This window comes from Caretta caretta, chromosome 9 (genome assembly GCF_965140235.1).
Source record: "Caretta caretta isolate rCarCar2 chromosome 9, rCarCar1.hap1, whole genome shotgun sequence".
NCBI lineage: Eukaryota > Metazoa > Chordata > Testudines > Cheloniidae > Caretta > Caretta caretta.
In genome coordinates, this window is record NC_134214.1 from 77,389,598 (window position 1) to 77,637,637 (window position 248,040).

Consider the following 248,040-nt stretch of genomic DNA (forward strand, 5'->3'; position numbering starts at 1 on the left):
CCCTTGATAATCTGTACGTTACTTCTATGTTTAAACGCTGTACAATTCACTTTTTTTTAAAACATCATCTGATCCTGTTGCAAATAGGAAGAGGGAGAGGAACCAGGTTAAATGGCTGCTGCCGATTTACATTGTATTCACATTCTGGGTGATTTGCTTTACCTAGGGTAGTTCTAAAATACACCTCCTAGAGGTGATAGATTTGGGGGTGGGGGGAAGCCAAATTTTTGTGTTAATTGACTTGACAACACTTTGTGAATCTTCAGTTTTCCACCTTCCACTGTGCAGTCAATTAGGGCCAGATCCTCAGAGGATCTTGAAATCATCTGAATCCATTTAAATAGTTGAAACCAATGGGAGTTGGGATCTGGGTCTTCCTTCTCTAGTTTGAGTGGGACTTTGCTAAGACAAATGGGTTACAAAAATAGGACAGTGTGGCAGTAAAACCTCTGAGATTGGCAGGGAGGTTCAGCAGCCGATGTAGGATGTTGATATTTATTGTTTGTGCATGGATAGGGGACACACACACACAAGGAGAAGTCCTTATCCGGAAGTTACTGTTTACAGTCTCACCAAGAAGCAAGCTGTAAAAGAGAAGGAAAGGTGAGGGTGACAATAAGAAGAACTCGAGATTACTATGTGCACATCTTGATGGTTCTGAATAAATTAAATATGTGTTTGCTCATAAATAAAGAATATCTACTCTCCCCACCTGTCCCTCAATCTAGCCATGATTAATGGGTGCATTTCCCAAGGTCAAGCCTTGAGGGATTTGAAGGAGGAGAACCAGGAGATGGCTTTACAAATTAGCTCAGGCAGGCTTGAAACTACTTGTAAATTTTTTTTTAACTGATTGAATTTCCAGCTGATGGTGTCTCCTTGAGGGATTTGGCCAGTGCCACACTGTGAACGGGAACTGAACTCTGGCAGTTCCTAGCCCCCAGCCCTGTGTTCCATTGCGTTTGTTCTTAATAATCCAGTGGCCACTGTTGCCTCTGAGTGTTTTATTCCAGGGCTGACATCGTTGTGGCTCTGGAATAAGTTTAGAAATGATGGAAACAGCATTATGTCATGGTTTAACAGTTGGTGTGAACATCAGAGCCAGTGGCAATAGGGCACGAAGTCAAGGGATGCTCTTCTTGGCCTTTTGCTCTGTAAGATAAAATGATACTGCAACCCTACACAAATACTTGCTTTGTGTTTTTAGCCCTTCTGCCCTCTCCTTCTCTCCTGCCCCCACTTCCTCTGACCCACTCTTTGTCACAGGTGTCCATTGTGGGCCAGGTATTGTAAGATAGCTCAATGATGCATTAGAGCATTACTGCTATGGATTCATATACTCATGACCTTGTGGTACAAAGACTTTAAATGGAGCTAAAAGCAACAGGTGTCGATGTCCCATTAGATTGCCTGGTAAATGTTTTGCATTCTTCCTGAAAGGAGATTTCAGAGTTAAGCAATTTAGGATTACAGCATGTATGCATTGGCTGCAGCATAGAAACTCAGAGTATCTCTGTCAATGGGGCCATGTTCTGGCCTGTATATGGGACATGTAGAGGATGGAAAATTTCCCCTTCACCATTTTTTTATCATGGACAAAAATACAAGGGCGGGGACAGTGGGCAACACATCAAACTCCTGGACATTTCTTTGCATATTAAATAGGAGGAAATAGCTCAATGATACAACCAGTTGGCAATTATCAGTGCCATACCTTGAATGGATCATTATTTCTGGGGCAGATCTTGGAGCCCAATTTCTTCCGTGTTTGAAAGATGTTTTAAAAATACATTGTATTTATACATTTCCCCCCCCTTGGATCTAGTGAGGACTAGAGACCTGGGCACCCCTTTCCCACTGCTGTGACCCCAGTCTCCAGGTTACCTACAGTGTAGCTCAGTGCCAATACCCACCCCCGTTTAAACAGCAGGACTATCCAAATATATGAGTCAATCAAAAATATAGAGACCATCTCACTAAGCCTCACCAGCAGGGGGAATCCAGCCCCCTGGGAAAGGCAGAGACATGTGGGGCCAAATTACAGCCAAAAGCAGCAGCTCTGGCCTGTGTTACTAATAAAAGCAAGCTAAATCCCCACCGTAAAGGGGGCAGAAAGTAAATGAGAGAAGCCCAAAGATCCTCTCTTTTGGATCTGGGGCTAGGAGTTTGGGCTCCCCAGTGAGTCCCCTCCTGAAACTCAGCATAGGGATTCCTCGGAATCTGATTGAATGTGGGAAAATCCTGCTACTGGCCATTGACTTCTCAGTGTTACCTCCTTCCACTTTCTTTTCCTAGAGACAAATCCTTTGCTCTACCTGTTTGACTTGCTTAGGATATTAGGAGCTGCTAATTGTTTCATAACTGTATGAGGATCAATCTGCAGAAATTTAGTGTGATTAGGAGAGCCTCTTGGGGACACCTACCAGGGATGCGTCAGACCGGCTTGGGGAGAGCTCTCAGCATGCTGCCAACAAAAACATTTCCAATGTAATCCCATTAAAGCACCTTTCCAGAAGCTGTGTGAAGGAAAGGGGCTGCAAAGCAGCTTCCACCATCATTTTGGAATCCATAACACTGGCGCAAGATATATACACAAGCACTGAGAACAGACACACTATACACAATACACAGCCCTAAAACTGATTGATTGATTGAACTTCCTCTATGCCTATCACCAAAACATCTGCCCACAGCATGACCTAACTCAGCATGATGCTGCAGTTAGTCTCACAGCACAATAAACCCCTTTCCTTCTGCACTGGCCCATACCATCCATAAAAAGAACCAGCAATTATCCAGCCAGGCAAATACTTGACCAAAGCAATATGCTTTGCATTGCACAATGAAGCTCCAGCTCTGATGGACTGAATTCCAGAATGTGGCACACCACATAAAATACCCTCCTGCCTCTAGTAGTACCCCAGAGTGCACACTGGGAAAATTATAGCTAAAGCACCTCAACTATCTCAGCCACAGCACTGGTGCAGGGGATCAGAGCAGGTCCCAAACCACAGCAGGCTTCCTGGATCAGAAGCAGCACCTTGAATTCCACTGCTACAGTGAGTGAGGCCCTGCTGAGAAATGTACACAACTGAGTAAAACCATGCATATAAAACTCAGGGAATTTAGCAAGACAAAAAGACGTGGGGAAAATATAAAGGAAGGAATGCCTTCACTGCAGAGTTAACTTGGGCTCTTATCCACCGTAGATTCGTTTGATGCCTTGGTGCAAAGCAGGGCTGAGGGGAAGGATTCCCACTGGAACAGATGGGCTGTGTCGGAGCCAGCAGCCTTGTGAAGTCAAACGCTAATATCTTTTGGAAATATTCCCAATTAAGACCTCTGCCTTGGGCTTTTCCACTCTCTCCCTTGTTTTGCGATCACCGCTTTAAATGGAAGGGATCTTCTCTTTACTGGCCATAATTAGATGGGTAGTTTATATCTTCCCCCTGACCTCCTTTTGACTTGCCATCATGTGAAACAAAATGATGATAGAGCTTGGATTGCTGACCTTCCCCAGTTAATTCCCTGTGATGAAAAGGCATTTAGTGCTTTGTGTCTGAGTAATGGTCCATAAGGAAGGTACCTACTGGGAAGGGGATGAGGTCACTCCCAAATCCCAAAGGGAGATAAAAGAGGCTTAAATTAAGAGAAAGAGAGAATATCTAGCTGATACTGTATTATTGCTGGAATCAACTGATTTCCATCCCATTAGCTTTTCTGCTCCTGGGCTCTCCCCGATGATTAGGTTTTGAACCACGTGGCTTTCAGCAAACCCTGGTAAATTGTGGAATGACTTTTCAGCAGAGAGGAGGGAGAAGAGACCCAGGAGGGGAGTGGGAGAGTCAAATGGAGGAAAACTGCTTCACACAGCTGCCCAACAAAGGCACAGCTGGGATGCCTCTGCAAGGACCCCTTCACATGGAGGCCAGTAGATACCCTCCTGCATATGGATTTCTGCTTCACTGTGTTCCAGGAGGAGGAGGAGTCTGGTCCATCTCTGCACCTCAGATCAGGGCACAAGACAGAACCAGTTTTCATTTACCATGTGTTCTCTGACAGAACGTTGCCAGTATCTTGCTTTGGGTTCTGAGGTTGAAACAGAGCTTTGAGTGCTCTGTATCGGGGAGAACGGCCTTTTCTTTTCCTGTGCAGTAGGGACTTGGAAAATCCTCCCTGAGCATCTCTGAATGGGGAAGATTTCCTGCTGGTGAAAGTAGGTTTGTGCTGCATATTTCGGAGAGAAAGAAGTGCCATGAAGTCTGGCTGGAGGATTTGGCCTGTCCCATATTCCTGGAGCTCTAAATTCCACGTTAAAGATCAGACTCTTACCAGAACTGGGGGCTAAGATGCCTATTTATTTTTTAAATCCATATGTTTTTCAGCAAAGCATCTGAGCAAACAAAGTAGCAGTGGCCACCATCTCCTGCCTTCCCTTCTTGCCTTGCCTGACTCCTTTCTAGTGTGTGGTCATCACGGAACCCTACAAAACTAGCCTCAGACACAACAGTGACATCAAGTGATGTCTCAGCTACAGCAGGACAGGTTTCTTGCCCTCTTCACTGCCCTGCCTTGCTTCAGATGATGGCCAGAAGGGAGAAGAAACAGAGTGGGAAAGATAAAGAGACAAATCAGCTATTATGGCTTTGATTCTCAGACTGGTATTGTCTCTGCCTGCCTGCGACTGACCTAGATGGAGCTCCAGCACATACATCAGTGCATCCTCTCTTCTTCCTCCATCTCCTAGCTGTTTGGATGAAGATACAGCATAATGGGAAGGGACCATCCATCCATCCATTGATTGCTTATTCTTATGAAAGATTAAGACATTGGCTATGTTGCCAATGGCTGTGTGTGGTCTGCTGGCCACATTTCCTTGTTAGAGGCAGTGAAACCTATTCAGCAATGCAAAAAAGTTCACCTGTGAAGGAAGCCCCTGATGGAAGGCCGTGGAAGGTATCCCTGTGCATTTCCTAATCCAGACAGACCCAAGTGGAGTTCAGAGAGCCTGGTAATACCATAGCCCCAGGTTTTCTTATTGCCCTGGACACATTCCAGGCATTTCAGCCTCTTCTACATTGTTAATTATCTTGTATGTCTCTCTCAGAAGGGTGGCAACTCCTCTTGCCTCTTCCAAGGCCATGAAATGTGCATCATCTCATCTGTGATGAAATTCACTGGCTGGTTTCAGATGAAATGCATGGAGGCGTGCTTGGGTGAGATCTGCTTCTTCTCACCGTGGAAAGCATGGGGCAGCAGAAGGGGACTGCCGAGGAAAGAAGAGCTGGCTAGGTGCTGCACAGCAGGAGAAACTCAGGGGAGTGCCAGGAGATTAGCCAGAGGGAGTCAACTCCCACAGAAATCCAGAGGCCTGAGGCAGCCTTGGCGTAATTCCTGGCTGGGAGCTGGTGGTATAATCATCATAAAGAACAACACATGCACTGTAGGTTCAGGAAACAATTCTCTTTACATTAGTTTGTAATAGCCTCAGCATCCTCCACCCAGCTCAGTTACTTCTTATCAATCCAAAGTCTCCTCAGGGCACCCCTTCTATTTAACTATGTGTGCTGCTGTCATTTTCTCCACTTAATGTTTGGGCTGCAGTTGGGCATTGCCCTGTGTTATCTAAGGACTTGAGTGTTGTCATTGCGTGTGAAATCTTTTTCTCCACCTTGGACCAGTTGCTCCTATAACTACTTTGAATTCAATGTGCTTACGCCCAACACGAATCTGGTCCATGAACTTCAGCCTCTTCTGGGAGCTATGAGAGAGAAACTGGTCCCTTAATTCCATGACTCATTGGACAGTACACAAAATGAGATCCCAGAAGTTAGAACAGGAAAAGCCTCATCTAACTAGCCTGTTCTCCTGGGGTCTGGTGCAGGATTTGACCATACAGTATTATCTCCATTTCTTTGTCCTGTATACTATTAAATTATTCAAGCAATGGAGCTTCCATCAATTCTTTTGGGCAATAAATCCAAGTCAAATTGGTCAAAATGGTTCCTGATAATCCGCCTACATTTTTCTTTGCTCCATTCCATCCTGTTGCTACTTGTTGTGCCTCTGGATGTCTGCAAATATATTTTCTCACACCCTGCAGGCATATGTGTTGATAGTTTTTACCTTGAACACAGCTCAGATATATGGCACACACTTCTCTTTAGTTATGGCTCACATACTATTTTCATTCTGAATCTCCTTTTTTAGTGTATTTAAATAACTTTCCTCATAAGTTCCCCTTTGAGATGAAGTGTCTTGTGCTTGTTCTACGTCCAGAGGTGGGGGGAAAGTTTGAAAAAAAATCTGTTCAATGGATTTGGAGTTTTCTGAACATGAAAAATTGTTTTTTCAGCTGTGAAAAATTGTTCAGGTGCTTTTTCATGCTGGTATAACAAAACCAGCTGGAACATATCAATTCAACTTCATCACATCTTTAGCCCTCAGAGATGCATGTTTTGCTAAGCTTGAGTGAGCCATGAAGTGATCAGTGAGTGAAGCCACTGCACTGGGCATGCCTGCTATGTTGTTTTACATATCAGCATAGGTGCCTATCCCATGCAGTTAGCCAAATTTTCAGAATCACATAGACCGTGGAACATTCCATATTCTCCCAGCCTGCTGCCAATCCCCTGCACCCTCTGAGCACCATCCAAATGGGCATGGTAGCTCTGGCAGCCTCCGAACTGGGCCCCAGCTCTGTCAGTTTCAAAGTCATTGTGCTCTGTGCTCATGTACCCAGAGCTGCCTTGCACCCAGCAAAATGTGCTTAATGGGACAGTATCTACACTGACTCTGTTTCTCTAAAATCTCCCACCGGTGCAGCTCCTTTCATGTGAGCGATGTTGGGAATCCTTGTGTAGGCAGGTGCCAGCATTTTAGCTACTAACCCAGCTCTGAACAGGTTTTCATGACACTGTTGCTGGCACTAGGGGGAGCTACACCAGTGAGAGGAAAGGTGGTAGATTTGAGGAAAACTGGCAGAGACCCTAACCTCACTGGGTGATTTCATTGGGCTAATTTCATTAGGTCCCTCTAACAGAACCACCCAACTCCAAGGAAAGGTACTGCCAGCACAGTGCCTTTGCCCCAGCATTCCCACAACCTGCCCCAAGCCTCTATGCAAAGGCAGGCTTAGCAAAATACCACATCTGTGCAGAGTGTGAACTACTCATGCAGCTTCCTCTACCACAAATCCTGGGTGTCGAGAGGAGCCTAGCTGTGGGGTTCATTAACTGAATATGTACAGGGACAAGGGACACTTGACTCTTAACAGCAGCTACCACTTGAGAACATGACAGAGCAGCAATTTCCCAGCAGGTGCTGCGATGGGATTTCTGGGCAATGGGAAGCTACTGCCTCATCTATCTAGCTCTGAGCTCTTTGTGCTCCTGGCAGGCCCCACACTGAACACTTGAGAAGTGGGTGTGAGAAGAATTCCATGCATTCAGAGGGAGGGAGCAGGACTCTCAGCAGGATGAGACAGGAAGGAGAACCCCCCTAAGCCTTCAGGAAAGTAGCACTTAGGATGCTAAGTGGCAGGTGACTCACCCTCACCAGCCATGCATTGTGACCCCTGCTCCTTGGTTTATCTGGTTCTCAGAGAAACTCCAGGGGATCTTTATGACCAGAAATGGGTTTGACTATCCTGGGCTGCATACAAACTGACAGGGCCCCAGAGGGACCTAACACCTTCCCCCAGCCTGCAGCATAAGGCCCCAACCAATACAAACACCAAATGCAGGGCCCTGACAGACAACTTCAGGATGCTCCTAAACACCCTCAGCCATACAGACTCCTCCTGCCCCTTAGCACTGACGTTACTAATGTGGGAGATGTTGGTGCCTCTCAGTCTAGTGGCCAGGTGTCCACACTGATAAACCCCTCCACAATTGGCTCTAACTGGCCTCTTTGCACCTCAGCAGACAGACCACAGAGATGGAGCTCAGGGCAGCCTGAGGCATGTTGGTGAGGTGAGCATGGGAAGGTTGCACTGCAGCTGCCTGGGCTGGACCCACTGTGTGGAGAGCCCCTATTTGTCCCTTTTTCACCAGCATGCATGTTGCTAATCTGCAATAGAGTTGACTCCCTGGTACCTGTGAGACCCCCTCTTCCATTCTCCAGGCTCTCTGCTTCTTGCTCCAGCTGAGGATCCTCTCCCCACCCCATATTCAAAGCTCTCCCACTGCCCCACATCCCCAGCTGATGGGGAAGGGACAGTGCAGTGAGAATAGTCCCTTCCCCCCTCCATACACCCAAGCACAGGCTCCCCCTCAGCTCCCCTCCTTTTCTATTCCCCCATTCACTCCACCTTTATGACCACCATAAACCTCTTCACATCTCCTTTTCAATGAGGCTGTAAAGCATGAACTGGTGACCTGAGGACTCCAGATCATGCTGTCACCAGAATAGATGGGTTCCTAACCCTTTGGCAGTGGGGCGGCTGATATCCCAGACATGCAGCCGGGCCTGGTGTCTGTGGCAAGCGTAACTGCACATCAGTCTGTCCAGGGGTCAGCTCCTGAGAGTTCAGTCGCCACAGGCAGGAATGCCCACAGGAGGCATTAGGTGCATCTGGTCAGGAGTCCAGGTGTAAATTTTTTCAGTTCTGGCTTGGAGATGATTGAACTAGGGAGAGAACAGGTGGGTTTGCGCAAGTTTGGCCCAAGATAGGGGAGAAATCTCATGACAACAGCTCACCAAAATTTGGTGCTGTTGAATTTACATCCCAACTCCAGCCCTGATTTGGCCTACCTCCAGAACCCGCCCAAACAGACTACAGAACCAAATACCAGCCTAATGGCTCATTATCTTGAATTATGAAAAAGCTAGCTCCTAAGAACCCTCTACAGTCACAATCTCAGAGACCATATGAAAATATAAGGTGAGGGTACCATCTAGTGGGGGACATAGTCACATACCCAGGTTTCCAAGATGTTCTGTACTGTGGCCTGCAGAACATCAATAAAGGCAAAATGAGAGTCCAGTTGGTACCCATCAGTTGGGCCTTCCCACTTTCATTGAACTCCTGCATTCAGTGCTGGCATTGGCAGATGGCAATTTATGGCATAAAATAATTTTTTTAGTTGGTGCATTAAAACTGGAGGCAGAGCTCCTGTCCAGAGCCCATTCCAGGAGGCACAGAAATAAGAATGTGTGTACACAGAGCATTGGATAGTGCCCTACATTTGAGGATCTCAACATGCTCTGTATATAATAGATATGCCTCAGTACAGCTAAGACATATTTATATCCCTTTCTCAATTCAGGTGATTCTGTCCCCAACATGGTACTGATCCCAGAGTCCCTTCCAGGGGGCACAAGGACCCCATTCCAGTTTGTCTCCTCCCACAGGGTAGACAGAGAATCTGTTCTTGGAGTCATCCTCTACCTGTCCTTGGTACAAACTGCCTTAGCTAGCTAGTGCTTGTCACCCAAGAGTCAGAGTGTGAGAGATCCCAGACTGGCATTCTGTGCACCATTGCCCTGGATTGATACCTGTTTGCTGCATCCTGGCCCAGATACACCCAATCATTGTTTGGGTTCAGTTCACCCAGACAGCCCTGGGTATGGCTGGTACTTTACACTGGCAACTTGGCAAACCCAAGAATCTAAAATCAAGTAATTGGCAGGCAAATCTATTAAAATCCCAAAGCACTCAAATATCAAAGCCAGTGAGAGTTTGAAAGGGAGAGGGAGAGGCGAGTTGGTGGGTATGATAGGCAGGTACTTATGCATCTGACACTGAGGAGCCAGCCTTGCTGTCAGTGTTACTGAGGGGATGGAGTACGGCAGAAGTTTGAAGCAGCCAGCATGCAGCATTTTGTCTGTCTGACCCCTGACCTCATTGAAGCCTGCAATGCAGCAATATATTGCCTCTGTGGCACAATGGATAGCGCATTGGACTTCTAGATCAATGACAGATGAAGTCATTCAAAGGTTGTGGGTTTGAGTCCCACCAGAGCCATATTTTGGTGGTTGGACTAGATGACCTCCTGAGGTCCCTTCCAACCTGATCTTCAATGAACATCAGAGCAGGTAAAAACATTTACTCACCTCTGCTGTGACTGGATGGGAGAGGGGCTTTGCTGCATGTTAGCAGCAGATCAAACACAAGTCTCAGAGTCACACCATTTCCACAGGCAATTCTAGAAACACAGGACTGACCCCGAAGGACCAAACTTTCCTACCAGGTCAAAGGAGCAACGTTTCATTACTTTGTTTTGATTGGATTAAAAGGTCCAGCAGAAGAAATGGCTGCCTGATGCCTTGGGCTCTGTTCACACCTGTCCAGTGGTTGGTGGCTATGGAAGAGAAGCCCAGCAAGAAGCAGATGTAGCAATGAGCAGAGTGTATACGCTGCAGGAAGATCTGGATAATGGGGTTTAGTAGAAGCCAGGAGTAGCCAGTAGCAAAAGCCACCAGAAACCAAAATGGGGGCACAGTGGTTTGTTATTATTTTACAGGACATTGTCCTGGGTGTGAATTGTCCCAACCACAGAACAGGATCCTCTCCTGGAATAAGTTCATGTGGAGGCCCTGTGGGTACACGCACAGTATGACACAGACAGACACAGGATGGGGTTGGTTGTTATGATCAGGAGGCTTCATGGAGCAGGAGGACTCTTCAAAGTTGTTTGCACAAGTTGAGTAAAGGAGTTTGCGGCCTGGCTGGGAAACGCTCCCAAGTGGTAACGCTGTCAGTTTGCTGGGAATTAAGGATAAGATTGGAACAGGGTGTAGAGCCTGGCTCTGAGCCGCTGTGTGTTAGGAGAAGCAGAAATACTACTACAGCTGAGCACTCACACAGCACTGCACTAACATCAGCTAATTCACATTCGCATGTGCCCCTGGAGACCCAGTGGTTGCCATTAGGGGCAACATTTGCAGATAGACATGGCACAGTGCTAGCCGAGACAGGGTAGTTTTTCATAGGCTTGGAAGAAACTGCAGTCACTGGTTACTGTGCAGGAGCCATTGGCAAATGCTGCCTGTTTAATGGCATACCGTGAAGATCACTATTACCTTCCCTTACTCACTGTTGGGGAAAATAAGGGAAAGAAGGTAAGTGCCAAGCTCCCATAACAAGTCATAACAAGCATCTGGGTTAGAATTCAGAAGCTGCTGGCTCAGTTCAGGTGCTGAGCTGTTCCCAAGCTCAGTCCACTGGAACATGCTGCCTCCTAAAAAGGCAACTTTGTGGGTCACCCCCTTTGCATATGAGTCTTGCAATGACCGGCTCACAGACAAGGGCTTCCTTTTAAAGCAAACACCATTCTTCAGTTGAGGTCACTTCCTCTTTCCAACCTGAGCCAGAGAGTGAACAAAGGGTAAGTGCTAAAAATACCCAGTCCACTTCCGTGTCACACTCCATCCTGAGAGGGGTTTTCCCAGGTCAGGAGGGAGGCTTCATTTTCCTACATAGACTCTTCAGAAAGGTTTTTTTTTTTTGGGTGGGGGGAGGGAATGTCATGGAGAAAGTGAAATGGAGCCACAGTAACCACTGCCACCCACCAGGGTGGCTGGTGTTGTTCTTGTGACCGGTCCGTGTGTCATGTGGGGAGGAGTGGAAGAGCCTGTATAAATGGATAAAAAGCAGGAAGGGAACACTTGGACAATATGACTATTTCCAAACCAGCCAGTCTGGATAACATGTCTAGGGAGTCAGCAGACAGACTGTCTCCCTGGGGAAATCTTGTAGGAAGGACAGCAGAGGGATCCAGGCAAACTGCAACCCATCACTGGGCTTGTCTATGCACAGAAGTTGCACCCATTCCATTAATCCAGTGCCACATCACACTTTGTTAAACTGGTCAAACTTCTGTATGCAGGGCAGGTCTCTGTAACTGCCATCCTGAGTGAAAGGGCAGAGGAATAGAGAGAGAGGAAAAGGTCATGAAATACCTAGACATTAAGGGAACTGTGAGCATTAACTAAACAGCATCGAGGGGGCCACAGAGAGAGCTTGCTAGGGAAACTTGATTGCTTCTGTGATAGGACGATGGAGCTGTGTTCATCCAAGGATTTGATAATAGCTTTCATAAAATCTTCGCTGATACATTAATTAAATTGGCTTGGATAGGAAGACCAGAACAAAGGATGATGGAAAAAGGGCAACTATTGGAGTTAGGGGCCCTTCAGGGCCCTGCATTACTCTGGCACACACCACTGGCTTGCTTGGTGCTTCTCACCAAAATACAGGTCACAGCTGCCAACATCCATGGGCTGCCTTACACACATGAGGCAATGGGGAGACCTGTACAGTGTTCCCCAAGAGTAGGGAAAAAGAGGTGTTTTGCTGGGAGTCCTTCTCCCATCCAGCAGACAGAAGGAAAATGGGGATGGAGAGAAGAGAGAGCCCCTAGCCCTTGGTGGCTGGAGGGAGGCTGCTGGTGGTATTTGATGAGTATCTTGTCCTAGGACATTTAATAGCTGAGGATTGTGTGTTGCAATGACGTAAAGCCACCAACGCTCCAGAAGTATCAGGCTGTCATGTGGTGGTGACTCTTCCATCTGCAGCACTGTTCAGGAGTGAGGCAGCTCCCCCTAGTTCAGTCAAATCCTTAGGTGGGTGTGGGGGTGTCTGCATACACTTTGCATCACACTAGGGACAAGTACCTACTTCCCCCTCCTAGAGCTCCTCACTGAGGGGATAGGTGACCCAGGGTAGAAGAGATTGTAGGCAACATTCCAGGAGGGAGGGGCTGCCTCTCCCTCAGGGCCAGGCCTCCTTCCTCTTTCTGGTTTGCTGGCTGAACTCGTGGCTTCACCACAGAAAAGATACTAAGAAGTGGGCCGTGGGAGGCAGTCACCTGCCAGAACCGGCCCATAATAAGTGAACTCATGAAGGGACTAACTCAGCGCAATTATAGCCCTGAGCTCACCCAGACTACAGTAACAGCAATGCCTCCTCCCATGGGCTAGGCACTGAAGGGCAGGGGGTCTGTCCCCAGCACTAGCTGGAGAGGCTGGAGCAGTTTGTAATGCCACTCTGTTAGGGATTCCAAAGGGCTGGGACACTGTTACAGAGACAGCGCTTCGCACGCCCCTGAGATCATGCCCACTTACAGCAGCACAATCCATAGTTTGGGCTACCTGGCTGGTTGCATCTCCAGGCTCCCACCCATCCCCTTTAATGGAAGCTCAGCAGGTAGGATCCAGACAGGGAAAACATGCTAATGTAACAAGAAAAATTTCACTTCTGCTTTTCCTGGACCATCAGGCTGGTACAGTGTGAGTGAGGGAGATTTTAGACACACCAGGAGGGAGATTCTAAAAGGAGACTGCAAAGGAGGAGAGACTTTGCAAATTGCCTTCATGTCGCTCTACAGTGAGGAAATCTCCCTCCCACCAAGATGCCGCACTGGCTGGGCTGTGGCAGGTTCTAGTCCCTACTGAGCCCCATCACAGAGGAAGGAAGTGCCATGAACAAAAAACCCAGCACCTCTAATTAGAAAAAGCTGTCAGGGGAGTTTTGCTGAGTCACACAGAACAAGCAAGCGGTATTAAGAGATAGTGGAAAGGAGTGGCAGCAGGGACCACAGCAATGGGTGCCAGTGTAAACGAGAAGGAAAGAGAGTCTCTTTTCCATATATAGGGCATGCAGTGGGGCCCACTGAGCTCTGAGGAGGGAGAGCAAATGCATGGTATGGCAGGTTCTTCTGTCTAATGCACAGAACAAGCATCACCTTACCTAGAAATGCTTAGAAAACCTCAATTTCCCTCAGGAGGAGAAACAGAGTAAAAATAGAGGGAAAAGTTTATGAGCTTCTTTTGCAAAGATCCTTCCACCCAGAACATAGTGTAAAAGTCTCCCACTTGCCTTAGTTACCCAGCCTCCAACACCACCCTCCCTCACCTGCAGCACAGGGGACAGGAGGCTCACTTAGGCCTTGTCTTCATGAGGAAAAAAGGTGCGTTCTCGAGTTAACTAGCATGGGATAAAATCCTAGAGAAGATAAGGCAGTTTATGGTTTCACATGAGCTAGCAGGTTGAGTTAGACTATGAGGGAGCCTTGGGTTTACCGTGACCTGTTCACGTGCGTTAATACTACAGCTGCCTTGTCTTCACTAGGATTTTACCTCCTGCTCATTAACTTGAGTTAAGAACAGAACACACCTTTTTCCTAGTGAAGACACAGCTGTAGTGTCTGTGAAATGTTCAGTGGCCACAGCACTATATAAACCCTCGGGATTATGGGAAAACATTCTTCCTGCCCTGTCTTCCCCTTAGATGCTGTGCTTGACACACTGAGCAACAGAGAACAAATAATCTCCAGCCTTTGGAAGCTGCTTCTTGCATCTTTATGAGGACTGGAGCAGGATGGACATCCGAAAGGCAGCTTTGGGCACAAAGGCAGCATCGAGACTTTTGTATGTGGTTGCAGCCAGTCACCTTTAATACAGAAGTGCATCTAATGAAGACTAGAGGGCCCAGCATGCAATGCTCCAGTTCAATTCAAGTGACCATCCACTCAGATTGAAAGGAAGGCATACTGGGGTCTGTAGACTCCCTGGGCTGCCCTTTCATATTAAAGGTGAAGGTGCCTGTAACTGGTTCCATTTTACGTTGCCAGCACGCATAGTTCTTGGGTACCAGGTGAATTACTAAGGGCATGGCTACACTTGCAGAAGTAGAGCGTCAGGAGTTAAACCAGGCCTTGGAGACCGCAGCAGGGAAAGCGCTGCCGTGTGTTCACACTGTCAGCTGCAAACGCAGTGATGTGGCCACATTTGCGGCACTTGCAGCGGCATTGGGAGTGGTGCATTATGGGCAGCTATCCCTCAGAACACCTCTTCCCATTCTGGTGCTGTGGCTTGTGGGAAGTGGGTGGGGGAATATGGGGCATCCTGGGTCCTGTCCCAATGCCCCGTGATGCATCACTTTGCATCCCTGTGCTTCCATCCACATTTGGCACCATCTTTCAATGGTTTTTGTACTGTGTGCTCTGTCTTCCCTTTCGGTCTGTGGGAATGGATTCCGAACTGCTGAGGAATATGCTGATGGATCTCGCCAGCACATCACGGATTGCAATCAAGTTACTCCTTACGCTACAAAGTGACAGCGAAGAGTCCGAGGATGATGTCGAATTGGGGATTGGTCCTGCTTTGAGCAGGGAGTTGGACTAGATGACCTCCTGAGGTCCCTTCCAACCCTGAGATTCTATGATTCTATGATGACGACACAAGATTGCTTGTGGCATTCACGGACATGCTCACCACAGTGGAACGCCGCGTTTGGGCTCGGGAAACAAGCACTGAGTGGTGGGATCACATCATCATGCAAGTCTGGGATGATGAGCAGTGGCTGCAGAACTTTTGGATGAGGAAAGCCACTTTCATGGGAGTGTGTGCTGAGCTCACCCCTACCCTGTGGCACAAGGACGTGAGATTGAGAGCTGCCCTGCTGGTGGAGAAGCGCGGGGCTATTGCAGTCTGGAAGCTGGCAAATCCAGACAGCTACTGATTGGTCGCTAACCAGTTTGGAGTGGGAAAGTTGACTGCTGGAATTGTGCTGATGCAAATTTGCAGGAGCATTAATTGCATCCTGCTCAGAACAACCGTGACTCTGGGCAATGTGCGTGACATTGTGGCTGGCTTTGCACAAATGGGTTTTCCTAACTGTGGAGGGGCAATAGATGGGACGCATATTCCAATTCTGGCACCAGACCACCTAGCCTCCAAGGACATAAATCGGAAGGGGTATTTCTCGATAGTTCTCCAAGCACTTGTGGATCATCATGTGTGATTCATGGACATTAACGCAGGCTGATCCGGAAAGGTGCATGATGCACGCATCTTTTGGAACACAGGCCTGTTCAGGAAGCTACAAGCCGGGACTTTCTTCCCAGACCAGAAGATCACCGTAGCGGAAGTCAAAATTCTTATTGTGATCCTTGGAGACCTGGCTTACCCTTTAATATCATGTCTCATGAAACCCTACACAGGGAGCCTTGACAGCAGCAAGGAGTGGTTCAACAACAGGCTGAGTTGGTACAATGACCGTTGAGTGTGCTTTTGACCATTTAAAGGGCTGCTGGTGCTGTCTGTTTGGGAAGCTGGACCTGGCTGATGACAACATCCTCATGGTTATAGCTGCATTCTGTACCCTCCATAACATTTGTGAAGGGAAGTGTGAAAGCTTCACTCAGGCATGGACCACGGAGGTTCAACACCTGGAGGCTGAATTTGAACAGCCAGAGACCAGAGCTATTTGAGGGGCCCAGCGCGGGGCTGTAAGGATTAGGGATGCCTTGAGGGAGCAATTCGATGTTGAGAGCCACCACTAACGTTTGGTGCCCTGCACGGGAGTGAAGTGCAGTGGCTCCAATGCTAGTAGGCATCTGTGTTTGCTACGTATGATGCACTGACTTGCAGTGCCTGTTGCTTTCCTGGGCTACGGTATCTTTTACCTAATGCAATAAAGAATGTTTTCAAAGCCAAAAAAATTCATTTATTGAAAAGAAACACAACTGCTGGGGAACAGAAAAGGCATGACACATCTGTGCTGTGTGGGAGGAGGGAAGGGGGCGGGGTGGGGAATGGGACAAGCACAGATTTGCGTATGTCTTGTTATCATATTCAGCCTTCCTGTCTGGAGTGTGGTGCAATGGGTGCTGCACTTCAGGCTGGCTAAAATGCATGGTGAAGGGGGCTGAGTGCAGTGGGTAAGGGTTGTAGTTTGCTGGGCGGGGTGGTGAAGCTACAGGTGTCGGAGGCAGCTGGTGGTGGTAAGAAACCGGATGTTGGGTGAAGTGGGTTGGCGGTGACATGGGGGCACAAGGGAAAGAGTTTTGGGACAAGGGCTGTGGGGCAGGGGCAGGCGCGGATCTGCTCCGTCTGCAGTGCTATGAGCGCCTGCATTGAGTCTGGTTGGTGCTCCATAATGCTTAGCAGCTGCTCCACGCTTTGGTGCCGGTGATCAGCATTCTGCTGGTGGAGCCGCCTTTCAGTCTCCCATCACTCCTATACTTTTGGATTATCAGTAGGGACTGCTGCATAACTTCATGCAGAAGGTCCTCCTGGCTTCTTCGCGGCCGCTTCCTGATTCTTTGTAGCCTTTCGGCTGTTGATAACAAGGACGGCTGGGATCTCAAGGTTGCATCTGTAAAGCCAAAATGCAACACTTAACAGAGGCAGCATTGTTCTCACCAGACAGAGCAATGATTCGGCTGAACTTAAAGACAAGTATAGTGTACACAATAGCAGAAAGTGCCAGTCCCAAAGCGAGCGCACATAACCCACAGGAGACCCGAAATGGTGAGTAAACACAGGGGCAAGGAGGACTGATTGTTTCACGGCCGTACTGTCCTCTGGGGTTCTGTGCCTTGGGGAGAGCCAACAGCTGCAGGGGGCCCCTATACTGAACACTGTCCCCACATTTTCCACAGGATGAATTCGTCCTGGAAGATATCTCGCTGTTGAGGGTGACCTGGGGAGCAAGGGAGGGTCTTCTACTACAATGCGGCTTCTGCCCTGGCCCTAATGCTGCTTGCCTGTGTGGATAAATGGTACCTCCAACCCTTTTCGGCACAGTGGTGCAGACATGTTAGCCTTACTAGGACAAGGAACACAGTAGCTTTGCCAAGGAACCTGTGCAAGTGGATTGCCCAGCTTCTGCATGAGACCTTTGATGAGATCACTGAGGTCAATTACTGCATTGTGAGAGAGCACATCAACGCCCTTTTCCGCATCTAGACATGCATGCAGCCCTAACCCTCCTCACCCCAAGAGCCCACACTGAACAACTTCCTTCCCAAAATAAAAGCCACTTACCAGGCACCTCCTCTGCTATTTGTTCTTCCTCAAACACTGTCTGCTGCTACTGGCTACCTTCCTCCTGGCTTGAAAATAGCTCCTGGCTGTATGCGTATTGGGATGCCGGGCCGTCCTCTGGCTCTGGGCCCCCCTCCTCCTCAGCACCCTCGCTCCCGCTTTCCTCCTTCTGCCTTGTTGAACTCTGGGCTGCTAAGGCCTCTGGTGCTCTTCGGAGTGGAGGTGGGGTCGCCCCCAAGTATTGTGTCCAGCTCTTTGTAGAAACGGCAAGTCGCAGGGGCAGCACTGGAGCGGCGATTTGCCTCTCGGGCTTTGCGGTAGGCGTTCTGCAGCTCCTGCACTGCAGAGTGTCCCGGTCATGGCCTCTTTCCATCATGGCCCTTGATATCTGCCTGTAGGTATCATATTTCCTACTGCTGGAGCGCAGCTGGGACTGGACAGCTTCCTCCCCGCAAACACTGATGAGGTTCAGCACCTTTCCATTGCTCCATACTGGGGATCGCCTGGCGCATGGAGGCATGGTCACCTGGAAAGATGCACTGAGAGCACCACACGCCTGGCTGAGCAAACAGGAAGGGGAATTTCAAAATTCCCAGAGAATTTAAAGGGCAGGTCTGACATTTGGTCACCTGAGGTCAGAACAGTTGAGTTCAAAGTGATGATCAGAGTGGCTAGAACAGGCATTGTGGGACACTTCTGGAGGCCGATCAGAGCGCATTAATGGACCAGGGCATCCATACTGGTCCCACGGCGCTCCAGCCAGGGCGCAGCAAGCTTTATGCTTCTCGTGGAAGTAGATTACCAGGGGTGCTCCAGCCGTGGAGTCCAGGCGCTCTACATGCCTTGCCAGTGTGAATAAGGAGTTAGGGTGCCCGGGGCTGATTTAATGCGCTCTAACTTGCAAATGTAGCCAAGGCCTAACAAAGCTCTCAGTGGGGCACAGCAGGGCTGTCCTGGTTTAGAGTGCATGGAATGTACAACACTGAAGGCTTCTTCATGGGGGCAGGGGAAGGTGATGATGAATAAACCCTGTGAAGGTCAAGTCAGCATACTGTGGAATGCATGGAAAGTACAGCCTCGTATGTGGTTTAAATGAGGAACATTACTAACCAAGAGGCCACCCAAAATGCACATTTACAGCTTCAAAAACACCTGTCATAAAACAACAGCACCTGGGGCTTTGTTTATCATGAAACACCCTCTGAAGTAACCATGCCCTGGATATGCAGAGGGCATCCATCCCTCTCTCCCTTACCTTCTCTTGCATGACAATCACAGCTCTTGGGAGCAGCCAGATTGCTTATATAGCCCCAGTGGTGCGTGCACAGTGCTCTCCAGACAAATAAGAAAATACATCCCTGTCCTAAGGAGCTTCTAATGTACATGAGAAGGATAAATCCATAGACAACAACAGAGCCTGGTGGGAAGGGAGGGAAGCACAGTGGAATAGAGACCAGCATAATCTCATGGCCTATCTTGGCCACAGCACCCTTCTGGATCAAAGAGAGTCTGAACTGAACATGGAAACATGGGCTCAGCTCCATCCAATGAGATAGGCATAGAATCCCATTCATTCGGAAAGTCGGTTTGTCACAGCACGTAAGGCAGTAGTCGCAGACGTACAGACACAACGCAGGTGGCGGGGGGGGGTGGGAGGTAGAGGGCAGCGCCTTCTTTAGAGCAAAGTGTCCTTTATTTTACAATGAATCATTTAATGACAATTCATGAATAATTTAAACCTTTTCCAAACCCCACTCACTCTGCGGTACTCTGCAGCCCCAGACATGTGTAGAGCTTGACTTGTAAACATTCCTGGGTGTCGCACTCAGTGTCAGGCTGGCTGGGGTGACAGAGACTAGAACTGAGGAACCCTGAAAAGCAATGGGTTTTGTCACAGCAAGCCTGGCAGCGAATGAATGTGTCTGAGCTCAAGCACAACTCCCATGATGCTAATGAGTGTTTCTCTTTGGCTTCCTGAGTCCCAGAAGGAGTAACCTGGCGGTTAGAGAGCTGTAGTACCACAGTACCTCAGTACCACAGGAGCAGAGTCCCCTACTCGCCAGGCCCTGCTCAGCACCTCAGCTTCAGGACTCTGCTCCTGCAGCATCTTTTAAATCGATTGCTGATTATCTGGGGAGTGTGAGCACCAAAGGTGAGAGCGTTACTGGTTAGAACAGTGACTGGGAGCTCTTGCCTTGATGACTTCCATGGGTGGGGAGGGGGGCAGCTTTCCCTGGAGCTAGACAGCCCAATTGCGCTCTCCTGTCATTGTGGAAGATGTCAGCCTGTCACAGCCACTGCAGGCTTATGACGAGTTTAGAAATGGTGGCTTGGCTGTCCTAGTTCAAGCTCTGCCTGCACGCTGACCTGAAAAGCTTAGGGGTTTTGACTACAGAGAGGCAGAGAATTTTCAACTCGGGTTCTTTTTGTTGAGGTAGAATCATTCCTATCACAATGGCCAAGAACATGGCAAGCCACCCTCAGGCACACTCTGCACTGCTCAGAGCCACTTAGAAGCATCAACTCAGCACAAAGGTTTGGATGAAAGTTCAAGGGACAGGAGTGTCAACAAAGGGGAGAGTCACGTTTTTAAACAACATCCTGGGATTCTACAGAAATCACCCTCTCCCCCTTCCCCACAAGGCCATTTTTGATACTGTAAGCTGTTGTGTTTTGGGCCCTTACAGGAGAATACACTACAGATTTGTTTACACATCAAGTGCTACAGCCAAACAGCTGCTGTAGTGGAGACACTCACTACAGTGATGGACAGGTTTTTTCTATTGCTGCGGTAAATCCCCTCCTTTGAGAGGCGGTTGCTAGATGAATTTTTCTGAGGACCTAGCAGTGTCCACATCAGGGTTTAGCTCAGCTTAACTAAATCTCCTAGGGTGTGAACTTTTCACACCTCTGAGCACTGTAGCTAGGTTGACCTGTTTTAGGTGTAGACCAGGCCTAAAACTTCCTTACAAGGGGCGTTTCACATGACTCTGCAGCCCTCATATTGCAGGGGGGAAAGAAGGGGTGAGGGGCTTCTTGTTTACTAGGTTGACACTAAGAAGTATTTAAATTTGCCTATTGAAAAGCCAAGTGACAACTCCTGGAGAATGCTGAACAACAGTTCTGTAGAATAAAAATTCTGTTGCTGTGGAGATAACTATCTGCTCACAAACAGAAGAGGGTAGGTTCAGCTGTGAAGCAGGAGGGGGAGATCCCTGAAACAAGGTTGCTGCTCTTTGAATGGCAGGAAACCCATGAGGGAATTCTTTGTAAATACAACAATATTTCCACGGCTCCCACAATGAGCAGTTATCCCTTGCACACACAAAAAAACAGTATGGAGAGATGGTCCATGGAGGCTACAGCATGTGTCTAAGCTGCTTGCATCAGGAGGGAGCACAGAATATTGATTTGATTTTGAATGTTTTATTGTCTTGTTTGTGAAGCCTTTAATAGTGAGGGGCAGGTGCCTAAAATACAATAAATATTATTCTCCCTCTCCTGCCCCGTACTATACTTCTGTAACTCTGTCTGTTACAATCTCTTCAGTTCTCTTTTCCTTATTTGGATGATAAGGAATGGGGTCCACCCTGTTGCTTGTGAAGCTCAGATACTTTGACAGCTTCTGATTCTTTTTCAGATGACAGAACATCCCGCAGCTGAGAAACAGAAAGCAAAGAGTGATCACCACCACCAATACCATCAGGTAGTGATTTCCTATCTGATGAGGACAAAGCCACGTGGGCTTGTTGGCTATCTTAGCTGAGAAGTTCCTGTTCTTGTCCTGATAAGAGCACAGAGTTTCATTCAGATCCAACACACTCACACGGGCAGCTTGTAGAATTTCCAGCCAGCTCAGTGCACAACAGCTAAAGGGATTGCCAGCAACGTTCAGATGATTGAGGCTGCTGGACCATCTCATGGTGGCAGGTTTCTCTAAGGCCTGGAGGTTGTTATTCCGAATGTTCAGGTTTTCCAGTGGAGAGCAGACCAGGTCTGGGGGCAAAAGACTCAACTTGTTGTCTGACATGTCCAACTTTTTCAGCATCTTCAGACAAGGGAACTCTGTCTTTTTATTGTCCATCTGGTTTCCTCTCAGAGAGAGCTTCTGCAAGGAGAATTCCAGACCCTCCAGAGCTCCTTTTGGCATGAACAAGTCTTCATTCTCAGACAGATCCAGGGAGACCAAAGAGGTTTGGTTGAACATGAAAGGATATAGCCTCACAATGTTGTTCCTACGTAAACTCAGATACTTCAGCTGAGGTATGTCACAGAAGGATGTACAGTTATCTCTTTGAGCTGAGTTATGACCTATTGGTATCTCTCTTCTATTAGCATTCTGGCTCTCACAAGGCTGGAGGCTGTTAGAACCAAGGTCAAGTGTTTCCAGTTTGGGCAGAATACCAAAAAACCACTGTGGCAAGGAATGAATGAAATTGCCTTGAAGATCCAATGATTGCACTGACAGAAAGGCATTGTCATGCATCATGCCTGGCTCCTTGCTTTTCATATCACCAGGAGGTGACTCCACAGCGATATTATGGAGACAGTTCTTAGCCATATTGAGATTCTGGAGGGAGCTCAGATTGTGAAGGAAAGTAACTGGGAACAAATACAACAGGTTACTGCTGAGATCTAAGTCAGTTATCTTTGACAGTCCAGCTGCTGCATTGTAAATATTCAAGGATATGTTAGGTCTTGCCATCTCATCATACCACAGTCTGAACTCTGCTGTATTGGTGGAACTTGGTGCCAAAGAGACCATGGCATTATCAGAGAGGTTTAAGTGTGTGAGGCGATGCACCTTGGGGAGCTCTGGAAAGTAAATCAGTTTGTTATGACTCAGATCTAGCACCTGAAGCTGGTACTGCTCCTTTCTCTCCTCTGTAACAAAGAACTCCAGAGCATTGTAGCTGAGATTTAAAACTTGCAGCTGTGTGAGGCTGAAGCCCGAGATACAGTGAAGCGAATTCATGGCTAAATTCACCACCTTTAGACTTACCAGAGCCTCAAAAGCGCCTTCCTCTATTTCCATGATGTAGTTGTTGTTAAGGTTGATCTCTCTTAGCTGTTGAGTTCCCTGGAAGATGCTCCCTGGCAGCCTGGTCATCTTGTTCCAGGATAGATCCAGTTTCTTTAAAGAGGTGAGATTGCTGAAGTACCAGGCTGCCATATCACTGTCCAAATTATTTGCCGAAAGGTCCAGGACCTTTAGATTCCTCAGTGACCCGAAGGCTCTTCCATTGGTGAAGTAATTCCTATCAAGGTGGTTTGCAGCTAGGAGCAGAGAGTGAAGATGAGTTAGATGAGTCAGGGCCATTTCTGACACAGTTGCCAACTGGTTGAAATGCATGTTGAGGTGCTCTAGCTGCCCTAACTTTGATGTGCAGCTTTCCGTCAGGTTTTGGATGAAGTTGTCAGAGAGGTCGAGCTGCTTAACCCCAGGGCCAAGCTTCTCTGGAAATGTGCGGAGGCCAAGACCTTGGCATGAGACCTGAACTGAGCTCTATGGAGAAACAAGGAAAGCCATCAATGAGAGTGAAGGAGCTCAGCCCACACCTCATTTCAAACCTGGCTCCTCTCCTATCACACACACACACACACCTTACTGCTGTTTGGAATTTTACTAGAAATCCTCAGACACAAGCACGCACTCCCCTTAGGCAAGTACTTTCGACGTGGCGGGCTGAGATGAAGGCATAAGCACCTTCACACACAGTTTCTAGCATAATCACAAATCTGACCTTGTGGGTGGGAAGCTCTTTCAGAGCTGTAGGGGGTTCTTTGTGACCTGGCTTTCTGAGGTACAGTGGGGGCCGGAACTCAGAGCCGTCCCTTGGGTACGACGAATCGTGGTGACCGTTCCAGGCCCCGTGCTTTGGGGGCCCCTGCAGGCGGGACCGATTGGGTGGCGAGGTCAGTCCCAGAAGTGACAGATTTGTCACTTCCGCACTGGGCCCCACATCCCCCTAGGGAGGGCCCTGCTGACACTATTACCTTCAGAGAAGCCCCTGAAGAAGCTCAGGTTATTGGTTTGCGCTGCTGAAACCCTCCAGACTGGGTGACACAGATGCACCTATGCTGGCCAGCAGATCACAGCTTAGAGTCAACGAAGGAACCACACAGCACCTCTGCTCCCTCGCCTGAACAAAAATAAGGCAAGAGGGAGGCAGACAGCTCCTGACTGCTAGGTCAGCACTGTTCATTGGCTGATTTCAGGTACCATCATCACCATCCTTTTCCCTTCACTGGCAAGGGTCTGTGTCACACTCACTGGGCTGCAGAAGGGTATGAGACTGTGTGGAGTCTGACAGCTGCATCCCAGAGCCTAGGCTGCAGTGGGGTGCGTGTCCTGATGGCTCCTCTGTGCCATGTGCCTCTCCCCCAAGCACAGCCCTCAGTCAGGCACATATCCAAGGAGGGGACAGGGAGAGAAGAATAGTTCCCATTGGGAACTGCCTCGTCATTTCTTATCCCACAATGAGAAACCTCAATCCTCTGGCAGCCACAGTCCTCCCTCAAGTGTCAAGTGATCCATCCCACCTCCTCTAACCACAGCCTATCACTTAGCGAGCGAGCAGAAAAAGACACAGCCAGGGGGTGTGATCAAACCAGGAGGCAGTGCCATGACCTCTGTCCCTTGTTTTCAAGCTGAAGTTTGTCATTCACTTGAGTGACTGGCTGGGAGCGAGCTCCAGCTTTAGCGCCTGGCCATGAAGAAAAAAAGATGTCTAGGGGTTAGTGCTCTCACTGTCACTGGAGAGACTGGGTTTGAGTTCAGGCCCATGTTCCCTGGCTCTCCAGGCCAAGACAGCCGGGGAGTAGAAGCTGGGTGGGTATAAGGGGAGGAGAAAGCCATCGATCTCATTGCTTACTGGGGCCCAGACGGTCTCCTCCTCTCTCTGCTCTGTCCCCCACGTTCTAATTCTAGAGATCTGGTGTTTCACCAACTGGTCCCCAAAGGGGAGCCACCCCGGAGATCAGTCACAGAAAAGTGGGGGAGGAACAGACAATACAGGGTGACAAGATGTGTTCAGGGTATTTAGCGTTTCCTGGCCCCATACATACAAGTGCTGTGTCAAGCCTCACTCAGACACATGGTATCCAAAAAGCTGCCCAAGACAGTGTCTGTCTGGTAGAAACTGCTGAAGATGAGGGGTAACGATATCTCAGGGTGACAAAATGAAAGCACCTGGGTACAAGGCTAATGGTGAAAGGGGGGAGATTACAAGGCAGAGGTGGGGGGACAGAGGCTTGAAGACAAGGTCTGAAAGTCCTTGAGGCAGAGAGAGACAAGAAAGTGTAAGAGAGGGGACATTAAAAAGACAGGCTATTGAAGAGGAGGTGGCTGCTAGGCTGAGGTGGTCAGAGTTTTGGGGGAAGATTTTCAAAATCTGGTTTTAAACTTTTAGTATCACAGCAGGGTATGAGCACAACCAGCAGTTCCTGTCTGAGACCCACCGGGTGCATTGTTTGGCTATTAAATCACAAAGGATCCTGGGCAATTAGCCTTACCTGCTGGCATGGCAGAGGGTTTGGGCTCACCTCCGCACTAGGCTGGGCTTTGAGAACAGATGGGAGCAGCCAGAGCAGCAAATATCCTCTTTCAGCCAGCCGGTGTTCTGACAGAAACATGATGGGCTCCAGGAGCAAGCAGCCCCTTCCCACTGCTTCTGTGCTCTCATCTGGGCTAAGGGAGAGAAAGACTTCTATATAAATAGGCTCCAGTGAGGGCTTGGGGAAGGAGATAGTGTGTGGGAGTCCCAGCTACGGTAGTGGGAAAATAAAGATATAAGCCTCTGACGGGGAAAAACAGTATATGAAGCCACAAAGGAAAGAGAAACTAGGGAACAGGGGGTGGAGATGCCACTACACATACTTCCAGGTGATCATTTGAAACTATAAAGGAAATAAATATCAGCAAAATGGAGCCGATAAGGCCCAGGGAAGGAGAGGAGTTTTTGTGGGTATTCCCCAGTTTGGAAACCACACTGTTGTCCAAAGGGTTTGTCCTAGGGTCTTATCTGCAGCCACCTCCTGCTGTGCTCTGGGTCAGAACTCACAGCTAAGCCTGGTTAGCTTGGATAGGGGATCCCAAGCGAGCAATTAGACACTGTAGGAAATGCTGGGCTCAGGCTAGCACCTAAGACCAGATGGTGCCACCAGGCAAAATGTAAACTGGAAGAGTAGGGCCCCCTTTGCTGCCCAAGCTGGAATAGTCACAGGTGGGAGGTGCTAGACATTTGAGGGGAATCAAATCCCTTTCTGTGGTGATAAACAGCACTGGGGTCATTGTTCAGCACTACTGGCCATGCCTTCCTCCATGAGATGAGGGGGAGATGAGGCTGGAGTGAGCCTGGAGAGGGAATTCCCTTCTCCCTCTCTGGGCTACTGCAGCTCATGCAGAGGGAAATTTTACAACAACACCTGACCCTTTGCTGGGGAGCGAATGCACCAAGGGTTTTACCATCCAGCTCCCATGAATGAATCACCCAGCACAGTCCTGAGGTGAATTCCAGCTCACACCCTCACGAGGGGTTTCCTGCACCTGGAGTATCCCATGGGCTCCACTGGTGCTTCTGCTAGGGGGTGCCCAGTCTCCCACAGCCCATGGGCTACTTCTATTCCCAGGATCAGAGAAGCCTCCCAAAGGGATGGGGGATGGAGCCTCCCTGAGCTACAGGAAAAGGGAGGTGAGGGCAGAAGAGATGGGCTCAGAGAGGTAACCCGTTTAAACCCCTGGCATTCCACCTTCCCCTCGCCCCCAGACAGTAACAAATGTACCAAGAGGGGAACATGCCCAACCCAACCACACAGCTCTGAGCAGCAGCAGCCAGCAAGAGCCTTTCACCTCCAGCATAGGGCGCAGTGCACAGAGAACAGAAGCCATCACTGGGGTGAGTGAGCAATGAGTCTGCAGTCTCAGTCCAGGGCTCTGTGAATAGGTGTTCACAACATCCCCTCACCCCCAGTTAGCCCCGAACTGAATGGGCCCCAGAAAATGACCGCCTGTCTTTCCCTGGACAGGGTGCAACAGGCATGGGCAGGAGCCAGGGGTATATGTGGGTGATGGGAACGGGAACTTGTGCTGCCACTGCCCACTGCATTATCACCATGCCTTCCTCCTGGGCCCCTAATGGTGTGAAGCATGGCTGGAAGATGATTGCCTGGTATTTACACTGCACTGGGGGAGAAAGGGGAGAGAGAGGGGATTTTCCTATGACAGCCTCATATTTAGGGTGACCAGATGTCTCGTTTTTATAGAGACAGTCCCATTTTTTGGGACTTTTTCTTATATAGGCATCTATTACCCCCACCCCATCCCGTTTTTTCACAGTTGCTATCTGGTCACCCTACTCATATTAGCTCCCCCAATACCAGCATATCTCAAAAAAGAATTTTTCTGTGGTCACATATCCAGGGCCACTCTGCCACCTACTGGTTGGTCCATACATGTCACAACAAGAATGTTTGGCTGCTGGGACAGTTCATGGGATATTTTGCTAAGTGGACTTTTTTTGTTTGTTTGGCTCAATGCTGTTGACTCTTCATTCCTTTCCTGCAGCAGGCTGCACCGCCACTATCCAGTTTGCACAAGAGCTTTTATATTGTGGGAAAGCTCTCTGTTTCTTATGGTTCAGGTCTCAAGCAAAATGCAGTGCTGAGGGTCAGATGCACCTCAGTGAATAAACAGGGCTCTTGGGGTGAGTAGAGAATCCTGTGGAAGTTCTAGTCTCTGGACTGGAAAACCAGGTACAATGCTTTAAACCCATCTTCTTGGTCAGTCCTCACCGGGTGCAGGGCCCCTGAAGGCAACAGCTCTTCTAAACCTTGCTTGTTCATATTGATTCTATTGAAGGCCTGGGTTTCAGGCTATGAAGGCAAACACAGACCTTAGAGAGAGCAAGCCTTTATTGTTCTTTAGAGACAACCAAAAGATGTCACAAAATGTTTACAGCTCCAAAAAACATGGAATCTCCATTTAGGGAGACACTGGCCTGCAGCTCTCTAGCTCACCTCCTCCATCCAGCTTCACCACCCCTAGCAAGGAGCAGAGGAGCGGGAAGGGAGTACAGGGAAGGGAACAAAGTTAATCTCTCTCCTAGTATGGGTGACCTAACTCCCTAGCACAAGACCCAGGCTCTGTGCATCCCCTAGCCTTTTTCCACATCCCCAGAGTGTCAGATGGGGGAACCCAAACAAACTCCTCTGTGCACTTTAAATAGCTGGTTCTGGCCTTTAGGGTGAAATTAACTGAAAGTCCCTGATCAGACTCTGGCACACTCATGTACTCCTTGGAGAATCCCCAGCATTTCCATCCAAAGGCTGGGAATTCCCTGTGCCTATCCATGTCTATTCTGCCCTTTGGAAGAGGAAGAGGTGTCAATGCTGGCACCAATGACAGCGGCAATAGTGATGGGCATATCTGCACCGTCTGGAACACAGACACTCTCAAAGAGAACGGCCGTCCTGGGAAATATCTTGGTGCCAGAAGAGGTATCTTGTTCCTGTGCTGAAGATAGTGCCCTGGTGAGTTCGGCAGCATGAAAGAGAGCCTGCTTGGACCCCTGAATATGGGGCCACATGAGTAATTGAACATGGCCCTGCATAATATCTTTCACAAGGCAAGTTGCATTGGGCTCTCTGGAGGGGGCCAGAAGAACTTACACAGCTGGTTCAGAGGGGATCCCATCTTCCTCCATTATGTTCTGGATGGAAGTTGGAGGCAAATACTGCTGTAGGGATTCAAGCAGTGGCAATGTAGCCAACAGCTTTGAGGGAGGTGTCCAACAAGAGGATGGTGGTGATGGTATCAGCATTGGAGGCCCAAACTGAGGAGGAGTATGTGCCAAAGATGACAGCAGCACTGGTAAGGAGTCCCCAAAGGAAACATGTCGGTGCTGGAGGAGAATGATGCCTCCTGTTTTTCTTCTCCTTGGCCTCCCTCTGCAAGTTGGATGCTACCTCTTCTCCTTTTGCTCTGGGGGAGGGTCACATGGAGATCTGGAAGCCTGCCTTTTGCTTACAGCATCTATCAACATCTATTCTAACAGGCCCAAAGAAGTCTTCAGTGCTGTCACAGACCAGTGTGCCAGTGTGGACTGTCTACATGGAGCTTGTGGTGAAGGATGGTGCCAGATGGAAAGCTCGGCCTCTGCAAGCATTTGCTTCGGAAAGGTGACCTCGGGCCTGATATTGCGGGAAGTGCCAAGGCAGGAGTGGCGAGGTGCCTCTATGGCCTCTTTAGAAGCAGACCTCAAGCTTCCTTCAGGAGTATCAAGTCAGTTTACTCGAATGCTTGCAGCCTGAGCTAACTGTCCCTCCTTGTCTGAGGAGTACAACATGGCAAGTCATGCACTGGGGCACACTGTGTGATTGTCCCAGGCCTGGGGCATGGGTCACATGCATCTGTCTCGGGGAAGATGGCTGAGCAAGGTGCTCATCTTTTGAGCCCCATATGGAATTTGAGATCCGACATGGTCCTGGAGATAACCCAAGACCAACATCCAACTAACTGGTCACTAACAAAAACTAACAACAATTAGCAGTGACTATCCAGAGCACGGGCTCATAGACCAGAGAAGACTCGTGCTGTGAGTTCTTGGTGGCAGTGGCAAAGGAGCTGAGGGGTGCACTCCCTTATACAGATGGAGCCAGTGATGTCGTTCCGAATACAAGCGTGCGACTGTCCCCCGCCCCCCCCCCCCAGGGGCAACTGCTTTTCTGTACAGCTCCACAGCTCAGCATCAGAGGCGCTGAGTCTCATCAGTGGGAATACAAGGAGAACCTGCTCTTGTGACTTGACACTGCTGCTAGGTGTTTCTCAGACAGAGCTAGACTGGGGCCGGCTGGGCAGTACCTGGCCAGACATGCCGCTTGGCCCCAGCTCCTGGGTCTGGCTGTTCTAATGGTTTCAGCAACACGGCCCCGTCCAGGGGGAGAAGGGAAGAGTGGCCACGCACCAGCAGTGCAACAGGCGTTAGTGCTGTAATGGGCCAGCATGCTCTGCACACAGGAATAAGCTAGTAACTTTAGGCTCCTTGCCTCACACCACAGCCTTCCTTCTCTGAATGAGGTGACCTGTCGGCAGGTTCATGGTATAATACAGCACCTGCAAAACAAACGGCACAAAGCAGAGAGCCCAGATACTTCAAAGAGAATCTCCCCCCCCACCAGTTTGAGAGTCCGAGCATGGTTCAGAGTGAGCAGGTGTCTATCACAACACACACCATCACATCTGGCCCTGACTAGCCCCCTTGTTGACAGACTCAGTAGAGAGGCCAAGGAAACCGAGTCCCCCTTTCCCACTTAGTGGAAGTTTTTCAGGGCTGGGAGGTAAGGTAGACTGAAAGGGAATGGAGTGTGCACCTCCCATCAACACAACCATCTCACTTTGGACTGAAAATAAAGCTCCTGCTTTGCAGTAATGCCTCTACCCTGGGACTTTGGCTAGTGGGGTACAGTTCACTCCCTTCTTTTGCATACTTAATGCCCATTCCCAGCTCGATGGCCCGTGTCTCGGAGGGCTGGCATTCCCCAGTCACTGTGAGATCTCTCTGGTGTCCAGGCTTCGAGCAGAGGGAGCTCTCATGCACGCACCTTGGGGAATGGATCATGAGTGTGAGCTGTGAACTGCTCTAGATCCTGCTCCCCAGGCCATATATCAGGGAGTTACTGTTCATCTGTAATGGGCCAGTTCTGCTTCTCTCTCAGGCTGGCTCCCTTCTTGCTAGTCACTCTCCACGGGGTGATTACAGTCAAGACTGGCCTAGCCATTTTGGCAGCCAGGGCAGAAAACATTTTTGGTGCCCTCCTGCCCCGAGTGGCCAATCAGCAAGCAAAAATGGCCAGCCAATCAGAGCTGAGGAAAACAAAAAGCCAAGTGGAATAGCAGTACTGTGCCCTGGAAGAAAGCACCTGCTCGCCTGACCCTAGAATCCGTCCTGAGTACAGTGTCTTCTGGCTCCACACGAATCCAAGAAAGGAGACCCCTGGCCATTACTGAACAATGCTGAAGAGGTCAGGGTTTTATACCATTAAAACAATGCAGCACAAGGGAGCCCTAGCATGCAAAAATCATAAGGCAGGCCCCCAAAACGATAAGATTGCTTAAAAGTCATGAGATTTAAAAATATAAATCTGGGGGTTCTTTTCTCTTCTGAGCACTTAGGGTGCACTCAGTTCACATTTTCAATATTTTCTCTGCAACCATAAATACCAGAAACTTTCATTTTTAACTAAAAGCTGTGATTCTCATGCAATCTCCATCCCAGTAGCTGGGGCTGTAAGAAAAATACCAGCTATGGGGAGACTCATCATAAAATTGTGAGAACTGGCAACACAAACTGCTAGCAGACAGAAGGTTCTAAAGAGGAAAAAAGAAATGTTTCAGCCGGGACTGAACTAGGTCAAATCAGGAAAAAGCTTTATTTGCAAAGAAAATACTGACAATTTACATAAACTTACATCCCAGTTTATATACAGTATGTATATTTTATATACAGATAGTGTCTTGAATGAAGATGCTGACTCACAACGCAGCATCACTAGGTCACTGTGCAGCTCATACAACAGTAAGACGGGCTCGGAGTTGCTGTATCTGTGACCAAAACTCCTTTGCCATACTATTTTCATTAACGAGCCTGAGTGGAGGTTTACTGGAAGCAATGATTCATAAACTGTTGACTCAATTAAAGGAAATGACACATAAACCTCATCTTGTAGGTATTTGTAAAGATACACAACAACAACAACAAAATACATGATTGCTTCCTATTGCAAACTCAAGTGGGTAGAGTGTACAATCCAGGAGCCAGAAACACTTATCTGCAGGATGATGGGGGTAATAAAAAGAAAGGGGGGAGGGACCTTGCTGCATGATGGACTGAAGTTCAGCCTTCAAAAACTAGATGGTTGACACTGCTAATTCCAAGTCACCAAAGGTTTTGTTCCTAATGCTCCCTGCAGGCACAGTCTGCTCTCAGAAGAGACAGCTGGAAGAGATGGAGGCACAGAATAATGAAACGTACTACACTGCTATTTGTTTCAACAGTGAGTGAGCTTCTGTATGCAGCAAGTGGTGTTAAGCCTGCATTCATACTTATTTGCAGCATTTCTGCATTCCAAACCGATTCAAAAGCATCTCAGTGACATGTGTAGCCTGAACACAGCACTTGTGGATAAATCCTCAGTTCAGTGGGGTGACCTTTAGACTACCATAAAATACACACTTGCTTTTCTTTGCTCTAGAAACTTGTGGCAAGGCTGCTGTGAGCTGGAGAACAGCAACAGGATTCTGTTTCGGGGCAGGAGGGGCACTAAAACTGGAAAGACCAATAAGTAGCTTGACAACTTGGGAAGCTCAGGACTAATTCTCTTCACTGTCTCTCCCAAGAGGGATAAAAGGGCAGAATTGCTGAGATGACCTGTGATGGCTCCCATGATTGTGAGAACAATTGATCCATCCAGCTTCATTTGTTCAATTCAGAATACTTATCTAAACACAAATGCTGGCACTCTTCCATCACTGCATTTTAATTTCTAATGTTCTTTAAGAGGAACATCGCAGTCCAGTGATGACCAGGCACGATTTGTCAGTAGGAGCAGGGCTATTTAAGTCCTCAATAGGTTAGGAAGGCAACCTGCTTATCTGTGTAAGAAGGGCACTTGGGAATAGCAAAGGCAGCAGGTCAATCATTCCAAGGTAGACAGCTCACAACTAAAGGCATCTACTGCAGATATTTGCTTCTTTTAACAATGGCCTGACTGTAGCAGCATTTCCAGTTTCTCTAAAAACTGTCTCCACAGAAAGAGTTTTGGGGGGTTTAAAACTGTATATTGTAAATCAGTAACCATTTGCTACTTTTCTGCAACTGGGGCACAGCTAGCAATGAAACGACAGTTAAGGCCCACTGGTGAGGGTGGAGGAAGTAGATTGCTACTCAAAGAGAAAGGGCTGAGACAAAAACAGGAAGGCAGCAGGGGCTGCATTTGCAGAACACAGCACCACAAACACACACCAGAATTCCCGATATGCTCGACATTTGTCCATTACCGAAGCACTCCCTTGTCTCAACCCGATTAGCAACGCGTGTCAGACTGGAAGACATCACAGTGGATGACTGAAGCAAGCCCCTATTTTCCCTAGTATCTCGTTAAACTCTCTCACAGTGCCTCTTTTCGCCCCTGGTGACTACTAGAATCTGGTCTCACACCTCTTCTGCTCAACTTCCTTTGCACCACCAGAAAATTAAACAGGGGCCCTGAGATGTCTCAGAAAGAAGCCATGCTATAACCTAGGTTAGGGGTGGGCAAACTTTTTGGCCTGAGGGCCATATCGGGGAATAGAAATTGTATGGCGAGCCATGAATGCTCACAAAATTGGGGTTAGGATGTGTGTGGGGGGGAGGGCTCCAGTTGGGGGTGTGGGTTCTGGGGTGGGGCTGGGGATGAGGGGTTTGGGGTGCAGGAGGGTGCTCCGTGCTGGGATTGAGGGGTTTGGAGAGCGGGAGGTGGATCAGGGCTGGGAGCAGGAGGTCGGGGCATGGGAAGAGGCTTGGGGTGCAGGCTCTGAGCAGGGCTTACCCTCAAGTGGCTCACAGAAGCAGTGGCAAGTCCCTTCTCTGGCTCCTAGGCATGGAGCGGAACCTGACCCTTAGAGCAGGGCCATGCCAGGGCTTCCAGGAGCCGCATGGTGCAGCCCCGAACCAGCTCCCCAGCGGGAGCTTGCGGGCTGGCTTAAAACAGCTCACAGACTGGGCCGTAGTTTGCCCACACCTGACCTAGATGAACTTACAATAAGTTAGTCATTTTAATAATGTAGTCTAATACTCCATTAATGAGATTTTGCTGCTAGAGAAGCCATTGGGTTTTCATTTATAAAAAGGCTCTTTATGGCCCAATTCACACTCTTATGCCAGCAGTGAAGACAATGGAGTTAAATTCACTTATGCCAGTGATGAATTTGGCCCTCAACATACTATCAGAGTTCTTCAGGTCATTTGCTCCCCAGCCTCCTGTGCTCGATGCCATGGAACTCAAGTTACACTGAATCCATCATTTGGTCTAATGAAAAATCAGAAAAGGTGCATTTCACTAACTGAACATACAAGAAATTAAAGCTGATGAGGAAGGTGCTATTCTGTTCCTTCCGGAGTCCTTCATTGCTGTTCTATGTACATGCTAGGAGAAATGTTAGACAGAGACACATGGTGCTCCCCACAGTGAGTGCTCTGCCGTTGCACAGATGGAATATTGCTGCGTAGTGGAAGCCATATCATTCAGCTGGGAATCATGGGGCCTAGCAGAATGGGACATAAGAGCTTAACTAACTCCGTCATCCCCTTCCCTGTCATTTCACAACTTTTGCTTGTCCCTAGTCTTGTCGTTTAAGTAGACTGTATTCGAAAGTATTATTGTTAATGAGTTGGTTAACAGAGGTTCCCATCACACACATTTCCCAACTTCTTTGTTAGCAGAAGAATATGTCTTTCTAATTCATTCTGAGGGAAACAAACCACTGAAAACTATTTAAATATCCTAATGCTCATGCTAATCCAACATGTTGAGGCTGGAAAGGAGGCAGATCATATGAAGAAAAGAACAACAGGGAATTTGTGCACTTATGGCATAACTATACCCCTCTAATGAGTAGTGATGCCTGAAGTCAAAGGCTAGTTCCCCCTATGATGCATCTCTCCCATAGGAATGGCAGCCTTGGAAGGTGCTTTTCTCCTTATACAATGACATCGCTCATTATGAATGGGGAAGAATAGGAAAGCTAAGGGTACTCCGGGCTGAAGAGTATAGGTTGGAATCTTAGTTGGCCAATCCAATTACTGCCTTTGTGGTGCTGATAGAGGGTCATTTTCAAATGCCAATAGGTTATCACTGTCAAGTAGTCCTTATTGGTAAAGAGGAAGGTAGCACCAGGCTGTGTGTTTAGGATTTTCTTCAAACTCCAGAAATTCATTTTTATTTTAATATATTGACTGAGATATCACCCTCCCATATATAATCTGTATTTTTGGGAAAAGCTCTGTTCAAAGATGGCCAGGTTTTTTTTTAAAAGGGTATGATACAGAGGAGTGAATAAAGCTCTTTCCACTTCTCCAATTCAAGTACAGGTCTTGGATTTAGATCTCACCAATCAAATGGAAATAGTAGGAAAGAGCTGCTCAGAAAGCCTGAAGAAACATAGTCTTCGAGTTTTTCCATTAGTGCCTAAAAGGTATATTTGGACTAGAATCAGTTGAGTCCAGAGAAAAGAGAAGTGGGAAGGGTGTGTATGTGTTGGACCAAAGTTTTCAGTACAGGCCTTGTTGGAAAATAGTTAACCATCGCTTATTACACTGTCTTTCTGATAGAGAAGGGCAGACAAGAAACGAAAGATTCTTCACTAGTGTAGAAAAAGAATAAAGCTCCTAAAACCCAGCACATAATGCCAATAACACAGAAAAGATTTCCCTGTTTGCTTGGATATGTTAATCTTAAAAATACCCATTTCAGTGGGTGCTGCAGAGTGTTTATGTGGGTAGTCGTGTTTGCAGCATGCTGCACTATGAAGCCTGTGTAAATATTTCCTCGTATGCAACATGTTAGTTTTGTAAAATCACAAGTTGCTGTTGCAACACCACCACTTCCAGGAAGTGCCCATTAGAGCAACTTAAACCTCTGGGCACGTGGCAGGAGCTTAAAGTACCAGCGGCACTGAAACATCTTGTGGTCATAGCTGCCTAGAGCATTTCAATGCTGGGCTTGCAAAATGCTGAGAGTTTGTTTTACGTGGTATCATTTTATTTTGTGACTATGTTTTAATGCTCATCAAATGCTCATTGCATTTGCAGCCTGCTTCCAAGCCCTCAACCTACTTATTCTTACAGTCCAGAGGATGAATGTAAATATCACTGAGCAGGGATCATTCTCACCTTTCACATTGCAACACCATTGCCCTAATTTAGAACTCTCCCTCATAGGTGGAGAAAACCCATAGGTTTCTTGCCCTAAGTGTGCAAAGGCAGCAGTGTATGAGTCCCTAGAGAGAACAACTCCTCAGAAAGCCTGTCTTTTCTCGCCTTCTGCTGCTGCTGCCATGGATGCTATAGCTAGTGCAACATAAAAGCAGGAAACCCATATCATTCCTACCACAAATCTTGGGTGAGGACCACAGAGCAGAATATCAGTGCAGTAATACTTGAAACACTGAGGCAAGAAAGGACATGCGAGCCTTTCTTCCTCACAATGCTTTCTCAACTGCCTTTCTAATACAAGTCTCTATGCAAATCACAGGTGACCTTGCTCTTCCTGTATCCACATAAAGAAATAAATAGCTCTGGATCAGTTTTCTTTGTGGCTGTATGATAGAACCCCCTCATATTCTTTTGAAAAGCAGCACTGTGCAGTTCTGGGAGACTCCATGTATATGCCAAGTTCATCTAAGATGTTGGTGCGTCTCCTAGCCGTATGGCCCCAAAGAAAGTTGTGTGCTTGCTCATGTTGATGGAGATGTCAGCATGGACCATTTTCACTGCAATCTTCTGCCTGGCTTTGAGGAGAGAGACCCCAGCTGTGTAACAGGTGTTGAAGTTGGTCTTGCCTGTCTCAATACTCCGGGTGCACTGTAGGAATGGCTTTTCATCCACCACCACCTCATAGCTGGCAAAATCTGTGAAGTTTATGTAGTACACCTATGAAGCAGGAGGAAGAAATGGTGTTACGGAGAGGGCAGAGGTGTGTTTGTGCCCCAGGAAACCACCCACTTCTTGCTGCAAATGTGCTCATGCATGTGCACCTTTCCTCAGTTAAACACGGATCACTTCCATAGTCCCTCTATACCTACATCTACAGTGGGCTGGCTCACTCTTAGCAAGCAGCACAAACAAGACCTTTATATGCCATATCCTACAAACACAAACCATGAGGGTGAGCAAGCATGGAAGTATTTGTGAATGGAGGCAACTCCCCCAGAAGCAAAGATCTAGGTGGGAATCCGGACAGGGACCAGCACAGCTCTCTCTTTATTAAAAAGGGAACTCAAGTGCTGCTGTAAAATAAAACATATTTAAAATATGCCACTAACAGAAAACTACAACCAGACTTAACCATTACAAATAGCTTCTCCTTTTAAAAGAGCCTATTTTAAGCTCAGGTCCTCCTTCACCTATCTGCCAAGTCTAGCTTTCAGGATCTCAGAGTCCCCTGTAGCCTGCCATTAATAATGCTCTAGGATGAACTATCTGAGGTGCTTTCAAAGTCATCTGCTATTATAGGGGGTAAACAGACTCTTGAACTCAGGCCTGGGCAGGTAAATGAAAGGGGAAATGATCTTAAAATACTTGGATTGAAAGTATAATATTAATAGATCTGCTATTTTTAAATCCACCCAGCGATTCTGTTACTGATTTAGGACATTTATGTTTTAACCTTGTTTTATTTTTCCTGCAAAAGATGTTCCACACCCTTTAAAACATTGATACTGAAGAACTGAAGGACGTATGGTAGAAGTCTGTATGGGGAGTGGTAATCTCAGAGGACAATGGCAGGGCTCATGCATCTGATGAGGGGAAGCCAGTCATCCTGGAGGCAATGGGTATTTGTTAGGTTTCCATAGTCTGTGGACTTTCACTGAGTTGAATCCCATCCTGCTGATGCATGGCTGAAAGGAAATCTCATCACTGCACAGACACTGCCCAATAGAAGCTCACCTCCACCGCACTGCTAGCATATTGTCCCAAACAAAGAAAAGTTAGCTCTACTTTTTCCTTAACAGATTTCACAGGACAAAGTCTTCAGCGCTGAAATGCTGTTGCCAGCAATTGTCAGCATGAGTTTAAGGGAACAATTTTACTCCAATTTGCAGCCTATATATTGGTGCACAGCTCCATGGAAGAGACTCTGATTAACTCATGTTTGGAGTCTGCACTGCCTCCCTTGGAACTGTTACTTACACACAGACAAGTCATATGAAGATGCAGCTGATACTATAAATCTGGAGTAAAGCTATTTTAATTATGGAGCCTCACGGAAGCCCTTTTGCCAACTGCAGAGTTTCTAAAATCTGTTTCAGTGTCGATACAGCTTTTCTCTGCAGAGGTCAATGGAGACACTATGGAGGAACTGGATGAAGTTTAGAAGCTCTGCAGCTGCCTCATTTCCTGTGGAGTTCAGAAGCTCCAGGACATGGGGTTATCAGGATATTGAGACATCCCAATTAAACAATCCTTCTCCTGAATAACACTTGGGTGGAGGAAACAGTTCTCTGGGAGATGCCATGTTAAGAAGTGTACTGTATAATCATCATCACCATCATCTATTTACACAGCACTTTGCATCCTGGAGGATTCCAAAGCCCTTTACAGACTACATACATACACTGCACCCATCTCTGGAGTGAACTGCAGTGGCTGTTTTACAGCACACAGCCATGCTACACAATGATTTTGGAAGAGTATTGTATCCATTTAAAACCACAAGAGGAATTTGGGAGGGAGAATGGAATTACCTAACTTGGAATTTGGCCATGACACCAGGGTTAACAGTCCTACATTTATAAACGGTGACATGGGATCTTAAATGATCATGAGTAGTCAGGACTTTGGTTTTATCTCTCTCTTAAAAGACAGCACCTCCAGCAGCAAAGTGACCTCTAGCTTCCTTCTGGGCTTGTTGTTCAGTACTGACTTGGAATGTGAGTAACTGCACAATAGAATGTATGGAGAAAAAAACAGCAGGATTCATGGCATATGGAATTTTGTATTGAGTCTGCACGTAGGCTCAGTAACTAATGCCTTATAGCTTGTATTACGGTATAATACATGACCTTGCACTCCCCGAAATTTAACGTCCTCTTCCTCTACTCACATCCTAGAACATGAAATGGTTCAGAGCACATACAAGTTCCTGGCCTTTGCTGGCTCTCTGGAGCCCCCTTGTGGTTCATGCAAGGCTTTTCATTTTGAATACAGGAATAGGAGTTAGGCCTAGGACCGTACTCACTTCTACCTGACTATAGATGAAGTATGTGCCGTCCACCAATACCTCCAGCTCCCCACTGCGTGCATGCAGCTTAAACACCTTGGGGTTCATAATGATGCGAGACCAGTCATTGAGCACTCCACCTGAAAGATCTCAGTATGAGAAAATGGCAGTCACTCAGTACCCGTCAGAATGAAAAGCGCAGTAGCAACACAAACACAATTACAGATATCTTACATATAAAATAAATATATTAAAAGAATACTAAAGTTTCAAAGTCAAGCACTCAAAGATAGGAAATGCCAGAATTAAGGATGCCAGTAGATTAATTCAGCCCCCTTCTGTGTCAGCCTTATGATACTCTCTTTAATTTCATGTTATACTATTTCTTGCACAAGCACCCTGCCTCATTCAGTGTAACAGGGGGATGGTGCTCACTGAATGGTAGATATTCAATATTTCTTTTCAGTATATGGCCCTAGGCCTCATTTACTGCACACCATTCACAGTCTGGACTGAATGCAGAATGATTATTTCCTCCTGGGTGTGTCTGTGGAACGCTTACCGTAATCTGAGCGCTTCACAAACATTAATGAATTTATTCTGACAACACTCCTATGAGGAGAGGCGCTATTATTATCCCCATTTTAGAGGGAGGAAACTGAGGCACAGAGAGAATAAAGCCAAAATTGTCAAATTAGTCTATAAATCCACTAATTTTGGGTCCCCAACTTGAGACATCTAAGGCCTGATTTTTCAGAGTACTTCACATTTACATAGCACTTTATGTATTCAAAGAACAGCTCCCATTGACTTCAACTGCAGTTCTGAGAATTCTGCACTTCTGTAACTCAGGCTCCAGGTGTCTCATGTTGGGCACCTGGAGAATAACGAAACACACAATTAATGGCCTCCTGTAAGAAGTTTGGTATAAGTGACTTACTTAGCATCACATAGGAACTCTGTGGCAGAGACAGGTAGAATTCTATTCTGCAGGGCAGCATTCAACTGCCTTTACCATGAGCCCATCTTATCTCTTCCTGCAACCCCCTGCCTCATTCCTTGCAGAATTTCCAACTTCTTCAACAAATGAGGCAAAGTCCTACAGATAACAGCCTAATTCACTACACAACCCTGATTCATCCCAGAGGAGGTACATCCTATGCACTGAATGAAATGAGGTCATGTGGGAAGAACAGTATGTGATCCTGTAACTAAAGGCTGTCTCATAAATGCATATGCACAAGGGGGTCAAATTAAGTTTGCACAGGCAACCTTGATTCTGGCATTTCGTAACTTTTGAATGCTTGAATTTGCAACCTTAACATTCTTTTAACACGGTTTTCTTTGTATGTACTTTTCTAGATTTAAAATAATAAAAATAAAAACAAAAATTTCATCATATGGTACTATACTGACTAACACTTGAGTCTTTAATGAGGCTGGAACCTTTAGATCCACAACACAGACCTCTACCACTAGACCTAATGGAGTAATTGGTAGTAGTAGTAGGCTGTTATCCTCTATATGAGCCAGCCGCTAGAGTGGGATGAGACACACACTTTGCTGGTTCTTTTCACAGCTATTTGCTGCCAGCAGGGGATTGCTGGCATCCACAAATACGGTTTTGATTTACAGGCTCTGTGGGGGAATGTGTTCTAGTGGTTATAGATGGTTCCACCCAGTTCTCCCATGCCTAATTCTTTTGTCCCAGTTTATCTCTGCTCCTATCCCCTCCCCACCAAACCTGCCTTTTCCCTCTTCTCCTGTCTACATTCAAGTCAGGGTGTTTCTTCCTTCTCCTCAAGGTTGCTTGGGTGGCAGCAGGGGAACCTTTGAGAATGCAGCAGTGAGTCTACTTTGCTCTCACTTTTGGTGCCAGGCACATTAGCCTCCAGAAGATGAGAGGAACAATTGCAGGATAATTCTTATTCATAAGTTCTGTGGGAATGGAACATGCTCACTGTGGTTGCCATGGAGCTCTATGGTGATGGAGCATGCTCAGTACAGATGGAATGTTCAGAGAATTTTACTGCCAAATGTACATACTTCTACTGAGAATGTGCAAACAGTAATTTTCAAAGGCTTATAATTTGGTGAAATTTGGATGCACCAAAGGGGATCTCTCTCAACCTGTGGGTGACCCGCTTGCCATATTTCACATCCCTGCTTGAAAGCAGGAACCTCTCAATGAAAGTTGTAAACATTAAAAAAAGAAAACCACCACCACAGGCAAAACAATGTGTTTTCCCATAATATAATTATCAGAAATAGCTGTAACATTTCTCTGAAACTTCAGAAAAAATTCAGCCTGAGATAGACACTTGGCATGAGAAATTTTAGCACCAATGGTTAAAGTTTGGCAATGTTATAAAGAAATGAAAATACACTCTTTCAATGGATAGCATGGGGCAGCCTTAACTATAAACATTGCTATATTAGCTACGAGGCAGTAAGGGGCACCCACTTCCCCCCTCCCTCCTCACTCCCTCTCCTGCAGCCCTCGGAGCACTCTGCAGCAGCCTCCTGTGTGTGAATGGAGAGCATGCTGAGCTGTAGCTGCTCTGTGTCTCCTCAGTTGGCCTTGCTTAAATTAATCTCTGTACGAGATGACTGGCAGACTGCTAATGTCATGCTGATTTTTTTTTAAAGGCTCCAGAGGTGATCCTGGCAATTGCAGGCCAGGAAGTCTAAATTTAGTACCAGGCAAACTAGTTTAAACTACAATAAAGAACAGAATTATCAGGGCACATGGATGAACACGATTTGTTGGGGAAGAGTCAACAACACGGCCTTTGGGAAATCATGCCTTATAGATCAATAGAATTCTTTGATGGTGTCAACAAACATGTGGACAAGGGCGATCCAGTGGATATGGTGTACCTGGACTTTTAGAAAGCCTTTGACAAGGTCCCTCACCAAAGGCTCTTAAGCCAAGTAAGGAGTCATGGGAGAAGAGGGAAGGTGCTTTCATGGACCAGTAACAGGTTAACAGACAGGAAACAAAACATAGGATTAAATGTTCAGTTTTCACAGTGGAGAGAGGTAAATAGCGGGGACTCCCAAAGATCTGTACTGGGACCAGTGCTGTACAACACAGTCACAGATGAGCTGGAAAAAGGGGTAAACAGTGAGGTGGCAAAATTTGCAGATGATACAAAATTACTCAAGATAGTTAAATTCAAAGCAGACTGCAAAGAGTTACAAAGGGATCTCACAAAACCGGGTAACTGGGCAACAAATGGCCAGATGAAATTCAGTGTTGATAAATGCAAAGTAATGCACACCAGAAAACATAATCCCAACTATACATACAAAATGATGGGGTCTAAATTAGCTGTTACCACTCAAGAAAGATCTTGGAGTAATTGTGGACTGCGCTCTGAAAGTATTTACTCAATGTGCAGCAGCAGTCAAAAAACCTAATAAAATTTCAGGAACCATTAGGAAAAGGAAACACAGAAAATATCATAATGCCAGTCTATAAATCCATGGTACGCTCATGCCTTGAATACTGCATGAAGTTCTAGTTGCCTCATTTCAAAAGAGATATTAGAATTGGAAAAAGTACAGAGAAAGGCAACAAAAATCATTAGGGGTATGGAACAGATTAAAATGACTGGGATTAATCATCCTGGAAAAGAAATGACTGAGAGGGAATATGATAGAGGTCTATAAAATCAAGACTGGTGTGGAGAAAGTAAATAAGGAAATATTATTTACTTTTTCTCATAACACAAGAACTTGGGTCACCCAATGAAGTTAATAGGCAGCAGGTTTAAAACAAACAAAAGGAAGTATTTCTTTACACAATGCACAGTCAACCTGTGGAATTTATTGCCAGGGCATGTTGTGAAGGCCAAAAGTATAACTGGGTTCAAAACAGACTTAGATAAATTCATGGATGATAGGTTCATCAATGGCTATTAGCCAAGATGGTCAGAGATACACCCCATAGTCTGGGTATCCCTAAGCCTCTGATTGCTAGAAGCTGGGATTGGATGACAGGGGATGGATCACTCAATAAATTGCCCTGTTCTGTTCACTGCCTCTGAAGCATCTGGCACTAGCCATTGTTGGAAGACAGGATATTGGGCTAGATGGACTATTCGTCTGACCCAGGATGGACATTCTTATGTTCTTATGAGTGTCTTGGGATACTACATAGGAAATATGATAAATGTTCCAGTGACTTGGCTTGGGTCCAGGCAGGGGAGCACTTCTCACAGAATTTCTCCCCTTCCAACATAACCACAGGAGTTGAACCACGGGGAGAAAGGAGGCATCTGATGAATCTTGTGACCCTCCTATGGGCAGAGAGAAAAGAAACCTTTATGTAAATTGGAGAGGGACATAAGATCAGTTTTGATGGGGGAAGAGAGCATAAGCTCAATTTTACTGCAAGATCAAAATTACTGGAGGGAACAGCAACACATAGAGGATCAATTTTACCAGCAGAGGAGAACACAAGGTCAAATTTGCTGAGGATGAGTAGAGGGAGAAAGGGTCAATTTGTAAGGTGATTTGATGAAAAAAGATTTAGTAAGTTTGGGGGAAGAAAAGAACATCAACTAGTTGGATGGGAGGATCAACTGGCTGAGGGGTGGGTACTTAGGATAAATGGAGCTGGATTGATGTGCTTGATAGATTGGAGGTCAGAGATTTGGGGAGGCTGAGGAGAAAGTGAAGAGTGTGAGTAGAGATTTGATTTGGAGTCTAGGGGGTTAGAAGAGTAGAAAAGTCCATTGACTGGAAACTTTGGGAAGGGAACAGAGAATTGATAGGGACAGAGAATGTATTGATGGACTGGGAGCTACAGAATGGAGTAGGGTACTAGTGGACAGAGGATGGATTGCTGAAAAATGGAGGTAGGCATAGGACACATTCAGGACTGAAGGGAGGGCAGAAGATAGATTGGGGAAGAGGACTCGTCGTTCTGTGGAGGGGAGGTTCAGTTGGTTTGAGGAGGCAGATAATCTATTTGGAGGTCAGCAAGTGGGCAGAGGATGGACTGGGACAGAGAATTATTTGGAGAGACTTGTGTGTTTTAGGATAGTGGAGAAAAGGATGGATGAGGCATAAAAGACAGTTGGATTGATGAGACTGGGGGCAGCAGAAAGTCTTACTGTCACTTAGGGAGGCTAACAGAGGACCATATTGAGAAGACCATGAGCTGAACTAGTGTCTCATACTATGTGGTATATTGCATAGAAAGCCCAGCTATGAAATTGAGGGTGCAGGATGGGACCCTTTTAGTGGTTGACAATCTCTTGTCATTCTTACCATTCTTTACTTGAATTGCTGACCCTTGGCCCTGGAGATGAACCACAGCTGGCTGCAAATAAGAGTACAGCAAGTTAAAATTATCCAGATGCACTGATTTATTCTACTAAATAACCTTATTTATCTCTCTGTGGAACTGATGATCAGGACATAAAGTTCAAAGTAGTCATTGCAGACCTCCAGAATATTGCTGGCTGGGCAGATGCTGTGGTCACCTTCTCAAAACAAAACAGGGCTCAACTAGACAAGAGGACTTATTATTATTTTCTTTGTGTCAATGTGGATTTGAGTGCATTCATTTGTATTTAAAGAGTACAATTCATAAAGTCTTTAGCTTTTCCATTTGAAACTCCTTGTACATCAGGAATGTTTTCTGTAAATGATGAAGTGGGCTAGAATAAACCAATGCCAAGAATTTTTTAAGGTATTTTAAGAAGATGAGAAAAGGTAGCAAACTTCAGTAAGCAGCAAATCCAGTGCTTCCTCTGCCATTTCCAATAGTAAAGGTGATTCTGGTAATTTCTTTTGGTATTTATGTGAGTGTAACAACCATTTAGCACAAGATGTTCATTTATATAGGAAAGTTACCACAAAATGGACGTTTAGAAAATGTTCCCTTGTAAAATAAAAAAAATAAATAAATAAAATATCTAGCCAACTCAACTGACATTTCCCCCTAAGACAGAGTCAACCAACCTGTGTCTCCCTGGAGCCAGCTTTGTCTGTCGCACCTGCAAAATATAATATCCACAAAATCATGATGGCACTTGAGAAACTTCTGCAAAACCAGATGTAACAAATCTCCTGCCTACTGAGTAAAAAACAGGGGTTTTCCTCAGAGGACCAGATCTTAGGTGGGAAAGAAGAAACACAATGAGTGACATTGAGCTTAACAATTAGCAGGTCTCTAAACTGGAAATGCTGCATTCCATCTTTCTTCTTGGTTTGCAATTTTAACTGACACATTAGGAGTCCCCAAACTTTATTCAACCTGTTTTCATTAAATAGAACAAATTGCAGCAACCCTCATCTTGATTATGGAGGTACATCCTCCAAAGACTACGGGTTCCATACTGCAATGCTCCAGCTCATTCTGAGAGCCAGACCACACAATGGGACCTGTTATCTTTGTGACACAGATCTCTTTAATAAAAATAAGGGTAGCTGTGGACTGCACTATAGAACTAAGGATTGCAAGTTGCCTATAAGCTGCATTTTGGCCACTCCTGGTATATTGACTGAAAGCCAGACAGTTTTCTCTGAAAGCCCCATGAGGGAAAGGGTAATAAACCTTGCCTGTCTTCAGGAAGGAAGTTTCAGTGTCCTGTTATCTAAGAAGATGAATTAAAACAATATATATGGAGTGTGACGTGAAAATGGGAAGTGCAGGAAAAAATATTTTCATGTGAACCAGGTGAAAGGCAAACAGATTTGCTGCTTGTGACTACTTTGAGACAAACCTAACAAGTGTCTCAGGAGCTTTTCTGATCCAGTCATGTCCTTCCCAATGGTTTACCACATCAGGTATGTGGATTAAGACAGATTAGCTTGTTGACCAAGATTACAAGCAGGGCAGTCTCAAACCAATCCATCTGACAACACATACATAGGGAGTTACAGCTAATTGTAGACTTCAGTACCAATGAAATTCAGTTCACTGGAGATTAATGGGAACAAATATTTTGACATCTTCAGAGAGAATGCTTAGAAATCTGCAAAGTGCTTTACAGACAAAAATGAAGCCTCAGCGGCCTGTGCGAGATAGACAAGTATAACACCCATTTTACAAATTGAGAAACTGAGGCAAAGAGAAAGGAAATGACTTAAGACCTTACAGGGAATTGAAGTAACAGTACCCAGTTTTTCAGTCCCATGCTTCAACCCCTAGACAATGCTTCTTCTCAAAGAAGAAGTAACTGATAACACACAGCTATACGTAGATATTAACCTAGTTTCCTTTGGCTGCTCTGTTTAGCCAGAGTGCTAGTCCCGTAGCAGGTCATGTCAGGATACCAGCTCCTGGTAGTTCACTGCTTCTCTCACCCAGTGAAATGACTATGGATGGGGAATTTAAGTAGCATCTTTTTCTTGCAAATAGAACAAATGTGAACAGTATAGCACCTACAGCAAACCAGAACAACCACATGATCCTCTTGCCTTCGCTGTTTGTTATCACTCACTGTGTTATTTGGAAACTTAGTCTAAGTTCTTTGGGGCAGGGATCAGATCTTATTTGTCTGTGAAAAGCCAGGCTTATCTATGCACTGCACAGTACTAGTTAGTGGAGCAGCGCTAGTTAGGCTAGCTGGGGCAGACATAGTAGCCCGTCTCTAACCTGTCCAGCTGAGCTGGTAAGGACAAAGAGGGTTTTTAACCTCTTTTTTCTCCCTCTCCAGTTCTAGTTACGAGTACTAGTGTCTGTGTCCTGCTGAGAGATTGTACGTGGTGCTTAGAAAATGAACCTTCTTATGCTGTTATAACAATGCAGCCCCACTGCCTCAAGTTAGAACTGAAGGAGAGGTCTCTGGGTATGTTCTATTCAGTTTTTATGCCACTCATAACCATGGTATTTCCCCTCATCACTGTGGTCTGCAAAGCATCTGTCCAGTTAGGATTGAAATAAACACCTACCTGAAGGGCCCTGCAGCCCAGGTGGTCCCTGAGGGCCAGGAGGACCAGGAGGACCAGGTGGTCCCATTACAGTTGTGCCTGGAATTCCAGGGATCCCTGGGATTCCTGGGGGACCCTGGGGTCCAGGAGGTCCTGGTGGCCCTTGAGGACCATTGGGCCCTGGAGGACCAGCCTTTTTACCTGAAAAACACAAAATAGTGTATTAGACCCTCTGCCTACTGAGCATTGCACAAAAAAGCTCTGAGTTGGCTTCCCTGTACCCTCCCATAAGAGAGCAACAGGTAGCTTCCTAGTGAGTGAGAAAAAGGAAGAGTCAGGATCACGTTCTCACATTCTATTCCAGAGTCAGCCATGTTGGAGCCGGTGAGAGATAAGCTAAAAGCATGATCAAACAGCTAGCTCAGATTTTGTGATTCAGCCCAGAATGTGATGTCATGGTGTGAGACAATCTGGACCTGATGACAGATAGTGACCAATGGTTGGCCTTTTTATCAGGTGATTGCGCTAGCTCTTGTTGGGTAGAACAAGGTGGGTTCAGCAGGGCTTACCATACGAAGAGAGAAATTGAACATGAAGGAAGCAGTTCCCTTATCTAACAGATTCCTTGAGGTGTATTTAAATATTTTTAATTAGGACTAAACATTCTACAAGGCTGTTCTGTAATGTAGACTGGAGAGGAGAGACGGAATCTATTATCCTGGAGCAAGAATCCTCAGACAAACATGGAGATGAACCTTCTATCCTAAAGATCCAGTTCATCTGCCTGCTTGGAAATCCTATTGTATTGCGTTCATATAGGGGAAATGCACTGAGCATGAAATTTGGGTGCTCTAGATTTGCAGCTATAGCCTTCTGGAAAGGCAGGCCTGGTTGACTAGAGTACATTTGGAAAAAAATATAGGCTTGAAGAACATGATCCAAATAGCCCATCCACAGTCTGGGGCACTGCATGGAGAAGAAGCTCCTTTGATCTCTTAGGGATAAGAGAACAGAGAGCACTGGCTGGGCTCTCCAAGTACCCCTGAACTTAAATGGGCCACTTCCCCCCATAATAACAGCCTTCTCCTGATGCCTGCTAATGTAGTTAGTCCTATAGCTCAAGACCTGCTAAGGGCTTATCTAGATTTATATCCCCCAAGATTGTGTGTGTATGTGTGTGGTTGTTGTTACAGTTGTACATAATATAACTTGTGTTTATGTTTTTTAAAACATAGGAAATTACATTGCCCGTTGAACCTTAATTCAGTCTCTTTGTGCATATGTAGAGGTGACTGAACTTCAAAATTTCCAATCTGAGGGAAATTAAGATTTCAAAATTTGGTTTTGTCCCAAATCAGGACAAAGTCAAAATCTCAGAATTTTTTGTGAAACAAAATATTCTGAAAATAGTGTGTTTCAATAAGGTCAAAACGTTTACTTGATAAAATTATAACATGAAAGTCAAAATGAAACATTTAGATAATTTCCTATGAAAATTTTGATTAAAATTCTGTGAAATGTTTCAATTTCATCAAATCAATATTTTCTGGTAGACAACTTCTGTCATAAATTTTTTTACCAGCTCTATTTTTTCCCACAGGACCTATGCCTCATTCAGTGCACAAGCTGGATGGGCTCTGGGGATGAATCAGAATTGTGTGATGAATGAGGCTGATTGTAGGTTCCTGCTTCATTTGTTGCAGAAGTTGAAAGGTGTGCAGTGAATAAGGTAGGGGACTGGAGGGAGAGAGGAGATGATCTTGTGATTAAGGTAGGTGAATGCCAAACAAACTAAATTCCATCCACAGTCTTCCTATGTGATCCTGAATAAGTCACTTAAACCAAAAGTCTGGCATGTGGCTGCTAGTTAGTTGCATATCCTTCATTTTCTGGGTGTTCAACTTGAGACATCTGGAGGCCTGATATACAGAAAAACGAAACACACACACAATTACAAGTCAAGTCAATAGGAGCTATGGATACTCAACAACTCTTCCAGTAAGGTAGTGTGGTCTACAGGAAGGAGCAGTGGGTTGGGAATCAAGCTGGCCTGAGTTCTAATCCTTGCTCTACCACTGATTCACTGTGTGGCCTAAGAGAAGTCTTTTTCCCCCTTAGTTTCCCCATCTGTAAAATAGGGATAATAATGCTCTCTAATACTGCACTGGAGATAAATTCATAAATGTTTTCCAGGCATTCAGATACTACTGTAATAAGTGCTTTAGAACAAAGATGGAGGCAATGAATAACTTAGTATTAGTCACAGGCTTTGGAAGATGTGCAGTAAACAAGGCAGGGGCTACTAGCAGCATGATGAGGATACCAATATTGAACAGTTGTCTCATTCCCTGGGCACTGTCCAGCCTGCACATTGGATGAGGCAGTGGTTGCATCAAAATAAAAAAGGAATAAGTAAAAACCAGAATAATGCATATGTACAAGGGAACCTAACTATGGCTTTTGTCTGTCTGTGTGATACCTTTGCCGAGAACAGATCAAGGATGCAAGCCCTCCAACTCCTGTAAAGTTAGTAAGTAATCTAGCTAGAAAATGTGTTTTCTTTGTTTTGGCTTGTAAATTCGCTGTGCTGGAGGAAATGTGTATTCCTGTTTTTGTGTCTTTTTGTAACTTAAGGTTTTGCCTAGAGGGATTCTCTATGTTTTGAATCTGACTACCTGTAAGATTATCTTCCATTCTGATCTTACAGAGTTGTTCTCTTGTCTTTTTTTGTTCTTCTAATAAAGTTCTGATTTTTAAGAATCTGACTGGTTTTTTTGGGTCTTAAAAATCCAAGGCTGGTTTGTGCTCATCTTGTTAATTCTCAAGCCTCCCCAGGAAAGGGGGTGTAAGGGATTGGGGGGATATTTTGGGGAAATAGGAACTCCAAGTGGTCCTTTCCCTGTTCTTTGTCTAAATCACTTGGTGGTGGCAGCATACTGTTCAAGAACAAGGCAAAGTTTATGCCTTGGGAAAGTTTTTAACCTAAACTGGTAAAAATAAGCTTAGGGGGTCTTTCATGCGAGTCCCCACATCTGTACCCCAGAGTTCAGAGTGGGGAAGGAACTTTGACAAATGTTATGGTGCAAAATGAAATAATGTCATTATTTTTGGTGAGCACAAAGTCGGAAAGGCCTCCCCTCTTTGGTATGTCCTAAGTACATACCACTGCCTAGCAGTTAACAACAAGGATGCCTAGAATCGGAGCTGCTGTGGTATCTACCTACAACTGATCACACTGCCTCTCCTGAGTAGTTTGATGGAACATGCAGGTTTTTTTCTTTCATTAGGTGGCGCAAAAATTCATTTCTTGTCTGTATCTGAAATGGAAGTTAGACAATCACCACTCCTTGTACAAGTTAGTATACAGAACTCAGAGCTGACTACTTTTATGAAATACTAGAGTTCTCTCATTCTCTCCCCCATGTTCCTTTGCCTGCTCTTGTATTTTGAGTCATAAGAAAATTAAAAACTAGACTGTAGTATTTTTAAAGCAGAAATTTGGTTTAAACTATTTTATGAAAAGGTACATGTCTTAGGAGGGTGGGCAGAAGGTGTAAAAGCAGACAAAGTATATTGTTGGTAGTATTTCTGTCCCACTTAGCATGCATTCCTCTTCCAATCTGAGCTGGCAGGTGGTTGAGTACTCTTTCAGTCCCCAAGCTCTTCTCCTCTATAGGATAATTACACATTTTTGAAATTATCACCTTGAATCAAAATTCAAATCTTTACACATCTCCCCTAAAGCATTTTTATTAAATTCCTTTGATTTATATCATTCTCTATCCTAGACTACCTTAATACAGGATCAAATGTGCGCCGAAGCCAGATTCACTGCAGAATGTCCTTGCTCTGCCTTGGGAATCAAGAAGGAATACACATTACAGCTGTTTTAACTAAATCCTGCCCCAGAGGGCTATTCTGCTACTTCAGGTGTAAAACAATTAAATGTAATTCTGATGCAGCACATGAGCAGGTATGTGCATTTGATTGGTGCATCAAGTTATTTCAATGAATTTTCCACTATGTAGTTAATCTAACTTACTAACCTATGAAGTAGAAACAGAGCTGTACAGTAAATTGTGAGGACTCTTGATTCAGCCTCTAGTGAGGCGATCATTCCAGAGCTGAAGAGATGTATGAGAATTGCTGCATCTGGAAGATGGGCAAGAGCTTTCTTCAAATTTGGTAAAAAGAGCAAGCAGTCAGCTTCTGGGGGGGGATGAGGTACTTAGTTGCTCTATCTCTGCCACAAAAGATGTTACATAAGCCACCTTCTTGGGCAGAATTTCACCCATACTTGAAACCCTTTGCGCACAGGAAATGAGCTAGAGTTATTGAGAAAGACAGCGAGTGAGCATGAACGCATGTATGCCATACAAGGGAAGAAATCACAACATGGAAATGTGTTGGTGTATCCTCTCAAAAAACTCCTGAAAGTATTCAGTATTTGACTGAGAGCCAAAAGAGAAAGCTGATACTTATGGTTAAGTAGATGGCATCTGCATGGCTCCTGCATAGCAGACACTGCTTTGTGTAGAGTTGCCACATACCACAAATCTAGCTAGATTTCACAGGGTCATCATGCAATCACCAACACAGAATAGCTTTATAGAGTGTGCCTTGATTATTCGATTCCCAGCTTGCCAACTCTGTCTTCAGCTAAATGTATCAGGCAGCATGCAGACACTTCCTTTCTTAAAAGCAGGGGGAATTGAGATTTTTTCTGTTTTAGAACATGCCAACCAACGAACAATTTTTTTGGGAAAATATGGCAGCACCATAGAAACTGAAAAATATCGATTAATACAGCACTACCATTTTTTCCTCTACTGCGCCAAAGCAGTTCAAATGTCATAATTATCACTCCTATGAGGCGTCTAGTTCTACTGATCCTACATCAGCGGGATTAAGTTCTCAGATTTTTTTTTTAAACTAGGTCTTTAGAAAATAAAATAATTAGGGCGCCGTTCTTAGAAAACGTAGACAGAGTTTCCAACTGCAGCCAGCATCAGCCACAGTTTCAGATTGTTTGTCCACAATGACGGGGGGTGGGGTCTTGTGGCAAGTGGGGACTTAGGCCCACCTCAGCTCCTCCCCCAAACTGGGAAGAGGCTGGTGCTGCCCTGAGCCTCAGGCAGGCATTGAGTGGTGCCACAGGGAATCTGGGACAAATGCTGTCCCAGAGTCATTCAGCACCGGGGACCAGGACTTGAAATGTACATTTTGAGACTGTCCCACCCAATTAGGGATGGGTGGTCACCCTATTTTAACCACGTGCTTACCTACATCCTTATTCAGCAAACAAACACTTATACATATGTTTAACAGTAAGGACACGTACAAGTTCTTTGGTGAACAAGGATGGACGTAAGCATATGCTTAATTTAAATGCATGAATAAATGCTTTGCTGAATCATATCCTAGATCAGTACTGCACTCTCTTTGAAGCATGTGGGCCACATCTGGAGGAACCCAAGCACTGCACACAGCAATTTTTTTTCAAACTTACAACGTTCTGTAAATGTACACAAGAATTTACAGAATACATAAAAAGGATACTTCAAGGGTTGCAAAGGAAAGAGTAACAGTAGGTAGGCTGGCACTGCTTCTTTGAAACCGGGTTCCTGACATCAGACCTTTGAGAGGGAGTCTAGTAGGCAATTGAGGTGTTTTGATTTGTTAGATTCCTAACAGAAAGTCTGCGCAGAAACATAAATACTTCAAAAGAGGACTGCACAAATAGTAGCTCTCAGGTACTACAGACCACTGCAGCTCAACTGGGCTAAAGTGCTAAATTACCTATTTAATATAAAATAAACTCTTTAATAAGCACTTTTTAAATAAATCACGGAACATTTTGAACAGCTTGAAGGATGTGGTATTAGAGTCTGATCCAAAGCCCTGAAGTCAATGGACTTTGGCTCATATCCCTACAGACATGCTTTCTAAAAAGTTAGGCTTATTGCCGACTAAACTTTAAGAATCAGAGATTATGCTGAAAATCATTTTAGTGAAAATGACATGATGAAGGACAAGCAAACAATGAAAGGTTGGCCCATGACCCAGCCAACTGCATTTACAAATATGAAATCTTGGGAATTATTTGTATGCAGCTAATTACTATGCAGCTGATTACAACTGCATCCTCTACACTGCCTCCTCTGAATACTAATGTGCCAGCTTTTAGAGGGAAAAATTAGTAAATGTCTATCATTCTAAACATGAACCTGCTCAATGATGCAATCACTACAACAGAAGTGGAAAATTATATATATATATCAGGCAAGGTGTACCTAGACTGATAAGAGTAAAAATGCCATTTGTCCGGTATTCATATTGATCAGAGAAAGTTCACAGCCAAAAGTAGCTCTCATTTGCTAGAGAGAAGTAATTGCAGTGAGCAAGTAAATTAAATTAGAATTTTAACTTACCCTTTTTCTTGTTTTTAACTGAACTTGGACCTACAAAGAGAAAAGAAAGATACTGAAATTCACAGTAAGTGTTCCCTCTATAACAAAAAAAACGAAGAAGGTGGCTGGAATGTGATTTGGCACAAAAACAGAATAGCAAGGTAAGCTAGTGCTGTGGAAAGCATAGGCCTATGATCAAATGACCTGTGAGACCCAGGCACTTATGTGAAATCCTACTGTGTTTCCTTCTCTCAAACTGATGATCTATAAACTATGATGGCTGAATTCAGTATAGTGAATTTTGGTGAAAATTTCTAACAGAATTTCTCTTTTCCTTTTTGGGTAGATGAAGGTTAACTAAACCATCTGTTTCTGGACTACAGCAATTCTATGATGGAAAATATTTTTCATCCATGGAGCCATGGTTCTATTAACACATATAGCCAAATTTTCACCTCAACTGCTAAACGGCCCACAGTTTTGCACATAGGTTTTGATCATGCATCTCGAGAATTTGTTTGTGTAAAAGTGGATGCATGCAAAAAATTGGTACACAAAACTGCAAGCACAACTGTTGAAGCTTGGTTGAAGCCCTTTAAAAAAAATGTGACTGATAAGAAATTTAATTTGTAAGTGCTCCCTCTCCAAATGAATTTGGTCATAACTATAACTGCACAGTCATAATGTATTCATTTATGACCCATGTGGGTGACATATGAATTTCCATTGTAATTTAATTTAACGTAATGGACACTTAAAGGGAGTGTCAACATTTTCAGCTGTCAGTAAGATCACAGGATTAATTTCTCACGAATGACTTTGTAAAGAAAACAATCTTAAGAACTTCTTTGAACTTATACATTCAAGAACTTTCACCCAAGTCCGGTATGTAAGTGTTGGCCTGATTCTTAAACACCATCTTGCACGCCACAGACTTCACATTCCCGGCCTCACCTACTCTTCCCCACATCCCTGGTTTCTAAACATTTGAGTAGTTCCAATAATAGTTTCCCCATTGTGCAGACAGGTTGAACCTTCTTTAGAGCTAAGTAATTAAAACCATATTCCCCTCCCAGCCAGTGTCAGACCCTTCACAAAACACTCCACTAAAAGCTTGGTTTACTATATTCACTTTTGCCAAAGGGAAACCAGAGCTAGCACTTTGCAAGCTTTGAGAAACCATATTGCTCTGAGAAACTCCAATGAAAAGCTTTTTTGCTGAGCTCTTTATTAAATTTTCCAGTTCCTGTAGAGAAGGCCAGTGATCTAATGTAGCTCAGTCTTTTTTGTACATTGGTATGCTACCTGCTGCTCTGAAAGATCAAGGAATTTTGTCTAATGTAAATTACTGAAGCAGTGGCTCCCAGACTGTTGTCTGTGGAACATTTAATGATGATCTGTGAAAAAAATGGCTGGTCATATGGTGCTTGGTCTCCTCGTTTCCAGCTGCTACCATACAATAAAAAATGCTGAAAATGCATATATGATTTCCTACTATTACTTGTTCATGTCAGTAATTGTACTTTCCACGGGGAAGTTATGTGATTGACAGCGTGAGTGAAGATGGCTTGTGCAATCGCAATGGACAGTGTACGTGAGAAACTGTATTAAGATGTGGCCCTACTGTATTAAAGAAACCCCTGCCATGAACAGCAAGGCAGGAGGGGGAGGAGAGAGGAAATGTGGGGTGGGGACAGGAGAGAGAGTCAGTCTCCAGCTATGCCATGAACCAGGACCTGTTGGAGACTCCACTGCAGTCTAGCGAGTGCTGTCAATGGATGAGCCAGATGAAGGGGAAGGAATCTTGGGTAAGTGTTTGCACGTATTTTCCTTACAACTTTTAAATGTAAAGATGGCACCCAGCCCATCCCCAAGATAGCAGGACATAGGTATTGACTTTTCATTGTTTTACTAATACAATAAGAGGCAATGGTACAACAAACAGGTAGAGGAGCTTGGAAGCAGGCATGATGCTGCTAAAGTAGTTTATCTGCAATATCCGCCATCTGCCCATAGATCAAAAAGTCATATTTGGCCATAAGCGCTAGGTAGTTTGAGATACGAAACTGGAGACTGGCTGAGGAAAAGACTCCCGCTCCAAAGATACTATCAGTTCCTTAGGGTATCTAAATTCTTGCAGTATTGATGGGTATCAAAGATGGAGTCAGTTGAGAACCTGTGGAAGACAGCTTTGGTACCAATTCAGCTGGTACCAAGCACTTGGCATGGGAGTGAGTTGGCTCCAATCCCATCTGTACCATACATCTTTGGTATAGTTGACTTTCGTGTTACCGTTACCAAGTGTTTTTCAGGGGTGGGCTTAGAACTCTTCTCAGTAGTGTCTCTGATGCTCTGGATGCAGGTACCCAAACTCAGTACCAAGTCTGTCTTAGATGACTGGCTTCTCTTCACTGTTGAAGCACTGACATCACTCGGAGCCTGCATGGAACTCCCCTTGGGACCTGAGGTCTATGTAGCCTTCTTGTGTTTTGGCGACTTCTTGGGAATGTACTCCTTACCTCATTCTCCTTAGAAGAAGATGTTGAGGACTTCAGTACCATAGATGTACTCGATCCTGCAGTATTGCCTACATCTCTAGTGGTTGCCAGTGACTGAGATTTTGACATGGACGGGGTACTAGTGGTACTGGGAGATCTATGTAGAGGGGGTTCTCTCCCCCTGAATCTGAAGCCGATTGTAAAGCTTACTCCCTCTCCCTATTTTTCTGAGATCTACCCTTGAAGGACATGCAGATATTGCACTTACTGAGGATACAAGTATCACCCAAACCGGAAGCACTTGGAAAACCAGTCACTGATTGGAGTAGCTTCATGGCAGGACAGGCACCTGGAAGCCTGGCATTCCTGAGTCAAATAAAAAAATCTCTAGAAAGGGAAGTTTGTAACAACTATCAACAAATTTTATCCATAAAAAAAGTTATTCTATTTTCTTTTTAAGAAAAAAGAAAAAAAAAAAGACCAAAGGGAACACCTGTTCCAAGAATTATAAACACTATAAGGTAACTAACTATATGCTAATTAACATACATTGCTGAAATATTGGAGAGAACAGGCCTGTGGAGATTCCGTCTCAGGCTGAAGGTGGTTGAGAAGGAACTGCGGGTGGTTAGCCCATGCAGCCCTATATAGCCTCAGTGTGGGGCATGAGGACGTGTGGAATGCATGCATGGGCTGAATGGGCACCGCTACCAAAAATCTCTGATCAAAGGTACAGGCACCCCTGATGTGGAGCACCCACAGTGACACTACTCAAAGAACTCTGGTTCAGAGAAACACACAATGTAATAATTATAAATGTACAGCAAATACTGCACAATTCCCAGAGTCCCCAAAACTTCAGGGCCAGAGAACAGTCCAGCACAACGGATTACTGTGGCTGACCATTCAAGTGCTCTTTCAAGGCCTCCTTTAACTGCATAGCTTCATGTTGAGCTCTTGCAATGGCCCTTGTGTCTGGCTGCTTACAGTCAGCAAACATAAAAACATAAGAACAGAGAAGGGGAACAAAAATGATTAAGGGTATGAAACAGCTTCCACAGGAGGAGCAATTAAAAAGACGGACTATTCAGCTTCGTAAAGAAACGACTGAAGGGGGACATGATACAGGTCTATAAAATCATAAATGGTATGGAGAAAGTGAGTGTTATTTATCCTTTCACAGAACACGTGAACCAGAGAACATCCAATGAAATCAATAGGCAGCAGGTTTAAAATAAACATAAGGAAGTATTTCTTCACACAAGTATTTCTTCAATCTGTGAAACTGGTTGCCAGGGGATGTTGTGAAGACCAAAGTATAACTGGGTTAAAAAAAGAATTCTACAAGTTCATGGAAGATAAGGCCATCAATGGTTATCAGTCAAGATGGTAAGGAATGCAACCAGATGGTATGGGTGTTTCTTAACTTCTGACTGCTAGAAGTTGGGACTAGAAGACAGGGGATAGATCATTCAATAAATTGTCATGTTCTGTTCATTCCCTCTGAAGCATCTGGCATTGGCCACTATTGGAAGACAAAATACTGGGTCAGAGGAACCACTGGTCTGACCCAGTATGGTCATTCCTATGTTCCATCTGCACCTGCTGAGCTGGTAGTTGAATCCTTGCTTGGTGCTTTCAAGGTGGCTGGTGCATGGCTTCATCATCCAGGGGAACAAGATATAGGCAGAGTCCACCAGAATCACTACTGGCATTTTAATATCGCAAGTGGTAATCTGCCCACATCTACTATGTATGTTTACTAGTAAAGTGGAACTCCACTGGTCTGGAGTTTTGTGGAAGTGTATGAAGGGGATTTATCACAGCCCTTAAAAGAAACCCAATGGCAAAGCATTTTACAGAATGTTAAAAATGGCTCTGTGAATCTCAGGCTACGCTTGTTACAGAAAAGATGCTGTTCAAAATGTTTTGAATGTCACAGAGCTTGTGCAAGATGGGAGCCTTGCCCTCTCCACATGCAATGGCACTGTCCAGCAATCAGGCAGCTGCGGAAAGAGGTGGACACTAGAGTGAAAATACTGCTTGGCTTTAGCAACCAAACCTCAGCTGAAAATTATATCCTAGGTTATATACCTACAATGCTGGGTTTAACTCCACCACAAAGACTGAAGGCCACAATGATTACCAAGTGCATGGATTTACAAAAATGGAGGGGTAGGCTTGTGCCCAGAATAGAGTACTGGTATTTGGACCTATCTGAGGCCTGGTCTACACTATGAGTTTATGTCGGATTTAGCAGCGTTAAATCCGAATTAACCCTGCACCCGTCCACACAATGAAGCCTTTTTTTTTTTTTTTTTTACATAAAGGGCTCTTAAAACCGATTTCTGTACTCTTCCCCAATGAGGGGATTAGCGCTGAAATCGACATTGCCGTTTCGAATTAGGGTTAGTGTGGATGCATTTCAAAGGTATTGGCCTCTGGGAGCTATCCCACAGTGCACCATTGTGACCGCTCTGGACAGCACTCTGAACTCGGATGCACTGGCCAGGTGTACAGGAAAAGCCCTGGGAACTTTTGAATCGCGAGCTCATCAGCACAGGTGACCATGCAGTCCCAGAATCGAAAAAGAGCTCCAGCACGGATCAAACAGGAGGTACGGGATCTGATCGCTGTATGGGGAAAGAAATCCGTGCTATCAGAACTACATTCCAAAAGACAAAATGCCAAAACATTTCAAAAAATCTCAGAGGCCATGAGGGACAGAGGCTACATCAGGGACGCAACACAGTGCCGCGTGAAACTTAAGGAGCTCAGACAAGCGTACCAGAAAACCAAAGAATCAAACAGATGCTTCGGGACAGAACCCCAGACATGCCGCTTCTATGCTGAGCTGCATGCAATTCTAGCGGGGGCCGTCACCACTACCCCACCCGTCCGTGGACTCCGATGGGTACTCTCTGCCATGCCTGAGGATTTTGCAGATGGGGAAGATGAGGAGGAGGAGGACCTTGGGGAGAGCACACAGCACACCGTTCTCCCGGACAGCCAGGATATTTTTCTCACCCTGACTGAAATACCCTCCCAACCCAATGAAGCTGGAGAAGGGACCTCAGGTGAGTGCACCTTTTTAAATATAATACACATTATAAAAGCAAGCGTTTTTTAATGATTAAGTAGTCTTGAGGACTTGGGATGCATTCATGGTCAGTACAGCTACTAGAAAAGTCTGTTAACGTGTCTGGGGATGGACTGGAAATCCTCCAGGGACATCTCCATGAAGCTCTCCTGAAGGTACTCTAAAAGTCTTTGCAGAAGGTTTCTGGGGAGAGCAGCCTTATTCCGTCCTCCATGGTAGGACACTTTACCACACCATGCTAGTAGCAAGGAATCTGGTATCATTGCATGACAAAGCCTGGCAGCATATGGTCCTGGTGTTTGCTGGCATTCGAGCAACATCCGTTCTTTATCTCTCTGTGTTATCCTCAGGAGAGTGATATTGTTCATGGTAACCTGGTTGAAATAGGGGAATTTAATTAAGGGGACATTCAGAGGTGCCTGTTCCTTTTGGGCTGTTTGCCTGTGGCCGAAAAGAAATCCTCCCCGCAGTTAGCCACACGGTATGGGGGAGGAGACATTGGCGCTGAGCTGTTCACGTTTGGCTAGCAGGGATCTTCCCTGATACCAGCCAGGCGGTGTGGGGAGGGGAAAAGCGATCATCCCAGAGAATTGGATGGGCGGGGGGGTTAGTTTGGTTTCTGCTGCTGCACATTAAGAGGAAAACCGCAGCACTAAATGGCCAACTCAACGGGCTTTGCTTGGTATGGGAAAGGAGGGCGCTGCTGTTCTGAAGATTGCAGAAGCCGAAAGACTATGGCTTACCATGGCTGCCTGCAAGCCGAATTCTGTTGCCCAGCACTGCATGTGTGATCTCTAACACCAAAGCTGCAGGCACTCAATGTAAGATGCAAAATGCGACCTTGTACCAAAATCACACGTGCTATGTAATGTGAATAGTGTTGTTCACCGTGAAAGCGTATAGCCATTGTTCTGTAAAATGTATCTTTTTAAATACTTCACTCCCGTTTTTTCCTCCAGCAGCTGGGCAAATGTTTCAAGCCTCCCTCCTCCTTCCCAAATCCAAAGGCTGGGACTCCCAACCCTGGCTGGTTGAATAGCAGGAAAATATATTTGTCAAATATATTATTTGACAATTTTCACCAGTATTTATCAGTGACTTATATTTGACTAGCTATAGATCTGGTTGAACACTAGTACTGTGCACACCTACTCCAGTCTCTGGCCCCAGTGGTAGCCCAGTGGGGGGTGTGCCTCATGGGGACTGGTCTGGGCGGGGCTATTGCTGGGGCAGAAACCAGGGCAGCAGTGCATGGTGCCAACAGGAGGGGGATGCACCTGGGCTGACGAAGACCAAGCTGGGGTCAGCAGGGGTGTGTGGAGCTCGAGCCTCAGCGGGGCCCCCTTCCGCTCCATGGGCACGGCCCACGGCCTTCGTGTCTCAGGTGCTTTCTGAGCAGTAAGGAGGGTGGGTGGGTGGGGGTCTCCCCAGGACACCTGATCACTCCTGCGCCCCCCATCATTGCCCGCCCACCCACCCAAAAACCAGGGCCCACCCAGTTTTCCTGTCCTAGCTATGCCACTGAATCAGGTAATATGCCTATTGAATCTATAGGCTCAACATATGCTCCTCCAGGCCCCAGTTCATTAAGGTGCTTAAGCAGGTTCCTGGACTTCAATGGGGCTCTTACGTGATGCAGATTAACCATGTGCTAAAGTACCCCACTGAATTAGGGCCATAACACTAATTATACTTTGCTAATGATAAAAGTTAAGGAATTTACTGAACTGTCTGGCATCAGAACTTTAACAAGTGTTAAAGATTTACAGATGATGCTATTTATTTAATTTAATTTGTTCCATGAAGAGAATCTCATGGCAATGCAAGGTAAGTCCAACAAATTCTAAATAAGAACATAATAAAAACAAAGCAAAACTGAGTTTTGACTGGAGAAAGAGAAGGGAAAAAGCTGGCAACACAAACAAAATGATTTCCTCAAAGAGCTCCTCACCTCGTTATCTCCATTCCTCTTTCTTGTGCAAAAGAGGAATAAAATGCATAATAAACTGAAGTGCACTGAAGCCAAAAAAGAAAGGACAGGGAAACTTCATCGGTAAATTCTTTCCAGAAAACTGGTTTGTCAGAGTCATTAACATTCCAGCAACAGAAGCATTTTATATCATAATTCACAAATTCTTATGAAAGTAAAATGACATGTCAAATTAATACTACAGAATTACATTTTAAAGTGACAACACAATGTCTTTCAAGTTGGATTTTATCCCTCTTAATAATTCTAGTTGCATATGCTTTATTTTCCAACTTTTTGTTATTACAATAAATATATAATTGATTAATTACCATCTTTCAACTGAAGGAAATTTTCAGTTATGAACTCTCAAAATTAAGGGTTATTGACAGTGTACATATGACAATAAGTGTTAATGACAGTTTATTATGAATTAGAGGAAAAAGACAAGAGTAACATTTTCAAAAGCGTCTACATTTCATTGAGTTTCAGTGGAGGCTAGACTCTAAAGTAGAACCAGTTGCAAAACTTTTGTCTGAGCATTTTTTTCATTAGAAAAAAATATTTCAATTTTTTTCCCCGAAAATTGTATCAATTTTGACAAAAATTCCACAGGGGGAAAAAAAAATCACATCTAAACAAATCATTTTTAGTGATGGAAAATTTCAAAATTTCATGCTAGAATTTCAAAAATTCATTTTGCTTTTTTATTTTTATATTACTTTTATTATTTTTACATTATTTTATGAAGTCAGTAGTAATGGTGCATCATATGCACAACTTATTCCAATTTGGAATGATAAATTTTGAAATGTTGAAATTTCCCATCAAATGGAAATTCTGAGTTTTGTACAGCTCTACTTCTAAGGTACTTATGAAAATGGGACTTAGGTTCCCACTTGAAGACTCATCAAATTGAAAAAGTGAGTTAATAGCAGTTTCATGTACTAAATCTGCCCCATCAAGTTTCATGAAATATCCACACAAACATGTGGAAATGTACTTGGTTAAACAGGGGAAACACTGCAACTGATCATAAGAAGTGTTCTCAAATACACAAAGTAACATTGAGAAAAAAGTATTTTCTTTAATTTTTAGTTATAATTTTATTATTAAGGTGACAGTGTCCCTTTAAAAGACACTTACACTTGATTATCAATCACAATTTAGTGCTGTCTGACTGCAGGTACCTCCACATTCTCTTCTCATGTAAAGCCCAAGGGCTCACTGGCCAAATCCATAGAACCATGATTTGAACAGCGATATAGTACTGAATTCTCCTCTAAATGGAGGTCATGTATTGGGAAAAGTAAATACATCAGTCAATAATGACTCTTTTGCACCCTTCTCATCTTCGGGAAAGGTAAGGAGGGAACAAATGAGGTGCACCTACAAGCTGTGGTGGGGAAAAGCCAGCACTTTTTCTACAATACTGGAAGTTACCCTAATTCGGCCAGCTGTCAAACGTTACAATTCATGAGGTACCTACTCTGATTTCAAAGCTCCATTGAATATAGTTTATACGAGCTTATTTTTCACTAATGCTTGGCCTAATATTTAGTAAAATCCTCTTCAGATACCAGATTTTAAAGAACATAATGCAACATCCCTTTTTAGTCACTGAACCCCAGTCTCTGTTACAGTGGTGGTAGTGGGAGGGGAAGAGTCACTTTCAGAAACTTGTAAATGCCTTCTTTGACTTTGCTGCTTATCAAGCAGGTACATGCTTTGCTGGATTAGGGTCTTTAGTGCTCTGCAGCTTGCTGAACTAAGCTATATATGAAGGGAACTATAAGTATTTCTCTGGGGTGGAGAGAGGGAAAGGAAGCCATCTGGAGTCAGCAATGGTAGAACAAGCTGACTGGGGCACCTGGACAAAGGAATGAATAATAATTTTACCTCTGTGACTGAAGAAAACTATGAGAAGAACCCCAAAAAGTATCTGCTAGCTCCAAACCAAAATTTACTGCAGAATAATTCCAGCTTTGGAAAAAAAGTTCAAATGGAAAACTGAAACGATTGCTCCCTGGCTGCCCACCTGACTTCTACCTCCCTTCAGCCTCTCCTCCAGCACCGGGGCTAGGGAGGCAGAGAGCCCAGACTCTTAGCCTCCCTACCTCTCCCCAGCTCCGAACGTACTGAGCATCTCAGCTTTCTGCTTCTCTGGCCCTGGAGCTGGGAGGAGGCTGAACATCCCATACTCTGCCTCTCTGGCTGCTGGGCTGAAAGGCTCTTATCAAAAATTTTACTTTTGAAATTAACAAGAACCTTTTAGACTGGCAGCTGGGAAGTCACAAATTCTGTTTGGGTTCCCCTAATACAGAATTTTTCTTGTAATCCTGGCTGATAAAAAAAAAGTTGTATTTTTTATTTTTGTTCCATTTGGGGACAATTTTTTTTCAAAACCACAAATTTTTTTTGTGGAAAGGGCTTTTCATCTTCTGGCCAGCTCTAGCAATTTTAAGATATTAAAACAAAGAATAAGATTTTCACTAACATTATAAAGCTGTCCAACAAATCATTCAGATCCAGGAGAAAGACACTTCGCAACAGAAACATGAAAGGGTTCTGAAGAAACAAAAAGGTCAGGTACAGTGCAGACAGCTGCATTGCAAAATTTCCTCCATTGTCCCAGAGAGAAAAAAAAAAGCGAGGGAGAGACAGAAGCCTACACTGTCCTGGAGGCTTTCCATTCTTTATTTTCTGAACTCCATAATTACACATACGATATGCAATTACCAAACCAGCTATCACTAAAGAGCCTAGCTATAGTATTCCGAGAAGCAAAGGAAGAGCTGGCAGAGAGCATAATTGAAATTAAAAAAAATCAGGATGGAATCTGAGGGTTGTGTATCTGTCTCTTCAGACTTTCGAGTCATGAGAGTTTATTTCATGTTACATATATATATATCACACCATTAGAACTATAAACAGAGTGAAAGTACAAATAACTGTGGTGAGCCAAACACATTTGAAATGGATGGAACCAATTAGCTTCAAAGACGAATAAGGGGAATGAGAACCACATGGGACGTCAATGTTCACAGTCTATATTACAACACGCACATCTGTTCCAAGCACGGCAGAGAGAGATGCTGGGGCTGGGCAAGTGGATCTTTTCACAAACACAAAAATACTTCTGACATGAAAAAATACATTATTAGCAGCTTTGAGAGCTTCTGAGTCTCTGGGGTTTGCATCTGTTCATCTCCAGCAGGAGAAGTTGGAGATTTCAGCTGGTGCAGTCATACAGTCATGAGACTCCTCCGGTACAACATAAGACAGTCCTTTGTCTAAGCTTCCATCTTTGCTCAACATTGTTAACTTTTCTGATCTTTCAAAAGTTACAAGAAAATGCTGATATTCTTTCCTTTCACTCGGGATGGAAGGAAAAGGCCCACTGTAGTGTCAGACATTTTTAAAGTTCTGTTCTACTCTGAAAAGTAGCGAGATACCAGGCTTGAACATTTCACATGATATCTACTAGTCCAAAGATTAATCCTTTTAACCATGGTGAAAGAGAGCTGTATTCTCACACCTTTCCAAAGCCACATCCCACTATTTAAAGAACGAAAACAGCTGTGTACATTTATTGTGTACTGTATCTAACATTTTATAACAACTTATTTAATATACTTAAAATTTAACTTACTCCCAGAGCTGGTTGAATAGCAGGAAAATATATTTGTCAAATATATTATTTGACAATTTTCACCAGTATTTATCAGTGACTTATATTTGACTAGCTATAGATCTGGTTGAACACTTAAAAAAAAAAGTATTAGTTCTTCCAAATAATCTGTCAAAGGGGTTGATGGTGTAAAGGTGTTTTGACTTATGAGCATAGACTTTACACCTTTTCACTTTAACTTTGCTGAGTGTCCCTCTCTAGACAAGCCCTAAGAGATGCAGCAAAGAACTTTCGGACCGGAAGGAGAACAGGGAAGTTAAGTTGGCTTTGTACCTTCACAGCAAACCTTTGTACCCTCCTAGTCCTGGGCTGCTCTGGGAGCTGGAGATGCCTTAGCATAACTTTAGGCAGTCCTGAGGACCTGTCCAAGTTAGGGCAGCCTCCCTGGGCTGCCCTATGGGCTGCAGCACTGTCCAGAATCTCTACAGTGCTGTGGCCTAGGCCCTGCCATGCCATCCCTGGGGCATACTCCCTATGCCAGGGTTTGTGAGGGGGGGTCCTCAGAAGGCAGATTGACAGCTGTCTTCCAATACAGTTTGTGCCAAAGGAATTCTCCCCAGCCATTTACAGGGTTTTAGGGCCCTTTTATGCAATTCTAGCACTTTTATCTGGCATAAGAGGCCACAGCAAAGGTAAGGATCTCCCCTTATGTGTATTCACATAACTTGCAATTGTTCCAGATTCTGGCACCCTCACTCTGACTAGTACCTTTCTCCCCAAAGAGCCCTACTGAAATTACCAGAGTAAAGTATTATTCAACATGAGCAAAATGTGAGAAACTGAGGATATTAGTGACTAAAGTTTTTTAAAAATCAACTACAAATAGAACAATACAATCAAAAACAAATACAGATGTGTGATACCTAAAGATTATATGTACATACATGGTTTTGTCTCCTTTACAAGAACTGTAAAGACACAAAACTAGCAGCGGAGGGGAGTTAAGTGGTCAGAACAAGGGACAAAGATGATTATCTGTGCCTTTAATTAATCGGTGTCTTTGTGAATATTCTGAATATATTGCTAATTTTAGAAATTTATATTCAGACAAAATCCCTCTCTTACCCCCAAAAAGTCCACTGTAATATCTTTAGCACCAGAGCAGAACCTCATAGATATAAGCAGTGGAGGAAGGAAAGCACAGATAGTATTAACACAGAGATAGACTAGATTAAATATACATCTTTCTTATTGGGGATAAGACAAACGAAGTAAGATTCCTCCATCTGGCAAAGGCTCTCTCCAAGCCCAAGAATCTCTTCTTGACTCCCATGTTTGCTTTTTACTTTTCTCTTCTCTTCACCCTTACATCAGACCCTACAACACTGTGACCATCACATCTCACTGGGTGAGCAGAATTTAACACTTATGCTGAAACAGCTAGCTAGGTTTTTATAAAGAATTGGACAGGGCACAGGGGCAGAGGATTGCAGACTCTGAACATTTCTCTCTTATGTGGAATCATTCTACTTCAGACAGCAAGGTGCAGCTAAGCATTCAGCACATTGTTCACTTAAAATAATAATTTCCCCCCTCATTTCATCCCAAAGATGTGCTGCCAAGTTCTACCATCCAGACTGCATAACTCTGAAACACCCCACGTACTAGTGGACTATGGTGCTGGCCTGTAAGGGGTGAAGTTTGTTACATCCCTCATTTTGATAGTAAAATATATACTTTATTTGACTCCCTGTGGGATAATCCATTTACTTTATTTTTAATTAAATCATCATCCAGTAAGAAAGAGAACTTGGCTGGCAAATAGTGAAAGTGACCTGAAAATATTTTCAGCACAGAAGAATAGCTGACACAGTAGCAGAACGGCATATTGGTATTTTAAAGAAACTGATTTTGAACAGCTCTCTGGATCATGAGCTCTTTTAAAGCTAGTACCCCAGATTTGTTTTGAGGGGGAAAGAGGCAACAAATGGGGTGGGAATGGAGAGCCAGTGATAGTGAGAAAGAACAACAACCAGGAAAAGGCTGCTCTATAATGCAGAAACAAAAACCCCCCTGCAATTAGTTACCTTCTCGTAACTGTTGTTCTTCAAGATGTGGTGTTCACGTCCATTCCAATTATGCGTGCGCGTGCCATGTGCATGGTTGTCGGAAAGTTTTTCCCTTAGCAGCTCCCGACGGGTCGGCTGTGGAGCCCCCTGGAATGGCGCCTTCTTGGTGCTCAATATATGACCCTGCCGACCTGACCCCCGCGTCAGTTCTTTCTTGCCAGATACTCCGACAGAGGGGAAGGAGGGTGGGTATTGGAATGGACATGAACAACACATCTAGAAGAACAACAGTTACGAGAAGGTGAGCAACTGTTTTTTCTTCTTTGAGTGCTTGTTCATTTCAATTCTAATCAGGTGACTCCCAAGCTCTACCCTGGAGGTGGGGTCGGAGTCAAGGAATCGCTGATTAGAGCACTGCTCTGCTGAATGCCTCATCATCTCTGGCATGCTGGGCGATACCATAGTGAGAGGTAAATGTATGCACCGATGACCAAGTTATTGCTCTGCAGATCTCCTGCATCAGAATCTGGGTCAGGAAAGCAGCTGACGAGGTTTGTGTCCTTGTGGAATGTGCTGTAATGGCAGGGACTGGGACCTTGGCCAGCTCTTAACATGTGTGGATGCAGTCCGTGATACAGAAAGAAACGCATTGAGTAGAGACTGGGAGTCCTTTCATCTGGTCTGCCACTACCACAAACAGCTGGTTCGACTTCCTGAATGGCTTAGTGCGCTCGATGTAGAATGCTACTGCCCGCTGAACATCCAGTGAGTGCAGTCTCTGTTCTTGGGATAGAAGACAAGCAGAAAAATGTCTTGGCTAGTATGGAATTGAGATACTACCTTGGGAAGGCAGGCTGGGTGAACTCTGAGTTGTACCTTGTCCTTGTAGAAGATCATGTAGGGTGGGTCGGAAGTTAGTCCTTTAACTCACACACCGTCTTAGCTGATGTGATGGCGACCAGGAAGGCCACCTTCCATGACCAATAGAGAAGGGAGCAAGACGCCAATGGTTCAAAAGGGGGCCTCATGAGTCTGGAGAGGACCAGTTTAAGGACCCATGCAGGCACAGGTTGTTGAGCCTGTGGATATAACCTTTCCAGGCCCTTGAGGAAACACCCTACCATGGGGTTGGCAAATATGGAATGTCCAGACGTTCCCAGATGGAAGGCCGAGATAGCAGTGAGGTGTACCTTAGTGGATAACGCTGTGAGGCCTTGTTGTTTCAAGTGCAGGAGATACTCTATGATGAGTGGTATAGACACCTGGAGTGAAGCTGGTCTTCCACTTATCTAGCTAAGAGGCCCTGGTGGATGGTTTCCTGCTGCCGAGTAGGACCTCCCTTACCGGTCCTGAGCACAGGAGCTCCATCAGGTTTAACTGTGAAGCTTCCAGGCCGTGAGATGGAGGGACTAGAGGTCTGGGTGGTGAAAGCGACCACGATCCTGTGTGATCAGATTGGGGTAGAGTGGTAACACAATTAGGGTGTCCACTGACCGCTTCAGAAGCATGGTGTACCAATGTTGGCAGGGCCATGCTGGGACCAGCAGGATTACCTTTGCCTTGTCTCTGTGGATCTTGAGCAGCACCTTGTGCACAAGTGGGACTGGTGGAAAGGCATACATGAGGTGGTCTCCCCAGGGTAGCAGGAATGCATCCGAGATCGAACACAGGCTGTGTTTCTGGAAGGAGCAGAACGCTGGGCACTTTCTGTTGCTCCAGGTGGCAAACAGATCGACCTGGGGAAACCCCCATGTTTGGAAGATGGAATGTATGATATCTGGACGGATGGACCACTTGTAATTGTGGAATGATCTGCTGAGGTGATCCGTTAGCCCACTCCATTCACCTGGAGGCGTCCTATGCAGAACTCCCATAGCTGGGAGGCTTCCTGACAGATGGGGGAAGGAACGGGCTCCACTCTGCTTGTTGATGTAAACCATGGCAGTGGTGTTGTCCGTCATCACTGCCACACACTGGCTTTGCAGTCGGGACTGGAAAGTTTGGCATGCAAGTTGCACCACTCTGAGCTCCCAGATATTGATATGGAGCGAGAGCTCATCCTGTGACCATATGCCCTGTGTTTGGAGATCTCCCAGATGTGCTCCCCAACCCAGCGCTGATGCATCCGTTACCAGGGACAAGGTGGGCTGTTGAAGGGGACTCCTACACACACCCAAGAGTCAAGCCACCAATGGAGGGACTTGAGTACTTGCTCTGGCACCGTGACCACTGAGTCCAGGCTGTCGCGCCCCAGGCGATAGGCCGAAGTGAGCCACGCTTGGAGTGGTCTGAGCCTCAGTCTGGCATGCTAGACCACATAAGTACAGGCTGCCATGTGGCCGAGAAGACTCAGGCATCCTCTTGCTGTAGTGGTCAGGTACCACCTGAGGTTCTGAATTTTGTCTTTTATGGCTTGGAATCAGGTTTCTGGCAGGAATGCTCTTACCTGTACTGAGTCCAGCACCGCCCCGATGAATTCTATTCTTTGGGTTGGTGATAAGGTTGACTTGTTCATGTTGAAGAAGAGTCCCAGTCTCTCGAAAGTGGATCTGACTAATCGGATTTTAACTCTACCTGCTCCCTGGAGTGCCCTCGTAGTAGCCAGTCGTCGAGGTAGGGATATACCTGCACCTGCCTCCTCCGGAGGAAGGATGCTACCACCAATGTACACTTGGTGAACACTGGGGGGCTGTCGATAGACCGAACGGGAGGACCGTGAACTGATAATGTTTGTGGTCGACCATAAACTGTAGGAATCGTCTGTGCACAGGCTGAGTGACTACGTGAAAGTATGCGTCTTTCATGTCAAGGGAAGGGTACCAGTCTCCTGGATCCAGGGAAGCGATGATTGTGCTCAGAGAGACCATGCGGAACTTCAACTTCAGCATCAACTGGTTGAGTCCACGCAGGTCTAAAATAGGTCTGAGATCCCTCCCCCCCTTTGCCTTGGGGATTAGGAAATAACGGGAGAAGAATCCCTTGCCCCTTAGCTCCTGAGGAACCTCCTCCACTGCCCCTATGGCGAGGAGTGACTGCACTTCCTGGATAAGGAGTTGCTCGTGAGAAGGGTCCCTGAAGAGGGACGGGGAAGGAGGATCAGAATTGGAGAGAATATCCCTCTTCTTCTGTGCGAAGAACCCAGCGGTCTGATGTTATTTGGGACCATGCACGGTAGAAGTGGGATAGCCAATTCGTGAAGCAAGGGGAAGGATCTGGTGTCGTAGTGGGTACGCAGTCCCTGGGCATATCTTCAAAAGGCCTGCTTTGAGCCCGATGATGGTTTGGTTGGGCCCTGGACCTGTCCTGATGGGGGATGGGAAGGCTCGTGCCTGCCATTCCTACCCCTCCATCTATAGAAGTCCTGTCTGGGTCAAGGAGGGTAGGAGCGCTGCTGTTGAGGCTGCAGTTTAAAATGTTTACTTTGGGTTGCTGGGGTGTGCATACCCAACGACGTAATGGTCGCCCAGGATTCCTTCAGGCTGTGCAGCTTGAAGTCCATCTGCTCAGAGAATAACCCTGCACCTTAAAATGGCAGGTCCTGCAGGGTTTGCTGCACTTCAAGGGGGGCACCTGCAGCCATGAACCTCTTCTCACTACTAACCCTGATGAGAGGGTGTGGGCAGCAGAGTCCGATGCATATAGGGAGGCGTGTAGGGAGGTTCTCACCACCACTTTCCCTTTCTCAATAATGACTGTGAATTCGGCTCTGGAGTCTGATGGGATAAGCTCCTTAAACTTCAACATGGAGGCCCCATGAGTTGAAGTTGTATCTACTGAGGATAGCTTGTTGGTTAGCTATCCTCAGCTGCAGGCCCCCTGTTGAGTAGACCTTTCTACCGAAAAGATCTAATCTTTTAGACTCCTTGGACTTCAGAGCCGGCCGCTGCAGTTCCAGTCTCTCCTTTTTGTTGACCACTGTCACTACGAGGGAGCAGGGCTGCGGGTGCGAGAACAAATACTCGTACCCTTTAGATGGGGCAAAGTACTTGTGCTCTACGCCCCTTGTTGTAGGCGGGATCGATGCTGGGGTCTGCCACTGCATTTTGATGTTGATCTGTATAGTTTTTATCGTGGCAGAGCAACCTTAGAGGGACCCTCCGGCATTAGGATATTGACTGTGAGGTCCTCTGGCTCGATAACCTCTTCCACCTGTAATCCAATGTTACGGGCAATTCTGTGCAGGAGGTCCTGGTGTGCATGGAGATCTATCTGAGGAGGACCCGAGGCTGAAGTCCCTGCAACCGCCTCGTTCAGGGATGAGGATGAGGAGGCTAGAGAAGGTATAGGGTCCTCCTGACCTTCCAGCTCTCTAGTGTCCTCCTGGTTGGTGTCTGGGGACTCTGTGCTGACCATTGTTGCGGCAGCGGTGGTCTGGCCAGCTGTCAGAGCTGTCGCCGTGGTTGTTTTGGCAGTGATCTGGACAGGCTGCGAACCCTGTGCTGTCGTCATTTCTGATCTCTGAAGCGCCAGGCAATCTTTAGGTGGTTGGGGTGCTCAGGTTTCAGAGACCACTGACCAAGAGCCCCCGGAAAATGAGCCCTGGGCCTGGTGATAAGCCCAGGTAGTCCAAAAGGGCCACTGAGGGTGCAGTTGCCAATGTGGAGGCCATGGCACCGGTGTCTCACTTCTACGCCTATCCCATCCACGTCTGCTATGGTGGGAATAAAATGAGTCCCCATCCAAGTCAGATGACACCAATCTGGACCATAATGACCACGGCAACACCGACCAGTGGCAATGTGCCTGCGCCGGGGACCAGTGGCAATGTGCCTGTGCCCGGGACTGGGAGTCTGGTGCTGGTGATTGGTGCCGCTCCGCCACTGTTGGAGATTGAGATTGTTGTCTCATTGGTACTGGGGAACTGCACACGGGGTCCAAAGCTGGAGATCGGTGCCTTGGTGATCATAGAATCATAGAATATCAGGGTTGGAAGGGACCCCAGAAGGTCATCTAGTCCAACCCCCTGCTCAAAGCAGGACCAATTCCCAGTTAAATCATCCCAGCCAGGGCTTTGTCAAGACTGACCTTAAAAACCTCTAAGGAAGGAGATTCTACCACCTCCCTAGGTAACGCATTCCAGTGTTTCACCACCCTCCTAGTGAAAAAGTTTTTCCTAATATCCAATCTAAACCTCCCCCACTGCAACTTGAGACCATTACTCCTCGTTCTGTCATCTGCTACCATTGAGAACAGTCTAGAGCCATCCTCTTTGGAACCCCCTTTCAGGTAGTTGAAAGCAGCTATCAAATCCCCCCTCAGTCTTCTCTTCTGCAGGCTAAACAAGCCCAGCTCCCTCAGCCTCTCCTCATAACTCATGTGTTCCAGTCCCCTAATCATTTTTGTTGCCCTTCGCTGGACTCTCTCCAATTTATCCACATCCTTCTTGAAGTGTGGGGCCCAAAACTGGACACAGTACTCCAGATGAGGCCTCACCAATGTCGAATAGAGGGGAACGATCACGTCCCTCGATCTGCTCGCTATGCCCCTACTTATACATCCCAAAATGCCATTGGCCTTCTTGGCAACAAGGGCACACTGCTGACTCATATCCAGCTTCTCGTCCACTGTCACCCCTAGGTCCTTTTCCGCAGAACTGCTGCCTAGCCATTCGGTCCCTAGTCTGTAGCTGTGCATTGGGTTCTTCCGTCCTAAGTGCAGGACCCTGCACTTATCCTTATTGAACCTCATCAGATTTCTTTTGGCCCAATCCTCCAATTTGTCTAGGTCTTTCTGTATCCTATCCCTCCCCTCCAGCGTATCTACCACTCCTCCCAGTTTAGTATCATCCGCAAATTTGCTGAGAGTGCAATCCACACCATCCTCCAGATCATTTATGAAGATATTGAACAAAACCGGCCCCAGGACCGACCCTTGGGGTACTCCACTTGATACCGGCTGCCAACTAGATATGGAGCCATTGATCACTACCCGTTGAGCCCGACAATCTAGCCAGCTTTCTACCCACCTTGTAGTGCATTCATCCAGCCCATACTTCCTTAACTTGCTGACAAGAATACTGTGGGAGACCGTGTCAAAAGCTTTGCTAAAGTCAAGAAACAATACATCCACTGCTTTCCCTTCATCCACAGAACCAGTAATCTCATCATAAAAGGCGATTAGATTAGTCAGGCATGACCTTCCCTTGGTGAATCCATGCTGGCTGTTCCTGATCACTTTCCTCTCATGCAAGTGCTTCAGGATTGATTCTTTGAGGACCTGCTCCATGATTTTTCCAGGGACTGAAGTGAGGCTGACTGGCCTGTAGTTCCCAGGATCCTCCTTCTTCCCTTTTTTAAAGATTGGCACTATATTAGCCTTTTTCCAGTCATCCGGGACTTCCCCGGTTCGCCACGAGTTTTCAAAGATAATGGCCAATGGCTCTGCAATCACAGCCGCCAATTCCTTCAGCACTCTCGGATGCAACTCGTCCGGCCCCATGGACTTGTGCACGTCCAGCTTTTCTAAATAGTCCCTAACCACCTCTATCTCCACAGAGGGCTGGCCATCTCTTCCCCATTTTGTGATGCCCAGCGCAGCAGTCTGGGAGCTGACCTTGTTAGTGAAAACAGAGGCAAAAAAAGCATTGAGTACATTAGCTTTTTCCACATCCTCTGTCACTAGGTTGCCTCCCTCATTCAGTAAGGGGCCCACACATTCCTTGGCTTTCTTCTTGTTGCCAACATACCTGAAGAAACCCTTCTTGTTACTCTTGACATCTCTGGCTAGCTGCAGCTCCAGGTGCGATTTGGCCCTCCTGATAACATTCCTACATGCCCGAGCAATATTTTTATACTCTTCCCTGGTCATATGTCCAACCTTCCACTTCTTGTAAGCTTCTTTTTTATGTTTAAGATCCGCTAGGATTTCACCATTAAGCCAAGCTGGTCGCCTGCCATATTTACTATTCTTTCGACTCATTGGGATGGTTTGTCCCTGCAGGTGATGTCGAACCTGAGTGGTGCCGAGGTCAGTGGTGTCGGACTGGAGAAGGTGATCGCTGCACCATGGCTGGCTTGCCTCTAGATGGCACCAGATGCAGTGGCACCAGAGGCTTGTCTCTGATAGCCAGAGGTTGAGAGGCTGTCTTCACTATTAAATCCCTGGCGGCTTCAAAAGTGTCTGGGGTGGAGGGGAACTCCAACTCCTCCACCTGGCACTGCCTGTCCAGGGAGTCGCAGGGCGCTGGACTCGACAGTCCCCTCCAGGGAACTGAAGTCAGTGGTGCTCCTTGGGCGTCGAGGGACGCACTGCTGTTGCGCCTGGCGGTTGGGCTGCCATCGGCACTGGGGAACGGCCCCTATCAGTTTTCTTGTGCCACTTGTGCAGCACTGGCAAATGAGACCAGTGCCACGTGTGCACTGCTTGTGGTTCTGGGGAGCGTCAGTGCCGAGGGTCTCTTGGAACAGAGACCGAAGCACTCCGCACCAATGCTCTTGGTGCTGATCCTGGCACTCTGTGGCGGGCTGGGGACGGAGAGTGGACTCCATCAGAAGTTGTTTCAGATGGAAATCCCACTCTTCCTTCATCCTGCAGATTTTGCACCTGTCTGTTTGGTGCTCTTCCCTCAGACATTTCAAACACGTGTTGTGGGAGTCACCAGTTGGCATGGGCTTACTGCAGGTCCCGCAAGATTTAAATGAGCCCAGGGGAAGGTAAGGGATAGGGGAGGACCTTAAGATACATTATAGCTCAAAGATATCTCATCATGGAATAGGGATTATAAATTCTAACTCTGTAGTATGAGACAATGTATTCGTGTAATGTTTAAGAAAAGTTTTGTAAATGAGTTCCAATAGTTCATGGATCAGGGACCCAATCTTAAGGGATTCCAGGGGCTTCAGTATAGGTTATTTAGGTTAATCTTTCTATCTACCCAATGGGACTCAGTGCTCAGTCTAGAAGATACCATCAGAGATGCTTAGTTTTGCAGTTCTCAAACTGTGGATTTGTGTATCCAGAGATAACATGCTTGTTAACAGCAAAAATGTTTTAAAATAAATTAATATATAGAGGTGAGAAATAACAGACCTCAACCCTATTGTTCCTCTGCAAATTTGTGTACACAGAGTCAATCCCTTACCTCTCTCTAAAAGTGCAAAGTTTCCAAAAGTTCAATGAATAGAAGATTGTTGGGGGTGGAATAGGTCTGGACAAGAAGAAGTCTGGAGAGAAATGTGAGAAGGGAGGGACAGCCAGTAGAAACAAAAGTGAAACTGTTTGAGCTTGAGGTCTTTCTGAGTGTAGCCTTCATTGATTTGAGATCTACCATACCATTTTCTCATCAGAAGGGAAAACCTATAATGGCAGCAGTGATTTTTAAATCACTTAAAAAAATGTATAGTGTGTACTTTCTAAAAATAAAACCTACATCTATCTCTGAGATGTGAAGAATATGTATTAAGGTTATAACAACCAACAAGAATGCACTTTTATGTAGAAATACATGATTAAATCAAGTCTTCCTGACTAGGGATTTAAATCATGATTTAAATCAATTTGATTTAAATCTAATCCACCTTGGTTGAGATACATGCACGTCATTTAATTTAAGGAGAATGCAGCACCTGTGATACAGAAAGCAGCAGAAGGGATGAGTGTAGCATATTATCCTACTTCAGAGAACAGGTTCTAGCCCCAAGCTCCTACAGACCTACGCTCTTGCTGGATAAATTCCAAGGTCTACAGAAGGAAAAGAATAGGTGGTGATGCAACTCAAAAATATTATAGTTGGCATCTCTTATTAAAGATTAACAGACGTTACATTTTTTCTCTGATTTTACTTTCTGCACACTACATTCACCATGATTGACTCTGTGTATCTTCAAAATCTGTAACCAAAAAAATGTTGAAAACGTCTTTAAGACACATGAAGATATAGGTGGGACATTTAAAAAGAAACAACTATGCTCATTTAATTAATAAAGGTGGGGTTTGCTGAAAAATAATTCCAATTCCACCAAATCAGGTCAGTTACTTGGTTTTTTTTTTTTTATGTAAGCAGAACTCTGGGAAATATGCCTATTTTAAAGAAGTCCCACAAAAGGGTAGATTATATTACATATCTGTCAAAAGAGGTATGATTAACGAGGTGAGCTGCCTTCTTAGGAAGAGTTCCAAATCGTGACGATTAGAACAGAGTAGATCATCTTAAAGCATACTCTGATAGCATAAACATTCAATTTAGAACTGAGAGCTCTCTTTCTTTGGATAAATTTTATTGGGAGGCTAGGAGGTTTTGAGATGATATAATTACACATTCAACATTACACAAAAGCATGTACACAAGTTAGTCATGTGCACGCGCACACACACACACACACAGGCAAGTACAGCTGCCATATGAATTGTTTTATATAAGACAGATACCATGAAGGAAAAAAATAATAAAAAGCCCACTGATGCATCTTTAAAAATTAGTTTAATCTAATATCAAATCCAAATTACTAAAGCGAACTAATAATCATTTTAGCTCCTATAGGACTATACAACCTGAAATCTGAATTTCCTGAGTTTGTAATATTTGTTCCAGGGAAAATTACAACATTCCTGCAATGAGTGCCATTAAGATACAGGTATGTATTCTCAATCTTAACTCTATATAAACACAATTTTTGTTTGAAAAGATATATTACAAGCCCAGAAAATATAATATAGATGTACATAATGAAAATCTTGTATAGACCGAAAGGATGGTGAGATTAGGTGCTCTCTAAATGATCATGTCCACTGTATAGAGAATTAAGTGAAATCCAAGTTTACAGAGCTAGCCAATGTAAGAAGCAAGGCCTCTTGCCTAATCTACCAACACCTAGTGCCTCCCAGATAGGGTTGCCAACTTTCTACTCTAACAAAACTGAACACCCTTGCCCTGCTCCTCCTCCAAGGCCCTGCCCCTTCTCCGAGGCCCACTCACTCCATCCCCCAACCCTTACTTACTTGTTCATTTTCACCAGGCTGGGGCATGGGTTTGGGGTGCTGGGTGTGTGTTGAGGGCTCCAGCAGGGGGTGCAGGCTCTGGAGTGGGGCTGGGGATGAGGGGTTTGGGGTGCAGGAGAGTGCTCTGGGCTGGGATCGAGAGGTTTGGAGGGCAGGAGGAGAATTAGGGTTGGGGCAGGGGGCTGGGGTGTGGGAGGGGGGTGAGGGCTCCAGCTGGGGGTGTGGGCTCTGGCGTGGGGGTGTGGACAAGGGATTTGGAGTGCAGGAGGGGGCTCCAGGCTGGGGCTGAGGGGCTCAGAGGGAGGGAGGGGGATCAGGGCTGGGGCAGGCGGTTGGGGCATAGGTGGAGGTCAAGGTTGCAGGCTCTGGGCAGCACCTACCTCAGGTAGCTCCCAGAAGAAGTGGCATGTCCCCCATCCGGCTCCTAAGTGGAGGCGCGGCCAGGCAGCTTGGTGTGCTGCCCGGCAGCTTGGTGTGCTGCCCCATCTGTAGGCACTGTACCCACAGCTCTCATTGGCCACGGTTCCCAGCCAATGGAAGCTGCAGAGCTGGTGCTTGGGACGGGGACAATGTGCAGAGCCCCCTGGCTGCCTCTATGTATAGGAGCCAGAGGGGGGACATGCCACTTCTTCTGGGAGCTGCCTGACTTTTAATGGCCTGGTCAGCGTCCGGGTCCCTTTTCGACTGGGTGTTCTGGTCGAAAACCAGACACCTGGCAACCCTACTCCCAGACTAGTCACTTAACCTGTCTCTCTTTTTACCCATGTATAAAATGGGTGAGAGATTTATTGTAGGTGAAATCCAAAAAACATAGAAGATGTCTACAACCACTTGGGGGAAGCTTTGTTACTCTCATTTTGCAGGTAAAGACAGAAAGACGGAGTGAGGTGCGAGTATCAGAGGGAAAATTATTATTTTTTCACTACAAAAAATTATTCTCTCTCTGTTGATACTCACACCTTCTTGTCAACTGTTGGGAATGGGCCACATCCACCATGATTGAATTGGCTTCATTAGCACTACAACAAGTAATTTCCCCTCTGTTGATAGTCACCCCTTCTTATCAACTGTTGGGAGTTGGCCACGTTCACCCTAATTGAGTTAACTTTGTTAACACTGACCCCTCACTTGGTAAGGTAACTCCCATCTTTTCATGTGCTGTATATTTATACCTGCTTACTGTATTTTTCACTCCATGCATCTGATGAAGTGGGTTATAGCCCATGAAAGTTTACTCCCAAATAAATTTGTTAGTCTCTAAGGTGCCACAAGGACTCCTCGTTGTTTTTGCTGAGCCTGTCCAGCTCAGCTAGCTTGCTCTGACCTTGTCTAGTCCTTCAGTGAAGCCAGACCCCCCTGCTATCAAAGCATGCCTGTCTCTCCCTCTCTACTGCCCAAACCTTGTCTGTCCCTGTGGGTTTCTTGAGTTTTTATATCTCCATACCAACACCTAGGTTCTTTGTTCTCATGGTTGGGATTTTCCACTATCCCCTTCTTGCAGAGGAGATGGCAGGACTAGCTTCTCCCAGCCTCAGCCAACCTCCATAGAGTGCTCGTTTTTTGGTCAGAGCAGAGTTGGTAAGGTCAACGAATCTCCACTGTCTTGGCTCCAAGAGAGACTTGCTGCAGCCCTGTCAACAAATGGTGAATTCAACATCTACTAAGGTAGGGTTACCATACTTGAACATTCAAAAAAGAGGACACTCCATGGGAGGGCGGGCGGGCTATTGCTCACGCCCCCCGCCCCCACCCCCATTCCAACCCCTTCCCCAAAGTCCCCACCCCAACTCCGGCCCCTCCCTGCCCCATTGAGCCCCTTCCGAAATCCCCACCCCGGCCTGCCTCCTCCCCTGAGCGCGCTGCGTTCCCCCTCCTCCCCCCCAGCTGCGCGAAACAGCTGTTTCGTGGCGCAAGGGCTGGGAGCTAGGAGGAAAAAGCAGGCACTCTCTCGAGTGATCAACATTCACTCTCTTTCTTGAATGATAAACTCTTCTTTGGGGAAAACTAATAATGGCAAAATCCCAGACGTTTTTAAGATATTTAAAAATTCCTCCCGGACGGTGATTTAAGAACCAAAAAGCCGGACATGTCTGGGAAAATACGGACGTATGGTAACCCTAACTAATGGTATGTTTATGCTGCAACTGGGAGTGATCCTCCCAGCACAGGCAGACAAACTCAGAGTATGTCTACACTACGGAATAAGGTCGAATTTATAGAAGTCGTTTTTTTAGAAATCGGTTTTATATATTCGAGTGTGTGTGTCCCCACAGAAAATGCTCTAAGTGCATTAAGTGCATTAACTCGGCAGAGTGCTTCCACAGTACCGAGGCTAGAGTCGACTTCCGGAGCGTTGCACTGTGGATAGCTATCCCACAGTTCCCGCAGTCTCCGCTGCCCATTGGAATTCTGGGTTGAGATCCCAATGCCTGATGGGGCTAAAACATTGTCGCGGGTGGTTCTGGGTACATATCGTCAGGCCCCCGTTCCCTCCCTCCCTCCCTCCCTCCGTGAAAGCAAGGGCAGACAATCATTTCGCGCCTTTTTTCCTGAGTTACCTGTGCAGACGCCATACCACGGCAAGCATGGAGCCCGCTCAGGTAACCGTCACCCTATGTCTCCTGGGTGCTGGCAGACGCGGTACGGCTTTGCTACACAGTAGCAGCAACCCCTTGCCTTGTGGCAGCAGACGGTACAGTACGACTGGTAGCCGTCATCGTCATGTCCGAGGTGCTCCTGGCCCTGTCCCTTGGACAGACATGGGCGCAGGGACTTAATTTGGAGTGACTTGACCAGGTCATTCTCTTTAGTCCTGCAGTCAGTCCTATTGAACCGTCTTATGGTGAGCAGGCAGGCGATACGGATTGCTAGCAGTCGTACTGTACCATCTTCTGCCGGGCGGGCAAGAGATGAGGATGGCTAGCAGTCATACTGTACCATCTTCTGCCGAGCAGCCATGAGATGTGGATGGCATGCAGTCCTTCTGCACCGTCTGCTGCCAGCCAAAGATGTAAAAGATAGATGGAGTGGATCAAAACAAGAAATAGATCAGATTTGTTCTGTATTCATTTGCTTCCCCCCCTCCCCCGTCTAGGGGACTCATTCTTCTAGGTCACACTGCAGTCACTCACAGAGAAGGTGCAACGAGGTAAATCTAGCCATGTATCAATCAGAGGCCAGGCTAACCTTCTTGTTCCAATAAGAACAATAACTTAGTTGCACCATTTCTTATTGGAACCCTCCGTGAAGTCCTGCCTGAAATACTCCTTGATGTAAAGACACCCCCTTTGTTGATTTTAGCTCCCTGAAGCCAACCCTGTAAGCCGTGTCCTCAGTCGCCCCTCCCTCCGTCAGAGCAATGGCAAACAATCGTGCATCTGAGAGTGCTGTCCAGAGCAGTCACAATGGAGCACTCTGATGGGGCTAAAACATTGTCGCGGGTGGTTCTGGGTACGTATCGTCAGGCCCCCGTTCCCTCCCTCCCTCCGTGAAAGCAAGGGCAGACAATTGTTTCGCGCCTTTTTTCCTGAGTTACCTGTGCAGACGCCATACCACGGCGAGCATGGAGCCCACTCAGGTAACCGTCACCGTATGTCTCCTGGGTGCTGGCAGACGTGGTACGGCTTTGCTACACAGTAGCAGCAACCCCTTGCCTTGTGGCAGCAGACGGTACAGTACGACTGGTAGCCGTCCTCGTCGTGTCCGAGGTGCTCCTGGCCACGTCGGCTGGGAGCGCCTGGACAGACATGGGTGCAGGGACTAAATTTGGAGTGACTTGACCAGGTCATTCTCTTTAGTCCTGCAGTCAGTCCTATTGAACCGTCTTATGATGAGCAGGCAGGCGATACGGATTGCTAGCAGTCGTACTGTACCATCTTCTGCCGGGCAGGCAAGAGATGAGGATGGCTAGCAGTCGTATTGTACCATCTTCTGCCAGGCAGGCAAGAGATGAGGATGGCTAGCAGTCGTACTGTACCATCTTCTGCCGAGCAGCCATGAGATGTGGATGGCATGCAGTCCTTCTGCACCGTCTGCTGCCAGCCAAAGATGTAAAAGATAGATGGAGTGGATCAAAACAAGAAATAGACCAAATTTGTTTTGTACTCATTTGCCGCCTCCTCCCCTGTCTAGGGGACTCATTCCTCTAGGTCACACTGCAGTCACTCACAGAGAAGGTGCAGGGAGGTAAATCTAGCCATGTATCAATCAGAGGCCAGGCTAACCTCCTTGTTCCAATAAGAACAATAAATTAGGTGCACCATTTCTTATTGGAACCCTCCGTGAAGTCCTGCCTGAAATACTCCTTGATGTAAAGACACCCCTTTGTTGATTTTAGCTCCCTGAAGCCAACACTGTAAGCCGTGTCGTCAGTCGCCCCTCCCTCCGTCAGAGCAACGGAAGACAATCATTCTGTGCCTTTTTTCTGTGCGGACACCATACCAAGGCAAGCATGGAGGTCGCTCAGCTCACTTTGGCAATTAGGAGCACATTAAACACCACACACATTATCCAGCAGTATATGCAGCACCAGAACCTGGCAAAGCGATACCGGGCGAGGAGGCGACGTCAGCGCGGTCACGTGAGTGATCAGGACATGGACACAGATTTCTCTGAAAGCATGGGCCCTCACAATGCATGCATCATGGTGCTAATGGGGCAGGTTCATGCTGTGGAACGCCGATTCTGCGCTCGGGAAACAAGCACAGACTGGTGGGACCGCATAGTGTTGCGGGTCTGGGACGATTCCCAGTGACTGCGAAACTTTCGCATGCGTAAGGGCACTTTCATGGAACTTTGTGACTTGCTTTCCCCTGCCCTGAGGCGCATGAATACCAAGATGAGAGCAGCCCTCACAGTTGAGAAGCGAGTGGCGATAGCCCTGTGGAAGCTTGCAACGCCAGACAGCTACCGGTCAGTTGGGAATCAATTTGGAGTGGGCAAATCTACTGTGGGGGCTGCTGTGATGCAAGTAGCCCACACAATCAAAGATCTGCTGATATCAAGGGTATTGACCCTAGGAAATGTGCAGGTCATAGTGGATGGCTTTGCTGCAATGGGATTCCCTAACTGTGGTGGGGCCATAGACGGAACCCATATCCCTATCTTGGCACCAGAGCACCAAGCCACCGAGTACATAAACCGCAAGGGGTACTTTTTGATAGTGCTGCAAGCTCTGGTGGATCACAAGGGACGTTTCACCAACATCAATGTGGGATGGCCGGGAAAGGTACATGACGCTCGCATCTTCAGGAACTCTGGTCTGTTTCAAAAGCTGCAGGAAGGGACTTTATTCCCAGACCAGAAAATAACTGTTGGGGACGTTGAAATGCCTATAGTTATCCTTGGGGACCCAGCCTACCCCTTAATGCCATGGCTCATGAAGCCGTACACAGGCTGCCTGGACAGTAGTCAGGAGCTGTTCAACTACAGGCTGAGCAAGTGCAGAATGGTGGTAGAATGTGCATTTGGATGTTTAAAGGCGCGCTGGCGCAGTTTACTGACTCGCTTAGACCTAGCGAAACCAATATTCCCACTGTTATTACTGCTTGCTGTGTGCTCCACAATATCTGTGAGAGTAAGGGGGAGACGTTTATGGCGGGGTGGGAGGTTGAGGCAAATCGCCTGGCTGCTGGTTACGCGCAGTCAGACACCAGGGCGGTTAGAAGAGCACAGGAGGGCGCGGTACGCATCAGAGAAGCTTTGAAAACCAGTTTCATGACTGGCCAGGCTACGGTGTGAAAGTTCTGTTTGTTTCTCCTTGATGAAACCCCCCGCCCCTTGGTTCACTCTACTTCCCTGTAAGCTAACCACCCGCCCCTCCTCCCTTCAATCACCGCTTGCAGAGGCAATAAAGTCATTGTTGCTTCACATTCATGCATTCTTTATTCATTCATCACACAAATAGGGGGATGACTACCAAGGTAGCCCAGGAGGGGTGGTGGAGGAGGGAAGGAAAATGCCACACAGCACTTTAAGCACAGCACTTTAAATGTTTACAACTTTAAAATTTATTGAATGATAGCCTTCTTTTTTTTAGGCAATCCTCTGTGGTGGAGTGGCTGGTTGGCCGCAGGCCCCCCCACCGCGTTCTTGGGCGTCTGGGTGTGGAGGCTATGGAACTTGGGGAGGAGGGCGGTTGGTTACACAGGGGCTGTAGTGGCAGTCTGTGCTCCAGCTCCCTTTGCTGCAGCTCAACCATGCACTGGAGCATACTGGTTTGGTCCTCCAGCAGCCTCAGCATTGAATCCTGCCTCCTCTCATCACGCCGCCGCCGCCACCTTTCAGCTTCAGCCCTCTCTTCAGCCGCCACTTACTCTCTTCAGCCTGCCACCTCTCCTCCCGGTCATTTTGTGCTTTTCTGCACTCTGACATTATTTGCCTCCACGCATTCGTCTGTGCTCTGTCAGTGTGGGAGGACAGCATGAGCTCGGAGAACATTTCATCGCAAGTGTGTTTTTTTTTCTTTCTAAGCTTCACTAGCCTTTGGGAAGGAGAAGATCCTGTAATCATTGAAACACATGCAGTTGGTGGAGAAAAAAAAAGGGACAGCAGTATTTAAAAAGACACATTTTATAAAACAGTGGCTACACTCTTTCAGGGTAAACCTTGCTGTTAATATTACATACATAGCACATGTGCTTTCGTTACAAGGTCGCATTTTGCCTCCTCCCACCGCGTGGCTACCCCCTCAACCTTCCCCCCTCCCTGTGGCTAACAGCGGGGAACATTTCTGTTTAGCCACAGGCAAACAGCCCAGCAGGAATGGGCCCTCTGAGTGTCCCCTGAAGAAAAGCACTCTATTTCAACCAGGTGACCATGAATTATATCTCACTCTCCTGAGGATAACACAGAGATAAAGAACGGATGTTGTTTGAATGCCAGCAAACATACACTGCAATGCTTTGTTCTACAATGATTCCCGAGTACGTGTTACTGGCCTGGAGTGGTAAAGTGTCCTACCATGAAGGACGCAATAAGGCTGCCCTCCCCAGAAACCTTTTGCAAAGGCTTTAGGAGTACATCTAGGAGAACCGCGAATGCCAGGGCAAAGTAATCCTTTCACATGCTTGCTTTTAAACCATGTATAGTATTTTAAAAAGGTACACTCACCAGAGGTCCCTTCTCCGCCTGCTGGGTCCAGGAGGCAGCCTTGGGTGGGTTCGGGGGGTACTGGCTCCAGGTCCAGGGTGAGAAATAGTTCCTGGCTGTCGGGAAAACCGGTTTCTCCGCTTGCTTGCTGTGAGCTAGCTACAACCTCATCATCATCTTCTTCTTCGTCCCCAAAACCTGCTTCCGTATTGCCTCCATCCCCATTGAAGGAGTCAAACAACACGGCTGGGGTAGTGGTGGCTGAACCCCCTAAAATGGCATGCAGCTCATCATAGAAGCGGCATGTTTGGGGCTCTGACCCGGAGTGGCCGTTTGCCTCTCTGGTTTTCTGGTAGGCTTGCCTCAGCTCCTTCAGTTTCACGCGGCACTGCTTCGGGTCCCTGTTATGGCCTCTGTCCTTCATGCCCTGGGAGATTTTGACAAAGGTTTTGGCATTTTGAAAACTGTAACGGAGTTCTGATAGCACGGATTCCTCTCCCCAAACAGCGATCAGATCCCGTACCTCCCGTTCGGTCCATGCTGGAGCTCTTTTGCGATTCTGGGACTCCATCATGGTCACCTGTGCTGATGAGCTCTGCATGGTCACCTGCAGCTTGCCACGCTGGCCAAACAGGAAATGAGATTCAAAAGTTCGCGGTTCTTTTCCTGTCTACCTGGCCAGTGCATCTGAGTTGAGAGTGCTGTCCAGAGCGGTCACAATGGAGCACTCTGGGATAGCTCCCGGAGGCCAATACCATCGAATTGTGTCCACAGTACCCCAAATTCGAGCCAGCAAGGCCGATTTAAGCGCTAATCCACTTGTCAGGGGTGGAGTAAGGAAATCGATTTTAAGAGCCTTTTAAGTCGAAATAAAGGGCTTCATCGTGTGGACAGGTGCAGGTTTACATCGATTCAATGCTGCTAAATTCGACCTAAAGTCCTAGTGTAGACCAGGGCTCATACTATACGTGCTTCAGCTAGCATGCTAAAAAATAGCAGCATGGATGTTAACATTCAGGCTGGAGCTCAGGTTCTCAAACCTACCTGACCTTCTAGGCTTGAGAAGGAGAGGTAACTTACCTGGTACAGTAACTAGAGTTCTTTGAGATGTGTCCCCCCTATGGGTGCTTCGCATCAGGGTAGGTGCATACCCATGCACTCTTGGTTAGAGATTTTTGTCAGCAGTGTCCACAACTGCACCCTAGATACACTTGTGCCCTGCCACCACTACGGTTCCTTCTCAACCATGTAAGTCCCAAGAAGAAGACTCCAGAGCAGAGGGGAAGGTGGGCAGGTAGTGGAGAACCCACAGAGACAAACATCTCAAAGAACTCTAGTTACTGTACAAGGTACACATCTCCTTCTTCGAGTAATGTCCCTATGGGGGTTCCACATCAGGAGACTCCCAATTAATACCTCCATCATGGAGGAGGATGCCAAGGAAGTGGATTCGGTACAATTGTAGAACAGAGGTACCGCAGGCTGTGTCAGTCCTAGAGACAGGCATGAGAGCATAATGCTTTAAAATGCTAGGCAGATTTTAAATTTAGAGGAAATATAGGTTTCTCCCAAGCAGCGCAGGCAGCTTGAATGTCTGTCACTGTGGGGAAAGGACCAGTGGCAGGCCTGGCAAGGTTTGGAAGCCCAAGGTCTTGAGCATAACCTGTACTCGAGGCTTCGGATGAGGGCTGGGGAAATAAACCCTCCTGGGACCAAAATGGATGAACAAATAAAGGAAACAAGGAGAACCCCTCCAAGCACAAACTTGTGTTGGTAAAAGGAAAAAAAATAACCTAAGAAAAAAATAAAATGAAAAAGGTATAAAAGCATGGTACAGAGAGCCGCCTGGCTCAGATAACAGACACCCCAACATTCCATCTCAAGCTGCTGGCAGTTGAGAAGGAACTGGTGTGGTGGTGGGAATGCTCCTCTCTATATACTGTACTCTCGTATTGTGGCACAAAAGTGTCTAGGGTGCAGGCACAAACCTGGTGACACTGCTGACAAAAATTTCTTAAGCAATAGTGAACGGATGCGCACATATTCTGATGTGAAGCACCCAAAGGGACATGACTTGAACAGAAACCAGAGCTTCAGCCCAAGCCACAACATCCGCACTATTTTTAGCACTCTAGCTCAAGCCCCTCTACTGTGAATCTGTCTACCCGGGCTGGATGGCTCACTCCCAGGTGCAGTGTAGACATACCCATAGAGACATTTCATGATACAACCATTTCATATCATCAACATGAATTCATAAGTTGTACATAGTGTAGCTGTAGCCGTACTGGTCTCATGATATTAGAGAGACAAGATAGGTGAGGTAATATCTTTTATTGGACCAACTTCTGTAGACCTGAAGAAACACTGTGTGTGGACTGAAAGCTTGTCTCTCTCACCAACAGAAGTTGGTCCAATAAAAGATATCACCTCACCCTCCTTGTCTCTCTAAGTTGTACACAGACAGATTCCCAAAATTGTCACAGGAAGGTCTTGAAAATTATCCCATAACCATCCTCTACAAGGGTTTGTGTACTTTTATGTTAAGTATCAGATGCAGACTATTGTTGAAGGCAGAATACCGGATTAAATTATCATTGGTCTCCTCTGCTATAGAAATTCCTGTATTCCTCAATACTTACCAAACACCTACTAAGTGAAGGTCATATAAAAAAGATGAGGCCTGAGACACCAGTCTGGTTGGAACTCAGTTCTCACCAGCAACTTCTGGAAAAGGGGAAGATTCTGGAATTCTTACCAGGATGCTGTCCCTGTACACTACTTGGGAGCTCCATTACTATGGAGCACATAAAGGCCCCAACAAAGATAAGGGACCCATTATGCTGTAAAAAGACATAATGACCTCTGTACCAAACTGCTTACAATCTACACAGACCAGACAGGTAAAAGATAGGAGGTGAAGCAGAGACAAAGAGAGTGAAGTGACATGGTCAAGGTCACAGTAAATCAGTGGCAGAACAAAGCTCTCCTGACTCTCAGTCCAGTCTCCTGTTTACTAGACCATGTTGCCTCCATCTTTCATACCAGCCTCTGACTACCAGGTAACTGATAAATCTGAAGCACACTGTCATGGATCCACTCACCACAGTGGCACCTCCTGCTGGCCGTCCTAGGGATTAGCTCTGCCAGTTGGTGCGCCCTCTTTGCGTGGTGCCTCTCCCGTCATCTTCTCACCCTGAGGACCCACCTCACTCCAGGAACCGCAGTGTCCTCTGCATGACTTGGCCCTCTGGCCTGGTTATAATCCCTGTTTCCCCCTTCAGAGTTTACCCCGAAGTTTTTCTATGCAAACACTCCCAGCCAGCCTTCTACTGGGCTGCCCTGATGATGGCACTTTCCTAGTGGCCATTAGCGGAACCCAGGCCCACCCTCTACTCTGGGTTCCAGTCCAGGGACTTTCAGCTCAGTAGTTCTGGGCTCTACCCACTCGTCTGATGTTGCTTCTTGGAGCTTTCTAAAGCCCTAACAGAGTGCAATTGATATCATTATTGTCATTTTTTACTGTTGCTATAAGGATTCTGAATGACAGCTGAGAAACTGATCAGCCTGGTAAATTTTTATAGATTTCTACTGCTAGAAGGAACCACTATAATCATCTAGGCTGATCTTCTGCACAACAAAGGCCAAAAAACCTCACCCAGCAATCTCTACATCAAGCCCATAATTTCTGTTTGAGTTAGAACATGTCTTTTAGAAAGACATCCAGTCTCAATTTAAAGATTTCAAGTCATAGAGAATCTACCATACCCCTAGATAAGTGTTCCAATGACCAAATATTAACATATCAACTTTGGTCAAGTCTCTCAGCCTCCGCTCCTCCATTTATAAAATGGGGGTAATGATATTTGCTTACTTCACAGGGGCGCTGAGGCCTAAATATTTCAGAAGTATTATACAAGTGCAAAGTATTATTAAGGACAGTCCATGGCTGAGTTGCGACAACTCAAGACATCGGCATGGAGCCATATACTTAATTTAGAACATATGTTTTTGGGAGGGGTTATGCACCAATATGTCTTCAAGATTTTTTAGGAAATTTGGACTAACCAGATGAAAGCTGTCTGAAGCATGTTGAAATATCAAAATTGGGGTCATGCAAACTTTCGGAAACATGCAGAAGTTGTTTTCAAAGAGGAAAGAATTTCTCAGCCAAATTCTAAAGAAAACGTCAGAGGGACAGTGCTCACCAAGAAGAGTGAATTCAAACAAATTTGGAGTTTACAGCCCAAAACATGTTTAGTAAAAAATAAGCTAGGATAACATCTCTGAAATACTATTCATCATGAAACTACCCAAACATCTTACCCAATTTGCCCCAAGCCTGTCAGGGGGGAAAAAGAAAACGTATGCAGGCAAAAGATCATGTCTGCGTAATTTCAGAAAGAATGGTTTGGTTTTGTTTAAATTAGAGGCAGAATGTCAAAGTAAGACTTATAACTTGGAAGCTAATTTCAACCCTAACTACGATAATATAGAGAAGAGTATGTCAATTAAAAATTGCCATACTATTAAAATATGCCATCTATTAAAAAATTATTCATCAGATCCAGAGACTGTAAGGTTAAAAGTGCCCTATTAAACTGAGAGATGATCTAGAGGATACACAGACATTTATGGTATTTACATTTCAATACATTGCTACTATCATATTCTTGACCTTTGCTACAGAGAATAAAAAACGGTTACCTACCATGTCTTTCATCATGGGGGAAAGAGAGGTGGGTATTTGCCACAATGCCTTAATGGTGTTATGGATAGTCTTAATGAGGGGCAAAGCCACCCTCGAGGGACCTTCAGGTGACCAGAATGTCAGCCACAGGGTCGGTCTCCTTCGATACCTCCTCTGTCTGCATGCTCAAATTTTGTGCCACCCTCCTGAGCAAATCTTGGTGTGCCCTGTTGTCCATGGCACGCAGTGTGGTGGAAGTGCCCGCTACCACTTAATCCATGGAGGATGAGGAAGATGCCCATGGGGCACTGGGTCTTCCTGACCCTCTGGTTCGCAGGAATCCCCTTGCGCCGAAAAGCCCTGTGGAGTGCCAGGAGTGGGGCTGGTTTCTGGGTCCGTGCCTGTCTTGGGACTGGTCCCAGTGCTGGGCCTGCGTGCCCATCTTCTGCCGTTGTGGAGGTTCCCAGGCTACTGATGTTGATGATAGAGGGACCAGACCCGTGCCTCCAAAGCCACCGACAAAGATCTTGCACCCGGCCCTTGGGCTTGGTGGTAGGCCGGGGTCAAGAAGGGCCATTGAGCCGGCACCTGCCACTGCAGAGGCTAGGACATCATGGGTAGTGGCTGTCCTTCCTCCTGTCTAGAGCAGTTCCGAGAGTGGTGCCTGCTTTGCCTAGAGGTGCATGACTCCGACCTCAGTGGCCAAGGCTGTGTGGAGTGAGACAGTGCTGGACAGCAATGCTGAGGGGAGGGTGAGCAGTGTCTCATCAGTGTCAGCTTGCCTCTAGAGGGCATGGTACCCCCTTGTGGCGCCGGTGCTGGGGACTGCGGCCTCATCGCTATCAGGTCCCTAGCCGTCTCAAAGGTGTCCAGCATAAAGGAAAGGTCTAGATTCTTCTCCTGACACTCTCGCACTGGGGAGTCAACTAGATAGACCCAGACTCAAAGACCTCCCTGTGAGGTCAGAGTCAACAGTGCTGAGTCAGAGCCAGAGCAGGGTGTCCGGTGCAGGACACACCCCACTGGTGCCTCCTCGCTCCACTACCTTAGTGGGAGAGCGACCTCTGTCTGTTTTCTTTCTTTTGTGTGGCACCGGCGAATGGGAGTGATGCTAGGCACTAATACCGGAGGAGGTCTTTGGCATTGGGGAACGGCGTTGCCAAGGGTCCATGGAGCTCGAGTCTTTTCTTGGTGCCACGACCTCTCTTATCGAGGCTGGTGAGCTCCACACCAAAGTGCTGGGCTTGAAGTCAGATGCCACCTATGCCAGGCTGGGGATGAAGGGCTTATTCCATGAGGAGTAGTTTCAGCCTGAAGTTCCTCACCTTCTTGGTCCTTGGGCGGAAGCCTCTGCAGATCTTACACTTATCTGTTTGATGGGCTTCCCCCAAGCACTTCCGACAGGAGTCATGTGGGTCTCCCTTTGCAATAGGCTTCAGACAGGACCCGCACGGTTTGAAACCCTGAGACCGAGTCATGTCCCAGTCCCTGGGTGGGGAAATATGTGTGGGGGTGGGTGGAACCACCAACTGAAACTTATTGAAATCTAACTAAAACTACTTGAACTAACTGACATTAAGTTTTTTAACTATTTACAGATAACAATGAGAAAAATGTCCACTATGGAATTGGTGTTAGCAAGAGAGGAGCTGCTCCAACGACCGTCATTGGAGGTAAGAAGGAACTGAAGAGTTGGTGGGTCAGCAGGGATCTATATACACCGCCATGAAGGCGCGACTCCAGGGGACTCCACAGCTGACCCGAAGGATACCACTAGGCCTTCCGGCAACTGTGCAAGCAGCATGCACACACTTACTTGGAATGGACATGAGCAATCACTCAAAGAAGAAATTTATGCTCATGGAATATTTAAAAATAGTGGTGCATTAGAAAGCACATCTGCATAAATATATGACCTTGCATAGCCATTTTGGCATTTGATGTGGCCTGTAATTTCTCTTTGAAATCCCTAACAGACCATTTATTTATAATTACAACAGAGAAAGGTGAGAGGAGCATGAAAAGGCAAAAGACAATCCAATCTGAGATCACATTCAGGTGAGCAAGCCTTGGTTGATCAAAATGTTACTATCCTGTCCCATACAAGACCCTAGCTTCTGCAAATTACTAAGATTTAGAAGTGAGGAACTATTTTTATGTTCAGCAGGCTAAGACGTGTAAGTCTAAAGATTTATTTCACTACTGGTTGCTCAACTTCTCTCTTTACCAATGAAAAACAAATAATATCTGAAGCAAAAAGCTGGTGAAAGAAGTATTAGTCATCTAAGCTACTGCTGAAATACTTTAAAAGCCAAAAACAACTAGCAATAAACAGCAGTCTGAGACATAAGGATGACTAGATTTATAAATCTGTTCATCATTTTAGAATATGAGGACGATTCTATAATGTCACAGCTTTCATTTCATAATCAGCGTTTCTTCCCATTGACCTAAAGGACAATAACTGAAAGAATAATTTCAATTATCTGTTACTTATATAAACTACTTTTGTAAATAATAAAATAAAACTTTAAAAATCATACTTCCATCTAAAAAAGTATTACAGATTTTTACTGTAAGCAACACCTAAGACTACTAGAACTGAAAGGGATTAGGGGAAAATATAGTTTTAGTTTATTTACTTTGTCCTAAATTTTCAAGCTTGGGTGACGAAAATTAGGAACCTAAGTATATTTAAGCAAAGTGATCTGATTTTCAGATATGCCCAGTACCTGCAGTTCCATCAGGGGGAGTTGAGAGGTGCTGAACACTCCTCGGGATTTGCCCCCCTCCCCTTTAAAAAAAAATTAAGTACTCTTCTAAACGCTAAGTTTTAATAAAAACTTTCTTAGCATCCATGTACTACACTTTTAAGGATTATTTTCCCTTTAGAGAGATAACTTAATACATTACTGTTCAAATGTGTAATATCTCAGAAGCTGTTTCTCAGAGAAGTACATTTGCAGTATTACAATAGCAATGTGTTTTTATGATTTCCTGTTTAACAAAAATTTAACTGATTGTATTTTTATGTGACTATCCTTCAAATAGGTTACTATGTTCATTTATCTTAATAAAGTTCAAATATTACTTTCCTTAAAATATTATTGAACTATTTCTTTAATGAGGAAGACTGAGCATACCTTATACTTGCATGCTACAGCGGCACCTGTATTCCCCCTCTATGGCTCAGGAAGAGCACTCAATCTAGGCAAAGCCAGGCTGCCGCCTGAAGTAGTTTTCTGAGAGTACTGCTATAATAGCCATATTCGAGTTATGACTTCCTTAAAAAGTTAGCATTTTTCTATATCTAAAACATTAAGGGCCTGATTCACCTCAATGCTATGTCGTATTTATGCCTTTGGAATTACACCAACATAAAACTGGAGTAATGTGGTGGTGAATTAGGCCATACATTTTTGATTAGTTGTAATTCAAAAGCGTCAAGACAAACACTCTCTTTTAATGTGAATGTAAGCAAGATAAGTTTCAAATAAAAGAGAGGTTTGAGGTTATTTTTCTGTGAAGGTATTTAGAATGGGGTCTTATGTAAAATTTTGAATGAAAACCCTGTTACCAGCTTAACTATAGAGCCACTGTTGCTGGCTCAATAATTACATTAGACTGAATTCTTTAAAAAAAAAAAAAATTCTTGGCTCTGCTCACATGCAGCCAACCCCAGCCAAGTTCCTTGGGTTCACATGAGAACCTGCAGCCTTTCCTATTTAGTTTGCTGCACTATTGCTGGATATGGAGGACAGCAAGATGTGTCTCATATGTAGCCCTTTGTTTTCCTTCAGGCATTTAGGTGGGGATCCAAATAGTGCTCTTTGCTACAGAACTGACAGACATCACTATTTCTATACATACAGGCTAATATTTCTAAATCAAGAATCCAGAGGATTTTTTTGGGCTTGTTGGCTGGAGCCACAGGGTTTATTTTCTTTATATACCACTGCTCCATATTGCTTACTTGATCAATACCACACATTTAAATTCAACCATTTAAAGAGCAGTATCGCAGCTGTGTTTTTATTTTGTTTATTTTATTCAGTTGTTCCTTAAAACAAAACATTCTGACATTTTAAGTCATAACCCATGGAGATAAACAATAGACATATGTCGTGAATTGCAGAATAAATGATTCCCAAGTGATTTCTCAGCAAGAATCTGACCAAGTGTCCTAAAGGTTCTGCTACATCTACAACGTTCACTGGAGGAATGTTTTAAACATAAACTCCCCATTACAGTCACCCATATGAAATTAAGGACAGGTGTGAGGTAGTCTGCTCTCAAGTTTACCCCATGTCTGCTAGAAACCTACATGTTTGTGTTTTTCCTGCCACTGACACTTTTATCCACTTACTGTACATTTGTAGAAATATTAGACAGGTACATTATCAGATAAATAATATGATTAATTATATGCATGCATACACACCCACAATAGATCTAAGATAAAAGCTTTACTATATCATTTCCATCTCTTATGTCTATGAATCTACAAAAGGGGCTCATGTAAAGTAAGAAGGTCTGCTCTGTATCTTTAGTGACTGGGATCTTTGCAATATTCGCTGTCTTACAGCCCTTGGAAGTGAAACAATACTTTGCTGAACATTTTTTTGTATGTGTCTCAGTTTACCGGTCTATGCTGTTTCAAACCAGATTAACACAGGGTCGGGGGAGGTATATTAATGAGAGTAATAACCACAATGTACAGCAAAATTAACAAATTCCCATGTAAAATATAGAATATGTTGCAATTAAAAAAATCTGCATAACTTCCCACTGGTCCTGTTCTTCAGCTCTGTGAAATCCTAAACTGCTTTCATGGTGTATAGTGTACCTAGTCTATAATACAACCGCCTGATTGCTTTTACACAAGGGCATACAAGTCAGGGCTCAATACAGCTGCTGTAATCTGACCACCAGAGGGTGCCAACTGAAGGAACTATGTGGCTAAAATGATTGAAGGGTCACAGCATATTCACTGAAATGAGAGCTCAGCAGTGAATGCTCTAATAAGTATTTCTAATAAGACAGACAACCGAGTCCCACTCCAGCAGTGGAGAAGTCATGAACTACTAGTTTAGTTTAGTATTCATGGTTGTGTGAACATGGCAAGAACTTCATTATGAGTATGCAGTTCAGATGCAGTCACATCTGTGCTGTTGTAACGTTTGTATGCTACTCATCAGTACTGGCCATGTTTCTCAAAAATAAGTACCGATTTTGGGTGCCTCAACTTTAATGCCCAACTTGAGGCATCTTGAAAGGTCCTGGTTTTCAGAAAGGGTTAAGCACCCATCCTCTGAAAATCAGGGCCCCCTGCAAGGTGTCCCAACTCAGGCATTCAGAACCGAAGCACCTGAAATCACTAGTCACTTCTGAAAATCTTACCAAAAGACATCATAGGATTCTTGTTCCTGTACTTTCCTCACTGTAATTACTGAAAGCCTCTCACAATATGATCAGTGCTATACAAGACACAAACTGAAGTTGCCCTCCTCTGAAGAGTTTATCATCTAATATACATACAAAGGAGACAAGATACTCTCTGAGACTATTACAAGAGGAATAACTTGGATGGGGCTTTTTGAAGAGTAGGGGCTAGGCCTATGACTCAATTCTTGTAGGCAATAGAGAAGGAAAAAAACTTTTTGAGCAGTTTGAACAAGGAGAGGGTGGTGGCTTGGTGAATCAGGATAAGGGCTTTGAAGATGAAATTCAGGCTCCAACCAAGTGGTACATTTACAAACGAGTGGAGTATTATTTAGTTGCCACATTCAAAAATCTGCTGACATCAGGATGGTCAAAAGAAAACGAGTACTTGTGGCACCTTAGAGACTAACCAATTTATCTGAGCATAAGATGAAGTGAGCTGTAGCTCACGAAAGCTTATATTCAAATAAATTGGTTAGCCTCTAAGGTGCCATAAGTACTCCTTTTCTTTTTGCGAATACAGACTAACACAGCTGCGACTCTGGAACCTGTCAGGATGGTCAACTGATTCTCAAAAATCACATACCAGTAGCACATTAACCATCGCAAACTTATGCCAAGTCTCACATTCAAGTTTTTCCTGGAGGTACAGGTGGGTTTCTGTGGTTAATCTTACACACCAGTGTTTGAATCTCAATACACATCCTTGAACAGATTCTGGCTATGTATTTCTTTTTGGAGCCCACACAAGCATGTTTCTCTGTTATGTGTATGTATACGTTGCATCTTGAGATCTTCCTTTCAGCCAATACACCCCCAAACTCAAACTCACTTGGGATGGATCTGGGGGCAGCACCTAACTACTACAATGACTGGTGCATTATAACACTTTAAAATAGTGCAGATGAAGTTTCTAGCCACAATTCTTTAGGGCTTGGAGGTGTTTCCTTGACACTATACACTGTTTGGATTTCCACCAGTCCAGATATCTCTTCAGCACTCAGAGCAATAGCATCCTGGTACATGTTCTCCTGAGATGTGTTCCAGCAAGAATCCTTGAAGGTACTTTAAGTGGAACCTTACCCTCACAGAAAAATGTCTGTGTAAGGGTATGTCTACACTATGAAATTAGGTCGAATTTATAGAAGTCTTTTTTTAGAAATCGTTTTTATATAGTCGATTGTGTGTGTCTCCACACAAAATGCGCTAAGTGCATTAACTCGGCGGAGTACTTCCACAATACCAAGGCTAGCATTGACTTCCGGAGCATTGCACTGTGGGTAGCTATCCCACAATTCCCGCAGTCTCCACCACCCCCTGGAATTCTGGGTTGAGATCCCAATGCCTAATGGGGCAAAAACATTGTCGTGGGTGGTTCTGGGTACATGTCGTCAGGCCCTCCCTCTGTAAAAGCAACAGCAGATAATCGTTTCGTGCCTTTTTTCCTGGGTTACCTGTGCAGATGCATACCATGGCAAGCATGGAGCCTGCTCAGATCATTTTGGCAATAAGGAGCACATTAAACACCACACGCATTATCCAGCGGTATATGCAGCACCAGAACCTGCCAAAGCGAAACCGGGCGAGTAGGTGACATCAGCGTGGTGACCACAGTGACGAGGACATGGACACAGACTTCTCTCAAAGCACGGGCCCTGGCAATGTGGGCATCATGGTGCTAATAGGGCAGGTTCATGCCATGTAACGCCAATTCTGGGCCCGGGAAACAAGCAGAGACTGGTGGCACTGCATAGTGTTGCAGGTCTGGGACGATTCCCAGTGGCTGCAAAACTTTTGCATGCGTAAGGGCACTTTCATGGAACATTGTGACTTGCTTTCCATTGCCCTGAAGCGCCAGAATACCAAGAGGAGAGCAGCCCTCACAATTGAGAAGCGAGTGGCAATAGCCCTGTGGAAGTTTGCATAGCCAGGCAGCTACAGGTCAGTCGGGAATCAATTTGGAGTGGGCAAATCTACTGTGGGGGCTGCTGTGATGCAAGTAGCCCACGCAATCAAAGATCTGCTGATATCAAGGGTAATGAGTCTGGGAAATGTGCAGGTCATAGTGGATGGCTTTGCTGCAATGGGATTCCCTAACTGTGGTGGGGCCACAGACGGAACCCATATCCCTATCTTGGCACCGGAGCACCAAGCCGCCGAGTACATAAACCGCAAGGGGTACTTTTCGATAGTGCTGCAAGCACTGGTGGATCACAAGGGACGTTTCACCAACATCAATGTGGGATGGCTGAGAAAGGTACATGACGCTCACATCTTCAGGAACTCTGGTCTGTTTCAAAAGCTGCAGGAAGGGACTTTCTTCTCAGACCAGAAAATAACCGTTGAGGATGTTGAAATGCCTATAGTTATCCTTGGGGACACAGCCTACCCCTTAATGCCATGGCTCATGAAGCCGTACACAGGCAGCCTGGACAGTAGTCAGGAGCTGTTCAACTACAGGCTGAGCAAGTGCAGAATGGTGGTAGAATGTGCCACTGGACGTTTAAAAGTGCACTGGTGCAGTTTACTGACTTGCTTAGACCTAGCGAAACCAATATTCCCACTGTTATTACTGCTTGCTGTGCGCTCCACAATATCTGTGAGAGCAAGGGGGAGACGCTTAGGCAAATCGCCAGGAATTTTCCGCCAGGGCAGATTGGAAGAGGCCCTGGAGATTTTTCGCCTTCCTCTGTAGCATGGGGCACGGGTCACTTGCTGGAGGGTTCTCTGCTCCTTGAAGTCTTTAAACCACGATTTGAGGACTTCAATAGCTCAGACATAGGTGAGAGGTTTTTCGCAGGAGCAGGTGGGTGAAATTCTGTGGCCTGTGTTGTGCAGGAGGTCAGACTAGATGATCATAATGGTCCCTTCTGACCTTAGTATCTATGAATTCATCACACAAATAGCGGGATAACTTCCAAGGTAGCATGGGAGGGGTGGTGGTGGAGGAGGGAAGCACTGGGTGGGGTGGTGGAGGAGGGAAGGACAAGGCCACACAGCACTTTAAAACTTAATGAATGCCAGCCTTCTGTTGCTTGGGCAATCACCTGCGGTGGAGTGGCTGGGGGGCTGGAAGCCCCCGCACCTTGTTCTTGGGTGTCTGGGTGAGGAGGCTATGGAACTAAGAAAAGCACCCTATTTCAACCACGTGACCGTGAACGATATCACTCTCCTGAAGATAACACAGAGAGATAAAGAATGGATGTTGTTTGAACGCCAGCAAACATACGCTGCAATGCTTTGTTCTGCAATGATTCCCGACTACATGCTACTGGCCTGGCATGGTAAAGTGTCCTACCACGGTGGATGAAATAAGGCTGCCCTCCCCAGAAACCTTTTGCAAAGACTTTGGGAGTACATACAGGAGAGCTTTATGTGGATGTCTCTGGAGGATTTCCGCTCCATCCTCAGACACGTTAACAGGCTTTTCCAGTAGCTCTACTGGCCGCGAATGCCAGGGCAAATTAATCATTAAACAGGCTTGCTTTTAAACCATGTATACTACTTTAAAAGGTACACTCACCAGAGGTCCCTTCTCCACCTGGCGTGTCCGGGAGGCAGCCTTGGGTGGGTTCGGGGGGTATTGGCTCCAGGTCCAGGGTGAGAAACAGTTCCTGGCTGTCGGGAAAACTGGTTTCTCCACTTGCTTGCTGTGAGCTGTCTACAACTTCATCATCATCATCTTCCCCATCCCCAAAACCTTCTGCTTCTGTGTTGCCTCCATCTCCATTGAAGGAATCAAACAACACAGCTGGGGTAGTGGTGGCTGAACCCCCTAAAATGGCATGCAGCTCATCATAGAAGTGGCATGTTTGGGGCTCTGACCCGGAGTGGCCGTTTGCCTCTCTGGTTTTCTGGTAGGCTTGCCTCAGCTCCTTAAGTTTCACGTGGCACTGCTTCGGGTCTTTGTTATGGCCTCTGTCCTTCATGCCCTGGGAGATTTTGACAAATGTTTTGGCATTTCAAAAACTGGAACGTAGTTCTGATAGCACTAATTCCTCTCCCCATACAGCGATCAGATCCTGTACCTCCTGTTTGGTCCATGCTGGAGCTCTTTTGCGATTCTGGGACTCCATCATGGTCACCTCTGCTGATGAGCTCTGCATGGTCACCTCTGCTGATAAGCTCTGCACTCACCTGCAGCTTGCCATGCTGGCCAAACAGGAAATGAGATTCAAAAGTTCGCAGGCCTTTTCCTGTCTATCTGGCCAGTGCATCTGAGTTGAGTGTGCTGTCCAGAGCGGTCACAATGGAGCACTCTGGGATAGCTCCCAGAGGCCAATACCATCGAGTTGCGTCCACACTACCCCAAATTCGAGCCGGCAAGGCCGATTTCAATGCTAATCCCCTTGTCGGGGGTGGAGAAAAGAAATCTATTTTAAGAGCCCTTTAAGTCCAAAAAAAGGGCTTCGTCATGTGGACGGGTGCAGGCTTAAATCGATTTAACGCTGCTAAATTTGACCTCAACTCCTAGTGTAGACCAGGGCTAAGAAACACCAGAGGTGCTGCAACAATTGTTATAGTGGGGGTGCTGAGAGCCCTTGAAATAAACTGTAAAACCTGTATATAATGGAAACCACTTCAAGTCAGGGGATGCTGCAGCACTCCTCACACGTCTTGTTCTAGCACCTATGGCTAACACAAAGGAACTTATTGATCTATGCCTCTTGAGTCAGATGGATGTGTCTCTTAAAAAGGAGAAGAAGTGAGCAGGAAAAGTTGCCATTGTGAGATGTACATAAAACCCCACATCATCATTACATAAAAAAAGAAATAAAAGACAGGCAATAGTTTAAGGAAGCTTGGGGGCAAAATAGCTTTGCAATGCATAACCACAGAAAAGAATGAGTTCTGAGTACAATTTGCTTCTCAGGATGGGAACATCCTGGAGGTATTTCTTTCTAAGAGGCAAAAAAGGGAAGGAAGGAGGCAAAATAAAAAAAAAAGAGCAAATTCGTACTATGACTTCTAACTATCTGACAGCTGACTGTAGAATAAACCATTTCATAACAAGAGAGACAATACCAACAAGACTACTCCCATTGATAAAGTCTGACCATTATTAGAGAGGCAAACCCATACAAACTGGCATATTATTTTCAAGATGTCAGGTAAGGCTACTGATGTTAATCCAGCTTCTGGTATCCCAACAGAATTGGTTTGCGATCTTCATGTTAACAAAAGCTACCTGCTCCAGTGAATTCAACACCGATCAGGCCCCATAAAGAGCTCTCCTCAGCAAGAAAGTTGTCAAAGTAGAAAGAGGCAAAGCATTAGCTGTTCTTAAATTGACATCTGCTAAGTTTCCTCCCATCCTCCCTGCCTCAAAATAGAGGCTAGGCCAACAACCACTCTGTTTCTCACCAAATTTAATATGAAAAATCTAGGAAGGGAAAACGATACCAGTACTGCAGGGATCAAACTGGGCATGGAGATGAAAGCACAATGAGCTGTAGTTTTTAAGAAGTGTTGTTATTTTTTTCTTAAAAGGGCCTATTGACATCTGCTTTGTAAGACATTATGTCTGTCACTATTTATAACATCATCCCCTCCAAAGGGCAAGAGCACGGAATTGTCTCCTATAGTTTCAACCATGCTTCTCTCATATTTTGGCTTTGCTAGCATGGAGCCAGCAGTATTTTTACTGTTGCTCTGGGAATAGAGATCTAACATTTCAAACACGGTTTCTGTAAAAGCGGACTAACTTCACATTCTTTATGTTTTTTTTTTTTTTTTTTAATAGCACAACTGTTGCTAATTACCAGTCCCAGAATGATTTGTTAATCTGGGAGCTACAGCCGTACTACAACAGAATAGACATACCAAAACAAAAAGGAGCCAAAGAAGGGAGGGGGAATCTGTGGATTAAAACAAAATTAACTGGCAAGTGGAGTGGGTAGTAAGAAGATTATTGTATTATAGAGCATATAATAATGGAGAAATAAATAGGAACCTAAGAAGCTGAATAGTAACAGAATAAGTCTGCTTCTTCAAGAAGAGAACTGAAATGGTAAAAAAACTCTTATTTAAAGAGTTGAGCAAAAAAAAAGTTAACCATATAGGCCTCAACTGTAGTCAAGGAGCACTATGGGAAACTTAGGGGGAGTGGCTTGTTTGTATGGCAGGTTTCAGAGTAACAGCCGTGTTAGTCTGTATTCGCAAAAAGAAAAGGAGTACTTGTGGCACCTTAGAGACTAACCAATTTATTTGAGCATAAGCTTTCGTGAGCTACAGCTCACTTCATCGGATGCATACTGTGGAAACTGCAGAAGACATTATATACACAGAGACCATGAAACAATACCTCCTCCCACACCACTCTCCTGCTGGTAATAGCTTATCTAAAGTGATCACTCTCCTTACAATGTGTATGATAATCAAGTTGGGCCATTTCCAGCACAAATCCAGGTTTTCTCACCCTCCCCCCCCCCCCCTCCCCCGTCCCCCAAACTCACTCTCTTGCTGGTAATAGCCCATCCAAAGTGACCACTCTCTTTACAATGTGTATGATAATCAAGGTGGGCCATTTCCAGCACAAATCCAGGTTTTCTCACCTATGCTCAAATAAATTGGTTAGTCTCTAAGGTGCCACAAGTACTCCTTTTCTTTTTGTTTGTATGAGTGGCTTTAAAACACTTTTGCATTCCCCGTCTCCATTTTAGAGCTGTTCTGTGTTGGGCTAGACAGCAGTCATAAGTCTTCTCTAATTTATTGTGGCTGCCCATGTCACAAATGACTATTCTAAGAGCTAGGGAAGCTGGCCACATAGAGGAGGGAGGGGGAAGAAGAAAAGGGCCTTGCAGTACAGGAGCCCATATGGGGCACTCCTAAACTGAGGGATCTCTGGGGACCTGCTAAATTGGCTTTTGGACACTCACAGGAGAGAGAAACACTTTTTTACAATAATGTGATTGTAAAAATGACAAAAATGCATAGCAGGGGTGAAGGGTTGGTGTAGTATTCAAAGTAATTGAAATCGTGTTTTGAAACTCACTTAATTTAAAGTTGACAGTATCCCTCTGTTTCCCTTAATTCTTCCTGGTGTTCTCTAGCAGGTAGTGGATGTGCACCTGCTGGGACACCTTATTTCATGCGGTGCTCTACACACCCCTTTGTGAGCGGTTTTGTTTTTTGGGCTAGGACAGGACCATTGGCTTCCATCTTTTCTTCCCCTTTTGGGTGCTGAGGCTTGGGTGGAGTAGGGGAGGGACAGTTCCCCACACTCACTCAAGCAAAGGGACCACAATTGAGCTTGGCCCTTCTGTGGACAGCACAAATGGGAATGATGGGTTGAAAAGGACCTCACTTCCCCTTACCCCTATATCTATATAAGAACTAGGCAGAATCTGGCTCTGTGTGTGCGCAACAGTTTTTAGAAGATCTGTTTAAGGATCTGGTCTCCCATGTTTCCTTTCCAGAGAGCCCAGCATGAAAGCTTATATATCATCTAACCCAGCCTTTCTAAAAGCCCAAAACATCCACTTTAGGAGGAGGACAGAGAAGATTCTGTGATTCTTACTGTACTTTTGTAATCTCTTACCCATACCCCATACTTCCTGGCCAGAAACAAAGACTTAGGAGAAGAGTAAGGTCTTTGGGACAAGAACTGTATCTTCTTTTGTATTTCTATGGCACATAACACATTGTAGGTGCTACTGGAAACAGATAAATAATACATCCAATTTAATAATAGACTGGCTGGAACATGATAGCATCAGTTAAGGTACTGTTTTCAACACTTTTGAGTATCTTTGCTTCTCATTGCTTGTGTGGATCTACTTGAATGTTTACAGATTAATTCCTCACTAATGTTAAAGACCCCTTCAGAAAATACATCTCTTTCCTTTTGGGTTTCTGTAGTTTATCTTCTTTCATTTTTAAGTGATTTTTTAGAGATCAAATGTTTCAAACATGGTTTATTTAAACGAGAACTAATTTAACATTCTTTGTGTTTTCTTTGTATTGTACAACTCTCCATTCTCTAAACTAATGCAGAAGCCAATGTTACAGATAATATAGCATTCTTCCTTTGTGATTCATTGGACACTTCTCTGAATCTTAAAAAAACAAAATACTTTGCACAAGTCTAAAATTAATCTTATAAATTAGACAGAGAAAAGACCTATTTTATTTGTTAGGCAGCAACAATGTGCTCATTGCTACACATGTCAAATATAAAGACCCTACTTCTAAGAATTTATAGTCTAAAAATTGTATCATTCTAAAAACTGCTCTATTAGAATCTGGACATGGATGTCCTCTGTGGCCTTGGGCAAATCTTCTAACTTCTCTGTCTTAGTTTCCCCATTTGTAAAATGAGGATAATATTTACCTACAACTCAGTGGTATGAGTATGAAATCATTAAATGTTTGTAAAGCACTTATCAGTGATAAATATTATCTAGTCCATTCAATGAAAGATTGTTTCCTAACTTTGTTCTACATTATTTTGACCAATCCAGTTTTAGGTAAATCAAAACATGGGACTTTCATTTGCCTCATGAAATTTCATTTCCCTCAAATGGCAACAGGTAAAAGACAACACATGAAGCTAGCAAACACCTACATGCTACTCATCTTACAAATACTAGTATTATCTGTTGTACCGTGCTCCAGCAACACCCAGGGTACTCAAGCCAAATCAGGACACTTCTATATAATTAAGAACATGTGCTCCTGACACATTTTTCCTTTTAAAAAGAACCTTGAATTCCTACAATGCATACTCAGGTTCTCCCATGCCATTAATTAAGCATGTGCAATCATTTATAAAGCACAGTGTCAAGGGGCAACTTATCAGCAGAACAAACTACAACTTGTGGCTCTGGCAATTTTGTATGAAAGAGCTTGATATCACCTATTGCAATATCACCCTCAAGAAATCCAGAGTAATCTATCTAATTTACATGGAAACATGCAGCTCAGGAAAACACTAATTTTTAGAATGCTTGTACTTTCATCTTCTAACAAAGTACAATGGACTTTATGGATGACTGCTAGTTGATGAAAGGGTTGTGAAAGAATTAAAGGTTTTCATTTAGGCACAGAGAAGAAGAGTATAGCAATCTAGAACAGGGATTTCAAACTCAAATCACCAGGACGGCTGCATGAGGACTAGTACATTGGCCCGAGGGCCGCATCACTGACACCTTTTCATATAAAGATACAAAAGCCCCCGCCTCTGCCCCCTGCCCCGCCCCCACTCCACCCCTTCCATGAGGCCCTGCCCCTGCCCCACCTCTTCCCCAAAGTCCCCACCCCAACTCCGCCCCCTCCCTGCCCCTATTCCGACCCCTTCCCCAAATCCCTGCCTCTGCCCTGCCTCTTCTCCGCCTCCTCCCCTGAGCATGCTGCTCCCCGCTCCTCCCCCCTCCCCCCGGAAAGTGCTAAGTGCTACCAAAAAGCTGTTTGGTGGCAGGAAGCGCCTGGAGGTAAGCAGAGGGGCAGGGATGCGGCACGCTGGGGGTGGGGAGGGGAGGCGGCGGGTGAGGGGAGCTTGGTGACTGCAGAAAATAACTCCGGGGGGGGGGGGTTGGGGGAGCGGGGAGCTTGGCGGGCCGCAATAAATAACTCCACGGGCCGCGCGTTTGAGACCCCTGATCTAGAACATCCACTGTCTTTCAACAGATATTTCTTAAAATAAAATGATCTTCTATACATATGCTACTATCAAACTAGCACTTGGACAGTTTAACAGGCTAATTAAATTACTGATTGTAACACTGCACCCCATATTCATCCTAGTAATATTATTATAATATGATTATGGCATAATTGAGATGCATTTTGTACAAAATGGGTCATGTAAGGTGTCATTGGAAAAGTTATAATTGGCTGAATATGATTGTCCTATTTATATGTATGTATCATTTTTGTAACTGAAGTTGGGCCTATTCAAGGTAATGGACCATTAGGAAAAACAATAGGCCTTAGGAGAGGCTTATCTCCCACTTGGTAAGCCTTCCTGAAAATGCTCCAGACAGCCTGTAAGGAACGGCTGCTATGACTCAGCAAGGTATGCATGTTACCAGGCCACATGACTCTGCACTCCATTTTGGGATGTCTGTATTTTTCCACCAACTGGTCTGGGAACCAAGTTTGGAACAAAGGGTTCCCACCATATGCTAAATCTATATAAGGCTGGGAGTGACATCACTGTTTGTTCTTCACTCATCCACATCGGAACACTTAAGAGAAGCTCCTAAGGAAAAGGACTTGGAACGGGGGAGGGGATCCCAAGCTGCAAAGCAAGTGCAGCTTGTGCCTTGAGAATCTGCAAGCCTGCTTGTATCATCAGTCAGGGTCAGAAATTGTTAATTCAAATCCTATCCTTCTACTATGTTAAGATTTGTTTGCGTTTTTTTTATTTACTAGGTAATCTGCTTTGATCTGTTTGCTATCACCTATAATCACTTAAAATCTATCTTTTTGTAGTTAATAAACTTATTTTAAGTTTTAAACCACTAAGTTTGGAGTGAAGTGCTTTGGAATCTTAGCTAAACGGGCAGGGACTGTTGCATTTCCTCTCCATGCTGAAGGAGGGGCGAACTCTATGAGCTTACGCTGTACAGTTCCCTGTGCAGCACAAGACGACATAATTTTGGGTTTATACTCTGGAGGGGAAGGTGGGTCGTGCCTGGGGAGCTGGGGGTCATCTTAGCTGTAGCCTCTCTATTGTTGGTTCATGCAGTGGCTGGTCAGAGAGCCTTCATGTAATTGCAGCTGGGTGTGTCCCTACCTGTGTGAATGCTGGTGGAAGCGTAGGACTGGGAGCGGGTCTGCAGCTTGTCACAGCAGCACAGTGTGAGAGGGAGCCCAGGCTGGTGAGTCAGAGAGCTCAATGGTACCCCGGTTCGAGTTGGCACCCCAGGGGGAACCCATCACACTGATCTCTGTCTGCATCACTAAATTTTAACAATTCTTGTATACTAGAAGCTTTGTAACTCATGCAAGTATTTTGCAAAAGTACTGGAATAGATTTCAAAGACTCAGTGTGAAATTAATTGGAACTTGATCATTCATTCACCTTAGCACCACACTGTCAGATTTTGTTATTCTTGTTTTTAATATTACATGCCAGATTCTAGGATGAAATACATTCTAGAATATTCAAGGAGTTAAATGAGGAGATATCTGAGCCATTAGCGATTATCTTTGAAAAGTCATGAAAGATGGGAGAGATTCCAGAGGGAAAAGGGAAAATATAGTGCCAATCTATAAAAATAAGGACAACTTGGAGAATTACAGACCAGTCAGTTTAACTTCAGTACCTGGAAAGATAATAGAGCAAATCATTAAGCAATCAATTTGCAAACATCTAGAAGATAATAAGGTAATAAGTAACAGTCAGCATGGATTTGTCAAGAACAAATTGTGTCAAACCAACCTCACAGCTTTCTTTGGACAGGGTAACAAGCCTTGTGAATGGGGGAAATGGTAGATGTGGTATATTTTGACTTTAGTAAGCCCTTTGATGACCTTCTCATGACCTTCTCAAAAACAAACTAAGGAAATACAACTATGGAGCTACTATAAGGTGGGTGCCTAACTGGTTGGAAAACCATTCCCTGAGAGTGGTTTACAGTCAAGCTGGAAGGGCATATCAAGTGGGGTCCTGCAGGGATCAATTCTGGGTCCGGTTCTGTTCAATAAATTCATCAATAATTTAGATAATGGCATTAAGAGTACACTGATAAAGTTTGCGGGCAACACCACGCTGGGAGGGGTTGCAAGTGCCTTAGAGGATAGGATTAAAATTCAAAATGATCTGGACAAACTAGAGAAATGGTCTGAAGTAAATAGGATGAAATTCAATAACGAAAAATGCAAGTACTCTACTAAGGAAGGAACAATCAGATGCACACATACAAAATGGGAAATGACTGCCCACGAAGGAGTACTGCAGAAAGGAATCTGGGGGTTATAGTGGATCACAAGCTAAATATGAATCAACAGTGTAACACTGTTACAGAAAAAAAGCAATCATTCTGAGATGTATTAGCAGGACTGTTGTAAGCAAGACAGGAGAAGTAATTGTTCCGCTCTACTCCATGCAGATTAGGTCTCAACTGGAGTATTGTGTCCCATTCTGGGTGCCACAATTCAGGAAAGATGTGGAGAAATTGGAGAAAATCCAGAGAAGAGCGACAAAAATGATTAAAGATCTAGAAAACATGACCTATAATGGCAGATTGAAAAAATTGGGTTTGTTTAGCCTGAGGAAGAGAAGACTGAAGGGGACGTTAACAGTTTTCATGTACGTAAATGGTTGTTACAAGAAGGAGGGAGAAAAATTGTTCTCCTTAACCTCTGAGGACAGGACAAGAAGCAATGCGTTTAAAGTGCAGCAAGGGCGGTTTAGTTGGACATTAGGAAAAAACTTCCCAACTGTCAGGGTGGTTAAGTACTGGAATAAATTGCCTGAGGAGGCTGTGGAACCTCCATCCTTGGAGATTTTTAAGAGCAGGTTAGACAAACACCTGTTAGGGATGCTCTAGATAATACTTAATCCTGCCATGAGTGCAGGAGACTGGACTAAATTACTCTCCACATCCCTTCTAGTCTTATGATTCTATGATTCAGCTGGAGTCACCCACTGAATCTGTTCCAAATAAAACATACCTGTCAGCATTTTGGGGAGAGAAAATCCTGGGGATTTCATGGTGCTTTAATTTATTTCTTGGAATATGGCCACAATGAAACAATTTCCACTGTGAAATTGCGAAACCTTTAGGGGAGGGGGCAATTTATGAGGCCTGAAGGCTAGGAGAGGAAAACTAACAATAGATGGGCAGAACAAAATTGCAGGCAGAGTTTGGCTAGTTTAGCAAGCATCAAATCATACAGGGCACATAATTTGAATGCTTTTATCTTTCCTTGAAGATGGTGCCAAAGGGAGGGATCAATTCTATGCATACTTTCAAACAGCATCAATGCAAGTTACACACTTACCAAGGTGAGAACAGAGCACCTGTTGGCAGTGCTTTGGTTTATCCTTTTGGTTAACAGATGACATTTTATTAATTCAAAGTGAAATTATTGATACAGTTTCATGATAAATTAGTTGGGGAAGCTGATTAAATTATACCTTATTTTCTCCCCTATTCCAATTTATTTTCAGTTTTAAACTATTCAGAGTTAGAGCAGAAATATCATCAGTAACAGTTTTTACAAAAAGAAAAGAGACATTTAATCATTGTGGTTTAGAATCAAGGAGAATACAGTCTCTACATTCCAGACTTCTCTACAACTCTCAAACCCCTCTCTTCTGCTCCCTCATCTCTGTTGATTCCAGGGTCTCCTCTCTCTCATTCACGGTTGATTCTTTTGATATCCTCTTTCTTTACTGACTTGTATCCCTTACCCTAGCTTAGCTCCCATTCATTTCCCTCAACTCCTGCTTTAGGGAGGTCAAGATCTTCTGGAGAAAGTCCAGGGAATCTAAAGACTTTCTCCACTATAAATTTCTCTCCTACTTTAAGTACAGTAACTCCTCCCTTAACGTTGTAGTTATGTTCCTGAAAAATGTGACTTCAAGTGAAACGATGTTAAGCGAATCCAATTTCCCCATAAGAATGAATGTAAATGGGGGGGATAGGTTCCAGGGAAATTTTTTTTTTGCCATACAGCACAGTACTATAGTTGGGAGGTGCCCCCGCCTTACCCCACACAGGCACAGCCCACTGGCACTGGAGACAACGAGGCAGGCAAGGAGGCTGAAGGTGCCGTAGGCTAGGAGAAGCATGTTGTGCAGCAGCAGTGGCAGCTTCCCCTACTCTGCAAGCACAAGGGGGTGGGGAGCTCAACCCTTGGCCCACCCAGTCCACCCCTTCCCCCAAACCCCCACCCTTAACCCGCCTCTTCTTCCCCCCCTCCCCCTTTACTCTGCACGCCGAGTCCTCACTCTTCCTCCCTTCCCCCCGCTTCCTGCCCATGGCAATCAGCTGGCTTGAGATGTTCAGGGGGCAGGCAGGAAGGGGGAGGAGCGAGGACTCGGTGTGCAGCCTCCCCACCCTCCTGTCGGCAGCAATCAGCTGGTTTGCAGTGTTCGGGAGGCACGGGGAGCCTGCGCGCCAAGTCCTTGCTCCTCCCCCCTCCCTCCTGAATGCTGCAAGCCAGCTGATTGCCTTGGGCAGGAGGCGGGGGGAGGAGGGAGAAGGTGCTGATCCGCAGTGTCTGTCAGCGGGCGAGAGGTGCTGTGTGTGTGGGGGGGGCGTAGAGGAGCTGATGGGGGGCTGCCAGCTGTGGACGTTATAGCGAATCATTGCGCAACTTTTAATGGAGCATGTTCTGTAACTGAGCAGGGACGTAAGATCGAAACAACTTTAAGCGGGGAGTTACTGTAGACTATCTTTCTTGTAATACAGTCTCTCCTCTAGCTTGTAAGCCTATAACTCCCATTAACTTCTCAGACTTTTAGGGCTTGTCTACACTGGCACTTTACAGTGCTGAAACTTGCGGTGCTTCGGGGTGTTTTTTTTCAAAGTTGCAGCTCTGTAAAGCGCCAGTGTGGACAGTGCACCAGCACAGGGAGCCACACTCCCAGCACTGGTAGCTACGCTCCTCATGGAGGTGGTTTTTTATAGAAGCCACATTTTTTTACACAAGCCACGGCAGCGCTTTAACATTGTCAGTATAGACTAGTCTTCACTTTAATACCACCTCCACCTCTTTTCCCCTTCCTATAGAAGCTTGCTCATTTTTTTCCATGAGAAAGCTGACATCATCCTCTGAGAACTCTTCACAGACAGCAGACCTTGTGTCATAAAAATAAAGGGAACGGTAATCACCTTTCTGTATAAAGTGCTATAAAATCCCTCCTGGCCAGAGGCAAAACCCTTTCACCTGTAAAGGGTTAAGAAGCTAAGATAACCTCGCTGGCACCTGACCAAAATGACCAATGAGGAGACAAGATACTTTCAAATCTGGAGGGGGTGGGGGAACAAAGCGTCTGTCTGTCTGTGTGATGCTTTTGCCGGGAACAGATCAGGAATGCAGTCTCAGAACTTCTGTTACTTAGTAAGTAATCTAGCTAGAAATGCGTTAGATTTTCTTTTGTTTAATGGCTGGTAAAATAAACTATGCTGAAGGAATGTATATTCCTGTTTTTGTGTCTTTTTGTAACTTAAGGTTTTGCCTAGAGGGATTCTCTATGTTTTAAATCCGATTACCCTGTAAGGTATTTACCATCCTGATTTTACAGAGGTGATTCTTTTACCTTTTCTTTAATTAAAATTCTTCTTTTAAAAACCTGATTGATTTTTCATTGTTCTTAAGATCCAAGGGTTTGGGTCTGTGTTCACCTGTACAAATTGGTGAGGATTTTTATCAAGCCTTCCCCAGGAAAGGGGGTGTAGGGCTTGGGGAGATATTTTGGGGGAAGACGTCTCCAAGTAGTATCTTTCCCTGTTCTTTGTTTAACACGCTTGGTGATGGCAGCATAGGGTTCAAGGACAAGGCAAAGTTTGTACCTTGGGCAAGTTTTTAACCTAAGCTGGTAAAAATAAACTTGGGGGTCTTTCATGCAGGTCCCCACATCTGTACCCTAGCGCTCAGAGTGGGGAAGGAACCTTGACACCTTGAGTCTCAGTTTTGGTAGATAGAGATCCTAATTACCGAAATAGATTAAAACAGTACTTGAACTGTGAATTATTTACCCTGAAAATGGCGGAGGGGAGGGGCGCTGAAGTTACAGTTTTAAGCTTCCCAGCATTAATTGCTTGTATTTTAAAGAAGCTTGAGATCACACTAGATGATCATAATGGTCCCCTCTGACCTTAATATCTATGAGTCTATGTCTTGGCATGATAAGGTGCTATGCAAAATGAAAAAAAAAAAAACCAAGGAGTCCTTGTGGCACCTTAGAGACTAACGAATTTATTTGGGCATAAGCTTTCGTGGGCTAAAACCTATCTGATGAAGGGGGTTTTAGCCCATGAAAGTTTATGCCCAAATAAATTTGTTAGTCTCTAAGGTGCCATAAGGACTCCTCGTTGTTTTTGCTGATACAGACTAACATGGCTACCACTCTGAAACCTATGCAAATTGAGTAAGCTATGTTTTACTTAAGAATTTTGGCATTTCACTTAGAAGAGCTAAAAAAGGTTAAATTATATGACCTCAAGTATGAAGTTTAATGCTGGCAATATGCAATTTATAATTTTAAAGAATTTTGTTTAATGCTTAAAATGTACTTAGAGTATCTGAAACTGGAGAACAGAATGAAATTGCTATATTAAGAACCACCAACCTTTCGGGATGTATATCTATGGGAGAAGACTCAAAGAACTGGTGTCAAGAGGGACTGATATCGGTCTCCATTTCCCCTGCATGCATTGCTCTTGGACCCCATCACTACTATCCAAGCACCTAATAAACAGAAGTAAATTTATTTTCACAACACTGCATTTTAGAGACTGTGAATAGAGGTACACATTGTCATGGTGACAGGATTAGCTGCACCTCTATCCTATTCCTGGTCTGAGTGCTCCCCAGATGTTAGACAGTCTTTGTGCTTTACTTTTCCTGTGTGTGTGCTCGTGTGTGAATATATATATTTATCAGCATTGATATAGATCAATCACACCATTTTCCCACACTTATACCAGGATCTTTTCCTGGGCTACAGTAACCTTCATATCAACTGTGTTTACCAAGCAGGTGGCAACTGGGATCAGTGCCGGCAGTGCATCTCTTTGGGAGTCTGTGACCAGTGGTGAAGATAGTGACCAGACAGCCTATTTAAAAGTGAAGTACTATTCAATGTTAACAATAGGAACAAAGCATTTAGAGAAAAAGAATTTTAAAACAGTCTGCATGCATCTTACCTAGAGGCTTATTATCCTATGATGGTAGCCGAGGCAAGGCCTAGCTTCTTCAGACGCCCCCAGCTCTCCCTGAAAAAGCACAAGAACAAATCCGCACGGACACACCCCTGGAATCCCGACCTGGGGTATTTCATCTTCTACCCAAGATCCATAAACCTGGAAATCCTGGACGCCCCATCATCTCAGGCATTGGCACCCTGACAGCAGAATTGTCTGGCTATGTAGACTCCCTCCTCAGGCCCTACGCTACCAGCACTCCTAGCTATCTTCGAAACACCACTGAATTCCTGAGGAAACTACAATCCATCAGTGACCTTCCTGAAAGCATCATCCTGGCCACTATGGATGTAGAAGCCCTCTACACCAACATTCCACACAAAGATGGACTACAAGCCGTCAGGAGCAGTATCCCCGATAATGTCACGGCAAACCTGGTGGCTGAACTTTGTGACTTTGTCCTCACCTATAACTATTTCACATTTGGGGACAATGTATACCTTCAAATCAGCGGCACTGGTATGGGTACCCGCATGGCCCCACAGTATGCCAACATTTTTATGGCTGACTTAGAACAACGCTTCCTCAGCTCTCGTCCCCTAATGCCCCTACTCTACTTGCGCTACACTGAGGACATCTTCATCATCTGGACCCAGGGAAAAGAAGCCCTTGAGGAATTCCACCATGAATTCAACAATTTCCGTCCCACGATCAACCTCAGTCTGGACCAGTGCACACAAGAGATCCACTTCCTGGACACTATAGTGCTAATAAGCGATGGTCACATAAACACCATCCTATACCGGAAACCTACTGACTGCTGTGCCTACCTACATGCCTCCAGCTTTCATCCAGACCACACCACATGATCCATTGTCTACAGCCAAGCTCTGTGATACAACCGCATTTGCTCCAACCCCTCAGACAGAGACAAACACCTACAAGATCTCTATCAAGTGTTCTTACAATTATAATACCCACCTGCTGAAGTGAAGAAACAGATTGACAGAGCCAGAAGAGTACCCAGAAGTTACCTACTACAGGACAGGCCCAACAAAGAAAATAATAGAACGCCACTAGCCATCACCTTCAGCCCCCAACTAAAACCTCTCCAACGCATCATCAAGGATCTACAACTTATCCTGAAGGATGACCCATCACTCTCACAAATCTTGGGAGACAGGCCAGTCCTTGCTTACAGACAGCCCCCCAACCTGAAGCAAATACTCACCAGCAACCACACACCACACAACAAAAACACTACCCCAGGAACCTATCCTTGCAACAAAGCCTGTTGTCAACCGTGTCCACATATCTATTCAGGGGACACCATCATAGGGCCTAATCACATCAGCCACACTATCAGAGGCTCGTTCTCCTGCACATCTATCAATGTGATATATGCCATCATGTGCCAGCAATGCCCCTCTGCCATGTACATTGGACAAACTGGACAGTCCCTACGTAAAAGAATAAATGGACACAAATCAGACGTCAAGAATTATAACATTCAAAAACCAGTCGGAGAACACTTCAATCTCTTTGGTCACTCGATTACAAACCTAAAAGTGGCAATTCTTCAACAAAAAAACTTCAAAAACAGACTCCAACGAGAGACTGCTGAATTGGAATTCATTTGCAAACTGGATGCAATTAACTTCAGCTTGAATAAAGACTGGGAGTGGATGGGTCATTACACAAAGTAAAACTATTTCCCCATGTTTATTTCCCCCCCCCCCCACACACACACTGTTCCTCAGATGTTCTTGTCAACTGCTGGAAATGGCCCAACTTGATTATCACTACAAAAGGTTTTCTCCCCCTGCTCGCCTGGTGGTAATAGCTCACCTTACCTGATCACTCTCTTTACAGCGTGTATGGTAACACTCATTGTTTCATGTTCTCTGTGTATATAAATCTCCCCACTGTATTTTCCACAGTATGCATCCGATGAAGTGAGCTGTAGCTCATGAAAGCTTATGCTCAAATAAATTGGTTAGTCTCTAAGGTGCCACAAGTATTCCTTTTCTTTTTGCGGATACAGACTAACACGGCTGCTACTCTGAAACCTGTATCAGTAACCTTTCCCCAAAAAGCTATTAAAAACTACCCCTTGGAGGGTGGAGATGCAGGAGAGAGAGTAGCTTTTTTCAAGCAGTTTGGTAGGCTCAGCAGGAGACTGGGCTTCCCTATTTGTCCCCATAACAACCCTTAAGTGTTTATCATAGGGTCGCTTATCTTGAGCCACTGTTTTCTCCCTGCATGTTTCCTTACAGCGAGATATTAAACCAAACCAATACGGTATTTTTTTAAACAATCTTATTAATTGTAATAGGATGCTGATGCAGTGTTTAGATTCTTGGGAAACTCTAGAACATATGTTTTTAGTTTCAAGTTTTTTTGTGTGGTTCCAGCAGAGATTATTATCTCTTACGCCTAGCCAGCTAGACAATTTTTTAAAAGGTTTAACATAAAATGTTGTTGAACTGCAACATTGAGTACCATACATAGGGGGCCGATTCAGGAAAGCAAACCTATCAAGAAAGGACTTAAGCATTATACCTAAGAGCCTTCCTGAATCAGGCCACACAACAGGATGTACAGAGATGAAAGTAAAGCACTAGAATAAATTCTATGCAAAAATTAGTCAGAAGGTTATGATTAGTCATAGCAAACTAATCACTTTCTGTCTTTTTGGTCATGGAAAAGTGGAGATTTTTTTCATTAGTTAGATTCATGCTATCTACTGATGTAAAATGACTTACTCTTGGATACTGACAAAAGCCTTAATCCTCAGGTGAGCCACAGTTCTGGTAGGTGAACTAAGGAAGAGAGGTGGGGTCAAAGCTGACACATTTCTACAACCCACCATCCTGGAAGTTATTGGGGCTAGGCTGTAGCAATTGCCAAGCTGTAGTTAGGTTATTATTACTAATAATCATTTATATAGCACTATGCTTTGCATAGAGTTTGAAAGAGATTATAAAAAATACAACCCCTACTCCAAAGAGTTTGTAACTGTAATCAGACCAATTCAAAACGTGAAGATAGACAAACTAAAGGGGTAGGGAAAGAAGAAACAAGTGTTACAACAAAGAATGTGAATCACTACATCATGAGTGAATTATATATATATAGATAGATTCTCATATTTTGAAATAAAGACTGAGGAAGGGAAAGAAGAATAGGCAAGTGAAGTTGACTGATGCACAGGATGTATGATGTTATTCCAGGGTTAGGGAGCAGTTTGAAGAATGTTTCTTCTAATTACTCATCTCTATGTACCCAAGTTAGCGAATCCTACTAACCTTTCACATATCTATGCAGAAACACAAGACAAACTATATTATACTATGTGAAAGATGCCCACAATCAATCAGGTGACGGAGTATGAGATAACTGCCCAGATCTTCCAAAAATGCATCAATGCAAACATGATTGTGCAACATGGGAGGTCTACAGGGGGGAAAATGCTTTAGCATGGATGTCCTGAACTATATTACCTGTAATGATGTCAGATGAATGAGACAAATTTTGATTACATTCAACCTGTTTCTATTATAGTGCAAAGTAATGTTTCTACTATAGCAGGGATCGGCAACCTTTGACACATGGCCTGTCAGGGTAAGCCCCCTAACGGGCTGGGATGGTTTGTTTACCTGCTGCGTCCACAGGTTTAGCCGATCGCAGCTCTCACTGGCCGTGGTTCGCCACTCCAGGCCAATGGGGCTGCAGGAAGCGGCTGCCAGCACATCCCTTGGCCCATGCCACTTCCTGCAGCCCCCATTGGCCTGGAGCGGCGAACCACGGCCAGTGGGAGCTGTGATCAGCCGAACCTGTGGATGCCGCAGGTAAACAAACCGGCTCGGCCCGCCAGGAGGCTTACCCTGGGGGGCCACGTGCCAAAGGTTGCTGATCCCTGTACTATAGTGTCAAAAGACAATTAAAAAACCCAAGGGTCTCCACTCCTGTGGTTTGAGACCCAAATGTTGATTTCTTAATTTTTTAACAGGCTGGTGAGTTGATAAACACTTAAATTTCTGGTGCTTTTTTTTATTTTCTTGGCTCAGGCTTTTAAGAAGTGGTTATTTACCTGGCTCTTGGCCATGATGGACTTAAACTCCTCTCTGAGTTTGTGGGCAATTTGTCTGTAAATTCTGAAGTGAATCCCTGTTAGTATGATCATATTTGGAGAGAACCGCTTGGTAATTTGCGATTCTCATTTATAAGCTCGCCATAGAGTTGCTTTTTCTGCCTACAGGATTCCTTGTCCCTATGTGTGGATATCTGTTGTCCCTGCCTATACCTCTCATTTGCAGCCATCACCTCTAATGATCCTGGCACCAGGCGAAAGAAGAATTGTTCAAAACCCTGTGCTGGAACTTGGTAACTTTGGTTAGCCTTTTTAGATGTGGGTTGTATGGAGGCTACAGCCTGCCATAACAATCTAGTGAGATTTAAGAGGTCTTCATTGATAGGCAGTGCCACTCAACCAGGGACTGCAGTACACAAGATGTTTAGTAGCCTGTGAGGGTTCTCCTGGATAACTTCTACAGGAGCTGAGCAGAGGCCACTCTCCTCTGTAGAGCAGAGGCCACTCTCCTCATGAGCTCCTGTAATGACTTACAGTTGTTAGGCATAGATGGTATAGGCTCAGGAGCAATAGCTTCATCTGGGGAAGAGGATGATATAAAGAATGGGATCCACTGAGGTTCATTTTTAAGTTCCTCTTCTGCCTGTGCCTTAGAGATAAGAACCTGAGGAGGTGGTGGTTTGGTGGAAGTGACTTTTTCAGTAAGTTGAGGCTCTGGAGATTGAGGTCTTGATTGCACTGATGAAGTGGATCTGCTAGCATGAGGAATAGCCACAACGTGTCTGGTAAGGCCAACACACAGGTCCCCAAGGGTTAATATCCCTAGAGAGGGATCTATTGCTAGTATAAGATTCCACTCTGGAATGACGAGCTGTCAAGGAAGGAAAAAGTCTGTAACCCAATAATGATGCCACAGGAAAGGCTTCTCTGCTGCTCCCTAACTGAAGATCAGAAGGAATATTCTTCAGGCAGGACAGCTGAAGTGCCAATGGGTGTGGATCATGGGCTAAGATAGAATGTCTTCACCAGCACTGTGGGTAAACTTTGTATGTAGTGGGTATTAGTACTCCTGACTGATGCAAACTCAGCTGAGATGAGTGGAGAGTCCAGGATGGATGAAATCATGAGATCTCTAGCTACTATATATGATTGTGGTGTAGCCAGTACCAATAGAGTCAGTAATGGGAAGGACTGTACTGAATGTGAGATGGAAAGCAATTGCTGATACCGAGCTAGTCAGTGCTGAGAGAGTAATCGGCATTGACCCAGTTGGTATCAAAATCGTTGGTACTGGGGTTATCTGTACTGGAAGAAATTGAACCACTGCAGTCGAAGATAGCAGTACTAGGTCCTGTGACGAAGTCTGCTCAGTGCCAGATTCAGGTAAGTTCTCAGTTGGTACTCAGGCCTCATGTTTATGGGCTGAATGGCTGATCAAGAAGTCTCTCCTGGTCTTTGAGCAATACTTTTTTCCCTTTGAGGTATAAGATAACTTAAAGGCTTTAGATGATGGCTTTAGAGACTGTGACTGATGCGTCTTCTCTCTAGTGGACTTCTGGGGATTTCTCCCTCTTTCACAGGACGAGGTCTTCAGAATCAAAAGGGCTACTGAAGGTACAAAGGCTTATGAAGCACTCCTCAATGAAACAATCTGGGTGCTTAGTATTCTGGGAGTGACCCAGATACAAGGTTGGATGTGTGAAGTTTTTCATGAAGTATATTCTCAGTTGGCTCTATCTAGATTTCTTTGTTCATCTAGAGAAGGATCTACATACAGTGCATCTCTCTGAAATGTGGCCTTCTTCTAAAGAAAAAGCACCTCATGTGCCCGTTGTTTACAGGTATGGCTGCTTGACAGGACAGATAATTTTTAAAACCCAGGGATTTTCTCACTGGCATCCTAAACAAAAGAAGAATAACCACAGTATTTGCATACCAACAAAGAAAAAAAGGGAGAGAATTCGCTCAAAAACAGAGAGAGAGAGAAAGGAACACCATCAAAAACCTACCACTATCTGACTACTGACTAATTATTATGTAAACTAAGTTTATAAAAGAGTTTTGATAAGTGCTGAATAACAGTAAGCTATGAGGCATCAAGCTGTGAGCTGACAAGGAACTGAGAGGGAGTTGGGTGGCCCCATCTCTTTCTGACCCTGGTTGAGAGCAGGAAGACACTCAGGATGTATGTGTCGCCCCAATTTCTGACCAAAAGTGTCTGGCTCAAGTGCTTGGGTGCACGCACACCTGCAGTACAATATATATGTACACAAACACTCAAAGAATATTAAGTATTTAGAGGTTAAGCGGTGTGGAGCTTGGACCAATCTATTCTACAACCACACACAGTGTCCCAGTTACAACACATCTCCACTCTGTAGCATAGTGCTGTTCACAGCTGTTTAGCCTGCACAACAACCTATTGAACATGGATTTTAAGGAAATAGGGAGCAAAGGCAGTATATGAACAAATCATGTCAGTATGCAAGCCAAAGGCCTTACTGTTAGACAAGATGAATTCCCTTATTGAGTCATTATAAAAAATAATGATAGTTGGGGCAAACAACAATTGGTTAGGATATTAATTTTAATATCACTGACTAGACAGTGTAGTGTGGAAACAGGAATTTATGGAACTAATGATCTGGATGCCAAGTAAGTTCATGGAGGCACTACGAGACAGGAGCTCCCTTGTTAACTTACACAATCCACCATATATTCACTACCTGAAAAAACTGCTTGTCCCTCACTTGTCTGTGAAAATGAGAAATGCAATTTAAGAAATAAAGACAAACTCACCATCAGGTCCTTCACTACTTTTACTCCTTTTATTTCGGCGGACATGCCTAGTTTCTTCTTCAAGATGCGATTTTTCTTCAGGGAGGAAGAAATTCAGCAAGGCCAGCTGGAACAGTAAGAACATCAAGTTAAGGTTTCTTTACCAACAAATTATCACTGCCAGACTGACTGACCTCCACCTCTTTAGCAGAGATTGGAGTCTTGATATCAATAACTTCTTAATTCCATGAAGAATAGTTTATCTAAAATTGATTAGCAGAACAGCATAAAATGCTAGCCTGCTATCTGAATTTCTGATGCACCCATAAGCAGCGTAATGATCTCAGGATCTCAGTTTTCTTGGTCAGTCATATGTCAGACTTATAGAGTACATTACTTTCCTATGTAAAGAGTACTCCTGTATGCCTGTGATGAGAGAACAGGTATGAGATTAGGAATGAGGAGTCATTATTTTAGTGCTAATTCTGTCAAATGAATCAGCATTACGTTGGCCAAAGTCACTTTATTTCCCTATTTGTAAATGACAGATAACATTTTTCTATATTGCATAGGTGAGATTAATTAGCCCATGCTTGCACAGAGCGGTGAAGATTTTAAATGCTGAAGTATATACATTTATTACATGGGGAATGGTAGTGACCACAATATTTAGGTTTTCTAGCACTTTCCATTATAAAAAAAAAAAAGTTTCCTTTAAAATATTTTTTTAAGAGCTCTGATAGTTACATGGTTTGCAACAGTACTTTGAATGTTGGCAACAAGACAGTTCTGGAGTTAAAGAGGTGCCTTTTGCTCTCTCCATGAAAATCCAAATCAGACTGAGCTGAGCTATAAGATGCTGAAAATCTCCATTTTCTGTCTGTGCTTTCCCAATAGCACTTGCTACAGACTGACTGCTAAAATAGCATAACATATTATCAGCATTGTGCATAGACTGTCCCCAAATCTCTCCTCAGCATATGACATGTAGCTGATCCTCTAGACAGGACACAAGCGAAGTGATGCTTCATCTTCTCCTCCCTGGTACTTTCCTCCATCCAAATATCCTTTGACCTAGGGGAAGGTGCAATGTGCTGGGAATCAGACCACCAGGATTCTTACATTCACCTCTCCTATTGTCTGATATTAGTTTATGTGCCTTTTACATCTCTTATTACTGAGGAAGACCTTATATCTTACTGAGAGGTTAAAGGTGTAGGCCACTTAGTCACACTACTTTCTGGAAACTCTGCCAAATGTTAGTATTTTTCTATGTGATCTGTAAAATGAGGAAACTCAGGCTTATCTACGTTCATAGAAGGTAACATAACATGTGAAAATGTTGCTTTAAATGACATGTCCAGAATAGGATTGCCAACTTTCTACTTGCACAAAACCAAACGTCCTTGCCCCATGCCCCGCCCCTCTTCAGAAGCTCCGCCCCTTCTCTGAGGCTCTGCCCCCACTCACTCAACACCCACCCACCCCCCTGGTTGCTCACTCTCCCCACCCTCACTCACTTGTTCATTTTCACCGGGCTGGCTCAAGGGGTTGGGGTGCGGGAGGGAGTGAGGGCTCCATCTGGGGGCACAGGCTCTGGGATGGGTCTGGGGATGAGGGGTTTGGGGTGCAGAAGGGTGCTCTGGGCTGGGACTGAGGAGTTTGGAGGGTGGGAGGGGGATCAGGGCTGGGGTAGGGGTGTGGGCTCTTGTGTGGGGCCGGGGATGAGGGGTTCGGAGGGCAGGAGGGGGATCAGGGCTGGGGCAAGGGGTTGGGGCAATGGGGGGGGGTGAGGGCTCTGGGATGGGGAAGAGGGGTTGGGGTGCAGGAAGGTTCTCTGGGCTGGGACTGAGGGGTTCAGAGGGAAGGAGGGGATCAGGCCTGGGGCAGGGGGTCAGGGGTGTAGGCTCTGGACAGTGCTTACCTCAAGCAGCTCCGGAAGCAGCGGCATGCCCCCCCTCCAGCTCGTACACAGAGGCGTGGCCAGGCGACTCTGCACACTGCCCTGACACTCCTGGCCAATGGGAGCTGTGGGGGTGGTGCTTGGGGCGGGGCCACTGTGGAGAACCTCCTGGCTGCCCCTACACGTAGGAGCCGGAGAGGGGACATGCCGCTGCTTCTGGGACCCACGTGGAGCCATGGCAGGCAGGGAACCTGCCTTAGCCCCCTGCGTCGCTGACCGGACTTTTAATGCTCCGGTCAGTGGTCATGACTGGAGCCACCACGGTCACCTTTTTGACTGGGCATTCTGGTTGAAAACCGGACATCTGGCAACCCTAGTCCAGAATCACACAGGAAGTTGTATGTGGTAAAAAACACGCTGATAGAACCTAGTTTCCTGGGTGACATTCAATTACCTTAACCATAAGGACAGGTTTCAGAGTAACAGCCGTGTTAGTCTGTATTCGCAAAAAGAAAAGGAGTACTTGTGGCACCTTAGAGACTAACCAATTTGGTTAGTCTCTAAGGTGCCACAAGTACTCCTTTTCTTAACCATAAGACCATCCTTTCTCCTTCTGCAGTCTGTGTCTCTTTCACTACATGACCTTCAACTTATGAAGCAAATGTGGTAGGAGTCCTATAGACAATAGCCTCATTCACTGTACAACTTGTGATACATTGCTAACCACCATCCATCCTATTCACTGAAAGAGGCAAAATGTAGAATGCTGAAAAATAGTATGTGATCCTGTTTCACCTAGGAGGGTGATGAAGCACCTAGGGAGGTGGTGGAATCTCCATCCTTAGAGGTTTTTAAGGCCCGGTTTGACAAAGCCCTGGCAGGGATGATTTAGTTGGTGTTGGTCCTGCTTTGAGCAGGGGGTTGGACTAGATGACCTCCAGTGGTCTCTTCCAACCCTAATATTTTATGAGTCTATGAATTCTATGATTCAATGTAACTAAAGACTATATCATAATATATACACATAATCAATATATACATAGATATACAAGCCACAGAATAAAAATTTAAAAACTCTTCAAACAGGGATTAATCCTGGCAATATATGTACTATTGGCACACTACACTCAGTGGTATCCAATGTACATATTGCTAAATTAAAATTGATCTGTGCTTGTTCTATAGTCTAAAATGTGAAATTTCAATATTTGCAATTAAAATGAGAAAATTTAGAATAAAAAGCAATGTGTCTCAACTCTAAGGCAAAAACAAGCTCCCTATTCATAGTATGATATCTGCCCTTTATGTCATTACAAGGTTCAAGAGAATGCCATGTCAAATGTCAAGACACAAATCAATCATCACAAAAGGGGGTTTGAAATCCATACAGACTTTTGCTTCCATTACTTGGACCTCATTTTCAAACAAACAAACTTAAGTTCCCTTTTACATTAGAATATTAGTCTCATCTATTTCAAGCCATCTGTAATGTTAAAAAAACCCTAAAGTTTCCATACTAATTCTTTACACCATAGAGCTTTCTGATTTTCTACAATAAGGTTAGGTAGCAACACATGGAGATTTTGGAGATCCTAGCTGGAAAATAATTAAATGAAACTAAAGATGACGGATGCAGTCATTTCTAATTATTCTCTGAATAATTGGTACTCACTTGCTAATTTATTAAGCTCCTTCATAGGCCCTTGACTTATGCATTGTTAGGGCTGCAGATTTGTTATAGCATTTTTTCTAAAATAAAAAAATCATGGAACAATCATGGTAAATGTAGTAAAAGTCATGGGATTAGTGATTGCTCTGTGATATTTGATAAAAAATGCCCAGACAAATAAGGGGGCAATGACCATCTGCAGCAGCACCCTACCCCTCATCTACTCTGGTGAGGCGAGGAGGCCCCGAGACAGGAGGGGCTAAGAGTGTGCCTCCTCTGGCTCACCCCAGGCACGGGCAGTGGTTGCTCGTGTCCTGCAGGTGTGGGCCCAGCTACCTGCTCCAGACATTGCAAACTGGCATATGGGTCGCAGTGCCCTTCGCTCAGGTTTGGCTCTGCTGCCCCTCCATCATGACAGGAGGAAGGAAGCAGGAAGTAGAGCCAGATCTGAGAGAGGAGTGCTGTGACCCTGTGTGCCCTGTCACAACACACAGAGCCGTGCCCAGCCCTGCAGACATAGGAGCCGTTGCTGCAAGGTGAACTTCCTCTCCAACTCTTCTCTCCAAATGGGGCCTCCCCTTTGCATTGGGCTGGCAACCCACCTAGAGCCTTCCTGCAGGAAGTCACTGTCAGAGAAATCTTGCATCTGACTTCCTCTGCTCTGTGACAAGCCTGCAATCTTGTCAAGAGGCATCTCTCTTTCTCTCTACTGTAAGTCTCACTGGACACTAGCATTTAGACATCTTTACGGGCCTTTAAATACAATTACATCCAATATATCATGAATAATACCTTATACCTGGAGGAGAACGATCTTTATAATCTGATGCAGACTAGCCCAGAGACATGTAGTGTCACTTGCATTCAGAAGCTCGATTTAAGTCAGTCACTCTAGTTATTCCAAGAAAAGAAGATATATCCATAATCTGGTAGCATCTCCTCCTCATAAAATATTGATCTTCAAGAAATACAGATGATTTAGGAACCAAATGTTTAAATAATCCTTTGATTTGTCATTTATTCCAATCATGTCATCCATTCAGTGGACAGAAATGGACATGGTATTTTATGTAGGTATAAAACAAATACATTTTATCTGTAACTTGGGAAGAGTATTGAGAAATAAACGGCACAGGACCCAAGCACTGTTGTGTTACTGACCTGCACAGGAAAAGACACTAGGTTAAGAGGTTAAATTAGATATAAGGGAAGGATAAATTCCTTCCAGGAATTATTAGGTAAAATTCTATGGCCTGTGTTATGCATGAGGTTAGACAAAATGACCAAAATAGCCCCTCCTGGCTTTAATATTTATGAATCTCAGAGAACTCTAGTAGATTAACATACTACAGATACATACTACATGTTACAGATAAAATCTGCTGAGTGACTTCCAGCTGAGATCAGCTCAGCACACCTCCTACTGGCTCAGCCACTGTAACTAAGATCAACTCAGCACAGGCCACCCATATTGAGAGCATGTCCAGCTACAAGAGGGGGTAAGAACTCCACTAAGTTGGTTAAAATTGTGGAAGTGCCTAGCTATCAACTGGAAGATACGGACAAAACATAGGAAAAATTAAACTCTGATATCTATGCTTCCATCCAAAATCTTCAAGATTAATAAAGTATGGTTTGTCTCTTTATAACATGAACTCCCACATATATTTTCACAGCTGACAAGGTAAGAATATCTGATACAGAAGATAGCTCATATTGAAGTGGGGTCTGTAATTGCTATTATAGGATAAAGACCTATTTGGCACCCATGACTGTCTTTCTAACAGCCAGGATTACGATTTATTGTGCATGGGCTATAAACTCATTACACAGGTGTTGAAGCCAGTATACGATTTCAAAAAGACTAAGATACTTCACCACGCAGGAATGTGTGATCCCCCTAGGGAGGTCACTCCACCCCAGATTTTACTTATTTCCCCCCCCCCCACCTGCCTCAAACTGTATTACCTAAATTAGCATATATGGGGAAAAAACATTGCTCTCTAATAGAAGACCAAGCACTAGGACAGGGAAAAAAAATCAGAAAACCCTGGATTTGAGCAAAGGGAATTGTGATCCCAGGTGTAATTTAAATGATTCTGGTCAACTTTTACCTGTTCATAGAGAAAAGCTCAAATCTAGTCTTCACAATTCCTGATATTTTATTTTGCTTCTACAAATATTAAATGGATCTTTATTTCAGTGACATGTTATAGAAGAAAGCAAAATTAGCATCCCTGATAAAAGCAGTTGGAAGTTGGGTGTAGAGGGCTTTGTTTTCCTTTAAAAAAAATAAGACACACAATTCTTATAAGAAAATTACTTCTAAAAAACTTATCTCAAAATGAATGACACATAAAAGCAGCTGCAGCTACATGTCCATCTAACACAGCTCATTTACCCTCATAACACAACAAAGACTTTTCCTTTCTAAACAGCATATGACTAACCTGTTTAACTGTTACGGTATCAGAGGTCAAGAATTTAATACGATTCAAGAAAGGATTAGATATTTAATATGGATATTAGAAAATCCACAGTTATGATTGCAAGGGGAGCAATTTAAATCAAGGTGATTAAATTAACTTGATTTAAAATATAATTAATTTAAATCAGGTTAAGGTTTTGTAAAACTAATTTGAAAGTTTGTGGTACTGTAATTTAAGATTAAAATTTATTATAAACTAAATTATAAATGCTAAATGCTGTTTGTATTGCTACTACTAGTTGGGTATCCTTTTGAGTTTTATAAAACTGCTATAGGAAAAAAATCAATGCACTGAAAATTAAAACCCTTATCTGCAAACAAGCAAGTACACAGCTTACACAATTATGTAATTTTACTCAAGAAGAATCCCACTGACTTCAGCTGGACTACTCCTGTGCTTAAAATTAAGCCTGTGCATAACTGTTTGTAGCACTGGGGCTAAAACTGTACTTTCATTAAAAGCATTCCTCTTAGTGGCATAGAAACTTTGTTATTTCAAAACAAAGTTGTTTCAGTGTTAACGATGAAAAGTTTAGACTTTCCATACATTATTAAAGCTATCATGAACTTTTTCATGATCTGTTACGCTTTGGTAAATGAAATATTTCATTTACTTCTTCCCACTGCTACCATTTTTTCCTTCTAGACATGCAAAAAGATTTATTTTAGGGAAAAATACACTTTCCCTTCAATATTAAATATTTTTGTTAATGATCACAGATGCACATTTCACCACAAGAAGCTGAAATAAAAGACTGCTAATAAGAACAGACCATAATTTTATTATATGATCACAGCTGCTATTGAACACAGACTTGTTCTAAAACCAGATTAATAAGAATTGTTTTCCTGCAGAAATAATGATATAAGAATAGGCTCTGCAGTATCTCCCACTACCCTAAGAGCTAGCTCATACAATAGCCATATTCTATGGGGGTAAAAGGCATGACAGGATAAGTCAGACATATTAATGACCAATCCCATAACCCTTACTTGCACAAAAATAGTCCCATTTAAACTAGTGAGACTATTGCATGAGTAATGACTACTCAGAGAGGTTAGAATGAAGTCAGTGCCTGGACAAAGTGAGAGAGTCTCAGCTCTGCTCCACTAACGACGTTGCTCACAGGACATACTGGATGAAGGGAAGGGAAGGGCAGGCAAGGAGCGTGGCTAGAGTGTAATGTACTCTCGCAGTTCCCAGCTGGCATATAGCACTTTGGGAACCATAGCTAGCTGGTAAAGTTTAGAGCAGCCTGCAGGCTGTTCTATCCTGCACATGGGGACAGACACAGGCAGAGAATCAAGGAACAGTAGCCAACTCCCAGACAGTCTTGCTGCAGAATTAGCATAGTGGGTGGAGAAATTATTGTGGGGAATCTAAAGTCAAAAGGATGGTTTATGTTTAGTTCTGAACATGGTGGGAGTATTAGTCAGAACTTTTAACAGGAGTTGAGGAGAGATTGACTATCTGATGCACTCACAAGACTTCCTCTATTGGTTAACAGGTTCATTATTCCAATGGAACACAGCAAGAGGGGAAAGTTATAAACGGAGAGATAATCTGTATGTCTACACTTGGAGCTGGGGGTTTGATTCCAGTTCAAACAGACATACTTGTGCTAGCTCTCACAGAGCACACATGCTCAAAACAGTAGCATCGCTGCAGTAGTATTGGCTGTGGTGAAGAGCAGCACAGGCTAGCCACCGTTTGCCGATACCTGTGCTCCCACAACCACATTATTACTTTTAGTGCGCTAGCTCAATGGGACACAGCCTTATACAGCTAGGTCCAGTCCCATGAATGGCTTTGAATATCAGGATAGAGACCTTGAACTGGACATGGTATTCAGAAAGTACATTTGGTCACTACATAGCTGGACTGATTTGAACTGATCTGAAAAGTGAATAATGCCTTTTCCATTCACAGCCCCGAGACGTGATTAATGCATCACCACATAGCTCTTGAGCTCTATAACTTTTGGTGTCAGATGTACAGCTGCAAATATGAAACAGCCTTAACAGTGAGGGTGATCATTATGCCTCCAGCTAAACTTCTCTAGTCTTCTACCATTTTATTTCTGTTCACAACAAAAGATTTAATATTCATCACTATACTCTAGCAAAATTAACAGATGCTCACCTCCCAACAGCTATATTGACAGCTACAATATGTGTATTGCTATTTATTAACTGATAACATTTTGATGGATCAAAAAGGTCAAGAGAGCTGAAAACAGCCCAAGTATCTTGAAAAGGTATTGACAGACAAAGCTGACAAGTCATCATCAGCATTTTAAGGATGAGTATGATATTGTGTGTAGGAGTTTGTGATATAAAGGTACACTTAACAAGTTATCACCATTTACATTTTGGAAACGCTTCATTTTGCCTGCATGTTAATGTTCCTCTCCTGCCATCCCCACAAACCAGCTTTCTGTATATGGACTAGACCTTGACCGCCTACATTATCTTGCTTCCTCTTGGTTTTATTTATATTTTAAATAAACACGACAAAGCATATTTGTTATACTGGCAATGATAAAATTATCATCACTATTTTTCATAGGGTTATATTCTATAATATTTTTGAGTGGGTGGGCATGGCAACCTGTCACACAAAATAGAAACTGGTTGCAGCTCTTTTGATTCCCACCAGGAAAAGTAACTGTTCATGTATAGTGTCTGTCAGGGTTCCTTCCCCACTCTGAACTCTAGGGTACATATGTGGGGACCCACATGCAAGACCCCCTAAGCTTATTTTTACCAGCATAGGTTAAAAACTTTCCCAAGGCACAAATTCCACTTTGTCGTTGAACAGTGTGTTGTCACCACCAAGTGATTTAGACAAAGAATCCAGGAAAGGCTCAGTTGGAGTTCCTGTTCCCCAAAAATATCCCCCTAAGCCCTTACACCCCCTTTCCTGGGGAGGCTTGAGAATAATATCCTAACCAAGTGGTTACAAAGTGAACACAGACCCAAATCCCTGGATCTTTGGACACTGAAAAAAAATAATTTATTTAAAAAAAAAAAAGAAAAAAGAAAAGATAAAAATCTCCTCTGGAAAATCAGGTTGGAAGATAACTTTACAGGATAAAAGAACATGCACAAAACACAGAGGAACCCCCTCTAGTCTTAGTTTCAACGTTACAACAAAACTGGGCTAAACCTCCCTCCAGCAAAAGGAAAATTCACAAGTTGAGAAAACAAAGATAAACTAATACGCCTTGCCTAGCTGTATTTACAATTTCTGTAATATGAGAGACTGGTTCAGAATGGTTTGGAGGACATGGATTGATGTCCAGTCCCTCTTAGTCCCAAGAGCGAATGAACAGAGAAACAAAGAACCCAAAACAAAGCCTCTCCCACCCCCACAGATTTGAAAGTATCTTTTGTCCCCATTGGTTCCTTTGGTAAGGTATCCTTATGGTTATGACAGTGTCTCACTCTCCATAATTCTCCTCTAGTTTCCCACTCAGTATCATTATTACATGACATTCCTTAAGTATTTCCTAGGACTGGGAAACTGGGAATGAGTGACAGGGAATGGATCACTTGATGATTACCTGTTCTGTTAATTCCCTCTAGGGCACCTGGCATTTGGCCACTGTCAGAAGACAGATACTGGCCTAGATGGACCTGGGGGGGGGGGGGGAGAATCGATCTAAGATACGCAACCTCACCTACGAGAATAGCATAGCTGAAGTCGACATTCCTTAGATCGACTTAGAATCACTTACTTCGCGTCCTTGCGGCATGAGATCAACGGCCGCTGCTCCCCCGTCCACTCCGCTTCCGCCTCTCGCTCTGGTGGAGTTCCGGAGTCGACAGCAGAATGATCGGGGGATCGATTTATCGCGTCTACAGTAGACATGATAAATCGATCCCCGATAGATCAATCGCTACCCGTCGATCCGGCGGGTAGTGTAGACGTGGCCTTAGAATTATGGACCAGATGTAATGAAAATTGGGTCTTGACCTCAACAGCAGCAGCTTCTTTTCCCCACACTACAAGAAGGATGTGGGTAAATTGGAGAGAGTACAGCGAAGGGCAACAAAAATGATTAGGGGTCTGGAACACATGAGTTATGAGGAGAGGCTGAGGGAACTGGGACTGTTTAGTCTGCAGAAGAGAAGAATGAGGGGGGATTTGATAGCTGCTTTCAACTACCTGAGAGGTAGTTCCAGAGAGGATGGTTCTAGACTATTCTCAGTGGTGGAAGAGGACAGAACAAGGAGTAATGATCTCAAGTTGCAGTGGGGGAGGTTTAGGTTGGATATTAGGAAAAACTTTTTCACTAGGAGGGTGGTGAAACACTGGAATGCGTTGCCTAGGGAGGTGGTGGAATCTCCTTCCTTAGAAGTTTTTAAGGTCAGGCTTGACAAAGCCCTGGCTGGGATGATTTAATTGGGGACGGGTCCTGCTTTTGAGAAGGGGGTTGGACTCCTGAGGTCCCTTCCAACCCTGATATTCTATGATTCTATGATCTTGCTCTGTTCCACAGCACCTGGGAATGGATAACATCTGACAAATGGGTGCTAGAAAACATCCACAGTGGATATTCTATTCATTTCACCTTCCTCCCCCTCCCCCAAAATCCTTCCCTGTCCCTCTTCAGGGACCCTTCTCACAAGAGCCTTTTGCGACAAGACATAGATCACCTCCATGTAGGAGCCATAAAACCAGTATCTCAACAAGTATGAGGCAAAAGTTTTTACTTTCATTACTTCCTAATACCCAAGGAAAAAAAGGTGTGTGTGTGGGGGGGGGGGGGGGGGAGTTTGGAGACCCATACTGAACACCTCAGAGAACTCCACAAGCTCATCAAGGCTCAAAAAGTCAAAGTGGTCACTCTAGCAGCGATTATTCCAGCTCTGGAACAGGCAGACTGGTTTTCAGCCCTCTACCTTCAGGATGCTTATTTCCATATTTCAATCTTAGCATCCCACAGATGGTTCATCAGATTTACCCTAGGACACTACCATTACCGGTACAGAGTATGCCCCTTCGGGCTATCATCAACTCCCAGAGTATTCTCCAAGGTCCTCTCCATAGTGGCAGCTCATCTTTGTTCCCAGGCGATCATGATCAACCCCTGTCTAGACAGCTCTCTCTTCTAGGCTCATTCCTTCGACGAAGCTCTGTGGGTTACCCACAGGACTATGGACTTATTCAGAAGCCTGGGCCTACAAATCAACATCCAAAAATCGATTCTCTCCAAACGAGAGCACTCCTTCCACAACACACATTCCTCAGTTTTCCCACGCTTATGGAGACCGTGCAAACAAGCCTTCATATATGAGCCAGACACTGCGTTCCAACCAGGGGTGAAACTTAAGGGACTTACCGGTACGCAGGGCGGCCAGGGTCCTGGGGCTCCAGTGGTGATTTAAAGGGCCAGGGGCTCCAGCTGCTGCCAGAAGCTCCGAGCCCTTTTAAATCACCGGGCCCTAGGGCAGCTGCCCCTTCTCTTCCTTCCCCTCCCCTCCCCCTGCCCCATCATTGGCCCTGCCTGTACGGTCGGCTGTATACTGGCGGCCACTTTCTTACTGGTACGCCAGACCGGACCAGCTTACTTTCACCTCTGCTTCCAACTGCTGGAGCACACGGCAGTGGGTACATTTGTGATAGCTCATGCCAAATTTCATGAGATGTCTCTATTCATTGTTCAGCTTGGTTTACAGGCCGAATAGAGACAGCTTAGACAAACCCATGTTATTGCCCACCAAGGTCAAGTAATCCTCCTCACCATCAGTACATCCTTCATAGGATGGAGAGAACATCTCAACAAACTCAGGACATAAGGCAAGTGGTCACCCACAGAAATGTGTTTTCATATCAATCTCCTCGAACTCAGAGTAGTCAGGAACGCGTGTGCTCACTTCCTTCTGCTGATCAGAGGTACACACACAAGGGACATGACAGACAACAGAGTATTCATGTAGTACAGAAATCATCGAGGGTGCCAGATTGCTCTCCCTTTGTGCGAAGCACTAAAACCATGGAACTGGTGCATTTCCCACAATGTTATGATATCAGCGGCTTACCTACCCGTAGTTCAGAACACAACAGTAGACCGTCTCAGCCGCAAGTTCCCATACGACCATGAATGGGAGATGAACTCAGTAGTACTTCATGACATATTCAGACAGTGGGAGATACCAACAACAGAAGTGCCCATGATATATGTGGTTATATCTTCAGACAAGATTTTGTAGTATTGCTGCCAAGTCAAAGAGCAAATCATGTTTTTCACTTCTTGTATTTTATAACAAAAACTAAAAATAGCCTATAAAGACAAAGGCCTTAAATATATTGAATATCTTCTTCCATAAACATGACTCTTTGTGTTCTCTCTTCTTCTCTGGAAACTAAATATTTTACAATCTGTTCAGAGTGTTGCATCCCATGTTATCATGGATATATTTTTGATCTGGTACACTCAAAACTAACACAGAGACAGCTGTTCCAAACCAACAGCTCTGACACAGTATTTCAGAACACAATAAAACAACTGTATTGCCTGCGAAGAATGTCTGTAAAGAGGTTAGTTACGGTAACAGTCTCTCTCACACTAATAATCTCTGACATTGAAAATGGACAAGGGAATCTAATCATGATACTGAAAAAGCAATAATGCAAGAGCACCAGTTTTGTGCTTATTTTCAAGTACTTAGAGATATTGTGCTGTAGAGGAGAGGGGAGGTTTTTTAGGGGGGTGGGTTTTTATGTTCTGTTTTTGTTTAAGTTCTCTGGCACATTTGGCTCTTTAAGTTTTAGTTAGAGACAAAATACCTGATTTACATGAACTGATTTGTTAGTTTAGTTTACAGATGATTCAAAGATGACTTGTGTATTTCAAATCTTACTGCTTTATCTACCTACTCTGAAAAGTTACTCTAAACTGTCATTTTATGGTTCCATGTTTATTGTCTCAACGATTTCCATATCAGACACGCTCATTTTACAAGTAATATGTTATTTCTCATTGCATACCTGTGAAGTTTGCCTTGGATCTGAGAGTCTGGCTGCATTTTTTTTCCCTCACAAAGGTTCTTCAGGCTAAATTAGTCACACCTGTGCAATCTTTAAATTGTGTCTTCAGTGACACCTGTGAAACCCCCTCAGTGAATTTGCACAGACTCACCTCTCTCTATTACTTGTGTTGTCACTGCAAGGATAAGAGAAGAGGAAAGTAAGCAAAATCTGTTGTCACTGAAGTCAGCAAGCATCACACACACACATAGGAAGCATATCTGTTTTATAGACGTGCCACTTTTTATGTAGTCACATTTCAGAGTATAACTTGTTTTCTACTACTTTTCTCTTTGTGCTGTTGGAGCCTTTTGAAATCTTTTCGTTGTGTTTCCAGTGGAACATCTTTGGTGCTATAAAGTGCCTCTTTTGGGGATATATGCTATGTCTAAGACACTCAAAGAATGAGATAGGTAGGTGGCTAAACCCTGAGAATCATTGTAACACCACAGCATCAGGTTTGTGGTATACCATAGTTTTTCTGTCCAAAAATAACTTCGTGGCACATCTGGTTTCATGTCCTGAGGAAAGCTTCCTATTTTTGTGGTACCTTTTTAGAGAAAATGTTTATATAAGTATCTTATTCTTATTTCTATAAACTTTGGAATGCGGGTTCTTTTTAAAAAACCAAAAATAGTTTCTGTGAGTAACTGCAGGCTATACTACTTCGGTAATTCCTATTGTGTTCTCATGACATTCCAGAGCATTACTGTTCAGCCTTTCCAGCGAGGATTCTGCATGTCAATGCAGTGAAAATAAGTTCTTTTGAATGTGTGATTTTGTTCTTCTTTGTTTTGTTGGGATATACAAAGGTGTAACTGACTCATCCCTGTAAGGCATGTTTTACAGGTTATTTGGGCTCCTGCCTCTGTTCAATCTGCATTCATCCTTATAAGAACCTGACAGCTGTGGTGAGTGAATAGCAACAGGATGCACTGCGAAAGACATAAAATCTAACATAAATTTTAAATGTTTCCTTTAGAATTAAGCGGTTACCAATAATACCGTTCTTTTCATTTTGACTTTTATTGGCAATATTTGCGTTAGAATGAAGCAGGCCCTTCAGGGTCTATTGGCAGTGTGATGCCTGGTCCTATAGGGAAACAGTTTAGATCCTACTGGCTGGTTCCTCACTTTCCAGGAGTCATAGACTGAAAGGGCTGTAGAGAGTGTGAAACTTGTGTCTTTGAGCAACCTGCACCAACAGGAGCATTTTACAATTCCAAGTTGGAAGAACAACTTGGTCCAATAGGACTCCTTTGAGGGAGAATTCCAAGGAAAGTTCGTTTGAAAATATGAACATTGGTCTCGTCCTCCGCCCCCCCGGCTCCCAATTACATAAACTTGCTTCCAGCTGGGGGGGGTGGGGGGGTAAGATGGGGGAGGAAGTAATCAAATGTTCTGTGCTCAACTAGGCTCCAATTCTGTGAATACTTTGTGTGAAATCCTAGCCCCATGGAGTCAATGGCAAAACTCCTATTGACTTTAATGGGCCAAGATTTCACCCTCACCGCATATGTTCTTAACTTTAAGCAGTTGAATAGTCCCAATGAAATCACTCCCCTTGTGCCCCCAGCTCTTGGATAACTGCCAAATCTCCATATACATCAATACTGCCATGTTCCAAAGCTCACTTTTTATCTTAAGTTGGACAGCTGCAGTATTGCCAAACTCATGGGATTTTAAACATAATGCATTTTGGGCCCTATTTATTTGTAGTCTTATTTGAACCTGGTAGGGTTCACATTTTCAGCCTTCCCAAGCATAGGGGCTAAAACCCTAGCTTTTTTTCTCCCCTCTCAAATAAAAGTTATAGTCTCTCCTAATCGTATGCCCTTAGGAGCTGGGGCTTTAAGTAAATGTCAAATATTGTGAGACTTATAATTTTAATCACAAGAATTGGCAACACTCTGCCTGGCAGGGAAGTTGTGATGTCTTTGATGCGAGTTGAGAAAATGAATCTTTGGTGAACCACTTGGTACAAATCTAATTCAAAAGCTGTCTCAAATAAAAAAAGAAACTTCTAGTTTTCGGGAGTAGATTCTATTCAGAAACAGGGAAACCATCAGTTTTCAAACCAAAGCTTTAAACAATGATGTAATGTCAATAATTTCTAGACTTTCCATATTACATGCTCCAGTATTAAGTCACAAGGCCAAAAAAAATCACACCCAAAATGACTAAAATTTTCACTGCTAATATTGACATTCCCTCAGAATAAAACTAAACCAGAAATGTAGATTAATTTCTTTAAAGGAGTATTTAAAGGCACCTGCAGTTGTTAAACTGCTAGATCAAATAATTCTTTCGAATATCAAACTTTTTGGCAAAGTTTCTTTAAAAGAAAAAGAGATCTGCCTTTGCCGCAACATGGAACACTGAAATTGGGAACAGCTTGTTTCATTACAGACTGTTATAAGCAGTAGAGCACATAACTTTATCCTTAGTAGGAATGCACCAGTCAAGGAGTCAAGATAAAAAAACTGCACACAAACCATAAAAAAAACACTACAGCCCCACTATAGAATTTTTTGTTTGGACTTCCTCTGGTCTGCTTTCCACTCAAGTCAATGAAGTCTTGAAGATTAATACAAATCTCTCTCATCTATATATACATAGATATTTTGGATATAGTGTTCTATATACACAAATATAATAAGGCTGAAATTTTCAAAGCAGTTAAGGAGTAAGGTGTCAAACTTGCATTGAACTTCAATGGGCTTTTGGCACCTAACTCCCTTAGGCTCCTTTGAAAATCCCAGTTTAAATATTTTATGTATTTGACATACTTAGATTTGTTGCACTCCAAAAAAAGGTTTACATACACATGTTGCACTATTTGCACATGGTATCTACCAGTCTGCAGTGAACCGTGGAATTTCTCATGCTGTTTAAGAATAGCGGATGAATCTACTAAAACGAGTAATTGATTTTTCCATTTTGTGACTTTGTACACTTTGTATGTACTTAAATCCCAAATCACTGCAAAGTAGAACTCACACTGATTTGAACTAGGCTCATAACTAGACACCAAACAATAAAGAGTTCAGTGGGATTTTATTTTCTGGAATTTAAATCAACTTTAAGTACTTATATTGCCCCCATCACCTCAGTATTGAATGCCATAGTTCATTTTTATGTTGACAACAGAGCTGCCCTTAACTCCTGTCCAAGACAGCTCCCCAAGCTCATGCCATCTGATGGGCAAAACAACGCCACCTTAAAATTACGTTCTGTATTCACAGCATCTAATCTACAGTTTTATAGTCATTATTACATCCCCCCTTTTAAAAAAAAACATCTTTCATCTGTTGCTATTTGAGGTCTGCCTCAAACTCTCCTTCAGCAACAATAACTAGCAAATGAGATTAATTGAGTACTGACAATGGACAGAGTGTATAACGATAGTGACAAGGCATATTAGAAATAGCTCACCTGTAATTTCTGCATTTTAGAAAAAGAAAAGATTTTATAATTTAAGCCTAGATATACCACAAGGGCACTAAAGCTTACTAAATTTGGTAGTCTGAAAGGCTAAACAGTGAACTTCTTTACACTTGTGATCTTCACCTTTTGTCTCACAAGAAGTTTTAAAAAGATGGGGCCAAAAGGAATTCTGAAGCAAAATCATGGAGTACTTTGATGGCTCTATGACGGCTGCATCGAGCTGAATGAATGCTGATTTGCTCACAATAAAACGGGCATTGTGTGTTACTGTCACATTGGATATGGATAATAAAGAAAATACTACTGCTCTCTTACAGAATTCAGAACAAATTACTCCAATGTAGTGTTACATGTTGTCCCTCAATTCAAGTTTGAAAATTTCAAGAATCTATGAGTGGGATGTATATGCACCTGCATGTGGGTGTGTAAGCCTAAATTTCCATAGAAGTAAAAACTGCAGGATAGGATGTGCAGTAACCAGATGATACCTATATGCCTTGCTGCCCACATGCCTATATACTACTTGGTTCAGGTATTTAAAACAATTAGCAAACAAAAACTATGTTTAGTGGCAGTTAATGCTGCAGCAGGATACATTCCATCTACCCCAACATCCTAAAGGAAGGGAAATACGTGAAGAGACGTGCATTCCTCTGCACCTTCATATTACCTCCAATACTATGGATAATACACTACACCACTCCATAAGACTTTCACTTCCACCTCTAACAGATATCAAAAAATAGTACCTACCTCTAATTTCATCAAACCTTAACATCTCCTGCTTTCATATTGATTACAACAACTGATATAACATTTGATTGTCACATATTCCATGCATTTGGGAAGTTATTCTTTCTTAATACTGCTGAGGTCACTATTAAGGTTTTGCACTAGAAAGCAAATTTGAAGAAGCTGGGGTATATACAGGGTTTGGTATTTATTGGAGATAGAAGTGAAAGCCTTATTGAGCAACTAAGTGCATTATCAACAGGGATCCTAGTTTTCTGTGAATATAAAAACAAAATTCTCCAATAAAAACAAAAATCCACATTTTTCCATGAGAAAATGAAATGCTGAACTTTAGTTTCCCTAGCCACAATATACATATTTATCAGTTGAACACAATATTTTATTGTTATATAGCAGAAACTAGTTTCTCAAGCCTCCATTATCCAGCTCTCCGTATTAACTGAGCCACCAGTGGCCTAGGGCTAACACTGGTGGGGCTCAGGTGGTCAGCCCTTGCCGGCTGGGGTGTGGGTTGTCAGCCCCCTCCCCCCCATCTTAAAATAAGGGATAGAAAGCTGTTTGCTGGGTCTCCTGATTATCTGAACTTTTGATTATGCAATCTGGCCCAGGCCCCAATTAGAGGGGAGAAATGGGGTTCCAGTGTAAATTTAAAGCACATTTAAAAATCAACCACAAAAGTGGGAGGTTGTACAGATTGAATAAGTGACACTAGTATTGTCAGTAAAATGTAGTTAATATGTTCTTATTTTTTCACAAAATGTAAAAACGAAAAGATTCTTTGTAAAAAAGCAAATACCGCGTTTTTCCATGGCAAACGGATTTCTAGGATTCTTGGTTATCAATAGTGTTGTAGGTGATAATGAAATTATAAATTGCTCTATAGACAAATATTACTGATATTCTAGAAATCAGTACATGAGGAACAAACATGTGGACAAAAGACAGTCCTAGAGTTTTAGATGTCACACAAAAGGGACACAAAAGAAAAGAGAATTCAGTGAGAAATGCCAAAAGGGGTGATTTTTAAACTCCTATTAGTCTCTGTATCAATTTGTTTTCAATCAAACCATCACAGAATATAAACTTTGAGCACTATTTGTATTTTTGTTTTATTTTTTGTCATTTTAAAAATATTTTTATAAAACAAAGTTTACAGCACCTGTTAAAACTGGACTCTAACACAACTTTAACTACGGTACAGCTACTGTTGTGCCACAATATAAACAGTGTGATTGTTTCTAGTGAAGTTGTTCCATTTTCCCCCTTTTTTCCTTTAAATATCAGATATTTGAACAGTTCCTTATAAAACCATACTGGTAGTTTCTTATTTTTCTGAGGAATTTTACCCAGTGTCTGAATACCTAAGAATTTGCTTTCCTGAAATTTAATGCTCCTTTTGTACTGCAACATTAAGTGAATCCATTCCTTACTATGCTGAATTCAAATATCCCTAGCAAAAATATCTCATTTTGAGTTTCCCTCAGTCTTAGAGCTGCTCAGGTTTTCCAGTGGGACATTTTTCGACTGGAAAATGCTGATTCAATGAAAATCAAAGTGTTTGGTGGGAAGCATTAATTCCGCCAAAGATTTCGAGGTAACTTCAGCCTGCTTGTCTGCAGGTTTCAGAGTGGTAGCCATGTTAGTTTGTAAAAACAAAAACAACAAAGGAGTCCTTGTGGCACCTTAGAGATTAACAAATTTATTTGGGCATAAGCTTCCATGGGCTAGAATCCACTTCATCAGATGCATGGAGTGAAAAATACAGTAGCAGGTATATTTATACATAGAACATGAAAAGATGGGAGTTGCCGTGGGGGGGAGGGGGGAGATGGTCAGTCTAACGAGACAATTCAATTAACAGTAGAATACCAAGGGAGGAAAAATCACTTTTGTAGTGGTAATGAGGGTGGCCCATTTCAAACAGTTGACAAGAAGGTGTGAGTAACAGTAAGGGGAAATTAGTATGGTAAAATTAAGTTTTGTAATGACCCATCCACTCCCAGTCTTTATTCAGGCCTAATTTGATGGTGTCCAGTTTGCAAATTAATGCCAGTTCTTCAGTTTCACGTTGGAGTCTGTTTTTCAAGTTTTTGTTGTTGTTGAAGAATTGCCACTTTTAAGTCTGTTACTGAGTGATTAGGGAGGTTGAAGTATTCTCCGACTGGTTTTTGAATGTTGTAATTCCTGATGTCAGATTTGTGGCCATTTATTCTTTTGCATAGAGTCTGTCCCGTTAGGCCAATGTACATGGCAGAAGGGCATTGCTGGCACATGATGGCATATATCACATTGGTAGATGTGCAGATGAATGAGCCCCTGAGGGTGTGGCCGATGTGGTTAGGTCCTATGATGGTGTCCCTTGAATAGATATGTGGACAGAGTTGGCAATGGGGTTTGTTGCAGGAATTGGTTCCTGGGTTAGTGTTTCTGTTGTGTGGTTTGTAGTTGCTGGTGAGTATTTGCTTCAGGTTGGGGAGCTGTCTGTAAGCGAGGACTGGCCTGTCTCCCAAGGTCTGTGAGAGTAAGGGATCACCCTTCAGAATAGGTTGTAGATCCTTGATAATGCGTTGGAGAGGTTTTAGTTGGGGGCTGTAGGTGACGGCTAGTGGTGTTCTGTTACTTTCTTTATTGGGCCTGTCTTGTAGTAGGTGACTTCTGGGTACCCTTCTGGCTCTGTCAATCTGTTTCTTAACTTCACCAGGTGGGTATTGTAGTTTTAAAGAATGCTTGATAGAGATCCTGTAGGTGTCTGTCTCTGTCTGAGAGATTAGAGCAAATGCGGTTGTATCTTAGAGTTTGGCTATAGACAATGGATTATGTGATCTGGTCTGGATGAAAGCTGGAGGCATGTAGGTAAGTCTAGCGGTCAGTAGGTTTCCGGTAGAGGGTGGTGTTTATGTGACTATCGCTTATTAGCACTGGAGTGTCTAGGAAGTGGATCTCTTGTGTGGACTGGTCCAAGCTGAGGTTGATGATGGGGTGGAAATTGTTGAAATCTTGGTGGAATTCCTCTAGGGCCTCCTTCCCATGGGTCCAGATGATGAAGAGGTCATCAGTGTAGCACAAGTAGAGTAGGCGCGTTAGGGGATGAGAGCTGAGGAAGCGTTGTTCTAAGTCAGCCATAAAAATGTTGGCAACTGTGGGGCCATGCGGGTATCCATAGCAGACAGGCCCACCAAATGTCACTTTCACTCTCCACTGATCATGATTGTCTAATAAATGTCCACAGTCATTTTGCCTTTTCATTCCTTGTGCAGAACCAGTTCTTTGGTTAAGGATATAAGAAGTAGGCTCAACACAAAAAGATATCTAAATTCTCTTAGCAGTCCAACTCTCCAGTTATCATGTAATTAATATTTTTTCCTTTATATGTCTGGCACACAATGCATATCTTTCATATTCCAAACTAAAAATATTCATCACTCCTGACTTATTCTACTCTCTTTGTATATGCCACAGACAATGGAGTAACATCAGGGTTTCATATTGTACTCTGAAGTGAGGTGGATATATGCAGAATAATTCCAAAATCTACTCTTGTGCCAGACACATGAGCCCTGCCACCACAATACATCTTGTTCTTAATCCATACAGTCTATTTTTAAAATATATTTATTGGTTTATTAAACCCAATGGGACGCCAATAAATGTACAATCATTTTAATTACCTCCATATTTTGTTTTCTATAATATTCTTACAATACAGTGTTAGAGATAATCAGACACACAGAGATGAAAATTGTCTGATGATACTTTCCCCAAGATAGGGATTTGTGCACAGCACTATACAAAAAACCATCATACTTTTACTTATTATCTTAATGCATAGCTGAGCTAATAATGGTCATCTTGCATTACCACCTTTGCTTAGCATCAATGGAGTGTCTCAAACAGATACGGTATGAACTGCTCTATGTTGTATTTCCAGTAGCTGTGAATGGAATCTTAATGCATTTTAGAAGATAACACTACCCTTTCCTTATTTGCACCATGCCAGCTCAATGAGTCCACACCCTCTAACTGTCATTTACATTACAAACCCACCTTCAGTTGAAATTCTAGGGTGAAGTTAAGGTTATTGGTGCATCTCTTCGCACCCTGTATTTTTTTCTTTTTAAATATGTGAAAGCGTTATGGGAGAATTACACCTGACATTACTGCAGTCAGCCATTTTGTGTGTCCAGCCACTGCTAGCTGAAAACCAAATACCACCTCACCAGGAATGATCATTAGGGCTCTGAGAGGCAAGCCCAAACAGCTGCATGATTGCCGTTTTGCTAATCAGAATGGGAGGATGAGACAGAGTTAATGTACCATGAGAATGAAAGGAATGTTTGGAAAGTAGACCTTGGTTTTAAGTGCCCGTCACATAAATTTTACTGTTGTTATAACTAGAAATACTTTGATAAGAGAGGAGTAATTTGCTGAAATTAGGAGAATCGGTGACCCATTAGGAGTCACTATGAGTTATGTGCTTTGTTTCAGTTATCTATAAAAGATTAAGCAAAAGAATACATTTTGGAGCAGTCCAAGGGAGCTTTTCTTCAGGCAAGAAGCTGACACCTGAACTCCCCAGTAGCTGGATGAAAGAGGGTCCCCGAAAGCCAAGCTGTTGATCCCTTGAAACCATATCAGACTTTAGGTAACTATAATGTTTGGGGAGCTCTGAACCTATTGTGATAGTACATATGTGTGTGTACTTGAATAGTTTTAGGTAAAAGCACTCTTTTGTATCAATCATTTATCTGATAGAGGAGCTATGTCCCTGATGTTTTATTCTTGACACCACTTGGAGCGAAACAGTTAAATTACAACTGCTCTGAATTCAGAAAACCCTGGGTAACAAAAGGATAGACTTTTCCCCTACCTGTGCCACACCAAACCCATGTTTGAATACAAAAAACCTCAGATGCCTACATACAGCATTACCAGAAGCTCAGTAATCATGAGAAGTCCTATAAGAAAACACCTAAGTGCATGTGCAATTGAGGAAAAAGTTCAGAATGGAAATATCGTTTCCATTTCAGACTTCCATTTCAGATGGAAAAATAGTTAAGACTGTGGCTTCAGGCCAATGCTGGCAATAGAGGTTGTGTTTGGGAGGTGAAGCTGACTGCCCTTAGTGGCAGCTCCTAGAAGTATTGTGGCTAAGTAGACAATGCAACTGAAAACATTACAGGACCAAATACAGCAGCAGAAGCTGCTACATCCTTTAATAGGATGCAGTATATGCGCTTTCCTCATGCTGGCTGCTGGGAAGTGGGCTATGGCCCCATTTTCACCCTGCCTGCTCAGGGGCGTCTAGCACCGTTGTACTAGACTCCCTTGATCCTTGAGCATTCGATGGGAACTCAAAACCCAAGACTGTGTGCTATGCAGCAATGCAGTGGAAAAGAGAAGTTAAATAACCCAAGGCCATAGTATATTAGTTAGTAAAAAAAATAATTCCAGAGTCTCACAGAAATGATTCACAGCATATTTTTCATGGAAAGAATTAGTGTAGCCCTTTTTTTGACATTTGTTTAAATAATTATCACAGAATAACAGAATTATAGAAGATTAGAGTTGGTAGAGACCTCAGGAGGTCATCTAGTTTCTACTTGATCTGGAAGTTCCAACTCTAATTTAGACTTCAGGAATACTCACTAATTACTCTGACTTATGAAAAACCTTACAGGGTACGAAGACGACATCAGGAAAATTTAGCCTGAGATCATTCACAGATGCAAGGAAACAATTATACTTACGTCTATACTTTAAGCTCACCACAAAAAGTATTTAAATATTGCATTGACACATGGTAGGGTTATTTTGCACAAACACATTTGCAAACATTTAGCCCTGTTACATACATACGGGTGACATCTGCAACTAGAGAAATAACATGTTGTATCAGAATCTGAAATGCCAAGCAAAAATCCTTCATATCAAGATGATACCGTGTCTCGATATTTTTCTTCTCTCTAACTTGAGTCTTTCATATAATTAAGATTTTGGTCCACTGATCATTCTTTGCAGGTATGTCCCAGAAATCTAGGGAAAGCTTGGCTTATTAAACAAGGAACCAAGTATTCATTCTTTTAAGACAGAAAATCTACTCTAGTTTTAACTATCAGAGACCATGCTGTGAAAGAGACTGGTGGAGGATATAAACTGCAAAGAGAAGAATAGAGAAGTATTTCTTGCATGATTGACTATCGATTAGATTTCAAATTAATTTGTTCATATCTATAAAACATCAACCTATAAATCCAAACAATAAGGCTCATTAAGATACCCAATAATGTGTGTTTGTCTGTCTTGAAAAATCCACAGTAGCAGATTTTTCACAATACGTAGTGATGAGCTACACCCACATATCTGTGATTATAATCAAGTAGCACAATATGCATCACCCTAAATGGGAGCAGAAGCAGCTAGAGGAAAAGTCAGTATTTCCAGATTAAATTACGAATTTATTGAGTTTATTACACACACACACACACACACACACAGAGAACACATTTATGGTTTTTTGAGGGAAAGGTGCTGCATTACTCTTGCATTTGCTAAGTCACTACATCACTATACCAACACTGTATCACTGTTGGAACTCCCACTCTTTTTGCCAAGACAACTTTGGTGTTGTGTGTTCACCAGTGTTCAATTATTCTTTTTCAGTGCATCAGTATGATCCCATCTGGGTGGCACAATCCTAGTTCTCACCATGAATTTAACTGGCTTCTGCCACACGACACAACCTTGTCTATGCACGGAAGTAAGGAGTAAGAGGGGCTGTCCACACTTAAAATTTCAGACTGGCATCAACTTTGCCCCCATGTATCCTTGTCTTAGTTGTAGGATAGGCTAATGTGAGTCCTGTCATAGCAACCAGATTAAGCACTTCAGGTCTACAACAGTAACACCTGACTGGAATCTACCTTGACTGAGAGGAAACAGAACAGATGCTGCAATAACAACTCATTCTAATTGCTTCTAGCAAAGAACTAGTGCTAGACTCTGTTATCCTTGCACTGCATTAGGTAGTAAGTGCAAATCCTATTATGCCAATTTGAGTGCTTTGATGTTGTTTTGGCCTGGTGACGAGTAATGCGGTTATATGAGCTATACTGATGCCTAGGCAGGTATTTCTTATGTCTAGGTGTTGTTAAATGACTATTATTCGGATAGAATTCCACTGGTGGTAGGAGGCAGAGTATCATCATGCCTTAATTCTTGGTCCCAGAGCAATCCTGGCATCTGCGGACAAAGCTGCATTGATATCACTGGGGACAAAAGCTCAGTGCCTACAGCCCAAGCTATGCCTATAGATCTGCATCAATACCTTTGCACCCTGCTACAGAACAACGCCACAAAACTGCCCCAAACCTGGTATTTTGAAGGACCAGTGTTTTCTACTGCCAACAAGGTAGGGGTACAGCACAGGATAAATTGGGCCTGATGATTACACTCCTGTAGATTAATCCCTAGTTTAATTTAGAAGTTAAGTAGAAGACTCCAGCTCAGGAGACTATCCCATTCAGATACATCTCAAAACACCCAACCAAGTGAGGCATGGATGGAGCGGGATTGAACATCAGTGCTCATCAGGCTGAATTAACAAATCTGAGGAATCATAGAAAAAGATCTGGAGACACCACTTTCGAAAGGAACAAGAATACAAAGTACTGATGAGGGAACATCTGCCTCACACAAAACAACCCACCTTCTTTTTATCTCTTTTGTAACTGAAAGAATCTGAAGCAAATTAATTTGTCCTTTGAGGAAAGAGAGAATATGGTGGAAGCAGCAGCCAAAGGAATTTCCTTGATAGGTCATCAATGAAAAAGGAATGGACTTTGGAGCATAAGGAGCTCCTAAACTCCTTCAATGGAGGCAGAATGAACCACATAAGGTATGGATGTGTGTAGCTGCCTTCAAAGCTCCACAGGCCTTGGAAATTTCTGCCTGGTCTTGCCCTGGAGCTGTGCACCTATGAGTGGTCTGTTAAAACTATACCTTTAAAGAAAATGATCTCTACACATTTCCTCTCCAAGTAAGAGTCATTTTATAAATCTTCAAACCAAAATCTTCAAAACTGTTTGGTATCTTTAGATATAGTTAATAAATGTTACTTACTCATATGAAGTCCGGTTTCTAGGATAAAATATTGACACCACTGTTAGACCAGATTCATCCCTAAATAAGCAGGTACAATTCCTGCTGACTTCAGCATCTGCTCATTCAATTATGAATTTGATCCAGAAGAGTCATATTGCTAGCAATAGTCCTTTAGGGCTCACTTTGTAAGTCCATTTGATCTAGCACCTTGTCTATAATCAAGTTTCTGCAAAAACATTTTGGTGTAGTTCTTTTCTCAGAGTAGAGACTTCTTTAGAGAAAAAAAAGTTGTGTACTTTACTCAGAGGGGATCAGACTGTTGACACCCAAATGAGATACAGGTGTGAAGGAGGTATTAATGAATGCATCAGGCTAATGCTGAACTTCTTGATCTACTCCACCTGTTGGCATTGGAAGGCGAAAGTAGAAAAACAAGTGTTAGCTTTAGCATGAAAGATAACTCATTTGATTTTTCAATGGGAGCAATTTTATGGGGCTCCTGCCCCAGCTTTTTCTTTTGCAGATGCAATAGAATTGCACTAAAGTAAAGAGCACTTTCCAGGGAACATAGTTGAAATGGTGGCAGTACCAAGATTACTGTAAGGCAAGGAGCCTATGTTTGTTTCCATAGACAATGGAAAGAATTAAAGACAAACTCACAAATCGTAAAAAAAGCTCCTGCAATTAAGCAATTGCTCCAGCAAAGAGCTTAAGGACATGCTCAACTTTAAGCATGAGTCATTCTATTAGATTAAAAGATCAGGGACTCACAAACTTGAGTGCCAGCAAAGCACCTGGTAACAGAGGATCCACTAACATGTAACCAGAGCTCCTCAGACCAAAATGTGCTTTGTAGACCACAGTTTTATTTATTTATATTTATCTGAAAAAGTTAAGAAGCACCTATCCCATGCTCTAGTTGTCCTTAGGGTATACAGCAATTTAATGTGGCTCCCATGATCAGAAACCACCAAGAGATGACCAAAGAAAATACCTTCCTCCAACTACAAGAAACTTTACTGTTTCCCCCTCTACTTTTTGTTTCACCAATTTTAGATATTGCCTGTAACAGCAGTAGGCAAAATTCTAACAAGTGTGATTACTAAGTTGACTGTGTCCCTCTAAATAGGTTAAAAAATAACAAGAACATTTTGATCAGTGAATAAAGATAACTTCCCCTCTCAATTTCGTTTAATTTACTTTATACCTGTGATTCAATAATCCCTAATATTTACCCAATTGTCTAAAGACTCTCCTGGAAAAACAAAAACAAAAAACCAACAACCCCAAAACATCAGAATTTCTAATGCAAGCAGTGCGCAGAAAAAAAAAAAATCTATTCCCTTACCCTTTACAGCCTGACAAATACACGTGCACACTTGCGCACACACACACACTCTCTCTCTCGTTCTTTCTTCCCGGGCCCTATTTATGTATTATGTAGAAGGAAAAAAAGGACAAATGTACACATTTATTTATTTGTTTGCTGGCCACTTTAAATATACCACTGAGACCTTACAATGGTAACTCTTCCAGTCACTTAATCTATACGCTTTAGACCTTTATGTGCATATTTAGGCACCTACATACAAGCAGACAAGTTTTCAGAAGTTTGGGCACCAACAAATCCCACTGAAGCTTAGGGACCAAATGAGGCAGGTTGTGTGGTGTGGACATTAGGGTTCCACCTGATGGATCCTCTTTTTGGCATGCAGTATGGCCAACCCCAAGTACTCTAAAATTATAAGCCAGGCCCCTCCCCCCAAAATCATGAGATTTTTAAAAACTAAACTAAACTCCTGTTTTCTTAGTCTTTAGGGTGCATTCAGGTCATGTTTTCAGGCTTCTTTGCAACCAGGAAGAGTAGGCAATTATCTTTATTTTTTTTTTAAATTAAAGCCAAGCTTCTTGTGTAGGAGTATAGGCTTCAGGAAAGACACCAAATATTGTGAACTAGCTCCTGCAGTGTGATGTGCACTACACATTACATTGAAGAACTAGGACCAAGTGAGTCAGAATTTATTTATATTGGTAGAAAGAAGGGGAGACCAGCAAATTATAAGAGTCTGGTTATTTAAGGAATATTATGATATTGTGCAGTGGTAATTTTTCAAATGGTTTTTAAATAGCGAATATTCTCATTTTTTGTTGTTATCTCTTATTCTCGTCACTTTCCACTGCCAGGGATGGAATGAGAGTTGCAGAAATTAATAGATTAAGCCTGAGAATCCTTCCTTCTCCTTGTTCCTCATCATTCATACAGTCATCTGTGACCTCTGTTACTTGTTCTTAGAAGTCTGCCTTTTTAGAATATCAAATTTAACTTTTAAAAAAAGACTAAATGAATTAACAGTATTTTTTTTCCTATTAATACTCTTTATAAAACAAGGTATTTTTATAAAGATGCACAGCATGTTAATAATTAAAAAGCAGCCTAAGCTATATGAAGATGTCTGGCTTATCAAAGTAACTAGAAAGATTGGAGTCATACTTGAAAGTTTTCACAGTAGCTTTTCCTTTGATATTAACATTGTGAGCTTTCGTGATGCAGTATTAAGATAACTACAGTAAGAGGTAAATTTTAATGGCTTTTCACTAAGTGTGGATACAGAATTCTAATGGGAGTGGATTGTTGTGCAAAAGCCAAACCATGTAAAGTCCTTATTCAAACTCATTGCCATAGTTTAGGTATGTACATGTCTCTCTGTTCACTGTAGCAGATAAAGTGTATCAGTCATATTAACACTGACAGTTATCTGTCTAGTTTGTAGAACTATATCAATTTCATGGCTATCACAGATATGAACAACAGCAAACTGACTTCTGTAGAACAAAGGTTAGTGGTTTCTGCTCATGTTGAATAGTTCACCCTGATTTTACTAATTGGGAACTGAGAATTAAAGGTCTGCATAACATAGCATATAAATACATTGGTCTTTTACTTAGGGAATTATGGTTCAACCATAATCAAAAGTTACCTATTTGATTAATTTTATGGCCTAAATAGAGTCACTGATAGACATTTCTACATATCACAAAACCATAATATGCTAACAAGATTGATTGTATTGGTTCAAGACTAATGTGCATTTCTAGAGCTGTGGGCTAAGCTACACTGTAAGTGTTACCAGACTTACTTTTCTAAGTGTTACAAATTCCCCAAATTTACACTCGCTCAAAAAAAAAAAAAGAAAAAAAAAGTGACCACTGGTGATAAAAATAGAAATGCAGAGCAACTAATAAGTTGAAGATCTGCTAAGCATGAATTCATGATTTGATATAACATCAGCAACTGCATTTTGAGATCAATCATTTGAGTTAAATTGTCAGAATCAGGATTCCTCTGCTATAAACATGCAGCGTTTGGTTGTGGATGCAAAGAGCAATAAAAAACTCTCTTCCTTTACTTTATCTGAGTCAAAGGCTACTTCTTCTTTAGGAGGACAAACTGTGTATTTTATCGTGTCAAACAAGCGAGGATACTGTTAGACAAGATGTTGCATGGTACTAATAAACTTCATCCTATGCAACTTCTTAGTAAATGAGGATCCTCGATGCTAGAATAGCCAGATGTTTCTCCTCAGCCATTGCAGTACAGATGGTGCACAGCTGTTTGACAGCTGTTTTTTAACAAGCTCTTTTGCATGATAAAGTCACTGGAGAAATGTTCATTTCCAGAAAAATTGGAAGTGACTGAGTTTCTTTTTTCTTATTTAAAGATTTTTACTTTGTGACAGAGGAAATATTTTGCATTCCTGTAACACCTTCCATTTCAGTTTATTAACATGTAAAAATATTTGCGGCCCTGACCTTTAACTGGATAGGTATGCAAGGTCTGTAGGATTAGGAGTTAGTTAATTAATCCTCTGAACATCAAATGGTAGTTGACTCCATTTTACAGACAGGAAAACTGAGCTGCAGAAAGGTTAACTCAACTCTGGGGAAGGCAGAGGACAGGTCACACAAAAAAAAATTATACTTTTTTTTTTTTAAAAACATAAACAGTATTGCCAGTTTCAGATACAATAAATAAAATAAAACAAATAAATAAAAAATCATGAGGATTTAAATAAACAAGATATTTTTTAAAAATTCCATTATGTTTAAGCCTTTCAAGCATACTACCTATCACTGATTTGTGCCTGATCATTTAAGGTTCAAGTGAACACCTAAAAACCCAGGCCTTCCTGTTGGCCGCTCTGAGGTGGATTCCACTTATCCTCTTCTAAGGATGTGGAGCACTGCAATTCTATATTTTTCATTCCCCTTCCTCATCACTATCCTGTTTGTCTTCTCTCCCGGTTGCCCTCCCTGCTCCACTCACATTTACCCTCCACAATGCCCTGATCTGTCACCCCCACCCCCATATTTTTCCTCCTTTTACCCTTATAGTATCATGCCATCCCCTATTTCCCACTGTCTAGTTCTACCCCTCACTTAATTTTCCCTCACTGCTCCACATTCCTTTGTGTTTCCCCTTGTTTTCCTGCCCAGTTTCCTAATAAAAGAACCCAGAAAATGATAGCCATCTTTACTAGCGTAAGCTTCATTTCCACAAGCAAAGGATGTCAGGAAATAGAAGACTTTTTGACTAGAAGCAACCTTTGGCTTCCATTGAAATGAAATTAGGGAGGAACGGGAGCTATTTTGAACAAGGGCATAATTCACAAATTTGATGTCAGAAATTGAGAGATCATGAGAAACTTAAACCCACCAAATATTGCAAGACTTGCAATGAAACCGACAGAGCTACCAACTCTGTATAAGTAGACTTCAAACAAAAAATCCTAAAAAGTACATTGCTAATAGTACTCTGTGTTTCAACTAGTTTATCATAGACTCGTAGACTTTAAAGGCAAGAAGGGACCATCATGATCATCCAGTCCAGGGATCGGCAATCTCTGGCATGCAGCCCACCAGGGTAAGCCCCCTGGCAGGCCGGGCCGGTTTGTTTACCTGCTGTGTCCGCAGGTTCAGCCGATCACAGCTCCCACTGGCCGCGAGTTACATATAAGTTATGTATAAGTGTGTGATGAGAGCATTGTGAGGCCAATGATAGAGTCTGAGACAAGGCCTTGGGTGATAGCATAATGCTTTGAAAAAGTGTGCTCTGATGTCCAGGTTGCAGCTCTACAAATATATTTTAAGGGGACATTGTTCAAGAATGTAACTGATGTCGCCCTGGCCCACATGGGGTTCTTTGTGATGCAGGTGGTAGCAAGTTTGAATACAGGTAGAGGCCCATTTGGAGAGTCTCTGTGTCGATATTGTAGAGACCTTGGAGTGCTCTGCTGTAGAGACAAATAGTCTTGGTGACTTGCAAAATGGTTTTGTTCTGTCCAAGTAGAAGGCTACAGCCCATCTGACATGTGCAACATTGCTTCTCGAGAGCCGTTATGTGGCTTGGGATAGAAGGCAGGTAAGTGTATGGTTTGGTTAATATGAAAATTTGTAGCCACTTTGGACAAGAATTTTGGGTGAGGAGGTAACATGATTTTGTCTTTGGTAAATACAGTGTACGATGGTTCAGCCATCAATGCTCCTATTTTGCTGACACGTCTTGCAGACTTGATTGCCACTAGGAATGCAATCTTCATTGACATATGTAGGAGCGAGCAGGTTGCTAGAGGTTCGAAGGCTGGTCTTGTGAGACATTTGAGCACAAGATTGAGATCCCATGGTGGTGCAGGCTGGCGTACTTCTGGGTATGTGTTCTGTATACCTTATAGAAAGCGCCATGTAATCGGGTGAGCAAATATTGAAGCCCCTTCTTTCTGTTCATGGAGGGCTGTAATGACAGCCAGGTGTACTTTAATAGAACCTATGGCTAACCCCGTTTCCTTCAGTTCTAGTAGGTAGTCTAGGATCATAGAGAGGCGCCTGGGTCACATCCAGCTGTTTTTGCTGACACCAAAAGGAGAATCTTCTCCACTGGTGGCGGTAAGTATTTCTAGTGGTGAGGCGACGGCTATTTAGTAATACCAGTTTTACTTTCTCCAAACAGTTCAATTCCCCATGTTGGAACCAGAGAGGAGCCATGCTTTGAGATGGAGTTTCGCTGGGTCTGGATGGAGCGTCAGGCCCTTGCTCTGAGACAGGAGGTCCGTCTGGAAAGGCAGTGGTTGTGTGGCATGGACTGCTAGATGTGAGAGGTACAGAAACCAAGTCTGTCTGGGCCATGTCGGGACAATGAGAATGATGTATGCTCTGTCGAGTCGTATCTTGCAGATGACCTGTGGGATCAGTGGTATCGGCGGGAAGGCGTACGTGAGTGACGCGTTCAATGGGATGAGGAAGGCATCCCCTAATGATCCTGGTGCCAGGCCTGCCCTGGAGCAAAATAGTGGACATTTGTGATTTGTCACTGAGGCGAAAAGGTCGATTACTGGGTGATCCCATTTTTGGAATATCGTGCTGAGAACACTGTCATGGATTTTCCACTCATGTTCCTGTGAGAAGTGCCTGCTGAGGTTGTCAGCTGTAGTGTTTTGACACCCTGGTAGGTATGATGCTGTGATGTTTATATTGTTGTGGATGCAGAAGTTCCATAAATTCATAACTTCTACGCATAGTGAGTGAGACCTGGCTCCTCCTTGGCAATTGATGTAAAACATGCATGCCACATTATTGGTGAGAATACAGATTGAGATTTCTCATATGAGCGGGAGGAAGTGTCAGCATACATTGCGGACCACGTGGAGTTCCAGGAGATAGATATATAGTCGGGTTTCTGTCGCAGACCACTTGCCTTGTACATTGTGGTGACCCAAGTGGGTGCCCCAACCTATCAGGGAGGAATCTGTTGTAATAGTCACTGATGGGAGGTCTTGTTGAAAGGGAAACCCGGAGCATACATTCCCTGGCTGTGTCCACCATTGTAGGGAGAGGATAACCCTTGGTGGTAGTGTCATACATCTGTTGAGAGAGTGTTTGCTGGGTGCACAGACCGTGCTCAACCAGTGCAGCAGACAGCACATATGGTGTCTGGCATACTTTACTACAAAAGTTGTAGCTGCCATATGTCCCAGAATCTGAAGGCATGTCCTCACTGAAGTTTGTGGGCTCATGGTCACCGTGGAAATAAGATTGGTCAATGTAGTGAATCTGTGGTTTGGCAATATTGCCTTGGATTGTATGGAGTCTAGGTCGGCTCCGATAAACTCCAATCGCTAGCTTGGTTCCAGGGTGGATTTCTTCTCGTTTATCTGTAGACCTAGCTGGTGAAACAGGTCTATTGGGGTCTTCAGCATGCCTACCATGTCTTGTTGATTGGCACCCTTGAGAAGGCAATCGTCCAAATAGGGGAAGATGATGACTCCTTTGCATCGTAAATGTGCTGCTACTACCGCAAGCTTTTTTGAGAATACACGGGGAACAGTGGACAGTCCGAAGGGAAGGACCCTGTATTGGTAGTGGTTGGGCCCTACTGTGAACTGCAGGAACTGTCTGTGGGCAGGATGCATTGTAATAAGGAAGTATGCATCTTGGAGGTCAAGGGCTGCAAACCAGTCCCCCCTGTCTAGCGCTGGGATTATTGTGGCCAGGGTGACCACTTTGAACCTGTGGTTGCATACGAACCTGTTGAGTTTTTGGAGATCTAAGACAGATCTCCATCCTCCTCCTTTCTTCTCTGTCAGGAAATATTTGAAATAAAAACCCCTCCCTCGGTATTGATGTGGTACTGGTTCTACAGCACCCAGCAGTAGGAGGTGGTCTACTTCTTGTTGCAGAAGGTGCTCGTGAGAGGGGTCCCTGAAGGGGGACGGGGAAGGGTAGGTGGGGTGGCTGTGAAAGGAATGGTGTAGCCAGATTGTATGATCTCCAAAACCCATTGATCTGTGGTTATGGTGTAAAGTGAGGGCATTTGTCAGGCAGTGGGTGTATGCCTAGTGTACACAGCATCGCTCGGGAGGCCTTCATGGTATGGAGGACGTCATCTGTTTGATACGAGAACAGTTTATCCCTATCGAAGGGGAGGTCCTCCACTTTTAGCTGTAGTTCTTTTGGAATTCCCAAAGCCTGCAACCATGATGTTCTTCTCATAACCACAGCTGTTGTGGTTGTTTGGGCAGCTGTGTCCACGACATCCATTGAGGCTTGCAGCGCTGCGCGGGATATTAACTGACCCTCGTTGATAATGGCATTGAGTTGAGGACGTTTATACTCGGGGAGGTCCTCCATGAGCTCTTCTATTTTACTTCAGTTAGAGTAGTCGTAATTTGCTAGTAGAGCAGAATAGTTGGCAACTCAAAGCAGAAGGGTGGCTGACGAGTAAACTTTTCGCCCAAAGAGGTCCAGTCTCTTGCTTTCTTTACCCTGCAGTGAGGAGTGGAAATGAGGCTGTTTACTGCACTGATTAGCAGCTTCTACTACCAGAGAGCAGGCTTGAGGGTGTGAAAACAAAAATTCCATGCCTTTGGCTGGAACCAAGTATTTCCTGTCAGCCCTTTTGTTGGTGGGTGGTGCCGATGCCGGTGTTTGCCATATTACCTCTGTAGGCTCCATTATAGCCTCATCCACGGGGAGGGCAATCTTGGTCGATGATGCCGGTTGTAAGACTTTTAACAACTTATGTTGTTTCTCCTGCACCTCATGTAAGGCAATTTGTTGGCTGTTTGCTACTCTTTTGAGGAGTTCTTGGAACTGTTTCAGGTCATCTGGTGCTGTAGGGGTAGACAGCATCACCACTTCGTCTGGCGCGGAAGATGGGGGTGGGGAGGTGGTGAATCACCCAGGTCTTTGTGATAGTATCTCTTCCTCTTCTATCTCTGTCTCGGGGGGATGAGAGGTTTCTCTGTGTGGTAATGTTGGGTGTACTCTGGAACCTCTTGTGGCTGGGGAAGGGGAGCCAGAATAGGGGTTCTGGTATGTGGGCCAAGGACCCAATTGTGGCCATTGCATTGGGTAAGATGGCAATGGGTAAGGCCAGTGCTGTGCATGCCAGGGCTGTGAATGCTCAGAGGGATGAGGCTTAGGCTTCACAGTGTTCCATGTAGGTCTCGTCTGTGATGGGGATGAACGTTGAGAGGAGAAGCGGTTGTCCTGCATGTCTCCTTCCTTGCCACTATGCATGGAGAGTGGTGCAGGAGATGAAGGATGGTACCATGCTACGTAGCTCAGGGAGTGTTCGGTGCCACGCAGTGGTGACTGTGGTGCCGAAGAAACCGCTATGTCATCAGTATGCAGAAGTTGCACTGGTCCCACCTTGGGGTTGCGAGTGACCGTTGGAGCGCTGACTGGTGCCGGATTTGGTTTGTTAGCAGGCATCAAGTCTTGGGTCGGTGCCGGTGGCAGCAGCATTGATCATGGTGCCGCTGCCTGTGCCGCGCTCTGCACCGAGGTAGTCAGTGCCATGGAGGAGACTTGACGTCTCAACTCTGGTGCCACGCGTTGGGGTTCGGTAGGGGTCCACTGAAGGACGGTCCCGGAGGAGCCCGGTGCCTCATAAGTGCTCACTCTGGATAAGTGGAGCACTGAGGGTAAAGATCTCGCTGGGGAAGCTCTCTTTTTCTGAAACCCTTGCTTGAGAGGTCGAGGCTCGCTTCCTGAGAGTTTTGGAAGTCGGAGCCTTATCAGAGCTCAGGGATCTCGGTTTATGAGACTCCCCGGAGGATGTCTCTTGCAGAGGTTGGAGGGATTTCTCCAGCAGAAGCATTTTCAGGCAGAGATCCCTGTCACATCTTGCCCTCGTTGTTAAAGTGGTGCAATGTATGCATTTCTGGGAGATATGAATTTCTCACAGACAGTGAATGCAAGATGTGTGGCCATCAGAGACCGGCATTGGTTCACGGTACGAGTCACACTTTTTAATCCTGTTGAGCGCAGCATAACTGCAGTTAAGCCTCTCCCCACTCTCGATAGATGAGGGTGGGAGGTAATTGTAATGGTAAACTGTAGAAACTATTCCCAAACAGGGAATTAAGCCGAGAAAAAGTAGTTTTTTTTTTGTTTGTTTTGTTTTTTTTTTTAAGAAAAACCTCTCCGAGGAACTAACGAAACCATGTAACTAAGTATAGACTAATAAGTTCCTATGTAACTTGTAACTCCCTCCCCCGCGCCCCAAAAGTAGCAAGGAGAGCGCTGCTGCAGAGCGCCATCTGCAGCCGAGGACAGTTGAGAAGGAACTGAGGGGACGGTCGGGGGTGTGCGTGCTACAGGAGGTGCCAACGGCTGCACGAGATGACTCCTGTGCGCGCCCTTCCCCCAACTGAGTGCTGCTGCGAGAAATCTCCGATCTCCAGTGCAGTGACGCACCAACACCTAGCGTGGAGCACCAACAAGGACACCACTCAAAGAAGAAGCCAAATTTATATTCTAGAAGGATACGATTATTTGACTGTACCATTCTAAATAATGAATGACAAAGCACAATATGGTAATAAAAGTAATAACTATAATTACTCCAGCTGGGATAGGTTAGGTATTTTAGAACTCACTACTCAAAGAATTAAATTTAAGCATAAGAGAGAAATAAAATTATGCAATGCACAGACCAATCACAAAATTAAAACAGTACTACAATGCTTAATTAACTTTGAAAGAATAAAATTATAACGAATATATGTGCACTGCAGATTTCAACAGAAAGTACCATGAAGTGATAGCAACAACAACAACACATGTGTGTGAGTGAGAGAGAAAGAGTGTTGGGGGAAGAGAGAGAGAGAGTGAGTGAGAGAGAGAGAGAGAGAAAGTGTGTGTGTGTGTTGGGGGGGGCAGTATATGTATGCCTGAGTAAGTGTGACAGGACGCTGTCTCTTTAAGCAGAACACTCACCAGCCTAAATGCTTGTTCAGACAAAAGCAGCCATTGGCAGCACCCTCTCCTGACCCAGAGGAAGCAGCACGTACAGGCTCCCCCAGTCAACCCCTCAGCAAAGAGACCAGGTACACAGGCGGTGGGATACACTGACATCACATTTCAGGAAAGATGTGGACAAATTGGAGAAAATCCAGGAGAAGAGCAACAAAAATGATTAAAGGTCTAGAAAACATGACTTATGAAGGAAGATTGAAAAAACTGGGTTTGTTTAGTTTGGAAAAGAGAAGACTGAAGGGGGACATGATAACAGTTTTCAAGTACATAAAAGGTTGTTACGAGGAGGAGGGAGAAGAATTGTTCTTCTTAACCTCTGAGGACAGGACAAGAAGCAGTAGGCTTAAATTGCAGCAAGGGTGGTTTAGGTTGGACATTAGGAAAAACTTTCTGTCAGGGTGGTTAAGCACTGGAATAAATTGCCTAGGGAGGTTGTGGACCCTCTATCCTTGGAGATTTTTAAAAGCAGGTTAGACAAACACCTGTCAGGGATAGTCTAGATAATACTTTTGTCCAGTCTCCTGCACTCATGGCAGGACTGATGTTCTCCCAAGGTCCCTTCCAGTCCTATGATTCTATGATTTATATGGCTTTGAGACAACATTAACAGACATCAGCTATTGATGAAGTATATAGTTATTACAACCTTAACCTTGATATATTTCAATGAGATGGATTAACTTGTTATGGTGCACACACTTTCTTCACTGGTTGAAAGACTGATCCAAATTAAAACTGGAGAGTAACCTGATGATAATTCTAGGTGAACAGGGCTCCAAGAGGAGTCCTCTCTTTCCCCCAGCATGTTTCCATACCCTCCTAAGTGTATTCTCCCCTCAATAACTTGTTTCCTCACTAGCAAGCCACTGAGACTGCAGCTACTTCCCCTCCTCAACAGCTCTACGCTGGCTTGACACCTGCAGGGGACATTGAGCACAGGGGAAGAGAAACAGTCTGCTTGACCTCACTGCTGCTGTCACCTGAAGAAATCCTGATCAGTCTCTGCTTCACAGATAGGTGCACAAGAGAGACTTTTGTTGAACAAGCATACAGCACAAATATAAAAAAGAAAATCTCGTGCAGTGATTTCAAATTATTTATTTTCAGGATTTAAATGAATTAAGTCAAAAGTGCCAGTCACCATAGAGAGAAAGCCTGGTATTCTGGTAGTCCCTGTTAGCAACACCATATTTTGTATTGTGTTGTAAAATGGGGTAGAAATTCAGGTTTCTCTGCTAAAAGTAAGTAAGCCAATATATGTGAAATTTTGCCGAATGTTAAACGCAAAGGACTTTTGGTTACTTTTAATACATTTTTAATAGCAAGTCCTTGAAATTAGGCTATAGCTGAAGTTTGTCCTTGGCAGTTTGAGCATTCATTGTTGACTGTAGTCTTTCTATATAAAAGTTTGTAGAGAAATGAAACCTGAGTAGACCCAGTGCACAGTATAGGTTCTTTTAAAATGTATTTAGGGTCATTTATAACCATTATTCATCATAAGAAAGTTTATGCACTAATGACAGATTAAATTTTTATCAAATAAAGTAATTTATGTATCTTGGATAAAAACTGTCAGTAACTACACTTTTCCGTCAGATTTTATTCTGCAAGACAGAAGGTTTTAAAGCCTTCTCTGTTATAAAAGATGTCCCCACACTTTGACTAATCTTATGTAATGCAATGTATCTGGGTGGATCATCAGCAGTGGGGATTAAACCTGCGTCCCTTAGATCTAAAAAGGGTGAACCTCTACTGCTTGAGATCAAAAGACCCAGCTCTGTTAACTTTAAGCTGGTCACAAACTCAAATTTTTGTGCAGCCCATCCACTAGAGAGCCACACTGTAAATTTGCTTTATGTTTCCACTTCTGCATTTAAAAAACCCTACAAAACTAATATACGACCCTGTGGTGTCAGCCATGTTCTACGTTATCCCCTCCCAACACAAAATACTACAACAAACATCCCCACTCAGTAGTGTTGCAAGGGGTAAAGTGGAATGGGGCAGAGTTAAGGTTGCAGCATGTGCTATATCATAATTGGGGTAACAAGGTGCGTGCTGGTGGGTGGAAAAGAAGGTATGGTTAACTTGGCATGTCCTTGCTTTTGTGGGTTTGTTGGGTATACTGTGTGCATAGCAAACCTACCACTCCACAAGGGTATTCTATATTAATCTATTGTATTTGAAAAATAGTATATGATTATAGTATTGTAATGCATATGCACAAGGGAGCAGAAGTAGTTTGTACATCCTGGAATCTGTTGTGTGTGCCACTAGGAGGCAAAAAATTCTGGGGAATTCTTCCTGAGGGGTGGATGTAAGCACAGAAACAGGACAAAGATGTGATCTGTTCCCAGTTGCTATGGAGTTGGGGAACACTTCAATATGAAAACTGTGATAAATGGAAGGGACTGCAAATATCCTATCTAGGTTTTTATACGGTCCCCAATCAACGAAGCATCTGAGCATCTATTCTATCATGATTTTAGATCACTGGGCTGCTGTCTTGTTTAGTTTTACCAAAAACACAGGGAACGCTCTTCAAGACCGAGTTAAACATAATATGATCTTTACCCAATACTATATAGTGGTTCTGAGTTTTACATGTCAGTTTTGCCTTCACAAGCGTAGAAGTCACCAGCTTACTTTGCAAAAACCCACAACTAACGTGCAGGAGAGATAATCACACAACTGATATTGCATAAATAAAAATCAAGAAAAATTCATTTTGACAAAGATTTTGGACAAACAAGCAGCATAATAATCATTACCTGATTCAGTAAATCTAGATTCCTTGACACAATAGATAATGGATGGGGGGTGGAAACAATCAATAGTGCCAACTCAAAGTATGCCCTGTGATCAGATGCAAAGCATGCAGTCTTTGCTTTTGAAACCTGTGCTTTTCAAGATTTGGACACAATTCATGTTTTGTAGTCCTAGTAAAACAGCAAAGTAAACTTCAGGAATCCTGTAGCAGTATTGAACTAGAAAGCTACTGAAGGACAAAATTATAAGTTTATATCCAAGAAACCCGTTAATTTATTTTTTCCAGATTGACAAATTGCTGCTTTCAATACAGAATGTACTATCTATAATACCAGTGTTAAGACACTTCTACAAATGAAACCGCACATAGCACACTTTTATTGCTTTCAACTTTATTGTCACTAGTGTGAACAGTTCATTTAAAAAAACAAGCAAAAAATGAGTTTTAATTAGTGTTGGATAGCTCCCGGTAGCCTTAATAACGAATTAAAATAGGGTTTCATGAGGATATCAGACAGTATGTTTTTTCAAGTAATATCAATGATTATTTCTTGATAAGAGCATATAATCTCACATGTATTAGTTTGGCCTTCAGTTTGTACAGTGCTCAGCATATTGAGAGTGCTCAGTAAATAGCCAATCTGTTTTCCATGCTAGTAATTACAAATTCTGTTCATTTCATGTAATTTCTTTCTCTAACATTTTATAAAATTCATGTTAGGAAACTGAAAACAATCTTGTCTATATATATTGTCTTTCAGAGTTTGAAAAGTTTACTGTATCCCATTAGGCTTTTTTGTATCAAAACCATTCATATCAATGGTGTGAATCCGGTCATATGATATAAATTGGAGTGTCATAATTTTGACTGATGCAGGTACAACTGATTAGAAAGGATGATGGGGATATTTGAAAAGGTAGGAAAATCTTAGAAAACAATTTACAGGATTATAAGAATGAAGATGGGAAATGCGTATAATATAAAAATACACCAAGCCAAAAAACAATGAATTTCCAGCCAAAGAACAAACTATTTTAAAAAGGATATAAAGGTCTAATGTCTGAATTGGCTTCTAGATCATTGAGAGCCACTGGAATGAAACTAGAGTGTGTGGATGGGTGTCATTTTTGTGACTGTGCTTTAGTTTACACACTCATAAATAAATGCTTAAACGTTTTAGAGTACTCACTACCCCCAACTCTTTAAAAAGAAAAATTTCTAGGGGCAAGGACTGCCAACTTGACTTTGGAGAATGGTATGCAGACCCCAGCTTTGGTTATCGGGACCTTCTGGTTGTAACCGACGGAGCCATAGAGCATGAAGCTGGTGTTGTATGTGGCATGACAGATAAGGCCAAAACAAGGTCTTGGCCAGGTTTGACTGCTTGTCTCTGATCACTAGGGAGCTGCTCAGTTTCTGTAGCATAAGCAGTGAAAAACAAAGCTTACAGAGAAACCTCAGAGGATCAGGATGTCCTCTATAGAGAAGCCTATATTCTTTTGTCTAGAGTCCTTGAGTGTTTCCCCCATTTCCATGAGAATAGTATTTCTCTTAGCTGTATCAGGGATAGCTACATACACCTTGAAACTCTGTGAAAGCCTCTACATCCTTTCTCAGAAATAAATAAAAGAAAATAAAGCACCCAACAGATTGATAAAGTCAGGGAAATGCCATTCACTATCCACCAAATCCTTTATGTATATGCACACCCACAAAGAGCTGGGAATTTGAAGAGCATGTATGAACTAGAAAATGTTGGATCTTCTGGGACTGGTTCTGCCAACTTCTATTCCTCCAGTTTAAATACTTGGGCAATCCTAGAAGTTAAGTGCAGCAAGTCTTTTTTGACTTAGCAAAACTTCCCCCTTATGTGATGGTAATCTGGGCCATCCTGCCCCTTCTCTAGTTCACATCTTTCCATTGGATTTTATCATCCTCAAGGGGTTCATCATCGTCTCCACAAAAAATACCCAAAAAATTCAGCTCCCAAATATGCTAGTCATCTGAAAAGGCACTCAGATATTCTTTCTAGTCCCTTTCTCTGGGCTGAAGGAATCCTATTCCCTTTAAATGATAAATCTGCATCTTATTATAAATCTAGAATGCAGAGTCTAACATATACTGGATTTTAGTCAGTTTTTCTTCCGGTGAGTACTTATCCTTGGACTGTTCCAGTCCAGCAAGAGTTCAAGTGGGAAACTTCTTCGGACAGGACATGTCTTGATGGCTGAAACTTATAAGGGATGCAGAGCATGTCTGAATGGGGCTGAGGGTGGTCGTGGTGGAAGATAACATTTTGTTCTTTTTCCTCTTTCCCCTGGCATGGCCCCTATGTTGCTCCACTCCCTGTGGCAATGTATCAGAAGCTGGCCTGCCACTTACCAGTGCTGAAGCCAACAGAAAGAATGGCCTCCTTGATCATCAACAGAGTTGCTTCCGCAGAAGACGCTAGACTGGCCCAAAGTAATGTGTTCAGTTACTTTGGTGATAATATAAACACACCAGAGATGCTTTAGACTCCCCCAAAGTACTGTTCCATGAGATTAGGGTGAGTAGTTGGAATGTCACTAGTTCTTCTTGTCAATAGAATAGACTGAGTGGGCTGGATTTCACGTTGGAGATTGGGTACCATGCTATCTGTCTGGAGACAGCTAAGACAAGTGAACCCTGGACAGGTTGCCCAACTGACCTGTGAAACCAACAGGCAGAGCACTGAGAAGGAGAACTTCTGGGTTTCTTAGAGGACAGTCTTTTGGGAGGCTAGGGGGAAAGTGGGAGAAAAGCCTAAGTGCAGAGATGCAGTGAGTCCGCTCTTCTCACAGTTGATCATGAAGGAGCCTACAACACTTAGCTTTGTTAGACCCTTGCAGTGTGGGCAGCTCACGGTCCTGCTAGCTCCTCCACAAATCAGCTGTGCTGTAATACAAGAGTGGCCAACCTGTGGCTCTGGAGCCACATGCAGCTCTTCAAAAGTTAATATGCGGCTCCTTGTATAGGCATCGACTCCGGGGCTGGTGCTACAGGCGCCAACTTTCCAATGTGGCAGGGGGTGTTCACTGCTCAACCCTGGCTCTGCCACAGGCCCTACCCCCACTCCACCCCCTTCCCACTCCCTCCCCTGAGCCTGCCATGCCCTCGCTCCTCCCCCTCCCCCCAGAGCCTCCTGCACACCATGAAACAGCTGGTCGGTAGGTGCTGGGAGGGAGGGGGAGGCGCTGATCAGCAGAGCTGCCGGTGGGTGGGAGCTGCTGGGAGTGGGGGCGGGAGGGAGCTGCTGACATATTACTGTGGCTCTTTGGCAATGTACATTGGTAAATTCTGGCTCCTACTCAGGCTCAAGTTGGCCACTCCTGCTGTAATAGATACTTTCAGCTACTGCAAGCCAGTTTTCACTTGGCGTAGCAGGAAGAGCTGCACACTAATGTGTGATCATTAATCTTCCGAATCTTCTGAAATTTACTCCTCCGCCACCTTCTTTGTTCAAGCTATTCAGTTAGGTAGCTAAAGAATGCTACTTCTACACCCGTTGGAAACAACTGAGGTCTGTAAACCTATTTGTAGGGGCTGGATAACGTCATAACACTGGACATCATCTGGTGGCTGGAAGGAACTATATCCAAGGGTATGAATGGATATAAACAATCAAGGAAAGAAAGTAGCAGTTTTACTGACAAGACAGAGATACATTATGATGTACAGTATAATGCAAGCTCTAGACAATCAATTCTTATTATTGGTCACATGGTGCTGCTCTCCATCTTGTACATTTTAGCAACTGGAAATTAAAAAAAATACATTACCACTTTTCCAGATAAGTAATTGTTGCACTTTCCACAGGAATGTTAGTTGACTGTAATTGGGGAGGGGGGGAGTGTATGCATATTACACTATATTAAGATGTAGTCCGCCCTATTAAAAGGTCTGAGAAGTTCTCTAAAGGGAGATCAAGCTGCAGTCTACATCATAAACAGACAGTTGATTTAACCAAAAATAATATATGTGGGTTACCAATACTCATTTATGAGTAGAATGCAAGACATCATAAAGTGCTGACAACTGCACAGATACTGCAAGATACAAAGCTCCAGGATTTCTCTATGTCTAGGTCTACTTTGAGTGGCAGTGAGAGTACCAAGTTAGATACCAAAATAGCAAACGCTTTAAGAAGGCTGTGGGCTTCTGCTTAAACAAATATGCTGGTCTTTCAGAATAAAATTTTGGCTAGCTATACTTGGCCGTAACTATTCCCTGTTATGCAACTATGCGTGTTCTAACTCTCAGTGATTTCTGATGCTGCTCAAACCCGCAACTTAAGTTCCATTGTTTAGTAAGAACTCGAACAGTTGAATAAGAGATGCACAATAGTGGTATGTAACAGCCAAGCAAAAAGTTCCATTAAAAGGCAAGAGACAGCCCATAGGATCAAAGAAACAAAGTACTGGTGCATGTACCAGTGTCAAAACAGTTGGTTTAGACTAATAAGAATATACACACAGAATATGAAGATAATTTGTAGATTTACACTAAACTATTATGAATTATGTTAGAAAGGGTCCCAGAGTTCTTTCAAAATGAGTTTAAGAATAAACAGTTCTAATTCAGGTTGTATTACTGAAAGCAGATGCACTAGCTAGAGCACTTCTGTTACAGCTGTGAATTAAATGTATTCAGTTACAATGATCCACACAAATATACAAAGGGGATCCTAATACTAAGTCTGTCATCTCCAGGTGCTTGTGTTTCACATAGTAGGCACAGTGGAAATGCAGTAGTCACAGACAGCCTTCTGTAATAAAACTGCGTACCTAAAAGGAGGAGAGGAGAGGAGACAAAAACCCCTATTTTAATTTTTAGAAGGATTTTCATTATCATAGGAGCGAAAGACATATGGACAGGATGACAAACTTATAACTTCCTAGGGAGCACAGATGCAGAGTTCTAGATAATGTTAGTTGACTCATTTAAGAAATCAATTATGCTTCAATTGAAGGCAAACTTTACACTACAGATCCTGGGCTTTACTTTCTTCTGGCGTTCTGTAAATTTTCCACTAGCAGTCAGATCAGATATATTTAAAAGTAGTTTTTTTGAGCAGACATGATGCCTATCAGCATGTCCTAACATCTACCTAATCAGTCTTGGTTTACCATTTCACCCACACACCCTAAAGTGGCTCATTTTCAAACATCTGAGTGTTGACACATCCTATTCTGCTGAATTACGCAAAGAAGCAAGTAACAAAAGGTTGAATGTAAATAGTCTCATGGATTAGTTGCTGTGTGTCTGGCCATGAGCTATGCTTAAAATTATACTGATATGCATAGCACATTATGCATGCATCAAGCAGAACACTGAATGAAAGTTGGCAGTAATTTTTATCATAGTACAATAAGCTTCTGGTGCTCTTGATCTACATAATACTCCCAAACACATCCAGTTGAAGGTCACTTAGTATTTTCATTAAAAGCTTCTCAAAATGTAAAAAAAAAAAAAAAGTTTTACTTTAACACACATTGCAATGATAAAAACAGTAGAAAAGCACCTACTACTACACATTGCATGATGTTTTTCTATGCATATGTAAGTATTCAATGGCTGGGCTATAGGAAAACATGGATTGTCTCAGTTATTCAAACTTGTGTGTAAGAGGGCAGCAGAAAGAGAAGTAAAGCCAACTGAAAGCTGCAAGTCCCAGAGGTGCTGGTAGTCTACTGCTTTCAGTAATCCCTTAATGCAACTCATAACCTGTACTGCCTCAGTTCAGTTGTATTCTCAAATCTTTTCTGATATCCTCTCAATACTTATATAAAAAAAGAGTAACTCACACTATCAAAAATTCTGTTCCTCATCAATAAAGCACGTTAAAGGAAGAGTACTCCTCTGTTAGGCTCATCACACACAGGATCGCAAGGAAAGCAGCGGATTCTTCAATTAAGCTTTCCTTCTCTCTGGCCCAGCCTGATTTTCTACAATGGCAGGGGTGAGTACTTATCATGCAGCTACCTGTCTCCCTCTCCCAACCTGCACTCAAAATTGTATGGTTGTGGCCACTGGTGTAGGCGTTCTTTTCTTAAAAAAAAAAAAAAAAAATCCTTAATAGGTTAAACATGGATGGATTTGGGAGATTAAACCAGGAAGAGGAAGGAGGAGCAATTAGGAAAGAGAAGATGTTTGAGCTGTGAATAATATTTAGATAGTATATTTTCAGTAGCTATCCTACCCCAAAATTTCATTTTCACCAGCTGTGTATGTAGGCATCAACACATTACTTATACAAAAAAGTGTTAAGCACACACTTAACATGGAATTGAAAATATTTTATGCAATATATATGTTGTAATAGGGGGTCCATGGGTGGGTCATTAGCAGTGGGGACTAAACCCAGGACTTCTGGTTCTGAAACAGTGGGCTTCAACTGTCTGAGCTAAAAGAGCCAGCTCTATTAGCTCCAAGATATTGTAGGCTCAACCTCCATGCAATCCAGCCATCACTAGAGGGGGACAGAGCACCATACTAAGTATTTGTTTTAATTGCCCTACTATTATTATTTCTTGCTGTCTTTGCTTAACAATTCAAAGTCCTTTGGAGACCATCCTGCCATTGGAGTAACTTCATGCTCTTGTATGGATACATAACTACTATTATGATGATGTCCATTGGGAGCTTTTGCTGGAATGAAAGTTGACTTAACTTGTTACCAAAAATGAAGATGCAAAAATATTAAGGTTAGAACTTCACAATCAAAACTTTTACTAGAATCTTAGTTTTCAATTTCCAAATATTTCTGCTTATTCCTGACCAAAAAATCAGGTTTTTTTATGAGAACTTTAACAACATAGTGCTGAGCAAACACGGTAATTTTACTTTTTGAAAACAGTTTAATGTTATGAATTCTACATTACAGTATCTTAACAGCTAGGTCCAAATCTCCATTCCTTTTCTTCAAAACTGATTAAGAAAGATATCAGGTTTCAATCTTGAGAACAGCTCTATGTACTGTAAAAATGCAAATCAGCCCATCCAATAAAAATGAAAAATCTGCATTCATGCCTCAAAATCAGGATTTTTGGCTTGGAAAATCCTTCTTAATACTGAGAACCATGTCACTGTAACAAGATCTTTTTTGTAGCCTTGGGCTGGTATGGTGCTCGTTGTTTTCAGTCTGTCCTCTTTGTTTTAACAGACTGCCTATTCAGACAAGTACAAAATGAATTCTTCTTTGTTTTGTTCTAACACTTGAAAATTACATTACTCAGTCAAAAAATGGGGTGAACAAGTTATAGCATAACTAAGCATCCAAACTGATGAAACAGTTGTAGAGAAAAGTTTGCAAAGACTAACACAGAGCCTTCCTTTAAATTACATGATCCTTTTCTTTAAATTGTATTAATGTAGAATATGGGTGCATAATTTTAGACTTCTCATGCAGTGGGAGACCATCTTCAATTTTAATATTCCGGTAGAAGCAAAGCCCTGGTCTAAATTGCAATGCTGTGCAGGACCCATTTAGCAGGAGGAGGGATGGCAATGGGGAGCCCATGGAAAAAGAGAGTAAAGGAAATAGAAAGGTTAGAAAAAAAATTTGGTGGACATAAAATGACAGGAGAGAAAGGGAGGAATAAGGGGGGAGAGGGGGAGGAACTTTTAAATTTGGAGAAACATTTTATCTACGTATAGCTGTAAAAGAATAAATTATTCTAAATGTCATCCTAGGGGTGAAATAAAACAGATCTATTTATGACTCCACATGGAAAGTAGGTGCAGTTCTCCCTGTAGCTAAGTTTGAGCATCTTTAATATAGAAAGGACAAAGAAGACTGCTCCTCATACAAAATGCCATGCAGTGGGTATCTTCAACTATAGGACTTTAATGAAATAGCTTGAATAAGGAGTGTAGCGCACAAATTCTCTTACTTTTAGAGTCTTAAGTAGTACTACTAGTGGTAGGTCTGCACGTGTAAGTGGGGAAAACAAAAAGGTCTACCATCTCTACGCAGTCACAAACTAGGGAACAATGTAGTTTCAAGAAGTTTTTAAAACTAGTTTTAACAAAGGAATGCAAGTTGCAGGTGCGGGTGCAATTAGCCAGCTGTAAGTCATGTTTAGCAAGAGCTGCTACAGTATAGTCTACAATCAGTGGAATTCAGTTCTGAATGCAATAAAACTCAATAAGTTTCGGGAAAGAGATAATACTACCTATGCGCAGTGCCTAGAGGAAAGAATAAGACCGACAATAGACTTCTGCAAGTTTAATGGGGAAGCTCTTTGTATGAACTGACAGTCTCTTCTCATTAGGCTAGGTAAATTACAAATGTTAATATCTGAGAAAAAATAGTGTTTCTAAAACAATGAGAAATGAAAACCCATATGATCATAAAACAGAAACTAAACTGAAAAGATCCAAATGGAGGACAAACCAACACTAAAAAGGTACCATTGCTATGGATAGGGGGCTAAAAATAGAGAATCAATAATGCTGCAAAATATTTGACTTCTTGGAGTCCATGTGGGCTCTGATGCCATTACCTTAGTTGAAAAGTTGTTGCAGTTTTGGGTGTTGCTTTAGAAAAGAATCCATACATGTTGACAGTTGCTACAGAGCTCCCACGAGAGGTCCAAAAGGCACAAGTGTGGTTGATGGAACAGTGAGACACACTCCTTCAAGCTGTTCAGAAAAAAAGGGATATTACTTACCCCAAGGCCAAATTGTTCTATTGCTCTTCCCAGAACTTAGCCCTGTCATATGAGGTGAAAATCAATCAAGAAAGGAGTACCTCAAAATGGAAGTAGCAGTTTCAGTTATAGTCAGCAAAAAACAGGTTAACAAATTGGGATAAAATGTTTATTTTGGCGGAGATAAATCAAGAGCTTTCAAAGTTCTGGAGAGTATTTGAAAGGAAAGAGATGACAATGAGGACAGTACGAGACTAGAACATTATGTTATTTAACCACCCCCTCACAGATAACAGAAGGTTTCAGTTTATCATAGCTGGACTTCTTGCTCAAGATGCAAGTATTACAAGTTAGCTTGGTTTTCGTAAAGCAAAACTACCAGATCAGGAAAACTGAAGTTACATTAATACCCTATTCAAACAACCTAAACTGGGGTTTGAGGAGTTAATAAAAACAGAAAAATCTCAAAATTACAGTAGGTAAGATACATAAATTGCAGTATTTGTCTTTCTTCTTGTCCTTCAAACCACTACAGAGAGATTTTGAATACACTTAAGGCAACAGAATATAAAGGGATGTCGACCACTTCTTCATCGACATCACTTTTATTTTGTGCTATTTTCTTGATGGGGAGGGAGAAATGTCTTATACAACTGGTTGTTGATAAGACAGGTATTCACAAAAATCAAGGTTGTACTGTAGTAAAAAGTTAAACATTATTCAGTCCTATGCCCTAAGTAATGGATAGGCAATATGTGCATTATCTTATAACTAAAGTAAAATAGTAGTAGTATCAAATAAAACTGCTAGCCATTTTACCAGATTATGAGGACTCGTAGTTCAAGCGCATTGTTCACCTTATCTCATTCTTTTTACAAGTTACGAATCCTATAATACTATCCATGTTAACTCACCAGACTTTTGATTACAAAAAGTGGTGTGGGAGCTGTTCCTCTTCACTGTGATTGGCACTTTGCTGCTGCTAACTCAGGCCCTGTCTACATGAGAGAGTTCCATAGGTTTTACTTTACCTCTAAACAAATCTATTTAACATGGTGCAGAGGGCAGTGTGGACTTTCTTATTTCAGTTTAAGAGCATGTACACAGCTTTCTGCAATAGATTCAATAAATCAGTTTTAAAATTACCCCAGTTAAACCAGGTCAACTTTCTAGTATAGACCAGGCCTCAGTAGCACCTGGGATTGGAACTGGTGGACAATCAGGTATGAACAAAGGCAGGAGCACTGGCTGCTACAAGTGCTAAGTGGGAGAAGGTAACCTCTCAGCATATGCAGGAAGCTTTGATTGGTTATTTTCTAAGGAGGAAGGCAGAATAGGGAAGCCAACAACAATGGAATTTCCTGATAAATTACAAGTTGTCCCTGTAAACATATAGGGGGGCTTGAAATCTGTAGTTCACTGGGAAAACCCATATAATTCGCAGGCCTGATTTCATGTGTTAAGTGCTGAACTTAACAGCCAGGACAACAATGCATGCAAGCCTTAACCTTCTAATAACGTAAGATAGAATCATGGCGTATCACAGTATTTTGATAAAAGGTCAATAAAATAGACCACTATAGAAAACAGAAGTCAACTATCTCAGCGGTCCATGGAAGAAATTAACAACTCAATAACCATTCACTGGAAAAGTTGGGAGGTCTCAGACTCACCAATTTAACATTACTAGGCTTTAAGAAGACAGTCAACTATAAAAAAAAATCCCATACAATTCTGCTGGAGTGTTTACTTACTGTTAAATTAACACCTATGACTACTGTAGCTAACAGATTAGAGAAATATTTATCTATTTCAGTTTACTTTGTGTTTAGTGACTTTCACTCTTTCCCCTGCAGTCAGCTCCCATTGTTTTTGTTGGTCTTTTACACAGACACTGAGGAGATAAATTAAAACTAAAGCTTACCATTCAGGTATGCTTAGGATTTTGTCTCTACCCAGTTGCAGCTCCTCAAATTTACAGCTACTGCCAACTGTGCTGTATGACAATTTACTGTAAGGAACATAGCACTAGAAAATGCAATCAGGTTTACACATCTGGGCGCATATTTGAACTCTCGTGCCAATTTTTTGTTCCAAAAAAAACTGCAGTTTAACACATTTTCATTATAAGATTAATTCTCATAAGATCTATTTACAAAATGCCACTGAATACTTACTTAAAATTTCACCTCAGTTTCCTTCTTTCCTTTTGCCCTAACCCACTTGCAGATACAGGAGACCTATGGTAGGAGTCCACAGTCATCTTGCTATATAGATAAACTATATAATCTCAGATGTATACTGATAATAAACTACTTAGGCACCCATCAGTGGAACTACAAAGGAATTACTCACACGCTTTGAAATTAGTATGTATTAATCTGCTGGTTGCAGAATCAAGGCCTCAGAGTGTATACCTAGATTCAAAGCTAATTTCTCCCCCAAAAAACACAACAAATATGACAGAACAGTTGACAGAAGTGTGGCCTAAGCACCACTGGCTTAAGTATGGGAACCAGAAACTGCACAGTTCTAACCTTGACTGATACTCACTCATTCAAAGTTGTCTTAACTGTCAAACCCAATATGCCCATTTTTAAAATGAATATAATATTTATCTGACAGGGGTTGGATCGTGATTAGATAATTATTGTAAAATGGAATGGGGGATTAATAGATTTACTCAGAGTAATACAGGAAGGCCGTGCCAGAGCCAGGATTGAACTTAGATCTCCTGAAGTCAACCACTAAGCCATCCTGTTTTGTTTTATTGGGGGGGGGGAGTGGGGGAGGAAGAAGAGTCATCCCTGCTCTGCAGCTGCAAACTATCCCTAAGGAAAATCCCTGGGGTAGTCAGTTCTGCATCACCACCCTCTGCAGGTATGTGAGGTGGGTTGGGTGCATGGCTGGGCATTCCTATGTCCTAGCTTTCTTGGAAGCCACAGTGACCCATAGGTACTACAGGCTGTTGGGCACAAATTAGGGCAGCCCCTTGAGACTGCTATAATCTGTGATAGGAGCTTCACCAGACCACAGCAGGCCTAAAATAGGGAAATATTGCCTCTCCCCTTAAGTCCCTGCCTCAGGCTCAGAACCTGGATGAATCCATGCTTTAGTCATAGACAATGCAAATTTATCAATAACTATGTAAGTCACGACCCCTGCCACAAAAACCAACAGCAGAGTGCTCAAATTAAGTGATCATTCCTCTCAACTATCTTTGGGAATTCTTGCTCTAACAACAAGAATAAGAAAAGTTACCAGTGACCTTACTGGAGTGCTAACAAGTCACTTTTAGGAACCATAAAATGTTGCAAGTTCATCTTCCTGCATATTTTACAGCAGCATGTGGGAAGCCCTATTGCCAGCGGGGTGGTTTTTTTTGGGGGGGGTGGGGGAGGGGGGGACCTTGCACTGATCATTCAGATGCTACAATTTCTCTGATGATTTGGAAATAGGAAAGACAAGCTTAGGACAAAGAAAGATGAAAATGAGGAAAATCTAAGAACTCACACCTTTCTTTTCTACACTGGAAGTGAAATATGTTTTGGCAACTAGTCCATCTATGTCAGACAGCTCACCCAAGTCTGCCTTTGTACCGGATGGGTTAGGAGAAGGGAAGATAGGCTTCTGCTCATTCTCCTTGAGATGCAATGCCTGCTGGGTTTTTTAAAATTTTGCAACCCTCCATTTCAGCTGAACTGCTTCTTTCGGTGGATGTGAGCCCTCCTATGCAATGATGCTGGGTCTGGGTACGGGACCTGAGAGATTGTAGGGCAGAGCAGATAAGGTAATTGGGGGCCGCATGAAGAGGTTCACCAGATCTATACCAAAAGTGCCTGGCCCATGCTATTCTGATCATTGATCCTGCATCTTGCTGTAGAGCTTCCTCAGGACCTTCAGTATCATGGAGATCAGTGGGAAAGATCAGTCCCAGTGTCCAGAGGTGAGAAATGTATCTGACAGAACCTGTATCAGAATTGCTTCAGGAATGAAACACTTGCTACAGACCAGATCAGAAAAAATGCTAAATAGGTCTATTGTTGAGAATCCCAACTTGTGAAAGATTTTCTGCAATACTGAGTCCTCGACTGATCATTCATGGTTGTCTAAGAACTGCCTGCTAACATGATCTGCTAGAGAATTCTGAATGCGTGGAAGATACAGAGACAGCTATAAGATCAATTGATAAACATGCCAAATTCAGAGCCAAATGGCCTTCTGACAGAGTGGCTCCTCCTGCTCTATAGCTACACATTATGTCAACAGTATTGTTGGTTACTCTCAATTTCTGCATTCCTGGAGCAGAGGAAGGAATTCTTTGCATGCCAGATGGATGACTCTGCATTCCAGAATATTTATCCATGGAAAAGCTTCCTGAGGGAGCTGTAGGCCCCAAGTCTGAAGGTGATCTAGATGGGTCCCCACATCCCTGAGCAAAGGTGTCTGTCACCAGACTTTTGGTAGGAAGAGGGACAGACAAGTGTATTCCCTTGCACACCTGAAGTGGGTCATTCCACCAGTTTAGTGAAGAGGAACCATGACCAACATGTTCATGTGGTGTCTACAGGGTAGATACAAGGATTTCAAAACCATCTTTGCACAGAGTGTAGGTAATGTCTGGCAAACTACATTATATAGGAACATGTCATCGTATGTCCCAGAAATCTGAGGCATGCTTTCACTGATGTCTTTGGGTGAACTTTATGTTCACTGATGAGGTCCACTACAGTTTGGAATCTCTCCTCTTGTGGATGATAAGCTCTCGCTGACCTGGAATCTAACATGACTCCCACAAACTCTATTCTTGAGTAAGTGTTGATTTTTCTCTGTTGACTTTGAGGCCCAGTGTGGCACAGACCAATAAAGGTTACTTGGATTTAATTGGTCACCTGCTTGGGTTATCTTCCCCATATTGAGCAGGCATTGAGATATGGGTAGACCTGGATTCCTAGTCTCCTTAAACTAGCTGCTACAACTGCCAAGCACGTCGTGAACATGCTTGGTGCTGTGGAAAGATCAAAGGGCAGGACCATGTATGGGTGGTGAGATGTTCCTACTAGAAATCAGAGTTATTTCCTGGGACCTGGATGTATGGATATATGAAAATAGGCATCTTGAAGGTCAAGAGCAGCAGATCGATCTTGAGAGTCTAATGAAGGAGTTATGGAGGCCAGAGTTACTATCCTGAATGTGAAACGGATGAACCTGTTGAAATGCTGATAGTCCAGAACAGAATGCCAACCACACACTATTTCGTCTTTGGAATGAAAAAATAAGATAATGGGATTAAAGTCCTCTACACCTAAACACTAAGGGCACCTCTTCCACTGCTCCAAGATGCAAAAGAGAGAACACTTCTTGCTCCAATATTATCTCAAAAGAGGGATGGGGGTGGGAAGAGATAGGGTGGGAAGGAACCAGAAATGTATGACAATCTGACAATCTCTTGGACCCACTGGTCCATGGTGATCCCAGTCCAGGCTTCCTGAAAAAAAGAAAGGCAGTTGCCAAAAGGTGGGGAAAATGAGTAGAGAGCCTTCAAATGTTCCTAGTATCTTAAAAACAAAAAGAAAAAAAGAAAAACAGAGCAATAATGATGCAAGTTTTTCAATCCAATGAGCAAACTAAAAGTTAACTACCTTCCCAACAACTATACTATATCATCACTAGCAATCACAGAAAAGCAGATAGACACTGTCAAAGCTCCATCTCGGTGTTACACGTAGTAACAAGAAAGTATGGCCTGAGTGGATAAAATCCTATCTCGTGCATATGGGATGCATGTGCACCAAGAGTAGAATACATATGGACAATCACCCAAAGAAGAAAGTTAAGTTTTATTTCTATAGAATTTCAACAGCAGAAATTCATTCTCACTCTCTTTCTCTCTGGATCTTCTTCTGACAGTTTATGATGCATTTTTCACATTTAAAAAAAAAAGTCATTCCGAGTTGAGAGCTTTCCTCAAATTCAAATTATGCTAGGTACTTTCTTGCCAAAGGAGAAAAAAAAAAACAAATCTAAGAGCTTATTTTACTCCTTTTGAATTCAGTACCTGTAAACTCAATTTCTATCTGGACTTTTTGTATAAACACTTTACAGTGTTAATTACAACAGACAGTAAAAGTTAGTTTTCCCAGTGTAATAAAAAGTATTTTTATGAGAGTCAATAAATGGCTCTTGAAACTGTAAGCTGATGGCTGGTTTTGTTGGTTTTTTTAGGTACTACTCAAGTAGTAATTGTTGACTGAAATTAAGATCAACTTTCTCCCCCTCAGAACAGGATGAGGGTCTTTGCCTTATTTTGAGCTCTGATTATTTCAGAATAGGATGCTAGGTCTTGTAAAGAAAATCTTAATGAGACTTGAATTCTTCTGGACTTTGATTTGGCTACTCCAGTAGTTCTCAAACTTTTTTTTTTTTTTTACTGGTGACCCCTTTCACATAGGAAGCATCTGAGTGTGTCTCCCCCCCCCCCCACACACACAAACCAAAAACGAACACTGTTTTATATATTTAACACCATTATAAATGCTGGAGGCAAAGCGGGGCTTGGAGTGGAGACTGACAGCTTATGACCCCCCCAATATAATACCCTCACAACCCCCTGAGGCATCCCGACTCCCAGTTTGAGAACCCCGGACTACTCTTTCCAGTGTGGCATTCCTTAAGTCTGTTGTTCATTATAAACTCCTCCCCATGTCTATTTAGACACTGTGACCTCCATGCGAACTGTTTTGTGTGTGTGTGCTTTGTTTACGCTAAACTTAAATTACAGGAATTCTTCCAACAATATTAAAAGAAGTTAGCATCAGACTCTTTAGGGACCAGTAGAAGCTACTATTCTACTTTACAATTGCAATACTTAATGTATCTCCATTCAATTGTTCTACTAGGGCCATACAATAGACAGAAAACAGATAGCAACTTCTGTTAAAGAAAATGAGCAGCACGTGTAATATTTCCCACTTACTCTACTACCTAGAGCTAAGCTAAATTCACATATTGAAGTAGTTGCACAATCATAACTCTTAACACACTTTGCAACCATTTTACTTTGATCTTGATAGTAATATTTCCCAAATTGTCAAACTGCATACATTTGAAATGGAAAGTTTGGATATACACACATTTACAGTACATCTAAACTGCCTGCAAAATACAAAAAAAAAAAAAAAAAAAAAGACACCTGATAACTTTTTAATCCTTTAGGTTTTCAAGGCCCTCTTTTTGGTATGGATTAAGATAATCTAATTACATGCCTAAAGATTAATAAAACAGGAAACGCTAGGGTTTAGGTTGCACAGCCTTGCATACGTAAAAAGAGGGCAGAATTAAGATCATGTCACCATATGCAAACAGCTTGAGATCTACTACATTTCAATAAGTTTATGATGGGTTCTGTTTGAGAAACACACTGTTAAGGAAGAGATCGCCTGATGAGTACTGAAGAGCTGCCTTTTAACGAACAGGTCAGTTCGCTGATATCAGATGCTTGCTGTCTGACTTAAGAGTTAACTGTCTGTTTTGGCTCATGCGTAGGCTGAATGAGGAAAAATTTATTACTCAGCAAAAGATCACTCAGGATATTTCCAGCTAACAACCAAAGGCATCTCCTGGATTATTTTGCTTGCATATGAAAAGGAAGTCTCGGCAAACAACAAACATTCTCCACTCACACTGTGTTATGACGAATAGAGATTTTAACAACCCAACATCTGGCACACTAATGGCTTTGGCTTATTTCTTTGCATGGTGAAAGAGACATCAATTCATTGATCTGACAAGTTAATATAGATTTAAAAATAAAAACACAATTCAAGAATTTTCACTGTATCTGGCCTTTCATCTGAACTTTAAAAGTCAGTTAACTGTTTTCAAATTAGAAGGCAGTCACAGGTTTGGTTAGAATCAGAAGCAAAAATGATCTAATGGATAGCAGATTAGACTGGAGTTTGAACTCAAAAGACCAGGGCTCAATTCCTTGCTGAGCCAAACACTTCAGGTGTGACCTTGGCAAGGTCACTTAAGCTACCCTGTGCCTTATTTCTTCATTTGCAAAGTGGGGTAAGACACTCACCCACCCACCCACCTACTCTCACTCTCCTCACATGGGTGTTGTGCGGATAAAATCCATTCATGACTGAGATCCTCAGATCCTACAGTGATGAGGGCTATATGAATACTAAGACAGATCAGCCTCTCCAGGAACACAAAGTATATTAAAATTCCCTACAGAAAGACAAAGGGACCATAGCTAGGTACAGTGACTTGGAGAAAAAGGCGAAGAAGACACAAAAGACAAAGAGAAAGGAAAGTTGAAGTTTAAAATTGACTGTTGGGGAGGGAGAGGTTTGTGCTATTTTCTTTAATGTATAAATAGAGGCCAAAAAAGTTGAGGGGGTTGGGGAGGGGAAGCTTTCATCATATATTTTCACTTTAGGAAAATCAGGTCTCATCTCCTGCTTTTCCTGGAAGACTATGGGCAACTAGGGTTTTACATACCAAGGGAGTAGAAATTGATTCAAACAGGACTTTCTATTCAGACTTTCTGTTTTTGTTAACACCTATTTAACTCAAATGCCTAACTATTGGCAAGAGAATCATTTTGTTAAAGAACCAACTTTTCAGTCCCTTCAATTAAGGGATGACAAAGTTCTCAAAAAGTTCCTACATCTTTGAATCCTCCACGGGAGACATGCAGAAAAGCATGGAATACCATCCTTGATATTCCTGATATTTCTAAGGCCTGTTCTACACTAGAAAATTAGGTTGGTCAACTACGTTGGTCAGGGGTGTAAAAAATCCACACTCTCCAGCAGCTTAGTTACACCAACCTAAATCCCTGTGTAGACAGCACTAGGTCAATGGAAGAATTCTGCCATTGATCTAATTACTATCTCTTGGGGAGGTGGATTGCCTTCTCTGACAGGAGAATCCCTCCTCTCAGCATAAGTAGTGTCTACACCATAATGGTATAGCAGCACAGCTGTGCCACTGTTGTGTTTTAAGTGCAGACAAGCCAAAAGGTTAAAAGTGCGCAGAAGAGGGTTAAAACATGTTCTGGCCTACTTTGTACATCATAAAGAAGGAACACAATTACAGACCCAATTCTTCTCCATCCCCATTATTCAAATAACCTTTTAAGACAGGATTTAAGACAAGAAGTGATTCAGTTATCTTACAGTAAAGCAAGCACACAAATTCCAGAGAAATGGAGCCGCTACATGAAGAAATTAAGATCTTTTTTTAACAGGCTACTTCTCTCCTCCAGATTACTCAAATTTGCAGAAATTTCACAACAGTGAAAAGGAAAAACAGAGGGTGGAGACAAGAGAAGAAGAAGACAGCAAAATTAGATTAACATGGAGAAACAAAAGCCCGTACTCGCCAAAAGAAATGTACACCCAAATTACTATATTCAATGCGAGTGTGAAACATGGAAAACAAATACTGAGACACAGTGGACATCAAATTAGATTATCAGGTTGTGAAGTGATGCATCAAAATGTGCAAAAAAATCAAATTATAGATTGGGGATATAATATCTCTGTGTAGCTATGATGCATAATCTGGAATATTGCATTCAGTTCTGGATTTTCACTACTACCAGAAAGATATTGAATTTGAAAGGAGAAGTGAACAACCTAATAAAAATCGGGAAAGCAAAATATGCATGGCTTAAGTAAGGAGTGAATAAGGGGTGAGAGTCAGTTGAGTTTGAAATCTGTAAATACCAAGGCTAAAGATTTATTTTGCCTGGTAATACTAGAATTAATCAAATGGAATTACATTAGGGACAATCCAGGCTAAATATCAGGAAGATTCTACTGAGATGTATTAGGCTGTGGAATAACTTTCCAAAAGAAGCTGTGATATTTGAAACTAGACTAGACAAAGCACTAGGAAATATAATGACGGGAACAATACATACATATATATTCCATTTCATGTCACCTAGATAGGCTGTTTTATTTTATAAAGATGAGACCCATGAAGAATCTTGTCTAATAGAAGGGGGTAGGTATTGTCTTAATATGTGTTTAACTGCAACTTGCAGAATGGGGTTGCAATTCTGATCGGTGCCTTTACAACCTTAGTGCAATATAAATAATGACTAGTTACCATGTAAATAAAATCTGGACCTAAATGAAATGTACTGACTTTTAGTCACATCTGCATCACAGTGGCAATGCCAATGAACTTTAATATACATAATGTCAAAAAAAAAAGGCAAACATACTGTAATTTGGATCAGTTCTTTTGGAGTTTTTCTTTATATTTATAGATATTTTTAGATTCTCATATTCCCACCCCAAAATGGAACACTTAAACTGCAGATTAATTTACGACTTAAAAAGCAAGTTGCTGTTTTCCTAATAACAGATTTAACAAATTTGTTCCACCTGTTCAATTATTCACCCGATGTCTTTCTTGTGGTTTCATTGAAGTTTTTTAATCCAAACCTCAAAGACTCTAAACTCAGCAGTGAAAAGACAAGCTCAGCATCATAACTGCCACTCATGATCTGAATGCTGCTCCAAATTACTGCAAGCTTATTGCAAGTAAGTTGATGCAGACAGAAAAATTATTAAGGTCAATGGTTACAGGCACACTACGTATGTTCTTCAGAGGACGTTTTCTCTATGTGGTTACATCTCTTCATTAAGCTCAGAAGGTTATTACACTAACTTGATGGTTTGTGCCAGTTACCTCAGTTACCATGTGGCATAATTCACAAACAGCGAATGATTCAGAAGGGTAAAAGATATAATTGTTCACCGTACCCACCCAAATTCAATATAACATTTTTGCATTGACTGCTACCCAATAGCATAAGCCTAGAAGCATGGACCATACATATCTGGAACTGTTATAAAGAGTTTTCTGGTATGTGTGGGATGACTTATTATAGAATATAATTTAGAGTACAGTTTCCCTGTTCTAAAACTTGAAAGAAAAGTTAGTTTCCAAAATATTTAATTCATATAATCACAAGCAGCCTTCTACTGAAGACCAGCTCCATAAATAGTTCCATGGGTTAAACTAAAAATGACAGATTTAGGCGCACATTATACTCTTGGTTAATGACAAATTAGTATATAAAGGTTAATTTCTTACTAGTAATCAGTTTCTACAAGTTCCGTATCACTCCAGACAGGGAGTAATGAAATGAATAGATATTGCTCAAAGCTGATTCCCAAGTTTGTGAAAACCCCAAGTCTTCCTCCTGCCACTCTCTGAAAAACCCAACCCAGTAGGGCCTTTTGGATTTTATCAGTTCTCTCTCCCACCCACACACCCCTTTTAAAAAAAAACTTGTTGGTCACTGACATTTTGTATCGCTGATTTTAAATTAACTGTAACAACTCAGGAAAAAAAATAGGTTTCATTTTGGACCATTTAATAGAAGTTACCACTCAATGTGTCATAACAATAAAAAAAAGCAAACAAGAATGTTAGAGACAGGAATGCTGAATATAATTCCGTTATGTAAATCAAAATTATAACCATAGTGGACTACAGTGTTAATTTTTGATCACATAATACTAACAAGGAGTATGGTAAACATAAGGCAGTTTAGAGATATGACAAATAATCAGGCACATGGAAAGATGTGCATGAGAGATTGAAGAGAGTTAGACTGGAGAAAAAAAATTATGATGGGACATGATAAGAGCATACAAAATAACAAACAGTACATATAAAGTATTTACTTTGTTTCAGAATAGGGATATTCAGCGAAGCAAAGGTATAGTTAATGGAACAGAGGCATCAAATTTAAAATTGCCAACACTTATCTCCCTCCTTCCCCGACGTATTGGGGTTTACCAAGCCAGTAAGAGCTTCGGTGACAGTCTGCCTGGTAACCCTGGGTGTCTTGTGGCTGTGTAGCTTTGATCCAGAACTGACTCTAACAGCCCACAAGCCTCATCCTGGCTTTGCCCAACCTGGTTATTCCCTGCAGGCTGACCTTAGTACTCTTCTAGCCCCAAAATCATCTTAGTGCAGGAACCAGTCCCTCTAGTTGAACCCTCACAGAGTAAGTGTTAGCTTTCCTGCCTTTACAGAGACAGTAAAACACCTCCACCTATTAGCTTTCTGGAAGCACAAACTTTACTGAACTTACACAGCACTGATGATTTATAATGAAATCAAAACAAGTTTACTAATAAAAGAACATGGATTAAGTGATATCAAGTAAAAGATAAAGGTAGAGATCATTACAAGCAAATAAGAGTGAAAACTTGCTAGATTAAGTTTTAGATTTCAGAGACAGTCTGTTCAGGATGCTTTTTTTCACCCACAGTCTCCTTTCTAGCATTTTGCTGGCCAACCTGGCCAGCACCTATCAGAGACAACAAATTACTTGGTTTCTTTGTCTCCTAAGGTGAAGCATCCAAATGGAATCTCTCTGTGTACTTTATATCCCAAAAGGGGTATCTTTGTCTTACAAGTCAGGAAGGCCTCCTGTAGATTCAGTCTCTTCTCTCTCTCGGGGATGCAGAAACCACATTCTCTCTCTCTCTCTCAGGATCAGAACAATCTTCATTGGTTTAGCATGATGGCTTCGTTAATATTTAAACTGAGGCAACCTGCATTCCTTTGCCTAGGTCTGACCTGTTTATCATCTTTATCTAGGCTACGCTGTGTCTTAAACATGTTCCAGAAACATCATGCAGAAGAATTCAAAACTTCACATAGAACATTAACACACGCATTTTACAATGATATTAATAACCAGCATGTTATTAGCTTTCATACGATACCTCAGAGTCTTTTGTAGAAACATCACAGTAACATAGGGTGTGAATATAGGACTGACTAGGGTCATCCTGCCCAACTAACCTTGTGAATTCAGTGCTATTAGATATCATTGGGGCCAAGCCTTTACAACAATGAAAGAAAAAGGAATATACATTTATACAGGTTTCAGAGGAGCAGCCGCGTTAGTCTGTATTCGCAAAAAGAAAAGGAGTACTTGTGGCACCTTAGAGACTAACATTTATACAGTTAATGAAAAAAAGTCTAGAAGAGATATAAACCCTTCTGCTTCAAGACCTAAGTCAGCCTCTAACCGAGGGGGTCAGGAAGAAGCTCTCTCAATGGATAAGTTATTCCACAATTGCCCATATGAGATTTTTTGCAGCTTCTTCTGGATCATTTGGTACTAACAGTGAGGTTACTGGACTAGATGGATCACTGGAATGATCTGGTATGGCAATTGTTATATTCCTAACACCAACATCTTTGGATGGAACTGGTGACAATGCTAGTGGGACAGATACAACCCCTTTTTTCAATCTTTGGTTTCAGTGTGGTGAAGGGATGTATGCTTTTAAATATTATCCATTTAGCTGCAGTTCTCCCACACGGTCTCATTTCAGTTTTATTCTTGAAACTCTTGTTGGTATCTTGATTCCCACTCTGTTTTACTCTCAGGTAAGTAGGAATGCCAGCAGTCGCTTGCTGAATGTAAAATAAGGTAGGGACAGCAGAACTTTGTGCCACATTGGCATTATTCCCTACTAAATCAACATGTTGTACAAATGAGTCATCTGAAACCCAACACTTGATCTCAATCCACACTCATTCAACGCCCAACCCAAAGAAACTTATTCCATCACAGACAACAAACAACAAATACCCTAAAGAGTTTACAGTCCTAGTGCAAACCACAGAGATGTATTTATGACATGAAAGCTGGAACTGGGACTCACCACGTATCTGCTAGGTGGAAACAACTCCGAATCCTGTCTAGTTCATCAGGGATTAACCTATAGGTAAAGTGCTCTGTAGCTCACTAGCAAAATTAGAAATGAGCGAAATTCTGACATTTCAAATTATGTTTTTGTCCCGCAACAGGATGAAAAGTCGAAATTTCACACATTTTTTGCAGGATGGAAAATTCTGAAAAATGTATTCACAAATTTCAATATTTTTGATTGAAGTGAGGCGTTGACATTACCAAAATCAAAATGTATGATTTCAATTTTTTGAACTGACCTAAAACATTTTGTTTCAAGTCAGTCAGTGGTACATTGCCTCATGGGAATTGTAACTTGGGAGCCTGATGCACCCATTCTTCCCTATGGAGCTGTTTGCTGGCTGGACTACATCTCCCATGATGCACCATGCAACTATAATCAGAGAAATCCATATTGTGTTATAGGAGATGTAGTCCAGGCAGTCGTTTGGAGAGAACAGGGGCCCAGACTACAACTCTTACAAATCAGTGCACTGACAGGGAAATGCAGTTTAATGTTTGTTGAAATGATTTTAAATAAAAAATGTTGTGTCAGTTCCACAACTCAAAATATTATGATTTGAGTTGAATCATCCCAAACCAAACTCATTTATAATTTTCCGCAGTGCAAAAATCAAATAGTTTAGCAAAATTAAAAAACTGTGGAAAGCTCATTTTTCAGAAACTGTATTTTCAGTTGTAAAATCATTTTGACAGAAAATCCCTGACCAGTTCTATTAGCAATGCGCTGTCGCCAGTCTTCCATAAGCACAAATGTGGCACCTTTGAGAATGGGCTGCCTTCTGGAAAGTTACGTTTATTTAATCAAGTTTTTATCTTTCTTTTGGAGTTTACATAGGCAGGGTCTTCCATTCTCTGGATACACTGACAAAATTTCCCACATTTTGTTCTCTCTCTCTCATACACACTAAGTCTGTCACATTTTTTTAAAAGGACAGCAAATCTCCCATTAATCAACTGTAATAAAACATCCAAATTTACTTATAAATACAATATCCCAGGGTCCTTTTTTTTTTATAAATATTTTCACTCTCACATGAGTTGTTAGCAGGGTTTGACCCCAAACCTTCAGATCCAAAGCAAAGACTTCTGGCACTTTGGCTATCTGAGTAACTAGTGTGGGGAAAGCATGAAGTTACCCTCTGGGTGGACCATTTCATGCCAAGAGACAGAGCACACATTCCCAAAGGATTACACAAGTATTTGTGAGACAGCAGTGAATACTCTGAACATCAGGATTCTTGGGGGTTTTTTTGTAGCTCTAATGGCATACTGGATCTACTGGTTAGATATTATTATCTAAACATAACCGTGCTCAGAACTGAGTCATCTGCAGGGACTGAGCCTGGACTTCTGGACATAAAAGAATGAAATACAGTATCTTAACATGAAAATAGTAGCAGTCAAACAACTATATGCGATAAAGCAACCAGAGAGGGACACAGACCTACGCTGTTAGTGTAGGCATAATTGTAATGTTCTTTCTGCAAGTCTTTCAGAACAGCTGAGATTTGTCTGTCATAGAAACTTGGATTCTATTTCCACCTCTGATTGAAGCTCTCAGTTATCTCATTTGTGAAATTGGTGAATGATAGTTATCCCCAAAGTATGAATCCTTGGTTCATTATAGGGGAACATACACTAACAAGCAGTCAACGGAAGACCTTCCCCAAGGAAAGTTACGTTTATTTATTGTGTGGGGGAATCAGTCTCTCTCATTTTGCTTCCCAAAGATGACATGAAGCTTTCAGCTTTTCGAGTCATCATGAGATTGTCTGCTACAGAGAACAAAATCACATTACTCATGTTAAATCTGAGGGAGTTGGCAACACTGCATGTTAACATGATGTTTTGGGTCCAAGAAAGATCAATGTTAATTAGGATGCTTATAGAAAGCGAATACTATTTCTATAAAGCCAGAGCTGCTGCTCATATTCTAGTCAAGTGAATTAATTAAAAGCTCTTGATAAACACGAGTGGTCAGTATAAAAATGGATGGAAAAGAATAGTTAACTATCAAGTGCTTGTGTGTGGGTTCTACTTCTAAAACTAGCTGTTTTGGGCCAGCTAGGCTGTAGGGCTTGTCTACATGGGGACACTTGGGAAGGAATGTGTGGGCTAAGGAAAAATGTAACAGTGGCCTCTTGGAATGAAGGAGTGTGGGAGACACCTAAGGACTTACCTACACAGGGACATTCAGAAAAGGTAATCTGAATTAACTCAGGTGGGGGGGTATTAAATTGGATTAGTTAAACCACATTAAACCCCTGCACAGCCTCTCTCATCAATAAATTTGGATTAACTTTTCCGAGTGGCCTTGTGTAGAGAGGTGCTTAGGATACTCCCACAGCCCTTCATCCCAAGAAACCACTATTTTGTTTTTCCTTAACCCACAAGTTCCTTCCCATTTTAAACACCTACAAACAATGCTCCTCTACAAGAGAATAGGATAGAATGGCAACCTACTCCAAGGCCAAAACTGCGCAATGAAAACACCTTGCTGGACAATCCAGATGGTCAGCCTCCCCCTGAATCACAAGGGCACAGTTTTCCATACGAGAGATATGTTCCTCTGGCCTAGAATCTCCAAGATGATCCTAAACTGGTATCCTCAGCACACTGTAATGCCCACAGCTGAATCAGATTTGGCACCTATGTGCTACAATTCCCTGTTATTTATCTTGAGTCAATTATCCCCAACAGCTACTCAACCTACCCATCATTAATTGACAGACTTTTTAGAGACATCACATGGGAGTCTTGAGAAGAACTAACAAAGCAAACCTTGTACTCCTCTACCATCAATGCAGTAGAGCTACCTTGCAGAGTGAGCCAGCTAATCAATACAGACTGCATAACCTAGACACACACATTGATCACTATGAAGAACTATCAGCATGCTTCACTGATAAAATCAAATATATCCAAAACTAGCAGTCCCACTTGTCCTCCAGTTACAGATTAACACTGTATAAATATTCAAGATTTCTAAAACAATTCACACACATGATAAAACACTTCTTCTTGAAAGAGTGCTAAGGGCACCATAAATTCATGTTAATTTCTATACAAATGTTGAAGAAAGCCCATTCTTAGCTCTCATCTTGTATTTTTGCACACATTGCAGGCTAATGTTAATTAAGCATCTTGCTTGCAGCTTGAATCTAACTTCATTTTAAGAAGTTTTCTGTATTGCCATTTTCTCCATTTCAATATTACTTTACAAAGAAATAATTTTGATTGCTTTAGGACCCAGTTCTGCTCCCAATTTTGCGTCTACTCAAGTCAAAGGTAAAATTTCCACTGACTAACAGCAACAGGCTAAGGCCCTCATTTTGTAAACTATGTATTTATTTTTAAACTAGACATCTGAGACGTTACGGAGGGATTGTTGAGGATTATCCAGCCCTCTGACTACTACCCCATGCGACTCATCCATGTGGGCATTAATGATATTGCAAGGTATGACCCTCAGCAGATCAGAAGTAACTCCAGGGCTCTGGGAGTAAGGGTGAACAATTTAGGAGTGCAGGTGGTGTTCACTTCGATCCTTCCAAATCAAGGGTAGGGGCCCAGGCAGAGTCAGATGCATCCTGGAGGTGAATGCCTGGGGTCGCTAGGAGGGCTTCAGCTTCCTTGACCATGGGATGCTGTTTCAGAAAGAAGGACTGCTAAGCAGAGATGGGGTCTCCCTATTGAGGAAGGGGGAGAGCATATTTGGATACGGACTGGCTAACCTAGTGAGGTGGGCTTTAAACTAGGTTCGAAGGGGGCAGGTGACCAAACTCCAGAGGTAAGTCAAACATATGGAGACCTGGGAGATGGGTAAAAATTTGGGAGGAGAATGGGCTGTTATAACAGGGATAAGGGATAGACAAGACAGAACTGGAGGGGTGGGGATCAAATCAGTATCTTAGATGTCTATATGCTAATACAAGAAGTATGGGGAATAAACAGGAAGAACTTGAAATGCTAGTAAATAAAACACAACTATGACATAGCTGGCATCACAGAGATAACATGCATGACTGGAATATTGGTATAGAAGGGTACAGCTTGCTCAGGAAGGACAGGCAGGGAAAAAAGGAGGAGGTATTGCTTTATATATTAAAAATGTATACACTTGGACTGAGGTTGAGATGGAAATAGGAGACAGACTTGTTGAAAGTCTCCAGCTAAGGCTAAAAGGGGTAAAAAACATGAGTGATGTCATGGTAGGGGTCTACTACATAGACCACCTAACCAGGAAGGAGAGGTGGATGAGGCTTTTTTTAATCAACTAACAAAATCATTCAAAGCACAGGACTTGGTGGTAATGGGGAACTTCAACTACTCAGACATCTGTTGGGAAAATAACACAGCAGGGCACAGATTATCCAACAAGTTCTTGTAATGTAGTGGAGACAATTTTTTATTTCAGAAGGTGGGGAGAGGTTGTTCTAGATCGGATTTTGACAAATAGGAAGGAACTGGTTGAGAATTTGAAAGTGGAAGGCAGATTGGGTGAAAGGGATCATGAAATGGTAGAATTCATGATTCTAGGGAATAGTATGAGGGAGAACAGCAAAATAAAGATAATGAATTTCAAGAAGGCAAACTTTAGCCAACTCAGGGAGTGTGTAGGTAAGATCCCATGGGAAATAAGTCTAAGGGGAAAAACAAATGAAGACAGTTGGCAGTTTTTCAAAAAGACATTATTAAGGGCACAAGAGCAAACTATCCCACTGCATAAGAAAGATAGGAAGTATGGCAAGAGACCACACTGTCTTAACCAGGAGATCTTCAATGATATAAAAATCAAAAAAGAGTCCTACAAAAAGTGGAAACTAGGGCAAATTACAAAAGATGAATATAAACAACATAAGTAGGTAGGGACAAAATTAGAAAGGCCAAGGCACAAAATGAGATCAAACTAGCTTCACACATAAAGGGTCACAAGAAAACAAACATTCTATAAATACATTAGATGCAAGACGACAACCAACGACAGGGTAGGCCCATTACTCAATGAGGGGGAAAAAACAATAACAGAAAATGTGGAAATGGCAGAGGTGCTTAATGACACCTTTGTTTCGGTTTTCACCAAGAAGGTTCATGGTGATTGGACGTCTAACACAGTGAATGCCAGTGAAAATGAGGGAGGATCAGAGGCTAAAATAGGGAAAGAACAAGTTAAAAATTACTTAGACAAATCAGATGTCTTCAAGTCACCAGGGCCTGATGAAATGCATCCTAGAATACTCAAGTAGTGGACTGAGGAGATATCCGAGCCATTAGCGATTATCTTTGGAAAGTCATGGAAGAGAGGAGAGATTCCAGAAGACTGGAAAAGAGCAAATATAGTACCAATCAATCAAAAGGGAAATAAGGACAACCCGGGGATTTACAGACCAGCCAGCTTAACTTCTGTACCTGGAAAGATATTGGAACAAATAATTAAGTAAATCACTTTTAAACATCTAGAAGATAATAAGGTGATAAGTAACAGTCAGCATGGATTTGTCAAGAACAAATCATGTCAAACCAACCTGATAGCTTTCTTTGACAGTGTAATAAGCCTTGTGGATGGGGGGGAAGTGGTAGACGTGGTATATCTTGATTTTAGTAAAGCTTTTGATACTGTCTTGCATGACCTTCTCAAACAAACCAGGGAAATGCAACCCAGATGGAGCTACTATAAGGTGGGTGCATTAACTGATTGGAAAACAGTTCCCAGAGGTTCACAGTCGTGCTGGAAGGGCATAATGAGTGGGGTCCCGCAGGGATCAGTTCTGGGTCCGATTCTATTCGATATCTTCATGAATGATTTAGATAATAACATAGAGAGTACACTTATAAAGTTTGAGGACGATATCAAGCTGGGAGGGGTTGCAAGTGCTTTGGAGGATAGGATTAAAATTCAAAATGACCTGGACAAACTGGAGAAATGGTCTGAAGTAAATAGGATGAAATTCAATAAGAACAAATGCAATGTACTCCACTTAGGAAGGAACAATCAGTTGCACACATCCAAAATGGGAAATGACTGCCTAGGAAGGAGTATTGCGGAAAGGGATCTGGGGGTCATAGTGGACCACAAGCTAAATATGAGTCAACGGTGTAACACTGTTGCAAAAAAAGCAACCATCATTCTGGGATGTATTAGCAGGAGAATTGTTAACAAGACATGAGAAGTAATTCTTCCACTCTACTCTGTGCTGATTAGGCCTCAACTGGAGTATTGTGCCCAGGTCTGGGAGCTACATTTCAGGAAAGATGGACAAATTGGAGAAAGTCCAGAGAAGAGCAACAAAAATGATTAAAGGTCGAGAAAACATGACCTATGAGAGAAGATAGAAAAAATTGGGTTTGTTTAGTCTGGAAAAGAGAAGACTGAAAGGGAACATGATAACAGTTTTCAAAGACATAAAAGGTTATTACAAGGAGGAGGGAGAGAAACTGTTCTTAACTTCTAAGGAAAGGACAAGAAGCAATGGGCTTAAATTGCAGCAAGGGAAGTTTAGGTTGCACATTAGGAAAAAATTCCTAACTGTCAGGGTGGTCAAGCACTGGAATAACTTGCCTAGGGAGGTTGTGGAATCGTCATTAGAGATTTTTAAAAGCAGGTTAGACAAACACATGTCAGAGATGATCATAATACTTAGTCCTGCCATTAGTGCAGGGAACTGGACTAGATGACCTTCCGAGATCCCTTCCAGTCCTACGATTCTGTGATTACTTTTGTTTCATCCCAGAACAGCAGCACTATAAACTGAAATAAATACATGAAAGACTAATCTATAAATGATAATTTACTAAATCAATCTGTCAAGGGGCCATTAATTTATTATGTATGCCTCCCGCACGTACAGAAAATCTTGGGGAAAAATCCAGCCCTGGCACAAAGTTCTTTTTTTAAATAAAAAAGAAAATCTGATTAACTGGATTATCTTAAAAGCTTTCTGGCTACATTAACTAACCTAACAGTAAAACTTGGGATACTGAGCTCTGAATTGTGCCATTATTTCTAAAGGAAGATATTAAGTACTTTTGTGTTTCTCACCTTTTTTCCCCTCTTTGTACCTCAGTTTCAAACTTTTATTATTTATCTTTTATTGTCCAACTGAGTTTTACCCTGTCTTCTAGTTTAAACAGTTACCTTTCATGCTTTTTGGAGGTCTGACTTTATGTACATTTAGTCACAATATTTGAAGTTAACATTTTCTTTCAACAACTCGTGCTAGGCAATAAAATAAATGTTATCCAATTATAGTTATCAATTGCTTGTAGCCAACCATTAAATGCCAAGAAACATCAGCAGGTAAAAACAGTAAAATTAATGTCCCATTATTTTGTGACATGACTGTACACTGGATAGTTTCAGTAGCAGTCTTCCTAAAATTCCAGTATTTCCTACACAATTGGGACCAATGCTCACATTACTTGCCACCCTGAAGTCACTTCTGCTCAAAGGTCCACAGCATAAAGTTGAGGAAACCATGGTGTGCTATGACCAGACCGCTAGGTAACTATGTCAATGAGGCACCACTTTTCAGCCATCAACCTGGGGGCATGATTCCCATTTACTATCTCATGGATCTCTCTTTTTCTATATGTAAAGTTTCATTCAGAGCTCTTTGATCCTCTAGAAGATGTCTGTTCTTAAACAGAAAAAATACTTGATTGAGGGATTTCTGTCAAGGACAGAGTTTAATGTCATAGAGGATGTTAAATATAGCATTTTCTCCAAAGAAGGAATTCTCCCCTCCTAAACTGGTTCATCTTTTAAGTAAGTTTTTCCCTCTCCGAAATTCTCTAAATCACGTTTTTGATTTCTCCTCACCTTGGAAGCAGACTGACAAAAGAACTGAAATGTCTTTGAGGCTGTAATGCCACTCAAGCTACTGGGGAAGCACAGGGTACTGGCTGTAAGGAATTCTAAAGGACTGGGTAAAAAGAAGGAAAAATGCCTACTTCTCTAGGGACTGCTGTTTCCTTCCTTGGGGAGCACAGGGAAGAAAATACAGAGATTGCAGCCCCTGAGTCACCACTGGACACTCCAACAATTTATTTTACAGTGCAGACATATGTACAGTCTGCTTGCTGAGAACACGGTCCTTCTAAAAGTAGGCTACTAAAATAAACGACAAGGAAGCAACTTGCTCACATGAGAGGAGAGGACTCAACAAACTTCTTATCCATTACACTGCACCAGGTAGAACAACTTTTATTTTCCGATTAGCTGAAATAGAATCCTACACATAAAAGAAGAAACTATAACACATTCCTCTCCATACTAGCTATACTGCTTGTGGATTCTGGATTACTGGACAAATTCAACAAAAAAGTTATGTTCTTTAAAAACACAAGTTTTGAGTAGTTTGTACACAATAGTATTTATTCCATTGAGTGAACAGCTTAAAAATCTATATTAGGATACAACACTTAAATGTACATGGAAAAAAAAAAAGTAGGATAAATAGCAGTGTGATGACAAGGGACATACAAGAAAGAATTTCACCTAGTAGTACCTGCTATTTATCCCCAAAAGAAACTCTCCAGATTTGATTATGAATACACCATCACACAAATTCTGACATTTCCTGACTTGACTGCTTGACTTTGCAACCTTAGCACATAGTTTGTGGGCAAAAAGACAGAAATTCCATCTGTGGAATCATGACGACACCCACAGAGTTCAACAGGGGTGGAGCCTTTTATAGCCACAGCACAAACATTTGCCAGTTGAGCTATGCGAGTAACCTCTAGCAGTAGTAGGTTGTCATTTTCTATGTGGGCCAAGTATTAGAGAGACAAGGCACATGCTTTGCTAGTAGATTTCACAGGTATCTTCTGACAGTAAAAGGGATGGCCAGACTCAGGAACCCTTGCTTCTATTCCTGATTCTGAGGGGAGTGTACTCCAGTAGTTACAGATGCTCTGTCCGTGGCCCCAGTCTCCCTGCCTCCCAAAATGCCCTCACCCCTTGTGACAGTCTCCCCACGGTCTGTCTGTCTCCTTCCTCTGCTCTCTAGTCAAAGAGCTTTCACCTCTTCTTCCTTGCTGCCTGGACACTAGCAGAGGAACACTGATAGCATATCACTGCTCTCTGTTTCTGTGCCACAAAGGCCACTGGCTGACAGGAGGAGCAGTTGCAGGGAAAGTCCTGCTCAGCCCCTGCAGCCCTGGGAGGGAACCTTCCGAATTTAGCAACAAAACTAACAAGAGCCTGAGGATGTTTGAGCTGAGATTTTCAGAGACTCATAACTTGGCCAAATTTGGGCAGATTTTCACTGGGGGTGGCAACCGCCCCCGCCACCATAGTTCAAGTCTCACTACCTGTGCCACCTATAATTAACATCCTTGCTGTCTTATGGCTTGTCTACACAGTTAATTAGTGCTTGGCAAACTGATGGGTATGTCTACAGAGAACTAGCCTGCTGCAAACTAACTGGCCATGTGGATTCTGCTGCTGCACACTGAAGTTCTGTAGTGTGCTTTGATGTACTGCAAACAACGGTACTACAGAGTATCAGTCATAACACTACTCATTGGACTGTGTCCAAAACGAAAAATCATATCTATCAGTCAGAAGCATTTGTTAATATAAACAAGTCACCTATATATTTAGCTTCTAAAACACATCAGGAGCCTTCAATAAGAAAAGTGTTTTACAGAGCATTTAAATTTAAATGAATACTTCCCAGCTGTGCTAATGTCAATTGAGATTAAGAACCATGTAGATTTTCAAGCATGTCATTTGTATATTATAGTTTTTTTATTCCACAAATTAGTAAATTTTTACATTTAAAAGTAAGTGTTTAAAGAGGTAATTGACTGTATGCCTTTCTTTGTAGGAAAATAAAGCCACTTATGTGCAATGCGTGAAAACCCTTTACTCTGAACTAACATGAAACTGACATGAAAGGAAGTTCTTTGAATAGTAAAGCAAATGCATTACTAAACAAAACAAACATCTGATTTCAGGTTTTCCTCTCTCCACTAATTTAATCACTTATCTTGAAGTCAAAATGCCTTTTCACATGATTCTCAGAGCATGATATGCCATGTACTGCAAGTGAAACTGAAATGTATTATTTATATTGTGGTTGCATCCAGAAGCCCTAGTCACGGTCCAATCTTTTGTGGTAGGCACTGTACACACAGAACAAAGACGACCATTCCTGTGTCAGAGTGAAATTCTTAATTTACAATTAGATGAAATAGCATATGGTTAGTGCTTTGCAGCACTACAAAGGGGGTCAGAGGCAACAGTCCAACACTAGGGATCAGAAATTTTTCAACAAAAAGTTTAGCTGAAAAATGCTAATTTGTCAAAACCAAAAAATGTGTGTGTGTGGGGGGGGGGGGGGGGGGGGGAGACGGGGACGACAGCTACTTACCTGTTCCATAACTGTTGTTCTTCAAGCTGTGGATACAGATGTATATTCCACTTATGGATGTTCACATACCTAGAGCACTGAAACCAGAGAACTTTTCCTTGCAGTACCTGTAGGCTAAGGTAACAGGGTGTGAGTGCTGCCACTTTCCCCAAGCTATAGAAGGGTGGCGCCACCCCCATTGGCCTCATTTCCTTCACACTGAAAGTCAAAAGTAGAGATTCCAAGGCAGAGGGGGGGAGGATGGGTCGTGGAATACACATCTGTACCCACAACACAGAATACAAAGTGTACAGTGCTCACTTTATATTTATTTTTATTACAAATATTTGCACTGTAAAAAACAAAATAGTATTTTTCAATTCACCTCATACAAGCACTGTAGTGCAATCTCTTTATCATGAAAGTTGAACTTACAAATGTAGAATTATGTACAAAAAAAACTGCATTCAAAAATAAAACAATGTAAAACTTTAGTGCCTGCATGTCCACTCAGTCCTACTTCTTATTCAGCCAGTCGCTCCGACAAGCGAGTTTGTTTACATTTGCAGGAGATACTGCTGCCCGCTTCTTGTTTACAATGTCACCTGAAAGCAAGAACAGGTGTTTGCATGGCACTGTTGTAGCCGGTGTCACAAGATATTTACGTGCCAGATGCGCGAAAGATTCATATGTCCCTTCATGCTTCAACCACCATTCCAGAGGACACGCATCCATGCTGATAACGATCCAAAGCAATGCGGACTGACGCATGTTCATTTTCATCATCATGAGTCAGAAGCCATCAGCAGAAGGTTGATTTTCTTTTTTGGTGGTTCGGGTTCTGTAGTTTCCGCATCGGAGTGTTGCTCTTTTAAGACTTCAGAAAACATGCTCCACACCTCGTCCCTCTCAGATTTTGGACGGTACCTCAGATTCTTAAATCTTGGGTTGAGTGCTGTAGCTATCTTTAGAAATCTCGCATTGGTACCTTCTTTGCTTTTTTTCAAATCTGCGGTGAAAGTGTTCTTAAAACAAACAACATGTGCTGGGTCATCATCTGAGACTGCTATAACATGAAATATATGGTAAGAATGAAGGTTAAACAGAGCAGGAGACGTACAATTCTCCCCTAAGGAGTTCAGTCACAAATTTAATTAATGTATTTTTTTTTAATGATAATCATCAGCATGGAAGCATATCTTCTGTAATGGAGGCTGAAGCATAAAGGGACATATGAATCTTTAGCGCACCTAGCACATAAATACCTTGCAATGTCGGCTACAAAAGTGCCATGCGAACACTTGTTCTCTTTCAGGAGACATTGTAATTAAGAAGTGGGCAGCATTATCCCCAATAAAATGTAAACAAACTTGTTTGTTTTAGCAATTGGCTGAACAAGAAGTTGAACTGAGTGAACTTGTAGGCTCTAAAGTTTTACATTATTTTGTTTTTGAGTGCAGCTATGTCAAAAAAATAAATCTACATTTGTAAGTTGAACCTTCAGAATAGAGAGACTGCACTACAGTACTTGTCTGAGGTGAGTTGAAAAATACTAACTCTTGTTTGTCATTTTTGCAGTGCAAATATTTGTAATCAAAAATAATAAAATTAAGTAAGCACTGTACATTTTGTAGTCGCATTGTAATGTAAATCAATATTTTTGAAAATATAAAAAAAACCCAAAAATATTTAACAGATTTCAATTCGTATTCTATTGTTTAACAGTGTAATTAAAACTGCGATTCAGTTTTTTATAATCTCGATTAATTTTTTTGAGTTGCCTGCGATTAATCGACAGCCCTAGTTTTTAAGTCCTCAAACTGGCTTTTAAGCATGCATTAGAAAGCATCCAGACAGGCTTTTATTGTGTCTGTGGTTAGCAGATCAGCAGTCACAAGCCACAGACAGTGAAAGGTACTTAGATGCTTTTCTAAAACATGTGGTTTACTAGTAGCTAATTCTTGGAGAAAACACTTGAATGCCATTTTGTTTGTTGCTTAGAACATAGTTTTCATGCTGTTGAAGTTAATACCCCTACGCACACAACTGTGGTTTTGTTAAATAATCATAATGGAAAGTTCTAAGCCTTCTTCCGCAAAACAAAAGGTTTTAAATAGTAGACTACTTAGCTTCCTATCTCAGTTGTCATTAGAAACACTGTGACCGGGGTCCTAGTGGGGAGCCAGCTGTGGTCACTCAATTAGGGTGAACTGCAAAGAATGGTGCAGACAATCCCCAAAAAGCTAGTGGATATTCCAATACTTAGATTTACCAAGCCAGCCTAAAACAGCTTCTTTATTACCTCACTGGTTACTCAGGAGTCCAAATAACACAGCTCCCTTAAAGTGATCCAGCCTCAGGCCTCCATCTAGGTACTTAAGTCAAATATGATGATTTTTGAAAATCTTATTTCAGCATATAAAAGAAAAGTTTCTACCAATCCCAAAGGATCAGACACATTACCTCCCAGGTTAATGAATGTTTCAGATCTTACCCAAATACATGCTACAGCCAATTCTTATTAACTAAACTAAAATTTATTAAAAAACAGAAAAAGAGTATGGTTAAAAAAAATCAATATACATACAGACATAAGTTCAGTTCATTGAGGTTCAGATTCATAGCATAGATGGTGAGCTTTGTAGCTGCAAAGAGTTCTTTCAGAAATAGTTCATAGGTTATAGTCCAATGTCCAAATATCATATTCAGGGTGTACCAGCATAACTGGAACCTCAGTCTTGTGATTCAAGCTTCCCCTGATAAAGCCTAAGCAGATCTGATATGACAGAATCAGGACTCAAGGATCTTTTATACAATTTCATGTCTTTTGACAAGTTGGGAGTTCAAAAGGTAATTAGCATGACTTTGAAGGAGGTCCATCATCGGTACTTAGCTATAGAATTAGCAAAAGACAATTTTCTTGTTCCTCCACCATTCACAGTACATTTCAAAGAGAGATGAATACCGAGATATCCTATGGTTACAATTCATTTAAATGATAGGATGTTCTTTTGACCTCTGAATTATCAGAATACAGCATAGACAGGGATTGTTCATTGTCCACCCTACTCATACATATGTAAATACACAAAAACACAAACATTATTTCCCCACATGTCTTATGAGGTTTATTCTTTCTGCAGGATGTTTAACCCTTTCTAGCCATGTGTCACAATCATCTTTATCATGTAATGCAGACCCAGGGCCAGTATACCAATGATAGTTTTCCTAATTTAATTCTTGTTTAGCACATACAGCATACCCTTGCACAATGAACCACATGAGTCTCAGGGTCAGTTGAACTGGCCTATGCTTTGTCTCCCCATAGGCACTTGTCCAGAGTGGAGCGCCTTAGGACTCTGTGGCAGACAGCTGTAAGTCAGAAGAGCCCCAGATCTGTTCAACCATCCCTAGGTGCCTCCAGAATCCAGAAGGCCGCAATGATGTTGCAAAACTACCTTGTTCCCTGACCTCTGAATCAGGTGTTACGCATTTAACTTTCTTATATGTTTAGGATTTAAAAGCAAAATTCCATGACTTAGAAAAAAATATTTTTGTTAAAGGGTCATAGAGGGTATACAGCTAAAAGTACAATCATTGCCCAAAAACAAGGTATAATTTAAAACCACAACTGTGGAAAGATTATTACAAGTGGGTAGCACAAGTCTAAGGAGGCAGAATATTTACAGGACATTTGGATTATGAGAAAAGTGAAAATGAAACATGGCAGTACTAGTGAAGTGTGCCGTTTTGCAGGTGTGCTTGTTCTGCTGACTAAAGCCAAATTCTATATAGTCCATGAATCTGTTTGCACATGTCTGTTCTTAGATGGATGCAAAGCTGGTGCTATGCCAGCTTCTACAGTAAGATAAAAAGAAGGTAAACAGGGTTAAAGGTGGAGTCACTGTCAATTCAGGTTCTGGAAAGGAAGTCATCCATAGAACACAGTGACTTTGAGAAAGAAGAAGAATCAGAGTTCTTGTTTCAGTACAAGTTCAACATCAGCAATGACTACAGCACGGGAAAACAATCAAGAACATGTTAAAATAAATATGATTACATTCTTATAAACTTTAGCTGACTGTAAAATTTGCTTTTTACCATCATTTAGGAATAGAAATCTCCTTTCCTTCTACTATAGCCAAATTTTTGCACAGCAAAGCTAAGAGTTTACAGCAGAGGTGGGCAAACTACGGCTCCTGGGCCACATCCAGCCGCAAGACCGTCCTGCCCGGCTCTTGAGCTCCTGGCCGGGGAGACTAGCCCCCGGCCCCTTCCCTGCTGTCCCCCACAGCCATGCTGCAGCGCAGGCAGCTCAGCTGGCTCCAGGTGGATGTGGGGCTGCGAGCTCCTGCTGCTCTGAGCTGCATGGAAAGAGAGCGGAGGGCAGTTAAGGGACAGGGAGCTGTTGAATGGGGTGGCGGTTTGGGGGGCGGGGCGGTCAGGAGACAGGGAGCGGTTGGATAGGTGTGGGAGTCCCAGGGGGCCTGTCGGGGGGCAGGGGTTAGCCTGACCCCATGCTCCAAGCCACCCCCCACCCCCTGTAGATAGGGGTGTAGATAGGGGGTGGGAGGTGGCTTGGAGCATGGGGTCACGGGAGGGGGTGGTCAGGGGACAAGGAGGGGGGGGGTTGGAAGTGGGAGGGGGCGGATAGGGGGCAGGGGGATCATGCTTTTTGCGGAGGCACAGCCTTCCCTACCCAGCCCTCCATACAGTTTCGCACTCGGATGTGGCCCTCGCGCCAAAAAGTTTGCCCACCCTTGGTTTACAGAGACATAAGGGGTCTGATTTGGCTCCCTTTGAAGTTGATGGAAGTTTTTTCGCTTCACTTCACTTCGCTGGGATTTGGATCACGCCATTAAATCTTAATATGCTAGCTCATTGCTAATGAAATTTGTTTTGTTAAAACAAAGATGCAAGAAAAAATGACTAGTTAATGGATATTACAGTGCATGCAGATAAGAGGTTTGAAAATATACAGGAAAGTATTTTAAACTTTAGTCTAAGACTAGCAAAGTGAACAGTTACATCTTTTTTTAAAAGTGCAAATATATCAGTAATATGGAACACACAAATATGATTTAAATACCACTTGAGAAAATGACAAGCAAAAAAATTTAAACTCTGGACTCGTGTCAATCTACTCTAAGCTTCCTGGTTATCTGCACTTATTGGTATACAACTGTGATGCACAACAGGATGTTAGAGACTGGGGTAAAAAGTGCCTAAGTTACTTAGGAACCTAACTCTCATTCTCAAAACTGACTTGGGCACTTAAGAACTTAAGTCTCATTAACGCTCAATATGAATTAGGCAATTTTGAAAATTTTACCCCAGGGCTTGATACCTGGTCACTGGTTTATATTGCAAAATAGACTGAGCTGGGAGGACAACAGGTTATCCTCTGCTTTCTTATGGAGTGCTAGGCTGATGTATTTCACCATCACCTGGTTGTCAAAGCAACAGTGTTAGCAAGTGCTATATAGGCATTAAAATACACAAAGGAAAGTTAGCAAGCATCAACAAGTCCACACTTAAACTCAAATGCTCTGGACAAAGATTAATTTAGCACCTTTTAGGCGGAGCGGTGGCAACAGCTATAGTTAAACTCACTATTTCCGCTATACCTCTTTATCCCCTTTTTCTTCCCCTCTTCCACCACCTCTCCCCCTCCCAACACACGTATTCAGTAACTCATGTGTTGATCTAAGTTTTCTAGGCTTGGTCTCCTTTACTATAAAGTCTGAGAGGGGGGAAAAAAATCAGATATTTTAAGTACCACGTTTGGGAAACTTTTTTTGATTATAAAAAAATTCTTATAACTTGTTTTAGATAAAGACACCCCATAATTCTAGTGATTTCAGTTTTGACCACATCACCATAAAATCCTGGTCTACAAGGGAAATTATCTCCAATTTCATACAAAACAAGGATTTAAGTTATTCATTTGGTGATCACATTATAAAAATTCTCATTTGTATGAAGCTAAGCCAGTTTTAAATGTTATAATGACAATATGGGTGTCACAATGACAGTTTGAGGTATTATCTTAATGGTTTCATTGGATATAGGTAATGGTTGGCAAGTAGTTCAGCAGGATCCTTGGAGGGTTTCAAAAACTGTTAATTCCAAAATTATTTCCTGGATTAAATTTTATTGAGCCCAGAGGCATGAAGTAGATGCCAAGAACCACATAAGCTTTTGTAAAGCATTAGCTCCTTTATAATACTCTCCTATACAACATAGAAGTTGCTATGTATTTCAAATAGTTAATTAAACTAGTGGTGTTGAGGATTAAAGTAGCCAAGATTAACTGAAGGAAAGAAGTTTAGTGATTTGCCCCATTTCCCACAAAAGGTCTGGGGCAAAGTTGGGAACAGAGCTAGGATGCCCAGTGCACGACAACCATAGTGGCTGTGGATCTTGCAGCTGTATCAGGCACATCTAAGGATGCCTGTAGGTAGTCCTGGCTACAAGCTGTCCTTTGGTCATGATAGATTTAAATTGGTCTCTCTTGTCCTCCGGGATGTCACTAATAATGTCCATCAGTTAGGAGTAGTTGCCATGGTCATATTTTGCCAATAGTGCCGCATAGTTGGCGACCCAAAATTGGAGAGTTGCTGATGAACAGACCTTGCGGCTGAAAAGGTCCAGTCATTTCCACTCTCTCTCACTGGGAGTGGACCTGTCTACCATGCTAGTTGATGGCATTAACGACGAGAGAATTTGGTGCAGGGTGGGAAAATAAAACGTCCATGCCTTTTGAGGATACATAATATTTTTTAATCAGCCCTATTGCAGGTAGGTGATATTGTGGCTGGGGTCTGCCAAATGTTTTTGGCTGGTTCCATTAGTGCATCACTGATTGGAAGTGCTATTTTGAAAGTCGAGGAAGTTTGCAGGATGTCCAGCAGTTGATGTTAGGACTCTGGGACTCCCTCAAGTGGGGTCTCTAAACCATCAACTGCTCGTTTGAAGAGCTCTTGAAACTGTTTAAAGTCAGCAGTGGCTGTAGATGTTGGGGGCATGATGGCCTCATCCAGGGAAGAGGAGTTATTGGTAGGGGGTGTAATGTCCTGCGCTAGGTTCTCCTCCCATTCCCCAGAGGTCTCCTCAGCAGACTCCGACAGTGCAGGAACTGAGACTGATGGTGGAGTTCTAATCCCCTCCCTATAGGGGTTGGGAGGTCTGCTGCAGTGCCTTCTATAAGCAATAGAGGGGTCCTAATCAGGCCATTGTGTGGGGAACAGCACAGGGGGGCCCATTCATGGGTGACCATACTGGGTATATGTCCTGCCCATAATAAGACCTTGGTCGCAGAGGTCCAGGGATTGGCATCGGTCAGGCAGGGGAGGAGCGTCTTCAAGAGAAAACGCCCTCTTCCTCCTCATCCTCCTCGCTGGAAAATGGAGGTCTAATAGTGACTCAGATTGTTCCAGTACTGCGTGTACTGGAGAGCTGAGGGTGCCGAAGAGTGGGGATTGTGGTGTTAACAATACGAATAGGTCTTTATGATGGAGGAACTGGTGTGGTGCCAGTAGTTTTGGCGGCAAAGTTTTCGGCGCTGTAGAATTGGTGCCAATATTTTCAGCGGCAAAGTTGTTGGTGCCAATGAAGTTGTCATAGATGCAGCTGTCGGCACTGATATGGATGGTGGAGTAGCCAGTAGTGGCATAGCCTGTGGTGAAGGTCTTGCTTCCTCCTCAATCAGTGCTGACGGTGCCATGGAGGAGAAGATAGGCTTGGTCTTGCCTCTTGACTCTGAACCTATGCGCTTGGGATCAGCGGAGACCACAGTGCGGATGGTGCTAGAGGATACTGATGCCTCATAGGTACTCAGCTGTGGTGCAGTCAATACCAAGGAGAGAGACTGAGCCAGAGACCAGTTCTTTTTGGTCAGTTTTTTAGGAGAAGTTTCTGCTCTTTTCCTCATTGCCTTTTTAGAGAAATGAGCCTTCCTTTGTGAAGAAAGTGAGGTCTCTGGAGACCTTTGTCCAAATGGGGTCTGCTGGCCAGGATCTGAAGTCAGATGTAAAGACTTGTCCATTAGAATGAGCTAGGGACCTTGTCAAAGGCTTTCTGAAAATCCATGTATGATGTATCCAGGGGATCACCCCTGTTCACATATTTGTTGACTTATTCAAAGAATTCTAATAGACTGATGAGACATGACTTCCCTTTACAAAAGTGGTGTTGACTCTTCCCCATCATGCTCATCTGTGTGTCTAATAATTCTGTTCTTTACTACAGTTTCAGTCAAATTGCCCGGTACTGAAGTTAGGCTTACTGGCATGTAATTGCCAGGATCACCCCTGGAGGCTTTTTTAAAAATTGGCATTGTATTAGCTATTCTCCAGTTATTTAATACAGAGGCTGATTTAAGCAATAGGTTACATACCACAGTTAGTGTTCTGCAGTTTCATATTTGAATTTCTTCAGAACTCTTGGGTGAATACCATCTGGTCCTGGTGACTTATTACTGTTAAATTTATCAATTTCTTCCAAAACCCCCTCTAATGACACAATCTGGGACAGTTCTTCAGATTTAGGACTTAAAAAGAGTAACTCCAGATATTAGGATCTCCCTCATATCCTCTGAAGTGAAGATTTCATTTAGCTTCTCAACAATGGTCTTGTTTTCCTTAAGTGTTCTTTCACTACCTCAATCATCCAGTGGCCTCACTGACTGATTGGCAGCCTTCCTGCTTCTGATGTACTTAAAAAAAAATTGCTGTTAGCTTCTGTGTCTAGCTAGTTGCTCTTCAAATTCTTTTTACGTTTTACTTGCCAGAGTTTATGCTCCTTTCAGTTTTCCCTCACTAGGATTTGGCTTCCAATATTTAAAGGATGCCTTTTTCGTTCTAAGGTCTCTAGAGAACTTTTTCACTTTGGGCTCTAGGACCCAACAGGGTGGGAGAGTCCCAGAGCTCAGGCTCCTGCCTAAGCCAGGAAGTCTACATAACAGTGAAGCAGCCCACAGCCTGAGCCCCATGACCCAGAGTCAGCTCTCATAGGCCAATCATGGGTTTTAATTTGCTGTGTAAACAGACCCTAATTACCTGTGTCATCCCATTTACCCATTTTAAAAGTTGGCACAACATTAGCTATCTTATAGACGGAAACTCCTCTTTATAAGTGACCCAAACACAAACACAAACACAAGAGAAAACATCTGCATTTTCCATGATGTATTTTGAATTTCTGCAAGAGACAGCTATGAAATGAAAAAAAGTTAAAATGCTATTTATCCACCTTTGTAAAGTGTTTTGAGATCTATGAATAAGAAGTGCAGTATAAAAAGGTATTATTCTAAAGTGTTTAAAACTTGTTACATTTATAAGCTTGTGTATTTTTCAGCTCATACAACCAGATCTAAAAGTGTGAATTATAAGTACAATGGGAACTTTACATTCAAATGTTGCAAAAACTGATTTCACGCTTGGCAGAGAATTTTATCAAGTATAGTAACTCCTCACTTAACATTGTAGTTATGTTCCTGAAAAATGCTACTTTAAGTGAAATTATGTTAAGCAAATCCAATTTACCCATAAGAATTAATGTAAATGCAGGGGTTGGGTTCCAGGGAATTTTTCCCCCCCCCCAGACAAAAGACATATCCACACACACACACACACAAAATACGTTTTAAACAAAGAATTTAATACTGTACACAGCAATTATGATTGTGAAGCTTGGTTCAGATGGTGAAGTCAGAGGGTAGAAGAGGGTGGGATATTTCCCAGGGAATGCCTTACTGATATATGATGAACTAGCACTCAGCTGAGCCCACAAGGGTTAACACATTGTTGTTAATGTAGCCTCACACACTCTACAAGGCAGCACAAATGGAGGGAGGGGAGACAGCACGGCAGAGAGAGAGACACCATGTGTGTGTGAGAGAGAGATGCACATTGCCCCTTTAAGTATGCTGACCCCACTCTAAGTACACTGCCATTTTAAGTAGATCAGCAAGTTGAGACAGCAGCTGCTGCCAGTAAGCTCCCTCTGTCCTGAGCCCTGTCATGTGTGTCCTGCCACACCCCGCTCTGTGGAGATGGGGTAAAGGAGTCAGGGGCAGAAGCAGGGGGACACCCTGACATTAGCACCCCTCTTTCCCCCCCCGCACAGCAAGCATGAGGCTCCCAGGAGCAGCTTCAAGGCAGAGGGCAGGAGCAGCACATGGCAGTGGGGGAGGGACAGCTGAACTGGCCGGCAATTGGTAGCCTACTGGGCAGCTGCCGCACAGAGAACTTAGGGGAGTGGGGAGCTGATGGGGGGCTGCCGGTTCACCCTGGTTCCAAGCCCCCACCACCTAGCTCCAGTGGCTGCTCTTTCTGCAAACAGTGGACAAAGCAGGCAGCTGCCAACCAACATTATAAGGGAGCATTGCACAACTTTAAATGAGCATGTTCTCTAATTGATCAGCGACGTAACAACAAAACAACGTTAACTGGGATGATGTTAAGTGAGGAGTTACTGTAATTACAATAAATCCTGCTGACACCTGGTGTAGGTGCACAAGAATTCAGTGTTCTAAAATTATTCATGTCAAAGAGCACACCAGAGATTCAAAAAGAATGCAACAAATGGAAGACTGGCACTGGTAGAGGGGAAGAGTTAAGACTGGCATGATCATAACTTACAGTTCATATTATTTTAGGACATTTCCTAAAGAAGTTAATGATACATCTGCTCAATATTACAGGTTTCTTTGCTCAAGAAAAATTTAACAGGGCTTAAAAAAAAATGCACCCAACACCTAACAGCCAGAGTGAAAGACACCTGTGTGTTTGCCATTTACAGCATTCAACCCAAAGTTTATGCCCCTAACACCACAACTCCTCACAATTAAAGGAATACACAATTAAATGCCATATACAATTGTAAGTCTACTGATTTAAAAAAAATGGTTTTACTTCTCTTGCTTTTACTGTACCTTCTTCCTGTCTTTACTCTATATTTTTCTCTTTCCAAGAATCGATCAGTGTCTGTTTCTAAGTGAACTTGAGTGTTTCCTCTTTTTCTTCATTCTTTTCACCTCTGGTCTCTTGCCTGACAATGCATTCTCTACCTCCTTCTCCCATAAAATTTACTCCTTTCTTCTGAATTCTATACTCCTTTCCTAATGTGATGTATCAGGTTTTTCCTCCCAGCCATCCCTGCCAATCCACACTCAAATTTTAGCAAACACACACTTGCTGAAGCACTCGCTGCTCACAAAAGAGAACAGTGACCCTCCCCACTCTGGAAAAATACTGTAAGTAAATAATTTGATTTACATGAAATTCATAAACTACCTTATGTATAAACTTGGCGTGGTTTTAAAGAAATGTTATCCTTGTGGAAAACTGTGTATGGTGGACTTGCCATTCACACTTATAACTCATCCACTGTTCTGGCAGATGTATTGCCACTAAGAAGGTGGTCAGAGATGAAAGACAGCACATAGCAAGGGGCTCAAAGGGAAGGCTCAGAGCCCTATTAGAACTACATTTAATGTTCCAAATTGGAACGGGCTTTTATCAGTGAGAAGAGCCATCAGGTCTTTCTGAAATCACCCCACGATTGGCTGAGAGAACACAGAGGATTCTTGTGTAATGGGGATGACTGGCTAAGATGGTTGCCAGCACACATGCAGAAAGCTACTTGATAGGGATGATTTAGTCCAGAATAATTGGATCGAGATTTTGAAGGTGATAGGTGATCCTGTCGAGCCCATGTAAAAATCTCATCCATTTAGACAAGAACATGGATCTCATGGGGTTATATTATTACCAAAAAGGGAGGGTAAAAAGAAGGAAAGTATGAGGGCTCAATTAGCACAAAACTGAGATGCTGAGAACAAAATTAAATCAAGGAACCAAAGGACATGAAGAGAATAAATTCTTAACTTGCCTACATACTAATATCAGGAGTTTGGGTTATAAACAATTGGAATTGCTCATTTAATAGAATAAATCCAATCTAGTTGGTATGACTGAAGCCTGGTGGGATGATCTGTATGATTAGAATGTTAAAAATCAATGGTTATAACCTACTTAGGAAGGAACAAGGAGACAAAAAAGGAGAAGGAGTGGCACTCTATATCAAAATACCATTACCTGTTTCTGAGTCATTGATAACACAGAAGAAAATGATCTTGAATACTTATGGATCAATGGCCTGCCAGATAAAGCGAAAGACGGGGTATTAGTTAGTGTCTGATACAGACCACCAAATCACACTAGGGAAAAGGAAGCTGTCATCCTGATGTGCCCATCTACAATATGTAGCGGGGGGAAAACTGAGATCATGGGTGATTTCAATTTGGGTGACATATTCTGGAGGTTTCATGCTATCCGGTACTAAAACATCCTTGGAATTTCTAAATACTATCTATGACAATTTCCTAACTCAAAAAATGTTGCAGCCAACACAGGGGAATTTTAGGTTAGACCTTGTCCTAACAGATAATGAGCAACTGATCAGAGATTTACAGGTTAATAGTAGTTTAGGTACAAGTGATCATGTCTTAAATCACATTTATAATGTGAAAACAGAATTAAATCCAGACCAGTAATATTACAGATACATACACATACACAATGCTTTAACAATTATGTGCCAAATCAGTAGGAGGAAGAATTTAATCAGAAAAATGTGAATGATAATGGGCAATCATTTAAGAACACTACAAAATCCACAATTTAGGAAGAAGCCCAGGCTAGTTAAAAAAACAGCCTGATTCAGCAGGGAAGTGAAGGCAACTGTACAAAAAATTATATATAAATAACAGATAGAAGAAAGGGAAAGTTCAGAATTGTAGAAAATTGATAAGAGAAGCCGATGGGCACAAAGAAAAATCTATGTCCAGCAGAATTAAGGACAATAAGAACGCTTTTTAAAATAACATTGGGAACAACAAGAATCCTAACAATGGTATTGGTCCACTACTAGACAGAAATGGTAGAATTATCAAAAATAATGCAGAAAAAGCAGAAGTTTTCAATAAATATTTCTGTTCTGTATTGGGGGTGAAAAAACAGATGATGCAGTCTCATCATTTTGCAATAACTCTTTCCATTCTACTAGTATCTCTGCAGTATGTTAAACAGAAGCTACTAAAGTTAGACATTTTTAAATCAGTAAGTCCAGATAACTTGCATCCAAGAATATCAAAAGAGCATGCTGAGGTGCTTACTGGACCATTGATTTTCAGTATGTCTTTGGGCACTGAGGAAGCTCCAGAAAATGAAAGAAAGCTAATACTGTACCACTTTTTAAAATGGGTGAATGGGATGACCTGAGTAAATATAGCCCAGTCAGCCGGACACAGATCCTGAGCAATATAATGGAGCAGCTGATAAGAGACTATTAATAATGAACTAAAGAAGGGTATGTAATTAATGAAAATCAACATGGGCTTATGGAAAACAGATCCTGACGAACTAACATGGTATTTTTTTTAATGAAATTACAAGTTTGGTTAATAAAGGTAGTACTATTGATATAATAAGACTCCTGTAAGGCATTTGACTTGGTGCCACGTGACACCTTTATTAAAAAACTAGAATATAAAATTAATATGTCATACAATGAATAGATTAAAAGCTAGCCATCTGATAAGTCTCAAAATGTAACTAAGCAGGGAATCATCATTGGGCGGGTCTGTTTCCAGTGGAGTCCTGCAGGGATGTTTTTTAGGCCCTACATTATTTAACATCTATCAACGACTTGGAAGAAAAACACAAAATCACGAATAAAGTTTGCAGATGACACAAAAATTGGGTAAGTGGTAAATAATGAAGAGGACAGCTCACTGATTCAGAGCAATCCAGATCACTTGGTAAACTGGGCACAAGCAAACAATGTGGGTTTTAATATGGCTAAATGTAATTGTACGCATCTGAAAACAAAGAATGTAGGCCATACGTATTGGATGGGGGATTCCATCCTGGGATGCAGAAAGTTTTGGGGATCATGTTGGATAATTAGCTGAACAGGAGCTCCCAGTGTGACACTGTGGCAGAAAGACCTAATGCAATCCTGGGATGCATAAACGGGTGAATCTCGAGTAGCAGAGATGTTATTTTACTTCTGTATTTGGCATTGGTGCAACTGCTGCTGGAATACTGTGTCGAGTTCTGGTGCCCACAATTCAAGAAGGATGTTAATAATTTGGAGAGGATTCAGAGAAGAGCCGTGAGAATGATTAAAGGATTAAAAACATGCTTTATAGTGACAGACACAAGGAACTCAATCTATTTTTCTTTATCAAAGAGAAGGTTAAAGGGTGACTTGATTACAGTCTATACATACCTACACGGGGAACAAATATTTAATAATGGGCTCTTCAATTTATCAGAGAATGATATAACATGATTCAAGGGCTGCAAGTTGAAATTAGATGTAAATTCAGACTTTAAATAAAGCATAAATTGTGATCCTTGATGGATCCTCCATCACTGACAATTTTTAGATCAAGATGGATGTTTTTCTAAGAGAGATGCTCTAGGAATTATTCTGAGGAAGTTCTGTGGGCTGTGCTATATGGGAGGCCACAGACCAGATAACAATGGTCCCTTCTGGCCTTGGAATCTATGAATACCCAGATCCCCAGCCATCTAAAGCAAGCTGTTACAACAGCTAGGCACTTTGGCCCATATTCATAAAGAGACTTGGACATTGTCACACACTGCATGGCAATGCCTAACTTTCAAGCACCTAGAAAAGTCACAGGAACAACCCCACAATCCAGAAACCCCGAGTTAGGTACCTAGGCTCCCTATACAGTGAATGGGGAGAGAAAGGCACCTAAACTAGGCAATGGGAAATGCTTAGAGTCACTGGAGCCAAGACTGGACCCTGGATCTCCCACCTCCCAGGCGGGTGCCCTAACCAGGAGGCTACAGACTCACTCACTCGCTCCCACTTTCTTGCGCGAGTCCAATGCCTATTTATATATGGCAGAACAGCTTCAAAATGAGAGACTGAGAGAGCCCCATATCAGAATATTTAATAAGTCTTCTACTGCATTCAGAGCCAGAAGTGATTGGACTTCTTGTTCTAACATGCTCTAATGGGAAAGGTCCCTGAAAAAGAACCCTGAAAAAGAACAATAAAGGTGGATGAGGGTGGGGTAGGGAATGAAATTGGATCACATAAACCCACTTCTACAACTTCTAGTACACATCAATCAGTTGTAATGGTAGTCCACAAATGGAAGTGAGACAGGAAGATCCCCAAAAGGGAGGAGACAGGATAGGAAGATCCAAAAGTAAGTTGTGAGAAGTCAAATTTGTTGTCTCAAAAGATGAAGGAGGTGGGAGAGAGATGACTTTGTGGCTGATGAGGACTTTCTCCTAGAGAACTTCTGTTATTTTCTAGGAGGTTCTGTAGGTAAGCACTGATGTTAAGTAAGTTAGTTATCTATAGTAAGCCTCTGGGCTAAAAATGCTTACATTTAGGGGCTGGTACATATATACCCAGCAACCACAGAGTGCCTCATACCTCTTTGAGGGTGTGAAAAGCATCATCTGTCTCATCATTAAACAAATGACAACCCTCAAAAGAGGAGGTCCTCAAACAGTTGTCTGTAATTCTCTAGGAATCTCTGAAGGCCTGAACATTATGTTGCCATGAACCTATGTTTTATCCATTGTACTGGAGAGCTGTCTGGCCCTCTACTACAGTGGACTTACATTCCTGTTTCGAGTCCTGAGGCAAGTTAGCAATAAATGTTAACATCAACTCCCAATTAATAAAAACTGAACTTGACCAGTGCATCTTGGTAATCTGAAATCTTAATTTGTCTTCAGGTAGACCACTTGCTACTGAAGAAGTGTAGCTCTTTGGCTCCTTGTCCTTTGGAGCAGATCTCTGATAGTGGCTGCCAATGAAAGATCTCACTGCTGTCAGCAAGCAGCCTGGTAGTGGCTGGATATAAAATCGTTCAAACCCACTGGATGATACATCAGCCTGCTTACTTCAAAGTAAGAGCTAAAAAAGCTGGGTGTCTGCCATACAGAGTTTTTGTTTGGTCTAAGAGACCCTTCAGGATTGGGAGAGCTAGACGTCTGGTGCTGAAATATGCGCAGCGTCCAGCAATTTATGTGGTCTGGAATATCAAGAGTTGAGGCTACTCTCCTCACCAAGTCCTGAAAAATCTTTTGGCTGTGCAGTTGATGATGGCTCTGGGATTACCACTTCTTGATATGTGCAAGGATGGACTGGTCTTTCACTTGCAATACTTCATTCAAAGGAGACACCTCCTGAATTGGTTCCACTTAGTGTAGAGATGAGAGTTCCCTTCTTGATAGTTCAAGAGAAGGAGATTTAGTCCCCCAAGAACCCCAGAAATTCTAGGTATGCTGAAAAATAAGGCACTGGTGAAAGTGGGTACCAATGTTCTGAGTCCATTTGGATTCCTGTTTTTAGTAATATTTGAGGGGTAGTGATCCAGGGAGTCCAGATACACATATTTTGCATGGGAAGGCTTTCCGCTTTCTTCAGAAACAGATAAGGTAAAGGAGGAGAAGTCCTCATGAAAATGAGAAGCTGTAACCTTTGTAATAGTGGGAATCAGACTAGAATTCACTCTTATTTGGTACGAGTACAGTGGAGTGAAGGCAGTGCTGGGGGAAATAGAGAATTCAGTAACAAAGAGGTCTCAGATAGCAAGATATAATTGCAGACTTGAAAGGGCCAATGACGACTTTGGTACTGTAAAATGAAAGTAGGCATAAGATTGGTGCCACAAGATACTGATTCTAGCAAAATCTCATTGGAGCCATAGGCGCACTAGACATTGGCTACCTGGTGAGACCACTGCAATACCAGTGCCTGGACATGCAATCACTGTACCAAGTCGCCCGCATCACTGATACAGTTATGGAGAAGATCTGAGGTAAGTCTAAGGCAAAATTAGCTCCAATCCAGTAGCGGTTTGGGTGCTCAGGGAAACTTTTTTTGAAGTTTTGAGCTGCCATATAGGTCAGATCAGGGGTCGGCAACCGACAGCACGCATGCCAAAGACGGCACGCGAGCCGATTTTTAATGGAATGCTGCTGCCTGCCGGGTCCCAGCCGCCAGCCCTGCTCAGCCCGCTGCCGAACCCAGGCCGGGACCCCGGCAGGCAGCAGCGTGCCATTAAAAATCCTGCCCACCCCAGCCCGCTCTTCTCCGCTCTCCCACCAGGGTGAAGAAGCTTGGTCCTGCCGGCTGCTGCAGCAGGGCAGGCAAGCTCCCCCCACCCCCGCCTCTTCCCCCAGCGTGCTGCATTCCTGCCCCTCCTCCTCTCCCTGCCACCGATCAGCTGATGGCCCTTGCACAGGAGTGGGAGAAGTAGAGCCGCAGCACGCTTGCTGCTCCAGGGAGGAGGAGGAGATGGGGCCGTGGGGTGGAATCAGGGCATATCCCCTCCAGCCCCCTGCCGTGAGCCGCTCTGGGCAGGAAGCACCCCCATGACCCTAGCCCACACCCCCAGCCCTCTGTCCTAACCCCTGCACCCCCCCACACCCCATGCCCGACTCCTGCGCCCTCCTCACACACCTGCCCTGACTCTTGCACCCCCCCCACTCCCACCCCCACCCTGAGCACCAAACGGGAGCTCCTGCACCCCCCACCACATTCCCACTTCCACCCCTCGCACCAAATAGGAGCTGCCCAGGTAAGCACTCCACACGCAAACCTCCTGCCCCAACCCTGAGCCCCCTCCCTCATTCTAGCTCCTGGCCAGACCATGCACCCTAACCCCCAGCCTGCTCCCTCACCCCCAGCCCTGTGCTCAGTGCATTTTGAAAATCTTGTTTACTTTACATACGACAATAGTTTAGTTATATAATATATAGACTTATAGAAAGAGACCTTCTAAAAAACGTTAAAATGTATTACTGGCACGCGAAACCTTAAAGTAAATAAATGAAGACTTGGCATACCACTTCTGAAAGGTTGCCAACCCCTGGGTCAGATGATCTGGAGGTTTGGGGGCTTTGATGACACGCTTAGAGAAAGGGATCTGTATCTCTTCTTATAGACTCGATACTTCCCACTACTTCTGTGTTCAGAGGGATTCCTCAAGCCAGAAGATTCAGGTCATGTCTACACTACAGCCACTACAGTGGCATAGCTATGCTGGCATAACCCTGTAGTGTAAACAGAGCTTACCACAATAGGAGAGGTTTTACCAAACGACAGTAGCTAGGTCTACAGAGACATTTTTCCCTCAACCTAGCAGTCTACACCAGGCTTCAGTCAATATAGTTATGGTGATGTACCCATTTGTTTCATTTAATTGAGGATTTATTGGTGTGATTAAGAATAATTAATGTGTGATGGCTAGGTTTAAATATGGTAGGATCATAGGAGTATAAGGTTGACAAGCATTTATGAGCGATGAGAGTATTAGGTATATAAGCAAAGTAAAGCTGTAATGCAAAGCCTGCTGAGGCCTGTAAGATTTCAGCTTAGCCATACTAGGCTTTAGGCCTAAGGATGGTTGACGTAAGTAGGTGACCCAGGAATAACCTTGCACCAGTTAAGTTATAAGATTACTGTAAAGAACATGCCAGTGGGTAATGTTTGGGAAAATATGCCACAATGTAATCATCTGATGTGGGGGAGCAGCAATTTTTTTTTTTATCCCCCAATGTGCGCGCAGACCAGCAGCCGAAGGCTCGCGGATCAGCACTGGTCCACGGACCACCACTTTGAGTAGCACTGATCTAGACAAGACACCCAATTGTAACATCATGAGAAATTCTGCAGTAACCGCAGTTTACCATGGAGACTAGCCTATGTAGATGCTAACAAAAATAAGGAGAACTAAGAGAATAACCTATGAAAAGTAGAGCACCCCAAAGTTTATGGGTTGTGGAAGTGAAATTATGGAAAAAGGGGTTGACACCCTTATGCATATGTCTGAGTCTAGCAGGCATAAGTGTAACTAGGATAAAAGGTGTTGCCCAGCCTGTGTGCTGGGAGGAAGAAACACACAGGGAGATACCAGGATGATATTGCCTGCTGATGGACCCTGAAGTGGTTAAGTGATGTCAGTCATACGGCTAAACACTTTGAATTCTCTCTCTCTCCTCGTTATTGTATTTTAGTGGATTTGTTAATAAATAAACTTGTACTAAACCGGTCTTGTTTCTCGTGTGCTTCTAGAGTCTCTTAATACTAATAATATTCCTGATGCTGTAGCCCTCAGGAGAGTGAATCTTTACAGATCAAAGTCTTAGACTGCATTAGTTAATCAATACACCCATCCATCAATAAAGCTACAGCGGATTTTTCATACCCGTGAATGCCATAACTATGTTGAATTAAGTTTTATGCATTGACCAGGCCACAGTAGCATCTTCAACAGTCTCTGAAGACAGACATACAGAAGCACTTCTCTCATCCTTAGTTTCTGCTGCAAGGAATCTTGTGTCATAGACCAGAGGCATTGGTCAGAGACCGGATGCATTGATTTTTCAAAGATGAACATCCTAAGGTGAGACTCCCATGCTCACCAAGTCCTCCTGGTAAATGCTCTGCAAATGGAGCTTGTATTTGAAATATGCCCTTCATCAAGGCAGGTCAAATATCTTGTGTAGCCATCATTTAATAGCATCACTGCCTCACAAAATGGGTAGCTTTTGAATTCCAGGAACTTATGGTCAGTCACACTGACTAAATTGGTACCAAAAACCTCCCAGGAAGGAAAATACAAAATACGTACAGTTTCCCAACAGGAAAAAGGAAATGCTACAAAATTGCTATACTAAACCTAACCTACCACTAACAATTTACAGCTATTTACAGAATAGAAGGCTGCAAAGTGTTCTAGAAGTGAGCTCCAACTTGTAGCCCCATATAGTGAGAAGGAACTGAGGGATGTTGCTGCAGTAGCCCTACCCTTTATGCCCTCAGAAGCACAAGGATACTCAGGGCTCATGTGCCACTCCAACAATTACTGCTGATCAGAAATCTCCAGCTTGAGTGAATCGAATCATAGAATATCAGGGTTGGAAGGGACCTCAGGAGGTCATCTAGTCCAACCCCCTGCTCAAAGCAGGACCAATCCCCAATTTTTGCCCCAGATCCCTAAATGGCCCCCTCAAGGATTGAACTCGCAACCCTGGGTTTAGCAGGCCAATGCTCAAACCACTGAGCTATCCCTCCTATGCACACCTCAAACAATAGAAAACATATATGGGCAACACATCTTGAAGAAGGGTTCTAGATGCAGGCAAATACAATTATATAATTGTAGTTAAACCAAAATTGTAATGAAATACTTAAAATGCACAGATATCTGAATACAGCTGTTTTATACAGAGATGTGCAGATGATCTCTGAAAATATTACAATACTAGTGAAATGTGTTGAAGATAGGAATGGGATAAACTCCTTGAAAGGAGTAAATTAAAAATATTATTTCAGACTTCTGAATAAAAATTGCTGTCCACCACAGAATTTAAAGATAGATTTTAGAAGACACGTGTTTGTATTAGTACCAAAATTTGTATTGTATTTTATGTATGAGGACAGCAATATCAAGTCTTTCCACGCTGTATAACCAACAGTCCTTTCCCCCACAGAAAAGCCAGTCTACCATAATCATTCCATCCCCAAGTTGATTTGATCAGGAATTCTCATCCTTTACTATCACATTATTGCCAAGACAATGAAGTGACATAAGGAACAGTGCAAGGTTCCTTGCTGTGGAAGAATCCTTTCCAAGCACAGGTAGTTATTCCTGTTGTATTTAGTCCAGGCAATCTAGTTGTTGCAATGTTATTAAGTAACATTTTGCAGTAGACATGCCAAATCTTATTCTTACCCAGAAGTCTCATTTCTACACCTCCACTGCCTTACCAAGAAAACAGACAAAGTGTGTTAGAATACATAGCTGAAAACCTGAATGATACTCAGGGTCTGTTGCAAAAAATAATGACACATTAATATATCTCCCAATAACTACTATGATAATGCCCATCAGTGGTAAAAAGAGGAGAGTTTGCTCTATCTGTAGTTTTGATTTCATATAAATCTATCTACCACCAGAACAACAACTGCTTGGTTGCAACCAGTGAGAAAACAGAACAAATAAAACAAAAAACACAAGTTACCTTAGAGATCTGCGGATACTGACATGAGAGAATACCTCTGTTTAGCATTTATACCAACTTGACACCCAACCAACGTTCCATCTCTCCTCCTCCCCCCATTTTTTTTTTTTTTTAAACTTAGCAGTACATTTATACACCAAAGGCAAACAAGAGGGCCTTTAATCCAAAGGCTACATCTGAGGAAGATATCCTCTATGTTGATAATGGTAGACACTGGTGACCACATTGTTCCTTTTGCATGTTTTTTTTTTCCATATGAAGCTCTAATAGCGACTAAATTACATATTAGGAAGTCTCACTAAGTAGGTCATAATGCCTCAGGAAAAGGTTTGATGTGTCATAATTAAGGTTATGATTCTGTCACAGGTATTTTTAGTAAAAGTCAGGGACAGGTGGTGGGCAATAAACAAAAATTCACGGAAGCCAACGATCTGTCCCTGACTTTTACTAAAAATACCCGGAGAGGAACAAACAGAGCACTGCCAGGTCTTGCAGCTGCTTTAGTCCCACAACTACTCCTGTGGCAGAAGCTGACCGCTGCTGCTCCAGCCCCAGAGGAGCTGACCCAGCCCTGGCGAGCTGCTTCAGCAGCCCCAGGAGGGCCACTAGCCAGCTGCTTCAGCAGCCCCACCTCCAGCCCGTGCTCCGGCAGCCCTGGGGTGGCCACTGGTCAGCTCTTCCAGTGGCTGCTGCCCCGGGGCTGACAGCTGCTCCAGCCCTGCTGCAGACAAAGTCCCGGAGGTCCTGGAAAAAAAATCACAGAATCCATGACCTCCATGACAGAATCGTATCCTTAGTCATAATTGATGGATAGTTGATTTAACTCCAAGAAATAGGATGCTTTTTGTTTCTTCCATGGCAGTTGCAAGGGGGCAACAGTCCCACCTTACATTCATTAAAAGCAAGGCTTCAAAATCCATCGCCTGCTAGATGTCAGTAGAGAATTATTCAGAAGAATTGCTCAGATTATATGCAAAGGAACAGACTGATTCAAACAGAATTTAGTGTTTTTAAACTAGATTCTAGAGCAAGTTTCAGGACTACTTTGAGGGGGAATTACTGGAGATACAGTTCTTTAACAGAGTTCTCACTCTCTGATTTATCTTGAGGTAATTTCTTAGAGAAAAGAGCTACCACAAAGGTTTCAAACTGATTTAAGTCACTGCAGTCTATATAGTGCAGTACAGATGGGAGTTTTGTTTTCAATGGGGGGTTAACTGAAGATTATACCTAAGAAACATTGCCTGGAGAAACAGGCTACACTAGTCTCAGTCTCTTCCCATTCAGATGTTCATAAAACATAAGCCTGACTTCACGATAACTACAGTCAAGATCCTATCAGAAGAACACAAAAGTAACTTGGAGGTTCTTTATATTAAAGGACTTTTGCTGTTTTACCGGCTTTCCCAGGTCTCTTTTTACTCCATAGAAGCAAAAATCTCAGGGAACACAGCGTACTCCAGTTATAAGACTCACATCCGTTCTGGAGAACTTGATTCTTACACGTGGTTGATTCTTACAAGTGGAATATTTTAGGTACAGGAATGATTTTGTCCCAATGGTTTTGATCACTTTATGCGGGTGATTCTTATAAACGGAGCGCACTGTATTTGTATTCAGTCAAATAGTAAATCTAAAGCATGCACAGATAGTAATGCGTCAATCTGATCCTTCTTTTGATGTGACGTTTAACCAAATTAGGCAACTGTTTGTATTCTAGAACTTTACAGTGCATGTCAGCAAATGCAGGAAATAGAAAGGCAAAATTCAAGATACCCCTCAAAATAACTGAGCCTTGAGTGCATGCTGCAGGGCTCAAATGCCACATTAATGACTTCTTTACAATGAAATATTGTAGAAATTAATTTGGACAGAAGATATTTGAAGAATTAATTAGCACATCTTAAGCCTACATCTGTGATGCTACCCGCTGTCCATTCTTTGAATGTGCACTATGTCATGAAGTGCCTGCCAAACTCAAATACAGCATAGACACTGAACTATTTCTATAGTCAAGCAATTTGTTTTGAACAGATTGCTTGTATTATACCATTTTAGCTTGGACACCTACCTGTGCAGTGTCATGGCTACGATTCAAGGCCTTATTGAGCAAATCATGCTATGTAACATAAAAAATGGCAGCAATCTAAAAGTCAAAGGTAAAGTAGCATTACCAAACTGCTGACCTAGATGTTAAATTGATGATGCAACAATAGTGGACCGACTGGGACAAAGTTAGGAACTGCAATTCCTCAACCTTTGTCATGAAAGAGCTGTCCTTGTATCTGAAATTAAATGCAGTTACATGTTTCACTACCATGTGAGCTAGGAAAGCACAATTATTAAGCTGCCAAATCTCTCTCCTGTCACGAGGTCATTTTTTGGAGCTCAGCCAAACAAGGTTCCTGCCAAGAGCCTGTTCTGTCCAATGAAGGTATCTATGCTGACCATCACTGCAGATTCCTTCCCCAAAAATGCAGGAAACCTTTTTTTAAAAAAAAAAAAAAAAAAATCAAAATTGTACAGATTTACAGCAGATTGAATGACTTCAATAATCAATACAAGGTGTAATCATTCTAGATTTGTGCTGAAATAAGATTTCCATTTAGATGTTTTAAAGTGTGATAGATTATAAATACTTGTATATTCATGGCACACTATGTGTCAATTTATCAGCACGATGAATGTTGGAAGTAAAACCATGCATATTTAAAACTAGTTTAGAGACTGATATCTAATGATTATTGTAAATGCTGTGGAATAATGTTAGTTTTAAAACACTGGTAATTTTTTTAAAAAGTAGCCTGCTCAATTTTATTTTCTTCTGATGGCATTAACAGGGTGCTGCTAGCTACTATTACTATTTGGACAGACAGAAAAGAATGTAAGCAACAGATGATATATCAGAGAAGTGTATAGTGTATTTAATTTCAACAAATATTACAGTCCCTCTGATAATTTGGGATTATTATATTATAATAATATCTGGATAGGACTGTGGTTACATCATAACTTTTTAAATGGGGCTAATGTTCTGTTTTATAAAGCAGCTGGAAACCTTAATCATAATGAAGAAGTCTATTGCATATTTTGTATTACTTAGCACAGTTGGTGTTGATTTTTAGTTACAGAATTTTACACACGCTCTAAACTATTGTGGTTATGTAATACAAAACGACATGCCTTAAAATTTAATCTATTTTCCCACAAAGATTGAAGTAATCCTTTGTCTTTGCAAGGAGATTGAAAAAACAAAATAAAACAGGTGAAAAGGAGGGGAGTGTATTCCTGAATATTATCAGTTATACATATAGTCAAAGGCACCATGCTCTGAATATGCACATACTGTTCAGTTACCTACAGGTAGGCACTTCAAGGACAAAAGTGTAGTATACTGTCCCTTGAATTGGCGTTTGCATGTTCTCATTATTACTTAGAATATTTCCATCATAATCAAGCATTTTAATGTTCTACTGCCCAGCTATACAAGAATGAACATATTTAGACTATTAACTTACCTGGAGTGTTTCAACTGCACAGACAATATTGGACCTCAGTCTGTATCCAAACTGATGAATTACCCCAAATCCATATACAACAGAGCACATATGGTTTAACTACTTAATCTGGTTAAATGGAATCACTGTTTTATTATTTCATGGTACACTTGTTCAGTCAGATAGCTTTTAAGAGTCATCTCATTTCGCATGAAGGCCCCTGAGGAACTTCAAGCATGCAGGAGTAATATTGTACAGCTGAATACAGAAAGAGGCAATCTAAAGATTTAAGATATCAAATAATCAGTTTCAATTCATTTTACATTGACAAGGCTTAAAATAAAGAATGAAAAACTGTTAGAATTCCATAGTTTTTCTTTGACTTCAATAGGTAGCTTATTTTTACTGTTTGTAGCTACAACAAAGTCTGTTTCCCATAATCAGTTGTAGTTCAGGTACAGTACATTAAAACTGAAGACTTGTTGAGACTTGAACAGTGAGATTGATGCCTTATGGTCAACTGCCAAGTAGTGGAAACATTTATTCCAAATACATGGATTTTTCAGGGCTATGTATTTTCCACAATGAGGAGGGCAGCAACTGTAATATCTCCTACATGGGCTGAAGCAGGGCTTTATGCTTGCTACACAATAGCTTTCTTTACAAGTACCCCTTCACCCACAATTGTGCTTTTTACCCAGGAAGGAGAATGTGTCACTAGAGTTTACATTCAGCAGGGACCACCATTCCACCTCCAATCATAGGAATATACAGTTCTAAAGACAAGTAACTAGATGGATCAAATTATTCTAAACAAAAGCAGGCTGCCTTCCCCAACCTTACTGACTAGCCATTGTTTATAGAGTGACTCCACATATGGGGTGATGACCTGAACATGATGAGCAGGAGCCTGAGCCCCATTTCCACTCAGTCTATGGCAGTACAAGACAGGGAGAGTGGCTTCAGACTCCACCTCCTTCAATGGCGTTGTATGAAAAATGAGGGTGGAGGGAAAACAAGAGAAGAATCCAGTTTATTGCCCCAGTCAACCTTTCAGCCAGTTAGGCCAGCAGCTATTAGCATAGAGCAGCCCTTCCTCCCCATCCTTATTGAAAAACAAAAGCCACTTTGGCTCAATAGGAGAGAAAAAGCAATAGACACTCCAAACCAGAAGAGGAAAGAGCAGCACACAAAAAGGGATGCAAGAAAAGTGATATGAGTGGAGGCAAAAGAATTATATAAATATAATCTCCACCTTAAAATTAAGCAGTTAAAATTTGATAACAATCAGTTAAAGAATGTTTATTCTGTCTGATCATTACATACATACTATTGTTACAATTAACACCTAAGATTACAGCATTTTAAAAGGTAAGTAAATATCTTTGTTTTCTCTGTCTTGTCAGTTGTATAGTTTCTCCTTCCCTCTGGATAGTCAATTTCCCCAGTTGTTAGTGTCAACCTTTCAGAAGACAGCAGAGAAAACACATTTTGTCATAGAAAGTGTAATTTAAAGGCACCGAAGTTAGTAGAGGGTTCAACAGCAATTGTAGATGAAACCATTCAATTCATTTTTAAAAAGTGTGTTAGATTTAAGTGAATAAGTGACCTTTTGATTAACATCAATAACTATATGAAAACAGAAAAAAAATTCCCTAAATTTCAATCCCGTATTTAAAAGCATAGGTAGCTGGAGTATAAAGATCAAACAGGTGATCAGGACCTTATGAAGGATATCAGACTTTTTTTTCTTTTAAAGCTATTCAACTTTCATGAGAGTGAGTGCCATAAGGGAGAGTGATAAAGCTAATGCTTCCTGAATTGCTGAAAAGGTCTGGAAGAAGCCAGAGATAAGAAAATTGTTGCAAGAGCCTCGGGAAGGATTCTATTGTTTATCAGGACAATTGTCACTTGAAGTACCCCTTCAGGCATGTATTGTACTAAATTGCCAAGATTCACAGCAAAGAAAATGATGAAGTGGGGGTGGAGAGAAAAGGTCCATCTAAACATACATCTGAAGTACAAAACCTCACAAAGCTAAAATGGTTGAGTGTATAGCATTATAAAACACTTTTAGAATTTCTGTAATTGGTGACAAGAGTTTTCCTTCCTATTAACCCAAGACAGCAACAAGGTCTCTCACCCATTCATTCCCTACCCCTGAAATGTTTGGTCAAAGATCTTTACAGTCCTCCATCAGAATATGATGAAAGCATGCACCCACCTGGCCAGAAGAGGCATGCATGATATTCCAAAGTTGCAGCCACAAGCCATTACGTTCTTAAGTCTGTTGCTTCGAGGAAGGAAAGACGGACCAGATTCACCTTTCCAAACAGGTTGTGCCAAGCCTGTGCTAAAAGCCCTAACACGGGCTAAGGACTGGATGGAATTCACCCTTGTAGGTGAAACAGAAGCCCCAGCGTTAGTATTAAGGGGCATTAACATCATGCTGGGGAGTCGGAGAAATTCTTCAAGGCAGAGAATTTGTTTCACAGTGATCGAGAAGGGAGCATGCCAAGCAGCAGGACGTTCTCCCCAATGCCCAGCCACCCTCACCTGTCTCCAAGACAGAATCGATCAGCCCTGAAGAGCAGCTGCACAAACGCCGGCTGTCTAAGGAGTGCAGACACTTGCCCTGTACTTCCCGTCCACCCCCACACCCCGCAAAGCCGCCCCCGTGCTCACACTCCTAGTACCTCCAAGCTCCAGTCACCCCATTGTTCCCCAGTGCCCGTGACTCACCTGCTGGCGGCGGTCCGTGGGTTCGGCGAGGCGCTGCAGGCTGGCCGAGCCAGCGGAGCCCTGGGCGGCCGTGGTACCCCCCCCGTGACGGGGAGAAGGCGTGGGATCGGGGTCCCGCTCCCGGCGGAGCTCGGAACGCAGCTCCAGGTAGCAGCCCAGGGTAAGGAGGTGCAGCGCAAGCGAGAGCGCGAAGAAGCCCAGGAAGAGGCGCCAGCTGCCTCCGCCGCTGCCCCGGCGGCCACAGGCGCAGCCACCTCCGTCAGACTGGGGCGTCGCGTGCTCCCTGCGCTCGGAGCTCATGGTCAGTACCACCGCAGGCGAGTCCTGCGAGGAAAAAGAAGATTGGCTACTGCTCCATCCTCGCCCGACGAACCCCAAGCCGGAGCCGCAGCCAGGCTCTACGGCCAGAACAGCCGCACGAAGCGCCCGGCCAGGGGGAGGAGCCCGCAGGGGCGGAGCCGCCACGGCCTCCGACACGCCTGGCTCCTTGTCCAGACAAGGCCTGGAGGCGGGGTAGCTGGAGGACTCCGCCTTACCTCGCCTGGCCTTAATTTAACTCTTCCCGAACGGTTGGGAGCTGGCGGCTTGGATATGGCATTGATCTCATCCCCATTATACAAGGGAGAGGAATCTGCCTAGGAGCATCGGGTACAGCCTAGAACCCAGGAGTCCCTCCTCAAAAGCAGGGACCTAACTCCCTGCTCAGCGCCCCCTGCTGACATGTTGGTAATTACAAATTACAGTATTGTAAATTCTTTCAGTAAATCACTGATACCTTATTTCAATCATCAGGAGATTTTTGTCTGAGAATATACATCTTACTACTTATAGTAAATCAGACTACGAATGGTGGCAGAATATGGAATGTTGGTGCTAAGGGAGCTCTCAATTATGATGCTGTCTAAGGCATGATGAAGGGGCAGGAATAACAGGCAGAGGCTCACAGCACTATAAAGGTTTTTCCCTATAGACCAGGCACACATACTTTCCATAAAAGACTTTCCATACCTTTAATTTCCCACTGTGAGAGATGTCGAGTAATATGAAGACAGACTGGAAGAATACTGCTAACAGCTGTAGCTGCCCCTCCAAACTTTATTTCCTTTTGGAATTACAGCACAGTCAATGTCAGGTAAAGATGCAGCTCACCTTGTCCAAATAAGCAAGTCTTAGGGAGAAATGGACTGAAGCATAGGATGCATAATGTTTCCCTGTTGACACTGCTCAAAGCAATAAAAATATAAAGCAAAGATGAAATACGCTCTTTGTTAAGAGCAGACAAAGATCCCCTTATTGGTAGCACTGCAGAAAGACAGCATGATTTAGCATCATGGGGCCAACCCTCCAGGAGTAGGAGCAAAGAGTCCTGTGGCTCCTTATAGGCTAACAGACGTATTGGAGCATAAGTTTTTGATGCATCCAATGAAGTGGGTATTCACCCACGAAAGCTTATACTCCAATACATCTGTTAGTCTATAAGGTGCCAAGGGACTCTTTGCCTCTTTTACAGATCCGGACTAACATAGCTACCCCTCTGATACTTGACCTCCAGGAGTAGTGGCAACAGAGGACCTGCAGGGACAGCAGCCGGTGAGAGAGACAGAGAGAGCAGCAGAGAGGGTGCCAGTACTTACCCTCAGCAGTCAAGACATATCTATGTGCATGGGTAAGCACGGGGCAGCAGGTTTGCATAATTTTTGGTGGTGCCCAGAATGGGTCCAAGTCCCACCCCCAACCCTGCCTTGTAAGTCAATATATATTTTTTTAAAATAATGTAAAAATGGACTGGAAACAGTAAGCATTTAACAGTTTCCCTATATTGCACAATGTGCAGGCATGGGTGGGGAGGGACGAGGGCTCTGGCTGGGGGTTCGGGAGGGGCTCAGGGCTAGGGCAGAGGTGTGGTGGATGAGGGCTCTGGCTGGGGCTGAAGGGCCTCAGGGCTAGGGCAGACGGTTGGGGTGTGGGGGTGAGGGATGAAGGTGGGGCCGCGGATGAGAGGTTCAGGGTGCTGGAGGGGGCTCAGGGCAGAAGGTTGGGGTGCACAGCGGTGAGGGTTCTGGCTAGGGGTGCGTGCTCTGGGGTAGGGCAGGACTGGGGATGAGGAGTTTGGGGTGCAGGCAGGCTGCCCCGGGGCTGGGGCCAGAGAGAAGGACTCCACAGTCCCTTCAGCCCTCTCTGCCCCCCAGCAGCACACTCACCCTGCACCACTGTCACTGCATGTGTTCCTTGGGACTCGGCCCCTCTCAGGTCTAGGAAGCCCCCTCACCTCCCCTGTGGTGGGTGCTGGGGAGGGAGGGCTGCCATCACATGTGTGCCTCCTCCCTCCACAGGCACTGCCTCAGCCTGCTGCCAGTGCCACTCCCTTTTGTAGCCAGCAGTTGCTGGCAAGGGAGCACGGCGTGGAGCTGCAGGGCAGCCGCCCCCTTCCCAGGCGGGGACGCTCTGAGGGAGGCGTGCGGGGGCAGCAGGCGGGGCTGTGGAGGCATGCAGGGGCAGCAGGCGGGGCCGGGAGAAGCACGGCTCCCCCAGCAGGTGGGGCCGGGGGAGTGACCTGGCCCCGAACATTGGTGGAGCTTGGCACCCGTGCCCTGAATTTGCTGGAGAACGTCCCTGGGTAAGCATGCATTTTCTCCCTCCTGCAACAGAGTTTGCTGCTGGAGTGGTGTTGGAGGGGGCGATTAAGATTCATGGAACATTTTCTCTCTCTTACAGCTACTGTTTCAAGCTCTTTGGAGTAGGGCTGATGATTAATCGCAATTAACTCACGCGATTAACTAAAAAAAAGTAATTGCAATTAAAAATTAATCGTGATTAATCGCAGTTTTAATAGAATATCAGTTGAAATGTATTCAATATTTTGGATGTTTTTCTACATTTTTAAATAAATATGTTGATTTCAATTGCAACACAGAATACAAATATTATTATTTTTTATTACAAATATTTGCACTGTAAAAATGATAAACAAAAGAAATAGTATTTTTCAATTTACCGCATACAAGTACTGTAGTGCCATCTCTTTATCGTGAAAATGCAAGTTACAAATGTAGAATTTTTTTGTTACATAAGTGAACTCAAAAGCAAAACAAAGTAAAACTTTAGAGCCTACAAGTCCACCCAGTCCTAATTCTTGTTCAGCCAATCGCTAAGAGAAGCAAGTTTGTTTACATTTACAGGAGATAATTCTGCCTGCTTCTTATTTACAATGTTACCTGAAAGTAAGAACAGGCAGTCGCATGGCACTTTTGTAACTAGCATTATAAGCTATTTGCGTGCCAGATATGCTTAACATTTGTATGCCCCTTCATGCTTTGTCCACCATTCCAGAGGACATGCTTCCATGCTGATGGTGCTAGTTAAAAAAATAATGCTGTAATTACTTAGTGACTGAACTCCTTGGGGGAGAATTGTATGTTTCCTGCTTTGTTTTACCCACATTCTGCCATATATTTCATGTTATAGCAATCTCAGATGATGACCCAGCACATGTTGTTTGTTTTAAGAACACTGTCACAGCAGATTTGACAAAACGCAAAGAAAGTACCAATGTGAGATTTCTATAGATAGCTACAGCACTCGAACCAAGGTTTAAGAATCTGAAGTGCCTTCCAAAATCTGAGACGGACGAGGTATAGAGCATGCTTTCAAAAGTCTTAAAAGAACAACACTCTGAGCGGAAACTACAGAACCTGAACTACCAAAAAAGAAAATCAACCTTCTGCAGGTGGCATCCAACTCAGATGATGAAAATGAACATGTGTCAGTCCGCACTGCTTTGGATCGTTATCAAGAAGAACCTGTCACCAGTATGGATGCGTGTCCTCTGGAATGGTGGTTGAAGCATGAAGGAACATATGAATCTTTCGCGCATCTGGCATATAAATATCTTGCGATGTCGGCTACAACAGTGCCATGCGAACGCCTGTTCTCACTTTCAGATGACATTGTAAACAAGAAGCGAGCAGCATTATCTCCTGCAAATGTAAACAAACTTGTTTGAGCGATTGGCTGAACAAGAAGTAGGACTTGTAGGCTCTAAAGTTTTACGTTGTTTTGTTTTTGAATGCAGTTTTTTTTGTACATAAGTAAGTTTTTTGTAAGTTCAACTTTCATGACAAGATTTCACTACAGTACTTGTGTTAGGTGAATTGAAAAATAGTATTTCTTTTTTTTTTACAGTGCAAATATTTGTAATAAAAATAAATATAAAGTGAGCACTGTACACTTTGTATTCTGTGTTGTAACTGAAATCAATATTTTTGAAAATGTAGAAAACATCCAAAAAAATTTAAAGAAATGGTATTCTATTATTGTTTAACAGCACGCTTAATCATGCAATTAATTTTTTTAATCACTTGACAGCCCCACTTCGCAGACTCAAGCAGACATCACTGCATAGGTCAGATTTTAGATGTGCTTTATTATCACAAGGACTAGAAACTTACTTTAAAAAAACTGAGTGTTGTCAGCTCTCTTGATATTTGGGTTTTCTCTTAAAGTTCCAGCTCCTGAGGCGTGGGATCACATTAGAAAAATCTCATGGATCTATAAAATGTAGAAAATCTATAATATGTATTTATTGATTCACAAAACAGCCCCTCAAACCAGTATTCCCTGTGAAGATTCATACAGTATGCTGGCAATTCAGTTATTGTTCATACACAAGCACATTACAGTTTAATCATGATGTGACACAAATAACACAAAGCAGCACATTATGCAATTATGGTGCTCTGTTAAAATGTGCTCCCAAGCTTTCCTCAGCTGTATAGCACCTCACTGTGCTCTTGTAATTGCCCTTGTGTCTGTTCAAAATCAGCCAACAGTCTGGTAACATCTCCCTGTTTACTTCAAAAATATTATGTAAGATATAACATGCAGCAACATCAATAGGAATATTTAGCCCATGAAATCAAGCCTTCTCATTAGACTTCTCCAGCACCCCTTCAATCTACCAAATGCACATTCAACAGGGTTGGTAATATCAGGATTCAGCCACTAGCAACAATAACTTTGTGAGGGGGCGAGGGGGAAGAGTTTTTATTTTCCTTTTTAAACAAAATATGGGTCAAGTTGTAATTCACCCCCAGCATGTCCACTCCCTAGCATGACAAAGAATAGCCAGGAGCTCAATGATCTTTTTCAGGGTTATTTTACAGTCTTTTTCTCTACTATAACAAGATTGTTAGAGACAGAAAAGTGCTGTTAGATCATTTAGTCTATCCCTTCCTCTAAGCACCAATGCAGAATTGTAACCTATTGTAAAATTAATAATAGTTTCTCCACTAGTTTTTAACATCCCAAGTAAAAGGGCTTTCCATCCTTTCCTGAGGAGACAATTCCACACCCTGATAAATTTCTGTGAGTGAGATATATCCCTGATGTAACTCTCCTGCTATTAATTCCATCCCTTTCCTTCCAGCTGCAATCCTGTGTACCACCATATTGTCCATTTCCCTCCTTGCTGTTGTCACCTTTCAGATATTTGCAGACTGTTAAATCCCCACTCCATCTTCACTTAAATCTGTCTAGCGTAGGTAACTCTTTTAATCCTTTCTCCTTTTCTCTGAACTTCCTTCAATTTGTCAATATCTTTCTGGTAATAAGGGGCTGAGAAATGAAATCAGTATTTCTAGTGTGACTGCCCCATAGCCACTGTGACATACCAGTAAAATCCAGACTAATGAGTAGCTGTGTCATCCTTGCCCTGTAACCCAGCTGTGTCCTCCGTGTAACCTGGCATGCCCTTTACAATGCTGTGCTGCTGTAGCCTCCAACCTGGACTGTTCACAAACAGCTTCCAGTATGTAAGTCACTCCCAGTTAGGTCTTCATGTGCTGCAGCCAGCCAGTCACACCTTGGCTCTTACCAGCTTTGAAGATTACCACACAGTCACAGTGTGTCTTCACTAGCAACATTAAAGTGCTGCTGCGGCAGCGCTTTAACATGACTGTATAGTCACAGCACCAGCGCTGGGAGAGAACTCTCCCAGCACTGTAAAAAAACCACCCCCATGAGTGGAGTAGCTCCCAGCACTGGTGCACTGTCTTCACTGCCACGTTACAGCGCTGAAATTTGCAGTGCTCAGGGGTGTGTTTTTTCACACCCCTGAGGGAGAAAGTTGCAGCGCTGTAAAGTGGCAGTGTAGACAAGGCCTTAGTCTCAGATTTCCCCCCCAGAAACATATGTCCTGTAGTGCCCAGCCCCCTCCTAGACAGTATAAATATATTAAGTCCATTATGCCTTTAAGGGAATAATATACACACTACTTGTTACCCCAAATGCAGTTATCAAGACACTTCAGTTTAAACACTTTGGATAAGATAAAACAATAAAACTATCTTTTTAGCTACAAAGAGAGATTTTAAGTCAGTACAAGTAATGAGGCATAAAAGTCAGAAATGGCTTGCAAGAAAAATACAGATAAAATGTTTACTAGTGCCTAACTTAACAAACTATATAAGATTCAAAACAAAGTTTTCCCACCAAATGCTTTCAGCAGTCTTACTGACCAAACTCTTCAGATCAGGACCCCTCGCCCAGAGTCCAAAAGCTGCTGCTTCCTTTGCCTCTTCAGGTGCAATGAATGTGATGGGCAGGGAGAGCGAAGGGTGTCTTGGGATGTCCTGCTTTTTATAGTTTCAGTCCCCCTCTTGAAAAACATTGTCAGCTAGCAGCAGTGAAACAGGCAGGCAGTCTGTGTGGAAGGAAACCCCATGCTGTTTCTTTGCTAAGATGTAGATTTTTCCCTCTGCCTCCTTTCCTGCCAAAGAATGGCCACTTAGCAGGTAATGGTCCATCAACCTTGTTTACATTTGGCTGAGGTGTCAGTTTGCCCTTTGTCTCTGAGGAACTTGTTTGGCCACTGTCCACATTTATCTGGAAAACATACTTTTAGTCCTAATTTCAGTTTATGTTTATAACTTCACATACAACACTGCTACATGCATTCTGCCGTGATATTACTGATCAGCAAATAATGAGTTTTTAAGTGATACCTCATAAAGCATACCTTGTACAAACATTATTACAATAGCATGTAGGGTGTGAACACAGGGGCATATTCTGTCACAGCCACAAGCTCTCCTACCTTTCATACTCCATGATATGATGCATCTGTGTACATGTGATTGCCACCATATTTGCTGACCCCAGAGTTTGAACCAGGGACCTCCAGACCTAAAAGCATGAGCCTCTATATGTTAGCTAAAGATGCAGGATTTTAAGGGAAGAGCTGTAACAGACCTTCTGTGGATGTAGCAGAGGGAGACACTCAGTACATACTGAGCAGTGGATTACATATGCTGCACCCAAACTGCATTCTTCTCTCTTTCTCATAGGTTTGGTTGAATCCTTCTTTCACTCCTCTTTTCCACTTGTATTCCTGATAATTCTTCAGCTCCCAATTAATCTTGTCTCCTAGCCTGTTCCCTGCCTCTCTCTCAGGATTTCCCACTGCTTTCACTCCATTCTCTTCTTCTCCCCAGTTGCCACAGAACCATTCAGGCTTCCAACTGCCATGCAACCTTTTAGTGTCAACATTCCCGCCTTTCCCTTGTCAAAAATAATCACTATGTTTGGAAAGCTATGCATCCACATGGACCCTATTACATGTGCCCCCCTTGTTCACATGCCCTCTGTCCTTGCTCAGACACATGCAGCCCCTAACTCACTTTGACACATGTAATTAGGATTAGATAGCTTGGAAACATCTACTCTGAGAGCTGTTGCTGCTACTTCTGAGAAGTTTAGGTTTTGGGATCATAGCAACAGCTCCTTTGCCTCTCTGCCCCTACCTAGAGACTAAGTTGGGTGAAAAAAAGAGTTTCTATTCTTACCTGGCAGAGATGTGTCAAGTGCAGTGCAAACCCTTTTCACACATAAGAGCTAATTTTACTAATTTTCAGAGAAAGTACAATAAATGTATGGGGGTGAGGGCAAAGGAAGAAGGGGGACACTTTTTAGCAGGGAGGGCAGAATCAGCCACTGAAAAGCTCCCTGTGGCCCTCTTTATACCCACCTCCCCACCACATATTGTTGACCACATCTACATGGGCAGAAAAGGTGCATGTTTCAAACAAGTTACTCAATGGAAAACCAGTCAATCACTGTAGACACAGCTAAACATCCCAAAATCATTTGAGCTATTTGCATGGAAACCTGAAGGCTTCTGATTAAGCTCTATTGCCAAGCCCAAATGTTCAAAAGTTATGAGTCAGGACGAATGTTCCCTCTAATTTTTGACAGGCCGTGTGCGCAAAAAATTTCTGTGCAAATTGTTGTGCTTCTGTGCAAATTTTTGTGCGCATGGGGTTTTGCCGTGTGCGCAGGGTTTAGGATCTGTGTGCGTGCGCACATGCGCACAGCTTAGAGGGAACAGTGGTCAGGATCCCCAAAAATCCTGAAATTGGCTTAAAAATCATATAAGTAAAAAAAAATTGAGTTCTTTTCATTTGCTTTTTGGTTTTTCAGACCCCGGGCCACCCTCAGGTCACATTTTACTGCTGAGGGAATACTGCACCAAAAAATTAAAAATTCTGCACCAAAAAAATTAGAATTCTGCACAAAATACTTTAAAATTCTGCAAAATTCTTCAAATTTTATTTGTCAATAAAAAGATGTGGTGGCTCCAGCATGGGAGTGGGGAGCAAAGGCCACTGGATGCATGGAGGTGGGAAATCACCCTGCAGCCCCCTCTCCGCTGCAGGACACAGAATCGACAGTGAGGCTGCATCTGATCCTGACATAGCGCAAGGGCCAGGCCTGCCTCAGCAACACCCTAGAGCCCTGCTCCTCTGTGCCAGGTGTGGGCAGGCAGGCTCAGCCATGTTATTACACATGGGGAGTCCTGGTGAAAGTTGGTTGGGCCCAGCAGAGGGGGTCTGGGTGTGGGAGGATGGGGATCAGCAGGGGCATTCTGGGTGTGGGGGCTCAGTAGGGGGGTCCAGGTGCTGGGGGAGTGGGGCTTGGTGGGGTAGAGGTCTGGGTGAAGCCAGAGAAGTTTCTGGTCATGCATCTGATCCAGCCCTGTCAGCTCCTTGCAGGAGAAGAGCAAGTCCTGTCCTCCCCTGTCCTCAGTCCAGCTGGGAATAGCAGCTGAGCTGCGCGCAAGGCAGGAGCCACCAGCCAGGGCGTCTTCAGCCCAGCATTGATTTACTTCTCCGCGGGCTGCTCTGGGAGCCTGAAACAATGCGCCCGTGCTGCTGGAGTGGGGTGTTTGCAGGGCAGTCCTTAGGATTTATGGGGCCCTACACAGTATTATTAAACTGGTGCCCCATGCTCCACTGAAGGCGGTCCCCAGATAGTGCCGCTGACCCCAGTGTGTCAAGGGGGCACAGCTACCACCCCAGCCCGTGGACCCCCAGAATCCCCCCATTGCTGGCACACACCGAGCTTTGTATGCAGCAGATGCTGCAGCAGTGGCTCAAGGCAGGCTTCGCGCTGTCACATGGGGGCTGCATCTTGCCAGAGCCCACGGCCCTCCTGCAGCCCCTAGCCACTCCTGGCTCACCATGAGCATTTTGACAGGAAGTACCAAGCAGTAACAACAACAACAACAGTAATATAAATATGTGTGCGTGTGCGTGTGTGCGCACATGCACGTGTGTGTATGCATGACAGAGTGTGTTTGAGAGGGAGCCAGTGCATGTGAGAGAGACAGTGTGTGTGTGTGTGTGTGTGTGTGACTGTGTGTTGGGGGACTATGTGACAGAGTGTGTGTTGGGCCGTGTGAGATTGTGTGTGTGTGTGACAATCTGAATCGGGGGACTGTGACTCGTGAGAGGCAGAGTGTATGTGGGTGTGAGAACCAGTCTATGTGTGAGAGAGACAGCGTGTGTGTGTGTGCGCATATGTTAGGGAAGTGTGAGAGACAGTGAGCTCACTGTCACTTTAAGTCCCCGCCTCCCTCCCTCCTTTCCTTGCTCGTCCTGGCTCCCCTCTTGCCCCCCCGCTGAATGACGTAGAAGTTTCGCTCCTCCTGTGCTGGCCCTGGACCAGCTCCCACTGGAGACTGAGCGGCACAGGCAGGCAGCGTCCAGGGAGGAACTCTGCTCCGGGTGGTGGTGGGCCAGGCCACTGCGCCGCCAGTGACCTGCTATGCTGCTCTGGGCTCCCTTGTCTCCAGGAGCTGGTGCTTTGAATGAAACAAGAAATACTGTGAGTTTTGTGATAAAACTGCAGGAGCTGGTCACACTGTAAGCTAGCTCAGTTGAAAAGATCTCACATCTTTTCTACCCAAATAGGCCACAGAGTTTACCTGGCGCTTCTTTTCCTGCAGGTGGCCCTCCCCTGTGCAGCAGCGGCTCCTCAAGGCCCTAGGAATCACCTGTGTTTGAGAGCACCTTTCTTGTTTTGCTGCTCCCTTAGAAGGGTAGTAACTCCTTGTATCCTGCTGCTGACTGCCATGCCCTTCTCCATGTTGCAACACTCTCCTCTAGAGGCTGTTCCGCATGGGCTAGTGACTGCACAAAGGATAACTGTGTCCCTCCTGCCTCCAGCAGGGGCATTGAGTGCACCTGCCTGCCTGGCACTTTCCTGCAACCAGCTCCCCAGACCCTCCCCGCACTAAGAGAATCAGCAGGGGCTGCTCACTCAGTGTCTCTCTCTTCTCTCACTCTCTGCCTGGCTTGGTTGGCTGCCCCTTTCACCCTTCCCCATACCCGTCCCTTTGACACAATTCTTCTCACATGCTTGACCTGGCTGCTATTAAATTTCCCTTCTGCCCCCTCCTCTCCCGAGGTCCTGCTGCTACCACAGCACTTTCCTCAGACCCCTCCAGCTCTCTAGAACTGCCACAGAACCTTCCAGGCTCCCACCAACTGCCACAGAACCTTCCCCCCCCCCGCCTTCCACAGAACCTTCCACCCACCCCCAACTGCCATGGACCCTTCTGGGCTCCCCCCAACTGCCACAGCATCCATTAAAGAGACACCCCACTGAATGAAAGGAATCCACTTTCTGGGGGAGAAAAATGCTATTCCTTCATATCACGCACCTCCCCTCCCCCTGGCACTTACACATCCTTCCTACTATGCATTAAAGATGCAAACAGATGAATATACAAACAAATAAATAGATAAAGCCTAATAATAATAACTAATAATATCTAGCTCTCAAAATAGCACTTTTCATCCAGGGTCTCTGTCTCTAAGTGTCAGACTTTGCAAGTAATTTTAGAAGGTATTTTCTTTCCTTAGTCTGCATCTTTCCCCATCCCAGCCCTATTTTGCCATCATTTCCCTCTTCCAGTACAACACCACTTTTTTTAAAAAACAGCCAAGCTTAATTGAAATTAAATTCTAATCGTATGACATGTATTGTTTTTGACAAAACCAGAATTACTTAATGCAGATTTCCTGCCCCATCATTGGCACTACCATAGATTTCCATTCCAGCACCGTATCAAGTGAAACCCCACCAAGCTCTTCAGCTCTTACTTAATTATCTTTTCGAAGCACTCAGCCAGATCTCTGTCACTTGCACCTTAGCCCACAAACAATTTATGCAGGCAGAGGCAGGGGAGACTGGGTAGGAGTCTCTGGAGTACAGATACAATAACCAGATCAAAGGTTGAGAAATTAGATGAGAGGGCGGATAAAAGGATGAGGATAAAGGGTCGTAGAGAGTGGATACTGTAGAGATTAGGAAGAGAGATCAATTAATTATGAAATTGACATAACAAAGAAGATAAGTAGATCAAAGAAGTTAAAGAATGTTCAGGAGAGTAAGAGAAAAGAATTCAGTTGTGAATTGAGCTGGACTGCAATACAAATACATACCCCACTCACCAGTGTGTTATGTATCCCCTGTGCCTGATCCACAGAGGACAGGAGTCTGCTACAGTGCCTGGTTGGTTAGGTCAAGCTATGGAAATTCATGCTTTTAGCTTTGGAGGTCCCCAATTCACTGCCTTATGTCAGTCATTGCACTTGGGAGTGGTTAGAGAGGTGGAAATTGTAGAAACTATTCCATTGTGACTCCTTTTTAGGTGTGGGTAAGAGAAATTAATTTCTGATGGGAACTAAATGAATAAAACCCAGGTTCTGGAGAGGATGGGTTTGAAGGTCTCATGACAAAACAAGAGCAGCCATAAAGGGGATGGATGGGATGACTTTTCTCGGCACATAATATTTTTTCTGGTTTCATGCAGTAGGTTAAATGACTAAGACCCTGATCCTGGTCCATATAGAGACCCCTTGCACCAGTACAGACACTCATTGACTTTAGTGCTCTGCAGGCTCGGGGCCTAAGTAGCTATTGATACTAGGTAATGGCAATGAATGAGGGAAGGAAAGCCTCACTCCCCATTCATTCCTAGAAGCATCCTTCCAGTAACAGATTTGAGTGAGGAGAAAGATGGTCACAAGGCTCAGAAGGCAATAACCTACAGGCAGAAAATTTGTAAAACAGCAATTTCCTTTTTGGAACTCACATTGGATCAAGGTTAAACAGCGATTTGATAAACCACTCCCTTTGGGATATTGGTGAGGGGATTTGGAAAGAGAAAACAGCCCCTAGGACTTGTAAGTAATGGTAAAAATTAAACTGCCTATAAAAGAGGCTTATTTCAAACAACTAGCAGATACAATACAATTCTAGGGAAAATTCATTGATATATTTGTTTTCCTTTTAGCTGTTTGCTTCAATTCTGGCAGCAATTGCTCTCTCGGCTCTGGATTTTTAGATTTGTGGATTGCTAGCTTTCTAGACTTGACTTGCCCATATAAACATGTGTGTTCCATCTCAAAATGAAAAGTGATCAAAAAACAGAAAAAGTACATACTTTTTGTAATAAACAATTAATTTGTGATTCTAAATAACATTTTGGATATGCTAGCCATATTCTCAGGATCAATCGGATAAATGCATCTGTTTTATTTTATAGAGATCTGAAAATGTTAAGACTTGACAGTTTTTTTGGAGAAAAAGCACACAATTTTTGAAATAAGCAATTCACTTGTGATTCTAAATAACATTTTGGATGTGCTAGCCAGATTCTCAGGATAAATTGGATAAAGGCATCTGGTTTATGTTATATGTTAAATATAAATATAAATTTTATATGTAAAAATGTTAAAAGTATCTACAAAAAATTGTCGTCTTACTATATATATTTTTAGATCTAATTTACTTATTAACATGAGATATGTACTTTATATTTCTAGACCTCACAACCTGCTTTTCCAAATTCAGACTTCTACCACTTCAGCTATTAATTTTACAGTATACAAAGGTACGCTGGGCATATTCAGCACATATTAGAGAGATATACTTGTGACAGATATTGCAACCGCATGCAGTATCTTTGGGGGACCATATTATATTAACTTTATGCATGGTTTATGTGTTCCGGTGGGTCAGGGATTGTATGCAGCTCTGGGGGAAAGATTTCCACAGCTCCTGCAGGAATTAAAAACAGTGGGGGATGATTAAGGCTAATCACTGAAACTATACAACCCCAGAGAGGTACCACCTCTTGGGATGGCTTGCATATATGGATTCAACCAGGGTTTCCAGAGACCAACAGAGGCTGAGTTTAAACTGACACAGGACCTCTTTTGATTCAGAAAACAGGCAGGACCTTTTGTCATGGGGCAACACTTGTGGAAGGGTTAGCTTACTAGGGCCCCATAAGGCTGATGGGTGAGCTCTGGTAAGCTTTTAGCTTGTGTGTAGAATATTTACTGGTTTTGTATATGTTTTTCTGTAATGCTTTTGTCTAGGAATAAACATATTTTGCTTTGTGAAGGTGGTTGGTATTTGGCATAAACTGTTGTAGTAGCCCCTGGAGAAAAGTTAACCACGGGTGGTGGATCTTGGTCAGATTTGCTGGGAAAACCACAGTGAGATACAGAGGGGCAGTCACTCAGTGTTGCCAACTTGGAGGGTCCAAAAATCACAAGTCAGGTCCTGCACCACAGGAGATCAGCTTAAAAATCATGAGATTTTGAAAAATAATAATCTGGGGTTCATTTATGTGCCTTCTGGATTTTTTGCCTTTAGTGGTTGCTAATTCCAGCTTTTCTCCACAACCACCAGGGTCAGAAACTTTTCTTTCTTAAATGAAAGCAGAGAGTCAGGACTCCAGGAGCTGGTCATATAAGAAAAACATCAAGTATCACAAGGCTTGCAACAAAGTTGGGAGAGTTGTCATCTCTGGACTTAGTCTAAACCCCAGCCTGGAGGGAGAGAGACCACAGGTCTCCGCTTGAGACAAGTGACAGCTAGACAACCTGAAACCTTTAAAAGAAAAGGAGTACTTGTGGCACCTTAGAGACTAACTAATTTATTTGAGCATAAGCTTTCGTGAGCTACAGCTCACTTCATCATATGCATTTTCACTGAATACATCCGATGAAGTGAGCTGTAGCTCACGAAAGCTTATGCTCAAATAAATTAGTTAGTCTCTAAGGTACCACAAGTACTCCTTTTTTTTTGCGAATACAGACTAACACAGCTGCTACTCTGAAACCTTTAAGTGGGTGCCCTTGAAGATGACCAAGGGTAGGGACAGGATGTCAAAAGTGCAGTTAACCCTGAAACTGTGACAATGATCATTGTTGTGAAGAGCTTACAATCTCCGTGTGGCTGTTTCTTCCCACCATTTCAGCTTTTCTGTCAGTAGCAATAGTGCTGGTGTAGACAGGGCAGTGTTTTAATCATCATTTTGTCTAAGTCTCCTCAGAGCAGATCTACATGACAGTGGTAAAAATACCAGGGGATGCTGATCTCTTGTCCACACTAGACTCAGGGGAACTGAAATGGAGTTACCAACAGTAGGACATTTTTCAAGAGAAAAAAGTCTAATGCTGACATGCTTTGGGTCATCTATATTATGAATACAACCATGTCAAGGAATCTATTTTCATCACAGATTGCCCCTCAGCCAGTGACAAACATGGTTCCAGTTTGCAATGTAGACTGGGTCTTAATTATGTTTCATAGACAAGCTAAAGACAAAGTGATTTGGGAAAGAAGGGCAGTGCTGATTGACTTTTGGGGGAGGACTGACATAAATGATATTGGATGAAAGGTGTATGCCAGTAAGGAGTTGCAGTAATTTATTTTAGGTGGAGAAGGAGTTTGCTGACACAAACTGATTTTGGAGGGAAGAGCAAAATGGAACAAGGTAGGGGAGAAGAGGGAGAAAGAGAGGAGAGGCTGTGCTTAAGTGAGTGAGGGAGTGAAAGGGGAAAATAGTGAATCAGGAGGTGAGTGGATGTGAATGAGAGTAGGAGAGAGATTGGGAGAGGACAGTGCAGGAGAGTAGCTGGACTGAATTTAGGAGAGAATGCCAGACAATGAGGAGAGTGTATAGATAGCCTGGGACTGGGGTAAAGAAGCTACATGCAAAGTATTAAATGTGCTCAGTCAGCCTGTCATTCTGCACAAAGAAAAACAATGAGAGCATCCCCTAGTGACGAGGAGAGACGGGTGCAGAGAGATGACATGCTATAATAAAAATACAGACTCCTTATCACTGAGCTGAAATATAATACTTTCTGTCACTGGCTTGGTGGGGAGAGAGTTGTTTTAGGGTTTTTGTAATGTAAGCATACACATTTTTGGCATTAAAATATAGAAATATGATGTCGCTTACTTGATATACCTTGGATTTCTCAGTCTGGGATGGCTCTTTTGACCTTTAATGTTCATTAACATTCCTTTAATCAAAGTGAGTTATTTCTCTAGCTATGCATCATACATTCTCTGTACTCCTCTTAAAAGAAGAGCTGCCCAAAGGGGCTGGCAGGGGCGGATCTGTGAAAGCTACAGAATTAATCTTGGATGGCACGGAATGAACACATATAGCATTTTGGGCTCAGACTGGCATATTGCAGCATCATTTCCCTGATACAAGAACACCAAATTCACATTCTGCAAGGACCGACATCTTTCACCAGCATGAGCAAGGTGTCCTATACCCTATGATGGACTCCGTAGTGAGGCTCAGATGTTTGTAGAGAATACAGAAATAAGGAACTGGTCTGTGAGAATTCAGAGATGGGGTAAGCTACAAAACAAGAAAGAATTTTGAATGCACAAGAGGAGCAAGACATTAGGGATGAAGGGGAAGATGAGATCAGTGGACCAGCTATAAATACATATTTGTTGTTGGGCCATAAAGCCAAGCTAAAATGTATTAAACTCTGAAGCAAATCCAACTTTCCAGACCTGATTTCTCACTAGGGAGACAGGAAGAAGGTACTACTGTATGCTTCTCATCCAGATCAATACTAGTACTTTCAATTAGTCTCCCCTTTCCTACTTTAATGATGAGCCTCCATGATGAGCACAGGACCACTGTTATTGCCCTCCTCACATTCAGCCATGTAGGCTGTAACACATGATGGATCTTGAGCTGCTCCAAACCCCAGTAACATGATTGTGAAAATTACTCCAACTCCACCGTCAGATGCTTTAGGCAGGTCCTGGGCTGGCACACTACTATAGTACCATTATACTGAATGGTTGGCAATCACAGTGCCATTTCACATTACAATTTACCTCATTGGCAAGAGCTGCTTGTACCTGCCAGGCTGTCTTTAGTGGTCACAATTAAAAAACAGAATGCTTCAAGATTTCCAAGTCATGTCATATCTTAGCACACAGTGAGGAAGGTTGGAGATGATCATTTGAACCCCAGATAGTGCAAGCAATGTCCCCACAGCTACCTGTGTTGATGCTTTTCAGGTAAATTCCTGAAGTACTCTCTGTGCTTGAAGCTTGGGAACATTATGGAAGCCTCGGTCTCTTTTATTAGTATAGATAATTTTGATTTTTCTTCTTCAATCAAAAAATTAAATAATTAGCTTCATGTGAAAACAGAGAGCTCCTCCTCCCCCAGGCCTTGCCTGCTGGGCAGCCTCAGTGCAACACAACTTAATCTTTTTTACTTGATTAGTACAGATTTTGAAAAGCTTTCTGTAAAGGAAACCACAAACACAACCTGGATCTTCCCCAATTATGAAAACAATTGAACACAATGAAATTGGCTGACATGCATCCAATTCTCCATTTAAAGAGAGTAAAGTGGAGACCAAAAATAAAAATAAATCAGTTCTTCAAACTAGAAAAGCCACATAATACACAACCAACTAATTCATAGCATCTAACAGCATTCAGACAACCATTGTCCATAGTCCATTTAAAGATAGACAGTCAATTTGTACTCTCATATAGCAAAGGCTTTGAGAGTGAGAAATAGCTATATTTTATAAACTCTTAAATAAGGCAAATTAGAGTCAAAGAAGAAAAAGAAGGGCTCCTCCAAGTTAGAACTGTGGCAAATAAGAGCCTTTAATCATTTCTCCATCTAAAACCACCAGATCTTCATCCATTTCCAGAAGGGCATCACATTAGAGCCTGGAAAGTTTCTCGCTTTGTCCTAATCATAAAAGTCTTGAAGAGTAACCGGAAATTTGGCTGGGCAAAATAAATAACTGCAACCTTGGTGCCAATATTAATAAATCCTAATTTGAACATATCCAGTACATTTCATGTTTGCTGTTTGGGAAGGCCAGGAAACTTCCTTGTTCTTCTTTCTGAACAATAGAAAACATGATTTCAAATTGCATTTTAGATAAAGATGAGACAAGAGAGACAATGAACATCCACCATCTCTTGTCAGACACCTTAGGCCTACATTTTCAAATGTGGGTGCCAAAAGTTAGGTCCTTAAATCCATATTTAGGTATCTAAATAAAAGTGGCCTGATTTTCAGAGGTTCTGAATGCTTAACTCACAGTGAAGTTAAAGGGAACTGCAGGTGTTCAATATATATGAAAATTAAATGACCTTTTTAGATGCATAAATCTCTATTTAATTGCCAACCTACAGGCAAACAAGTTTGAAACTATGGCTTTACCTTCTCTGACAACAAAAGGAGCATCCAAAGCCTTATCTGTAATCTGTTAAACTATCTTCACAAATAATGGAAGTTCAGATTTCATAACCAAAATCCATTCAGGGCTTGTCTACACTGTGTATCCGTCCGCACCAGAGGTGTAAATTCTAGTGTTCACTAATATGTTGTGCACTAATTGGCGTGGCACACACTAAAAGTTCCCTAGTGCACGTTAATGAAGTAAGGTTAGATCTCTGATCCCATTCACCATTTCAGCTTTGGAATCATTCCTTTTCCTTCCAAGTATTTTTTAAATTTCAGTTTCAACTTGGTTCTCCAACATTTCTACTTTTTTTCCCTCTGGACAGCTGCATTTTCCTTGATCTTTACAGGAGAAATTTTTTGACACTTTCCATTTCAGTCTTTATGGAATCACAAGATAAATTTACAGCTGTTCCCTTTGTTTGAGCCAGCTTTTACATCTATGGCCTCATCCAGAAATTACGTTGGTTTGATTTATATAATCTTTTAAACCATATTAATTAAACCAATGCAACTCCCTTTGTAAACACTCTTATCTGTGTTTAAAAGTAGCAAATTTCAGTTAATCTTAAACTCACTCCAAACTAACAAGTGTGACAGGGTCGGGCCAGATGGCTACAGGAGAGTAATTTTTTTTTTTAAAGCAGGAGAAAATTTTATTTGCATAACACACTTACAAAAAACCACCAAAAAAGATAAAACAAAACTATGCAACAAAACAAAAGCAAACGCAATGTATAACACAGCAGCCTTCAGGGGAGAGAAGTGTTCAGGCTTGACTGTGCCCAGAGCGGGGGGCTTCCTCGACACTCATGGTCTTCCACCCTCCTGAGTTATCTGGTGGTCTAGAGCGGGGGGGCTTCCTCGACACTCATGGTCTTCCACCCCCTTGAGTTACCTAGTGCCACGCCCAGTGTCACCAACTATTCTTCTCCTGAGAGTGCCCAACAAGATGGGAAGGCTGCGGGGTGGGCAGTTTGGGGGGGGGACATGCACCCACGTGTGAAAGGACCCCTCCTAGGTGGTGGTGATGATGGTATCCACAGCCGCAATGGCTGGGGCTGGGGTCTCTCTCTCCTCCCCTCAATCAAAGGGTCAGACGGAGGGAACTGGATGGGGTCACTGAGCAGAGAACCTCGGACAGCGCCCACTGCTCTTCGAAGGCATCAAGGGAGTCAGTGGATGCCGCCCAGAGGAACTCCGCCCGGATACGTGAATGTACTGAGGATCGGAAAATGGCTCTACAGTCGCAGGAAGCTTCATCAGCCAACCTCCTCTCTCTGGTTTTATAGATGGCTGTTTTACCTAGGGCTAGGAGGAGGTTAACCAGGAGATCCCGTGACTTTGTGGGGCCACGGATGGGGAGTGTGTAAATAAAAAGATGAGGGGAAAAGTGCAACCAAAAGCGTAATAAAATATTCGTGAGGAGCCGGAAAAGGGGCTGCAGCCTGGCACACTCTAAATATACGTGTGCCAGGGTTTCCCTCATATTGCAAAAAGGGCAAGTATCTGGGATGGGGGTGAACCACGTCAAAAACACGCCAGTGCTCACAGCTCCATGAAGGAGCTGCCAACTGATGTCCCCGACGGGCCTCGGGACCAAGGTGGAATACAGGCTGGCCCACCGGGGCTGCTCACCCTCCAAAGGTGGCAGGAGGTCCCGCCACTTTGTATCGGGGCGGGACACCAGGGTGAGGGCGTGAAGGGTGTGAAGCGTGAGTGTGTCTAAATGTTTCCTTGGCGCGGTTTGGAAGCTGACCGGCTGCAGTTCATACAGCCGGCTCGCAGTGAAAGGGTGAGGGGTTTGTTGGGATCTATGGGGTAGGGGCCCAATTAAAAGGCCCGGCAGGCCTGGGGTAGAGGGTGGGCGGGGTGCGCCCTCGTGCAGGGCTCGGTTGAGGTAAGCCCGAGCAGCGGGCATCAAAGCAGCCTTCACCTCCTGAAGTACACGCTGGGGGGTACGAGGTCTGGAGAGTCCCATGCACCAAGCGAGCATCAGGGGATCCAGCCAGACTCCCCGGTTGTAGTCTAGGAGGTCTCCGACTCTTGTGACTTCTGCCAGGACCAAACTCTGGCGCACCGAGCAGGACTCCGCCACCTGCACTCGGAGCTGGGGGTTGCGTAGCAGGGGCTCCATGAGGAGATCTGCTCCCACGGTGGCCGCCGCGGACCTGGTCATTGAAAACAGTTTCCAGGTCCGGAGGAGGTCCTGGTAGAAGACCGGTAGCCCGGAGAGGTCTCGCGGAAAACCTCTAGGACAGAGATAAAAGAGCTGCCGGTCGTATTGGAGCCCTTGGAAGCGGCGCAGGAAGGCGTGCGCCAGTATGCTCCACGTCAAACTACCTGCACTATAGAGGAGCCTCTGCAGGGACTGGAGGCGGAAGACACGGACCTGAGTGTGCAGACACTTCAGGCCCTGCCCTCCTTCCTTCAGGGATAGATGAAGAACCCCAACAGGGGCCCAGTGCATTACTGACCAAAAGAACTCCAGAATCGATGTCCGGAGGTTGGTCAGGAAACCCGGGGCCAGGACCAGGGTGTTGAGCCGGTACCAGAGCATGGATAGGACTAGTTGGTTAAGCACCAGCGCTCTCCCTCGGAGCGGGAGACATCGGATAGCCTCGTCCATTTCCGGAGCCGCTCTATCACCCCGCCTTCTAAATTTTGCCAGTTCTCCGGTGGAGAAGGGTGCGTGGCAGAAAGGTAAATGCCTAGGTAGAGCAGCGGACCTGCGCTCCACCTGATGGTCTGAAGAGCGGGTGGGAGGGAGCTCACCTGCCGCCAGTCCCCTACTGCCAAGCCAGAGCTCTTGACCCAGTTGACTCAGGCGGAGGAGGCTGCCAAATAGATGGCCTGGCAAGCCTCCACACACGCCAAGTCGCCCGGGTCATGGACCACGAGGAGCATGTCATCGGCGTATGCTGACAGGACCAGCCACAGTTCCGGCTCCCGCAGCACTGACCCCGTCAGCCTCCTTCAGAGGAGACAGAGGAAGGGCTCTATCACCAGAGCATACAGCTGGCCTGAGAGGGGGTACCGCTGCCGTACTCCTTGCCCGAAGCTGACCTGTTCGGTCAGGGTCCAGTTGAGCCTAATCAGACACTCCGTGGAAGCGTACAGCACCCGGAGAAAACTCACAAACTGAGGTCTGAATGCAAATGCCTGCAGAGTGCCCAGGAGGTACCCATGGTCCACTCTATCGAACACCTTCTCCTGATCAAGAGACAGGAGGGCGAACGACGGACTGTCTCTATGCCCGAGTTCCAAAAGGTCTCGGACTAGAAATGGATTGTCAAAAATGCTGCGGCCCGGGACAGTGTAAGTCTGGTCTGGGTGGATCACGTCCGCCAACACGGACCCTAGCCACAGCGAGATTGCTTTTACTACGATTTTGTAGTCCGTGCTAAGGAGCGAGATGGGATGCCAATTTCGTAAATCGCGGAGGTCCCCCTTCTTCGGCAACAAGGCGAGCACTGCTTGCCTGCACAAAAGAGGGAGGACCCTGCCCTGCAAAGACTCGGCCCAGACAGTGGCTAGGTCTGGGCCAAGGATGTCCCAGAACACGCGGTAGAACTCCAAGGTCAGCCCGTCCATGCCCGGAGATTTATTGGTGGGCATGCGACGGAGGGCTTCCGAGAACTCGGCCAGGGTGAGAGGCAGCTCTAGTCGGTCTCGGTCGCCCGCGCTGACCATAGGGAGTTCCTCCCAGAGCACCCTGCAAGCGCCGGAATCGGTCGGATCCGGGGAGAAAAGGCTTGTGTAGAAGTCACGGGCCCTCCCACACATCTCCACCGGATCCGTGAGGGGGGTGCCGTCTTCTGCTAGAAGGCAGGTGACGTGTTTCTTGGCCCCCTTCATTTTCTCCAAGGTGTAGAAGAAACGGGAGCCACGATCCATCTCCCGAAGGAGGCGGATGCGGGATCCAACAAAGGCACCTCGGGCCCGATGGTCCTCGAGGGCCCGGAGCTCCTCCCGCTTCTTCCGGCACACTCCGCAGAGGAACGGGTCCTCGGGGCTGGCGGCCAGACGCCTCTCCATCTCTAAGACCTCCCATTCCAACTGCTCTATCACCGCATTTCTCCGTCGGCTGGTGCCCCGGGTGTAGTCACGGCAGAAGAGCTTGGCGCGCACCTTCCCTAGATCCCATCATCGCCGCGTGGAGCGAAAGGCACGCCGCTGCTCTCGCCAGGCCAGCCAGAACTCCTGGAAAGACATCACAAAGCCCTCATCTTCCAACAGGCTGTTGTTAAAATGCCAATAGGCTGGCCCCAGCCTCTCTGCATGGAGGGAGGTTGTTGTGGTGGCTAGATGATGGTTGGAGAATGGGGCCAGCCGAATGTTGGAGGAGTGGGCTCGTGAAAGATGGAAACGTGATAAATAAATACGGTCCAACCTGGAGTGAACGTGGAAGTGTCATCCGGGTGGTGGTCACGCCAGACGTCCACTAGGGAGTGATGTTCGACTATTTCTCGGAGAATGTTTGCGGCACAAACAATGTTTGCGGCACAAATCCTTGGCTCAGCTCAGCCCCCGAGCGGTCCTGCTCCTCGGGGGTGGTGTTAAAGTCCCCTCCCAGGACTAGGCACTCGTGAGAATCTAGGGTGCTGAGAAAGGCGGACATCCGCTGATAGAATTGCGGCCGCTTCAGGCTCATTGTTGGGGCATAGATGTTAACGAGGTTGATCATGAGCCCCTCCATAGGGATCCGGAGATGCAGCAGGTGGCCTGGCATGGCCTCAGTGACCCCTAGCACCTCGGGCCATAGGTCGGGGCAGAACAGGGTCGCCACTCCAGCCTGTCGAACCGTGAAATGGCTAAAGTAGACCCCATCCCCCCACTCCAGCAGCCAGCTGTCCTCAGCGGTCGGATCCGTACGGGTCTCCTGCAGGAAAACCACAGAGTACCCCCCCTTCAGAAGAAAAGAGAGCACCTGGGACCTGCGGAGAGCCATCCTACAGCCCCGGGTGTTCAAAGTTGCGATAATGAGAGGTATCATGAGGAGGGCTGGGGGGGGGGCAGGGGTTCCTTGTTGGGGGGGGGTGTTCGCGGCCCCCAGCGGGTCGTGCAACAATCCGTGACCCGTCCCGTAAATGAATAATTGATCACGGAAGCTGCGGACCCGCCCGTAGGCTGCGGCACCTTGCTTTCCTGTCCCTCTACCCTCCCTTATGAGGGCCCTTGTGGCCTGGAGGATTTGGTCAAAGTCGCTCCATCACTGGAGAGCTAGCTGTACCTTATTGTGGGAGCCACGGGTGTCTTCTAAAAACTCCCGCAACGCTTTTCGCAGCTCATGGGGGTGTGGGGTTACGATTTCTCAGTTATTCCCTGGCAGGGCCCTTGGTGCAGCCTCGTGGCCCACTGAGGCGGGCAGGCAGGGTGCGGACCACCGACGGGACGTCTGACAGGCTAAAGTTATTAGGTCCGTCTCAAGCCTTGGGGTAAGAGGGAGTGGCGGAGGGAAGATTGCAGCTCCTAATGGATTGCGGCAGAAAAATGCAAAGGCTGCTCCTTGGGGGGGGATCTGCAAGAAAAGGGAAAGAAATAACCTCAGGGGCAGCAATAGCATTACAGGAGGAGGTGGATTGGGCAGGGACAGGGGTAGGGGCAGGGGCAGAGGCGCGGTTCTGGGCTTCGGGAGGCAAGCAACTGAAAGATGGCGCTTCCCAATCAGATTTGAGGGTTAAGGGGGTGGGGAGGGGGCTCCCAGTGATGCCAGGCGCAGGCTCTGTGGTGGATTTGGCAGCCACGGCATCAGGTGGTGGACTACCTTCTGTAGGGTCCCTGCCTGGGAAGGCGGTTAGGGGGAGGGAGCATGGGGAAAGAGACGCCGTGGTCGATGACGGGGCTGCAGCGGTGGGGGCAGCCCCTGCCATGGAGGGCCTGGTGGTTGTAGCAGGGCCCTTTCCCGTCTTCTTACCCTGGCCTTTCCTGCCAACTGGGGGGGCTCCCCTAGAATCTGGGGGGACAGTGGGCGTGGCAGCGGCGGTAGTTGCCCTGGTGCCTCCTGCTGCCGATGCCCCAGCGGGGGTGATGGCAGGTGTTTTGGCAGCAGTGGTGGGGGGAAAAGCTTGGGGGTTGGATGGGGGGGTAGGTGGGGGAGGGGCAGCTGAGGTTGTTAGAGGGGCCTCACCCCTCTCATTCCCCGCCATCATGAGCAGGGAGAGAAGGGGAGACACCAGACGGAGGAGGGGAGAGGGGGAAGCAGATTAACCACTCCTCCCTGTTGGACTGCAGGTGGGGGGGGGACGGCAAATGGTTCGTACTGGACAGGGGGAGGAAACAGGGGTTGGGGTCAGGTAGGGTTGGGGTCAGGGGCGAACTCTGGGGGTGGACAGTCTGGGGGGGGGACGGGGGACGTGAACCCACACGCGTTTGTCCAAAGAGTCTCGTTTGGTCAGCTGTTGTTTCTGGTCCGAACGGTGGAATCAGGGCGAGCAGCTGAATCCAGAGGCAGATGGCAAGTTGCCAGCAGGGACGGACGGCGGAGAGGCTGTGACAGTTGTAGTAGTGTTGGAGGTAGGGGGGCACCGATGGATTGGGGGGCAGCTCCGTGCCACACCCCCTGTGCCCCTACAAACACAGTCAAGACACAGTCAAAACCTCCCCCCACACGAGAGTACAGTTCAAAAGTTACTCAGTCTTACAGCCCCCTCCACAATGGTTTGTAGCTTCCCTGGGCGGTTTTTCTGTCGGCTGCCTTCTCTTCCGGGCTTTGTAGCTTTAAACAGCAAGGCTTTTCAGCTATAGCATACCAGAAATGCCGGACAGATAAGAGAGCTTCTCTCGGCCAGGTAAGGGTCCACAAACAAACAGCAAACGGCTGGGTCTGGGGGCTGGGTCCTTCCACTCCCCCCCTCCGGGGAGCGGGTTGGCAGTCTCCCCCCCATCAGGGGGTTTCAGCTGGAGCAGTAGCAGCGTCCGGGGGGGATGGGGACGGGACTGGCAGCTAGCTGGCAGCCAACCAGCACTCGAACGGCAGCAGAAAAACAGCACAAAAAAAAAACAGAAACGAAGGAAAAGCTCCTGGCCCGGTCAGGGGGGAAGCTGAAGCAGGGGCAAAAAGTCAGAAAAGCCCAGGCCAAGGGGCTACAGGAGAGGAGTAGAAGGCAGATAGATTAGCCCCAGGTTAAGTAGGTCCCTTTTCCCTGGGTAAGGTAACAGGGAAGGTTCCAGAACAATCAGGAACCTTCTGGAGACAATTAAGACAGACAAGCTGATTAGAACACCTGCAGCCAATCAAGAAGCTGCTAGAATCAATTAAGGAAAGCTAATCAGGGCACCTGGGTTTAAAAAGGAGCTCACTTCAGTTTGTGGTGCGTGTGTGAGGAGTTGGGAGCAAGAGGCACTAGGAGCTGAGAGTGAGAATGTGGACTGTTGGAGTACAAGCATTATCAGACACCAGGAGGAAGGTCCTGTGGTTAGACTAAAGAAGGTGTTGGGAGGAGGCCATGGGGAAGTAGCCCAGGGAGTTGTAGCTGTCGCACAGCTGTTCCAGGAGGCACTCTAGACAGCTGCATTCCACAGGGCCCTGGGCTGGAACCCGGAGTAGAGGGTGGGCCCGGGTTCCCCCCAAACCTCCCAACTCCTGGTCAGACACAGGAGTCATTGAACTGGACTGTGGGTTCAGAAAAACAGCCAAGCTGAGGGCTGCCATGAACCTCCAAGGCGAGCAAATCCGCCAATAAACGCAAGACCGACTAAGGTAGAGGAGGAACTTTGTCACACAAGTGAAAGCAGTATAAGCCAGGTTTATGTAGATGGAAGGGTGTTCACCCAGTCTTTCCCATCAGTTTAACTAAGGCACAATTTAAAATCACATATTTAGGTAAACTGGTGCAACTTTGCATGTAGACAAGCCCTTTGAGCAATTTATATTTCATTTAAACTCTCTTTGGTTGGGGGAGTTGACCAGGAGTGTAGTTTCCAAGCAGATTGCACCAGCACCTGTATCCACAGAATTCACACAGGCTAATATTGCTTTTTGCAAGGGAGAAACAAAAAGCTGCTTCTGTGAAATTCTCATACCATACCACAACATCTAACTGCTCCAGATAGACCAGTGGTCTTACCTGCTCTTGAGTTGCCACCATCTCTCCATTTGGATTGCACATCACTGCTGGTGCAGTCACATAAAAACATAGGTGGGAAATGGCAGGGGAGTGAGGCTTCTAGGATTGAGAATATTTAAGTCTTGCATCTTGTTGAGTGGAATATCAACAGGATAAGAAAAAGTTAGAGGGATACCTCCCCCTGATCCGCATCACTCCAGTGATTTACAGTGTGAGGATACAGCTGATCAATAGCAGGGTTTTTATTGCTAGCACACACAAGCCACATGCAATTTCTAGTTAAAAAAAGATACTAGTCCCAGAAAATACGTTGAGTTGTGTGTGTTAAACTACATGGATATACATATATATATATATATGCAAATTAAATGCAGCCCTCAGGGTCCTGGAAAGTTGTCAGTATGATCCACGGGGTGGTTAGAAAGGTTCCACAGGGAATCACAGTTCAGTGGATACTTTACTTCCCCTTATGTCAGACTTCAGCTGTTTTCTTCAGCACTTACCACTGTGCTATTTCCTTGATCAGGTTAGCTGTTTCTGATGCCTTTATGAGGAACACCAGTGACATCCAGTGGTCACTTGGAAGAATCACAGTTATGTGAACCAAGATAAGTTTTTCATTCATGGATGGATGCCCTGGGAGTTCTGCTCTACTAGTCATTGTTTCTTGCTTAGATGGTACAGTGGTTAGATTCAGTATGGATTTCAATGCATTCCTCATAGATGGCCTTAGGTATTTATGCCAGGGCCAGCTCCTGTTTCTATGTGGTAATCTAGAGTAGTCACAGATATGATAAACCTGCATGTCCGGTAAATATGAGAAATTTGAGTACTGAATTAACAAAGCTGAGTTACATAGCTGTGAAATGGAAGCAGAGCCAGAAATGAATCTGGAACACTGGGTGGAGAAGGTGTTGCCAACTCTTGTGATTTTATCAGGACTCTTGTGATCTTTGTTGTTTTTCTCAAAGACCTAGCTCCTGGAGTCAAGTGATTATATGAGTCTCAGTTTCATTTTAAAAAGTAACTTTCCCTCATGGTTGCTTAGAAAAGCTTGAAAATGAGGCTGAATGGACCTGAAAGGCTGAGATGCCAGAAGAAAAATAATAAGAACCCCCATATATTTTTAAAAATCCCATGATTTTTAAATCTTATGATTTTTGGGACCAGATTCATTTTTTGAATACATGGAATTGGCAATGCTGTGAGCCATTCATCTCTTTAGACATCGATTCCAACCCAGACTGGGCCATATATGAAAGGAGCAAAGGGACCTTAGTTCTGTTCTTGCCGTATGTTGCCCACATCACAAAAGCACCACACATTTCAGCTCTTGTTGTATAGCATCTGCTCTGGAGAGGTCTAGAGGGGTGACTCTTTGGCATATATGTGGGGTGGCTTACAACTGTAATAGGAGGGAATGCTACAGGCCAGGAATGATGTACACTGGCAACACTGCATGAAGAATAGCAGGGCGGACTGCAGGTCTGCACTGACCATGTGGGAAGCTAGCATTGGGCCTTCCTACTCTTATGCTTGCTTCTAGTCAGAGCTATTAAGCCCAGATCCACAAATGTATTTAGACTCCTGACTTCCACTGAATTCAATGGAAGTTAGGAGCCTAAATACTTTTGAGTATTCTGGCATTCCTGTTTGAATCTGACAACAACGAACACTGAGTTATTGAAAACTGCTCTTATTTCTGATTAAGTACTAATAGATCTCCATAAGTGTATATGGTGCTGTACACTGGAAAATATAGATCTGGACATAAAATGGGTCCCTGCTGTAAGGGCTCATAGTCTAAAGCTATTGAAGGGGATTGGAGACAAATGCCACAAAGAGGATGAGTGCGGGGAGACCACTTGTGTTTCAATGTTTCCCTTCCAGGAAGGTAGTGATGAAGGAAGGAGCTTGGTGTATATTTTCCTTTTAGACTATGGGCCTAAAGGTGATCTCACTATCATGCACAGAACAATAGCTTAATTCAGCCATGTGTTCAGCAATACCTGGGCAACCCACCTCACTGCTATACAGGGGTAATGGAATTGTTTCCCAAGTTACCCGGGAAAGAATTTTCTGTAGTATCTGGCTGATGAATCTTGCCCATATGCTCAGGGTTTAGCTGATCGCCATATTTGGGGTCGGGAAGGAATTTTCCTCCAGGGTAGATTGGAAGGCCCTGGAGGTTTTTCGCCTTCCTCTGTAGCATGGGGCACGGGTCACTTGCTGGAGGATTCTCTGCTCCTTGAGGTCTTCAAACTACAATTTGAGGACTTCAATAGCACAGATATAGGTGTGAGGTCTTTTTTAGGAGTGGTGGGTGAAATTCTGTGGCCTGCATTGTGCAGGAGGTCAGACTAGATGATCATAATGGTCCCTTCTGGCCTAAATATCTATGAATCTATGAATCTATACATGGAAGCAGAGAAGTTGCTGCTCCTGGTAGCACACATTCATGCTTGCTTTTGAGAAGCTCATGGTTATGCTTTCTTACTGGAAATCATCTTGACTTTCCCTTGTCTGCGTACTTGGACAATCTCTAATGATGGGACTGCCCTGTGGGGCAACAAGCTGTGCTAATCTCTAGTATGAAAACAGTTACTCTGTGGGAATGGGGCTTTCCAAGAGAGAGCTGTAAACTTGGTCTACTTGGAATCACATCTGATCCATAAAACCTGCCAGGAAATCTGAGCCACGTGTAAGGTGAAATGTTCTTTCCTCTCCCAAACATCTGATTTAGTTAAAGCATCTGATGGTGTCCGAAACCCAGAAATGGATTTATATATTTTAAAAGAGATTCTCAAGCCCTACAACAGATTGCAACCCAAGCTAATAAATCCAAAACACCATGTTTGCATTTACAAATTGTTACCTTGCTGTGAGCTTGGCTACATCTGGACTCTCTACTACTTCCAGGATCTATCCAGCCCCCATCAAAATAGAATCTGTGTACCTAGTCCCAGTGTAACTCCCAGCACTCTGTGCCAAGTCCTAGCAGGTTTCCTTTACTAATAAACTGCAGGAAAGGCCATGCAGATTAGGCTCCAGTCAGATTGGGTGAAACTCCTTATCTCATCCTGCTAATTAAGATTTTTCATTTGTGATGATCATTATAAAAATAAAACCCACAAACCTCAAGCAAAATATGACAAATTGACCTTAGAAGAACAGACCCACCCCTAGAGGCTTTTCGTATCCCATCATTGCCCTAACTCCTTCATTTCCAGTACCTGTCCCCACTCCCTGACTCCTTCCCCTCCCAAGGTATGAAGAGCACCTCCATATGTCTTCATTTTTAACTTAAGACCTTTAAGAGTCTTTACAACTATTGTCCCTAAGGCACCAACAAAACAGAACCGGGCTGTGTGGAAAGCTGAGATGTACACCAGGGAGCTATATAATTATTGCTATTGCCCTTTAGCAGTGATCTTGGATGACGATTCTTCTGCCATGGCATTTAGCAGGTATCATCGTTGGGATAAGGTAGATTTACCTGACAAGATCAGCTTCCTCTCATGGCAGGTGTCCTGAAGCACTGGAGGACCTTGGTCCTTCCCCTTGTCTTCGTCATTTCTAACTGGCTCCCCCCAAGGTTTAGAAGTAGCAGTTTCAGTTGGGAAGGGGAGCTGTGTAGTACTACAATCCTTGTGCTCTAAACCCTGAAATAAATGCCTGGGACCGCTAACCCTCCCTAGAATTCAACAGAAAGAGCTTCTTCAGATTATCCCACCTGAGCTCTCCATATTGCCTTGGCCCCTCCTTGCAGTTGCTTTGATTTGTAGGCCTCAGTCTGCAGCAGGCAGGCCAGTTGTGTTTTCACTTTGCCCATTATACCAGCAGCAAAAACAAAATGTCAGGGACCTCGCTATAAACAACTGGTGAATGGAGAGTCATAATTTATTACAGGTCAAACAGGAGGGAGGATCTGGATAGCAGGTCTGCCTCATAGGGTGGAGAGAGGGCTGCAACATTACACTTTTTTTCTGTTGTCTTAAGTGATATGGAGAATAACATCTAGACAATTAATACAAACTTTCAGAACAAGAAAAGCAATTCACATGTTGTAGCTGGGACCTGGGAGTGGAGCTGTTTAAATTTAATGGCTTAGGCTGACCCCAGATAGCACTGCTGAATTTCTTTTGGTCAGGGTTCTACCCTCAGTTCTTTAGTTGAATGGATTTCACTGTATTGCTTAATATTTCTGTCTCTAGGCAGATCTAATAACCTTTGGACCCTGCCTGCTGCAAAACAAGTAACTTACCAAACCAATAAGCAGAATTGTTCCAGCCTCAGGCTGCTTGGATCGTCTTGATCTTGAGTCATCCCAGCAGGGAATAATCAAAAGCACCTTCCCTGAGAGATGGGATACCTCAAAAATCCCTAATTTACCCCTGGACTCCACACCATGAAGATGTGCATGGGGAGATGACCAGACAGTGTGTTTGAAACATATTGGCTTCTTCCAAGGGAATTTTTTGTGTAATCTTCTGCACAGCAGATAGGTCCCTGGGGCAGAATATTATAGAGATGAAAATCAGGTGCCAGCCTTATTGAGGAGAGAGCCAGTCTTGAGTAGACAGCCATGCTTGGCACCCAGGGAAGGAAAATACATACATGTGTGTGTGCATGTGGGAAGAAGCAAGAAAGCAGGCAGTTGGCAAGCAATCTGCGCAACCCTGAAACAATGCATTATGTTGAGGTTGCAGAGCAGAATAGTGATATTGGCTTAAGGACTGAATGTGTGATGGAAAGGAATGGAGAGATGAAAGTGTATAGGAGGATGGTGAGTAGGTATTACTGCCAGATAAGAGAGTCTGAGGCAATTCTAACCAGGTCAGGTTTAGGCCTCAGGAGGACTCATTCATTAGCATAAGGAGTGGGAAAACTGAAATGAAATTCATTTGCTTCTCATTTGAGATATAATGGGCCCAATTCATTATATAAACAGGATGTAAGTTGGGCAGAAAATGGGAGAAAGCAATAAATTCTCTAATGTCCACTAATTTGCCATTCAGTGGGGTTGCAAAATGAGTACTCCTGGATTGGCAGGGACCAGCAGCTTAGGCAATATCATTGGAATATCCTACAAAATACTTAGGGCCAAATTGTGCCATCCTTCATTGCGTGTTTTGCTCAACCAAGGACCATAGAATTTGCCCTTTATCAATTTTGCTGGAGGCAAAAGCCCTTAGTGGGGAGGGGCTTCAGGCATCTCTTCTTCTGTGTGTACTCTTTGAAACTGTACTGTTTGGTGAAATCTGGCATTCACAGGCAAAATATATATTAATCTGAAGTATCTCTGTGGGTCATGGACAGGAATGATTTTAGCTTTAACCAAGGGAGAGGAGGGGGAATGCACCTTGCCTGAGGCCACAAAATCACCACTTCAGTTCTCAGAGTGATACATTCTTTTTATTGTGTCCAAAATCAAACAACATATTTGGTATTTACTATCCTGGCAATCAGTTTTCTCCTTCATACATTTTATAGAATACATCATATTCCATCTCCCCTGGTTTTGTTTAATGGATTTTCTGTTCCTGACTTCACTCCACCCATTCTTTCTTCTTTATCCTTTTCTTATGGTACACATTGGTGTCTTTTTCCTCCATTCATCTTTAGTGTTTGTTGATCTCACTTTCCTCCTTTCTCTCTCTATCCCTCTCATTCCCCTTCTGCGTTCTTTAACAGTTTTGAGAGAAAAAGCAAGAAATTTCAGCTTAGTGCTGGATGGCCAAAATGTAGCCTTCAGAGTTTTATTATGTAGCCTCTTGGGTACCCATATAA

At 43.6% G+C, this 248,040-nt stretch overlaps 2 protein-coding genes across 4 annotated transcripts; both read right to left on the bottom strand.

Annotated features, from left to right (window-relative positions):
• Positions 1 to 16,481: 16,481 nt before the first annotated feature.
• On the bottom strand, positions 16,482 to 25,447 carry LOC125642366 (transforming growth factor beta activator LRRC32). Of its 2 annotated transcripts, none has more exons than XR_007358376.2 (2): positions 25,291 to 25,426; positions 16,482 to 17,104 (listed from the first exon to the last, which is right to left on the bottom strand). XR_007358376.2 is itself a non-coding variant. In XM_048863594.2 (2 exons), exons 1-2 carry the CDS (start codon positions 25,408 to 25,410, stop codon positions 21,287 to 21,289), a joined length of 2,115 nt encoding a protein of 704 aa, XP_048719551.1. In that variant the 5' UTR covers positions 25,411 to 25,447; the 3' UTR covers positions 19,460 to 21,286. The 2 variants fall into 2 exon arrangements, 1 of the variants encoding a protein (XP_048719551.1); XM_048863594.2 differs by lacking the exon at positions 16,482 to 17,104 and adding an exon at positions 19,460 to 23,281 and having other exon boundaries at positions 25,291 to 25,447.
• A 5,733-nt stretch (positions 25,448 to 31,180) lies between these two features.
• Positions 31,181 to 216,722, bottom strand: EDA (ectodysplasin A). 2 transcript variants are annotated; one of them, XM_048863602.2, is made up of 8 exons: positions 216,289 to 216,722; positions 117,191 to 117,296; positions 53,073 to 53,102; positions 46,663 to 46,842; positions 44,728 to 44,762; positions 44,032 to 44,083; positions 38,770 to 38,891; positions 31,181 to 36,461 (listed from the first exon to the last, which is right to left on the bottom strand). In XM_048863602.2, exons 1-8 carry the CDS (start codon positions 216,586 to 216,588, stop codon positions 36,210 to 36,212), a joined length of 1,077 nt encoding a protein of 358 aa, XP_048719559.2. In that variant the 5' UTR covers positions 216,589 to 216,722; the 3' UTR covers positions 31,181 to 36,209. The 2 variants fall into 2 exon arrangements, with proteins under 2 accessions (XP_048719559.2, XP_048719557.2); XM_048863600.2 differs by having other exon boundaries at positions 38,776 to 38,900.
• Between the last annotated feature and the right edge of the window lie 31,318 nt (positions 216,723 to 248,040).

Excerpts from the sequence above, each read along its gene's own strand:
- LOC125642366 (XM_048863594.2), bottom strand. The coding sequence starts at position 25,410 with ATGTTTCTGTCAGAACACCGGCTGGCTGAAAGAGGATATTTGCTGCTC. Across the intron at positions 23,282-25,290 it reads ACCCTCTGCCATGCCAGCAG|AGCTCAGTTCAGGTCTCATG; the intron begins GTAAGGCTAATT and ends GTTTCTCCATAG.
- EDA (XM_048863600.2), bottom strand. The coding sequence starts at position 216,588 with ATGAGCTCCGAGCGCAGGGAGCACGCGACGCCCCAGTCTGACGGAGGT. Across the intron at positions 117,297-216,288 it reads CCACGGACCGCCGCCAGCAG|CTGGCCTTGCTGAATTTCTT; the intron begins GTGAGTCACGGG and ends TTACTGTTCCAG. Across the intron at positions 44,763-46,662 it reads TGGGCTGCAGGGCCCTTCAG|GTGCGACAGACAAAGCTGGC; the intron begins GTAGGTGTTTAT and ends TATATTTTGCAG.